This window comes from Rattus norvegicus, chromosome 10, assembly GCF_036323735.1.
Source record: "Rattus norvegicus strain BN/NHsdMcwi chromosome 10, GRCr8, whole genome shotgun sequence".
Taxonomy (NCBI): Eukaryota; Metazoa; Chordata; class Mammalia; order Rodentia; family Muridae; genus Rattus; species Rattus norvegicus.
In genome coordinates this window covers 61,296,456-61,540,248 of record NC_086028.1, presented here as the reverse complement: position 1 = coordinate 61,540,248, position 243,793 = coordinate 61,296,456, and the positions used below count along the sequence as shown (strand labels likewise).

The 243,793-nt window shown below is 46.6% G+C and overlaps 5 protein-coding genes and 4 long non-coding RNA genes across 14 annotated transcripts in view; 5 read left to right on the top strand and 4 right to left on the bottom strand.

Moving 5' to 3' along the window:
* Positions 1 to 724: 724 nt before the first annotated feature.
* Positions 725 to 3,215, bottom strand: LOC103693391 (uncharacterized). The gene is made up of 2 exons (XR_594815.4): positions 2,978 to 3,215; positions 725 to 1,595 (listed from the first exon to the last, which is right to left on the bottom strand). It is a non-coding gene; the product is annotated as an uncharacterized LOC103693391 (long non-coding RNA).
* Positions 3,216 to 3,336: 121 nt separating this feature from the next.
* Positions 3,337 to 122,173, top strand: Vps53 (VPS53 subunit of GARP complex). Of its 2 annotated transcripts, NM_001105813.1 has the most exons (22): positions 3,337 to 3,554; positions 8,489 to 8,569; positions 13,478 to 13,527; positions 15,947 to 16,013; positions 37,889 to 37,975; positions 39,795 to 39,910; positions 41,534 to 41,653; positions 53,845 to 53,923; positions 56,594 to 56,737; positions 57,189 to 57,331; positions 60,331 to 60,472; positions 71,534 to 71,635; positions 78,768 to 78,862; positions 86,030 to 86,272; positions 87,553 to 87,700; positions 92,587 to 92,669; positions 93,104 to 93,182; positions 101,443 to 101,591; positions 105,288 to 105,357; positions 119,570 to 119,707; positions 121,209 to 121,313; positions 121,828 to 122,173. In NM_001105813.1, the coding sequence occupies exons 1-22, from the start codon at positions 3,468 to 3,470 to the stop codon at positions 121,996 to 121,998; spliced, it is 2,499 nt and encodes an 832-aa protein (NP_001099283.1). In that variant the 5' UTR covers positions 3,337 to 3,467; the 3' UTR covers positions 121,999 to 122,173. The 2 variants fall into 2 exon arrangements, with proteins under 2 accessions (NP_001099283.1, XP_038941449.1); XM_039085521.2 differs by lacking the exons at positions 3,337 to 3,554; positions 8,489 to 8,569; positions 13,478 to 13,527; positions 15,947 to 16,013 and adding an exon at positions 33,141 to 37,063 and having other exon boundaries at positions 121,828 to 122,124.
* Positions 7,854 to 8,212, bottom strand: Rpl37l1 (ribosomal protein L37-like 1). Its single transcript, NM_031106.2, has one exon. It carries the CDS (start codon positions 8,183 to 8,185, stop codon positions 7,892 to 7,894), a length of 294 nt encoding a protein of 97 aa, NP_112368.1. The 5' UTR covers positions 8,186 to 8,212; the 3' UTR covers positions 7,854 to 7,891.
* A 936-nt stretch (positions 122,174 to 123,109) lies between the features above and the next one.
* LOC120095142 (uncharacterized) lies at positions 123,110 to 132,377 on the bottom strand. Its single transcript, XR_005490363.2, has 3 exons — positions 132,264 to 132,377; positions 126,358 to 126,495; positions 123,110 to 125,847 (listed from the first exon to the last, which is right to left on the bottom strand). It is a non-coding gene; the product is annotated as an uncharacterized LOC120095142 (long non-coding RNA).
* Positions 132,378 to 142,024: 9,647 nt separating this feature from the next.
* Rflnb (refilin B) lies at positions 142,025 to 148,302 on the top strand. The gene is made up of 3 exons (NM_001007611.1): positions 142,025 to 142,354; positions 144,644 to 144,753; positions 147,359 to 148,302. Exons 1-3 carry the CDS (start codon positions 142,145 to 142,147, stop codon positions 147,687 to 147,689), a joined length of 651 nt encoding a protein of 216 aa, NP_001007612.1. The 5' UTR covers positions 142,025 to 142,144; the 3' UTR covers positions 147,690 to 148,302.
* Positions 148,303 to 165,810: 17,508 nt separating this feature from the next.
* Liat1 (ligand of ATE1) lies at positions 165,811 to 169,551 on the bottom strand. Of its 2 annotated transcripts, none has more exons than XM_006246910.5 (2): positions 169,181 to 169,551; positions 165,811 to 166,375 (listed from the first exon to the last, which is right to left on the bottom strand). In XM_006246910.5, exons 1-2 carry the CDS (start codon positions 169,383 to 169,385, stop codon positions 165,897 to 165,899), a joined length of 684 nt encoding a protein of 227 aa, XP_006246972.1. In that variant the 5' UTR covers positions 169,386 to 169,551; the 3' UTR covers positions 165,811 to 165,896.
* Positions 169,378 to 172,568, top strand: LOC134480824 (uncharacterized). The gene is made up of 2 exons (XR_010055683.1): positions 169,378 to 169,549; positions 170,278 to 172,568. It is a non-coding gene; the product is annotated as an uncharacterized LOC134480824 (long non-coding RNA).
* Positions 172,569 to 192,430: 19,862 nt separating this feature from the next.
* Positions 192,431 to 207,497, top strand: LOC120095141 (uncharacterized). Its single transcript, XR_005490362.2, has 3 exons — positions 192,431 to 193,131; positions 202,731 to 203,276; positions 206,893 to 207,497. It is a non-coding gene; the product is annotated as an uncharacterized LOC120095141 (long non-coding RNA).
* A 1,160-nt stretch (positions 207,498 to 208,657) lies between these two features.
* The window catches only part of Rph3al (rabphilin 3A-like (without C2 domains)), a 143,304-nt gene continuing 108,168 nt past the window's right edge, over positions 208,658 to 243,793 (top strand). For 2 of the 4 annotated variants that reach the window (XM_039085148.2, XM_008767942.4), the window contains exon 1: positions 208,658 to 208,775. The gene's annotated coding sequence lies outside the window, so the exon portion shown is untranslated. Of the gene's footprint in view, positions 208,776 to 239,975; positions 240,186 to 243,793 lie in introns of those variants that run through there. The other 2 variants (XM_063268370.1, NM_133591.2) reach the window with 2 other exon arrangements.

Here is a 243,793-nt window from a genome sequence, read left to right as displayed (position 1 = left end):
ACCTCTACTCTTGACTTTCAAAACTCCATGTCCTAGCTGTGTCTTTTCTTCCTCATGTCTCTGCTCACATTGCTACTTTGGTTTGTCATGCCTTCTCTTCCAAATTGCTTCAGCTTAAAAAAATCATTTCCTTTGAGAAAGCTTCCCCAAAGGCATTCCACGCCCGCACTCTCTCAGTGTGCACTGTCCTTACCTGGCTTGGGACCTATCACAATCACATCTCTATTGTGTGACTACTATCTCCTTATGTGAAGCTAGCTTTGAGATGGCAGGCATATGATGTATCCAGCTCTTTGCTGAATCCAGCAGCCAGCATAGGTGCCTGTCATCAGGTGTTCAGTATATTAATTAAATGGGTGAATGAGCGACAGAAGCCATAGGATCTGGGCTGTTTTGTTTGTCTGAACCAGCTCTCCACTCCCTCGTCTGTTAAGTTGGGATAATGGTAATTACAAACTCCAGAACTACTTTGTGGATTAAGAGTCAAGGCTGTAGTATGCCTGGTATGTGCATGACATATAGTAAGCATTAGGAAACATCCGCTATTATGGCCATTAAAAGGAAACTCTCTGAGTATCTGAAACTCTTAGACATTGTCAGTAGGAATGTGAAAATAATACCCTCCTTATAATTGTAAACACAGACAGACCTTACCACTTAGCAGTCTTACTTCTAGGCATACACTTCAGCAAACAAAAAACTTACACAAAACTGTAGACAGGAATGTTTATAGCAGCTTTATTCACAACTTCTCAGAATTTAAAACAATGTTTCCAAATCACCTAAGTAGATAAACAAATCAAAGGAGCAAGAAACAAAACTGATGACACAAATAATAATGTGGATGGATCACAGATCCATTACGCTAAGTGAGAGAAGACAGAGTCGAAAGGTGACATGCTATAGGTCTCCATTCATGTAGAACTTATATGACATTCCGGAAAAGTCAGACCAGAGATTTCCAGACAATAGAGTGGGTGTGAAGAAAAGTAGGGGATGATGGAAATATCTCAATTGGACTGTGGTGTGCTGAGATGACAACATGCATTTAATAAAGCTCACAGCACTGGAAACTGAAAAGAGCTAATTTCATGGTATGCAAATTATATCTAATTTAAAAGAGAAAAATAAGACACTAGGTAAAACTGCATGTGTCTTTAGGAATGGTACATGCGCTTTCCTTCCCCTCTCTCTCTTCTCACTCTACCCCCCTTTCGTCTTTCTGTCTTATTTTTATTTTCTTAATTCTATGTGTATAGGTGTTTCGCCTGTATATAAATGTATACACCATGTGCATGCCTGATGTCCAAGGAAGCCATAAAAGGGTGCTGGATCCCTTGGAACTGGAGTTACAGACCGATGTAAGCTACCATGTGGGTGCTGGGAATTGAATCCAGGTCCTCTGGGAGAGCAGCCAGTGCTCTTAACCGCTAAGCCATCTCTCCATCCCCTTTATTTTTAAATTATGTATATGTGCATCATGTGCGTGGGTGTTCCTGGAGGCTGAGGGGATGTTGGACGCCGTGGAGCTGGAGTTCCATGGTTGCCGGCTGCTCAGTGAAAGTGCTGGTAACTAAACTTAGGTTCTGGATCCTCTGGAAGAGCAACAAGCAGTATTAATGGCTCAGTCATCTTGCCAGCCTTTGTTTTTGATTTTTTCTTTCTTTCTTTTTTTTTTTCCAGAGCTGGGGACCGAACCCAGGGCCTTGCGCTTGCTAGGCAAGCGCTCTACCACTGAGCTAAATCCCCAACCCTGTTTTTGATTTTTAAGAATCTCATTACATAGTCCAGCTGGCCTCAAACTCTCCACCTTTCTGCTTCAGTTCCCAGAGTCCTGGTATTTATAGGCATGTGCTACCACAGTCAGACGGCACCTATAGTTTCTGATAATAAAACTACCGTATGTTCATTATAGACATGTGGGAAAATAAAGAAAAAATATTTCCTTGTCATTTGCTTTTGGTTGAGAAAGTAAATTCCATATCCACCTACCCTCCATCTTCCAAGGGTTGGGATTAAATATAGACTTATACCATCACACCCAGCCAAATTTGCTCTCAAAAAATAAATATTCTGCTTTCTGAAATACACTGTGTATACATTCCCATGTTATTAAATAATTTTCAAAACAATGTTATGAGTCAATGTGTGTGTGTGTGTGTGTGTGTGTGTGTGAGTGTGTGTGCCGAATGTGTGGAGGTCAGAGGGCAACTTGTGGAAGTTAGGACTCTCTTTCCAACAAGTGGGTTCCAAGGATGAATTCAAGCATCAGGCTTTTCAAGCAAATGCTCTACTGGCTGAGCCATCTTGATGTCTCCTCTGCACTTCTGCAATTATATTTTTTAAGCAGTTTCTTTGGTTGCTAAAAATTATACTACTTACACATTTTTTTGGCAAACCAAAACAAAATTCCATTCCTAATACTGCAATTTTTTTTAATGAAAAGAGCAAATTATATTATTCCTGCAGAAATTTCGATAAAACTATATGTCAGAAAAAAAAAAAAAGTTCAGCAGGGCCAGATACTCCTTGGTCGAGGGTTTCACAATGTCAAACTGGTAAGGCAACCCTTCCCTTGGCTGCAATTCCCTCATTGTTCCAGTACCTGCTGGAAAAGCCGTTCCACAGGGCGATCTGGCTCCTCTTTTTGTGATGTAGGAGGCTAAACACCCTAACATTTCCTGTACTACCTGCCTAAGTTTGCATAATACTTCCATATTTAATGCTCACCCCATCTAACGTAGTGTACGCAGGGCAGATGGGAGTACTTTGTTCAAGGTCGTAAGGTTATCAAGGGTGTAAACAAGGATGTACAGCTTGGACGTCCAGTCTCAAAAATCAAACACTTTCCTGCGTTGAGTCATTTTCCCCCCTACTCCCCACCCTAGTGAGGAGGCTTCAGACAATTTTGCGCAGGGGATCCTTATCTAAGACACTCCCCCAAACTTCATATGCCCTTGGCAACACCGCCACTTACCAGCGAGTCATTTCACCCGCTATGGTAGGGGGTCACAGACTGTTCCAGACCAAGGGGATCCAGCGAGTGGGTTGTATGTTGGCTTCGTTGCCAGAGGGGCTTACTGCCCATCCATTGAGACACTGACGGGGCCAACCGCTCTCTGGGGCGCCCCCGCTCTCCAGCGACACTACGGCGCCGGTGGGAGACGCGCCCTGGGCGAGGTGGGGAGGGTTCCCAATCTTAAGAACCCGCCGCGTGCGGCCAGGGAACCTGTGGTTAAGGGTTATCTGGAGATTTTCCAGGGATTTGACTGCCATGGCTGAAGTCAGTCCTCCGCTATCCCAGAGTCCCCCGGTTCCCGGAAGTGCCCGACTCTCCGGAAGTGCCGGGCTAGACGAGCGAGTAGCGGCTTTCTCGAGCCCTGTACCTGGAGGATTGCAATTCTGGGGTCCTGGTGATAGACAGATCACGACAGGGTTGGAGAGGGCGTCGGGGGCTGAGCGGCGGGATGATGGAGGAGGAGGAACTGGAGTTTGTGGAGGAGCTGGAGGCTGTGCTGCAGCTCACGCCAGAGGTGCAACTAGCCATCGAGCAGGTGAGCGCTCCACCCCCTCAGGAGGGTGCTACGGTGGAATGGGCGGCTCTGGGCCGGGGTCGAATCCACCCTTCTAGGCTGGAAAGGTGGTGGCTCGAATTTAGAGCGGAAGTCTGGATGGTAGTGAAGGTGGGAATGGGTTTCTCAGCCCGGGGACAAAACACGTCTTCTCCAGGCTCTTTAGAGGTTGTCACGCCCTGCTAGGTTTGGGCCTAGATGTACTCTTTGACAGGATGAACCTAGGAGCCCTGTGACTGGAGAATTCGGATTATGGGAGATTTTTAAGACCTCATTCATTTTCTAGCTAGTACTGCTTCTCCCATTTCTCAGGTTAAGCTCTTGGAGTGCTTTGGAATTGGCAGCGGGATACTTTCATTGCGGAAACAAATGACCGAATAGGGGTGTGGGGAGGCATACTGGAAAATGGCTCTTGTGCTGGTGTATGGGTGTGTGTACTTGACACAAGCTGGAGTCATCTGGGAAGAGAAAGCTTCAGTCGAGAATTGCCTCCATCGGATTGGCTCACAGGCAAGTCTGTGGGGGCATTTTCTTGGTTGATGCTGTAGAATGGCCCAGCCTACTATGGGAGGTACCACCCCTGGGCAGCAGGTTCTGAGTTGTATAGAAAAGCAAGCTGAGCAAGCCATGGAAAGTAAGCCAGTAAGTAACATTCCTTGGTGGTTTCTGCTCTATTTCCTGTCCTGGTTTCACCTGATAATATACTGTAACCTGTAATCCAAAGAAATTATTTACTTCCCAAGTTTTTGGTCATGCTGTGTTATCACAGAAATGTAAAGCAAACTAAGACAGTTCTTTACCATAATTAAAAGGTTGAGGGCTAGTGAGATGGTCAGTGGGTAAAGGCACTGTGCCACCAAGGCTGCTGACCTGAGTCTCTTTCCCAAGACCCTCAAATAGAGGGAGAAAACTACTCTTGACCATAACACACACACACACACACACACACACACACACACACACATCTCCCTACCCCCTGGTCTACAAAGTGAGTTCCAGGATAGCAAGGGATACACAGAGAAACAAATAAAAAAGTATTAATGGTCCATATATGCTAATTATTATTATTTTTTTCTTTTTTTCGGAGCTGGGGACCGAACCCAGGGCCTTGCGCTTGCTAGGCAAGCGCTCTACCACTGAGCTAAATCCCCAACCCCGCTAATTATTATTAGTAGAATTAATATTTTACTTGGGCAATAGTCACTAAGTGAGGTACACTCTTCCTTTCCATTAGTATTGGAGGATTGAACTAGATCCTTGGCACATGAGGTAAGTAAGTGTCTTACCACTGAGCCATATCAATATCTCCTGATGTGCTTTTTCTTACAGTGTGAACCCATGTCAGTTCCCTTAAGGAAGATCTTTCTCCCTTTATCAAGAACAAAACCCTATGCAGAGGCCTACACAGTTACTTCTAGTATCATGACCATACATTTTAATATACTTGACAAGGGACTTTAGTCACCAAAACCTTCTTGTTGAGAAGAGAGGACTCTTAGGGATATTCTTCAGTGTCACCCAAATTGCAAAAATTCTCAACATTTTAAGATTTTTACTGTATTTATGTGTATATGACCTGTACATGTGTCTCCTTGAAATTCCTTAAACCACCCATGAAGTACAGTGTCTTAACATCTTTTGGTAAATCTAGAATTTTTCTGCTAACACTGAAGCCTGACATTCTCTCTATAGGTGTCACCGGATGAAGTAGCTTAAGTCAAGGGCTGTGTTGTGTGAAATCTGTTAATGCCTGGGATTAAACCCAGGAACAGGAAGAGAAGAATGAAGAAACTGGGAGCAGTTAGGAAGTGGATAGCCCATTTCCTCATACTGCTCACAATGACAGGCCCTGTTCCCAGCACTCCCTCTGCCAAGGGCTTTTAATTAATTCTGTAATCACACGTACGTGTGGTGTATTCTCACCATAGGTGTACAGCACAGAAGTGAAATGCTAAACTTTTCAAAGACATTACTAAGCTCCACCTCTCACTGGCTTTGCCTCCACTTGCCCTCTACATCACAGAAGCCATAACTCTTCTAATAACCATCTTTTCTAAGAAGTCATATTGGTTCGTTCATTTTTATTCTTAAAAAATTACTTATTTACAGTTTATGTGTATATATGTGTGAGCCTGAGTGAGTTTATGTGTACAATGTAAATTCAGGGGCCCTTCAAGGTTGGCAGATGCATTAGGTTCCCTGGAACTGGAGTTGGAGTCCATTGCAAGGAGCTACCATATGGGTTCTAGAAACTGAATCCAAGTCCTCTGCAAGAGCAGCCATTGCTCTTAACCCTGAGCCATCTCTCCAACTCCGGATTCTCTATATTTCACGGACTGTTTTGCTGAAGATTGCTTTACAGAGTTATTATCTGTCTTGAGCTAGTAAAGTTCAGAACCCAAGGGATCACTTTCTTTTCCTCTTTTGTTTTGTTTTATTATTTGTATCCCTGTGCACTGGTGTGCTTGTGGAGGTCAGAGGATAAATTGCAGAGTTAAGTCAATTCTCTTCTACAACATGTGGGACCTAGGGACTGAACTCAGGTCATCAAGCTTACAGAAAATTATTTTACCTGCTGAGTCTAATTTTGCTAGTCTCTGCACCTCGCTACCCTGTTTTGGAAGCAGGGTCTCATGTAGGCCTTGCCCTCACAATGTAGCTAAGATTGATCTTGAGTTCCTGATCCTCCACAATCACTCTGGTACACATGTGCACTCACACCACCTCCCCAGTGCTAGGATTATAGGCGGTTACCATCATGCTCCAGCCTTTTTTTTTTAAAGATTTATTCATTTATTATATATAAGTACACTGTAGCTGTCTTCAGATACATCTGAAGAAGGCATTGGATCTCTTTACAGATGGTTGTGAGCCACCATGTGGTTGCTGGGAATTGAACTCAGACCTCTGGAAGAACAGTCAGTGCTCTTAACCGCTGAGCCATCTCTCCAGCCCATGCTCCAGCCTTTTATAATCCACCCTATTAACACATTTTTCAAAATGTGACTTTTGTGGGGACTTAGTTATATTTCTCAAGATAGTTTTCTTTTGTTAACCTGAATGTCAGTTCTCCATTTTTTTTTTTTTTTTGGTTCTTTTTTTCGGAGCTGGGGACCGAACCCAGGGCCTTGCGCTTCCTAGGCAAGCGCTCTACCACTGAGCTAAATCCCCAACCCCAGTTCTCCATTTTTTAATACTATCTGAAGCATAAAGATTCCTTCAAGGCAAGCTGTAGCTGTAGCTTAAGGGTACAGGATTACCCAGTCATAGATGAGGCCTGGGGTTTGAGCACCACAGTGTACGCAGAGGTTATCAAGCTTTTTTCCTTTTTCACAGTGTTTGGATTGAACCTGGGGCCTCTGGGTAGACATCTCACCACTGACTTATTTCACCAGCCCAAAGAAGGGTAACAAAGCGTCATATAACTCAGGCTAGCCCCAGGTTTGCTATATTGGCAATGATGACCTTGAGTGCCTGATCCTCTTGCTTACACATAGTGCTGGACTGACAGGCTTTGGGACACCACATGTGACGACAGACAGACAGAAATAAGAAAGTAATGGATAGGTAAATGTTGCTTCAGTGTATGCGACTGCTGCTGTTCAGGCACCAGAGACAGCAATCTGTCATTGAGGCTTCTGAGTCCTCTTAGTAGGAGGTGCCCACACTGCAGTCTCCACTGTGCTGTGCTGTCAGTACTGCAGGTGCTGAGAGGTCAAGATTGACACTGGTAGGTGTTTCTGTATCCCATCCTAAAATCTTTAAATATACACGTTGTTTGTTTCTCCTGTCACAGTTTTGGATGTCTGAAATCCAGGCATTCAGGCTCACCCCTGTAATGCAAGTACTTGGGAGGCTGAGGCAGGAGGACTAGATTGAGGGCAGCCTGGGCTATATAATGAGTTAAAAGTAAGCCTGAACTACATAGTAAGATTATCTCTCCTAAATAAATAAATCAGAAAACAGTGTCTGCAGGTCCATATTCACCTGAAGACTCTCAGGTTGACTTTCTTCTTGCTTCGATGGCTGCCTGTACTGTTTAGTTTCCTTGGCTTGAAGATGTCATTCCCGTCCTACCTCTGTTTCCTTATGGCTTTACTCTCATGTCCTTGATTCCTGTATCCCAGCATCTAACTATTTTCTTGAGTATCCATTATATGTGAAGTATTATAAAATGAAAAAAGTTGGAATTTTTCTGTTTTTATTTGTTTTGTATTCAAGAGTCTACTGTCTAATACAAAAATTGAATTTCAAATCCATAGTTTTACAGTTTTTTTTTTTTGAAACCAGAACATTTATTTTATGACCGATTGAAATCCTCAAGATGAACTGGATGCTGCAACAGCTGCCCTCTTGGGTTTAGGTGTTGTTCCTTCACGGAATCCATGTCTGAATCTTCGGTAGACGATCTTTAGGTGCCTCATCCGACCAGTCCCGGTAGTGTTTCGCCTCTTAGCCTTGGCACTCCAGTTATACTTTCTCTTGCGCTTGGCAGGGTAGCCACATTTGCCACAGGTCGACTTCTGAAGGTGGTAGGCCTTGGAGCCACAGCGGCGGCACAGCGTGTGCGTCTTATTGCGACGCTTTCCAAAGGATGACGTTCCTTTCGTCATCTTGCTTCTACCGGCGAGGCCAAAGAGCAGTTTTACAGTTTTATTTCCTATTTTAAGTATCATTCTGTATGTGTACATGATGTGATATGTTGGTGCACATACCATAGCATGTATGTAGAAGTCAGAAGACATTTGTGAAGTTGCTCTGGGTATCCAACTGGGGTTGCTAGGCTTACATGACAAGATGACTGCCCGAGTCCTTCTAATTGGAACAACAACAACAACAACAAAAACTCAGACACACACACACACACCTGGTGTCTAGCATGATGTTTTAATCAAGAACCCCCTGTTTTTATGTAGGTATTCCCAAGCCAGGATCCTCTTGATCAAGCTGACTTCAATGCCGTTGAGTACATCAATACTCTGTTCCCAACAGAGCAAGTAAGTAAACAGCTTTAGGTTTCCTTCGTCCTGGTGGCTTCTGGCTTGGCCTGCATGTCGTGATTGGTGTGATACACAAATGACATTAAGTTCAAACCAAATTCTATTGTAACCGGCAGGACTAGTTAGTGAATTGAAGTAGCATGGAGTTCTTTGGCGAGCACATGATGAGAGATTGTACCTTTAGTTTGTGAGAGTCTCCCTAGTGCTCACAGAACTTTTCATTAGAAATTGTGGTTTCAGGGGTTGGGGATTTAGCTCAGTGGTAGAGCGCTTGCCTAGCAAGTGCAAGGCCCTGGGTTCAGTCCCCAGGTCCGAAAAAAAGAAAAAGAAAAAAAAAAAAAAGAAAGAAATTGTGGTTTCATAACATTGGAAGGAAAAGTGGGAGTGAGGTAGACAGGATAAACCCCAAGTTACAAAGAAGCTTTTAAAATGTAAAGTTGTAGGCAATTTGTTCTCTTGTCATGTGTTTTGATTTGCCTAGATGGGGTTTTCTTTCTTCCTTTTTTTAAAAAAATAATTTTGTATTTTTTAAAGATTTATTTATTATATATAAGTACGCTGTAGCTGTCTTCAGGCACACCAGAAGAGGGCATCAGATCTAATACAGATGGTTGTAAGCCACCATGTGGTTGCTGGGAATTGAACTCAGGACCTCTAGAAGAGCAAGTCAGTGCTCTCAACCACCAAGCCATCTCTCCAGCCACAAGGTTTTCTTTCATTAATCCAGAGTTAGAAGCCAGAAAATTGGGGGAAGGCCAGGTAGATATATTCTCCCCCACGTCTCCCCCACAGGGTCTAATAGAGCTCAGCATGGCTTCACTGTGTAGCCAACATGAGCCTCTTATCCCTGGCTCCTCAGTGCTGGGATGACAGGTGTATGTGTGCCACCATGCCTGACTTTGGGTTTTCACTTATTCACTAATGGAGTGTCAGCACAGTCCTGGGCACGGGAATGCACCCTTGCACTGAGATGCGTACGATCAGCAGAAGGGATGTTGTTGAATGTTATGAGGGAGATAGGGAAGGAAGAGTGCAGGAAAAAGACAAGAGGTTCCTTAGGAAAATCAAACTCCAGGAGTTTTCAAGTAGTTCACAAAGGCTCATTTATTTAGTCAGCCAGTCAAGCTCATGGTCATTCATGATGCATATAGTAAGTATTAGAGACTGTTTCCGAAACTAGAGAAATGGCCAACATAGCAGGTCAGCTCCTGGTGTCTGGGATGCAGGAGGAAGACCAGAACTAAGAAGTGCCCTGGGTGCCTGTTCTGCCGAATTTAGTAGAGCTGGGAGACAGAGGCTGATTCCAAGATGGAAGTCAGCCACTGGATGGTCTCTACCAACACAGAACTTACAGTCCACTTTGATAATTCAGCATAGATTGTCTTTGTCAGTAGTGATCATTGTATTGTACACAAGCCTTAACTCCTACCACAGCTACACTGTTAAGGTTTAGCATTGATCTGGTATTGATTGTACCAGGCATTCTAAACATTTGACAAGGATGGATTCTCCATGTGTTGTGGATCATGAGCAGAGTGACAAGTAGCCATGCTCAGCTGAAATGTGACAGGGGGTGACTGGACATGGTGAAAGCAAGCGTAAGAGTCCAGAGGCTCTGCTGAGGAAATGGCGTGGTAGGCGGCGGTAAGGATGTCAGACTTTGGTTGTAAGCCTGCTCCACTTGGTGGCTGTTGGCTCCTTTACTGGATGCTGCAAGGGGGAAGAAGAGCAGGTGTCAGTAGGAAGCAGGGTCAGTGGAGGGCATGAGCAGTGTAGGCCGGGTGTGGCTCACTCGCAGCCATCGAGTGGAAATCTGCAGGTGGATATTCAAGAGTGTGGGACCCTCCCATCACTGTTCACATCCTAACAAACCTACCTTCATACCGAACCTTACCAACAGCATCCCATCTTTTTCTGATTTTAACTTTAATAACAAAGTTGTCCTTTTTTGTTTAACAGTCTAATTTAAAAAAATCATTAATTTTAAAAATAAAATTTGAAAAATGCTACGTTGTGTGATTGTCTTTTTGGAAGATTTTTAAGTAGCGTAGCCTTCATTGCTCAACATTTCTGCAAGAGGGAGACTTGGCTTAGCTAGTGATAGAGATTTGGATGTGGGTGTTTTACTTTTCCTGTCTTATTATGGATGCTGGTTTGCTGGACATGGCGAGGCACAGCTTGAACCCCAGCACTTATGAGGCAGAAGCAAGGAGATCTCTGAGCTCAAGGCCAGCCTGTGTGTGTGTGTGTGTGTGTGTGTGTGTGTGTGAGAGAGAGAGAGAGAGAGAGAGAGAGAGAGAGAGAGAGAGAGATATTGAGGAGATTGAAATACAGAGTGAAACAGAAGGAGAGAGACAGGGAGAGATAGATAGGGAGACACAGAGAACACAAGAGAGGGGGAGAGCAAGAGGGAGAGGACAGACAATGACTATACACAGACTGGTAGAAGGGCCAGCAAGTAAAGGCACTTGCCTGAGGACCTATCTATGTTCAGTCCCAGGACTCACATAACAGAAGAGAACCCTCGCACAAGCTGACCTTTGACATTTGTGCTCAAGCTATGATACTTATATGCACATTCCTACGTGCACGCGCGCGCACGCACACACACACACACACACACACACACACACAATATCATTACTGTTGCTGTTTTAAGAGTAGGTTCCAGCAAAATCAGTAGGCCAGGAACTGTTATGCCCATTTTCCTTAGAAACTCAGGGAAGTTGAACAATTGCCCTCTAGCTAGTTGGCAGTGGCAGAGTGGACAAGTGTGTGGTCCTGGACAACTCACCGGCTGTTCCTACATGGCGGTGATTTGAATCACACACAGTCCAGTTATGAAAGGACTAACCTAACAGTAGGACTAAATTCACCCCACTTGAGTTGTATTTCCTCATTAAAATAGCTTCTTTTTTCTGAATTTTGCCTTCACTCAGAATTTCTGAAAATTCTGAGTAAACCTTGGCTTAGTGGAAGTCCTGTTGACAGGGTAATGTGACATCTCAGGTCTGTTCCTGGAAGGTTTCTGGCTTCCTCCTGTTAGCAGAGAGCCAGAAGCAATTTTTAATTTTTAAGCAAAGCTCCTCCTGAGAAAAAGTATCTGTTGGGGAAGAGGCAAGGGAAACTAGAAAATTACCATCCTTCCCTTCTTCCACCAGGGGGCACCATTTCACCATATTGTCTCTCCAGGTCTGTTTTCACTATTCCAAAGCGGTCAGTAGGGATGAGTTAAAATATAGGCAAATACTCGGAGGCAAAGAGAAGAAACGTTGAAATTAATCTTTTCTTAAAGTTAATAGTTTATATTTTCTAGATTCCAGCCATTGGCATATTACAGCTACACGACTGCTAATGTATATGCTCTTCTAGACATTTTCCTAACACCTCTGCATTCATAAAAGTAACTTTATAAAACTTTTATTCATAAAAGTAAGGTATTTTAGAGAGGTATATAATTTTAAGTTTGTTTGGTTTATTTGAGACAGGGTTTCTCATGCTGTCTCTGCTGTTCTGGAACTCACTCTGTGGACCAGGGCAGCCTTAAATTCAGATTCATCTGCCTCTCAGGTGCTAGAATTAAAGGTGCGTGCCATCACTGCCTGGCTTTTTTTTTTTTTCTTTTGAGTAATGGACTCACTAAGTAGACTGATATTCAAACTGGTGGTCATCTTGCCTCAGAGTGCCTGGTTACAGGTGTGTAACCTTATGTCTGACTTTAGCAGACAGATAACAAGTGAGCAGCCTGGCGAGCTTTTCCAGTGTCCTCAGAGAGCCTCTCTTGGCTGTCAGTCACTGCTCCTCAGAGCGCTGTTGCTCAGCTTCTAGATGAGAAGTGTTCCACCTGCCTTGGGATCGCATCAGTGGGTTGTGCAGTCCACAGCCTTGTTCCTGGCTCTCCTGGCCGTGCTGTGTAAGAATTAGACATTCTGGTTCGGCTGTATTCATTTATCCCATTTCTTCCTGTAGTTTGTTTTATGGTTTTGTCATTGTCATTTTTTTTGAGACAGGGTTTCACTTTGTGGTTCTGGCCAGTCTAGAACTCAAGAGACTCCCCTGGCTCCCTCCTGAGTGCTGGGAATAAAAGCGTGCACCACCACATCCAGCCCACAGCCTTACACGTGCTGCCTTAGCAAACTTTCCATAAAGGTCCAGACAATCTTCTAAGCTTTATAGGTCCTGTAGTGCCTGTCACAGCTTCTCAGCTCTGTCACTGTAGTACACAAGCAGCCATAGACATAAGGAAGTTGACTAATGGGGCTGTGTTCTAATAAAGCTTCAAAAGAGAGAAAAAAAAAGCTTCAAAAGAGAATGGATGTATTTGTCAGCTACTGCTTAGTTTTAAAAGGAATCGGGCTGAGAAGGTGGCTCAGCATGCACGACTGAGGGGGAAAAGTGTGAGGACTGAGTTTGGGTCCTGAGCACCCATGTAGATAACGGGCACGGTGACTTGCCTGTAATCTCAGCACTCAGAAGGTAGAGACAAGGGGTTCCAGAGTAAGCTGGCAGGGACGACTAGGTGAATCAGTGAGCCCTGCATATGAGAGACCCTGCCTCAGTACATAAGGTGGGGGGGAGTGAGGAAGACTCCTAATGTCACCCTCCAGCCTGTGCATCTGTGTGCTCAAAGAATAGGCACACATGCATGCACACACGTACATGCACATGTACACAAAACCAAAACATTTTAAAAAATAAGATGATTTTTTTTTTTTTTTGGTTCTTTTTTTCGGAGCTGGGGACCGAACCCAGGGCCTTGCAAGATGATTTTTAAAAGAATTAAATGTGGTGTCAAGATCAAACTTCTTGAGGTGTCATAAACAGCCCTTTAGTGCATTATTTCCCTGTGAAAGAGAATTCCAAAAGGAAAATTAACGGCCAGCCTTCTTTTTTTCTGTATTGTAGTCTCTGGCAAACATTGACGATGTTGTGAACAAGATTAGACTGAAAATAAGGTAAGTAATGCGGCGTGATTTTTAATGAAAGGCGTATTGTTAATCTAGTCATATCAATCACATTTTTTGAGGAAAGCACTGAAATCTCAAATTTAAAAATAATTCTTTTCTTGTGACTTTTCATGATGGCAAAGACTTTAATTCTTTGGCCAGTGCTTAACTGTCCATACAAAATGAAGGGAGGTGGAACAGACTGCTGAAAAGCAGTATCATTAGTCAGGCTGTGGTGGTGCACACCTTTAATCCCAGCACTCAGGAGTAGACACAAGGGGATCTCTGAGTTCGGGACCAGCCCGTTTTGTGTAGCCAGGGCTGTACAGTGAGACCCTGCCTTAAAACAAAACAAGACAAAACATCTTGAGGGTTGGGGATGTAACTTAGTAGAGTACTGACCCAGCATAATAGCATGAAGCCCCAGATTCAATCCTAGGCATGGCATAAACCCAGGTGTGGGTACAAACACAGTCTTAGCATGTGGGAGGGAGAGGCAGGAGAATCAGAAGTTTAAGGTCATCCTTGTCTACATGGTAAGCTTGAGACCTGCTTGATATATGAGACCTTATCAAAAAGAGAAAGAAAAAAGGAGGAGGAAGAAGTGAAGTTAACTTTCAAAAAAGCAATAACTTTTCCACAATTTTTAATGCTTTTATTCTTTAGTAGGTTTGCCTTTTTTGTTGTGCTAAGATCAGCTGTGGAGATGGGGTTATATCTTTTGGTCATCTGTAACTATAATATTGAATCTACAGGTTGACTTGGGAGTGGCCCAGAATACAATTCTGTGGTTAACCCAGAGCCCGACTGTCCATGTTGTCATCCTGCACAATGGCCTTCTTCTGCCTTATCCATGTCCACATTTATATATTTGATACCTAAGAGATACTAAAAAAAAAGGTCTTTTCATTATATAAGTAGCTTGAGCTCTACATTACTTCAAACAAATCTGGAGAGTTTGTGTGTACTTATTTGTTTCCTCTTAAAAATATTTATTTATTTATTTATTTAGAGATGGGGGTCTCTCTCTGTGTCTCTGTGTCTCTCTATCTCTCTGTCTCTGTCTCTGTCTCTGTCTCTGTCTCTCTCTCTCTCTCTCTCTCTCTCTCTCTGTAGCCTCTGGCTGTCCTGGAACTCACTATGTAAAATGTAGACCAGGCTGACTTCAAACTCAGAGCTCCACCTGCCTCTGCCTTCAAAGTGATGTATTTGAAGGTGTACATGTGTACCACCATATCTAGCCTGGTTTTATTTGATTTTTTTGATCAGAAAACATCTTTTTTTTTTTTTCTTTTTTCTTTTTTCTTTTTTTCGGAGCTGGGGACCGAACCCAGGGCCTTGCGCTTGCTAGGCAAGTGCTCTACCGCTGAGCTAAATCCCCAACCCCAAGAAAACATTTTAAAATTTGAAAATGTTCGAGTCTAGAAGATGAGTTGTTGCCCCATCTCCAATTTTCTTTAGATCTTCAGTAAAAGGCACTGCCCCATAAATGTATTGTCCCACTGGTGCCTTAGGAAGCACAAGGTGGAGCTAGAGAGGAGGCTTATTTATTAAGAGCATTGTTGCTCTTACACAAGAGGGCCTGGGCTTGGTTACCAGCTTCCACATGGTGGCTCCCAACCATCTCTAACTAGTTCTAGGGGATCTGACACTTTCTGACCTCTTCAGGAACTAGGCACACATGTGGTGCACATGCATCCATGCGGGCAAAATACTCATACACATAAAATAATAAAATAAGTAATTAAAAAAAAAGCCTCTTTGTTGTTTTACTCTTCAGCCACAGTGGCTCTAGAGGAGACCTCAGAGCTGCCAGAGTTTATATATAGAAAGTAGAAACATCCTGGTAACCCAGGGAGCCCTGTCAGCCAGGTATTTCCTGCATTCTTGCTACCATACCTTAAATAGATTCTTCAGGCGCAAAATGAAGCTGACTGATAGAAATTCCTCCAGCGGAGGCCCTGTGCAATGGCCCTTGCTGAATGGGCCAGGGAAAAGAGAGCCCGGAAAGCATAGACCTGCCTCTGACACCATCAGGGCACAAAGAGTAAGTTCTGATTTCACAAATCGTGCTGACTCCTTGACCCTTTCAATGTCACCAAAGTAGCGACATTGCAGTTACCAATTTGAATCTGTTAGCTTCTTTCTATAAAACATCTCTAATTTTTGTCATGGCTGTTTAGTCTGAAAACATTTGGTCTTATTGGTCCTTTCAGCCACTGCTGAATATTGGCTCTTGCCCCTTTTTAAACAGGATAATGCCTACGCCCGCAGTGACGGCAGCTTCTTGGCTTTGTGTTGCTGCTTGTACATTGTTAAGACAATGAAGTAAATAGGCACAGCCATGAAAGTTGGTGAGTGAATTGCTGATTTTCTACCCAGAATAGAGTTTACTTGAATGACTTCTATTTTACCTTTTTTTGGCCAGGAGACTGGATGATAATATCCGCACTGTCGTAAGAGGTCAGACAAATGTGGGACAGGATGGAAGGCAAGTAAGTGACATATCCCTCTATATTAATTACAGTCTCCTAATTTTATAAAGACCAAAAGAGCCAATTGACCTAAGTGTTGAGCAGTTTGTCTGTTCCTATAGTCTATAGTCTATAGTCCTATATTAGTCTGTTCCTATACAGCAGGAAGCATAAGTGACCTGCCCCACCTTGTCAGGGACTCTAGACCAGCCATGAGCTCTCCATGTCCTCCAGACCCGCATCACTCACGTATTGATGCACAGCTCACCCAGGGCCAGGCTGGATGAACTGAAGGGTCCTGGTATTCATCATCCCAGACATGTCTTATGTCCCATGCCAAACTCAAGTGTCTGCTTTGGTCTGAAGCTTGGTTGCTGCAGGAGACACTGATGTGAGGCAGTTGTGATTCCTCACCTGCCCTGTCAACAGGACTGGGTTTGTTCTGGTCTCCCAATCTCACTATGGAGGGCTATGGTGAGAGGATGAAGGGGAGAGAAGCCTGTAGAGAGGAGACCTCTTCTATGACTGAAGGGCAAATGTTATCTGTTAGTCAACCAGTTTGTTGTTTATTTGGATTCTGTTTGGAGATAGCTATGGTAACAGAGATGCTGAGTGTGCCTTTCCCTGTCTCCTCTCTGCAGTGTCTAGCCCTCCCTTCAGTTAGAAATCCTCGGATGGCCTCACTTCTCCGTTGTCCTGTTTGGCTTTTTGCAGTGCTGGGGACCAAACCCAGGGCCTTGTGCACACTAGACAAGCGCTCTACCAAGTGCTCAGAGGTTTGAGACAGTGTTAGCTGTGTAGCCGTCTTCCCACTTCAGCCTGCCAAACACTAGGATTATAGGTGCAACCCACTGTGGCCAGCTCTCTATAGCTTTGGTGTAGCTAGCTTCTGAACACACTCTCAGTGCTGCTTAGCTTTAGAGTGTAAAAAAGGGTCAATCCTAGGTAGAAATCTCCTCATCTGCAGTGTCCTGTTTCTGCTGCTAGTGGCTCAAAGATGTCTTGACTCATATGTTTTTCAGTTTTATATTTCCTGTTGTTGCTTTTTATTTATGTGTGGTTTTTTTGTATTCACCTTTATTTTACATGTAGGAGTGTCTTGCCTGGATGTATGTGTACCTGGTGCACATGTGGAGGTCAGAAGAGGGTGTCAGACCCCTTGGAATTGGAGTTACAGATGGTTGTGAGCTGCTGGGAACTGAGCTCCTAACCACTGAGCCATCTCTCCAGACCCCTTATTTGTTTTTTATCGTGTGTGTGTGTGTGTGTGTGTGTGTGTGTGTGTGTGTGTACTGGTGCATGTGATGGCCAGAAATCAAAGTCAGCTTTCTTTCTCAAGTTCTTCTATCCTGTATTTGTGACAGAATTTCGTACTGAACTTGAGCTCATCAATTTGACTAAATTAACAAGTAGTCCCCCAAGGAGTCTTCTGTTCCTGCCTCTCTCTTGCTGGGATGGCAGGCATACACTGCTGTATCTGGCTTTTTATGGGTGCTGGGATTGAACTCAGGTCTTCATGCTTGAAAACCAAGTATCTTACCTACTGGGCCATTGTCCAGAGCCATTTTTAGTTTCCTCCATCTCTACTTCCTACATTTTATGGCTTTCATTCTGTTCACTCTTTTTTTTTTTTTTTAAAAGATTTATTTTATTATATATAAGTACACTGTGGCTGTCTTCAGATACACCAGAAGAGGGCATCGGATTCCATTACAGATGGTTGTGAGCCACCATGTGGTTGCTGGGATTTGAACTCATGACCTCTGGAAGAGCAGTCGGGTGTTCTTAACCACTGAGCCATCTCTCCAGCCCCATTCTGTTCACTCTTAATATACCCCTTCTGTTGGTATCCATGGTATACAGCCTATCTCTGTCCTGTTTCTTTTTTTCTTTTATAAAAAAGTGATTTAATTATGTTCATTTCATATGCATTGGTGTTTTGCCTGCATGAATATCTGTGTGAGGGGGTTGGATCCCTTGAAACTGAAGTTGCAGACAGTTGTGAGCTGCTATGTGGTTGTTGGGAATTGAGCCCAGGTCCTCCGGAAGAGCAGCCAGTGCCCTTAGCTGTTGAGCCAAGCCCCTGACTTTTTTCTTATCACCAGTGTTTGTTGCTGTTAGCTCTCTAAAGGCGTCCTGTTTCCTCATCTCTCACAGTTTTACTACTTTGTTTTTGTCTACCAGGTCCCTTGTTAACAGGACCTTAGAGTAATAATGAGGAGGAAGGTCCCCTCAGTGTGCTGATTGACTTCCATTTCTTGTGTCATGCCGTCTGCCTCTTTAGAACACTCCTTCTGACACACTGAGTGAAGTCAAACACATTTTCTTCCTTGCTGCCTGGGGCTGCCTTCAGTGTTTCCAAAGTCTGTCTCTCCCTTTGTACCGGAGACTTTCTGCTCCACTACATGCCCTGTGCTTTCTGACCCATGCATGTCTTTGTACCTGTATTAACTATTTATCATTGCTGTGAAAGGACAGCCAACAAGAAGCAATTTAAGGGGGCAGGGGTTACTCTGGCTTACAGTTGGAGGGAGACATCTGTCATGACCAGGAAGGCATGAGCAGGAGCATTAGGCAGCTGCTCACACTGCATCCGTAGTCAGGAGGCAGGAGGAGGTGAATGCTGCTGTTAGTTCACAGTTTTAGTTAGGCTAGGAACACAACCCATGGAGTCTAGGGTGGGCCTTCCTGCTTTCTTAGCCCACTCTAGACAATCTTTCTCATGCTTGCCTCTTATCAGGCCAACAGTCATTCTCCTCTATTAAGGCCTGAATGGATTTGGTTGTTTTTTTTTCCTTCCTCCCTTTCTTCCAGTTTGTACACTTTAAAATGTACATTTAAAGGCCAACTCTAATACTGCTTCTAAAGAATGATGTTTTATTTTTCCCATCTGAATAACATCAAAGGAATCATAATTTCAGCCCAAGGAAACTTGACCTTTATCTAACTCTCCTCATCAACAGGGAGGAGACAGATGTGTGTCCTTCCTACTTGTCACTCCTCAGCCCTCTGCTGTGCCGGCCTTCTGAGTTCCTGCTCTCCCTTGGCTTACATATCTTCTTGGCTAGTTTGTAGGCTTCTTGAAGGCAAGAACTCTTTTATTATCTTTACATTTCAGTTCAAATAGTCCTACATGCAACTACACTGAATTTTTGGTGTGTCTTAGATTAACTTGGAGTGTCCTAAATGCTAGGCAAGTATGTGTAGCTCTATGGTTGAGCTGCATCTCCAGCCTGTGGTTCATGTGTGAATGGGCCCAGGCTGCTGCTGTTTGGAATAGCACTACTGTGTTTTGTGACTCGGCCTACATTTAGTATAGCTCGCCAGGAACCTTAAACTACTTAGGAGAGTCTCAGGTATGTGAAAGCCTAAGAAAGCGAAAAGAAGCTGATGATTCTTCAGGACTGTTTTTTGGGTCGTGCTGTGTCTGAATCCATCTTGGCCACTGCCTGTGGGTCATGCTAGAGCAGCATGGGGGAGTGAGCCCCAGAAGGGGTAGGCCTCAGGAGTGCCTCTCCCCACCTTCACATGGTTGCCAGCAGGGCAGCTCGCATTTCAGAGAACAAGACCATGTTTTCAAGAATGTTTAGATCACATTTCAGTCTGTGATGGAATTTTGTGTTCGTCTCCTTAGAATCCAGACAGAGAGGAAGCCCAGAAGAAATAATCGCTTTTCCTGTCATCCCTCCATCTGTCTCTCCCAGCAGATTGAAATGCAAGCTCAAGTGGAGACTTTGAGCAGAGCGTGCTTGGTTTTGTCCTTGTCAGCTCCTAGGGATAGAAGCGTGACTGGTGGGTGGCTTGCTGATGGGAGTCTCCAGCTGACTGGCACAGATGAGGGGAATTATGGATGTACCAAAATACTGGGTTTTATAGGTCAGGAGGTCCTGTGTTCCCCTCTTCCCTTAAGCACAAGCAGAATTTGCTTTCAGAACTTATCTTCTCAGTGGCTGAGAACACTCAGGACAGCAGCAGTGGGATCAAAAGGAGGGAGGTGCCCTGCCTAGACAGGATCTCCCAAGCCCACTAGAGCAGCTGTGCTTTTCAACCGTGAAAAGCAAGAGACTGGCCTTACTGCAGACCATGGAGTCTTATTTGAATTTGCTTGCTATTTTGTTGTTTTTGGTTTTTTGTTTTGTTTTTGAGACATGGTCTCATGAAATGCATTCCGGCCTTATGACCCTCCGACTTCCACCTCCTAAATGCTAGGATTATAGGTGCATCCTTCAGACCTGACTTTCATGATCTCTTGAAAGACATTTTTAGACATTTTTAAGATATTTACTATGGAGGGGGGTGGCATAATCATGCTCACCAGTGCATAGGCTGGGATCAGAGAACAAGTTGGCAGAGTCAGTTCTGTCTCCTTTTCTATGGTTCCAGCACGAAGCCTAGGCTCTCATGCTGCTCAGCTGTGTGTGTGTGTGTGTGTGTGTGTGTGTGTGTGTGTGTGTGTGTGTGTGTGTGTGTGTGTGCAGGAGATCAGTGTCTCTCCACCTCACTTTTTGAAGCAAGGTCTTTCACTGAACCTGAAGCTCACTGAGCCAGGCTGGCTAAACAGCAGTCCGTAGATGGCCGCTCTCCAGCACTGGGGTTATAGCTGCTGTACCCAGATTTTCTGGGTGCTAGAGATCAACTCAGACCCTCGTGCTCCTTCACTGAGCACTGTACCCTAACCCTGAGAAAAATTCTCAGTTACTGTTTGGAACTGAGCATGGTGGCCACGCCTTTAATCCCAGCACTCAGAGCACTCAGGAGGCAGAGGCAGGAGGATCTCTGTGAGTCCTAGGCCAGCTTGGTCTAAGATGGAGTTCTGGCCAGTCAGCTACATATTGAAACCTTGTCTTAAAGTTCTTTTTGTGGGATGGAGAGATGACTATGATTAGGAGTGCTTGTTGCTCTTTCAGAAGATCAGATGGTTCCTAGAACCCATGTTGGGCAGCTCACAGTCACCTCTAACTACAGTTATGGCAGATCTGATGCTTCTGGCCTTTGTGGACACCACACTCCTGAGTACAAACCCGCACCCAGACACATGCATACACATAAATATTTAAAAAAATATTTGGACAGTTTTTTAAATGGAAGATTCAATGAGGCTGTTTTTCAGTTTCTAGAATAGGAGCTGGTTGGTTAGCAATTAGCTAAATGAACATTTTGGAAAGCCTTTGGTTGTTGACTGCCTCTCATGAAGCATGAAGTGGTCTAGTCTGTGACTACAGTGCTCTTACCAAATTCCTGTGGCACCAAGTCTTCCCCATTTTCATCTGTTGAGGTCATCAGTCCACAACTTTAATTAAATGTTCACATGTTGAAAATGTGTGGATAGTGAGTCAGTTCAGCAAATACATGCTCTGATATGCTCTAAAATGTATACAGCTTTCCAAGAATTAAAACAGACAACTAGAAGGTAGCTAGAAAGAGGACTGTAAGAGCAGGTTAGTGGAAGGGGAAGCTGAGATTAAAGTTGCAAGAGGGTCCAAAGTATGACCAGTTCCCAGGGAGCTTGCCGAGAGTCACTGATGCAGGATTAACTTCCGACTTTGTCTCTTGTGTGCGGCTTGGCCACAGCATGGTTGCTTCTTTGAACAGAGGGTGGCTGAGGCTTAGGAAGGGAAGAGAATCATTACCACCCTCTCCAGCTCTCTGCTTACTGAAGCCCAGGTTTGGAAAAAGCTGTAGACAATTGTAGTGCGAGCTTCGATCCAATTAAAGTTACTTTATATGGCTTCTCTGACGGTTTATGATTCTGCAGAAACATACAAATGTATATGGTCACAACTGTACTGGTCACCAGGGTAGATTGCTCCAGTGTGTTCAGCTTTAGTTGTGAGAAACCTCTCTTAGACTAAACTGAGTAGGGAAAGAGACTTCACTGTAGTCCTCATCAATCTCAGTTCTGCCCGGTGGGCCACATACACCTAACCCTTTTCCCTCTGATAGTTTCTGCCATTTAGAATGGCTGTGGGGTTCCTTTTCTGACATAGCTATCCTGAATTTCCTTAATTCTCTGATGTTGTATCCAGAGCGTTTCCTATTCTGAATGGGATTTGTCAGCATTCCCCTTAATGTGAGGTCCTCAGAAGTAGACACTATATGAACGTGCAGGGGAATGCTTCAGCTCCTTGTTTGAGACTGGGGACTTGATGTGAGGATTCCTTATACCTTCAATCTAGGTCTGTCAACCTAGGGTCTGTCAGCACCCTGAAATTCACTAATTTTTATGTGGATAGACATATATATTCTAGAGGGAAGATGGTGAGTGTTTCTCTGGAGTCTGGGGAGTTTGCAGCTCTTCAGAAGTTAAGTGACACTGCTGAAGATTCTGCTCTCCTGCTCCCCAGGGTTCAGTGGGGCTCAGCAGCCATATCACTTTGTTGGCTTCCACACATTGCCAGTCCCCTGAAGCCCTCAGGTCACGAGTTGCAAGGATGGCCTTAGGTTGCCAAGTGTGTCATCCATGTCTGTCTCCTTGGGAAAGTAAATGAAGGAAGGGTCTTAAGAAGACAGTTGTGGCCCAGTTGTCTGAATGTAGACCTGGAGTTGCCAGATCTATCAGTTTTTCAAGAGAAGCCAGGAGTCTGGGTTTTTCTGTGTCTCTCCCAGCTCTATTAGTTGGCTTGGTGTTTTTCCTAAACACTGTAAAGGCCAAACAAAACATGTGTGGCCCAGCATTCTGCACCACTGCCCCAGGTCTTTTTCATATGAACCTCATTTAAACTCTCTCCTCTATTCGTGTGGTAGATTCTTTAAAATCTGCATCAGACTTTGTATGTCCTACCCTTGGTTGCATCTTGTGTTTTACTTGATTGTTTGAATCTATCCGATCTGTAATCTCAGTGACTTCACTGTCAAATCTGCCATGTGCCCTCTCTCTCCACTCAAGCTGTGGATGAGAAAGTGGAACAGGTTGACTTCAGAACCCTGTATGTTGCTATCTGTTCCCTTCCTCATCCTTACCTCAGTCTAAAGTGTCAGGCCCAGAAAACACAGGATTTTTACCTGTTCTTTGTTATCATCCAGGGTGGCGCTCTCTGTGTGTGTGTGTGTGTGTGTGTGTGTGTGTGTATACATGTGTGGGTTCTTGTGGAATTATAAGCAGTAGTGAGCTGCCTGACATGGGTGCAGGGAACCAAACTTATGTCCTCTGGAAGTCAGCAAGTGTTCTTGACTACTGACCCATCTCTGCAGCCCTTCCTCTTTTTTTTTTTTTTTTTTTTTTTGAGGCAATCTCTTATATAATGGACCAGGCCATGCTAGAACTCAATAGATAGGCCAGGCTGGTCTTGAAGTACTGATCCTCTTCTGCCTCTGAATGCTAGGATGACAGGTAAGGCAATACCTTGTCTGGCTCAAGGCCATGTTTCCTAATCATTATGTTTCTATTTTCTCTAGAAAAGGAGGTTAACACTAGTTAGTGGCTTCACTTGTAATAGGGACATCATGAAGATTTATGAACCAAATCAGGAAAGTGAGTTGCTTTCCAAGGAGAAAATAGCCATTACTTTCCATCATTAAAAATTAACACCTCATCTAATTCAAGCATTAGAACAGAAGTAATGTTTCCAAGACTGAGGTGGTCAGTGTCAGGATGACCACACGGTGCTGATCCTTAGTGTGTAGCAGAGTTTGCTCTCAGCAGTGAAATGTGTGCGTTCCACCTTCCTCATTCTTAGTGTATAGCATCCTCTCATCCTCTCATCCTTCCTTGGGAAAAATTAAGCCCATTGACTGATGAAATTAATTAGGAAATAAATGACAGTACTTTTAAAGAACACACACACACACACACACACACACACACACACACACACACACACACACACACACCAATTGCCAATGGGGCATGATAGTGCACATCTGCAATCTCAGCACTTGGGAGGCTGAGGCAAGAAGATCATGATTTTGAGGCCAGCCTGGGCTACATACTGAGGACCTGTTTGTAATAAATAAGTAAATACATAAATGAAAGAATGAACAAATAAATAACAACTGGTTCTGGATTTCTCCTTCTAAATGTACCACCTTAAAATGACTAAGCCTTTGAAGTATAGGCTATTTTCCCATTAGTGAGTAATTGATAACAGCTGGACATCCCTGCCTCAGCCCCTCCAGCAGCTGAATCTACAGGTGAAAACCACAGCACCTGCCCCACACGCCCTCCCTCACCTTCTGGGCTGTGTCTGCACATCTGTGTTTGTCTTTCTGTCTTGTTTCTCTTTTTTGTGTTGTACTTTTCAGAATGTTTTTAGGCTGAAATTGCTGTGGTCTGAGCATGTCCCAGGAATGCAGACAGCACTGATTCATGGAACAGCCTGGCTGACAGCCTTCCGTAAGAGTAGTGTCCCTCATATTGCTTGAGCCTGGCTCCAATTCCCTACCCAGGACTTCTTACATCTGGTGCAGAGGCTAAGGGTGGCTTGTCTTTATTAGACGAGTTGTATCCATATAAATGTTCTCCTTTGGTTGTTCCTAGAACACTTAACTGTGGCTAATGCAAGAGCTTTTGATTATTTAGCCCTGTATGTGACTGGGTTTAGTCTGACTACTAAAGCATGTGCTTTCATTGTACATGAGCCCTGATAGCACATTGCCTCCCATTTGGTGTTTTGAGACAAGATCTCCTTAAATAGCCCAGGCTGGCTTCAAGCTCAGGATATAGCCCAGGCTGGCCTTGGTCTCAGTCCCCCTGCCCATCCTCCCACATGCTGGGTTTACAGGTAAGGGCCACCAGACTTGGCCCACCATGGTAGCGCCTTTTCATTTTTTCTCATGAATGTATCTGCAGCCTCATTGGAGTGCTGCCATTTGTCCCGTAAACCCCTCATTTCCAGGCAGCCTGTGGGGGATCTAAATGGCTATTTTCTCTTTCCTCTGTGACTAAGAAAGGTTGAACGTTTTGTTTCAGTCCTCAGAGTTGCAGTCATCGGGCAGTGTTGCCTGTTGGTGTGGTGGCATGGTCAAGTTGAAAATGCTCGAGTTGAGCCTTGAATTTGAAATTCACCTCTGCTGTTATCTGTGTCTATAGGACATGGTACCTCTTCATGGTTCCTACTCCCTCTGCTGCTCCTTTATCTCTTTTTTTTTTTTTTTTTTTTTGGTTCTTTTTTTCGGAGCTGGGGACCGAACCCAGGGCCTTGCGCTTCCTAGGTAAGCGCTCTACCACTGAGCTAAATCCCCAGCCCCTATCTCTTTTAAGAGAGGTTTTTCTGTGTAGCCGTGGCTGTCCTGGAGCTTGCTCTATAGACTAGGCTGGCCTTGACTTAGAGATCTGCCTGCCTTACCTTCCTGGATGCTGGGATTAAAGGTGTCTGCCACCACACTTGGCCTTTGTCCCAGGTTCTCATCTGAGCCATGAAGACAATGCCTTCTTCAGGGTGGTGAGGATAAGAATGAATGTGTTTTTGACACCCTCGAACTGCTGGGCTCACTCAAGTTTAAGAAGGGGCTGTAATGTTGCAGGTGTGGCTGCTGCCGCTGACAGCCCTTGGAATACGTTAAGATTCTGTCTGTCCAGATGTCTATTGGGTTCCTGTGTCTTTCCGATCAGCTCTGTTCTTTCCATTCCTACTGTCTTGCTTTAAAGCCAATTCAGGTACCTGCTTGTCCTTTTAGAGCTCTGAGCCACACCCTCAGCCCACATTTCCTGCTTCATGAGCTCATTTTCATAAACGTTACTTATTCAAAATTCTTTGACTCTGGTGTCTACGTTTCTTTCTTCTGCTGTTATCTCAGTTTTCATTTTCTTTCCATGCTTAGAGTTGCCTTTCCTGTCTTGCCCCTACATTAAACTAGATTAGCCAGCATGGACTTTTCAAATGACTACTTCTCATTTCTACCTTTTCTTGTTTTCATTCATTACTTTTTACTCATGTGCTCATTGTGTGTAAAACTTCTTGGTTTTTTGTTGTTGTTGTTGTTTGTTTGTTTGTTTGTTTGTTTTGAGACAAGGTCTCTCTACACGGGTTAGCTGGCTGACTGTACTGGAACTTACTATGTAGACCAGGCTGGCCTCACACTCACAGAGATTTGTCTGCCTCTGCCTCCTCAGTACTGGGATTGAAAAACAGGTTGTGTGTGTCTGTGTGAGGGAGGGAAGGAAGGAAGGATAAATGGAGAGAGAGAATGAATGAGAATACGTACATATATGTATGAATGTGGTGTATACAACTGCATATGCGCCAGTGCATGCACCTTTGCCCCGCATATGGAGGCCAGAGGAAGCTGGCCAGTGTCCTTGTCACTCTCCACCTTACTTGAGACAAGGTCCCTTATTGAACCTGGAGCAAGGTTGCTTTCTGGCAAACCTAGTGATCCTCCCGTCCTGCCCCCACAGTGTGGGGTTACAGGTATGTGTGTGACCAGGCCTGGGTTTTTCATGGGGCTGGGATCTGAACTCAAGTCCTCCTGCTAGTTTGCTCTTACCCACTAAGCCATCTCTCTGTCACCTGAGAATAATAATCTTAGGGGGAAGGTTTTCTTTTCTGAATACCACATTGGCCACATCTTGAAAGTTTTCTAAAGTGGCTGCACTTGTGCTGACTCACAGATAAGGTTCTGGTTCTTAGAATATATGAATTTATGTGTCTATCCCATGTGTACAGGAGCCTGCGAAGGTCAGAAGAGGACACTGGATCCCCTAGAACAAGAGTTGTAGACACTGGGTGCTGAGAACCAAACCTGGGTCCTCTGCAGGAATTTTTGTTTTATAATTTCACCTGAGAACAGAGCTAAGTGTTAAGGAATACGTTTAATGATCCTCTTTAATTTCCTTTTTTCCTAAATTCGGTTAGTTAATATGGCATATAGAGGCAGGCTTGGTGGATGGTGGCACACGCCTATAATCCCAGCATTTGGGAGGTTAAAGAAGTAAAATCTTGAGTTCAAGGCCTCTGGGCGACAATGGCACAACCCTGTTGCAAAAATAAAACAGAGACCTAACTTTTGCTTCTTCATTCACATAACTATATTTAAAAACCATTTTGTATCCACTACGCGTGTCTGTGTATGTGGCATGTGTTTGTAAGTGTGGACTGTGCACCAGGGCATTCATATAGAAGTTGGAAGACAACTCTGTAGCATTTACTTTCTTTTTTTTTCTTTTTTTTCTTTTTTTTCAGAGCTGGGGACCGAACCCAGGGCCTTGCGCTTGCTAGGCAAGCGCTCTCCACTGAGCTAAATCCCCAACCCCTACTTTCTTTTTCCACCTTTACGTGGGTGTGGGAAACCCAACCTAGGTCATCAGACTTGTGTGCCAAGCACCTTTACCTTCTGAGCCTTGCCACCCCCTTCTCCTTCCATTTTAGACAGTTTTATTGAGATAGAATGCACAAACAATGTAATTATCTGTTTAAACTACCTTTTTATACTGTTCAGTAACTTTTGATATAGTAGACTGTTAATATTGAAAAATACATGGGATGTGTGTAACATAATGCACTGTGGTTTTGGTCATGGTCACAGTGCTGTGCAAGTGTCACTGCTGTCTGTATTTCACTCACCCCTAGCAGAAACTCTGTAATCATTAAGCAAGCGCTCCTCTAGCCTACAATAGTTTTTCTCTGTGGATTTTCCTTTTCTAGTATGCCATATAAGTGGAATCCAACAACATCTATCCTTCTGTTTCTGATATATTTTACTTATACCTGCCAGGTTCATCTATATTAATGCAGTGTACCACAACTTCATCTCCTTTATGGCTAAGTATCTTACGTGGACCCACCACATTTTGGTTTTCCTTCCATCTGCTTAGGTTCCTTCTTTTAGTTTATTTCAGTAAGTACTTGAGAGTAGAACTACTGGATAATTTATCTTAGTATTTATCTCTTTAGAGACATTTTCCATATTAGTGTTCAAAATGTTAGTGTTTTTCTTTTTTGGCTAAACACAGTGCATTAACATAAGTGTGCTTCCTCTTTAGCCTTCACGTACTACGTGAAGCCCTGTTTCAGATAAGCCATACATAGGCTTAAGCTTTGAATAACAGAGATGCCCTCCTCGGACAGCCAAAGTCACCCTGCATTTGTCTTTGGTTTAGTTAACAAGTCCAGCTATCAGGCTTCCCTTCCTGACTATAGAAACACAAGTCCCACATGTCTGCAGCATGGTTATTGAAAATAGCTGTAGAAAACCAGTACGCCAAGTGGGAGCAGGGAAGTCTCATTCTCCTTCGGAGCCGTGCCCAGCATAATGGTTGCCACCTCTCCATTCTGTGAAAAGCACTCAGTTAGAGCTGAAACTGGAGTCTGCGCCTGAAGAAGAGGGTGCCACTCTCCACCACGGTGGCCGTCACTCTTGCTAGCACCTGGAGACTTTGAAAGGAAAATCCCACTTTCAGATTAGGGCTTTGCCTTAGGAAAAAATGGCAATAATTCTGCCTACCGGCAGGTAGGGCTTTCCCAGTCTCAGGTCTTTGACACAAGAAGTCATTCAACTGTGTTAAAACAACGAGTGGGAATCTGAAACCCTGTCTTCACATGCAAATTTGTCCTCCATTTTGCTTCCCTCTCTTAGCTACAGAAATACAGTTTTTAGAGCAATACAGGCTCAGCTGTGTTTGTTCACCAGTGTTTTCTTTAATAATGAATTTTCAAGGGTCTATAATAAAGCTGTAAAATCTCCTTTGTTCTGACTTGGACTCCCTGATCTCTTCCAGGGGAGATTCAATTTTGTAAAACTGTAGACAATGCTTTTCTAGTTTGTTTTGGACTGGCATTTTGCAGTTGTCTTAAAGCTTTTAAATAAGAAACTTGTTAGCCTCTCAGTTGTATTGGATCACATGCCAGGATTCTAATTTCTTTTATATTTTCATTTATTTTTGAGGCAGAGTTTCATGTAGCCTAGGCTGTCCTCAAACTTTCTATGTAGCTGAGGATGACCTTTTTTTGGTTTTTTTTTTTTTTTTTTTTCGGAGCTGGGGACCGAACCCAGGGCCTTGTGCTTGCTAGGCAAGTGCTCTACCACTGAGCTAAATCCCAACCCTGCTGAGGATGACCTTGAATTCTTGATCCTCCTGCCAGGCGAGTCCAGCTGCTAGGTCAGGATTCTGATTTCTGTTTCCCTTTTGTTTGTGGACTCTGGAAAGACTCTGGGTTCCTTTTGGTATATGATTCTGATTCCTAGATAGTAAGTATTGGCCAGCATAGCTGAGTGCCTCTGGTTAGAGGGAGACATTTCTTCTATAAATTTGCCTACTAACAAGATTTGATGATCCCAATATTGGATTTGTTTGTTTGTTTTGTTTTGTTTTTTAATAAAGCAGGAGAAGAGAGTAAAGAAGGACAGGCGTCTCAGTGGGTAAGAGTACTTGCTCTGCAAGCGTGAGGACCTGAGTTCAAATCCCCAGCACTGATATGAAAAGCCCTGTGTGATCATGTGCACTTGTAGCCCTAGTGCTTGCTGTAGTGGGTAGAGGATGGCTGCAGCAGAAAGTAATAGAGAAGATGGCCCACTGTCCTCCTCTGATGTACACTCACATGTGCACATACCAAACACATACACTAACTACATGCAGTCACACACACCTAAATTAGTAAACGAATAAATACAAATAAAGCAGGAGACGAGGTAAATTGTTTCAACTCAGACCTAGTTACTGCCCTTTGTTTTCATGTCACACTCAAAACTTTTTAATATTAGTTATTATTATTATTGTATGTATACATGATCTGTGCATGAGTGCAGGTGTGTGGAAGTCAGGGGCAACTTTGAGGAGTCAGTTCTCTCTTTCCACCTTGTGTGTGAGTTCTTTGCTGAATATGTATATGCATCGTATTTGTGCCTGGTACCCTTGGATATCAGAAAAGGTTGTGGAATCCCTTGGAATTGGGGTTATGATGTCATGAGTGACCATGTGGTTGCTGGGAATGGAACATGAGTCCTCTGCGAGAACACCATGTACTCTCAACTGCTGAGCTATCTCTCTGGCTCCTCATGCTTTATGGTGATGAGTATTGTACACACTGCCTCAAACATGCCAGGGAAGTGCTTTAAGCTCTAGCCTGGTCCCCAATTGCCTTTTGAATTAATAACAAGTACTTACAAGCAGATCTGGGAGCCACTCTTTTCTTGCTATGGAGCCCAAGGAACTAACTGATGCACTTGGGCATCCCAACAGTAGCAGTGACTGACGGCTCTGCAGCACAGTGGAGACATGACTACAAGTGAAACCCAAGGATGCAAAGAGCCCTTGGTTCACATACACCCCACTGCGATACTAAAGTAACGGGGGTCACTGAGCTCCCAAAGCCAGTAGGTGAAGCAGGAAGAAGGCACACACAGACAAAGTCTCTCGGACATGGCAAATCCCTGGACAGGATGTCCAGATATAGGAAATTAAGATGACGTAAGGAACTTTTGACTTGGTGCTGGAAGTCTGGCTATTTGTGGGAAGCCATCCTTGGTTACACTTGAACAAGCTGTTCTCTCAGTGTGCCTGTTTCCTAAAATATTGAATTTCTGTACCTTTTATTCCGTAAAAGCAGCTGAGGTTTTTTTTTTTTTTTTTTTTTTTTTTCTTAAACATTCCTTTTCTTTTGCCATTTGGGTTGGCTGCTCTGAGTTCTCTCTCCCACAAGGCTGCACTTCCTTCCAGGGAAGCTTTGCAGAGTGCTCTGGCGTGCCTGTGGGTTCAAGGCTAGTGTGTTTTGAGCTATGAGCGATAGCTGATAGAAACAGAACTTGAAATGTAAATGTTTAGTCTTGTTGGGCACTGCTGAGTGTGCCCCACCTTGGCTTAGGATTTTCACTTCTGGCTCATGTCCCAAAAACAATAAAAAAAAAGCTCCTCAGTTCACATTTGTCAGTGGATATGGTTTGCAGAAATCGTAAATAAAAGTAACTTGTGTGGAGCAGAGCATTTTAGCAAATAAGGCGAGAATTGCTCCCTTTGCTCAGCACATTCTTTTGGTTCACAGACTTGGAAAGAACTGTATTATAAATAAAACCCCTTTGTACTCTGGATTTCTGAATGGACTACAGAGGAATCAGTGTGAACTCCAGTGATTCTTATCTCATGGGTGCCCATGTGGCCTGACCAATGCTGCTTGCCCAGTGTATTATGGTGTGCAGGGAAACACAATGTCATGGTCAGGGGGCAACAGGGAGATTTCTGTAGCCTCTGCAACTGTTGGACATCTTCCTGGAAAAGAAGCTGGATTACTATTGCTGAGGCTTCTTGGAGCACCTCTGCTCCAGCTGAGGATGCCTTGTTTCCATAGCAACACACCGAATGGTTGAATGGAGCAGGGTGGCCCACAGTTTCAGAAAGAACTTTCTATAAATAGAAGCTTGGATGTTTCTGTGATTAGTGGATGTCATTAGAGCCTCTGTTTAGAGCTCAGATGTATCTCTAGCCAGTTTCTGCTTTCCAGAAGGTTCTCTTACTAATGCTGTGGAATGATTCTTTTATTCAGACCTCCATGTATCATTCTTCTCTTTCAGTTATTTACATTTCTCTCTTTGTGAGTGAGTGAGTGTGTGTGTGTGTGTGTGTGTGTGTGTGTGTGTGTGTGCACGCGCGCGCGAGTATGCACATGTGGGTACATGTATGCATGTAAACTAGAGGTTGACATTGGATATCTTCCTCAGTTGCTCTTCACTTTTTAAAAACTTAGTTCGTGGAGATCAGAAGATAAGTTGTGAGAGTCAGCTCTCTCCTTCCACCTGGCAGGTTCTGGGAATCGACCTCAAGTTATCAAACTTGGCAGCAAGTGCTTTTACCTACTGAGCCATCTTGTTGTCTCCTGATTTATTTTTTGTGGCAGGGTCACTCATTAAACCTGGAGCTTAGAGTTAGCTAGACTGGCTAGCAAGCCCTGGAGGAGATCTCCTCTCTCCCCTTCTCCAGTGCTGGGATCTCATGTCTGCCGCAAGCCCTACACTCAGTTTTATATGTGGGTGCGGGATCCAACCCAGCTCCTCAGGTGAGAGCTGTGAACCCCATTTACATTACTTTTTTCCTCTTTCCTTTCCTTTCCTTTCCTTTCCTTTCTTTTCCTTTCCTTTCTTTCTTTCTTTCTTTCTTTTTTTTTTCAAGGCATATTTCTCTGTGTAGTCCCAGCTTTCCCGGAACTCCTCCAACCTCTGCCTCCTAAGTTCTGGAATAAAAAGTGTGCTTCCCCACCACCCAGATGCATATTTACATATCTTACAGGCTTCCCTTGAAGACTTTTAAAAGACTTGTCCCTTCACTAAGTTTTTTCTTTCAGATCTAGCACAGTCCATTTAGTAAATACACCTTTCTTATTTTCTTCCTTTTTTTTTAAAATCTTATTTATGGTAGGATGGTTTTCATTGTTTGTTTGTTTTGTTATTGTCTTTTGGCTTTTGGAGTAGGGTTTTGCTGCATAGCCCAGGCTAGAGTCAAGCTTGAATTCCTCCTACCCCAACCTTCCGGGTGCTGAGCTGTTACTATACCCAGCCAGGCACACAGTCTTTTTTAAAGATAAAAAATAGTTAACTTTTTTCTGAAGCAAGCTTGATGTCTGCATACTCGGAAGATGCTGTTCTCATTGTCCTTCCAGGATGCCAGTGGGTGCTAGACTTTACCACCCTGTTTGCAAAGCTCTCTCCATAACGATCGATTGAGACCTTCGCATTCCATCAGAACAGTCAGGGGGCAGTGTACTGGTTGCCATTTAGTGAGCCCGTTCTATGAGCATAGCACTCATACCTAGGCAGGACTACAGATTATGAAGATAAAAGTTCCAGTTTAAACTATCTTAAACAAACAAACAAACAAAACGTGGGGGAAGAATTGCTGGGAAGAATCTTGTGTAGCTTGCTGTGAAGGGAGTTGAACACTTTGCACAGGGAAAGTGTCTCCACAGGCCTTGTCAAACAGCCAAGGCTTAGACTGGAGTAGTGCCTGTGTGTCGGTCTCTGTGTTGGCTGTCTCTTCCGGGAGGCCAGCCTCCTTCCCTTGCTGGAGAACCTCACTGCTGTCTAGCTTAGCTTTACATCTTCCAGCTCTTTTTCCCAATTCCAGTTCTGGAAGAAACAGAATTGCATCATGGGACTGCTCATTTGATAGGGGGCTCTGGTAAGAATACCATGAAAGGGGACCTGCAGGGGTTGGAGTACATAGGCTTAAGAATTCCTAAGATTTCATCACCCAATCCCAGGATTCTTCCTTATAAAAGTCTTTGGAAAGGGGTGTGTTATCTCTGTTCTAGAAATCATGAAGCTGTTTCTCCTGGAGGTCAAGTGGCTTGACAGAGATCACATGGCTAATATCAAGCCTCCAACTCTAGCCTGTGGCTCCAGAGTGCTTGCTTTTATCCAATGCAGCACGTTTCTTTCCCATGCAATACAAAAGGGGACCATTATTTAGATGTCAAGGTAAAGTATTGATGATGGCAAAGTGGCAAGAACTCTGATTTTCTTTCCAGTAACCTTAAAGGTTACTACCTTAAGTTTGTTTTTTTTTTTTTAAAATAGCCTAAAGTCATATAAGATCTTTTAAAATGAACAACAACAATAAATGGTGGCAAGTGGGACTTCAGTTTCTGAAGACTGCCCGTGGGCTCACCAGAAAGCAGGGATATAATCCTCTGGTAAAGCTAACTGCCCCGTTAGAGCCACCTGAGAGTCACCTACGGGGCTGCTTAGTCAGCAGTATTGCTGTGGAAACCAGCCCTCCCTCTGCCTACACATGTGGCACATGACTGCTTTGTGGGAAAAGAAACAGGAAGGGAAGGAAGAAAGTAGAGGCATCAGTGCCAGGTCCCAGCTGCTTCTCTCCTGTGCCTGGTGTGACCTGGTGTGGCCGGGATTCTGCTCAGGGTGCCTAGGAGGCAGGACACTTGAAAGGTACACATAATGTGTGTGGTGCACAGAAGGATGAGGATGCTCTGATGGTTTGCTGAGTCTTAGAGGCAAGTTCAGTGGGTCACTTTGTCTCCAAGTACAGATGTTGAGTTCTCAGAGGGTCACACTGCTATCCAGTGACACCCCAGGTTCAGGCTACCACCACACAGCAGTGGTCCACTTATAAGCACCGGGCAGAGGAGAAACACAGGGTGGTGGAAAGCAGACACTTGGGGTGACTCATTCTGTTTTAATCTGGATCCAGGCTGAAATGGGCAAGTGCTGTATTTAAATAATATCCAGGGAGGGAACCAGAATCTCCCAGTGCATCTTCTGATTATTCATGTAGGATGTGTATGTTTGTGTTTTGTTTTTGTTTTTTTAAAGAAGAATCTTCTCCTGCCATAGGCCTCACACTTTTCCCAGATATGAACTGTTCTGTGCCACAGTTGACTATCGTAGGCCAGATAGCAAATACTAGGATGTGTGCATGTTGAGAAGTGACTTACTCTGTAGAGCGAATGCATCAGAGGAAACATTTTGACTCTGGGAAATGAACTACATTAAATTTTACCCATTTAAGTATACTATTATAACAAGAAAAAACTGAAAAAAATATCTGGCAGACCATTTATCTTTCTGGAAGTCTGTGAAATATAAGACGGCGTGAGTCGTGTTTTCTGGAGTTGGAAAGCAGTGTCCTCGTTGGAGGCAGTCTGCAGAGGATGCAGGACAGTAGCTCTTTCTTAGCCTTCTCTGAGCCTTGGCTCTTAGGATATAACCTGTCCTTTTGCATGTCACTATAGCATAACATGCCTTAAACATCACATACAAGCATGGTCGAGAAGGGAAGTCTTTTCTAATGGTCTGTTGCCTACAAGGCCTCTGTGGTCTTTTTGACATCATGACTCAAAAGCATGCAGAAGGCTCCAATGAGTTTAGAATTTACTCTCTGCTCTCCTGTGGCAGCACCATGGCATGAAACTCAGTGACCCCAGCAGATGCTACTGATCTAAAGGATAATTCTGCAGTTGACTTTCAACCACTGCTTATAGCTTGAGGTTGTGCTTGAAGTTGGGGCACTGGTGGAACACTAACCCTGATGCAGAATAGTTTTAGCACTGCCACTCAACACTGATATGTTTAATCATCTGATAAAGATTTATTCAGTATGTCTATGTTGAATAATATATCTGTGCTGTCTATATATAGCTTTGGCTAGATGCCCTTGGTAAAGGGCCATATAACTCATCAGCAGGCCCATGTTCTTTCTAATTTTATTTTATATATATGGGTATTTTGCCTATATGTATGTATGTGCACTGTGTGTACGGAGGCCAAAAGAGGGCATCTGACCATCTGGAACTGGAGTTGCAGTGAGTTGTGAGTTGCCCTGTTTGGGCTGGGAATTGAACCTGGGTCCTCTGCAGAGCATCCAGAGCTTAACTGCTGAGCTGTCTCTACAGATCTACCAGGGCCCCTTTTGAGAATGAGAGGGAGCTGTTCATCTTCATACTGAGACTGCATTGGGCTTCTGAGGCAGAGTTGTGGTTTAAGGCCAACCTCTACTGCATAATGAAACTATGTCTTAAGTTACTGGCTCAGTCAGTAGAGTGCTAGCCTGGCATCCAGGAGTAAAGTCCTGGGTTTGATCTCTAGAACATCTTAATACCACATACTAGTAATTATATGTCTGTAATCCTGGTACTAGAGGTAGGAGGAATAAGTGTTCAAGGTCCTCCTAGGCTACATAGTGCGTTCTAAGGAAGCCTGGGCTCTGAAATTGTACTTCAACAAAACAAAGCAATGCAAGCCGATCTAAAATAATAATAACAAGAATAACTTTATTATTGTTATGTTGCTGCAGTCAGCACATAGTGGGAGTGGGATTATCCTAGCTAATCTGGAACAGACAGTTGCCTTGTATATTCATGTCCTTCAGTGTGTACAACTCTTACACAGCTGGTTAAATCAAGAACTATAAAGACCCTGGATTCTAGTCTTAGCATTGAAAATGAAAAAAAATTGTGAAAAAAGATCGTTCTCTTCTACAGTTATCCCAGGATCACATAATCAGATCCCCCCTCCCAACTGTTTATAGCAGAGTGTGCCAGCATCTCTTACTTCAAGAATTCTGTTGTAGCAAAAAACTTAAAGAATAGTTTGCTGGAGTCCAACAAACTCTCCTCATCTCTCTCTTCCCTCCCTCCCTCCGTCCATCTTCCTTCCTTCCTTTCTTTCTTTCTTTCTTTCTTTCTTTCTTTCTTTCTTTCTTTCTTTCTTTCTTTCTTTCTTTCTTTCTTTCTAAAGGTCTCCCTAAGTAGCTCAGGCTGCTCTCCAACTCATAGTAATTCTCCTGCCTCAGACACCCTAGTGCTGAGATTATAGGTGTTAGCCACTATGTCTAGCAGCCAGCTTTTCCTATTAATAGCCAAACAGTAAGTTTGGTTATAACAGTTGGTATGGGCCATGTTATGTTATGGCCATCTCTTGCTGGCACTGTCGGATGAAGATGATCAAGGTAGGCTGTGTTCCCAAACCACATTTTTTTTATCTACACAAGACAAATCTGGGCCATCGTTTGCCAGACTAGCTTTGTGACACTGCTTCCCACCATGTCATCATGGTCTGCTGCCCTGCCCTTGTCTCCCTGTAGTCTGCTTTTGTCATAGTTTCTGGCATCTTCCCTATTGTCAGTGGCAGTGACACTCTCTCTTGATCAAGTATAAGGAGTGATTACTCTTCTTTACCTTGTTTGGTTTTGGTGACATACATAGTCATCCTTGGTTTTCTCTGCTGATGCTGGTTTCTCTCTTGAAATTTTGCCCTTTTTTTTTTAAAGATTTATTTATTTATTATATGTGAGTAGTACACTGTCTCTGTCTTCAGACACACCAGAAGATGGCATCGGATCCCATTACAGATGGTTGTGAGCCACCATGTGGTTGCTGGAATTTGAACTCAGGACCTCTGGAAGAGCAATCAGTGCTCTTAACCACTGAGCCATCTCTCCAGCCCTGCCCTTTTCTTCTAGACAGCTGCGTGTTGGAATACTTGGGGGCTTGGTTCTCTCTTCCCTTCCCTGCCTTTCCCTCTCCTTTCCTCCAAGGCACCTAATCAGAACATACTCGAGTGACTGAAAGAGTGACTGAGATTCTGACTGGTCTGACTGAGCAGCTGTGTTGCTGTGGGTTTTCACAAGCCACAAACTCCAGGAGCCCTCCATGTGTCAGCTGTGGTGCTCTTCCATCCCCCCATCACAGGTGATGTGGGGATTACAACAGTTTCAATGTGTCCTATCCACCTTTGTGGAGTTTAATTTCCTTGGAAACAGTTTACTCACTACTAGCTTCAAATGTATCCTTCTGACTTCATTTCATTGGTTTCTAAGTAGCACACCGTAAATGTGGAAGATTTGCCACAAACCACAGTCTTTTAGAGCCCTTATGTAGATGAAGAAACTGATACTCAGCAAGTATCCAGAGCTCACCTCATTTCTAACTTGGAGCCACCGCTGCCTTTATAGGTGTGACAGTTCATGTACACACCGAAAGACAGATGAGGATCCTGTTTCTTATCAGTGACATGTATAGTAATCACCAAAACAGAGAAAATGGTTTAGTTTAAATAAAAACATTATAGCAAGCAGGGTGGCATGTGCCTATAATCCCAGCACTGAGAAAAACAGAGGTAGACGGATTGCTGCAAATTTGAGGTCAGCCTGGTCTACAGAGAGCTCTAGGCCAGCCAAGGCTACACAATGAGAACCCAAGACTTAATCATGTTATGGTACAGATTACTAAGAGTCTTTAGACTTCTCTTGAGCCCATACATGAGGCTTTATCTCCTATTCTGGTTCAGTGAAACTGTAGGTGTAAGAACAGCATCTCGGGGTTGGGCATTTAGCTCAGTGGTAGAGCAAGCGCAAGGCCCTGGGTTCGGTCCTCAGTTCCAGGGGAGGGAGGATGGGGGGAAGAACAGCAACTCAAGAGAGTTCTGGTCAAAATTTTCAAGAGACTGAAACTAATTATAGTAACTAGTGCTCTCTTTCCTGGCTTCTTGGTTTTTAACTACTTCTTTTATTATAGGCACTTGAAGAAGCCCAGAAAGCCATTCAGCAACTCTTTGGCAAAATCAAGGATATTAAAGACAAAGCAGAAAAGTCAGAACAAATGGTGAGTTTAGGTTTCACCCAGTCACAGTAAATTACCAGGCTCTTCTTTCCCCAGCCTGCCAGTTGCAGTCATGTACCCCTGTGTGTGAGTGCACCCCGACTGCCTCAGAGGAGCTGCTAGACACCGTGACTCATTGGCCTTGCTGCCCTACATTTGCAGCCACTTTCAAATAGGAAACAATTTGTTTTTCTCAAAAATAGTTTCCTAGTCATTTTGGATGCCATTCTTCCAGCATGTCTGTAGCAGACGTTTCACAGTTAAGATATTTGAGTTTTAGTTTGGTACATAGAACACTTATGTTGGTCCCCACTCTGGGGTGGGGGTACCATGGCCAGAATGCATGCACACAGTCTTGTTTAGTTCCTACTCTGTAGGTGCTGTGCTCCCAACGGTACCCTGCAACCCGGAAGCCAACCGTCACCACAGCTGCTCCTCAGGCACCACCAGGCTGCATTGGGTTTCTGGGCTGAGATTCTAAGTCAGGAGATGCATCTCAATATGAAGGACAATATCTGCTTCTGAGCAGAGCACCTAAGGGTTTGCATTGTCTCAAGGAGTACAATATGTGCCATCAAACAGTATGACTCTAGTGGAGATGACATTTGCTGGAGTCTGTTGTACTTAATTTTGTTTGTTTTGAGTCTTAAGGTTTTACTCTGTATCCCTGACCTGGAGTGGTGTAAGTAAGGCTGGTCTTGAACTCACAGAGATCCACTTGCCTTGTAAATGCTCAGTGGTTGTACTCAGCTTTTACGCTCAGCAATAATGTTATGTTCTAAGCTGCTGTTCGAGACTGTGTTCCCTCTTCACAACCATCTGTAACTCTAGTTCCAGGGACTCTGATGTCCCCTTCTAGGCATACAGTGGTACACAGACATAAATTCAGGCAAAACATCCATACACACAGAACAAACAGATGGTTTGTTAAAGCCTCCTAGATGATAGCCAGGTGTGCTATGTGCATGTGACTCAGCACTGGGGAGGCTGTGCAGAGACGATTTTGTCGCAATAAAAAGAAACTGGGGAGATGACTCAACAGTAAGAGTACTTGCTGCTCTTGCAAGGGACCTAGTTTGGACAGCACTCACATTAGGCTGCTTACAACTCCACACCAGGGCATCCAGTGCCCTCTTCTGGCCTCTGGGCACTGGTATACAAACATACATACATACATACATACATACATACATACATACATACATACATACATATAAAATAATAAAAATGAATCTTATTTATTTATTTTTTCTTTTCCCTTTAAAGATAGAGTCTCTCACCAGGTGGTGGTGGTGCTTGCCTTTAATACCAGCACTTGGGGAGCAGAGGCAGGTAGAACTCTGTGAGTTTGAGGCCAGCCTGGTCTACAGAGCTAGTTCCAGGACAGCCAAGGCTACACACAGGGAAACTCTGTCTCAAAACAAACAGATAAGAAGAAGAACAACAACAAAAGATATGGTCTCTGCATAACACTGGCTAGTGAAACTCACTGTGGAAGACCAGGCTGGCCTTGAACTCCAGAGATCTTCCTTCATCTACCTCATGAATACTGGGATCAAAGGCATGAATGAACACACTCAGCCCAAGTATATATGTGTAAAGAGAGAAATAAGCAAACAAAACATGGAAGGGGCTAATTATTGTAAGTTATTTTTGTTTTGTATTGTGAGCGTCTTTTTATTTTTTCCTAGGGGCTAACCTGAGGTTGTTTTAAGTGATTTTTACCTCTGATTTTTTTTTTTTTTTTTTTTGTAGAGTGACTTGAAGGAGGGCTTAAAGCTTTCTCACCCTTCCCCTGTTTTCTCTTCTTTTCAATGTTTAGGTGAAAGAGATCACCCGAGATATTAAGCAGTTAGATCACGCCAAGCGCCACCTGACCACCTCGATCACAACACTGAACCACCTGCACATGCTGGCAGGCGGGGTGGACTCCTTGGAGTAAGCAGTGTGAACTCTCGCAATGGGCCCGTGGGAAATGCTCCACATGGGGACAGTGGCTTCAGAGTTAGTCACTTCCCAGTCAGGCCAGCCTCACCATCCTGCCCCACAAGTGGTTGGTCACTTTTGGTGTTCACAACTTAACAAAAGAGCTGGGGATGTGGTCCAGTGACAGGCAGAATGCCTGCGTGGCATGCCCAAAGCCCTGGCTTCCATCCCCAGAACTGCAGAAGACAGCAGACATCAGTCTTAGTAAAAAAATGATGGATAGGCGACCTGAGGAGGCCACAGGAAGCCCATGAGAATGACCCTGAGAAATGGGTCATCTCGTGTGGTAGATCTAGACCAGAAAGTCAAACAGAGTGACTCAGCCCCAGTCACTCCCTAGGGCCTCTGCCTTGGCAAGTATCCCTCCTTCTATTGGGCTGAGTTTCATTTCACTTCGGTGAAATGAAATGAGACCATTTCTAAACAAATCTTTGACATAGTTCAACCCACTGTTTTCTTAAACCCTTTCAAGGTTGTAGCTCTTTGTGTAGCACATTTAGAAACAGCATTAAAAGAAGTTCCTGGCCAATTACCACGAAGCAGTGTTTCAAATCCTCCTTCTCCAGTACCCCAGCTCCCTTCTGTGATGGATCTCAGGATGATCCCCCTGCCCTAGTCACAGTGGAATTTCACATGTGTACAGATCAGCCATCTTCACAGACATGCAGCTCTGGAAGGAATGAAGGATTCCCAGAGGTCGTATCATTCCTAGCTGCTGCTGGGCATACAATGGGTAGCAGAGGAGCCCTGGTCCATGGCAGGAGTGATCATCCAGGGCAGCCAGCCAATGGAACTGCAAGAACCATCTCCCTCCTTCCCACGAGGCACTTTGTACAGCAGGTCAAGATGGCAGTGGAGCACCGTGGCTTGAACTTGAGCCTTTCTTTGAAATGTCTCATAAGGGAATAACACGTTTAATGTGAAAGCCAACCCTCGTGAAAAATGTAGACCTAATAGTTACACTTCATTACCATGTATAACTTAATTTTATCAGCATTGTTTACTTAAGCTTCATTACCCTTAGGAGTAGGGCAAGTCGATATCTCAGATGCCATTGTTTATCACTGTCTTAAAACTACATGTTATAGTTAACTTGAAACCACAAGCAATCATCCTGTTCTGTACTCCAGAAAAGTGGTTTGGTTCTCCTGTGCACCACAATCCTCAGTGATATTTTACACAATGTTCCCTCAAATTCTACTCATGTAATGCCCAACCCAAACCCATAGTCTTCCCAGGGTTCCCTTCTGCCACCCACTGAGCATCTGGCACACACACACTCTTTTGTGCCCCATGGCACATTTTTTACACTATTATTTAGAGCATATTTTGCCCGCTTGCTATTAGTTAAATGTTTACTTGACCCTCCCATTACTGAATGGTTTCACCTTGAGTGTTGGAGCTAAGTTCTAATCCTTTTCCTTCCCCAGTACTCATACTAAACCAAGCTGTCGCAGGTCATCCCACACCTGTTATCTCGTGTCTTCAGTCACATCTGACTATCGTAGGTCGTCCCACATCTCTATCTTACATCTTCAGTGATTGGTTTCTACTTCTCAACTTCTGTTCTCGCAGAGCCATGACCAGACGCAGACAGTATGGAGAAGTTGCTAATCTCCTTCAGGGTGTAATGAATGTTCTGGAGCACTTTCACAAGTACATGGGAATCCCACAGATCCGACAGCTTTCTGAACGGTAAGATGTCCTCAAAGACGTTGGTCTTTCCATAAGGAAAGATGGTGCCGCATGCTTTCTCCAACCTTATTCTAGGAAGCAGCTTCAGATGCTGTGACCTCACCCTATGATGCCCTTTACCTGGTCTTTGCAGCCTACCCGAGTCACCTAGTACACTCATATGATCTCTGTGTGTGCACGACTCTCCATTGTCTACAGAACTTGTTGGTCTAAAATAATTATTTTGCTCATGAGACTTGGCCAGGCTTGGGTAATAATTTGTCTCTGCTCCAGACACCATCAGTTAAGACAGCTAAAGATGGGACCAGAGGAGCCATTGGCTACCGTGGTTGGTAAATGATGTTCACTGTCAGCTGAGAGCTCAGCTAGTATGGACTGAGATTCTTGTTGTCCTCATGGGTTTCTCAGGCTTTCTCATAGTAGGGCTGCTGAGCTCTAAGGATGAGTGCACCAAGAGAACTGAGCCTTTGAAGTCACATGGCCTCAAGAGGGGAAAAACCATGTCTTCCCCCTTTCCTCTGATGAATATCAATGGCACATTGGTGAGGCAGCATGTAGGGTAGATGGATGCTGTGGCAGCCATTAGACACACATGGTGTTGCCAGAACGCCAGATATCACAGGGAGGAGTTTCTCTTTGAAGTTCTTTCTTCCTACCACCCTTGAGGTTTCCCTAAAATTTCTTGAAGTAACTTTTTAAAAGATTTATGTATTTTATTTATATGAGTACACTGTAGCTGTCTTCAGACACACCAGAAGAGGGCATTGGATCCCATTATGGATGGTTGTGAGCCACCATGTGGTTGCTGGGAATTGAAATTGAACTCAGGACCTCTGGAAGAACAGTCAGTGCTCTTAACCGCTGAGCCATCTCTCTAGCCTCCACCCTTAAGTTTTGATTCTAGGTTCAGATCCAGTGAGAAGGTTCTTAGGAAGAAGAAGAGGATTCTGAAGAAGGGAGGGGACAGTGAATTCAGTGCCTTTTTGGCCTTTTCTACAACAGAAGGAAAATCTAAAAATCCTTAACCTTCCTCCAAACAAAGGTAGTGTGGCCCCCGGCTGTACTTTTCCATTCTGCCTTTTAGGAAGGCCTGCCTGCTATACATTTCTATTCTATGTTTTCTTTGTTTAGTTATACAAATAACATAAACACACAATTTCTTCTATTTAAAAAGTCTAAACTGGATGAGTTGCTTACATCTGGAGTCCCAGCGTTCAGGAGGTTGAGCTAGAGAACCACTTTGAGTTTGAGGCCAGCTGAGGATCTATTAATGAGATCTTCTTTCAAAATACTAACAAAGAAAAACAAAAAATAAATATACAGCTACATCTCATTCTCTTAGCTACATTTCAAATCCTACTGCACTTTGTGGAAGGAGTAACTGCTGTTAGCTTGTTCTCCCTCTAGATTGTCACCTCTGCACTTAGAGCGAGCTTATAGAACTGCCTCATTCTGTGTGTGGGCTGCCAGAGGCTAGCATGTCCCAGGCTAGTTTGCTGTCTTCACATCCCTGGAGCCCTATTCTGATTCCTAAGACACACCTCTTCTCACAACTCATTTACTTCCCAAAATGCTTTATAGATCCACAATACCATCTTGAAGTGCTTGAGCATGCATTCTTCCTCAACAAATTTGATATTGTTGATTTTAATTTTAGTCAGTCTGGTGGATAAAGCCTCTATCTGCTTCCTTTAATTTTAATTTGCTCAATAACTGATGGTTGACCATTTATATTTTCTCTGTGCAGTATTTTGTTGTTTGGTTGGTTGGTGGTTTGGTTTTGTTTTGAGACTTGGTCTCACTGTGCAGTCCTGGCTGCCTGGAACTTGCTCTGGAGACCAGGCTGGATTTGAACTCAGAGATCTGCCTGCCTCTGCTTCCTGAGTGCTGGGATTAAATGTGTGTGCCACCAGCCTGACTCAGATCTCTTAAGTTCCAATAAATTGCTTTCTTTTATTTCTTTCTTAGAGTGGTTTTTGGGATTTGTTTCCTTTGTTCTCTTGTTTTGGAACTCCTGAGTGTAGTAACCTGTAACCTGCTACCTCGTGTTCTGAGGCTGCTTTCTGCGTTGTGGGCTCCATCTTGTAGTTCTGCCCGGTTCTTCACTGGTGCCCATTCTGTGCTTTGGCCTCGATGTTAACATCTTTACTTAACCAGCAGGGTTTGTTGTTGTTGTTGTTGTTGTTTGGGTTTTTTTACTTATTTAGTTCATGTATATGAGTACACTGTCACTGTCTTCAGACACACCAGAAGAGGGCACCAGATCCCATTATAGGTGGCTGTGAGCCACCATGTGGGTGCTGGGAATTGAACTCAGGACCTCTGGAAGAGCAGTCAGTGCTCTTAACCACTGAGCCATCTCTCCAGCCCCTAAACAGCAGTTTTTAATTTCTAGAATATCTAGATGATTCTTTCCTCAGGGGCATAATATCCTCTGAAATCTCTCAGATTCAAAACTGTTAGTATCTATGAAGGTTCTGGGTTGCCCGTGTGATGTCTGTCCTATGGTGTAAGGGCTTCAGTTTGTTGACTCTTGGTAGTGGTGCTCTTCAGATGTTTGGTGAATCTCAGCTGAAGGTTCATATATTTTGGTGGGACTTTCAATTGTATCATTATTATTATTATCATTATCATCATTATTATTATTTTATGTTCTCTGTTATGTTCTATGTGTTTCTAATCAGAAATCACTACCATTTGCTATTGAGGAGAGGAGGGATGTTCTGCTTAAGGGTACCACATAGCTCTTCTAAGATTCCTGGGGCTAGACCTGCAGGAGCTGGCAGATGACTTGCCAGGGGCCTTGATCTTCTTAAATGTTGGTAACTCTCAGGCTACTGCTGAGGCTCACAGACTCCAGGCGCCAAGTCAAGGTAAGACTGAGCGTTCAGGGTAAGAATGCAACACAGCTTCTGGCATCCACATTACTGTAATTGAGCCAGACACATCTAGAAGTTCCCTTTAGAACACTGCCTGCTCCTGATAGCTACCATTTCCTGTCTTTCCTTATATTTTATCTAGCTTTTACATTATTTGTTCGTGTGTGTGTGTGTGTGTGTGTGTGTGTGTGTGTGTGTGTGTGTGTGTGTATGCTCCATGTATGTGTCTGATGCATGTGTGTGCACCGTGTGTGACCTGCATCTGCAGGTAAGCCCTGTGTGTGTCAAGTGCCTATGTTTGTCAGAAGTGAACTTTGAATCCAGTGAGAGGAGGTTGTGAGCCACCACGTGGGTTCTGGGAACTGAACCCATGTCTTCTGCAAGAGCGACAGTTGCTCTTAGCATGCAAGCGTCTCTCCAGCCTCCACGTCTTTCACTTGTGAGACGCACTCTTAGGCTGTGATTCTGTTCTTTAGTCTCATTCTACCAGGAAACATACAGACTGTCTAGTCTACCAGCTCCCCCTTTGCCTGGCCTTTGATTTTTATTTAAGTCTTTATAATTTCTAAGACTCTAAGGCAGGAAGGAGGTTTCTGTGTGTGCTAGGTGTACCGTCTTGCAATGGAGATGCTCAGGGACTGTAAGGAATGTCGGAATAGGCTTGGCAAAGTGCTAGGGAAATCGCCACCCTTCCTTCCCCTGGGCCTTCCTGACCCCTTTACACTGAGAGGTGGCTGGTTGCCATATCAGGCTGGGAATCTGGAACAGCCAAGAATGTCCATGAGCAGGACGTCATGAGCTTAGGAAAGAGGGACCCATGGGTGGAGGAAGCAGACCTGCTCTCAGTGGGTAGGGAGGAGCAGGAAAGTGGCACAAGCTGCCCTAGTCTTGGTGACTCAGTGATCTGCTATTGCCATTCTTTAGTCTTTCCTTCATCTGCCTAGCATTAATGTACTGTGTGCCTCCTGTATCCTGGGCTCTGTGAATGCTAAGCACATGCTCTTCCACTGAGCTGCAGCCTCAGCCCTACTAGACCTCCCCACCCCCAGTTTACTGATTCATAGTTTAATCTGTCAGTGTAGACCCACAGATAACTAGAGCAGCTGTATTTGACTTTAGTTCTTAAGAGTCTACACCTAAGAGAGATCATACCATATTTATCTTTCTGCGTCTGGCTTATTTACTCTAAGTCCTCTGAGTTCATCCATATTGTTTCAGATGTCAGCATCTTCCTTTTAAAAGCTGGATAAAATCCCACTGGATAAATGCACCATGATTCTTTAACCCATATCTGTCCATCAAAAGACAATGTTTGTTTCTGTATCTTGGCTGTTGTAAACTTACTTCTCTGAGCAGGACAGGGCAGTTATCTGTATAGAGTGTGGATATCATCTCCTTTGGGTATATACCCTGCGTAGATTCATTTTGGGGTTTTCGAGAACCTCCATATTATTTTCCATAATAGCTGTACCAGTCAACACCTCTGTCATGGTGTTCAACTGTCCTCATCTCCACACCTCACCAATGCTTACCTTTTTCTTAACTTTTGATATTAATCTTCTTGATGACCTGTTATCTCAGGTTTGGAAGCAGAGACAGGAGGATCAGGAATTCACTATGTGAGACTGTCTCAAAAAAAAAAAAAAGTGAAGTAATATCTCACTTAGGGTTGGTCTTTGTTTTTTGGTTTTTGTTGTTGTTGTTGTTGTTTGTTTGTTTTATTTTTTATTTCTTAATTAAAAATATTTTTTTAACATTCTAGTTGTTGCCTCCTCTCAGCCCCCCCCCCCGCCCCGCTCCACACACACACAGTTCTTCATCCCATTCCTCCTCTCCCTCGCCTCCAAGAGGGTACTTCCCCCACCTGACCAGCCTCCCCCATTTCCTAGGGCCTCGAGCCTCTCCAGGATTAAGTGCATCTCCCACTACGGTAGCCCAGATAGACCTCTGCTGCATAGTGCCAGGGCCTCGGACTAGCCCGTGTATGCTCCTGGTTGGTGGCTCAGTTGGAGTCTGGGAGCTCCCTGAGGTCTGGTTTAGATGAGACTGCTGGTCTTCCTATAGGGTAGGTCTCCCTTCAGCTACTTCAATCCTTCCTCTAATTCAACCAGAGGAGTCCCCAACTTCAGTCCAATGGTAGGATCTAAGTATCTGCTTCTATTTCAGCTGCTGGTAGGGCCTCTCTGAGGACATCTGTAAAGACACCATAGCATCAGTAATAGTGTCAGGACTTGGTGGACCCCACCATGAGATGGATCCCAAGTTGGGCTGCTTATTGGACCTCCTTTCCCTCTGTCTCTTCTCCATTTTGGTCCATGCAGTCCTTTTAGCCAGGGACAATTCTGGGTCAGGAATTTTGACTGTGGGTTAGTAACCCTGTCCCTTCACTTGATCCCTATCTATTGGAGGTGGTCTCTCTGAGTTTCCTCTCCCCAGTGTTGGGCATTTTGGCTAAGGTCACCCCCAGTGAGTCCTGAGAGTGTCTCACCTCCAGGGTTTCTGGCACTGTCTAGAGGGTCCCCCCACTTCCCACTCCCAGAGGCTGCTTATTTCCAGTCATTCTCTTGGCCCTCTGGGCTTCTCTCCTGTCCCCTCCCCACTTATCTGATCCTCTTCTCCTCTCCCATCCAAGTCCCTCTCTCTCTGCCTCCCATGATTATTTTCTTCCCCCTTCTAAGTGAAATTGAGGCATCTTCACTTGGGCCTTCCTGCTTGTTACACTTCTTACTGTCTGTCGGTTGTATCCTAGGTGTTCTGTACTTTTTGGTTAATATCCACTTATCAGTGAGTACATACCATGCATGTCCTTTTGGGTCTGAGTTACCTCACTCAGGACGATATTTTCTAGTTCCTTCCATTTGCCTGCAAAATTCATGATGTCCTCGTTCTTAATAGCTGAATAGTATTCTTTTGTGTAAATGAATCACATTTTCTGTATCCTTTCTTTGGTTGAGGACATCTGGGTTGTGTCCAGCTTCTGGCTATTACAAATAAGGATGCTGTGGACATGGTAGAGCACGTGTCCTTGTGGTATGGTGGGGCATCTTTTGGGTATATTCCCCAGTATGGTATAGCTGAGTCAGATTTGCTTTATTCTTATTTATCCATGTGTGTGTGCATGTATTTGTGGGTATGTGTTGGAGCCCTTGGAGCTGGAATTAGAGGTGTTTGACCCCTTGGCATGGGTGCAGGATCTGAACTTAGTCCTCACAACAGAGCAGCAAGTGCGCCTCCCCCTGAGGTCTCTGGTCAGCCCCTGCTGGTTTCTAAATTTCTATTTGGTTGGTTCTGGTTTTCTGAGACATTATCTCTCTAATGTCCTTGAACTTGCTCTGTGGACCAGGCAAGCCTCAAAGTTGCAGAAATCCACCTGCCTCTGCTTCCTGAGTACTGAGATTAAAGGTGTTTACTATCAAACCTGGCCTCCTTTTTGGGGTTTTGATTTGAGTTTATATCTCTGGAGATGAAGTAATATTGAACATTTTTTTTGAATACCCTGTTGATTTTATGTCTGCCTTGAAAAAAACACATATTTAGATCCTTTGCTTGGTTGTTTGAAATTATATTTATTTTATCGGGGGTGGGGGGTGTTTTTGTGTCATGTCATGCAAATGGAGCCTAGAGGACAACTTTAGGAGTCATTTCTCTCCTTCCATCCTGTGAGTTCCCAGAATCACACTCAGATCCTCAGGTTTGGTGGAAGGTGCCTTTTTCTCTAAGCATCTCCCTGGCCTCTTTGGCTCCTCCCTTTCTTTTTTAAAGACAGGGTCTCAGGTATCCCAAGATAGCCTCAAATGCTTCATGTAACTGAATATGATCTTGAATTTCTGACCCTCCAGCCTGCAGCTTCCGAGTGTTGGGATTACAAAAATGTGCTCCAACCTGGCTATGAACCCAGGAGTGACTAGATAGTCAGGCACTCTACCAACTTAATATTCCTCAGCCCCAGTTTTTGTTTTTACTTTGCCGTTCCAAGCTCTTTATATATTGTGGATACTAACCTTAATGAGTTATAAGGTTCTCAGTATTTCCTCCTGATTCACAGGCAGTCTTTTCATTCTGTGGGTTGTTCCCAGGCTTTCTTCAGTTTGAGATGATTCTATTGCTTTGGTTGGTTTATTTGTTTGTTTGCTTGTTGGTTTGTTTTTCCTTTCTTTTTTGTCTGTGTTCTTAGTGTGCTATTTGCTTTTTCAAAAAAAAAAAAAATTTCCCCTCAGCTGGAGAGTTGTTTCAGAGTTTAAGAGCAATTGTTGCTCTTGTTAGACTTCCCATCAGCCTCATGGCAACTCAGCCTCTGAGGGCTCAAGCATGCATGTGATGCACAGATATGCCTGAAAATGGAAAGAAAAAAAGAAACCCATACACACAATAATGAAGTAAGTAAATCCTTAATTTCTCAAAGGTGTAGTTTTTATAAATTTGAAGAAACTTTGTGAGCACTATTAGAGCAGCATTTTCTGAAAGCAGTGGTTCTCAACCTCCCTAAAGCTGCAACCCACAGTTCCCATCTGTGGGGACCCCAACCATAAAATTATTTTTGTTGCTACTTCATAACTGCAATTGTGCTACTGTTATTTATTTATTTTTTTTTTTTTTCCGGAGCTGGGGACCGAACCCAGGGCCTTGTGTTTGCTAGGCAAGCGCTCTACCACTGAGCTAAATCCCCAACCCTTGTGCTACTGTTATGAACCAAACTATAGCTATCTGATATGCAGGATATCTGACGTGCGGCCCCTGTGAAAATGTCATTTGACCTCCCCAAAGGGGTTGAGACCTGCAGGTTAAAACCACCTTCTTAGGCTCATACAAGAGGAAAACCCTATCTTCTATCATAGGTGTTAGCCGTGCGAACATTTGTAACTATTGGCTGGACTTCCTCTTAGTGTGCAGCTTGTGTTCGCTTAGTTTTGTCAGTGCAGCGTGTCCTAGTCCACAGCTGAGGGAATGCAGTGTGACAGCTGCTTGTTTGCTCAACTGCCATCGGTTTTCAAAGAGGTGCTAAAATTTTGAGCAAAGTCCAAACCTCCTATTTTTAGCATCATTTCTAGTGAATTGTCCTCCTTATGTTTATATAGTGATAGTAGAACCATCTGGAAATGATAGAAATAAATGTTTGTTCAGGAGGAGGGGAAAAGCCAAGTTACCCTGCGCATTGCTCCAGCCTTAGTACCTTGCTGCCTATAAATCGCACCAGTCATCCACAAGATTGTATTCTCAAGTCCTGGCCTGCACATTTGAAATATGAAGTTCATGGGCCTTGATTTGCTATTTCTTTCAACTACCCTTCTGGCAAATGCCTAAATATTTAATGTAGCATTGAAGGAAAGTTTTTTTTTTCTTTAATATCTTTACATTTCAAATCCTCCTGGCTTAAGCATATCCACGAGGGCAAATGCTTCTAGTCAGTCAGTATTTCCTGAGAAAAAGCAAGGGGTTCTTACATTTCTTTAAAAAACAAAGAAAAAAGCCTTGGAACCCTTAAATTGACCTCCCCCCTCCTCAGAGCTATGCCTAACCTCTTACACATGAGAAAGGCCTGGCAGGTTGGGAAGTCACATGGAGGAGTGGGAAAAAGAAAAAGCTGGATGATCTGACTACTTGACAAGTTCTGTCTGGGCCTCCTCAGATTAAGCTGTGAGGATGCATCTCTGATCTCAGAGCCTCCCACTGGGTCTCTCTCTGCAGCAGTCGAGGTTGAGGTTCTTTTTTTATTATTATTATTATTATGTATCAGTACACTGTCGATGTCTTCAGAGACACCAGAAGAAGGCATTGGATCCCGCTACAGATGGTTGTGAGCCACCATGTGGTTTCTGGGAATTGAACTCAGGACCTCTGGAAGAGCAGTCAGTGCTCTTAACCTCTGAGCCATCTCTCCAGCCCCTAGGTTGAGATTCTTGGTAGCACCTATTGTGTTATAGTATTTGACTAATCCATTCCATTCTGTAAAGGCATTGCATAGGAGGGCAGGTCACTGATTCCCGAACAGCAGAGAGCATTTTATTTGACTGTCACAGATATGTAAAAGTCTAGTTTTCCTGGTTTGCTGTACTTCTGCCATCACTCCTTATGACTGATATTAGACTTAGGAAAGGAACCAGAAGCTGCTCACTGATTTTCTTTTCTAGGCAACAGAATACTTCATTTCCTAGTAGTAACCAACTTCATGTAACTGTCACACAACAGGCTGTTATTTGAATGCCAGGAAGAACTTTTTTGTTTGTAGTTGGACAGGGTCTAGGATAGCCCTGACTAATCTAGAACTCACAGAGATCCACCTGCCTTTGCCTTCTAAGTACTGGGAATAGAGTTGGGCACGACCATTATCAGCTGCAGAATGTTCTCTATTGGGCATTGGGCTGATGATAAGCCTGCTAACTTAGTTCTAGGATCCTGTTCAGACAATAGATTATCGTGTTAGTTTCTGCTACTGTAATGAAATAACCAAGAAAACAACTTAAAAAGCAATTGTTGCTGGACTAGTGTTGCATGCCTCGAGTCTCAACACTCAGGACATAGAGGCAAGTAGAGCTCTGTGAGTTTGAGGCCAGCCTGAACTACAGATCGTGTTACAAACCAGCCAAAGCTACTTACTGAGACCCTGGTTTTGTTGTTGTTGTTTTGTTTTATTTTGTTTTTAAAGGGCTTACCTTGGTTGATAGGATCAGTCCACTGGCCATGTTGCTTCTGGGTAATATAGATAAGGCAGAGTATCATGTAGGGAGCACATCATGGAGTAGGGGACTCACCTTAGTAGACACAAGGCCAAGAAATAAAAAAAAATAAAAAGTAAGGATCTGAGGACAAAATACACTTTCTATGTAGGCCAGTAAGATAGCTCAGTGGGTCAACCACTGATCTCATGGTGGACAACCCCAGTTCAACCCTTGGGACCTGGATGCTAGAAGGAGAGAATCAGCTCCTACAAGTTACCCACCCCTTTCTTTTTCTTCTTCTAGGGCACTACCCATGCAGCCATGCCCCATGTCCTTGTTCCATCATTTCCCAGTAATCCAATCAAATTATGAATCTAATGACCAAACCTTCAACCCAGGAAACTTTTGGGGAATAGTTCATAAGAAGCTGTGACCACAATGGAAGGTGTGGCTCACATCTCACCCTTGAAGCCATCTGTCTTTGTCAGTAGTGTCTGCAGGGGACAGCTGCTCTTTCATCTCGGTCACGGGAGACACTTTAACACCATTGCTGCAAACAGTTCTAGGCAGAAGCTGATTCTTCTAGTCAGTATTAATTATGTATCCACTTGCCACCACTTGCAAAGGTGGGTGCTGTTGCCAGCTAGAACTGTCAGCTGGGTATTGTGAAATAACCAGGACTGGAAAGACACTGAAGTCTTCTAGCACAGGCCTCCATCTCTCTATCCTCACTTTCTTATTCCCTCCCTCCCTTTGAACATTAGTTAGAAATCATTACATGTGGGAGCCATGGTGCCAAGACCCATCAAGTACTGTGGCTGTCTTTCCAGCCACCGTGGTGTGAAAATCAGCAAGACCGTAGAGATTGGCAATTGTAGTAGACCAGGGTGGGGGTAGCAGAGGCAGAGCTGAGCCCAGTAGTCTTCTTGTTGAGGGGTTGGTAGCCCTGAACATCTGCCCATGCATTCCATTGGTTAGGGGTGGGCCTCACCCACAGGATTTATTCTGTGGCTCAGGAAAAAACTGGTATTGTCTTTGTGCTTCCAAGAAGAGGGTCAGAACAGAGAGGCAATAGCATCAGATCTTTGCCTTGTGACCCGGTCCCACAGCAGACAGCCTGCTGGCTCACTCTGAGAGGTCGAAAGATGCTCTGAGGGACAATTTTATGAAAGCACATTCTTTTCTCTCACATCAGACTTTATACTCAGGAGAAGTTTCCAGATGTCTCTGAGGCAACTCCAGGTGGGGGTGGGGTAGATTCCAGCACAGCCTTATCTTGAACACAAACTGAAAAGAATATAAACTCTTCTATAGGAATGGTTTGAACATTTGAAGATAGTGGAAAAACCCTGGAAAGTATTTGGAATCAGGCATGATTATAACTGTGCCACAGGAAGAAACTGAGTGTTCTGGGTCATGCCTATCCTCTCGTTAAAAATAAAATCTCAGCCCCTTGCCAGGTTCTCCTAAGTAGCCAAAGAAATTGTGGTTTTAAGTTCACTATTGCTAGAAACTTTGTAAATCAATCCAGAAGTTTCAGGGTGGAGTCCAAGAAAGGAGGCATGCTGTTTCATGGTACTTTTAGCAAAGCAAGTCTTTACCTCAGGCTCAGGGAAGTCCAAGAGCTGCCCAATAGCCTCGCTCTTTGGCTCTGTTGCTGGTAGGGATAAGCCAGGTATCACCAGCAGAGGCAACGGTCAGAGCCAAGGAGGACATGATCACAGCCCTTGCTGATGGGCACTTCCTGTTTCTTTCTAGCAGCTTCCCCTTCCTCTTTGTTCACACTGCATATTTCTTAAGCACCCATCAGTCCTGCAGATCCCATTAAGAACCAGCCTGGCCCGGCCCATCCCACCCTTCTACTTAGTTTTCCTTACAGTTCAGTTCTATTCTCTGGAAGTTAAATCTTCATCCAGTGCCTATTGCTTGTTTTGCCTGTCTTTTTTTGCTTTGTGAGACATGGTCTTCCTGTGCATCTCCTTCTGGCTTTGAACTTGTGATCCTCCTGCCTTTACTTTTTCAGTGCTGGGATTATGCCCTTCACTTTTAAAGAATGGTTCATTGATCATCTCGCTCTTTTTTTTTTCTTTTTCCTTAGATAATATTCTTTTTGTTGTTTTAAAATATTAGGTTTCTGAATTAAAATATCATCAAAAGCAACTGTACAACCACCCCGAAACAGTCTGAACCACTCTTCCCAGTATGCACCCCACAGACTAGGAAGCAGTTGTTCCGGTGATACAGCAGGTTTGTGTTTGACCAGGATGCTGTATATAACTACCCCCAATGAATTTCATACGAGTTCAACCTGTATACCTCTCAGGAGGTAAGAGTGACCAAGATCTGTGTCCTAACGGGCTGAGACTATAGCTCAGTGGCAGAGTACTTGCCTCCCATGCCCAAGGCATAGGTTCAATCCCTAGCGCATGCACACACACACACACACACACACACACACACACACACAAAGAGAAAGACATCCACCCTGAAATGCCTGTCATAACCCTTTCTATGTGACATCTCTTTCCTAGCTATATATACCTTTTCATTCCCAGGTAATCCCCTGCACAGTCCTAGAGACGTTCACAGTTCTGACCCTGTGGGTCCATGCACACTTGTATATGAGGATCATTAAATGTAGTCCTTTTTCCTGCAGGGTGAAGGCTGCACAGACAGAGCTAGGACAGCAAATCCTGGCTGATTTTGAAGAAGCATTTCCTTCACAGGGTACCAAGGTACTGCTTTGTATTTTGCCTCTGATGTTATCACTGTGTTTGCACTTCCTGCAGGGAATGTGTGTATGAGTGGTAACTCATGTTCTATCACTCCACAAGTGTTGGCTGGCAGAGGCCGAGTGTCTGCCGACTCAGATGAGCCTGTTTTAAGTGTCACAGTGCAGTGCTGATTGTTTGTCTGTGTCCTTCCAGCATCAGGAAGAGGACTCAGGCCAGGGATACTGGTTGGTAGATACTTACCTAAGTGTGCTTGAGGCCTGAGTTTGATCATTAGCCCCAAATAAGTTGGGTGTGCTGATTCATGTCTGTAACCCAAGCCCTATGAAGGTGGAGGCAAGAGAAAGAAGTTGGAATTCATCCTTTCCTACAGAGTGAGTGTGAGGTAACCTGGGCTACATGAGACTCTCTGGGAAAAACAAATGGCATTTGTTTGGTTTAAATTAATGTGTGTCAAGTCTTGTATTTTGTCTGCCCTATAAACTCACTTTCCCCCCCTCATAGCTGTGTTTAAAAAAAAAAAAAAAAACCAAGCAAGCAAACTTCAAACCCTAATGTTTTAGGATTGTTGCATAACACTGGCTTTGGTTTGGTGAAAGGACAACTGGGAGGCATGTCTGGGAGCTTATGTAACTCTCCTGACACAGTCCAGAGACTCACTTTTAATGATGGGAGTCCTCGTCCCTGGGATTTTCGAGCTCGCCGGTGGTGCTGCTGTCTCTGTTGTGCCTGCGAGGCCTACAGGCTTTCGTCTAGGAGCTGTTGGGTGCTTGTCTCACTCGGGCTCTCCTCTTGTCTCACTCGGGCTCCCCTCCCCTGGCTGCCATTGTGCTACTCTTAGCTCCATCCTTTACACTGCAGCAGATGTCATCTTAATGCTTTGCATGTGTCGGGAGGACGGGACCCGCAGAGGCTTGTTTTCTCTATTATTTGAGCTATTTCAAGAGAAAGCATTGCTGAAGGCAGAAGTGAAGCAGAGCACCCGGCCAGCAGCATTCCTCACCGGGCTCTGTGGGTGGAGATGGGGGTATACATCCACTTGGGAGCCAAGGAGCATTTCCTGAATCTGCGCTGTAATTCAATAACTGGAAATATCTTAATCGCTTTCCCTCTGTGTTTCATTTGAGGAAATAGGTGGGGATGGCAGCTCTGGCTTGGAGATTGCTTTCTATAGACCAGCTCCTCACCTTACTGCCTCTGTGCTTTGCAACTGACTGCCAGGAATCTGATGATTTGTAAAGCACTTTACTTGGAGAACCTCATCTCTCTAGTCACTCGATGCAACTCAGAAAAGGAAGAGACTGGAAAGCCATATTCCTGTTGACCCTATAGGAAATGGAGTTCTGAGAAACAGAAAAGGGTTGCCTGGCTAGTAGCTGCTTTTTCAAGTTAATGGCTAGTTGTGAACAGTTGTCTTCCTAGGCAACTGCCTTCCTATGTTCACTGCCCCATCCCATTGCATGACGCTTCAGAAGGATATGGGCGAAGGTTGTCTTTACTGTTTGCCAATCATCTAACTATGGCCCTTCTACCTTCACTCCCAGGTCCCAGTGGCATATGGTGTTAAAAGGGTTTAATGGCTTGATTCCCTTTCCTGGCTGTTTCTTAATAGGGAATATTGTTATGAGTTTTCTTTTTCCATTTTGAAAGGCTATTGATTTTTCTACAAGTCTTTGCAATACTAATCCTGTTTTGAAAAGTGGAACCAAAATTGTTTTTAAAGTATTGATTGATGGGTGTGCCTACCACCCCAGCACCCTGGAGCCTGAAGCAGAAGGATCATGAGTTAGCTTGGACTGCTGCTTTAGTTAGGGTTTTACTGCTGTGAACAGACACCATGACCAATGTAAGTCTTATAAAGGACGACAACATTTAATTGGGGCTGGCTTACAGGTTCAGAGGTTCAATCCATTATCATCAAGGCGGGAGCATGGCAGCATCCAGGCAGCCATGGTGCAGGAGGAGCTGAGTTCTACATCTTCACCTGAGGGAAGCCAGGAACAGAGTGTTCCGGTCATGGAGCCCTTGCCATAGACGTCACCTTTGGCTGGCTGTGCAATTGGCCGTCGGTGAAACAAATCTGGCAGTTTATAACCTGGTGTGGTTTTTAAAACCATCACCCTTTTTGTCACGAGTATACCTCTTTAAGACCAGGAATGGCAGCTAGGCATGGTAGGGCATGCCTGTGATCCCAGGACTTGGGAGGCTGAAGGAAGAGGAGCCTGAGTGTGAGGCCAGTCTGCGCTACATAGCAAGGTCTTGTCTCAAAGCAGGCAGGCAGGCAGGCCACAGCACAGGCGAACAATACAACAGGGTCCTAGAAAAGTTGGAAGCAGGAAGAAGTGGCACATGTGAGTGGTACTGCCTTTTGGACCCTTCAATAGAATCTGTTGTCATTCTGGCTTTTTAGGTCATCAGTTTTGATACTCAGAAAGTAAAATTTCTTGGGATCTTTTCTGGCTCTGTTTTTTGAATGCCTTGTAGGTTCACAGGTTAGCTTGATGTTCTTTTCTCAGGGAACAGGTAACTAAAATATCCGTTTCCTGAAACAAGACTGGGCGTCCAGGGAGCGAACTAATAACAGTGAGAGGCAAGTGAGAAGCAGCTGTCACCGCCAGGAGATGTGCAGGCATTTCTGCTGCCTGAACTGCTGTATGCTGTTTGTTTTACCAGAGGCCAGGAGGACCCAGCAATGTCCTGAGAGATGCGTGCCTGGTGGCTAATATTTTGGACCCCAGAATCAAACAAGAAATCATCAAAAAGTTTATTAAACAGCATCTATCAGAGTATCTAGTACTTTTTCAAGAAAATCAAGATGTAAGTATTGACTAGATAAGGTCAGATGAAACTATTTTGTTGGAAGAGAAACTAATGCTGCCTCCCTCTGAGCTATCCTTTACTAACAGTTAACTATTTGTTAACAACTGTCTGTTGTGCGCTGAACCACAAATCCCCAGACTGACTTTCCAGGTTAGTGGTTCTTCACCATTTTGAGTCACTGGCCGTTTGGAGAAATTAATGAAAGCCATAGCTCTTCTCCCCAGAAGAGTGTACCTGTGCACAACACTTTGCATACAGTTTTAGCCAATACATAGACCCTTGATGTCCAACTATGTCCCCAGGTGAGAACCCCCAGTTCAAGGAAATAATGTGGTGTAGACCCTTCCCAGTGGCAGAAATGGAGGCTGGCTATCCTCTCTTGTGTCCTGGCTTCTGCTTGCTATTACCACTTCTGAGTACTGAATGGTTTTGTTCCCTCCTTCCTGAGGTCGCCTGGCTGGACAAAATTGACAGACGTTATGCCTGGGTAAAACGCCAGCTTGTGGACTATGAAGAGAAGTATGGTCGGATGTTTCCTCGTGAGTGGTGCATGACAGAGAGAATCTCAGTAGAATTTTGCCATGTGACGAGGTAAGTTTCAGCTGTCCCCTGCTTCCAGACCTGGCTTCCGTGTGTTCTGCACATTGGACATCATTTCCATGTCTACCGAATGATTGGCACCGCCCTCACAACCACGGCCTCATCTTCTCTTCTTTGCTCCAGGACATCCCCATTGTCTAGACCTTGCCTCAAACAAGTTGCCTTACCACGTGACCTCACCAGTCACGTTTGTCTAGAGTGACTGACTGACCATGCCACATTTCCCTTGCTTCTGGATTGTGTACATCTGTGCAGAGGATGTCCTTCCATCATCATTTGACTTCTGACTTCTAGATGGATAGCTCCATGAGGACAGGGCAGTCTCTCTTTGAGGACTTGGCAGACACCAAGGAAAGAATTTGTTGGATGTATTTCCATAATACAGCGTTTCTACTCTGTAATTTCTTATGGTGGCATCTGAACATCCTAGGCATTTTAAAGACCTCCCTTTTATCCTCTCTGCTGTGTCTGTAAATATAGTTTAGGCCACAAAGTTCCTTATGGAAGAATTACCCCCCAGCAAAGTTAACTGAGGTATCTCCAGGACAGATACAGCCACAGTCACACTGTTTATATTTATCTGTAACTATACCACACACCTTGGTAAATGTTTTCCATTGCTGTTTGTTCCATTGTAACAGCATGTAATTATGCTTGTCTTTAGATTAACACAGGAGGGAAAGTACCTGCATCTAAAAAGGGCTCAGCTGCCTTAGGGTCATTTATGGTATTCTGTCTCTCTCCTGCCCCCTTCTGTGCCTCTCCCTTTCTTTCCCTCCCCCACTCACGATGCTGGGGATTGAACCCAGAGCCTTGAGCATGAGTTCTCTACCATTTTGGCTATACCCGATCCCAAATCTTCCTTAAAAACTGATAGAAAGTACCTTCAAACTATATACACTGTGAGACAAAATGTTTTTATGTATTATTGATTTTATTTTTTAAAAATGGACTTTTAATGCTTACATCAGTTTCAAATTCACATCATAATTAGGTGGTCATTATAGAGATTTCCCATGCACCCCTCACAACCACCTTATTACCAGCATGGCTCCACCTTCCTCCACTGGCATGCCTGTTGTCCTTGAACCTACCTTAACAGGCTCACCAAAATCCATGGTTTATGTTAGGGTTCACTTTTGGTGGTGTATTTTGCCGTCATACATATAGATCAGAGATACAATATTTTTTAAAAGATTTATTTGGACTGAAGAGATGGCTCAGAGGTTAAGAGCACTGACTGCTCTTCTGGAGGTCCTGAGTTCAATTCCCAGCAACCACATGGTGGCTCACAACCATCTGAAATGGGATCCGATGCCCTCTTCTGGTGTGTTTGAAAACAGCTACAGCATACCTGCATAAATAAAATAAAGCTTTAAAAAGATTTATCTATATGTATTTGTATGAATGTTTTGTCTGCATGTATGCCTGTGCTTCTCTGGGAGCCACACAGGCCAGAAGAGAGCATAGTGTTCCTTACAACTGGAGTTACTGATAGTTGTAGGTTGCCACATGGGTGCTGGGAGTTGAACCTCGGTCCTCTAAAAGAGCAGCCAATGCCCTTAACTGCTGGGCTATCTCTCCAGCCTATCATATAGATTTTAATAAATGGTCAAATCTTAAGAGTGACCTTCTTGAGAAATTGCTTACTAGTTTCTCTCAGCTTCAGTTGAGCACACTTGCCAAGGCAGGCCTGAGCAAAAAGAGGCCTGAGCTAGCTGGGAAGTTTACTAAAGACTGCAAGTCTTGCAGGCATTGCTGTTTGCTGTTGTCCCGGCTAAGGCAGTGCAGCTATTAAGCTTCCTTGTGGGACTTTGGTGAATATCCTGCGGTCACACTCAGGCTCAAGGTCTGGCTCTGTCGATTGTGTGGGAAGATGATGGCTTAGTGTTTACTCTGAACTCACCTGTCACTGTTACCACATAACCTGCATTCTGCAACAGAGCACCTAGGTATGATACACATAGGCAGAAGCAGCCAAGCATATAATATTGTCTTTCACTGAGTCTCTGATGGGCATTTCTAGGGTCTTTGATCTGTATTGAGTTCTTTAGAAGATGAAGAGCTTTGAAATTCAGTAATTCATGACTTGTGTAATTATATGAGATATATAGATTATATGGGAATAAGTTTCACCCTGTTATTAGCAAATGACTGAAAATTTGAAGTTACAGGCAAGGTATTATGCTGCATGCCTTTAACTCCAGCATTCGGGAATCTGAAGCAGGCAGTTCTCTGAGTTTGAGGCCTTGGTATAGGTCAAGTTCCAGGGCAGCCAGGGATATATACAGTAAAACCCTGTCTCAAAACAACAACAACAACCAAAAAAAAAAAAAAAAACCCACATAGAGATATAAATATAGTAATAACCATGTTATCAGATTAGCATCTCTATGAGTGGTGGAACAATTCATGAGTTTGAAAACAGCTTTTATTACAATATATTGTTATAGTTGTTTTGTTGTTTAAGTTACTGATGCTCTCTTACTGTGCCTAATTTATAAATCAAACCTCTCTGTAGATATATGTGTGGAGAAAGCATAGCATATATAGGGCTTGGTACTATGTTGGGTTCAAGTATCTGAGGAAAGTTCTTAGACTGTGGGAAGGAAGATGATTACATCTCTATTCCCTAGGCTTTAGACTGAATTGGTAATAGACCTCAGAGTTTGAATGATCCTATATGTTTTTCCTGAATGAATGTAAACTATTTCCTTTGACATATAGTTAATATTTAAATACATATATATTTATGTATATCCTTCATGTATTATGTTCCCCATGTGCATGCCTGTGCCTGTGGAAGCCAGAAGAAGCTCTCCTGGAACTGAGTTACAGATGGTTGTGAGCCACCGTATAGGTGCTGGCACCTGAACCAGGTCTTCTACAAGAACAGCAAATTCTTTTAACCATTGAGCCATCTCTCCAGCCCACTTTACGATATCATGAATGAAAGATGTTTAACAGCTGTCTTTTTCTTTACTTTGAAGGACAGAACTTTCCAAAATCATGCGAGCCAGAGCTAAGGAAATTGAGGTGAAGTTGCTTCTTTTTGCCATTCAGAGAACAACTAACTTTGAGGGGTTTCTCGCAAAACGCTTCTCCGGTTGCACCTTGACAGATGGAACCCTGGTAAGACCTTCCTGACGGAGCTGGGTCTGGATACCAGAGGCTGGGTGGCCAGACTTCCTTCACAGTTTCTCTGTCAAGCTATCTCATCCTTTGGCTCCTGGTCTCAGATGATCCTTCCCTCTCAGCGCCAGAGAAGCTAGGACCCTAGGCACCTTGCCACTGCATCCTGTTTACTTTTCTCTTTTGACAGGGAAAATGAGCCAAATTAGTGATTGCAGTACTCCTAACAAAACTTGATGTGGAGTCCGAACTGGACATTATTTGTTTGTTTGTTTGTTTGTTTTTAAATTTCTGCCTTATATTCCACACTGAGTTATATACAGTTACCTGCGCTCGGTTACTTTGAGTCATCCCTGTAGAAGCCCCCTGCTGTGTTCAATTGACTTCTAGGCCTCACAGAGATAATAGTAAAAACTGAATTGTGTCTACTCTGACAGAAGAGTAAAGATGGGGTTAGGACTGAAGCATGGCTCCCCATGCATCTCTCACCCCTGCAGTGCTCTCTAGCTCCCAGCTTTCCAGTTCTAAGGTCCTGCACTTGGGTAGGATCCTCCCCTCTCCCCCATAAGACCTACCTCAGTATAGGGGGCTGGTTGCTCAGCACTGGGCTGAATAGAGGTGGTGTGGTAAACAAGGACAGCAAAACCACTGAATGGTAAGTACTATTCTGTGGGTAGAAAAAAGTTACTGGGAGACAGACTTCAGGCTGTTTCTCCAGAGCAGAGAGCAGCAGCCTGGCTGGGAGCCTAGGCCTAGAGTTCTAGGCTTACAGGCAGATCCCTCTCTTTTGGGAGATTTTCCCCCGTGTCTTAGGTAGCACAGGGTTCCTGGACCAACCCTACCGGGAGGGGTCTACACCTGTTGCAATCAGGCCGGTTTATGGGTAGCAGGTGTCCTTTTACGTGTGCAGGGTGGCTGTTTATGGAGGTAGGAGGAAATTGCAGTTGTCCGATGAACAAGGTCACTGAGTCTTAGTGTTCCTAAGGAATGCTGGGGGCTAGGTCTCTGTCTCCTCGTGGCCATCTCCCTGGCTGAGCTCAGACAGCCACTGTGGGGTTTGGCAGATTGTACTGCCATCTTAGGTGCCCACTTGGTGATGTAAAAATGGCGGTTCTGTTTTAAAGCAGTGTCTCAAGTCCCTATCTGCTCAGACGCACTCATGATCTTACTAAGAGACAACTGGAATCACAAAATACAACCTCCACACTTAACATAAGAGACAGGCCTGTAATCCTAATACTTGGGAGACAGAGGCAAAGAGGATCAGAACTCAAGGTCATTCTCAACTACAAATTAAGTTTGAAACTACCATGGGCTACATGAGCTCTGACTTAGAAACCTAACAAAGAGACAGTAACACAAAAACTTCACAATAAATAAGTAAATAAGATATATAAACAGACCTCTGCATGCTTCTTTTTTTTTTTTCCTTTTTCTTTTTTTCGGAGCTGGGGACCGAACCCAGGGCCTTGCGCTTGCTAGGCAAGTGCTCTACCACTGAGCTAAATCCCCAGCCCACTAACTCATTTTTAAGATTGGTTTTATTTTAGTAATAGAGGAAAAAATAGGTCACAAATGGATGAAAGTATCCTTGTCCTATTTCTGTGATGAAACACCATGACCCAGGCAACTTTTAAAAGGAGAAGGAGCGGGTTCATTTTCATCCTAGCAGGGAAGCAGGGCAACTTGAAGGCGTGTGTCTTAATCAGGGTTTTATTGCTATGCTGAAGCATCATGACCAAAAGCAGGTCGTGGGAAAAGGGCTTATTTGGCTTATACTTCCACGTCACTGTCCATCATCGGAGGAAGTCAGGACAGGAACTCAAGCAGGGCTGGATCTGGAGGCAAGAACTAATGCAGAGGCCATGGAGGGGTGCTGTATACTAGATTGCTTCCCCAGGCTTGCTCAGCCTGCTTTCTCATAGAAACCAGGGCCACTGGCCCAGGGATGGCCCCACCCATCATGGGCTGGGCCCTCCCCCATTGATCACAAATTGAGAAAATGCCTTACAGCTGGGTCTCATGGAGGCATTTCTTCAACTGAGGCTCCTTTCTCTGTGATAACTCCAGCCTGTGTCAGGTTGTCACATAAAACCAGCCAGTACTGCATGGCAGCTAGAGTAGTGGCAGACAGCTCACATCTTGAAGCAGAAGCAGAGAGCAAACTGGGAATGGCACATGGCTCTTGAAGCCTCAAAGCCTGCTCTTGTTCCAGCAAGGCCACACCTCTAAAACCTACTCAAACAATGCTACCAACAGAGGAACAAGTATTCAAATGCCCAAGATTCTAGGGAACATCTCAATCAAACACCATTGTCCTTAAAGAAAATACAAGTCACAAAAGGGACTAGTTAGCAGAAAAACCACTGAAACAAGTATGTATGTCGGGGCTCACACTAGGACTAGCTCAGTGATAGAGGCTTGCCTTGCATATACAAGGCTCTCTCTAGGTTTTATCCCTAGTACTGCAAACAAATGAAAACAAAACAGAACACAAACACACACACACACACAAACACAGAGACACGGACATGACACTGAAGAACATTGTAATTTCTTTATGTACTTTTCTCAATTGTCCACTGTACTCCATGCACTTCTCCAAGTCAGTCAATGTCTAACAAAGTTCAGCCTCTTCCTCTGGATCACTGTCTGTCTCATTTATCAAGTCTCAGCAGCCAATCTGCATTGTAAGCCCTGATAGGGGATCCCATAGACAGTGAGGATTTTTTCTTCAATGTGAGTTTTAGAACACTACTAGACTGCCATGGCTCCCTCTAGCTTTGGTAGGCATCATTCGCACTGGTCCTGGTCCCTGTCATCACCTCACTCTGGACTAACAGGTCATCCATTTTGTTTGTGTTCTGTCATCCTTGATGGGAAGGACTCTGGTAAACCACACATCGCTCCTGACCATACTTGGAGTAGATGGCCCTAGGAAGAGAGGCCTCAGGTCCCAGACTAGCTACCAATCACCTAATCTGATGATCTGCTGTCCCCTGGTCCTTTGCTGCTTGGCTCCAGAGAAGACTTTCTGAAAATCCTTTTTTGAATACCATTTTGCTTTAGACTCTCAGAATAAACTACAAAATGGATCCAGGTGTAGCTTGATACTATTGAATACATGTTACATTTTATATAAAGCTAGTGGACTGGTTGGGAAGCAATCAGGGAGCAGGCAGTGAGTCAGCCAAACAGCCAAGCTGTCCAGAGACCCTGCTTTGCTGTTTGTTACTTATGGCATCACCAACACACACACACACATACACACACACACACACACACACACACACACACACACACACACACTGCCCCAAGCTTTCCTTTAAGCCGTTGGTGACTCTGAGGATAAAGGATGCATGACATACATTTTTAACTGGAAAGCTTTAAGGATGGTCTTGCTTTGTCTGCCTGTGCTAGCACTCCCAAGTTCTATCCCCACTCTGTCCTTCAGCTCTTCTTGTAGGAGTGAGCAGCCAGTGTGTTTGCCTCTTGCCTCAACTTCTGACCCTGCAGGAGGGATTTAAGGAAAGTCTAAGGCTCACATGCCTTGAAATTAAAAGCAGATGTCCGTATGGGACTTAACTGTACCCACATGCACGTTAGTGACTGGATGATTAGATTGAAGGTGAGCACATTTTCTCCGCCTGCTGCTGAAAGCAGAGTAGATTGGGGTTAACTGCTCTGAATTTGAAGCTTCTTTTTCTTTGTCTTTTTAAAAATAAGAATCCTCCTATATCCTGCTGCTAGGGTCTATTTCCTTTTGGCTAGTGCATAGGTTATCCTTCAAAACAGAATTGTCATTTAGTTTAGAGGTCATTTTAATGTAATGTATACTTTCCCAGCTTAAAAAAAATAACACTATAAAGATATAAAGTTGCAGAAGTGATTTTCTGTTTTGTCTTATTTTTGGTTTTGGATACAGGGTCCTACAGCCCAGGCGGGCCTAGAACTCGGGAGGCAGGCACCGCTACACCCATATTGTGCACAAGAGCATTTAGTTACAAAGCCTGCACAGAGATCCCACCTTCCTGGCAACTTAATGCCTGCCTTAGGGAGGCCATCAGGAGGGAAGGGGAGCTCAGGGTTTCCCAGGCGTCTATTGTAAGCGAGAAAGTAGCTTTGTTACACCCGAGCATCTCTCATCAGAGTTTGAAAATGTCTACAAATGGTTCCTTTTTAAGTTTTTTCCTGAAGTGTGTGTGTGTGTGTGCATGTACACATGCCTGGTGCCCATGATCAGAAGAAATTATCAGATTCCCCAGGAACTGGGTTAAGAATGACTGTGAAACACAAGTGTGTGCTGGAATCAAACCTTGGTTCTCCACAAGAACAGCAAGATCTCTTATCCATCGAGTCATCCACCTCACCTTCCTAACCTTCCCAACTCTGGGACCTTGAGTACAGTTCCTCATGTGGTAGAACTCCCAACCATAACATTGTTTTTGTTGCTACTTCATAACTGAAGTTTTGCTACTGTTATGAATAGTAATGTAGTTATCTGTGTTTTCTGATGGTGGTCTTAGGTGACTCCTGCTGCTCTAGCCCCTATAAATGATTCCTTGATGCTAAAGGAATGTACTCTAACATTTGATAGCATCTGTGATGGTTTAGATATGCTTGGCCCAGGGAGTTTGGCCTTGTTGGAGTAGGTGTGTGGCTTTAAGATCCTCATCCTAGCTGCCTGGAAGCCCATCTTCTCCTAGTGGCTTTCAGATCAAGATGTAGAACTCAGCTCTCCTTGCACCAGGTCTGCCTGGATGCTGCCATGCTCCCACCGTGATAATAGACTGAATCCCTGAACCTGTAAGCCAGCCCCAATTAAATGTTGTCCTCATAAGAGTTGCCTTGGCCATGGTGTCTGTTCACAGCAGTAAAACCCTAACTAAGACAGTTTCCTAAAGGATAATTAGGTTGTGCCTATTTCTAAAGAGAAGGTAATACTTAGTCAAGATATAAAATTTGGAAATGATAGGTATGAGTGAAGAAGCAGAAAAGAAGGGATCCATTTTCCCATCAGAATTGAGGACATTGGTTTCCTTTATATATTGTGTAACTGACTGCAGGTCATGTCTAAAGAAAGTGCAGTTTTAGCCATTTTGGAGATGATCATGGCCAATACCTAGGCTTTTCCAACTCTGCCTCAGACTTATCATACATTGGTTTCCCTTCTGTGCATATATAAAATCTTTTTCAAACTCGCTGTGTAGCAGGGGCTGACCTTGAACACTCTATCTTCCTGCCTCTGTCTTCCAAGTGCTGGGATTAATTACATATGTGCTACTTTACACCTGGCTGTTACCTACATATTAACTACATGTTAAACATTGATAGAGAACAAAATATTTTTAAAGTAAGTTCTTTTTCTCCTTAACTGGAGCTTTCTAGTCTGTTTTTGAGACTCCCTTATGAACATAAACACAGAATACACATTTTCTATTTTCTGTTCAGAAAACAAAATCCTTTATGTAGAAACATTTGTGAATAAGTGCTAGTCGAACAAGAAAATCCTCTTCAAGTGTGCTCTGTACAGAGGCTCAGAGAAAGAGAAGTTGGATCGGACAGATGCTTGTGGGTTAGTAGGGGAAAGAAACCCGTAAAGCCATACAATGTGAGATATGAGCGTGTGGCAGCAAGAGTGGGGAGGGTAGTAAACACCAGGTGTGCTCAGCCCCCACCCCACGCTCTTGATTGTCAGCTAATGCCGCAGGCTGCCTAGAAAAGTACAAGTCGGTGACGAGCTAGTGCAGTGTTTACAGAATGAGAAGTGCAGAGGGTACAGGGCTTTCATCTAGAACCAAAAGCTTTCTCCTTCAGGGAAAGGGGGGAAATGGCCTTAAATTTCAGCGTTCCTTCTTTGATAATGTAACATGTCCAGCCAGGGCCTCAAAGAGGACTTGTGTGTGCAGGCCCAGATGTGGAAACGCACCTGACTGCAGCCAGACTCTTCTCACAGTAAATGAGACAGCTTGGCTGGCCTATGTGTGGCCCCTTCTGTTTGGAAGGTGCCGGGAATCCCATGTGAGCCAATCAGTGAGAATTAAGTTGCTTTATGAAGAACTTTATCTTCCCGCTTGGACTTGAGATCCACTGTCGTCATGTCCAAAAGAACAGATTCTCTTAAAATTGGAAATCTCTTCCCTTCTTGGCAAATACTTCATTTCATCTAGCAGCACTCAGTTTATAGAATGTGTCATTCAAGTTATTAAAATCCAAATCCAAACTAGCAGTTCTCCCTGGTCTACAACAGCTGCGGAGGAGGAAGTGTGACCAGGAAAGGGTGCCACTGTCCCAGTGGTTGCTGCGGGCTAGACTTGCTTTCCCCATGCCACATTAATCTGAGCAGGGCAAGCCTCTGAACCATGGCTTGGGCTTAGTCCAAGAGCATTCTTCAGTGGGGTGCTGAGTGCACAGTAGTGGGGCTAGGAAAGGAGGAAGCATTTTGGTGTGATGTTCACACCTATAAACTGAGCGCCACTGCTTCTGTTTCCTAGAGAGATCCCAGAGAGATAAGTCAGCAGGACAGACTGTCTATGAGGTGCTGAAAAGAAATTGGTGCTGCTTTACTAAGTGCACACTTATGCACACCTGCAATTCCAGTACTAAGAAGGCAGAGGCAGAAAGGTGGCAAGTTCAAGGCTAACCTGACCCCCTACTTACACACTGTCTTGAAAGGAAGAGACAAAGTCTAAGGCCTTACTCAAGTCACCATCCCTAATAGTATTAGTGGAAGCCACTGCTCATAAAGGTTTCCTTGTGTGCCAGATTATGTGTCTGGCTGCTTGTTTTCCATTTGAGAACAGAGCTGAGGCTTGAGAAGCTAGGCAGATCTAGTAGTAGAGCCTGGACTTGAACCATATGTCATATCCAGAGCCACCCCCTCCCCCGCCACACACACACTATACAGGGTCTTCAAATAAGTGAGATCCCCGTCAGTCTCCCAGTAACTCCAGCCAAAGTGTGTGAGCCTCAGCCCTTTCTTTCCCTTCCCTTCCCTGGTCCCCTTCCCCCTCCCCTTCCCTTCCTCCCTCCCTCCCTTCCTCCCTTCCTCCCTCCCTTCTTCCCTCCCTTCCTTCTTCCCTCCCTCCCTCCAGAATCCATGCCTCCAGCTCAGTCCCATCCCCCTCAGTTCTCACCGCAGCACTACCGCAGCCCCATACCATCTCCTGTCCCTGCTGTAGTCTGTCCTCCCAAAAGCAGTGGAAGGATTTTATTTAAGTTTTTAAATATTAAATGTATCCATTCATCCACTTTGTGTATGTGTGTGCTTGCTTGCTTGCTGGCTTGCTGCACACATGTGGAGGTCAGGACAACTTGGAGGAATCAGTTCTCTCCTTCCCCTGTATGGATTCTGGGGATTAAACTTGGGTCGTTGGTGTTCATGGCAAGTGCCTTCACCTGTTGAGACATCTTACTGTTAGATATTTTTAGAAGTTATACTAGACAAAGAATTTATATTAGTCCTACATAGTTGAGCGGCTAAAGGAGACCACTTGAGTGCAGGAGTTCAAAGTTAGCCTGGGCAACTTTGTAAAAACTGGGACCCAGTTTTGTTTTATTTTTAAATTCAAATTAGTATCTGTTACTTGTAAAAGCCCTTCATGCCACTTTCTTGTGATAAGAGGAAAATCTTAACATGCCTACAAAAGGTACTAGACTGGGCCCTCTGCCTTGTACCTCACACCTCTGCCATCCTTCCTGCAGACTCCCCAAGACTGCTGCTGGTGGTGCCTTCCCCTTATCTACATTCCTTGCTCTTTCCTGCCCCAGCCAGCCAGGTCCTCAGCCCCTCTCACAGGGCCTCCCTTCTTAGTCTGTTCCTTTTGCATGGCCCACGCAGTGCAGGTGTCTGGACGGGGCAGACACATAACTAACATCCATTGCGTGGCCGATGAATGCTGCTGCCCAAGCCTAGAAAGCACTCACCCCACACTTCTCACCCGAGCGGCTCTCTGTTCTGTCTCCAAGGGCTCTGCCCTCTACCTTGCGTCTTCATAACAATTACTTTTTCTTCAGACATCTTACGATGCGTTTCTGTGGTTGATTAAAGCCTCAGTCTCAGCAGACTGAGGGCACAGCAGGTCTCTTACTCGATGCTTTCCTGGGTACCCAGTACATCCATTTGTGAGTGGATGAAGGAAGAAATGCAGGCCACACTTGGAATGTGCGTGCCCTAATAATGTGCTAGGGGTTTCTGGTCCATGATTCCCTCCATGACTTCATCAGTATGCAGATAGAAGAAAGGAACTCACTCACTGTGACTAGTAGTTCAGGGACCCTGCTTCACGACGCTCTGCATGCTCAATGCTGCCTTTCATGCTGTCTTTCCTTTTTCTTTCATCCTTTGACACTTTCCCTAGTGGGGCGTAGACTCTAGGAATACTCTCCGTCTGTCTCCTTGATTCTGGCTTTGTTTGTTTCTTCATTTATCCGATAAATAGCACATTGTGCTTTAAAAGTGAGGTTCAGCTATACAAAGGTCAAGCTGTTATTACCAACTTTAATGGACTTAGCAGTAGATAAAGAACATTTACTATGAAAGTTCAGGTCCTGTTTCTTTTATGGAAAGATTTAGAACATGGCTTTAATTTTAGCTAAGAGACCTGCTTTCCATATCCACAAGGCACAAGGAGATTTAGAGTCATAGCAGCTCTACTCAGGAATATGACCCCCAAACTTACAATTAAGTGAATTTAAGGCTCCTAACTAATTTAATTTTTCACGTGTTTTATGTGTTTAATTTTTCAATGCAGGTTCTCAGGTAGCCCAAGCTTGCCTTGAACTCACCATGTAGCTGTATCTAGGCAAGAACTCCACCACTGAGTATATCTCTAGCTAGGGAGCTGTGTTTTGTCTTGTCTTGTCTTGTCTTGTCTTGTCTTGTTGAAATGATGTTTTTTATTGCCTTGTCTGGTTTCAAACTCCTTGACTTAAGAGATCCTTCTACTTCACTTTTCAAAAAAAAAAGAAAACAAAAACAAAAAGCAAACAACAACAACAACAAAACAAAAAACTGGGACTTCAGGTACCCATCAGCATGCCTAGCCTAACTAATTTAATTGTTAAAGTTTAAGTCTGGTAAATTCTCATTTTCACTATTCCCTTCCCTTAAAATATGAGTATTCCCACCCACTCTTAAAATGTCTGCATTTGGGGTTGGGGATTTAGCTCAGCGGTAGAGCGCTTGCCTAGCGAGTGCAAGGCCCTGGGTTCGGTTCCCAGCTCCGAAAAAAAGAAAAGGAAAAAAAAAATGTCTGCATTGTTGTTTGCTTGCTTGTTTGTTGTTTTTAGACAGATTCTTCCTGAGTTGCCAGGCTGTCCTGGAGCTCACTGGATAGCACAGGCTGGATTCTGACTGGAACAAACCTACAGGCTAAGGACTGTGCTCTAGAGTGTTGTGATTATAGGCATGTGTCACATTCCTGGCCAAATACTAGCCTCTCTTAAAGAGACAATTAAAGCTTAAAAGCATAGGCTTCTAAAAAGTCTCTCTCTCTCTCTCTCTCTCTCTCTCTCTCTCTCCACACACACACACACACACACACACACACACACACACACACACACACACACATAAATGATTTACAGAGTTCAAGAAGGTAGCACGCAGAGGATGCAGATCTTAAATGTTTGCCTGATTCTTTGAATTGCACTGTTTCTTGCCAGTTTTCTGCAAAAGCCATTGTCTTAATAATGATTACCTTAAGCTGATACAGTCAGCACAAGGCTTTCTTTATATACAGAAGCCATTTTCTGAGTACAAAATAGCACCCAAGTGTTTTAGACAATAATTTAGTAGTTTAAATGTGTATAAACAGAATTGTCTTAAAGCTCATAGCAGATACCTTAGAGGGTTTTGGTTTCTGGGAGAGAAAAAGATGGAGAGAGGAGAGACATCCTGGGGTAAGGGACTGTAAGAACTGGCTATATGGGCTGGCCAATCAGAGTATGAACAGCCCACAAGGAACATGGCAAGTTATAACTCAGGGTTATTAATAGGGAGGTAAAAACTAATAGCTTAAAAGATAGATTCTCAGTTCTAGTGCTGACTTAAGTCTTATTATAAATATAAAAGGTGTATGCCTTATCTGGAAACTGAATGATTAAAGGCTGGGTAGAAACCCGTTTGAGATTAAGTATTAACTACAACAATTCACATTTGTAATACTTTTGGATGATACCCTGGCACTTGGCACCATTTACACTATTGTCCAAATGTGGCCTTCTCCTGGTTTTAGGAATCACATCAGTTTATATTACTGGTAGATGCTAAAATGTCACAAATACATTTGGAAACTCCCTTTCGACTTAGCCTCTTGTCTTCAGGATCCAGCCCTTGCCACATCACCTCACTCCAGCACCAGCCAGCCCTTTTATTTGTCATCAGGTTGTTGAGACTCCTGGTACTTAAACATAAAAGACGTTTCCAATTATTTTTGTGTTGCATGTGTGTGAATGTACATGTGTGTGAATGTGCATGTGTGTGAATGTGTAGGTGTGTGTGTACTTACATTTGGAGGCCAGGGAAGGATGTTGTATCTCTTTCTAAGCCTATTCCCTTGAGAAAGGGTCACTCACTGTTTCTCAGCTAGACTGGCCAGCAAGCTTCTGTGATCTACCAGTCTCTACCCTGTAACATAAAGGTTACAGGCTTTATATACACCTTTAAAGAATACACACGTGGCACAGACATGTAATCCACACCTGGCAGATGAGGACAGCTTCCCAGAAGAAGGAGCCTCTCAAACGAAGACTAGAGGATGAATGAGTTTTAGCCAGATTAGAATTGGAATAAGGGTACTGGGTCCATGTGGTGAGTTCTAAGATAGCCAGGGCTATGTACTATGTAGAGAGACCCTGCCTTTAAAAAATGAAAAAGAAAAAAGAAAAGAAAGAAAGAAAAGAAAAAGAAAAAGAAAAAAAGTAAAGAATCAGCGTGGGGTAGACAGCACAGGCTCTAAAAAGTGAAGGAGGAATGTGAAACCATGTGGGTGAGAATGAAAAAGTGAGTTGCCTGAAAGGCTCGTGCTCAGAAATAACACCTTTCACGTGTCTTAATAGAAAAAGCTGGAGTCCCCACCGCCATCTACCAATCCCTTCCTGGAAGATGAGACAGCAGCAGAGACGGAGGAGCTGGCTCTGGAGAAGGGAGAGTTAGAGCAAGTGAGTCCGCTCGTCTGCAGGTAACCAACTCGTGCTCTTTCCTGAGAGTGGGCTGCCTCACTTCATGTGTGGTCTGTGGCCGGGACCACACTCAGAGATCATGACAAGGTGGGTTTATAGAAGGCCTTGTGTGAGGACGCAGTCAGGTAACAAAGAGCAGTTTTCCGCCCTGATCAGAAGAGCCTCCACTCAGGGTGGAGCACCGCATGCTTGCCCAGGGCTGCCCAGTTAGAGCTCTGCCTTGTCCAGCATCTTCTGGGGATGTCAGCAGCTCCCTTCCTCTCATCCAGTGCTGTGATGATGCAAGATACTGTGAGGTTAGCCATGCCATCCGTGGGCTGGGAGAGCCCTCCACATGTAGCTAGCCAATTGGAAGCCACTGGGCAACCTTGGAAACATCACGGTGACAGCAGTGTCTTTGGAGTTCCTTTTTGGAGCACACCAGTACTTTTAATTTCCTTCAGCACTTTCTGTCCAGCTCAAAATTTCCTGTCCCTTCTTCCTGCAGAATGGTGTTTTTGTTTCATTGCTATTTTATGACAAGAGATGTTAGAGCAGTAAGTCAGCCGTTTCCTTTCTGGATTAAAGCGCCTTTTCTTTAATTCTCTACACTTGGCTGCTAGAGGGTTATTTGGTGGCATTGTTTCTCTCCAGACACCAGCCAAAGGGAGACGGTTGGGAGACCAGATTGAGGAAATACAGCCACACACTGTGCAGCTAGCTTTGCATTCCAAGTGGCAAGGTTGGGTGAATTCTGACAGGAGTCAGACAGGAGAATTCCTAGAAGCCATTAAACGTGTCTGTTCCATTGATTAAGTAATTGTAATAACATAGATACCTCCCATTTAAGGCACTTTATAATTTCAAAATCTTTACACGCTTTCTTTCACTGTCCCTCCCCCTGGTTTACAGGTGATGAAAGTACAGCTCAGAGAGGCTGACCAGCTTGCTCACACAGGGCAGGGTTTAGAAGTGGAGGGTGGGAATGGCAGCCAGGTCTAGCAGATGGAAACTTGAATTCCTTTCCTAGTTCCCCTCCCATATGCACACTTCATGTCTTATTAAAAAGTAAAGGCCATAGAAGTGAAGTTTATGAGCAAAAGTAAATGGGAAGAACTAAGGGCTGCTGTGAGTCTGTCCCAGAAAAGTGGGGCTAGCTGTAGCTGGTTTAAAGCTGTGGTATTATTAGGTAGCACAGACAAGGGGATATTGCTTCTGACCCCAGTGCTGTTCTCAGAGTGGGAGCAAGGACTCAGATTGGAGAGGGTTTTTTTTCCCCCCGATAAATTCCACTGGGCCACCTGCTTAGTAGAAACATGCCGTGTGCAGTCATGTCTTGTATGGGGCCTTCCTGCCTCTCCAGGATTATGAGCTGCCTTTGTCTTGATTAGTTAAAAACCATGCAGTTTGAGCACTCAGGTGCTCTGTGTTAGCTGGTTACCTCTGGTGTCATTACACTGAGTCAACAGAGTCCCTTCATTACCTTTGCACAGTTTTGCTGGATAAAACATGACTCTGGTTTTGTCTTGAAACATTTTTCTCTTCATGAAAACTTGATTGAAGTGACTATTGTAAGACCAAGACCTGCAGGCTCTAAGGACAGTGATCACTGATCCTGGACAAGCAGGCAGGAAAAGCAGGGTTCTGCAGTGATGAGAACTCGGGGCTTGTGTCTGCTGCTCACAGCTACTCACAGATACATTTTAGGCTCTCTCAGCCTCCATGCTGTCGGTATCGTGACCTTCCCTTCATGCTGTATTCTTAGATGGCCCTTGGGGAGTTGGGAGAGAAAGGGACCAAGGTCCCTGCTGCCAGAGCAGCTCCATTCTGAGTCACTTTGTGTGGGGACTTCCAGGCCAAGCTTGTTTTAAACCTAAAGTTTTACATGTGTTTTTTTTTTAAACTAATAAAAAAGTCCTGATCTAGATGATGTCCCCGTCATTCAAGGCTGTTCTTTATTAGTAGTAACACTCACACAGTGACTAATGCCCTTCATATGTTACTCACACCTCTGGCTTGCTAGATGGAGTCTCAGATCGCCTTCCCAGCAGCCAGTTGCCTTCTGGAGTTTTGTGCACCAGAAGAACAGGAGCTCTTGGGGTGCAGGGAATAGACTCCACAGCATAAGTAGGGAGCCAGCAGAAGTAGTGGGGAGCCCCTACCTGTTGTCTTAGGTTTCTTGAGCCGTCTCCTTGCCCGTAGGCAGTTTCCCTGCTACAGTTTGTGCCTAGTTGCTGAGAAAGGAGTGTGAACTTCATGAAAAGACCTTAGTGCTTAATTGCCAAGATAGCCCCAGTAATAAAAAACAAAACAAAACAAAAAAACTCAGCATTTGAAAAGGGACTGAGGGCACAGGAGGAGAGAGAAGAAATCAGGAATTTCTGGTTTCAAAATGTACCCTTCTGGTGATCCAAGCAGTTAGATTTAATCTGTTTACATTGGATAGTAATAAAAGGAAATGGGACCAGCTGCAGACCTCCTTACTGTGACAACAGTAACCTTTTATTATTCCATCAAACTCCGGGAGGAAATAGCTTAAACATCTGCAGTGTTTGGACAGAATTCACACACTCAGCAGTCCAGCCTGAGTGCTACTGCTAAATGACTTAGTGTATTCTTTAAGCTGAGGATCAGCTCTTTGGGGTGCAAAGGGAGACACCAGTGTGAGCTGAAATTCCAGCACCTCCTCACTAAGCATGGCGCATTCATAGAGCAGCTGTGGGCAGGGCAGCCCTGTGGAGAAGTAGAAAGAAGAGAAAGAAATCTGAGCAGTGCTTCTTGTTATCCCCATCATGCTTCAGCTCATAAAATTACAGCCACAGGAACTAGGTACTGTGGTGACAGGACTAATAACAGACAAGGCAGAGGTAGATCAGTCACCTAAGATGGACTTGCGACAACTGCCTGTCTGGTACTGCAGCTTCTGTATATTCTGTGGAGCTTCCCCATGCAAAGACCCATGAACATCAGTCCAGACGACTTTGTTAGAACATCATAAAGCCACTTTCTCACAGAACAGATCTGTATTTTATACTCACCAAAGAACCTTTAGACTTGTTAGACATGCTTTTAGAACCATATGTTTTGTACACAGTTAGGAAACTATAAGCAAAACCACAGATTAAGATATTCCTAAAATGTCTTCATATGCAAGATCCAGTCTTTGGAACCACTCGTTAATTAAACTATATTTTGCCAGGCAGAACAGCATAAACTTGTGCCCCTTCTTGGAAAGCTGAGGCAGGTAAAGGTGTTCATATACAAGCAAATTAAGCCCCACCACCAGGACCCATGTAAAGATGTGTTGTTGGAGATCATCTAGAGACGTCTTTATTAGCCAGCTGGTAACTACACTGGGCATTCAGGATCCCAATGTAGCCTAAGCCTTGCTCAGGGGGAGCTTTTAGGCAAACACACACACACACACACACACACACACACACACACACACACACACACACACACGCGCGCGCGCACACACCCTGGGTTGTCACACTTCAGCTAACAAGAGCAGTTAGCTAAAAGCAGAACTACAGAAGCCAAAAGCAAGGTGAATACAATTAATTAAGTTAAGTTAATACCTAACTGTGGACTTTGATGGAAAGGCCTTTGTTTTAGTTTTGGCAAATGTTGCCATCTTTGTGCTGAGTTTTACAGCCTGAGTGGTAATCTCTTCCACCGTAGAGTCAGTTGTGCTAAGGTCTGGGGGCCTGTTACATATGGAAGGAGAAAACTGACTGCACGATTGTCCTCGAACCTCCATACCCTTGGCATGGCATGTGCAGGCACACACACAATAAGAGCAAAACAAACAGAAGATGAATAGTGCAGATTATAGAAGTGTCCTAGTCAGTAAAGCGCTCACCTTTGTCAAGTGTGAGGCCCTGACTGGATCTCCAGAATCCATGTAAAGTGCTGGGTGTGATGGGAGGCACCCATGAAATAGACAGACGTCCTGGCATCCACTGGCCAGTGCGCCCAGCCTGCCTGGCATAGTTCCAGGCCAGAAGGTGCAAGGCACCCGAGAGTGACTCACAGCTGAGTCCCCTCCACACACGAACCTGTACCCCTAACACACAAGAAAAAAAAATAATACTAATTATGGCCAGACTAGCCATATTCCCCCAGTCTAAAGTCAGGTTATCTAGTTCTACAAAGACAGATTGAATCTCATTTTTATATTTATCTTCTATATTATTAACAAGCCACCTTATCCAGGAGAATCAAATGAAAAAACAGATAAGATAAGGTCTGGGGAGATAGCCTAGCAGCTAAAATTCTTGTGGTATCAACATAAAGACCTGAACTCAGATCTCCAGCACCCATATAAAAGTGATGTGGTGGTGCACATCTGTAATCTCAGCACTGGGGGAGCGTGGACAGGTGGATCCAGATCCTTGCTAGCCACCCAGTCTAGCTGCAGTGACAAACTGCTGCTGTGTGAGAGGTGGCTCACTCCGAGAGCGCGTGCGTGCATGCATGCATGCATGCATGCATGTATGCAAGAGAGAGAGAGAGAGAGAGAGAGAGAGAGAGAGAGAGAGAGAGAATGAATATCACCCCTCACAGCCTTCATTATGGGTCATCTATGTTAAGCTAGAAAAAATGGACCAGCTCCTGGCGCCTGTGCTCTGAGGTGAGCAACTATGGTCTGGGTCAAGCCCTGTGCTTTCTCAGAGACCCTCTCAAAGTCCTCTCAGGGCCCAGCATTGGTGGAAGTTTCCAGTTGGCAAAATCTGGTAGACACTTGTCCTAAAAGGACCAGAGTTTTGAGCAGGTATAATGGTATCCCTGATCTTTCAGTATTTAGGAGGTAGAAGCAGAAGGACTTCCTGGAATACAGAATGTGACTCTTTGTCTTAAAAAAGCAAAAACAGAACCAGTTTCTAAGAAATCTGGCCTAAAATTTAAAAACATGAAACTTATTGGAGGTAAGAGGAACAGAATTATAGGTTTATGTAAAGTTGACTCCCTCTCTCATCTCCCCCCTTTTCTGTAGCCTTGGCTAGCCTGGAACTTAAAAAGATTTTCTTGCATCTGCCTACCAAATACTGGGATTAAAGGCATGAGCCATCACACCCAGCAATATTTAATTTTAATTGAAAATTATTAGTTTTTAAATATTTGGGGTTTTGTTGGGTTTTTTCCAAGATAAGATCTCTCTATATATTCCTGGCTGTCTTGGAGCATCTTCTGGCTGTCTTGGAGCATCTTCTGTAGACCAGGCTGGCCTTGAATTCACAGAGATCCACATGGGAATTAAAGACATGAGCCATTAAGCCCAACTAAAAGATATTTTTAATCAATTAAAGTGATGTGTAAATAACCAGATGCTAAGAAAGTAGATTTCTGCCTGTTACTGGGTGGCAGCTTTTCCAGTTTTTCCAGTTATTTTTACCTTAAAAGTCTGTATTACATTTTGTTTATTTAGAGTGGAGGGAAGGGACCACATACCTTGATACATGTATGGAACTCAGAGGACAACTTGTGGGCATTGTTCTCTTCTTCCACCTTGTGGGTCCTGATATCCAATGTTGTAGTAAATGCTGAACGTGCTCACTGGCCCAGGGTCTCACCATATTGCCAGGGCTGTTCCCAAGCTGTGGGCTCAAGCTGTCTCCCTGCGTCTGTCTCCCTAGAGCTCCCACTGTGGGTCTGTGCCGCCACACCTAGCTTGTTTCCAGTGTGCATTAAGATAGAAGCAATTTAAGAAAGTAGATTTCTGGGGCTGGGGATTTAGCTCAGTGGTAGAGCGCTTACCTAGGAAGCGCAAGGCCCTGGGTTCGGTTCCCAGCTCCGAAAAAAAGAACCAAAAAAAAAAAAAAGAAAGTAGATTTCTATAAACTATTCTTACCAGTTAGTATCATCATACACATAATCACAGGTGAGAGGGGGAGGGTATACTTACAGCTTTGATGGCAGTGTTAGTTTACAGATGTGTTCTTATCTCTGAATTTTGTGTACATTATGCACGGGGGTTGGTATGGGGGGAAGAGAATGTGTTTGTTTGTTTACTATACCAGTGGAACAACATCTTTAGCCCTGTTTATTTTCAGACAGTATGATGCTATATAGCCCAGGCTGGCCTCAAACTCCAGCTCCTCCTGTTTTGCAGTACTGACGTAGCAGGAATACACCACTGTACTCAATTCAAGCTCTTATGCAGTAGTCATTCCCACTAAGCTGATTAATGGAGTGTTGTAGAGTGCTTACTAGTGTACTAGACCCTGGGTTTGGTTTCCAGAGCTACAAAGAGAAGGAGTTTGTAAGCAGCAGTTCTGTCAGCAAGTGTTACAGGCATGGCTTATATTCAATTTGAACACTCAGGATCTTTGGTTTAGAGGTTTTTTGCTGACAACAGTAGACAGGTTAACAGTTTTTCAAGGAGTAGAAAATAACAGAGATTCTTATTTTTAGATACTTGGAAAGGAATTAGGAAGAAAATAAAATTTTTAAATGGTTGCTGCCAAGTAACCTGTTTACTAGCAAATTTTAAGTATCATTGTGGGGCTGAGACAAGACAGTCTCCCCACCATGCTTTCTTAGACAGGAGACCTTCATGCTGAGGGACTATAAGTGGTGAAGCCAGAAAGTAGAGAATAAGGTGGCAACCCTCTGTTGGCCTCCCCCTCCTCTCTTCTAACATTACTTTTAATCAAAGTCTGAAGTCTGGGATCATTGCAGGAAGGAGCAAGTCTGCTGGTGTGCCTTTGGGATTGCTGGTGGGAGCTCAGCCTCATTTCCTGGGCTGTGAGGTAGCAGCAGTAAAACCCCATGAGGGAGTATTGTGACAGAAAGACAGAAGGTACCTTGTATCATGATCATAATAGCAGTAATAACACCAAAGTGTTAAGTCTAGCCCAGATTCAGACTTTTAAAGCATCCACTGATGATGAGCTTCCAAATCAAAGTTGCATATAATATCAGAGTAGCAGTAAATCTTCCAGCATACAAAGCAAGCCCAAACTACTGACAAGCTGGCAGTGGCTCACTGGATCTATAATTCTGGAGTAGTGCAGTATCCACTGGTTTAATCTGTGAGATAAGAACTTTGGTGTTTGCTTAAAATCTTTCAGAGGTTGCTCAAACATACAGTTCATATTTATTCATATTCTTTCTCCTCTTTTCCCAGCCAAAGAAGCCCAAAGCCCCAGATAATCCATTTCATGGCATTGTTTCCAAGTGTTTCGAGCCTCATCTCTACGTGTACATTGAGTCCCAGGACAAGTGAGTGACAAGCATTCTGCCTGTTCCTAGCCTCTGATCATATTGGTTGGTTCCTACACAAGGACAACCCCTCCCAGAGTCATTAAGGAAACCATTGTATCTTCTGTGTATAACCTTTTATCTTGCCTATAATTTGTCTCCTTGTTTGAGACAGGATATGTAGCTTTGGCTGACCTTAAATTCCTAGAGATCTGCCTGTCTCTGCCTCCAAGTGCTAAGACTGAAGGCTTATGCCACTGTACTGGCTTGTTTTCCTCATAAATCTACACTGCCCGAGTTGGCTGGATAAGGGTCTATGTGGATCAAACACCTCCCACTCCTACCTCCTACCCCTCTGTGGGCCCCAACCACATAACCCCCACAAGGCGTCAGGTACCCAGACACTGTAAGGAAACCCACTCGCTGGAGTACATACTTTCAGTTATAATTTGGCTTTTCACTGTGAAGTAGGTTTACTTTCATAAAAACTTAAAAATAGCACAAAGATCTTCCATTAGCTTTTCCCAGGCTATGAATATCTTCACGTAAGCATAACTATCAAAATCCAAAGTAAGATTGATCCTGTTTCTGGTACTAGGACCTCATAATCATGCACTTAACTGTGGGGTCTCTGTAGCCTCCTTTAATCCTAGCTCCATCCTCATTTTTTCTGTCTTTCTGACCTTGGCATTGTAAGAGGACTGACCAGATGTTTCAGATGCTTTGTGAAATGCCATCAGTTTCCAATTGCCTGATGATGTGCCTCTCCTACCCCTGCCCCTGGCAGATCCCCTCTGAATCAGTTTCTAATGTTGCCCAGACTGCTCTTGGCTCCTGGGATCAAGTGATCCTCCCTCCTCAGCTTTTTGAGTAGCTAGAACTATACACACAGCATCGATTCATGTATTGTCTTTCTTAAATCCCAGTTAGGAGCTGTCATAATAGCACACAGTATAGCCCGTCAGTTAGGGGGTGGAGCAGGACAGTTTCAAGTTTGGAGACAACCTGAGCTGCATGTGTGAGACCATGTCCCTAAACATCAAAATACAGGTTCTATACTTTTGGTAAGAAAACCGTAGAAGTACCTGGTTTTGGCTCTGTCTGCTAAGGTGAAGCTGGCCAGCCTTCTCCACTGTCAAGCTACAGGACTTTTTCCTTGTATTAAGTGTCTTGCAGGGAATGCTTTGAGATAGTGGGTAGGGGGTCATTTTTTCAGGCTTTGATGATTCTCGCCTGCAGCACTTTTCACTGCCTAATGCTGGCCGTCTGTCTCCATCCTTTGTTTTCCACTTTCTAGTCGGAATTCTACATAGGAAAGTTCTCTCTTCTTCCCCACTTGTATCAGTCAGGGACTTGGAGTCACCCATGCCGCATGCTCTTTCACAGACGCACAGGCTCCACACGCTCTCACAAACCAGGCCCCTCCACCCAGTTTCCTCACAGCCAGAAGTCGTCTAGGGTCTCCTTGATGGTGTAGGGTCCCTTACTGACAGGAGACTACTCACAAAGAAGGGTGGTCCCTTCTTACGCCCAGATCCTTATCCATGGCCAAGGTCACTATTGAAGTTATTGGACAGTGGAGTTTGGAAAAGTTGGGTTTCTGGAGCAGAGCAGGTTTTGAGGACACAGGCTGGCAGAGCAGATCAGACTTGATGCGGTGATGGTTATTAACCTTTGACAAGGCATAGATCCTTTCAAGACTCCTTGAGGTTTGGGCCTATAATCCCAGCTACTAGGAGAGTGGGAACTGGGGTGATTGCAAGTTCCAAGCCTACCTGGGCTACAGAGTGATATCGCATCCAGCCTGGGTAGCGTAGTGAGACCTTGCCTCAAAACTACAATGTAAAAAGAGGGTAGTGGATATAGCTCAGTAATGGAGCACTTGCCTAATATGTATAAGGTTTAATCCCCAGTATCACAAATAAGTAAAAAATAAACAGTAAACCATAGACCTCTAGCAAAAAAAATTAGCTATATACACAGAGTAACTTTGAGTATGGTTTCAGGGGACTTTAGGAAGCCACTTTTTTCCCTTTGGTCAGAGAACCATACAGCTGAGAAAGAGCTCAGATTAGACTGATGTGTGCAGACACTGCTCTCAAAGTTCCATTACTCAGACCTCTGCCAGGGAGGGCTCACCAGCATAGCAGACTGAGGAGGGGTCTACATGCCAGGAGGACCTGGATTCCAGTCAGCTCTGTACTCACTAGCCTGGGGCCTCCAGCATGCCACGTAACCTCTTCCAGGCTGTCTTGTCTCTCTGCAACAGGGTCATCAGCCCATCTCATAGGCTTTGCGATGAAAGTAATTCACCTCAACAAGTGGCTCCTTGGCCCACAGTGGATGGTGTGCAGGCAGGCAACCCCATCGGGGTTACAGACTTAATATGGAGCCAGGCGTGGGGTCTGTGCTCTCATCTCCAAGTTCTCTGTGCCCAGGGAACATTCTGGCAATACTGTCCCAACAGATAGCCACTAGCCAGAGAAGGCCCACTAGCCAGTATATAGGAAGGAGGCAAGCTTCTCCATCACATTGGCCTCTCCAGCCTTTCTTCCATACACACACACACCCATGTGTCACACATACATTGTTTCAGCTATTGGAATTCTCACATCTGAGATAAGACTGTGTATGTCCTAAAAGCAAGGACCTGGGGTTGGAAAGATGTATAGCTTAACATAAGACCAACTCCTGCTCTTGCAAAGGACCCAAGCGGCTCCAAGAACACTCATCAGATGCTCACAACCACTGGAACGCCAGCTCCAGGGGGTCTAATAGCTTCTGCTGGCCCCTGTGGGCACACGCACGCTCTCGCACACACACTCGCGCGCACACACACACTCTCATATACATAGCAGACCCACATGCATGCATAGAAATGAAAAATAGAGGTTAGGAATGTAGATCAGTGCGAGAGTGTTCACCTAGTGTCTGCAGGGCCCTGGATTTCATTCTCAGCACTGCTTCAAAAAAAACCAGACAAACAAAAACAAAACAAAAAAAACAGTGGGGCTGGAGAGAAGCTTCAGTGGGTAAGCACTGGCTACTCTTCCAGAGAGAACTAAAGTTGGGTTCCCAGCACCCACATTAGGCAGTTTACAGCAGCCCGGAACTACAGAGCCAGTCTACTTAACTATAATGAAATTTTCAAAATCACATTGATCCCTTATTACCAGTTAAACCAAGAGGTCATGTTGGATTTCACCAGTTGTGTTTAATTAATTCCTTAATTTATTTATTTTGAGACAAGATCTCATGTATAGGAGGCTGTCCTTGAACTTGCTGCATAGCTGAAGATGGCTTGAACTTTAAAAAGAAGTGTGTGAGTGTGTGTGTGTGTGTGTGTGTGTGTGTGTGTGTGTGTGTGTGTGTGTGTGTCTGTTCATGTGTATGGAGGCTAGAGATAGCCTTAAGTATTCAATTTATTTTATATTGGAATGAATTTATACCTTTAGAGAAGTTATCAAAACTAGCATGTTATGTATGTTTAGTGGGAGACACTTGTGATCCAGTGCTCAGTTGCTGAAATGGGAGAATCTTAAATTCCAGGCCAGCCTGGGCTACATAGCAAAGCCCTGTCTTGAAACCCAAACAACAGCTGGAAGTGAAAGTCAGTTCAGTACTCCTGCCAGTCTCCAGGCCTTGCTTGGCTCAGCCAGTTTTCCCACTATTCCCCTTTCTCTCTAGGACCGATCATTTTAGTGGTCAGGGTTCCCGTGAGGACCTGGAAGACCCTCGTGAGCTGGGTCTTCATCTTTTTTACACGCCCTATCATTTCCTAAACACTGCCCTTTCTTTCTGGCTCACAAAAGTGCACCAGACTTATCTCCTGCATCAGGTCCAGCCCTAGGGTCATGCTTGCTTCCAGGCTCCCCATTTCCTCTATGGGGAGTGACCACAGACACCGAGCTCCGGTGTGAGTGTGCTGAGTGCTGCTGGTGCCATTGCTCCTGGGCTGAGAAGCGGGTGCCCGCATGAGCATAGATGCATCCACACACAGGTTATCTTCATATCTACCTGCACCTTAAAGCCTGCAGGTTCATGTCAAGACCTCCATTCTAACCTAACATTACCAGAGTCCCCAAGCTGGTAACTGCCTTCTGGCTCTTAGCATCCTTGATATGTTTACTTGCTTCCCCCTTTTGTCCATATGTACCCCATCTCCCAGTCTCCTTCCAAGCCCGCTGCTCACCCCAGAGCAAGTCCACACCTCCAGCCCAAGAGAAGTGCAAAGGGTGCATGTTCGTGGGTGCAACTCTGAGCACACACATGCTGAATCCCTGTGGGGCTCTTGGGCCACCTCCTCCTAGTGCCACTGCTACCTTGCTTTCCAGTGTACTTATTATTTCTGAATGCTGACTTCAGATCCATCTGCACAGACCATGCTAAGCCCAGACTGCGGTGAGCTGATCGCTTCTCCTCCTTTGTTCATGGTCCCGGTAATACTCTTTACTACGCATTCATTTTTAACTTCATCAGCAGAACTAACAGTGTGTCATCTGAACCTGCAAATGCTTACACAGTTCTTGGGCACAAAGCTCAAGCTGCAGAGAAGAGAAGGAAACCACATGTCCACGAGGTTTCTCTCAGCTGGGGAGAGTCCGGAACAGCAGTGTGGCATGTATCTGCATAGTATGCGATGACAGTGCCAATGACTCTGTGACCTTGTGCAAAGGTTCTTCAAGTTTCCAACCTTCACCTTTAAAACAACAATAATAATGCCCTCTATTTAAAGCTCTTGGGAGGAATAAATGACATCATATTTATAACACATCTTATAAGCTAATGGAAGAAAAAGACCAAAAAAGAAAGAGGGTGTTGTGTGATATTAAAAATACGAGGAGCTGCAGAGATGGCTCAGCACAGACTGCTCCCAGAGAATCTGGGTTTAATATCCAGCACCCACATGGGGCCTCACAACAATCTTAACTCCAATCCCAGAGGATGCGCCTCCCTCTTCTGGCCTTCTTGGGTACTGCGTGCACATATTGCATAGGCAAATATGCAGGCAAACACTCATTCACATAACTAACATAAATAAAAGCTCAAAAAAGATAACAGTCTGTGCCATCTGTGGAGATGAGAGCGTCAACTGACTCCATTGAATTCTCTGCCTTACATTTCTCTTTTCCTCCTCTTCCTCTTCCTCTTCCTCATCCTCCTTCACTGTGCCAGCCCCCATCCCTTTTTACTTCTGCACCACTTTATTCCCACCCTTAGAATCAAAATGTGGAAGATGGCCATCTAAGCACACATTGGGTACTAACATGAAGGGTAGCCTGACACACCAGCCAGTGCAGTGGACTGAGGGAGCATGAATAAACACCCCACCCCAGGGGAGACCCCATAGTGTACACAGAGACATTCCCGTTGTAAATCAGCTGCCTCTATGGCAGATGCTAGCTGGAGTGCTGTCCCCAGTACTGTGCAATTACATCATAGGTCAGAGAATGGGCCCTGTTCATTCACATCAGCCACTGTGCACCAGGATAGGGAAAGCTTGACCTGTTACACAGTACAATAAGATGTTAATTCAAGTGCTAAAACCAGGTGCTGATACATACATGTCATTCCAGGAGTGAGGAAACTGAGGCAGAATAACCACAAGTTTCAGGCCCGTTCAGGCTACATAGTAAAACCCTACCTGGAAAAAAATTAGTAAGAGCCAGGTATATAGCACATACTATACTCCAGTACCCAGGAGGCTAATCCAAGAGGAGAGTCATAAGTTCAAAGCCAGCCTCAAAACAGATGAACAAACCAAAACCAAATCATGTGGCAGTGAGTGGCAGGTGATGGCAGTTCCAGCTGAGGAAGCAGGTGTTAGTTTGAGTTGTGCAATGACATCTGGGCCTAGAGAGCTACATGGAAGGTGCTTTGGCTAGGAAGTGACAGGTGAAGGCCCAGCAATGGGGTCACAGAGGTGACTGGCCTAGGTGCCTTCTGTGCAGAAGAGCTGTGAGGGTCTATGAGAAAGTCGGGCAAGAATGAAGAGTGGGGGTGGCGGCCGAGGCACTTGCAGAGGTCAACTAAAGGGGCCCCTCTCTCCACAGGCAGAGACCTAGCCTGGGTAAAGCAGCACATCTGGATGTCATAAACTGAGTAACAAAAGCACTGGAGTAAAATGTCAATTGTTTCCTAGTCCTGCTAGTCGATGCTGTGTGTGGTTCTTGCCTTTTTCTTCTTATTGTATAAATATATTTTTAAAACACAGCTGGATTCTTCTAGCCTTAGCCAGCAAACTAAAAAAAAATACCACATGTCAAGAGGGGCCTCCCATTGTCCACACAGCACAACTATGCAGATGACAGTAGTTGTAGCACTTTTAGATCCCAGTCCCTGATGACTCGGAGTGACTAAGGCAATCTGAGAGGTGTTTGGTTGGGAAAGTGGAAACAGAGCCCAGCCACCCTCCCCACCATGACCAGACAAACGACTTTCTCAACTACTTTTCCCCCAAGATTTTTTTTTATATATTTAATTCTGGAAGTTCTATGGAAAAACTATTCATCTTACAGAAAGAAGGCATTCTGTCTTTGAAGCCATCATCCTCTGACACATTTAGGTTCGTGATGTCTACATCTTTGCTACCATCAGACCCTTTCTGTAGGCTGATGAAAAGCATGAAGCTGGGCTGGTCCAGGCTATGGGTTTTGCACCCTGCTTGTCTTGGACAAGGCGCTTTTCTGTGCCTGGCTTTTGGAGAAGTGGCATAGTAAAGTAGGGACCTCCAAGGTTATTGCTAAGAGTTAGCATTCTGTGACGTGGTTATAAAGCACAGCAATGGCTCCTGAGCCATCATAGTGTTTAGGACTTTGGTTTGTGGAAAGGGGTTCTTGGCATTCCAGGGTACGTACTTATATGGCAGGTTCTCCAGTCAGTTCTGCTACCCAGTTTTATGACGGAGTTTTAGGAGTCAGTTTTCTCACCTTCTGGAGGAGCAGCAGTGCTCTGTCTCCCTCATTGGGGTCTGGGGCAGACGTAGCAATGAGATGCCTGGAACAAAGCAGTGTGCAAAGTCAGACTTCATTACTGTCATCTTTTTAAGCAGGGCGGTGAATGGAACATGAATAAAACCTGTAAGTTCGGGTTGCACTAGGAATGGGCACTTACGGGAACAACTGAAGTCCTTGCAGACAGTACTCCTGCCTGATCTCTCCAAGTGAAACAACATTTCTGCTCTTCCAGAAACCTCAGTGAGCTGATAGACCGGTTTGTGGCAGATTTCAAAGCCCAGGGCCCACCCAAGCCCAACACTGATGAAGGGGGTGCTGTACTCCCCAGCTGTGCTGACCTCTTTGTCTACTATAAGAAGTGCATGGTACAGTGCTCACAGCTCAGCACAGGCGAGCCCATGATTGCCCTGACCACCATCTTCCAGAAGTACCTCCGAGAATACGCCTGGAAAATCCTCTCTGGCAACCTGCCTAAGTAAGTCCTGTTCTCCTTACGAAGCAGGGAATTGAAGCTCCCGATATCCCTAAATATGGGAGTCTCAAAGGAAAGCCACTCTGGGGTTGTTTACTGAACTGCTAAGAATGTCGAAGAGGAAAACACTCCTCCTGGGCTCTCAAGGGCTTGGCCCGCTGCTGTCGTCTTCTTCTTTTTCTTTTTTTTTTTTTTTTTTCTTTTTTTTTTTTTTTTTGGAGCTGGGGACCGAACCCAGGACCTTGTGCTTCCTAGGCAAGTGCTCTACCACTGAGCTAAATCCCCAACCCTGCTGTCTTCTTAAATGACATTCCATAGCTGACCATGACTGGCAGCAGGCATGATCCCCCAGCCACCAGTGTAGGTCACAGTGTATCAGTAAGTTAGGCCTATTATGTGTATGTACACAGTACACATGGATTCAACATAGAAAAAAGTTACTCAGTAGCAGAGGCAATATGGCTGCAACCTATTCAGTCTGTTCATCCTTGAGCGCCCAATAGACAGGCTTTCCCTCCTCCTACTGTTTTCCATGGCTTCTAATGCTGTGAATACGGACTTAAGTTTAAGGATTGGGGCTGGGGAGAAAGCCGAGTGGGTAAAGTACCTCCTGCACAAGCATGAGGAGCTGAGTTCAGATCCCCTGCACCCACATCAAACACTGGGGCTCGGCCACAGTTGCCTGTAATCACAGCAGTAGGGGGTGGAGACAAGAAGACTCCAGGGCCTCAGTGGCAGCCAGTCAGACCAACTTTAGTAAGCTCCAGGCTTAGTGAGAGACCTTATCTCCAAAACAAGATAGAGAAAGATAGAGGAGAAAACCCACCGTCGACTCTGGTCTCTACTTGTGTGTTCGTGGACGCATATGTGCACTTTTGGACCATCTTACTCTATGTGTTCACGTATGAACTCCACATGTATGCACCTTAACTGTGAAGATGGTTGGAGAAGCAGCTTTTGTGCCACAGATGACCCCAAGTGGGGTCTGCACCTTGGGGAATCCCAGGCCAAGATGGCCAGATGGGCTCCTTGGTGAGAATGGGATCATCCCAGGTGAGGACTGCTCACTGGCTCTCTTGGCGTTGTCCCTTCCTGTTTCTGTGAGTGAGATGGTCTGAACAGATGACAGTCAAGGTAAGGTCAGGAGCAAAGGCACCCATTCATTGTGCTGATTTATTTGTGCCGTAGCCAGCCTTTCCTTCGCTTTCTTCTTTGTCAAAATATGCAGCTTCAGGAAGCAAGTTTGCAGCTGCAGCCTGACTAGTTCCTGCCCTTTTCTTCAGAACCAGCAGCAGCAGTGGGGGGCTGACCATCAGCAGCCTCCTCAAAGAGAAAGAGGGCTCAGAAGTGGCCAGATTCACTCTGGAGGAGCTGTGTCTCATCTGCAGCATCCTGAGCACAGCCGAGTACTGTCTGGCTACCACTCAGCAGGTGAGCACCCAGCTAAGCTTGCCGCCCTCCCAGAGCTCTCTCCCACAGCTGAACTGGGACCTATGAGCTCCACTAAGGTCTCCTGCCACCTTGGGCAAGCTGGTTGGCCTCTCAGGAGCAAACTCACCATAGAGTCAGAGACTGCCCAGGCAGCCATCTTACAGGAGAAATACAGCCAGCTTCCACACACGTGTAAGCTACCAAACAGGTATGACCTCTTAAAAGTAGGTCAGTAGCAGTGTCCTTCATGAGAAAAGCATCAGTAAACTGTCTTCTGAGTACCAGGCAGCCTTTCCTGACATTCTGTAGCATTCTCTGTCCATCACAACAAACAACCATTGTTTGGTACTGACTGTGAAGCAGAAAGGGTAAGGCCTCCGATGGAGCCAGTGGAAGGCGGCTCAACAACTAGCTTTGCAGAAGGGTGAGCCAGAGCAACTTGGACTCAGCCCTCCACAGGCTTATAAGCTCTTTTTCCCCATTGGCCTGAAATCCCCCTGAAGAAACCTGAGAGAATCCCATTCTTCCTGATGCGGATACTTATTTCCTAAGCATCTAAGAAATCAGCTGCAAGGGGCAGTTTAGACGTGACAGCTTGGCATTCCTATGTGCCAGGACTTGAACACAGGAAGTGTCCAGCAGCCTCCTTGAGGGTCAGCCAACTGGGCCCAGAGGCCAAGGCCAAGGCAGTAGCACACTCTGCTTGGGGGTATGGCCACATATACAGGGAATGACTCACAGACTACTTTGGTCTAGCAGCCAGAGACAGGCAGGCAGGTAGGTACACACACACACACACACACACACACACACACACACACACATATACATACACACACATATACACACACACACGTATACACATAACACACACATATACACATACCACACACACACATATACACATACCACACACACACACACACACATATATATACACACACACACACGTATACACATAACACACATATACACATACCACACACACACATATACACATACCACACACACACACACATATATATACACACACACACGTATACACATAACACACACACATATACACATAACACACACACATATACACATACCACACACACACACACACACACACACACACACACACACACAGCCTACTCCTAATACTACCATCCTCAAATAATCCCATTAGCAGCTTGGGTCGTTTTATAAACATAGTTTTGTATGAAGTTATCGTAGTTCACTTTTATATCCTTTTATTGTTGTGTTGGTGCCTTAGCATTCTCCTGTTACTAAAATATCTTATTATTATTACTACTGTTTATGGATTTATAGTATTTCCATTAGAGGATTAGTGGATATTTAATAATAGTGCTGGTAATTATTTATACTGCTTTAAAGTTTTGCTTCTACAAGTAATCTTACAAAAACATCTTTCTAAATATAGTATCTTAAAAGTTTTGTATTTCTAGAACAGATTCTTAGAAGCTTTAGATGTATTAGTAAGCCAGAGACCATTTTGATGACTTTAAAGCCATTTTTTTAATTTAATAAAAACATCTAAAATTATTAAAGTGAGTGCAGTCTGAGCCACCTATAAAATGTCTGAGCACCATGTTCCTTTAAAGAAACAGATTCCTGGAAATGACTGATTCCCGGCTGAGGGGTTGGGTGGCTAAGGATCAACACAGTTGGTCCAGCCCTGCCTCGCATGCATGAAGCCCTGGTTTTACCGCTAGCTTCATGTAATCTGGGTATGGTGATGCTCATCTGTACTGAAATCCCAGTCTTTGAGAGGGGAAAGAGGATACCCAGAAGTTCAGGGTCTCCTTCAGCTACGTAGAGAGCTTAAGGCCAGCCTGGACTAGAGACCTTGTCTCAAAACATAATGTGGGCTGGAGACATGCTCAGCAGTTAAGAGCACTGGTTGCTCTTCCAGAGGACCCAGGTTCAATTCTCAGCACCTACATAGCAACTTACAACTGTCTGTAACTCCATTTCTAAGGAATTGGTTGCCTTTTCTGGCCTACAAGCACCAGGCACTCTTGTAGTGCACAGATATACATGCAAGCAAAACAACATATCTATAAAATAATAAAATAGTTTTTAAAAAGTGAACTTTAAAAAGTATTCAATCCAAGACAAAGTCATCATAGACTCAGAAATTGTAGTGGATTGAATTGTACCCTCAAAACGAAGTCCTGCTCACCAGTATACATTGGAGTGTTTAGGAATTATGACTTTTTAGGCAAGAAAAAGAATTTTAAGATATATGTATATGTATACACACACACACACACACACACACACACACACACACACACAAACACTGTAGCTGACTTCAGACACACCAAAAGAGGGCATTGGATCCCATTACAGGTGGTTGTGAGCCACTACAATGTGGTTACTGGGACTTGAGCTCAGGACCTCAGGAAGAACAGTCAGTGCTCTTAACCACTGAGCCATCTCTCCAGCCTCTAGGCAAGAAAATTTTACAACGAATCCAAACTCCACTGAAAACTAAGGGTACAGGTTGGGTGACATATTTCTGATCTTCAGACTTACTGTAGGGCTGAGGGCATTCAGTGGTCGAGGACTCACCTAGCATGTGTCCTGCCCTGGCTTCAGACCACCACAAACCTCTCACAGAGCTGCAGTTAGGAAGACAGTGCTGCCATGCGCGTAGCGCCTCCTCCTTCCAAGCGGGACATCTACTAACACGTCCTCTGAACATTTATCTTTTTAAATTAAAATATTTCAGATTCTATGTGTTATTCTACAACAAAGTGGCCTTATTTTGTTTATACTTAGATGGTAGACATCTTCCTCCTTTCTCATTCTCTCTCCCTCTCCCCCAACTCCCTCCCTCTAAGACAAATCCTCCTTTTGGGGGTGGGGTGTGGAGACAGGGTTTCTCTGTATAGCAGAGCCATAGATGTCCTGGCTGTCTTGGACTTGCTTTGTAGATCAGGCTGGCCTCAAACTCTACCTCTGCCTCCCCAGTGCTGGTATTAAAAAGCTTGTGTACCATACCCAACTGACAGATTCTTGTTGGCCCAGGCTAGCATTAAGATTACAGCAGTTCTCCCTGACTCTGCTTCTAGAGTGCTGGGATTCCAGGCCAGCACTCCTGGCTATCTTGGATATCTTTTGATACCAGTACTACCTCGCTTTCTCAACCTGTTTTGAGTATCTCATTCATTCTGTCATCCCTTCAAGAGAGCTTTACTAGACACTTCCATGTGCTGCCTCTGCTAGGGCTATGCAGAGAGGACAGGCATCTTCCTGTCTGGAGACTTAGAGCAGATGGAGAACAAATAACGAGAAGCAGGCTAGGGTTTCCTGCCACTCTGTGGTAAGGGTGGGAGGAGAGGCCAATGCCAAGAGAGGAGTTGGGAGGGCTAAGAAGTGGGGGACTAGTCAGGAGGGGAGCAGAGACATCATAGAGGGAGGAAGTATGGACTGAGAAAATCCTGAGACAAAGACCTTGAAATTGTAAATGCCAGAGGCAAGGCAAAGATAGCAGTGGGGCCAGAGAGATAGACAAGAGCCATGCTGTGCTCAAAATTAGGATTTGTATTCACTAGAGTGACAGAGGCCCCTGGAGCATGTGACACGCGCCTGTGGCACACTGTCCCATCCCCCTCACAGGTGTCCAGGCTTCCCCTTCTGGGAAGAACTTTACAAATGCAGAGTCTGACTATTGAGTTCTCTAAACAGCCCCTCACCCCTTAGTAGTGGCAGAATTAAATCTGCCAAGAATCCTTGCATGGCTTCATGCATTCTTTATTTCATGAAATTACATTTCTAAATGTGAAATTGGCAGATTACATTTATAAGATGCCTTCTAAACATGTTACTCTTGTTTGCACACCTTTAAGGACATTTTGTTTTTAAGTTTTTAATAGGTATGTATGTGTGCCTATGTAATGTATGTGCACCTCACTTACGCAGTACCCGCAGAGTCCAAACGAAGGTGACAGATTCCCCTGGGACTGGAGTTACCATGGTGCTGAAATACCATGTAGGTGTTGCGAGCCATCTCTCCATCCCTCTAAGAGCACTTTAAATCTTCTTAGAGTGAGTGTGATTGACTTAATAAGAGTGCTAGATTTATCGGTCTCCAGGGCATTTTTAGGTGTGCACAGATCCTGATCATTGTACACCTCTCCATGGCTCTGGAGGACCTTACTGCTCCTGCCGTAAGCCCTGAGCTGACCAAGGTGAAGATGTATTTCTGATTCACCACTGAGACATCTGGCACTTTGGCACGGTGGTAACCACAGAAATACTGAGCAAATGTTTTGGCTGATTTTACTGTCACTTATATTATAAGTTCCCAGCACTGGTGGATGAGGCTATATTTCACGGGGTAAGCAGGGAGACCATGCGTGTTACTTTTCATAGATACAGCTTAAGGGAGAAGAGGTTATTGTAGTCCACCACTCTGGGAAAAGGCAGCAGTACTACTCCTGGCTGTGCAGGCATGAGCGGAGACTCCTCCTGGCTATTGGCCAGGAAGCAGGGCTCTCCTGTAACCTTCAAATGCTCTCACCAGCTTTTGACATCTAGTTTCTACCTCATAAAGACGCCACAGCCTTCAAAATAGCACCACTACTAGGGACCAAACAAAGCATGAGCCTGTAGAGGGCAAACCATGTGAGCTGTTGATGCGTAAGCCCAGAGTGGTACCAAAGGATCTGGGTTCTAGAAAGCTTATCTGACCCTGTCACTTACTTTCTTGGGTGGCTACTGCAGTCTTCATCTGTGAAGTCAGGGCAACCAGTCTTCCCTCTCATCCTGTAGGAATTAAACGTGTCCATGTGGTGTGTAGACTTGTCTGTGAGCCTCAGTAGTGTGGCACACCTCTGGGTAATCATTAAACACACTTCTGCTTTTTCTAACAGCTAGAAGAAAAACTCAAAGAAAAAGTTGATGTGAGTCTGACTGAGCGAATTAACCTCACAGGAGAAATGGACACATTCAGCACGTACGTACCTTCCAGGCACTTGCTGCAGGTCAGCCTTTCCTCTTCACAGGCACTGTGTGCTTTAGTCTCTACTAAGACAGTTCCCAGGGCATTCTCCACCCCCTTGCCCCTCTCCTCCTCCTCCTTTTCCTCCTCTTACTCCTCCTTTTTCTCCTTCTCCTTTTCCTTCTCTTTCTGACTTAAACAAAGGTCTAGGGTTAGTAGTTATGGGAGTAGACATACAAGTTCGGGCTCTTACTGGGTGAGACACACCCAGATAAAACAGGACACGAAGAGCCAGCTGCTCTTCCACTATTAGTGATTAAAACCTTTCATGAAGAAATGAAATTTTAAAATTTTGCACTCATTTCAAAACACCTGTGAGGGGTGGTTGTGGGGTATCTAGCATCCCATCACTTTTTGGAGCAATGACCACAGCAATTTCTTTTTTGCAGTGTCATCTCCAGCAGCATTCAGCTGTTGGTTCAAGATCTAGATGCAGCCTGTGACCCTGCCCTGATTGCCATGAGCAAGGTGAGGTTTTAGGAGCTGACCTCCTACCAGTGGTTGATGTGCTTTCTCACAGCCCTTCCTGTTACGTTCTGACCCTGCTAGGCTCACCTGGCACCTACGAAGGTTGCTGGTCCTTTTGTGGGCTTGGGGTGAGTCTGAAGGAGATGAGTTCTCGGGTCAGCATCTGGCTCCTGATGAAACCTGCAGTTTGGTGAACTCTGCAGCAATGACTCCAGACTCCCTGCCCGCTGAGAGGTTCCAGCTCTTCCTGAGCTTTGGTGTCAGTGCAAGGCACTTTGATGAGTCTGTGGACTCTGGTTTTCATGTACCCTTGGCCGTCAATGGCTCTTTTGACACTCACTGTATGCTGCTCTTCCCCAAACAATGTAAATTCCTGAGGAGTGTGGTGAGGCACACCTGTGATCTTAGGATTTAGAAGCTGATGCGTAAAGATTTCAAGTTCAAGGCCAGCCTGCACTACACAGGAAGGTCCTGTCTCAAAAAGGAACAAAAAGTATTTCTTAAGTGTCTAGACCATAGTGAAGACTTTATGTTTATTGATTAAGTAGAAAGTAGGCAATTCTTTGTTGACTTTTAAGCCCAACAACCATAGCTTGCAGCCAAATGTGGCCCATCACTTGTTCCTGTAAGTCTTAGTGGAACATGTTCATTCATTCAAGCACTATCTGTGGCTGTAGCTGTAGCTGTAGAAACTAGTGGTTTGTAGCAGAGACCTTATAGCCCACAAAGCAAAAACATCATCTAGTTGACCTGGTCCAGATAAAGCTTGCCAACACCTATCTAGTCATGGACTCTTGGAATACTCTTCCAGGTTTTGGAAGAATAACTTGTCTGAGGGAAACTAAGCAGAATTTATGACAGGGACGTGGGAGGAACTTTGACACAGATCAGACAGACCTAAGTTTTCTGGTTTTCCTTTTGAGAGCACTGCACAGATGACTAAACCCATGCAGACCCATCTCTCTCTGTGAAGTGCATCTGATTGTGGCCCCTCAGAGCTGTGCAAGTGGACAGCAATTTAGTGCCTAGTGATGCCAGTCAAGCACTCAGAAAACCCAGGTTGCCCCCTCTAGACACAAGAAACACCACGCCTCAGGAAGTAGACATTTGGTCTGAGTTTGGTTTTATAGTAGATTATAACTGTTTAACAAAAACAGGATTAAAACCAAAACTTTGGCTTTGGGGTTTAAGGAGTGAAGTAGGAAGTTGAGAAGCAGCTGCTGTTCTCAAGACCAATCCTGTGCCCAGTCAGGATCCCCAGCCACACACTGTAAGCAGGCAGTTTGAGGCTGGTCTGTGGAGTGGAGCGGAGCTGTGAGGATCTGTTTCCTCGGTTCTGCTCTATTCCCTCACTGCTGGCAAACCTTCTGTGCATCCCGAGTGTGATCCATTCCAGCTGCCGTCTCTGAGCTGCCCGCCACACTGCAGCCTGGAGTGCAGCTGCCAAAAGATTTTCACACTGGAAATCTGAAGGAAGAGTGGAATCTTTTTCTCTCTCTTTCTGTAAAATAACACGTGGAGTGGGTTTAACACTCCAGGTGTTGCTTATATGAACTGTCAGTTCATTAGGCAGACTTCCCTCCAGTTCCTCTTCCCCGCCAGCCATCTCTCCCCAGATGTACCCCAGCAAATATCAACCATACCCCCAGAGTCTTATGTTTATATCATGGGAAAACCATAGGTTTGGGAACATAGCAGTTGGAAGGCCATTCCTGTTTGTCTGAGTCTTCTGGAGCTCTAGCAAAATGAGATCCATGTGACTAAAGTAAACATGGCAGTGCTCACTGACTGACTCAGCGTGAGCCATGCATTCAGTTTCAGAGATTCTTCTAGGGTCTTTTCAGATCGTTGCAATGGTGATTACTTCTGTCTCTGATCCATCATTGTTTGCTGTTGGATAACTAGCCCATCTTGGACTCTGCCTAGCACAGTGCTGCGGGTTACAAGCCTGGAAAAGGCATAGGTGCTGTCCCCAGGTGCTTCATCTAGTAGGTGGAGGCAGGAGATGAGAGCAGAATGTGCAGGTTTGTGTGTGAGCGAGGGGAGACGGGCCATAGGAGAAAAGCAGAATCCAACTACAGTCAGCATTCAAGAAACCAGGGGCGGATAGGACATGGTCCAGTTCTCTTGAAGGAATTTGTGATGAGGAGGCTGTTCAAACAGGACTGCAGTGGAAGCTGCAGTTTTTAAAGTTAGTAAAGTCAGTTTGTCAAAACCGCCAATCTTGTTTACTGCCTTACGAAGTTAGAGTGCTCTGGACTCAGGCAAGGCTGTCTTCAGGTTCATCTGTGCTGGAAGAAAACTCAGAATAGCCAATAAATAGATGTATTTCATAAATAGTGAGAGTATGGGGAGCAGGCTTCCAGCAGAGCCCAGGGCTGGTTCTGAGGTGAGGGAAGGAGGCTCCTTGATAAGGCAGATGAAGCCCAGAGACTGGTCACATCATTGTCCTGGGAGGCCAAAGCTCTGGGATGTTCTCAGTTAGCATATAAGGCTGAATAACTAATAAGTTGCTGTCAATACCTTGGACCCCTTGTCTGTGTGGTTTGTACTGCTCCCGTGCAAACACCCTCGACCCCAGCTTGGAGCTGGTTCAACTTAACCAAGTATGCACTGCTTTCTGGTGGTGTCCAGCCCTGCCTCGCTCTGACCTTTCTAGTTAGAATGCTCCTTGAACTGCTGCTGTCTACCCAGAAAGCACAGCCTTTACAAGAGTGAGCTCCAATATCTCCCCTTTAAAAAGTTGAGCTGTAATCCCTGTCTTAGGGTTCCTATTGCTGTAATGGAGCACCATGACCAAAAGCAGCTTGGGGAAGAAAGGCTCACAGACCTTAGGTCTGACCCCATCACTGAGGGAGTCAGGGCAGGAACTTGGATGCAAGTTGGCAAGCTAACCAAAGCAAACCCCAGAGTACATGTCACCCTTAAAGTGTCTAAATTAAGACAATTTAGTAAATGTACAAGACCATAGGGCCACCAGCTGTCTCATCTTTATGACTCTAGAAGGAAGCCCCCACCTCTCAGCAGCTGTCCCAGCATGCTCTGTCCTTACAGCCATTAGGCTACTTTCTGTCTGTACAGATTACCTATCCTGCTGGACTTCTTAGGCTTTTACAGTATTTTCAGAGTTCACTCATGGTATGCCATGTGTCAGTACTGCACACTCCCGATTTTTCTGTGTTTTTGTGAGTTTTGTTTGGTTTTGTTTTCAGATAGGGTCTTACAGTGAAGTGCTGGCTGACCTGGAACTTACTATGTAAACCAGGCTGCTCTCTCTTTTTTTTTTTTTTTTTTTTTTTCCGGAGCTGGGGACTAAATCCAGGGCCTTGTGCTTGCTAGGCAAGCGCTCTACCACTGAGCTAAGTCCCCAACCCCCAGGCTGCTCTCAAACACACAAGAGATCCACCCGCCTCTGCCTCCCAAGTACTATGATTAAAGTTGTGTACTGCCACACCTGAACACATTCCATTTTTAAAACAATACTAGGGTTGAATCTAGGACCTTGCTGATACCAAGCATGTGCTGTACCATTAAAACTACCCATGCAGCCTCTAGTCCATTCCTTTAATGGCTGAGTGATACTCCATTGTTTCCAGCTGGTGGGGACAGTGCTGTGAACATCTGTGTGAGTGTATGTTCTCAGTTTTCTTCAGTGCACACTTAGGAGAGGAACTGCTGGATCTCATGGTAACTTCCGTGTGTATACAGTTCCAGGTGCTGTCTCGTAGTTTCCCATTATCTGCCATTTGACATTCCTCCCCAGCACAGTAGAAGCATCTAAACTTTCCACGTCAATACTTACTCTGCATGTATTAAAATTGTGACCATCCAAACAGGTATGAGGACGTGTCTCCTTGTGGCCTCACTGCTATTCTAAGCTAGACTAAGATAGAGCGTCAGTAGGCATCTCTTGACATGCTTGTTGGCAGTCTGCCTGTTCTCTTTAAAGAAATGTTGGCTGAACCCTTACCATTCTGGTGCTGTAAACCTGACTTTCTATTGTTGAGTTGTAAAAGGTCATCATGGTCTCTTCCTCCTTCTATTTGTGTGTGTGTGTGTGTGTGTGTGTGTGTGTGTGTGTGTGTGTGTGTGTGTTGCTTTTTAGACTGTCTTGCTATGTAGCTCAGGCTGGTCTCAATCTTTCTGTGCTCTGCCTCAGTCTCCCGAGGGATGAAAGTTCTTTTAGAGCCTATAGCAGCTGTGTTATGCTCGCTCCCATGCTGTGGATTGACTTTTCATTTCCTACACGACGTCTTCTTACATTGCAGAAGTCCAGCTGATCAGCTTTGTTCTTTCCTGTTCTCCTGGTGTCATAACCAGAATAGATTACCTAGTGATGAACTAACTCCTTGGTGTTTTTCAGAGATTTTTTTTTTATAGGTTCAGCTCTTACATGTAAGTCTTAAATCCACTTAGAGTTAATTTTGTTTATGGTGTGAGGTGAGGATTCACTGCATTTATCTGAGTGTAGATATCCAGCTTTCCCATCCCGAGTGCTAAAGGGCAGTTTTCCCTTATTGGATGGTCTTAATACTTTTGTCAAAATCAGAAGAGGGGCTAGAATGGTGGCCCAGCAGCTTAGCACTTACTAGTCTTACAGAGGACCTGGGTTCAGTTTCTAGCACCCTACTGGGGGTTCACAGCCTCCTGTAACTCTAGCTCCTGGACACCAGGCACACACACAGTACTCACACATACATACATGCAATCAACACACTCATACACATAAAGGAAGAACATCTTTTTTAAAAAGAGAAGAAAAGGGAAGAGAAAGACAGGGAGGGAGAGAAAAGACATGGGGTAGTGGGGGAGAAGAGAGGAGGAAGCAACTTAGCACAGATGCATAGGTTTTCTCAGACTCACCTAGGCTGTCCTTGGGCCAGTGCTGCTCCGTTTATGTTCTGAGCACACTGTAGCAATCTTTGCTGTCAGTTGCTGTAGGTCCTGTATCTTCCTTCTACCTCGACATTGCTTGAGTTATTCTGAGTCCCTTACCATGTCATCATTTCTTATCCTAGCCAGAGCCTTGTTTTTCTCCCTTAAGAGAGGGGTTCCATTCCCAACACAAAAAAGTAAAATCAGGGACTAGAGAGATAATGCAGTCAGCAACGTGACGGTCATGACCTCATCCCAAGCTCCTAAGTAACAAGCCAGGGGTCGTGGCACTGAGGGAGTAGAGGCAGGCAGATCCTTGGGACTTGAGAGACCCTGTCTCAAACAAAGTAGACTCTAGAAACAATACCCAGGGTTGACCTCTGGCCTCCACTCACACATTTACACACATGTGCACATGCATACACGCACACACACACACACACACACACACACACACACACACACACACACAGAGAGAGAGAGAGAGAGAGAGAGAGAGGTTTAAAGTCATGAGTGCTTGCTAGTGCTTCTTTCAGGTTGGCTGTACCTGGCAGAAACTTAAAGCAGGGGATCCTTTCACACATACAGTGCGTGTGAACAAGAACATAAAGCAACACAGCCGCAATCTGCCTTGCATCAGAGTTGCTTTATTCCCGGTGACAGCATGTCACACTTCCCTTGATGCCCACCTTCTGTGAATGAGGAGCTGTCATGTTTAGATAATTGTTTATAAACTGCGCTGAGATCATGAACTGTCCAGGGCTGCCAACATGGAAGGCACTAGTCATTTATTTCTTGATTGGCATGGGACATGAAGCTCTGCCCAGTTCCCTGGTTTTGCCCTTGCCCAGATCACCTTCTTCCAAACCTTGTTGCAGAGCTGGGGAGAGGAAGGTGAAGGTGGATCTAACACCTGTCAATTTGGCCTCAGCCTGTGAGTTCACTGGGAATCATTGTTTGGAAGGATCAGATCTTTAAAATGAGGAAGAAGAAATACTTCTCCAATAAGGTAACAGATAATGAGGAAAACATTACACATAGCCCGAGTGCTCATTGTACAGGAAGCTCTGTTGGAGCTTTAACTGTTTCTCCATTGTTTCTATTTTTGCCTTGTTATTTTTTTTTCTTTTACTGCCAAACAAGCCTGTACTTCCAGCTACTGGAGAGGCTGAGGTGGGAAAGAACTCTTAAGCTCAGAAGTCATGAGATCAGCCTGGACAACACAGTGTGGTTCTGTCCCAATAAATCAGTGAGCAGATCCATAAATATCTTTAAATAAATTTTTCAAATGAAATTGCTTCTATTTTTAGAGATTTTTTAAAAAAAATGTATGTATGTATGTATGTATGTATGTACATGTGTGCCATGGTACATGTGTGGAAGTCAGAGGACATCTTACGATATTCAGTTTTTTCTCTTCCCACCATGTGGGTCCCAGGTATCAGACTCAGGACAGCAGCGTTGGCAGCCTTTACTTGCTGAGACGTCTTACTGACCCAGAATCCCATTTCCTGTCTGGAGCCTGTGTTGGTTTACATGGGTTTTGTTTGTTTGTTTTAGTAGAGACAGAATGTTGTATATACGGTCCTGGCTGGCCTCAAGCTTACAAACCTCCTTCAGCCTACAAATGCTGGCGATCACAGGCATGCACCACCACACCCGTTTCAAAACCTGATTTGAGGCTTTTCATTCCTCTGTAAAATGAAAGGGGAGGGAGATGGGGTGTTGGGAGCTGGCTCAGAGATGAAGAGAACTGTTGCTCTTGCAGAGAGAGACCCAGAGAGGTGTTTTCTTGCCAGAGAGACATCAAGACCTTAGGGCTGCTGACTCCGATCTGAATGGAGCCTAAGGGTTGTTTGACTTAAGAGTTTAAACTGGCAACCTTGTTTGGTTTTGAAGTCTAGCTCAGCAGGGCTCCTCCAAGACAGGGTCAGGGGTGAACACCTGACAGGTGACACAAGCTGGGAACCACCAGCCCTCCTGTGTACCCACAAAAGACAGAGTCACTAACTATTACACTGTAAATTCTTCCTTCCTCCCAGGGCATTTCCTTGATTCTTCTATGGGTGTATACAAGTTTGAGCTCCATTTTGTTTGTTTTGGGGGTTTGGTTTTGTTTGAGACAGGGTTTTTCTATATTGCCCAAGTAGTTTCTAAAGAAACTAGCTGTATAGACCAGGCTGGTCTCCAATTCATAGAGTTCCCTGCTTCTGCCTCCCAAGTGCTAAGATTAAAGGTACGTCCGGACCACCACACTCAGCCTCATTTTTATTCTTAACCAGTCAGAGATCACATCGGCCCCATGAGAAAATACACAGTGTTACTTCTGTGGGTCTGGGGAGGTGTTATTTTGTAGCTAAGTGTAGTGGTTCATCCCTTTCATCCTAGCACTTAGGGGGCTGAAGCAGGAAAATTGTTATATGTTTAAGGCTAACCTGGGCTATATAGTAAGTTCCAAGCCAGCCTAGACTACAAAGCAAGATCCTGTCTCAAGTAACCAAAAATATGGGCTGGAGACATTGCTCAGCAGTTAGGAGCTACGACTGTGCTCTTCCAGAGGTCCTGAGTTCAATTCCAGCAACCACTGTGGCTTACAACCATCTGTAATGGGATCTGATGCCCTTTTGGTGTGTCGGAAGACAGCTACAGTGTACTCACATACATTAAATAAATATTTTTTTAAAAAGAAACCAATAAATAACAGTAATAAAATCCCAAACTTCTCCCAGTTTACTTGAAAAAGGGTCTATAAGTTAATTCTCTTCTAGCTTGTTCTGGGCTTCACCACATTTACTGCAGCCACTAAATCTCCCCAATCTCCCAAGCTGCCCAGCTGCCTGCAAGTCAACATCCCTCCCTCCTCTTCAGTCCTGACGCTGCTGTCCCTCTGTGGCAGTGATTCTCAGCCTTCCTAATGCTGTAACACCTTAATACAGTTCCTCATGCTGTGGGGACCCCCAACCATAACATTATTTTTGTTGCTACTTCAGAACTGTAATTGTCCGACTGGTTGGAATTATAATGTAAATATCTGATATACAGGATGTCTGACATGCGATCCCTATGAAAAGGGGTCTATGGGCCTAGACATTCTCACTCCTCTGCTTGGTGATGTGGTGAGCACCCTTTATACCCTTTGCTGAGGTGGGGAGGCTGCCTGAAGCATTAGTGGGAACAATGGAGAGGAGTGGGGCCTGCACTCCATGCCACTGGTGAGGTGGCTTGCTTATTTTTACTCAAAAGCAGCCTCTGTGTCAGACGATGCCAATCCCTGTGGCACCAAGTAGTGACCTAATTTCTATCCCCCAATTCCCCTTTCCTATTAACAGGTAATACTGTTCCCCTGCAGGGGCTCTCAAGCTTGGCTCTATCCTGTCTGTTTCAGATGCCGTGGCAGAACGTGGAGCATGTTGGTGACCAGAGCCCTTATGTCACCTCTGTTATTCTTCACATAAAGCAGAATGTCCCCATCATCCGTGACAACCTGGCTTCCACACGGAAATACTTCACACAGTTCTGCATTAAATTTGCAAAGTAAGTCTTGAGTTCTGTTTTCTTGATGCGCTTTCTGTTTCAATCTCCCGGGAGAACCAAGCAGCAGCACAGAGATGCCCATGTACCCATTTGTTCATGACCATTTCCCTCAGGAACCACACTGATGGAGTACAGACCTGTGGTTGACCCCAAGGTCACTCTCTAGGCCTATCTCTCTGAGTTGGGGAGATTATTAATGGTTCTGGTATCATACTCAATAAAGTTATTTTACTGCTCTACTTAGCCTCCCAGCAGGCTCACAAATCCAGGTGTCCCATCTTCTATTGGGGCTCATTCTGGGACCTCCAGGAAAACTAATATTCTTCTGTACCCCAAAGGGCTATAATGGTAAAAGCAAATGAACCACTTCAGGTCATGTGTGTGCTTATAGTAGTAGTCATCGGCCATGGCAGAGCTAACAGAAATGATTTGGGTATCCTGTTCTTCTGAATTTTGTCCTTGGAACCACTCCTTGCCCAGGCCTTTACTTTTCAGTAAGTTCATGTGTGCATTTTGTCTCTGACTGGATTATAAGCTTCTCAGGGTTGTACCTTTGAGCCTTTACTTCCTCCCCCTCCACCACAGGACTTGTTATAGTGGCCAGAAATCATCTACTTCTGAATATCTTATGTCCAGGGAAAATACTAGAAATTGGGACCAGGAACAAGCACTGAGTTGCCTGCCTTCCTGTCATGTCCTTGTGTGTGGCTATTTTGGCCTTGAATTTTAAAGCAAGGAAGCAGCTTGGTTCTTTGCCAGTCAGCATCTGGCTCCAGCACTGTTTCCCGAGAGGCCAGGCAGTGATGAGGGCCAGTGTCTCCTCTGACCAATCATCAGATGCACAGTTTGGCAAGTTGCTCCAGGAAGGTCGGTGCTGTCCAAGCTACCGTATTTGGATTGTTTTCGTCCAGGTCCCAACTGGTGACTCAGGATTCTGAGTTTCTCTTTTCTCCAGACCTCTCCTGGTTTGTAGTCAATTAGATTCTCCCCATCTGACATAAACAAACCCCCAAGGAACAACAATGACAGAGTAGCTGTAGAGTTAGCTTCAGTTTCAACCTCATCAGGAAGGCTTGGGCCGACTCCCCAGAGAGCATTTGTGTTTGCCTGTGCAGACGGACCAGGAGCTGACATTCCCTTCTCTCTCTGGTTGCTCATTAGTGTGTGCTAAAAGCATTGCCGATAAATCACATGTGACATTCCCTGTAACCACTGCTACAAGTGTCTCTGTAAAAATTTACTGTGACTCAAAATCTCCATTGTAGGCACCCAAGGGTCCGATTGAGCTAAGGCTAAAGTGAATAAGGAGTTCATTGCTCAGCCCATCCAAGTGTCAACTTCACATTCTCTCATCGCCTTTTAATTTTAGTGCTAAGCTCACTCTGAGCCATCTGGGAATAGGGTGCCCATCACCCACATCTGGAAAAGTTTTGCGCTTTAACTCTTGGTACCTTCATCTTTATAAAATCTCAGCCCAGAGCAGTAGCCACCACTTGCATCCTGGTGGCCCTTAGCAATGACACATCACTTTGCTGGGATTTCTTCTGCAAAGACATGTGTCTGGGTTTTCTCCATGTTTCCCAGCCTACCCACTATGGACTAGTCAGGGCAAGTTCAAGGGCCAGCCACAGCATACTCTAGTGTGAAGTAGCTTCCGTCACCAGCTATACAGGCACATGTGATGAGTCCCATTACTCATTTGGCTGAGGTTAAGCTCTAAGAGCCCCTTCCAGACAGCCTCCTGTTGACACCTCCTCTAGACAGGAAGCCCACACCTGGATCTGACCACTGGACTTCAGGTCCTTTTCCCACTGCCTCCTTTTCTGCTCCACAATCGCTGGTCCTTCTGTGGCTATATTGGCTCTAATAGCAGCCTTTCTTAATGACTTACCAAGGTCCCTCCTGCTTAAAACTAGTTTGGCTCATAAATGACTTCTCTCGCCCGCTAAGGTAGTATGCCTCTATGAAATTCTCCCGAAGTCTTTAACACTCGGTGATTACAGTGTGTAGGAAGAGATGTGGTGAGATTGAAAGGAAGGACACAGCATGGACTCAGCACGCAAGAGGGAGGAGACCGGTAGCAGCCAGCTGCTGTGGAACCCTGCCCCTTTTCATGCTTCCTCTGTGGGCCTGGGCCTGGGCACCCCCTGGTCAGCTCACTCTGGAGCTTGCTAGTAATGCACACGACTGTCTTCACAGCTTTCGAGCTACATCCCTACAACACAGACTTCCTGACTCAGGCCTTGAAGCTTTTTCAGAAACCTTTCCCAATTTGCTGGGTTTTCCCTCTCCATCATCCTAAACAGCATTGCCAGCCCACCTGATCTAGGCCATCCCTTAGTCCAGCCCACCTGATCTAGGCCATCCCTTAGTCCAGCCCACCTGATCTAGGCCATCCCTTAATCCAGCCCACCTGATCTAGGCTGTCCCTTTGTGCTCACCAGGTTTCTAGAAAATGATGTGATTGTTTTGTTTCTTGGTAAGAGAATTACTGTCTTAGCAGTTATTTCTTGGTTTTGCTTTAAGATACCCTAACTGCCCATGTAGTTCACTTGTACCACTATTATAGGGTATTTTCAGCTACTCAAATGGTACTCAAATGGATTTGGGTGGCATAGTGGATTTTTATTGCATTGTTTTTTTTTGTTGTTGTTTTGTTTTGTTTTGTTTTTCAAGACATCATTGTACTGTGTAGCTCTGGATGTCATAAAAATTATTATGTAGACCAGGCTGACCTTGAACTCACAAGAGATCAGCCTGTCTCTCCTGAGTGCTAGGATTAAAGGTGTGTGCCACCACACCTGGCACAAAATGGATTTTAAACTTTTCATAAAACCTCAAATCTAGAGGAAGTTAGGGCAGACTTGAGAGTGGGTGGTTTGGGCTGGAGCGATAGCTTAGTAGTTAAGAGCACTGGCTGTTCCTTCAGAGGTCCCCTGTTCAGTTCTCAGTACTTACATGGAGCAGCTCACAATAGCTGTAACTCCAACTCCAAGGGTTTCAGTGCTCCCTTCCAACCTCCATGGCACACGCACACATGGTTACATGCACACACAGACACACACACTAAAATAAAAATACATAATTGTTTTTAAGAGAGAATGTGATTGCTTTAGGGTTTCAGTGGTTTCATTAAGACCTAGTACAGTCTGCTATCTTTGAGATTGGCCACACCCTCGGAATGGTAGGAGAATGACAAGCATAGGTGAGTTATATAACTCAGTTATGTAGACTCAGTGTCCTAGCCAATATGTGAGCCTCTCATGCCAGCCTTGCCATGAGGTGCTTCCCTCCAGACTGGCACAGAGTAATTCCCTCTTGCAGGACCTAAACCAGTCAGCAGGGGAACAGGCTGAGGATCAATAGACTTGCACTCCACAGGACTGGAATGTGGCTCAGTGGTAGAGTACTTGTCTGGCATATGCCAGGACCTGGGTTCCATCCCCAGCACCACAAAAATAATTCACCCCTGTAGCCTAAGGTGGGATAAGCTTTCCTCAGAACATCAAGGCTATTCTTCCCTAAACAAAAACTGGAGCTAAAAGTAGAAGGAAAGAAAAGGCAGTGAATGGTGGTAGAAGGGACAGTAGTGTTCACCTTCTTTGTTTTCTCGTGAAAGGGAATAGAACCTTTAAAAGATTCTGCAGCTCTTTACTAGGAAGAGAATAAGCCTAACTTGTCACTTTTTATCCACAGTTCGTTCATTCCCAAATTCATCACCCACCTCTTCAAGTGTAAGCCGATCAGCATGGTGGGAGCAGAGCAGGTAAGGCAGCTTCGCCTTCAGCCCTTGTGGGAGATCCAACACACGTTCTCTAGAAGTCTGAGGAGACCAGACTGCTTTCCCTGCTGTAGGGAGCCATGGTCACCTGGCGGCTTCTTTTGCTTCTTTGTTTTGTCTTTTGAGATAGGTTCTCATGTTAAGGCCCAGATGGGTCTCAGACCAATTAGATAAGCACATCCTCATTAAGTGTACAGAAGGTACAAAACAAGGTTGGGGAAACTGTCTTAGGGGCATAGTAGTGAAGGCTTCAGGTTTCTGTACGGGATGCTGCTGCAGGGACAAGAGGCAGTGTTCTCAGTACAGCAGAGGCCCTGGGTGTGGCTGGGCAGAGCCCACATGAGAAATCAAGCAGGGAGAGCCTGGACTCACCTCCCCAGGAAGCTCCTTGACGGACTCCTTTCTCCCATCTAAACTCTATGCTGAAACTTGATGGCACACACCCATAATCCCAGCACAGAGGAGGCTAAGACAATTCGATTTTGAATTCAAGGCCAATGTACAATATATAGTGAGACCCTGTCTTAAAGAAACAAAAAGACTTTGTTAATGTTACCTGGACACTGATGAACTGAGGTCTGTACTACCACAAAGTCACTTGTGTTTGTCTCCCACCTGTTCACACTACCTGGAATTTGGGCACTTTGAGTGCAAGAAACACATTGAGTGATATTAAAAATAAAAACAGGGATTAAGGAGATTGCTCCATGATAAACACTGACCAAAAGCAACCTGAGGAAGAAATGGTTTATTTTCATACAGGTCACACAGTTCATCACCAAAGGGAGTTAAGATAGGAACTAAAAGAGTCCATGGAGGAAGCTGCTTACTGGCTTGCTCTCCATGGCTTGCTCCGTTTGATCCCTTTCCTACAGAACCCAGGACCACCAGGTTGGTCTGGGCCCTCTCACACCAATCATTAATCAAGAAAGTTCCGGACAGACATACCCATAGGCCAGACTGATGGAAGCAATCCCTCAGTTGATGTTCCCTCAACTCAAGTAACGCTAGTTTGTGACAAGTTGACAAAAACTAATTAATTAGTACACCATGCAAGGGTGTAGGTCTGAGTTTGATTCCTATACAAAGCACCCACATAAAAATTCAAGAATAAAGGACACTTCCTACTCTTGCAGAAAACCTGGATTCTGGTTCCAAAACTCACTCTGAGCAGTTCGCAACTCCTGTATCACCAGTTCTGGGGAATCCAATGCCCTCTTCTGTTCTTCATAGGCACTACACACATGCATGCAAATAGACAAACAGAACATACACATAAATAAAAGCAAGCTTAAATAACACACAAGTGGGGCTGGAGAGATGGCTCAGCGGTTAAGAGCCCCGACTGCTCTTCCAGAGGTCCTGAGTTCAATTCCCAGCAACCACATGATGGCTCATAACCATCTGTAAAGAGATCTGATGCCGGGGCTGGGGATTTAGCTCAGTGGTAGAGCGCTTACCTAGGAAGCGCAAGGCCCTGGGTTCGGTCCCCAGCTCCGAAAAAAAGAACCAAAAAAAAAAAAAAAAGAGATCCGATGCCCTCTTCTGGTGTGTCTGAAGACAGCTACAGTGTGCTTATATATAATAAATGAATAAATCTTTAAAACACACACACACACACACACACACACACACACACACACACAAGTGGTAGTGTGTACCAGCAAAGGGAGGCGGAAACAAGAAGATCCCTGGGGTTTGCTGGCTAGTCAGTCGGCTGAGTCAGCAGGACCTTATCCCAGGGAGACACACACACACACACACACACACACACACACACACACACACACACAAATGCAGGCACAAAAAATATTTATTACTCCAATCTCTGAAAATACCACTTAAAGTGTAAACCATTCACAGGCAAATCAAGAACAACTCATATTCAACTCTACCTGTGAACACCTAGGCTAATGTAAGAGGATTGTGTAATTCATTTCCATAGATCCTGCCCTGTACCAAACAAAGCAATGAGGTGTCTTGTCCTTGTGGCTCCTTGGCTGTGTTGACTTCCCCCACCCTAGGCCTCTTCCCTGGATCAGGAAGATTGCTGGTTAAGCATGTACTGGAGTCCCTTTGCAGTCACTCATGGAGTGTTTCAAAGGCAATAGCAGCATCTGTGAATAGAAGAGTCTCTTGAATCTAAGTGCAGTATGATTTTGTCCCCTCTGTTAGCAAGTGCAGGACACTGAGCACTCAGGCTCTGAGCTCTGTGATATGAGCAGAGGCTGGACCCTGAACCTTCAAATACTGCATCTGTTTGTGCATAGGTACTTTACAGGACCTCCATTTCCTGCTTCTGAAATAGGAGTGCTTGGTCCACCTCATGAAGTAGCTGTGAGGGTTAAACAAAACAGAGCTGTATATGGTGGAATATACCCATAATTCCAGCCCTTGGGGAAGCTGAGGTAGATAAGGGGGTTGTAAATTTGAGGTCAACCTATACAGCTAGATCTTATCTCAGAATAAAACAAAATAAAATTAGTAAAAATTAAAACCAGTACCCATAAGTAAGGCGCATTAAACACTAGCCCGGCTCACTGTAAACTTCCAAAGACCCGAACATGACCTTGTTTCTGTTTCATTGCTCTCTTGCCCTGATACCTATCCACATGCAGCCTGCACGAAGACTTCTAGTCAGAGCTTGCCCTCGGCTGTCTGCCTGACCAGCTCTAGCCCGAGTCAAAAATGTTGTCTTGGAAAACTCCCTGGGAGGTTGTACGACTCAGACACCAGCTGGGCTTGACTACAGCAGTTGGTGTTCTGAAATCCCGACCCTGGCATGTCCGGAGCACAATGCTCATTCTCTCCATCGGAAGTGGCAGAGCGATGCCCTCACACGCCAGCTCCAGTTTCATTAGTGAATGTCTACCAGGCACTCAGTCTGTTTGCCTCAGTACAGTGTGCCATCCGAGAGGCTATGGAGTGATTAAGATCTGTGTCTGGGAGCAGCCGTAGAGCTCTCAGTTACATTTCTGTCTACAGACTTGACCAACTCTCTGGAATCCAAAGCTGACTCATGGGAACAGTTCTGTGTTTTTGTAGCCTTGCTCAGGCCTCTTGAGACTGATGTAGTGTCTAACAGCCAAAGGAGTTTTGATGTTGTCACATAAGTCCTATATCATGACTGTTTTCCTCAAAATTGCTCCTTTATAAAACAGTGACAGCTGGAGGAAGGTTGGGGCTTACCTGCCACACCAGCACATCCAGGAAGCAGAAGCAGGAGTATTGTAAATTCAAGGCCAGTGTGGGCTGTGTAATATGACCCTGTCTCAAAAAACAGCACAGAACAGAATGTGAGCAGAATCAAATCAGACTCTGGGATGCAGTGTAAGGAGCAGGACGTTTGGCCAGTGTTCATGTCTGCTTTTAAATGTCAGTGAGAAGCCCGTCTTCTTGTTTCTCATACCCCATGCAAAGACAGTGAGTAAGTAGTGAGCGGTGGCTATCCACACACCCACCTGTAGAGGCTTTGAGGGGGAATCAAGGGCAGTGTGGCCTGTCAGTGGTTCCCATGTGTAGTTCAGGTTATCTGGGTAAGGTTAGCCTGGCACCTGAACTCTGAAATCCAAGCCATGATGTAGCTAAAGGTCTGTTCACTTAGGCAGTAGGGTCCAAGAATCAAGAAGTTAATAAAGGGTCTGTAGAGATAGCCCAGCAGGTAAGAGCAGTTCTCTCTCTCTCTCTCTCTCTCTCTCTCTCTCTCTCTCTCTCTCCTCTCTCTCTCTCTTTCTCTCTCTCTCTCTCTCTCACGCACACACACACACACACACACACACACACACACAAATAGTATAATAAAATCAATTCTTGTGGGTAGAAACACATTCAGACACACTGACTTGCATCATGACCCTGACCCTAGCTTTTTTTTTTTAAGTTTTATTTATTCATTTATTATATATAAGTACACTGTAGCTGTCTTCAGATACACCAGAAGAGGGCATCGAATCTCTTTACAGATGGTTGTGAGCCATCATGTGGTTGCTGGGAATTGAACTCAGGACCTCTGGAAGAGCAGTCAGGTGCTCTTAACCGTTGAGCCATCTCTCCAGCCCCTGACCCTAGCTTTAAATAAAGCTATAGAATTCAAAGCTACGGCTGTGCCTCTTCTTCCAAAAGGTGCTAGATGCTGAGTTGAGGTTAGGTTTGAATACAGACGTGAGAAACAAAAAGGAGCCCTTGTTGCTCCTTATTCTCTCCTTGATTAATACATACAGGAAGTTATTTATCTGCAGACCCCAGAGTCTGCAGGAGCAGTTACAAGGGCACATGGAATTGAACTGCTCCTGTGTTGTAATGCTCCTTGCTGGTTTGTGATTTCCAGAGGCCTTGTGGGATTTGCAGGGTCATTAATTAGTCTTACAACAGAGGTCATCTATGACTGAACACAACAGAAATAAAATCCATTTGCCTAAACTTACCCTAGAGAAAACAGCACAGTGTGGTGTTGGAAAAGTCCAGCCCTCGCTCTGCTGTTGATGGCCCCCTTGTTCCCACATTGCGCCTGTCTGCTCCATACTCACTGCCCTACTTCAATAAAAGCACTGAAGCAGGCACTTGCCAAAGGGCCTTCTAGACCTTCCACACTGCTCCAAAACCTCAGGTCTGTACAGTTACTCTTTCTTTCATGCGTTTTCTTTGTTTTGTTTTGGTTTTGATACAGTGCTCTACTATGTAACCCATAGTTACAAATAAATGCCTTCAAATAAACCCACAAACCTCCTGCCTGAACAACAGAAGGATAGGGATGTATCCCACCAAGCCCAGGTTACTTTGTGTTACCTTTATACAGCGTATCAAGGGGATGGGACTGTGGCTTCACGGTAAACTGCGTGCTTAGTGCAGTTATATAAGGTTCTGGGTTCAATTCTTAGCACCATAAGGATCAAGTATAGGGGCTAAGAATCTGTCATGATGATCACCTCCATCTGAACCCCTGCGCCCATCTAACCTCTGCTCCTACCATAGTCCTGCCTGTCTTTGAGTCTGGTGCTCTTCAGGTAAGTGCAAGGAGACAGCGTTTGTCTTCTGTGTCTGGCCCCTTTCACCTAGCCTAATGTCATCAGAAATTCCTTTCTCTTAAGGCTCAATAGTATCTCATTTTATGTATTAAAATATACTACATTTTATCATATTGGCTTTTAAACTCTTTTCTACTTCAAAACCATCTTTTAAAGCATTTTTGGGGTACAAGGGGTTGTTGTTGCTGTTGTTGTTGTTGTTGTTGTTGTTGTTGTTGTTGTTGTTGTTGTTGTTGTTGAGACAGGCTAGTAAGAGTAGTAGCCATGGCTGGCCTCAGACTCACAGAAATTCATCTGCTTATGCCTCTGCCTCCCAAGTGCTGAGATTAAAAGTGTGCACCATCATGCCTGACATTAAAGCCAATTTGAAAGTATAGACAATTACTGTTACCAAAAGTGAGGAAGTAGGAGGCTCATTCTCAGGCACATCTCTTCTGTGGAGCCTTTAGATAGCAGAGTTTCTTCAGTAAAAGGGAATGGGGCTGGAGAGGTAGCTCAGTGGTTACGAGCACTGTCTGCTCTTTCAGAGGACCCAGGTTTAGTTCCCAGAACCCACACTGCAGTTCACAACCATCTGTAACTCCAGATTCAGGGAATCAGACATCTCTTCTTAGCTCTGTGGGTTCTTGCGCTTACATGGTGCACATGTACACACATACACATAAAATAAATAGATATTTTTCCATAAAGAGGCTAGGCATGAGTTCCAGCACTAGAGAGACAGAGGCAGACAGATCTCTGTGAGTTCAAGGCTGGCCTGGACTGCATGATAAGTTCTGGGCCAGCCAGAGATACATAGTGAGACCTTGTAAAATAAATAAATAAGTAAGTAAGTAAGTAAATAAATAAATAAATAAATAAATGCCTTGTCCAAATAAACAAACAAAACAAAATGGTAGAATTTATTCATTTGATAGAAAAATTTAAGCTTTAACGTAGAAATAGGGTAATTGTTAATTGATAAAAGGTATTTTTAAAATGATAATTCATACACAGTAGCAAATTCTTAAAATTCTAGGTGTCTAGAGGTAGAGACAGGAGACTCAGAGTTCAAGATTGTCCTTGGCTAAGTAGTAAGTCTGAGGCCACCTGGGCATGTACGATGCTATCTCAAAAGTTTTTTGAAAGGTAAATGTTACATGTTATAAACATTTGTCAAAACTACATTAAGAATTATGTTAGGAATCTAGACAGTGGTGAAACATGCCTTTATACGCAGCATTTGAGAGGCAAAGGCAGGAGGACTTCCAAGTTAAAAATCAGCCTGGTCTGCAAAGGATGTTCTAGAGCAACCAGGACTACACAGAAAAACCCTGTCTCAAAAAAACCAAACTAAATGAATTAATAATAGTAATAATAATAATAATAATAAATTAAAGAAAAATCATTAACATGTTAATGCATACATGTTTCTAAGTGTTGTACATTTCAGGATATGGGCATTTTACCTCAGAAGGGAAAAGAAATGAGTGACCAGGATCCCTCAGAACCTACACTGCTGACAGCAGAATAGGCAAGCTTCGGCTGTGGGACGCCTTAAACAGTGCCCAGGACTCCTGCCCCCTAGAGGTCAAGTGTGATGGCCAGAAAGCAGAGAGGTGGAGTGCAGGCTGGGGTGGAGCAGGCAGTGAGGATGGCAGATGTTGAGGCTGCTGAGACTCAGTCCCAGGTGCTTAAGTTCTCATGGTGCCATAAGTCTACTAGCCACATATGTTTGAAATCCACCTCAAGGATAGGACTTAAAATAGTGTCCCACTCCCATGTATACCATTCGTGAACAAAGGAACATTTTATTTTGGAACTCGATAGAAAATTCCACATTTCCTGAAATTAAGCGAGTTTCCTTCCAGATCCCTCACCTCCCATTTGTAGTGCTGGGGATTGGACCCAGAGGCTCACATATGAGGCAGGTACTTTCTTCTGAGCTGCACCCCAGGCTCCTGCATCTGGGTTTCCAATTGGGGAGTCACATTCAGGAAGGTTGAGTGTCCTCTCTCTTCTCTTGTTCTCACGTGGGTGCTCCTGCCCACGGAGCTGGTGTTTGCCCTTCCGCACAGCAAGTCATCTTTCTGAAGAGTTGCTCTCCACTGCTATGCACTCATGTCTACCTCCTTGGCAAGCAAGCCCTGGCCTGCTGTCACTCAGTCACCAAGGCCCTCCCTTCATGCCATGCTCCCAACACTCGCTAAGAGGCAATCCCTACTACACCCCAGGGAGGGCTTACAGAGCAGAAGTGACAAGACTGAGCTGCACTGGCCCTGAGCCAATTAAGAGCAAAGACAACAGCAAAAGCCAGACACAGAAATCTCCCACCTCACAAATAAGGTGTCTGATATCACTGTTTCTATCCCTTATTGCCTGTGTACCCTAAAAACCCTAACAAGGACAGTAAAGGTTTAAAAAAAAACTACAACTCTAAAAAATATTTAAATGGCTCTCTCGTTAAGAATGCATACTGCTCTCATAGAGGACTAGAGTTCAATTCCCAGCACCCACATGGTAGCTCACACTCACCTGTAACTCCATATGCAGAGAATCTCATACCTTATGCCTCGTACTTTCCTCCAGAGACACCTGCACGTGTGCGCACACACAAACACACACACACACTCACATACACACACACACACACACACACACACACACAAATTAAAAATAAAATCTTGGTTAGGCATTCTGGTGCACACCTTTAATCCCAGCTCTCAGGAGGTAGAGGCAGGTGAATCCCTGTGAGTTTGAGGCTGGCCTGTGTTTATGTATTATGTTTACATTCTATGGTTTACATAGGAAGTTTCAGGAGAGCAAGACTACGTAGAGAAACCCTGTCTCAAAAAAGACAAAACTTGGGGGCTGGAGAGATGGCTCAGCGGTTAAGAGCACCCGACTGCTCTTCCAGAGGTCATGAGTTCAATTCCCAGCAACCACATGGTGGCTCACAACCATCTGTAAAGAGATCTGATGCCCTCTTCTGGTGTATCTGAAGACAGCTACAGTGTACTTATATATAATAAATAAATAAATCTTTAAAAAAAAAAAAAAAAAAAAAAAGACAAAACTTATATCAGTTTAGAAAGGCTGCTGAAACTGAAGTCCGCATTAGAAGTGTGTCCCCTGGGTCTGGCTTGGTGGCACAGCGTGTGAGCACTTGCCAGGCCCACAATTTAATCTCCAGCATGATCATTCCTAATAATAATACATTCCTGTCCTTAATCAACAGTCACGAACATTTTACTTTTTATTTTTCTTGTTTTATTTTATGTTTAGGTGGTTCACCTATATGTTTGAGTACCAAATACATGCCTGGTACCCACAGAGGCTAGAAAGGGATGTTGGATCCCCTAGAACTGGAGTCACAGGATTGTGAGCTACCCTGTAGGTGCTGGGAATTGAACCCAGGTCCTCTGCAAAGCTGACAGGGACTAACTGCTGAGTCATTTTGCTAGCCCTTGGAAGTGGAAAGTATAAACGAGACCATTTCTGTTTGAGTGTGGTGGCATGTACTTGTAATTCCAGCTAGTTGGGACACTCAGACAAGCCGGTCATAAAGTCAGTGACAGTCTGGGCAGCAGACCAGGAGCCCATCTCAAGGAAACAAAGCCTGTCTTCAGTAGCAACAGAAAGCATTGACAGCCTAGAAGCAAATTCTATCAAAAACCGTACAATCATTTGGAGAAGAAACTGCACAACACTAAGGGGCCATTTTAGTCAGGCCTGGTGACACTCAGAAGCTGAGGTGGGAAGGTGGAGAACTTGAAGCCAGCTTGGTTTTGCAGGGAGTTCTAATCAGCCTAGACTACAGGGTAAGACCTTGCCTCAATCAATGGGTGGGTATGTGTGGCAGGACTGCGGCAGTCCTCATGAAATTTTTCTATACTGGGTAATGATCTTTCCCAGGCAAAGGTGCTTGGCCAGTCTACAGGCCCTCAAGTCATCTCTGAGGTGTACACAAATTGGCTGTGGCCACCCTTGCCTTGCGCCTGTGCTGAAGCAAGTACACTGAGACCAGTTTTGAAGAATGAGACCGGCAGAGAGTGGTAATCAATGGGAGCTTTTATCTTCCCACAAGACCACTTCCCATCTCTCATGATCACATGCTTCATGCAATAGTGAGAGTGAGGTTCCCGTCTTTCTAGCTGCCTAGCAAGATGGGGTTTTCTTGTGACTGGCCAGGGGCAAGCATGTAATACCCCCTTAAGATATCGAATACACTAGAGAATTATGTCTGGCTCATTCAAATTCTTCCTCTCACTTAAGTCTATACAGTCATCTGTGCATACACCGTATCTCTGGGAAGTAGAAAGGTAGCGAGCATCTCCAGATGTCTGAAATAGATTTTTGTCCCAATAGGCTACAGATCTGATTTTGACAGACAAGGCTCTTATAATTTGTTACAAAGTTGAATCTTTGCCAGACCTCAAAAGACGCACTTAAAGAAAAAAGAAATAAAGAATATTTCTTGTTAACAATGTCTAGAAAATCAAAAGGGTAGTGACCAGTCAGTGAAATACGTACTGTGTTCCCACTCTGCATCTCTGCAAATTTCAAGTAGGTCGTTAGGGTTCTTGCTGAAGCCCCCAGTGAAGCCCCGGCCTTCCCTCACCACCCCCACACATGCCCAGAAGTGAGCACTATCCTGATTTAGGTCTCTAGGTTGCCATATGTGCTTGGGTGTTCCATATATGTGTATATCCCAAATGATACATGGGCTGTTTTGCTTATTTCTGAGCTTTATGTAAATTGTTCTGTGCGTATCATTTCCTCTCTTGCCTTTTCCCCTACTTAACACTTTTTGAGATTTATCTCTGTTGATCTATGTCATTTGTGTTCACTCATGTTAGCTTTGGTATCATTTCCCTTCGAATAAATATGCCACCGTTTGTTTACTCATCCTTGTTTTATGGACACTGAGCTGTTTCCAGTCCTTGCTCGTCTAAAGAGTGGGCCCTGGGAAGCATGTTTAGCATGAGCGTTAGGAGTTGAATACACCTTTGGCTTGTGTGTTAAATGCTTATTAGTTCCTGGCTGGTCACACTGTTTTGAAAACTTCTGGAAAGCTTAGGAGGTATAGGACAGTTAGAGGAAGTATGTTACTGGGGGCGTGTCATGAAGACTATGTCATGTCTTCTCTCTACTTCTCTGAAACTCCCCACCATACACTCCTGCCACCATTATGTTCTGATGAAACACGTGAGGCCGAGTAACCTTAGACTGAGTACTCTGAGACTGTGCATCAGGATGAATCCTCCATCCCTTAAGTTCAGGTACTCAGTCATAGCAACCAAAGAGTTAAGAATATGACAGCCAAGAATTTCTCCCCATGATGTAAGTAAAACATGTGCACCATAGTTGCATGCTTGTTTTGAAACAGTCTTTCTATGTAGCTTGGTGTATGCTAGAAGTTGTACATAGCCCAGCCTAGCCTCATACTTGTCATGGTCTGCCTGCCTCTGCCCACCAAAGGTTGAGCTGCAAACGCACAGTACCATGCCTGATATGCTATGTGGATGTGCAAGCAAGAAAATACTCCTGCGTTCCCCTCAAAGGACTCAAACTCATTCACTCTGCCCCCTTGAGTTTGGGCTTCAGTGCTGTATTCTCAGCCAGCACTTTCTGTGTGTGTGGTGCTGGTGTTGGAACTAGAACCATGTGCATGCTAAGCAAATACCCTGCACTACAGAACATCCTGCCCTGATCGCCCCAGTCTATACGAGCCCTGCACCTCCTTCCCTTGCCCATGCAGCACTGACCACGGCTGGTTCCATCTGGGTTTTACTGGGAGTCTCAGATAATTTAGAGTAGTGTAGCTTCCAGTCTTTCCCATATTTGACATTTTTTTCTAGCCACAGCAATAAAAAAAATCTCTGTTTTTTCTTCTAAAAGTTTGACTGTTTGGGGCTGTTGAGAGGTGGCTCTGTGATGCAGAGCACTTGACAGAGAGCTCAGTCTAGTTCCCAGCAGCCATGTCAGGCAGCTCATAACCACCTGTTATCCTCACTCCAGGTAACCTGATGTTCCCTAGCCTTTGTGGGCACACACACACACACACACACACACACACACACACACACACACACACACACACAAATAAGTAGTAAAGTTACTCTTTAGCCATGGTGGCAAACGCCTTTAATCCTACCACTTGGGAGGCAGTGTAAGGCAGATTTAAGTAACTTTGAAGCCAGCCGGGTCTTATAGCAAGTTCCAGGCCAGCCAGGGCTACAAAAAAAGATCCTGTTTCAAAAACAAAACAAAAAAAGCTTTGAAGTTTTCTTTTTCATATCCTAGATCTTAATCTATGTGAAATTACACAGAAATAGTCTTTTTCTTTGAAACAGGGTCTTGCTGTTTCACCCAGGGTAGTCTTGAACTCCTGGGGTCAAATGACCTTCCCACCTTAGCTTCCTGAGTCACTGGGATTGTAGGGTGCACACCAAGGGCCTTGGACCCACCACCTTGTTCTTCACAGGTGTGTGGGGAGCAGTGTAAATTCCAAGGGAATCTAAAGAGTATGCTAACCCTGGGCTCCTGCCGTGGGCCTTGGCATTCTGCGCCATTCTCTCATATGCTGAGCACACTCTCTGTGAACTCATGGCCTTTCCATAAAGCAGACACTATGGTGGTAAGAATTCATCTTAGAGCTAATAGGTTAACCTGAGTTGGAATCTCCAAAACCCACATAAAAAGCCAGCATGCCTGTGGGCTTAGTACTAGGGTTTGGAAACAGGACAGACAGATCCTGGAGGCCTCCTAGCCAGCCCAGCCAATCAGTGAGCTCCAGGATCAGTGAGATAGCCTGCAAGTGAGGTGGAAAACAATAGGAGGATATCTAAGATTGCCCTCTGGCTCTTCACATACACAGTGTGCACACAGAAACTTGTACACACCTGACTTCAAATGGCTTTCTAAAACAAAAGTAGTAAGATTACTTAGCGGCCTCAAAGTTGAATAACTTAGAAAGTTTGGGCTCTGGAGTCTGTGGAGATGGCTCGGAGGACAAAAGCACTTGCCACTCAAGCATAAAGAACCTGAGTTGAAACAAATGAAACCCACATAAGGCTTGGCCCAGTAGTGCACATCTCTAATCCCAGCACTCCTAAGGCAAGAGAAGAGCTCAGAAAAGCATAAACCCTGAAGTTGACAGGCAGCTAGCTTGACACAGGCTACACAGTGCAGTGGCAAAAAAAAAAAAAAAACAAAGAGACCCTGCTTCCAAACAAGGTGAAAGGTAAGCACCAGCACTCCAGACTGTCCTCTGACCTCCACACACGCATGGCATACACATGCCTGTGCACACCTTAGACACACAGAGAAAAAGCCTAGGCTTCTGACTACCCACATTCCTTCGTGAAATTACTGTCATTAGGGTAGCCTTCTTTGCCACTTTTGGAGAGTAATATTTCTTAGTTATCTAAACTAAGCATTAACATTCCCCAAGTCCTTGTAGCATTTTTAAAATTATAATCACTATAACCGTTAAGTTGATCGTATCTCTCACTAGCTATTTTGTCTTTAGTCAGTAATGCTCCTGTCCAGTACAGGGGAAAAGAAGGACACAGAGCATCAGAGGCCTTAAGGAATCCCCCTCCTTGCCACTAGCTATAATTCTGAAAGGCTGTCTGATGGGTCCTTGAGCTTGTCCTGAATGTCTTAGCTACCATCCGAGTTTAGTGGTAGCTGAGAGATCTGTCATCCTACTGCTGGCTCCATTTGAGCCCCATTGGGTTCATACTTGGGCCATGTGATTCTATTCTCTTAGACCATTTAAACAGACCAAGACATACCCTTCTGACTGTAGCCATTTCATTCTTAGTCTATTCATTCGTTAATTTTTGCAGTGATCAAACTCAGTCTCGTGCTGACTAATGCTCTTGCACTGAGCTGTGCCCACAAGCCCTGGCTTCAGCCATTTCTGTGCACCTTGTCATCAGTGCTTGGAAGCTTCTAACCAGGCCCTCCTGACTTATGCTGTGGTCATCCACAAGATGGATGCCCAGTGTGGACATGCTAGGTACTGAGTTATACATAGCAGATTATTAAACCTTTGAAGCACTGATGTGCTATCCTATACAATTGGGAACAGTGGACTCATAAAGGTGAACCCTCAGAGACAATGTGAAGAAACTCCTACCATTATTTCTTGCCATTGGTGGTCCATGAAGAAAGTTGATCTCCTTCCAGATCATTGGCATCCAGAAGACCAGAGCAAACAGAACGCATGGGTTGTTGCCAGGATGCGGTTAAATAGAGTTAAAATGTCATCCAGCATCTAGAGAAATCCTAAGTACAGCAATAGCAAGTTGCCGTTGTTGCCTAATGAAGGAATAAGGTTTCTGGGATGATTTTTTTCAGTGCTGATGAGGGTGCGGTCTTCAGTGTCTGTCATGCTGGTAGCTGTGTAAATGGGTGCATTCTATGTAGAAAGAGATTCAGACATGTCCTGGGAACTTTCAGAACACACTAAAGCTTTGTTTGGCCTGTCCCAGAGACCTCCCCTAAGGAGATGCCACTTATGAGACTAGAATCAGAGATGAGGCTATCTACCTCAGCTTCTGGGGGTTGGTTTGGTTGTTTTTGACTATTTTTCTTTCCATGTGTTTGAGTGTTTTGTCTGCATGTATGCACGTCTGCTATTGCCTTCCGAGGTCAGAAGAGGGCATAGGATCCCCTGGGACTGGGGTTACAGATGGCTCTGACTTACCTTGTGGATACTGGGAACCAAACTTATTAACCACTGAGCTGTTTCTCCAGACTCCCTACTGTTACTCCAGACTCCCATCTGTTACTAATGACAAAAACCTAGGGAGTGAATTAAGTAGGAGCATGCTATTGAATCTTAAACTTATATAGCCTGTATTCCATTTAAGTCTGTCACAGTGGGAAATAATGTGTCTTCTAGAAAGGGCGAGTGTGAAGCCATACGTACACTCAGCGTGATTTGAACTTGGTTGTTACTTATACACACTGGCTAGCAGGAACTATACCCACATTTCACTGTGATTTCTTGAGGTAGCTTTTCCTGGATAGGGGAATTTTTTTTTCCTTTTAAGGTCCATTTCCCAAGTTTTCTGAAATGGGAAAGGATCGTGTGTATGGTGTAGAACCTACCTGCTCAGTGTGGACATGCTAGGTGCTGGGGTCCGGGGGGCGCCTGTAACACTCTGCTTTGTCTGCAGCTTCTGCTGGACACCCACTCCCTGAAGATGGTCCTGCTCGATCTCCCGTCCATTGGCTCACAGGTGGTGAGGAAGGCCCCTGCCAGTTACACTAAGATTGTCGTGAAAGGCATGACCCGGGCTGAAATGATCCTCAAGGTGTGTCTTCTCTGGGCACTCTGTTCAGTGAAGCTGGTCCCATCTTAAATCCCTTGTTCTAGGGAGTCTGGTTTTACAAACAGTCTTCCGGGGTTGGGGATTTAGCTCAGCGGTAGAGCACTTGCCTAGCAAGCGCAAGGCCCTGGGTTCGGTCCCCAGCTCCGAAAAAAAGAAAAAAAAAAAAAAAAGATTGTACAAACAGTCTTCCCTGTCCACTGGCCCCCAAGAGTTGTCCACAGTACTGTTGACAATCAGTACAGTTACTTGGGAGTCAGAAATTCTTATTAGGCAGGTGAATTCTGTCTAATCTCCGTCTTCATTTGGTTCTGGAACGTGCTTTTTCTTCCCCTAGTGGGCTGATTTTGTTTTGAATCAGCCAGGCCAGGCTACTGCGGCCTTCCCCTCCTGCCTGCCACCATTAGAACCACTCTGGAAACCACTGCTCTACCAGTGCACAAAGTACAATCTCTGCTAAAGGAGGCTTTAAAAAGCCCATTTGTCTTTGGGGTTTTTTTTTTTTTTTTTTTTTTTTTTTCCCGGAGCTGGGGACCGAACCCAGGGCCTTGCGTTTGCTAGGCAAGCGCTCTACCACTGAGCTAAATCCCCAACCCAAAAAGCCCATTTGTCAATTACACTTAGTCACTACAACATCTGTCCAGAGCTCACTTAAAGGTGCAAAACATGGGAAACCAAAGAGCTTCTGGGTAAGGGAGTGCGTGACAGCTGGGCCTACAACTCATGCTAAGAGGCAAAGGGACTCTGGGCTTCTCTCCTGTTTTGCTGTCTGACTCTCAGCTGCAGACCTCAGGGCCTGGGGAACCCAGAGCACATGTCTGAGCAATCTACATAGCCTCACAGTCCCCCGCAAGTAGCTTGCTCAAGGGAAGAGAGGTGCATTTTGAGACATCTGTAAAGGACCAGTGAAGAAACTGCTCCTCCCACTCTTCTGGTACATTCTCAGGGATTCAAAACAAAATCAGCCCACTAGGGGAAGAAAAAGCACGTTCCAGAACCAAATGAAGACGGAGATGCTATCTGTCTGTATACTAATTGGTAGTTAAGTTACTGTGTAGAGACGAAGTTCCAGGTTTCAGGTCTCCAAAAGAGTCAGGCCAGTTTGGATTTTTGTTTCTGAGCACATCTATGAGCATCTTTTCCTTCTGCCTCTGCCTCCCTCAGTAACAGACAGGAGTTAATCCCCCACCCATCAAATCCCCCAGCAGAAGACACTAGGTTTCCCAGATGGTTCCTTCCTGGTGTTCGGGGGACCAGGAATCCATATGTTAAAAAGCAGTCTGGGTGATTCAGCCACTCATGGGAATTTTGCTCTAATGAACAAGTTGCAATGAGCCATCAGAGCATTTCTGAACTGGGCTTGCTGCCTTGTGAGGCAGCTTACAATAGACCTCCCTCTGTCATCAGCTGGCAAGTAAGGACAGCTGACCCCGCCCTCCAGCCTGAGGACTCCAAGGACCTACTTATTCTTGTCCTCCTTTGGTAGGTGGTGATGGCCCCTCATGAACCATTGGTAGTATTTGTTGACAACTACATCAAACTCCTTACAGACTGCAACACAGAAACCTTCCAGAAAATACTGGATATGAAGGTAAGTAAGCTCTCTTGTTATATACATCCCACTTACCCTAAGGAATAGAGTGTGGGTAGAGCACCTGGGGGGGAGGGGGGAGGAGCACCTCAAAATGTAGGTTTCTGGCTTCACCCTTCCTCCCTAATGGCAGAGAGCCTTGCCTGGAGGCTGATGTGCCATACAGAGTGCAGCAACCTGAAGACCACCCTGCCCAAGAGAGGGGCACTGTCTAGCTAAAGATGGGGTGTGGTGCAAGGAAGAACAGGGGCTTGTTCTTCCCTCTGCTTTTGTTTCTCCTCTTCCCAACCCTGGTCTGCTCTTTCCAGATTACCTGTTTCTCCTTGCTCAGTTTTATCTTCCAGGCTGCTGCCCAGGACCAGAATTCCCCTAAGAAAGCAAGGTCTTTGGGTTCTAGTCATCATGCATTAGCCCAGCATAGCTCAGGCTGGCAAACGGCAAGACCAAGGTGTGCCTCCTACCCCTGCCATTGTGGGACCACCGCCTGAACACCCTTCTCTCCCTTTCCTCTCAGGGGCTGAAGAGGAGTGAGCAGAGCAGCATGCTGGAACTTTTGCGGCAGAGGCTCCCTGCCCCACCCTCAGGGACAGAAAGTTCTAGCACACTGTCCCTGATGGCCCCAACACCAGAGCAGGAATCATCACGCATCCGAAAACTTGAAAAACTGATTAAAAAGAGACTGTAAGGAACATGCCGACATTGCCAGGGTCCCTGAGCAACTGATTTCTGGAAACCCTCGCCCTTATGACTCCAGGTCCTAAGTCCTGAAGGCTCTGAGGACATTACGGTTATTAAAGTATCTCTCCCAGAACATGTCTTACTTTCTATCTCAGTCAGGGACGTTCAGTGAAGTCTGGCTTATCTCCATCCCTGAGGTTGGGGCAGCATGGGTGAAAGTGAAAGGTCCCTGTGTTCACATGCTGTCTCCAGGCTTCCTGTGATTGTTGAGTTGTCACTGACCCATGTCATCTCCCCACACAGCCCTTACCACTAGCCAGTACCTGCAGCTTGGCTGAGGAAGCCTGAATCTCACACCTTCTTCCTTCTGTGTTTGAGGTTCTTTTCCCTTCCTGTCTCTGGAATTGGCTTGGGGGCCTGAATGATCCAAGTGGCCAATGGCAGAGTGGGATATGGGCATCTTTACCAATTCCCTGCCAGTATCAGCACTTTCCCACGTAAATAGCTGTTTTCTGGGGCTTGATCTGCTGTCTTCCATGACGACCAAGGTGTCCCCATTTTCTCCCGTGTCTGTGCTCTCCAGAAGAGAGATGCCCACTGCTTCTCTTGCTCATGGAGGAGACAGAGTGGATGCTGTGTGCCAACCTGGACAGCGGGGACCTTGTGAGGGCTCCCGAGCTGGTGTGGAGGCAGACCTAGACCTGACTTAGGGGCAGGGTCTGCGTGGCACTCTCCCTGTTCACATGAACACATTGTCTAGCCCTCTTCACTTTGCCCCTGGATCCTAGGAAGGAGACTGTCTGCTGAGAGAGACACCAGGAAGTCCCCTTGGAAGGGCTCTCTGGGCAGAAGCTGTGAGAAGGAAAGCACAGTAAGTCTGAGCATCTAACTTCCACTCGCTCATATGTTTCAAGTCCAAAGTCCCTGAAACGTGATGGCCGCATGTAGTACCACAGTGGCACATCCTTACTACTCCTGAGAAAAACCACCTAGGAGCACTATACCGACCTCACACACCAGGCTCAGAACCGGAAACAGCCCAGAGCACAGCCCAGCACTGTTCCGTCCATGCTGCCCATTGCCGGCTCTCGAAGTCAAGCTCTGCAGTGGGGAGTCACCCACTGCATTCCAGGGAATGGGCACCTTACCAGTGTGGACGGCACCCTGCTCTCTTGGCTCTCTTGAAACCAAGGCTTTGTCACGTGACCACAACCTCAGCATGACCACCTTTACTGACAGCTTTTATTCTGGTACTAAATTTGTTAGCTGTTAGAACATTAACATCTGGGCCCTTGACTTGATCCCAGATCCCAGACCCACTTCTTGAGCACTGTTGCCACAGCAAGGAGGCTTGTCCGGTCATTTCTGGCTATCAGGTTGCTCAGCTCTGACCCTGAGCCTCTTCTCTTTTCTCTTTTCTTCTTTCTTCTTTTGGCTACACACCAGCCCTAGAGCCTCATTTCTTCATCAGCATCTAGCCTATCCTTGCTAGAAGGAATAACTCTCATGTATTGAGCATTTTTAAATTCTAAACGGAAAGAAAACAAGTGGCAAGGAAAAGATGTGTAGCCTGTGGTCAAGATGCATCAAAACCTAGACAAGTGCAAAAGCCCACTGGACCTGAGCTGGGGGCTCCTGTGCTGTCCTATGGACCTGCCCTATTGAAAAGAAGGCATGCAGCTATCCCCAGACAGCACAGCCAAGTCAGCCACCGCCACCCACCCAGGGCAGCTGAGGAAGCCCGTGGACTCCTCCCACACCTGGCTATTGTCACCATATTCACACAGCTTACTACATTTGTGGTTTTTGCTCATTCACAAGAAGCTGGTTTTCTGGCCATCTCTGTGGTGGCAATGAGAGATCAAGCCACTGTTTCTCCCAGTCAGTGGTCACAGCATAGAAGTGACTTCCTTGATGTATTACACTGTCAGAAACCACCTAGGAGCCAGCTGATAGGTGTCAGTAGGAGTTATGTTAAATGTCTTCTTGATGAGGATCGAATACAGCATGTTCTGTACAGACAGCCTCTTCCTCACCTGGGGAATGCATTAGACTCCCTTGGGGCCCTTTGAAAAATGCAGATGTCTAGAGACTTAACTGGGAGTCTGCAGAGAATCCTGCTGTGTATATGTTTAGAAGCTGCACAGGTGATTACAGCTGTCTGTCAGTATCCACGGGAGACCGCTTCTAGGACCACACACACTCCATGCAGACACTCTCGTCTCCTATAAAATGGCACAGTGCATGTAAATAGTCTGAGCACATCCTTTAGTTGACTCTGAATACCTCCGGACTCTGTATAGGGCCTCATATAATGTAAACACAAGATAAATAGTTGGGTGGTTTTGGGTAGATTTGTTGTTTATACCTTTTGAAACAGGTTTTGTTTTAAGACAGTCTAACTATGTGGCCCAGGCTGACCTTGAACTCATAACCCAAGCTGGATTTGCTATTACTGACATTACAGGTGTGCACTTCCATACCTCGAAATAATAGTTTTTACACTGGGCTGCTTAGGGACTAATCACAGTTGAGAAACTAGTCTTATGTGTTCAGACAGGACTGGCCCTCCCCCACCTCCCAAACATCGTTACTGCCTTTGGTTGAAACCACACTTGTGTGACCCACAGACAGAGAAGGCTAGCTGTTGAGTGCTGTCACTCCTTGCATTGAAAAGAGAAAGGACTTCCATTTTTATGAATGTGTGCTTCTCTGACTGTCTAGCCAAGGCTGCAGCTGTACCATTGAGCCTATACCAGCAAGGCCTTTCTAGTGGCTAGCAGCTTTCATTGGAAGCTTGTATAGATGATTCAGACTGTACCTAGAGCTGGACTCTTCCCATAGTGCTCAGGGTTCTTGTTGGATAGCCATGGTTCAGCCAGAAGCTTCATTTATTATCGTTACTTCCAGACAATATGCAATAGCTAGGCATATGGCACATACATTTAATTTCAACACTAGGGAGGCAGTGGAAGGTGGGCCTCAGAGTTAGAGGCCACTCTATATAGCAGGTTCCAGACCAGCCAGGGCTACATAGCAAGACCCTGCAGCAGAAAAGCAAAATGAACAATAGCAACAAAACTTAAAAGAGTTCTCTGCGTGTCTTCTGTTAGGACAGATAGAGATGGCTTGGAGGGACCAGGCAAGAGGAAGTTTCATTTAGGCCATACCTACAAAACAGGAGCACTGGCCTCTTGTAGAGCTTCGTAGGTTCAAGGCCTTGGGTGCACGTGAGCCCTGTCACTGAAACAAAACAAAATTCCTCTGGCAGAACAAAGAGTCAGCACCCACCACTCTACCCAGCACCCAGAAAGGTGCTCATTTGCATATATCCCAAGTAGCTCTTAGGTGCAGAGCAGAGAGCACAGGGCCTGGCGCTGCATGGTGCAGGGTGTCACTCGGCCCCTCCTGAGTTGCTGTTGAAGAGGAAGCCTGGCTCCCTGTTTACAGAAGGCTCAAGGAAGTGCCAGGAGCACACAGCTGGAAATCCCATTCCTCTCCCTAGGAAGAGAGGTCTCAAAATAACCAGTTTGCCTGAGGGGGAAGGCAAGTTCCACACTTCTTGTCTTCTCCAAGTTGGCTTCCCAAAAATAAAATTGTTAGGGCTGACTGCATCGGGCCATTTAAGCATTAGCCTTGGAAACAGGCTCGTGAAAAGCCAGCAAACGTGAAGAGAACCATTACGTTTTACATATGAAATAAAAATTTCCAGTCCCATCCTAACTGTCCATCAAAAAAAACATGTTGGACTCACAGAATTCTGCACCTTTGGGAGATGTAAATTTCTTTCAAATAAAAGGATCATTCTTTTGTCTGTCTCTCCTTTTGCCCATCTGGAATTAATTTCTTGCTGCATCTTGAAATACAAAAATACTTCAGTTAATTAAAGCATTACTGACTGTCATTTGCTAGAATGTCTTCCCTGCTGCTGACAGAAAACAGAAGGGACCCTAGGAAAGAGCCTTGGGCTTCCCTCCCGGCAGTGAGGCAGGTGGAGGGACACACTCCCCTTTCCTAACAGTCTGAAGAGAACGTGGCAGTCCCGGACGGTCACTGGCTGTCCAACTGCAGTGGCACCCTCCGTCTGAATGTGTGTCAAGTGTTCTGCTTCTGGTTTGGATTCCACTTTGCACCGAGTTTCCATCCCTTGGCTTTTCCTCCCCTCCCCGTCCCAGTCTCAGCCAGTCTCAGCCCAGTTTCCCATGTGGCTGCCCAGAGATCCCTTGCCTGTGCACAGCAAGTTATTCCTGCTTCCTTCACATCTGGGTGGGCATTCTGCAATGAGATCTTTTAGGGAATTCTGATGTTTCTTTCAACAGTGGAAAATCTGCTGCAGCACTTCCATTAGTCTGGCCTGAGATCTTACCCTACTTTCCATCGTCACCAGCTCCTGCTTCTTCAGCCCAGCCAGGGATGACTCTCATGAGGAAAGAAGCACTTCCGGTTACCCACCCTCGAGGGCTGCGTGCAAGATGATTTTCCTACCAGCTCTCCATCTTCTCACCTACATAGCCAGGCAAAGGAAGCCTTGGTGAGCAGTGGCCTATGAAGAATGTGTCCACTGGAAACAAAAGCAGACCGGGATGGAAACTTCCACAGAAGCCCCGCTCTGCAGGTCTGGTCCTAGCACTCTGACATTGGGCCAGACATTGATCCTCTGAGCCTTAGCTTGCAATATCTGTGAAAAAGGATTATAAATCTTTTTGGTAATCTTTGGAAGTTTTTTTGTTTTGTTTTGTTTTTTTAATGAGACAGATCCAGGCTGGCTTTAATTCTATCAGTTAGCAAGGCTGGCCTTAAGGTCTTGTTCTTCCTGCTTCTGCCCTCCCGAGTGCTGAGATTGAAGATATGTGTGCCACTAACCCCAACTCTTCTCAGTGACCTGAGGCAGAAAGATCTCTGTGACTTTGAAGCTGGCCTGAGCTACATAGTTCTAGACCAACTGGGTTGCAGGGTCTGTGCCTCTAAGACACAAAGAGTCAACGGGGCTGTGCAGGTCACACTGGACCAGGTGTGGGTCTGCCTCCCTGGGCCAAGGGCTGTGGGGAATGTGAAGGTTCATTATCATTCGCCTTGGCTGAGTCTGTCCGTGGGGGCATAGCCTCAGGTGGCCAGTCTGACCTCCATCAGACAGCCAAGTGGAGATGTATCCTGCTTCTCTGTCCCAGCTGCACTCACAGCCAACAGCACCATGTCAGCCCTTACCTTTTTAGCTCATGATGGTGATAGCCACCTGTCTCAAGAGGTCTTGAAACCTCCCATCCTGTACTCCTCTCGCCCTGGCAGCAACTACTTCCCCTAGCCATTAGGAATAAACCTACAGACGTGGAAGAGAGCTTCCTCTCCTGGCAGTATTGGCCAGGATGCCCACTTCGGAAAGTGGGACACGTTTCCTTTGAATGCACTGCCAAAGGCCATCTTCCAAAACAGTGCTTTGTGCACAGTGTCTAGTCTGCGGCTCCTCTTGCCAGTTATTCCTGCCTGAAAGCCTGCTGTTGTCTCCTGGGGTTTTGTGAGGTTTGGTTTTTGACCTATAGTAACCCCCAAATTATGGAGAGACAGGCAGTCCTAATTGGAAAAGCTGTGGTTGGCTCACAGAACGAATCCATTAAATGCTTGACAAAGAATCTTAGATTTTTTTTTCCCCAAGGCTGCTTAATTACCTGCGTTCAGGGGCAAAGTTCCTACCTAGCCTTGTAGGACAGTGACTCAGAGAATGTGGAGTGAAAAGAGTGATTATAAATTAAAATTTGTGTGGGTGGGACTTGGTGATAGACTTCTATAATCCTGGCTCTGTGGAGGCTGAGGCAGGATGGTCAGGAGAGGGAAGCCGCTCTGTAGGGTTGGGGATATAGCTCCAGGAGAGTGCTTGCTGGGCACCTGCAGTGTCTGTCTGTGCAGCTCAACAACCATCTTGCAGCACTAGCAAACAGGAAGCATGCCAAAGGCTCTTAACCAAAACAAACAAACTGGGACAAAACCTAGTGTGAAATGCTCAGTCAGCTAAGACAGTTTCCCACTTAATCTGAGACCTCTTTCAACTTCTGCTTCATAATCAAATGGAATTTGCACAATTTCCACGCCTCCTTCTGTTTGGGATAATTTTTCAACAAGTCAGAAATTAAGACCAGCTTCTCAACAAACTCCCCCACCATTTCCAAGGCCAAGGAAAGTCTTTGCAAAGGCGCTACAGCTTTCCGGAGGGAAGTAGTGGCGAGCAACTAGCTGCTTCTGCCTGCTTGGTTTGTGACTGGCCATCAGAGGCAGCCACTGAGGAACAAATAGGAGTATAGCTCATGCAAAGGGAAACTACCACTCACTGACACATCTCTCAGCACAGACCCAGGCCCAGGGGAGTCCTGGGGAGTCCTGACACCATGTTTAATTTATAAGATTTGTTCTTTGGTGTGTGTGTGTCTGTGTGTGTGTGTCTGTGTGTGTGTGTGTCTGTGTGTGTGTGTGTGTGTCTGTGTGTGTGTGTCTGTGTGTGTGTGTGTCTGTATCTGTGCGTGTGTGTGTGTGTGTCTCTGTGTGTGTGTGTGTCTCTGTGTGTGTGTGTCTCTGTGTGTGTGTGTGTGTGTGTCTGTGTGTCTGTGTGTCTGTGTCTTCTATCCAGAGAGGTCAGAAGAAGACACTGGATCCGAGGGAACTAGAGTTACTACTGATGGTTGTAAGCCACAGTGTGGATGCTGGAAATCTAACACCAGTTCTCTGGGAGAACAGCCAATGCTTGTAACAGCTGAGCCATCTCTCTAGCCTTCTCTCCTCTTTTTGAAGTGAGTTTTTTACTCTACAGTCCAAGGGGATCTCAAACTTGTGTCACTCCTCCTGCCTCGGCCTCCCAAGTGCTAGAATTGCAAACATTAGTCATACCAATCTTGCACTCTTTTAACTTTGAATTATATATTTTTCAAATGTATTTTAACATACACACACCACACACACAGGAAGGCAGTAGAGCATGTGTGGAGGTCAAAGGACAACTTTCAGGAGTTAATTTACTTCTAGTTCTTGGGCCCTACTGATTAACTCGGGTCATCAGGCTTGGCAGTAAGCACCAACTCTGAGTCATCTTGCCAGCCCTTGTCCCAGGTGCTGTCAAAGAGGAATGTAAGGAGTTGGCTTGGTCGTGCACCCTCGCCATAAGGACCGTCTGTGTCTTCCACTGTGAGAGAGGGAAGATGGCAAGGTCCGGACCACACAGACCACATAACAAGACCTTCTCTTAAAACTATTAAGTAGGATTGGATCCATTTCGTGTGTGGGACCAGGAAGCCCAGAGAGAGTGTGATGTGTTCAGGAAGGGGTGAAGCCAGGACCTTCTATCTTTCTAGAGTCCATGTACTTCTCCATAGTTTTAAATTTTATAAGCTATGAGGTCCTTGCTGTACAAAATAGGTGTGAAAATTCTATCATGTACATATTTGAGTTTAAATCTTTTCAAAGGAAATCAGAGATGTTGAAACTCATATTTCAGGGCATGATGGTGTATGTACATACCTGAGGCAGAAGCTGAAGGGGTGCCCTCCACTGCCTAGAAAGATGGACAGCTCAGTGGTCCAGAGCACTTGTTGCTCTTACAGAGGATAACCTGGGTTTGTCCCAACACCCACTAATTCTAGTTCCAGAGGATCCGATGCCTTCTCTGGCCTCCTTGGGCACCAGGCCTGTGAGGCCAGCCTGGTCTACAGAGTGGGTTACTGACACTGTTACTGTTCTTTACAAAGGCCAGATGTGGTGGCACACACCTTTAACCAGCACTTGGGAGACAAAGACAAGCAGATTTTGTAAATTCAAGGCCAGCCTGGTCTATAGAGAGAAAGTTCAGGACAACCAGAGCTACATAATGAGTCTCAAAAAAGAAAAAAGAAAGGGGGTCTTGAGGTCTTGAGTGACAGCAACAATCTATGTTTCAACCCCAGCATCTACTTTATTGCTGCTTGCTTTGGCTTCACAGAATTGAGACATCATGATTTGAAAATTGTAAACAAGCCAAGTGTGTGACACACACTTTTTAACCAGCACTTGAGAAGCAGAGGCAGGCAGATCTTGGAATTTGAGGCCAGCCTGGGCTACAGAGTTCCAGGACAGTCAGAACTACATAGAGAAAAGAAAAGAAAAGAAAAGAAATATTGGAAAACAGTATCCTTCTTCCAACCACAGATATCCCCTCAATGTATTTGTAAGTGTGTGTGTGAAGTGTGTGTGTGTGTGTGTGTGTGTGTGTGTGTGTGTGTGCAGGCATGTATGCACCACAGTGTGCATGTCAAGGTAGTACAAACAACTTGGGTGTTGGTGTCACTTCCCACCTTTGTGATAGGGTCTCACTGCTGCCTGCACCAGGCCAGCTTGCTCCCCAACCTTCCTGTGAGATCCTGTCTCTGCCTCCGGTCCCCTGATGGGACATTGGGCCAGGAATGTGGTAGGGGAGGGGATTTACAGATGTACTCTATTGTGCTGGATTTTTATGTGGATCTAAACTCTGGTTGTCAGGCTGGTCCTACAAGCATTTTCCCCACTAAGCCATCTTTATCCCAAATATATTTTGGTGTGTGCGCGTGTGCACGTGCGCGCACATACACACACACACACACACACACACACACACACACACACACACACACACACACACACACTGACTGTTTGGTCTTTTATTTTTTAGCTCAGATTCACTTCAAACTCTCACTCTTCCTGCCTCACAGCTTCCTGCCCGGCCTGAGTTCCGGGGTTACAGCATGTGCCCTGTGCACAGCTGCAAGCACAGTTACTCTAATTAAACAGAGGTGCCAGGGGTTGGAGAGATGGCCTCTCAGTTAAGACTACTCTGCTCTTTCAGAAGTTCTGAGTTCAATTCCCAGCAAACACATGACAGCTCATAATCCAATGCCCTCTTCTGGTCTGCAAGAGTAGATGCAGACAAGCCATCTGCATATATAAAAAGTAAATCTTAGGGGTTGGGGATTTAGCTCAGTGGTAGAGTGCTTGCCTAGCAAGCGCAAGGCCCTGGGTTCGGTCCCCAGCTCCGAAAAAAAGAAAAAAAAAAAAAGTAAATCTTGAAAAACAACAAAACAAAACAAAAAAACAGCAAAAACTCTCTCCTAACCTGCCCTAGCAACAAAACAGACTCATCAGCCTTCCCGTGACACCTTTGAGATATACACTGTGTTTGTATAGTTTTTTTTTAATTTATTTATTTATTATATGTAAGTACACTGTAGCTGTCTTCAGACACACCAGAAGGGGGCATCAGATCTCATTACAGATGGTTGTGAGCCACCATGTGGTTGCTGGGATTTGAACTCAGGACCTCCGGAAGAACAGTCAGTGCTCTTAACCACTGAGCCATCTCTCCAGCCCGTTTGTATAGTTTTAATGTTTAGTTTTTTAGGAATTAAAAAAAAAATCCAATTTTAAAGAAAAGTTCAGGGATGGGAAGATAACTTGATTGGAAGAATGCTGGCCTAGCATACATAAAGCCCCAAGTTTGATCCCCATTACTACCTAAACCGGGTAAGGCAGCACACAGGTTTTTGGGGGGTGGGAGTGGGTTGGTTTTATGTGTATTCATATAAGTCTGTGTGGATAGTATAGTGCAGGTGGCCACAGAAGGCAGACGAGGGCACCAGATCCCCTGGAGCTGGAGTTACAGGCAGCTATGAGCCACCCAGTGTGGATGGTAGGAACTGAACTCTGGTTCTCTGCAAGAGCAGCATATGCTCTTAACCACTGAGCTGTCTGTCTCTTGGGGCCCTGATGGCATACATTGTAATCCCAGCACTTGGGAAGTAGGGAAAAAGTATCAGAAGTTCACAGTCAACGGTCAGCTACAAAGTTAGTTCAAGCAAGGTAGAATGAGATATATAAGATTCTGAGTGTTGTGGGGAAAAGACAGAGAGAGAAAGAAGAAAAAATAGAATCAGAGCCTTGTGAGGGTTCCCTCATGCCATCTCCATGGGAATCTGGGAGCTCCTGACCCTTGTTTCTTTGACCTTGGCAGGTAGCAGATTTGGCAATTGCCTTGCAGGAAGTAGTTCCATTCATTAAAAGTACCCCACCCATTCAACAAAAGCACCTGAACTATTGCCCAGTTTCTATTCAGATAACCTTGGAGGCCACCTCCCCCACTAAAGAAAGATACTCAGGAAAGCTCTGTGCACCCACTCTGCACAGCAGTCAGTTCCAAGAACAACGGTCAGTGTTCCATTGCTGTGAAGAGACACCAGGACCATGGCAACCCTTACAAAGGAAAGCATTTAACTGGGGCTGGCTCACAGTTTCAGGTTCAGTCCATCATCATCACAGCAGAAAGCATGGTGGAACACAGGCAGACACAGTGCTGGAGAAGGAGCTGAGAGCTTTGTGTCTGGATGCAAAGGCAGCAGGAAGTCACTGGGCCTGGCTTGAGCATTTGAAATCCCAAAGCCCACACCCATTGAGGAACTTCCTCCTACAAGGCCACGCCCATTCCAACATGGCCACGCCTCCTAATCCCTGTCAAGTAGTGCCACTCTCAAATGACCAAGCATCAAATATATGATCTTTTTTTTTTTAAAAGATTTATTTATTATATATAAGTACACTGTAGCTGTCTTCAGATACACCAGAAGAGGGCATCAGATCTCTTTACAGATGGTTGTGAGCCACCATGTGGTTGCTGGGAATTGAACTCAGGACCTCTGGAAGAGCAGTTGGGTGCTCTTAACCGCTGAGCCATCTCTCCAGCCCCAAATATATGATCTTATGGAAGCCATTCCCATTCAAACACAGTCATGTAAGGGGAATGCAGCAGGTAAGGAGCTGAAAGAAAGCAAATCCCTAAAGCTCTGGAACTTTTATATCCAAGGTCTTAAGTGTACAACATTTTCCAGCTTTTGGGGGGAACTTGAAGCATAGGCATGAATATGTACCCTGTAACCCTGGGAAATCAGTGGGTGAAGATGGGGGCTACTGCCTCAAGACAGCCCTTCCCTCCCCCTACAGCCTAGGCTTGAGGGGATCAGTAGCTGGGCACTTGCTACCCCACAGCAGTAAGTCCCCCCTTCCCTCCATCCAGGGGGGGAGTTCTGAACTGGAGCATCAGAGTTCAGTACTTTAGTACTTCGGGGATTTTGGTCAAAGTCCCTCATTTTGCAGAAAGGTTACTAGCTGAGACCCAGGTCAGATCAGGCTGTCCCTGCTCTAAGCTACCTCCATATTGTGTAAAACTGGTTTTTCAGCCTGTGCCTTGCCTGGAGTGACTCCATTTTGAAGGTCGAAGATGACTCTGCACCTAGACTTGTGAACAGCAGCAAGTATTTGGTACCATCCACCCGCACAGACTGATAAGTGACTTCTTCCCAGTAGGATGAAGGGCACCACTCTATACATGTATCGGGGTAAGTTGAGACTGTGGGATCATATGCATATAAGGTCATTAGCAGAGCCATGCCCTGAGGAGTCATGGGAAAAAAGCCAATTCCTCTTCTGGGCCACATCAAGAGGAAGATGCCTGACACTTTGACGGTGAGCTCTCCCCCCACGTCATGTGATCACCTAATGTGTGAACCAAGTAAGGGATAGGCAGAGAACCCCTGGCTCTCCCAGGGCTTCAGCACTTCTGAGACCTCAGCTACTCAACTTGCTATCTTTCCACTCATCTGTCTGGACCTGCCATCTGTTTGTGCTCTCAATCTGGTCCTACTCTTTCACCTCCACAGCCATACTTGATTCTGCAGCTCCACTCAGACCTGCGAGTAGAACCTGCCCACAGCAACAGCTCCCATGCCTCCTCTCACCTGCTGCTGTTTTATCCAGACTGAGGCCTTAGGCTGCCAGAGCTTCATTTTTATTCATTTCTAAATTTATGTAAGGGATATTTTGTTATACTTCATTCATTCACCTTTGTTGTGAGTGTGTGGGTGTGAGTGTGAGTGTGGGGCTGTGAGTGTGTGGTGTGAGTGTGGGGGTGTGAGTATGTGGGTGTGAGTGTGTGAGTGTGGGGTATGAGTGTGTGAGTGTGGGGTGTGAGTGTGTGAGTGTGAGTGTGGGGTGTGAGTATGTGGGTGTGAGTGAGCGTGGGGGTGTGAGTGTGTGAGTGTGTGTGGGTGTGAGTGTGTGGGTGTGAGTGTGGGGTATGAGGGTGTGAGTGTGGGGTGTGAGTGTGTGAGTGTGAGTGTGGGGTGTGAGTGTGTGGGTGTGAGTGTGGGGTGTGAGTGTGGGGGTGTGTGTAGGTGTGAGTGTGTGAGTGTGAGTGTGGGGTGTGAGTGTGGGATATGAGGGTGTGAGTGTGGGGTTTGAGTGTGGGGGTGTGAGTGTGTGAGTGTGGGGTGTGAGTGTGGGGTGTGAGTGTGTGAGTGTGGGGTGTGAGTGTGGGGGTGTGGGGGTGTGAGTATGAGTGTGGGGTGTGAGTGTGGGGGTGTGAGTGTGGGGGTGTGAGTGTGTGTGAGTGTGGGGTGTGAGTGTGGGGTGTGAGTGTGTGAGTGTGAGTGTGGGGTGTGAGTGTGTGGGTGTGAGTGTGAGTGTGTGAGTGTGGGGTGTGAGTGTGTGAGTGTGGGGTGTGAGTGTGTGGGTGTGAGTGTGTGGGTGTGAGTGTGGGTGTGAGTGTGTGAGTGTGGGGTATGAGTGTGGGTGTGAGTGTGGGGGTGTGTTCCTGCCATAATACATGTGTGAAGGTGAGAGCACAATTTTCAGGAATCAGCTCTCTGCCCACCTTGTGGGACCTGTGGATCACCCTGTGGATCACACTCTAGTTACCAGGTTTAACATCGGGCTTCTCTCTGGCTCCTGTTTTGATTTTGAGGTTTATCCAGATAATCTTGATCTTTCTTTCTTTCTTTCTTTCTTTCTTTCTTTCTTTCTTTCTTTCTTTCTTTTTTTTTTTTTTTTTTTTTTTTCGGAGCTGGGTACCGAACCCAGGGCCTTGCGCTTGCTAGGCAAGTGCTCTACCACTGAGCTAAATCCCCAACCCCAACCTTAATCTTTCTATATCACCCAGGCAGGCTTCAAGTTCCCAATCCTCCTGTCTCAGCCTATCATGTAGCTGGAATTCAGAGGCAGGCAGATCTGTGGAGGTTAGAAGCTAGCCTGGTCTACATAGTGAGTTCCAGGCCAGCCAGGGCTACATAGTGAGACCCTGTCTCAAAATTTAAAAAAAATGGGGGCGGGGAATGGGGGAAGCTTCAGCTGGTAAAATGCTTTTCTCCCAACATGAGAAATGGAATTAGGATCCCCAAGCACTTATACAAAAGGCCAGGGCGATAGAGGCTCGCCTGTAACCCTACCTCTCAGGAGGCAGAAAAGAGAATCCTGAGAGTAAGGTAACCCTGCTTCAGGAAATACGGAGAAATCCAGGGACACATCTGACCTCCACACACATGCAGAAAGTAAAATAAAATAAAAATTTAAAAAAGGCATTGGGGGCTGGAGATTTAGCTCAGTGGTAGAGCGCTTACCTAGGAAGCACAAGGCCCTGGGTTCGGTCCCCAGCTCCGAAAAAAAGAACCAAACAAACAAAAAAAAAAAAAAAAAAATGCATTGCCTGACTGTCTCTTGCTTCTGCAAGGTGGTTTTGCTGAGCGCTCCCTTTGACAGTGTGTGGGTACCTACGTCTCCACATCCTCCCTCCGCATGGCCACGATGTTTTTTCCGGCATCGTGGGCTGGAGGATGTAATTGCAGCTGTAGCTGTAGAAAGCCAGGAGCCAGAAGTTCCCCCTTTCATCTCAATTGCACAAGACCAAGTGTGACCCAACCTAGGCCGCATCTCGCAAGATGCATATCTCTGTTGCATAAAAGACCCAGGCCCTTCTGCTTGGGGCTTCTTTGGTTCAGCCATGAAATCAAGGGCCATGCTTTCTTTTTCTCTCCCCCGAGAAAGGGTCACATGCAGCCCCTCTGGCCACAGACTTGAGATGCAGCCAGGGTGACCTTAAAATCTAATCCTCCTGCTTCCACCTTCCCAGTGTGGGGGTACACACTTCCATGCCCAGATTCACACAGTGCTGGGGATCAAATCCAGGGCTTCATTCTTGCTAAACAAACAAAACTACCCACTGAGCTACATGCCCAGCCCAGTGCTCTTCCTTTCCACATATCGTGTGGTGAGGTGGTAAATAAGAAAGTGAAGTTGTTCTTTTTCCTCTTTCTGGTCACCTCTCCTCATCTCCACAGCATCGTAGGTCCAAATGATAAGAGCTGAGCACTTAGACTCTCGAAATTCTGTAGCAGTGATGAAGGTCTTGAAAGCCTGGCTCTGGGCTGGAGAGATGACTCAGGGGTTAAGAGCACTGACTGCTCTTCCAGAGGTCCTGAGTTCAATTCCCAGCAACCACGTGGTGGCTCACAACCATCTGTAATGGGATCTGATGCCCTCTTCTGGTGTGTCTGAAGACAGCTGCAGTGTACTCATATACATAAAAATAAATAAATAATATTAAAAAGAAAGAAAGAAAGCCTGACTCTCTGTGCAACAGGGCTAGAGTGCTGTTTTGATTGATCTTGTTTTGCTTCTGACTCCAAAGTGCTTTTCAGTTTTAAATACCACAGTCCTGGAGGACTTTAAACTCCAGTTCCAAGGGAGCTGACACCCTCTTCTGTTCCCCCAGGATACCAGGCAAGTATGTAGTGTATATACATACAAGAAAAATGCATAAAATACATCTTAAAAATGTTAAATTAATCAATAAATGTAGGCATGGTGGAACACACCTAAAATCCTGGTGCTTGGCAGCTGGAGACAGGAGAATCAGGAGTTCAGTTTAAGGTCATCCTCAGCTATGTGAAAATAAACAGAAAGTTTATAATAAAGAAAAGCATACTCAGCGAGGGCTACTGGGTTGGAGGTGCCAGGCCAGAAGACGGTGTCTGATTGCGTAGGACTGGATCACAGACAGTTGTGAGCCGCTATGTGGGTGCTGGGAATGGAACCCAGGACCTCTGGAAGAGCAGCCAATGATTTAAACCCCTGAGCCATCTCTCTGCCCCAAGCAACCGTCATAAGAAGAGCAGCTGGCTGTCCCTAAAGGCTCCCATTCTCTATTCTGTCTCAGGCAGCCATGCAGTGCTGGTTCCTCTGTGGTCCCGAAGCACCTTGGAGACCTTTGAAGCTGCCTTTACTGTCTGGCCCCACAGACCAGCTGTTTGTCCTCAGGGACAGTGAAGCATGTCCTTCTATCATGCCTGCCAGCCAAGGCACCAAGAGTCTGATCATCCGCCGCTTAATCATGGCTGTCTTCCCAGCTTGCAAGCCCTTGTGCAGTCTGAATATGCCAGATACAGTCAGAAGTACAAACACACTGAGGTAGGCTCAGGGAGCCCACATGCCCCAGCCCTTTGCAAAATCCCACCTGTGTCTTTTGCAGAGACCAGGAATAGACCTTTCCAACTGGACTCGGGAAAGTCAGCTCTGAGCTTACTGGTGGCCAGAATTCACCTAGCTTGTTGCGGGGTGGAGTGCGGGGGGTGGGGCTACACAGGGAACATTCAAGGACTTACACACCAGCCACACTTGGTCTCTAGGCTAATGTTGCCTGGGTAGCTCCCAGTTGAGAGGTTGGAAAAGGGGCCCACTCGTCCTTCAAACTTGCTTAGCTCTGACATTGTCAGACAAGCACTGTGTATTCCTCTGGCTCTGTGCTACCCTGTGAATCCCATTGGCTCATGGTTATTAGCCCATCCCCAGCCTCAGCAGCAGAGCCCTCACTCTTGTGAGTTGGGTTGGGGTTCTAACCATTACAGCATGCTTTTTTTTTTTTTTTTTTTGGAGACAGGATCTCACTCAATATCCTAAGCCAAGCCTCAGGTCTCCTGTGTGCTAGGATTATAGGTGTGCACCACAGCACCTGGTTCCTGGCTAAAGCACGGCTTTTCTTTTTCATTTGGCCCTGTTCCTTGAAAACAAAATTTAAAAACAAAACAACAACAAAATCCAACAAGGTCTCATGTAGCTCAGGCTGGCCTCAAGCTCTCTAGGTAGTTAAGGATGTCCTTCAATTATATATATATATATATATGTGTGTGTGTGTGTGTGTATGTATATGTATATACACACATATTATATGTGTATATGTATATATACATATATACACATATATAATATATACATATATATATACATATATATTCATGTGCATTTGTGTTTGCCTGCATGATGTATATCTGTGTGAGGCTGTTGGATCCTCTGGAACTGGAGATACAGAAAGTTGTGAACTGCCCTGTGTTTACTGGGAATTGAACCCTGTCCTTGGGAAGAGCAGCCAGTGTCCTTAACTACTGAGTCATCTCTCCAGCCAGACCTTCAGACCTTCAGTTCTTGAATTTGAGATCTCTGTCTCCATCTCCTAGGTGCTGGCCTGCACCACCTACCCCTCCTTTCTTTGATAAATATAGTGGATCTCTTTCAACAGCCTTTAAAAATAAGGACTTTAATCTTCGGATACATAGAGGACAAAAGTGAGTTCTATTTTTTAAGGCATTTGGTTGGCATGAATACAAATGAAGGAAAGAAGAGATCAGATTGGAGAGTGAGGTGAATCCCCTCCATTACTGAGCAGAGAATAACTCTGAATCCTGGAGGCTGGAGACCCTAAGGTGCCACCAACATAGAAACAGGCCAGCAGACAGCCAAGAGTGTTTTAGTCCATTGGCTGGCTTTGCTGAAGACAAGCCAGTTCACAGACATAAGCAGCGGCCATGAGGGATCCTGCTTTGCCCTTGTCTGACTTTATTCCCATCTGAGCATCAGTTTACTAAGTGCAAAAAGAAAAAAGAGAAAACAAACCCTACAAAAAATGCAGGGTTGGCACCCATTGTCGGGCAGCCTTTGTTCCTGAGGGATGCTGGGAGAGGCCACAGGCTGGAAGCCAAGTTCTGTGAGGACACGGTGTCTCTGTGATCTAGGCCCCTAGGGGTGATGACCCTTTTCTGAAAGGACAGCATTTAGATGAGGCCAATCTCTATATAGACCCCATGGTCTCTCTGGATCTTGCTTGTTTTGTCTAACTTATCTCCTGGTTCTAGAGCTAGCCCAGCTGTTCCTCAAACGAAAGCTCTCCAAAACTGGGCCAGGATAGGTTAGGGGAGAATCAGGTACCTCTTTCCTTCCCCTGCTGGCTTTAGTTTTTCTTTATTTTAAAACAAGGTCTTGGTATGTAGCTCTGACTGGACTGGAATTCCCCTCAAGTTTTTTTTTTTAATTTTTTTTATTTATTTATTATCTATAAGTACACTGTAACTGTCTTCAGACACTAGAAGAGGGCATCAGATTTCATTACAGATGGTTGTGAGCCACCATGTGGTTGCTGGGATTTGAACTCAGGACCTCTGGAAGAGCAGTCAGTGCCCTTAACCACTGAGCCATCTCTCCAGCCCTCAAGTTTTAATTAGGATATTCTGAGCAACATCCTGGGGGAAACATCTGGAATCCGATATAAAATGATAAAGAGTTTGTGGAGCAAGGCTCTCCGAAAGTCTAGGATGTGCACTGTTTGAAGCTTGGTGTGGTGACTCACACCATCGTCCTAGTACTTGGGATTGGTGGGCTGAAGCAGGAGAACTGTCTAGAATTTCAGGCCAGAAACTTTGTTGTTGTTGTTTTTGAGACAGGCTTCTCTGTGTAGTCATGACTGTCCTGGAACTAGCTCTGTACACCAGGCTAGCCTTGAACTCATAGAGATCTGCCTGCCTCTGCCTCCCAGGCATTGGGATTAAAGGTGTGTGCCAACAGATCACTTTAGGTCTAAGCTCACTGCTCAAGGCTGCAAGGATAAAGCCCATCTCTAGGATCTGAGCTGCAAAGTCCACACACACAGTCACATAGGAAATCCCCTTCCAGGGACTCCCAAGTCAGTTGGTTTGGTTCTTTTTCATCCCAAGAGCACTTCTGTTTCCCAACTAGGAATGCCAGGGTCCCAGACAAGGTCTGGCCAGATACTATTATTGGCAGGAGATTTATGGATGATTCTGGGGGTTCTACATTGGACAGAGGGTCACCACCTTGACCTCTGCATCATGAACAGGTCCTGTGCTTGAGTCTCCTTCAAGCCCTTCTGACTTCTGCAGACATCAGTGTTAAACAGATAAGGAAGGAAGGAGGGAGGTTGGGAGGGAGGGAAGGAAGGAAGGACTGGTTGGTTGCTCAACTTATGCTTTGAGAGTTGCTTGGAAGGTCTCCAGAGACAGGAGGATGCCCTGTTTGGTCTGTGATGAAAAGAGTTGGGAGAAGTTGTTCTTGGTGGTCAGGTCGAACTCAAATAGGTTGTTAATCAGCTACTCCTTGTGTCCAGTTTGATGACTGCTACTCCTGGATTTCAGAAGCTTCTCTGGTATCCTGGGCCAGCTGCTTACTGATCACCGGTGACAGTGAGGAAGTGTGCCCAAAACGTGTCCTCTTGGATTCTCTCCAACTCTCTAAGGCTTGCAGCCTCATACTCTCTTGCTTATGCTGGCCACTTTGATGTCTCCATGGGTCTTCTGCCAGGATGCAGATCAGTATTCAGAATAGTGTTCAGAGGGTGGCTTCTCAGGCTCTGGAGTCAGCAAGTCCCAAAGTAGGTACCTCCCAAACTGCCCCCCACTACAATCTGCACTGAGGTGGGGTGTGGTTGTCCTGGCCTAGCATCTCAGCTTTCTTTGTCTCAGCCTCCAGCTCTTCTGGCCCCGTGAAGCAGGAAGCTCCTTGGAGCAACTGCTGCCTTCCAGTCTGACCAGCCCACCTTTCACACCCTCAGAAAGCACAGAGGTTTCTCCTCTGCTGTGAGGGGTCCAGTTCTGCTAAGGTGTGCAGATGTTGGGATCATGTGACACCACAGAATGTCCTTGCATTAGAAACTTGTCCGGTACCATACACTGTGGACTTTGTAGCCTATTCCCACTGGCCCTGAATGAATGAACAACCTCCCAGTACAGCCTCCTACAGAATGTATCGTCTGTAGAAGGGATGATCCTGGCTTTCTGTTCCTAGCAACGTCCTTCTACCCATCATGTGATTAAAGGCAAGTCCTTCTCTCTCTATATTCGAAAGGGATAGGTAGAGAGAAAGGAGGACTGAATTTTGCTTGGGGCAGATCTAGTCACTTCGAATTTTTATTTTTAACAAATCTGCCCCAAGCAGGACAATGTTGTCTTTGCAAAGCTATGGACTGGACTGCGAAGGTGAGAGGAGAAGTCTTCTGGTGAGGCACATGGCACTTGGTGTTGACCCTTGGACATCTCCATTAGAAAAAACAAAAACAAAAACATTGAATTTGGGCACACCTCCAACCCAACTAGTTCCCACGGAAGACGGAAGGTCCACAGTCTGTCTGTTGTTGGGTTTGGGTTTTGTTTTGTTTTTGGAAGGGATCCCCTCTGATGGAACAGAGGGACAGTTCCTGTGAGTGAATAAACTGTGGCCTCCATAAGAGGAATCTTGACCCCTAAGAGAGCTGCTATGCTTGCTGGTCTCTCTCAGAGATCTAAACCTGTGACACCCTCAGAACTTCCCTGCCTGGCCTGGCCACAGCATGTTCAGCTGAGCCCAGGGCCAGGGAGTGATAGACGCCCCCGGGAGTCCGGAGGAGTAGGCCCTCTCTCCTCCGGGGCAGACGTGAGAGCCAGAGCAGGCCCTGCTGAGCCAACAGGCGGCTGGAGCCATACGAAGCGCATTAAGTATTAATAATTTCCAGTTGTTTGCTCGTCCTCTCTCCCCCCCCCCCCACCCCTCCCTGCCGGCCTCTGCAGACTGAGACTTGGTTTTAGCTCTGGGCTGCCAGATCTAGAGATATTAGCACCTCCCGGGGGCCGGGGGACAGTGCAAGGGGCAAGGATCGCCGGGGACCACAGGGACAGAGTGCGGGGCCCGACGAAGCCTCGCAGCCTTGCCAGTGGGAGACTCGGCCTGCGGGGGGCGGGGGGGCGTCGCGGGAAGATCGGCGCCCGGACGAGCTGGGCGGCGCGCGGCGGGAGCGCAGCGGCCCCTGGCGCTTGGCCTCTCCGCGGTCACCGTGGCTGGGCCAGCCCCCGAGGCGGGGCGGAGGGCGGGACCTCGAGCGAGCGCGGCCGCCGGCGACACCCGGACAACGCGCCGGCGGTGGGGCAAGGAGGGCAGCCCGGAGGGCAGCGGCCCCGGCCCGCGTGTGCGGCCCTCTTTTGCACGCCAACACCGCGCGGGCTGTGCCGGGCCCCGCCACACGTGCAGCTATGGTGGGCCGACTGAGCCTGCAGGATGTCCCCGAGCTCGTGGACACGAAGAAAAAAGGAGACGGCGTCCTGGACAGCCCGGACTCGGGGCTGCCCCCAAGCCCTAGCCCCAGCCACTGGGGGCTCGCAGCGGCGACGGGCGGCGGTGGGGAGCGCGCTCCGGTCGCAGGGACGCTGGAGCCCGATGCGACGGTCACCTCCGTAGTCCCGGTGAGTTGCCTCGTGCGCGGACTTCTCCCTGCCCCGGCCCTCCCGCAGCCCTCCCCGAGGACTCCCCAGCTCTCGCTGTCGGTGCGGCCACCCGCCCGTCGAGACGGCGTGGCCATCGCCGGGAGCCGGGGCGGGAGCGTAGCGAGAGAGCCTGGCCAGCTGGAGCCAGTGGCTGGAAAATTGTCATCGCCTGGGAGGCGCGGGAGCCCCGGGAGAGGCGAGCCGCGGTCTCCTCCCTTCGAGGTGGCGGCCCCCGAGGCTGCCAGGCTGCGGCTCGACCACATTCCTGCTGGGGCGGGCTGGGTGGGGCTCCCGGGACACGGACAGGGATCCCGGCCCTCCCCACCGGGGGCCCACACCCGGAGGCTTTGCTCCCAAAGCGGCCTCCCTTTGCCCGGACCTGGGAGAGGGGTGTGCTCTGGGTTCCTGGCGCAAGGCGGACCAGCCTTTGGGGGAACCTTCTGAGTAGTCACACACGAGCCTTCAGGGTCTGGTAGGTCCCTTTCCCAGCCAGTGTTCCGCACTTAATGAGATCAGCGATCTCCAGGTGGCCAGGGCTTTGAAAGTATTAATCCTTTTCCTTCTTTTACTCTAAACTCTTTGCAAGAAAAATTCCCAAGTCTGTTTTGCCTTGGGATTTATTCAGGTGGTGGTGTTCAGAACAGACATAGAGAGAGGCCACATCCTGCCTACAGTAGAAGCTCAACGTAGGACTGAGGGATGGCTGTGGCTGTGCCCTCAGCCACAGTGGGGCCATCAGCCGCAGTGTTATGTTTAAGGTGCACGGTGCACGGTGGAGCTTTGCTAGTGTGGGGCCTTCTTGACCCACTGACCCTGTCCCAGCAAAGCATCTCTTACTTCCACTCCAAAATGAAGCTTGCTTCAGCTTGGCTTTAGTCTCTCTCATCTTTCCTGCTCTGACCCCAGATCAGACGCTCACTAGTGCTTCTGACCTGCATTCCTCCACCTGACACGAACCTTGACCCTCATCTTTCCCATCCAAGTCCTGGTGCCTCCTCCACGCTGCACTATGCAGCCTCCTGTGGGAGCTTTCTCAGTCTTGGTCCAGAGCCTGTGACTTGGTGTCCAGCCTCAGTGTCCCCTGTGCATCTAGCTTCACACTGCTGCTGGCCCAGTAGCACCGACTCCCTCCTACACCTGGATGCCCAGGGAATGTCTGTCAGGGGAGGAGGGATGGAGGCACAAAGGAGGCAGGACAGGGGAAAGCAGGGTGGAGACCTGGCAGGAAGCTGTCTTGGGACTGTGGGAGAACTCTATGGCCACACCTCATGCACTCCCTCTGTCTACTGACTTTAGCTTGAACTGTATCCCCTCCCCCAACGGGGTCTCCCTAAACTCCATCCTACCCCTGGAACGGCACCCCAGCTCCCCATTGTGCTTTTGGCTTTTGCATCTTCTGGTAACACAGTAAAGATCTCAGAGCCACCCTCCTAGAAACATTTGCCTCCTCTGTCCTGGGGGCGGGACTGCCACTTCCACACCCCGGCACAAATGCAGTTCCTGCTCTTAAATTAAGCAAAGAAAATGACAGCTCTCAGAGAACCCGAGAGCACAAAGGACTGCAAGGTCCCTCCACACTGTGTTTATCTCTGCCCTGGAGCACAGGCGGGGACCAGAGAGGGTCACCTGAGTTTGCCAGATGAGTCGAGGCTGCACTCCACACACTGAGCTTTCTGACTAGTGGAAGCCCTCAAGGAGCGAAGGCGTCCCTGGGCTCCACTGTTAACAGTTGTGGGGGACCTCTGTCATGGATGGCTGCCACTCTGTCGACTCCAGAGGCAAAGGAGGTTGGGAAGCGGGGTGTGGGTCTTTTCATCTAACTATTGCTGGGACAATTACACGGGACAAAACTGAGGGTTCTGAAGAGTTGAGTTGTGGGGCTTTCTCGCCACAGATGTGGACATGATCGGTCAGCTTCCTCTTCTGCCTTTCACAAACCTTCAGTGATGGGAAGGGGGGCACCCCTTCCTCACCATGCAGATAAGGTCATGTGACACAACTCTACCGAGCACAGAGCACATTTAGGATGGATGGTGCCTACTGTGCACATGAATGCACAGTGCCTACTGTGCACATGAGTGCAATGTCCGTCACTGAGAAGTAGGGAGGGGTACAGGGCTGATCTGGGATTTGAACCCTGACCTTCGGGTCCCCTGTCTAATGCTCTTTCCATGCCATGGTCCAGCCCTATCCTTTGTAGGGCCCGACTGTGGTCACCACGAGGCAGGTCATTCATAGCTCTATCCCTTCTCTTCTCTCTCTTGGAAGAACCCAGCATCTCTGAGCCACTCACTGGCTGGCATCTGCTCACCACGACTCTGTCCCCTGTCCTTCGGCGAAGGAGTCGAGTTTGACCCCTTACCACCAAAGGAAATAAAGTGAGTACACTGACCTGTTACTATTTCTTAAAATGTTTAAAAAAAAAAATCCAAGTATAGCTGCTCGTTGGTTTTAAAAGGCTAATTATGAAAATGCACTGAAGACTATTAATAGTTTGACTTATTTTCTTATACTCTAACTAGTTAAATATATAGGAACTCCATGTATTTGCATAGCCAGTTAAAGTTTGGGATGGGATCTTGCAGTGTCTGGTTAGTTGGCCTAGCATTCACTATATACCTCAGGCCGACTTCGAGCTTAGGATGCTATTTCTTTCTCGGCCTCCTGAGTGTTGGGATTACAGGTGTACAGCACTACACCCGGTGTAGACTCTTTTTAAGTGAGATCTTGTGATTAAAGCTCTGCTGTGTGCTTTGCGCATTTCATATCCCATGCCACGAGGAGCTAAAGGTTCTGTGGAATATTAATTCTTCTTTCTAGAAGCCACGCATCCCTCTATCCCACCCCACCCCATCAAGGTGCTATGATCCTGTCTCTTGTGGTGACACTGGGCAAGTCCTCTGGGAATGATCTCACCCAGGATTATCAGGAGCAGAGAGTCATGGAGACATTCCAGCAAAGAGCTGTCTTTTTAGGGAAAGGAATTTTACTTTTGGTGAGTGGGGATTTTGTAGCTGCAGTTTCAGTTACGTGAACACAAAGGGGCCTTTGATAAGGAACAGAGGGAGGTTCAGCCATTTAGAGGTGAGCAGGTTAGGCTTTTATTCCCCTGGAGCTTGTATTTCTGACAAAACTGGGACATGACTTTGTGACATTCGCTCCCATCAGTCTTGTGACTCCGGGGAGAAGAGAAACAAAGCTGGTTCATACACACGTGATGCTTGTAGAGATGCTGATACCTGTGAAGCTGTAATATCAATGTGTCCAAGTCATCACTGCGATGCTTTCGGAACACATTAACCCCCTCAGTCGTGAACGGTGTGTATACCTGCAGTCCCAGCCAGCACTCGGGAGGCTCAGGCAGGAGCACGAGGACCTCTAGGTTAGGCTGGCCTACTTTGCAAGACCTTGTTCTAAAATAATAAAATGTTGATGATGAAAAAGACAACCACAACAACGACGGTGATGATGATGACAATGACAACAATGACGATGACGACACAACTGTGGGATGCAAATGGCATTAGGGTTGGGGTTGTAGTTGGTTTTCAGTGACAGGTCTCTGGGTCTCCCAGAGTTGGGAGCTTCCCGAACCATAGTTGAGATAGGCCAAGCACTGAGATCATGGTTATAGCCAAACGTCTAGAAGCAGTACTTAGCAGGTCTGGAATTCTTTCTCCTCTCATTCAAGAGCTGGCTGGTCATGGAGCGGATGGAGAAGCTCCTTAGCCCCACACAGCAGCCGACTCCACCTCGTTCCGTGATCGATACAGCTCTGCTTAGAATAGATCTATTCAGAGAACAGTGATGTCACCACATGGTGTCTCAGCTCGGTTTCTGTTGCTGTGTGTGCACCACGACCAAAAGCAATTTGTGGCAAGAGGGTTTATTCCAGCTCACATCGTGAAGTCAAGGCAGGAAAGGAACCTAGAGGCAGGGACCATGAAGGACCGCTGCACTGCTCACGGACTTGCCCCTCCATGCTTGCTCAATTTGCTTTCTATACATCCTGGGACCAATCAGGGATGGCACCGCCCACAGTGGGTTGCACCCTTTCACATCAATCATCGAATCAAGACAATGCTCCGCACAATTGCCTATGAACTAAACTGATGGGGCCATTTTCTCAGTTGAAGTTCCTGCTTCTCAGATGACTCTAGCTTGTATCAAGTCATCAAAAACAAAACATGTAACCAATGCACTTGAACATGTTGACATGCAATTGCGCATATTAAGAAGCTGCTAAGTCACTGGATGATGTCATCTTATGGGACCACTGTCATATATGTAGCCAGTCATTGACCAAAATGTCTTTGTGCTGCGTGTGATTTAATTACCCCAACAGCACCAGCTGCGAGTAGGCATTTCGCCCTCTGTTGCCAGGCACCTTTTACAGAGGCATAGGCAAGTTAGGTCGGGATTCAGTTGCTATGGAACTGGTGAGCTCATGGTAAACTTTGGAAGCCTGTGTGCTGCTTTTAGGACCCAGCTAAGGCCTAGGGAGGTAGTTCGGGGTTAGAGTTCCTGCTTAGCACTCAAACCCATGGGCTCTATCAAATCTGTCTGTCACTCCATCCATCCATCCATCCATCCATCCATCCATCCATCCATCCATCCATCCATCACTCAGGGATGCTATGACCCTCTTCTCTGCATCTTGCTTTCTTCTTCCAGGGTCTTTGGGAAGATCCAGTTAGGTCCTGTGACAAAAGTGATTGGAGTATATACCTCTCAAAACAGACTCCCATAGGGGATGGGGATTTGGCTCAGCGGTAGAGCGCTTGCCTAGCAACCGCAAGGCCCTGGGTTTGGTCCCCAGCTCCGAAAAAAAGAAAAAAAAAACAGACTCCCGTAGACTCTGCTGCTTCTCCCCGATGCAGCCAAGGTCAATGTTTGCACCCCAGGAGAGATGAGAGGTCACACTTGGGACCTCAAGCTCTTAACTCCGAGGATGGCATCATGCTGGCTTGTGTCTCCCCACAGGTATACCTCCTCAGTCAAGTACGACTCTGAGCGGCATTTCATCGATGATGTGCAGATGCCCCTGGGCCTGGTGGTGGCTTCCTGCAGCCAGACAGTCACCTGTATCCCCAATTGCACTTGGCGAAACTATAAGGCTGAAGTGCGCTTCGAGCCTCGCCACAAGCCTGCGCGCTTCCTCAGCACCACCATCATCTACCCCAAGTACCCGAAGACCGTCTACACCACCACTCTGGATTACAACTGCCACAAGAAACTGAGGAGGTTTCTATCCAGTGTGGAGCTGGAGGCCACGGAGTTCCTAGGTAGCGATGGGCTGTTGGATGAATGCTGACTCAGCTAGCTTGAGGTTGGACCGGCTGTTCATACACTGCCCTGGTCCCCAGACCACCCTGGACAAGCTGGGTAGCATTGCTGTTGCACATTGCCCCCAGCCCCAGAGGAGTCTAACCTGGAGATACCTCTAAGCCTAGCCAGGGGAAGATGTATAAAAAAAAAAAATCACTCCATCTTATAATAATAGAGAAATTCAGCTTTGTTTGAACTTTTTTCCAGATAGTTTTTAAAAAAGAAGTGTGTGTGTGCGTGTGTGTGCACGCGCGTGTGCATGCGTGTTCTGGTTAGTTGATGCAGTTTCCCCAAAGTCTCAAGTTGATGAGAAAATAGAAAGAGAAGCAGAACAAATGGACAGTGGTATCGGGCAGGCTGAGGTGAGCGCGTCCTCCATTTTCTGATGAACAAAGTGGGAAAATCTCTGGGATGGAGAGGGTGAGCTCAGAAAGTTCAGCCGTGCCTATGTTAATCGCTAGGGGGGTGGGGAGCGCATTAACCTGCGATGCCCACATGGGCTCAGTCTGATCTGGGCCACTTTTTGTTTCTGCTTCTGTTTGTTTTTCCTGATAACCCAAACTCTTAGATTTATCAAAAAAAAAAAAAAAAAAAAAAAACCTTTTTCATAATATTAGGGGAGAGAAACAACAACAACAACAACAAAACCACAAAAGGAGATGCCTTTAAAACATAAACTCTCTGCCCATTCCGCTTTTGTTGGTCAGGTAATCAGCTGGTTGGTTTCAGGGCTAGGCTCTGGTGCAGCCCGAGCCTGCTTGGCATCTGGTTAACGTCTCCCCGGGCTTGTGTAACTCTGCTCATAGGTATTTGGGGGTTTTGAAATACTTTCCCTTTTTTTTTTTTTTTTTCTTGAGGCAAAATGCAGCAGAGGGCTCTTTTTTAAGAAGAACGGCATTCTGAAAGAATGCTTTGGAAAAACATGCTTTGGGGGCTGAATGGAAAGGGTTTCCACTGTGGGCCACTGTGCCTGAGCCTGGCTGCCGAGAGAAGGAAGCAGATTTGAATGTGACTCAGATCATCATGATTAAATGATGGACTTATTCTTCGGACTCTGATAGTGTCGAAACTGGGAGGAACGGGGTTTAACCCAAAGAAGCAAGGACTGTGGCTTACTACCCAGGTGAAGAAGCTCAGATGGATTCGCGAGTAGAGAATGACAAGGAGACTCCACAACCTTGCCACCGTGGTGATGGGAGACATTTCTCTTGTACCACTTTATACACAGAAGAGACTTGTGGAGTCAGGTATGAATCAAAGGTGTTTCCCAGCCACCTTCCAGAGTCCAGCTGAGCCAGCTACAGCAGCAGGGGCGGCGCTGGGCAAGAAGGCGCCGTGCACCAACCTGTCCCCCGCCCCCCTGCCCCTACCCGGGGCCAAGCCCTTGCTTCTTAGAATCCCCTCCCAGGCCCCACAGTGCTGGAGTAAAGAAAGTGGCAAACGGAGTTTTCTTCCAGCATTGGAAAGAACAAGTCGTGCATATTTCCTTTGAATATTCCAAATCATGGCGGGTTGGTTTCAAAGGCTCTGCTGTCTCTTGTATCTCGGCGTCTCTGTGGATAGCTTCCATCTGTCCAAAGAGCAGAGTTGAGAGCGCGCTGGCTCCCCTGGAGCCACAGTAAAGACTTGTTATCATGCAAAGCAGGTGCAGCAAAGCCATTTAAAGACTGTGGCGCTGTCTAGAGCCACATTACCTACTAGTCCGTGTCGTGTCCCGTGTCCGGTCCCCCCCCCCCCCCCCCCCCCCGCAGACCACAAAGTCTGTTGTACCTTTCAACTCATCCCTCTGGGCACAGAGGTTGCTGGCGTCATGGTCCACAGTGGGTACAGGGGACCCACTGGGATCCTACAAGCTCCTCGGTAAAACTCAGAGCAACCAATGCTACCCGGCTTTAGAAAAGCATTTGTTGGCAAAATGGATTTTCTATCTGACTTCATAATGTCACGGAAGCGGCAAATATAATTCCCCCCCCCATTTTTTTTTTTTGCAAATACAATTTCTAAATTAGGAAAGTCGCTATGGCTTTGCTCTGCCCCTTTGGAGACACTTGCTTGAGCTCAGAATGATGCCATGGCCAGCGTGCCAGGAGAAAATGCTGTCTCCATTGTCTCCAAATGCAGCAGGGTTGTAAAGGTGTCCTTAAGAAAAAATTCTTTCCTTGTTTTAGTCTTAGAGGGATCATGCGTGTTAAGTTCAAGCAGAACATTCTAGATAGGGATGGAGGCAGAACCGTATCAGTAAGTAGAAGCAAGCGACCGTGGATGTCTGGTTTGGATGGAGAGGCAGGATTTTATGCCGTTAGGTTATGAGCTAGGAGCCAGCTCAGCGTAGCTGTTTTGGATCTTTGATCTCCAAACGTGCCTCAAAAGCTGGGCCTGGAAGCTGGGCGCTGGCATCCCGGAGCACCCTGGTGGTGGTCACCAGCCCAGAGTAGATTCCTGATGGTTGGCCAAGTGCAAAGGGAGGTTTGTGAAACCCACTCACCTGACATTCCTGAGTGTGCAGGTGAGAGACTGGCTGTGTGTTCACCGGGAAGCTTTCACCGCCATCTCTTAAGTAAGGGCTGTGGGTCATGATCTAGGTTTCTAAAGACCAGTGGTTTTCCTTTCCAATGAGACTTCATTTGAACAAAGTATCTTTCGTTTGTCACTTTTCCTCCTTTTTAAACTTAGAAAAATATTTGACACACACCAAAAGAAATGTTTTAAAATCATCTTGGATTTGTGTCCCATTTCACTTTTGCTTTGTGACTTCTCCGTTTAACAATAAATGATCTAAAACATAAAGCCCGGGAGTGCATTTCTTTCTTTGTTTGTTGTTTCATAAGCAGGGTCTCACTATGCAGCCCTGGCTGGGCTGGAACTTACTCTGTAGACTGGGCTGGCCTCAGACTCAAAAGGATGGGAAAATGAGGAAAACAAAAAACAAAAACAAAAAACAAAAAACAAAAAACGGCAGCTCATGGAGACACCCCTACTCCCCAGGAGCCCTGTCATTGTGATCCCCCCAGGACCCCTGTCATTGTGACACCCCTACTCCCCAGGAGCCCTGTCATTGTGATCCCCCCAGGACCCCTGTCATTGTGACACCCCTATTCCCCAGGAGCCCTGTTTATTGCTAGGCCAGCAGCCTCTGTTTGCCTCTTGAAAAAAAGTAATAAATTGACACATTTTTACTTGTTTGAGACTGGCTACAGCCCAGGCTAGCTTCAAACTTGCAGCCAAGGATGGCCTTGAATTCCTTGGGATTGCAGGCATGCACCAGCACTCCCCAGTGTATGTGCTTTTATTTGACTGTTAATATGAAAATGAGAAGGCAGTCTCTGGGGTCACCAGGCGCACTTCATAAAGGAATCTGATTCCAGAGTGGATGTGTACTCTTTTCTAATATTGATCCTCCTGGAAAGGTGACGGTGACCTCGGGTGTCAGGCTACCTCTCTCCACATCACCTTTCGAACTGCCTCCTTACTGGAGAAGTGAATGCCTTGCTCAGATCCATCCGGCTTTCCTTGAGGTCCATGGCTCAAGGGCTGGGAATTCCTGCAGGCCCTGGACAACAAACAAGAAAGTAAAACCTACCATGGAGCCTGGAGGCTCCAACCATAGGACAACATCTGATGGAGTGTCAGGGACAGGACTAGGACAAGGCTGTCTTGAATTGACACGTCCCCCTACTTGCCAACATCTCAAAATGAGGTTGTGGAGACAGAGACACCATTGACTCTTTAAAGATTCACATAATCCGATGAAGGAAAGTTCTACAAAGAAATAAAAGTGGCAACTTCCTCTCACCTGTCCCAGGGTCATGGCTGAGCCCCGGAGTCAAAGATGATAGATTAACAAGAGGAAAACACATAGATTGGTGTAGTGCACACTTTCTGGGATATGGAGGCTGGCAGGGAAAAACCTGAAGAGTGGCTGCCCCTTTTGGCCTGCATCTGAATGGTGGGAGTAGGAAGACGCCAACTTTAAGGCTAGCAGACTTACATAATGAAAACCCTGTCTCAGTGCCCTCTAAATGTACCAGGGGGCGGGGAGGTGCTTGGCCTCCTATGTGGCATTCCTTCCTAGGAGTTTAGGGAAGGATGCTTGTCTCAAGAAGGGCTTAAAGGGAGAGAGGTCAGAGAGGGACTTTCTAGGGTTTCGTCAGTTTGGTTTTCTAAGACAGGGTTTTCAGATGTGGCCCAGGCTAGCATTGAACTTACAGGGATACTTCTAACTCTGCCTCCCAAGTGCTGGGATTCCAGGTTCTGCCTTGGTTTTATGGTTTTCCTCGGGCCAGAGGTGAAGGGAAAGAGTCCAGAGTTTCATAACCTGTTTCAGGGGAGGGGCAGGATGGTCAGGAAGGTCATTCTGCTTGGCTTCTCCATCTCCTACAGCCACACTTTAGTGTGCCAAAGTACCAGATTTGGGGGTGGCATTTTCTGTGATAGGAAAGATTGAAATGAAGGAAGGCCCTTTAAGCCTATAATTCCATCTCTTGTGAGGTTGAGGCAGGAGGCTCTTGAGTTCAGGCTTGGCCTGGACTAGACAGCCAGCTCCAGGCTCTGCCACAAAAAAACGGCACAGGTTAGGGAGGTGGGTTGGTAAATTGTTTGCTGTACACATGTGAGGAGCTCCCCAGCACCATGTGAAAAGTTAGGTGCAGTGGTGCCCACATCAATAATCCTCCCTCCAGGTGTCAAGCAGGACACCTAGAGCTTGGCCAGGGAATTGGTGAGCTCGGGGAGAGACCCTGCCTCAAAAAACAAGATGGAGAACTGACTGAGAAAGACACCCAATGTCAACCTCTGGCCTCTACACACGCGCACACACGCACACACGCACACACGCACGCACAGACACACAGAGAGACAAATACAGGCACACACGTAAACATGTATGTACACATGTATATACATACACGCATATATACATACACACATGCACACACAGACACAATAGACACACATAGATACACATAGATACAGACACACATACAGACATACAAACAGGCACATACTCACACATACATACATACACACACATGTACAAACACAGATATATACATATATACATACACACATGCACACACAGATACATACAGATATACATACATGCACATGCTCACACATACATACATACACACACATGCACACACACACACACACACACACACACAAATAAGTACATAATAAAGGGCATAGAGCATGGAGGCCTCTGGCCACATCCCTGCCCTGATAAAAAGAAAGGCCGTGCGCCCTGCTTATCTATTTGCCTTTGGGGACGACTCAGAAACAAATGCTCAGGAATGCAAAGTATCCTTCCTATGGTTTTTTTTTTCTGGTCTCTCCTATTTTAAGTGCAGGGGATTGAACTCAGGGCCTCACACGTGCTAAGCTATTAAAATTTTTCCTCAGACTGTGCTTCTAGAAATAAATCTTAAAATTGGAAGTAAAGCAATGATGACATTTGCTTCATTGTCTAAAGGTCTTCGCCAATGAGATAAGAAAATTAAAATAGCTTGGTATGATGTTCTCAGCACTTCCAAGGCAGAGGCAGGCTGGTCTCTGTGAGTTGCAGGCATGTGTTATCCCGCATTGGGGAGGCAGAGGCAGGCAGATCTAGTTTGAGGTCAGCCTGGTCTACAGACAGTCAGGCCTACACAGAGAAACCCTGTCTAAAAAACCAAACCAAACAAAGAGAGAGAGAGAGAGAGAGAGAGAGAGAGAGAGAGAGAGAGAGAAGAAAATGAAGAAAATGAAGAAAAAGAAAAGATTGGCATGGGGCTGGAGAGATGGCTCAGTGGTTAAGAGCACTGACTGCTCTTCCAGAGGTCCTGAGTTCAAATCCCAGCAACCGCATGGTGGCTCACAACCATCCATAATGGGATCTGATGCCCTCTTCTGGTGTGTCTGAAGACAGCAACAGTGTACTTACATACATGGAATAAATAAAATAAATCTTAAAAACAAAATTTTTTTTAAAATTTAAAAAATTAAAAAAAAAGAAAAGATTGGCATAAAAAAGAGTAAAACTGCCCTTATTGATGTGACCTCTGCATAGAAAACCTTGGAATACCTTTAAGACTTTACTAGCACAGGTCGTTGAATGAGGATTAAATAGATCAAGATCTCAGAATGGCGATAAGTAAGAATCAGTTGTGAACCAGGCATGGCGGCCCACATCTTTAGAAACAGCACTTGGGAGGCAGAGCTCTATGAGTTCTAGGATAGCCTGGTCTACATAGCAAGTTTCAGGCCAGCCAGAGCTGTTTAGTGAGAAGAACCAGTTGTGACCAGGCATAGTGTGCACACCTAAGGGCGGCCTGGGCTTCACAGTGAAGCCTTCACAACAAATGGTCTTAACTGTGCTAGAATTCCCGATGCTCAGCTGGTGAGAGGCCTCAGACTCGGGGCACGAAGACCCCACTTCTTCTCCGTGTTCACATAATTATCCTTGTCTTTCTGTACTGCTTGAAGTATTAGTAAAATTAGAAACTCACCAGGGATAAACCGCCACAGTACAACTGTACTTTTGATGGAGAGCTTGATTATTGAATATAGGAATAAGAATGACAGGGGCCCGGGAGATGGCTGAGTGCTCAAAAGAGCTTGCTGCTCTGAGGACCAGATTTGGATCCCAGTACCCAAGCTTAAATGGACACACACACACACACACACACACACACACACACACACACCCCACAAATCTTTTAAATTTTTTTTAGATTTATTCATTTTATTTTACATAGTATTTTGCCAGCATGTATGTATGTTGTGTTCATGCTGGTGTCCTTGGTGGTCAGAAGAGACCATCGTAGCCCCCAGAACTGAATCTGTGGAAAGTTGTGACTCACCATGTGGGTGCTAGGAATCGATTCCAGGTCCTCTGCAAGAGCAGCAAGTGCTCTTAACTGCTGAGCCCTCTCTCCAGTCTGTAAAGATTTGTGTTTTAGAGGCTGGAGAGATGGCTCAGCAGTTAAGAGCACTTACAATGCTTGCAGAGGACCTGAATTTGGTTCCCAATTCTCATATCAGATGGTAACACCTGCATGTGACTCTAGTTCCAGTGATGCCAACAGGCTCTAGCCATCATGGGTGCCTGCACACACATGGTGGCCTGCACAAACTCATGTAGATATACACATACATATTAATAAAAGAACCTTTTTTGTTTTGTTTTCTGGGGACATGTTTCTCTGTATACCTTAGCTATTCTCAAACTTGCTCTGTAGACCAGGCTGGCCTCTAAATCACAGAGATCCACCTGCTTCTACCTCCGGAGTGCCGGAATTAGAGGTGTGTGCCAGCATGCCCAGTTTTAAACTTCTTCTTCTTCTTCTTCTTCTTCTTCTTTTTTTTTTTTTTTTTGTTCTTTTTTTCGGAGCTGGGGACTGAACCCAGGGCCTTGCGCTTCCTAGGTAAGCGCTCTACCACTGAGCTAAATCCCCAGCCCCCAGCATGCCCAGTTTTAATAAAAGAATCTTTTTTAGAAGGTTCGTGGGACAGAGGACGGTAGCACAGCAATGGGGAGGAGGAGAATCACACACAGGAGTTCCAGACTGGCTTGCAACATGAGTCTCATTTATACTAACTGTTTGAATGAGAGTGCCCCCTATAGGCTCATATGCTTCAATGCTTGGTCCCCAGCAGGTGGAACTCTTTGATAAGGATTAGTGGGTGTGGCCTAGTTGGAGGAAGTGTGTCATCGGAGGTGGGCTTCATGATTTTAAAAGTCCAAAAGAGCCCCAGTTAGCTTACCAACTTGCTGATAAGATGTAAGCTCTCAGCTACTGCTCCAGCACCATGCTTGCCTGCCTGCCACCACCCTCCCTGCCAAGACCGCCAAAACTGTAAGCAAGCCCCCAGGTAAAGGTTTTCTTTTATAAGTTGCCTTGGACATGGTGTCTCTTCACAACAATAGAACAATAGACATATGTGTTTTGTGGCTCTGTTTTCTCTTTTGCAGTGTTGAGAATTGAACTCAAGGCCTAATGCCTGCTTAGGCAAGGGAACACATTGCTTCTAAATGGTGGTAAGCCCTCCAGGACATGGGTTAACATGGAGTGTGAGTGAAAAGTTTCTATTCCCTTTTGCAAGCTGCTTGCTCGGAATGAGTTTGGGGGCTGGTGGGGGTCTTGGCTATGTCATGCCAATGGCCGCCAATGACAAATGACTCTCCTCCTATGTTGGAAAAGTGCTTTGTTTAGACAATTAAGCCAGGCAAAGGAAATTAATAGGACATTCCCAGTACCACCCGCTCCCTTCCCAAATAGTTCTCTAAGAGCAAACACAGTCCTGAAAAGTTAACTTCATAAACTTGCTTGCTCCAATTTAGTATTAATTTGGATCCAGTTGCTTTGAAAAAAAAAAAAGGGTAGGCATAACTACATTAATTTTTTTTTCCTTTTTTTTCGGAGCTGGGGACCGAACCCAGGGCCTTGCGCTCGCTAGGCAAGCGCTCTACCGCTGAGCTTAATCCCCAACCTCGCATAACTACATTAAAAGACACCAGGGTGAAGGGGTTAAGGTAGCTAGGGTAGGGATGTGTATGAGTGAGGATATCATCAAGAGCCACATGAAGATGAGCTGATTTGAGAGCGAGACTCCCCACTGAGCTTCACCACAAGCGAGCCAGAGCGGTAGCAACCTGTGCGACAGTGTTTAGTTAAAAAGAGACACTGGTCAGCAAGGACTTGGTTTCTAGCTGATGCTAAACTCTACTAGCACCTGCAAGTGTAGCGGGATCAGAAATCAAAGGAGGACAAATTCTTGCGGACTACTTCCGGTTTGGCTCCCAGGAAAGCAGGAAGCCATTAGAGGGGCAGGTAAGTCCAAACAAGCAGACGCTGAGCGGTGAAGTTCTGAGTTCAAATCCCAGCTTTGCCACCTGTCAGCTATGTCACCTTGTGTCCCCTCAAACTATAAAATGGAGGGAACAAGAGGTCTCTTCCCTCAGAGATGACGCTAGGATTCTAGGAATGATCTGTGGAAAGTGGCTCGAACAGTCCCGGAATGAGTTAAAAGCTGTGTAAAGTGTTTGCTTTAATTATCTTCTGGCTTGTAATTTTACTCCCAAGAATGTATCCAAAGCACTGGAAATTTTCAGTAAAATGTGCATATAAGGATATTCACTGCAGACTTGTTTAGAATAGCCAGAAAAACAGGAAACCAATGAAACGTTCAGAAACGAGGGGGATGGAGGAGTCCATGCGATGAAATGCAAGCACCTTCAAGTGTGGCGTGAGTTTGGTGGTTTGGGGATAGGATCGTGTCGTGTGTTTTTGTTGTTGTTGTCACCTGGTTATTCATTATTTGGTTAGTTGAGGCAAGGTATCCAGTAGTCCAGGCTGGCCTTGAACTTACTTACTATGTAGCTGAGGATGATCCCTGGCTGTCTGAAATTCCCTATGTAGACCAGGCTGGCCATTCAACTCAGACATCCACTGCCTCCTGAGTGCTGGGATCACAGATGTGTGCCACTCAGTCAGCTTTACCACATGTTACAGACTTAGCCATCTCCCCAGCCCCTGTGTTTTACATTATATTTTTTAAATGCATTTATCCGTATGTGTATAAGACTCTGTGTGTACATACAGAGATTCCAGAAGAAGGCATTGGGTCCCCAGGAGCAGTTGTGAGCTGCCCAACATAGGCGCTGGGAACAGAACTTTAGGCCTCTGGAAAAGCAGCAAGTGAGCCATCTCTCCAGCCCCACCCCCTGTGTTTTTAACAGAACCATTTAAACATAATATATGCACATCAACCATTAACTTTATTAATAGAAAAAAATAGAAGGAAGGATGGACAATAGGTGTAGTTAATTCCCTCAAATTAATTAGAGTTTTACAAACTCATAATCCTCTTGCCTTGGTCTGCTGAATGCTGGGATTATAGATGTGTACCACAGCAAAACAAGCAACAAGAAAGCTATATTTTCTTTTTCTTTTTTCTTCCTCCTCTTCTCCTCTTCCTCCTCATCTTCCTCCTCCTCCTTTTTTTTTTTTTTTGGGGGGTTCTTTTTTTCGGAGCTGGGGACCAAACCCAGGGCCTTGCGCTTCCTAGGTAAGCGCTCTACCATTGAGCTAAATCCCCAGCCCCTTTTTCCTTCTTTTCTAGACAGGGTTTCTCTGTGTAGTCCTGACTGTCCTGGAACTCACGATGTAGACTAGGCTAGAGGCCTTAAACTCTGAGGCTGCCTCTGCCTTCTGTGTGCTGAATTAAAACTCATGTGCCACCACAAGACACCTGGCTTTGTTTTGGTTTTTTGAAAACAAGATCTCCCTATGTAGCTCTGTATGTCCTGGAACTCACAATGTAGATCAAGCTGGCCTTGAACCTACAGAGATCTGCCTGCCCCTGCCTCCTGAGTGCTGGGATCAAAGGCATGTGCCAGCATTCCAGGCCAATAGCTTCATTTTTCTACTTAGCATGTGAAGCTTGTGAAGATATTTCTTTTTTTTTTTTTTTTTTTTTTTTTTGGTTCTTTTTTTCGGAGCTGGGGACCGAACCCAGGGCCTTGCGCTTCCTAGGTAAGCGCTCTACCACTGAGCTAAATCCCCAGCCCCGTGAAGATATTTCTTGAGAAGAGCCTTATTTTTATTCCTTTTTCAAGCTGAGAGCTTGTGGTACTTAATTTTGTCAGGTTGATTAGATTAAGAAACACCCAGGGCGGGCTGGAGATATGGCTTGGTTGATAAAGTGCTTGCCTAAATGTGTGAACCTCTTGGGTGTGATCCCTGTTACCTTGTAAAATGGGCATGGTAGGGTGGCTGTAATCCCAGCTCATGAGGCCAACCTGGGCTCAGGAGACCATGTCTAGAAACAAACAAACAAACAACAAACAAAAGAAGCACCCAGGGACTGATGGGGCACATCTTTGGGTGTATATGTGAGGGCATGTCAAGAAAGGATTAACTGAGTGGACAAGATGTGCCCTCAATTTCTATCCCATGGGCTGGAGTTCCAGTGAGAGTGAGAGAGAGTGAGAGAGAGAGAGAGAGAGAGAGAGAGAGAGAGAGAGAGAGCGCATTCATCTCTCCCCACTATCGGCAGATCGGCAGATCGGCAGGTATTTGGCCCACTCCTGAGAACAGTAGCTAGCACAGTGTGCTGTCATTTCAGAATGCCAGCCAGAGACTCCAAACGTTTGATTGGACACCAAGCACAACCATGGCAGTTGCTGGAGTCTGTGTCTGCAGGTTCCCCTATGGTAGGAGATAGTAAGAACTTCCATGTAGCCCTGGACCATGAGAGGCTGTCAGGGAAAGGACACTCTGACCTGAGCAGCAGGAATATTTTAGAACAGGTCACAGGCAAATCCGCCCTTCACTCTGGGCAAATGCTATGAAATGCTATCTCCATCTTCTGAGGCTGGGTGTCCCATGCACATCCCTCAGCAGATACTTTGGGACAAAGGTAGCCCATGACTCTCCTCACAAGACCTTCAGAAGCATGAGATTTCCCTGAGGGGACCCAACAGTCACCAACCAAGCACTGTTAATTAATTGTGCATACAAGTCAGCTAGGGATCTTTAAGGTACAAATCCTGACTCAGCTGCTTTGGCGCCTGCTTATAAGAGCTGGGAATAGGGGTTGGGAAGGTGGCTCAGGTGGTTAAGAGAACTCACTGGCTGCCCTTCCAAAGGATCAGGGTTCTATTCCCAGCATCCATGTGACAGCCTAAACCATCTATAATTCCAGTTCTAGGGGATCGGATGGCCTATTCTGACCTCCTCAAGCCCCAGGAAGACGTGTGGTATACAGACACGCATGCATTCAGAGCACTGGTTTGTGTTGCTGTGACTAGGTGGGGTTGGTCGAATGAGGTAGGATTCATTTTTGGTGGCAATCTGAGGGGAACACGGCAGGCGATGTATTGGAAGGCTGAATGTGCCTGTAGGTAAGTGCACAGTGTGACCAAGAGACACCTGAGGAGATTTTTGTCCTAGGGGCCCTTTGTTGCCGATTAATGGAGATTCCCACCTTCCCCAAGTCCCCACTCCACTCCTAGGTATCTACAACTCCAGGAGAGACCCCTTTCCTCCAATATCTTTAGTTCCCAGGGACTAGGCTGAGAAGTACTAGTGAGCGCCAGGCCGCTTTGGTCTCTCTCCCGTTGTACCCCAGAAGTATGTGCACACAGGCACCAGTATCTCTGGGACCAGCCACACCTGGGTTTGACATTCCAGCACCTTCTCTTCCACCCTAGGTAAGCCTCATTCCCCGTCTGTGCCAGCTTCCTTATGTATGGAAAGAAATCACAACACCCTCCTACCTCAGAGATAGCTAGCTATACGGAGGAAAGGAGATGGTGTTTGCTGAATGACTAACGCTGCACTGAGTCGTGGAGGTGCTTGACACACTTCATGGTTAACATCAGTTGTCTGGAACAACCTGCAGCAAGCCGCATCTGTAACAGTTGTTTGAGTAATGGCCCCTCAAACTCAGAGTCCTTTTTATCAAATCTTGTAGGAGCAGCGTGGGGTGGGCAGGTCGCCTCTTGTCTCCAAACCGCAGTTGTAAAATGGAGATAATATCCATTGCTCAAGGAACGAACCGTGAAAGAATTTATAAACAATAAAATTGCTATAAAGTGTCGCAATTATAGCTAAGGTGGGACCCAGAAGGAATACACACACCCAGGAAGCGTAATCCAGGCAGCTCTGGAATGCACATAGCAAGTGAAAATATTCAGCCTTTTTCCTCCTCCCAAGTTTTATTGCTATGTAATTAACAAAAAATAAGGAAGTTGGAGAGGCCCCCTCAGTCTTATCTAGTTTTCAACCCACCGGGCAGCCATCACCACTTTGTTGCACACAGCACCAATATGGATTTGTAAAAACCTGCTCAGGGCACGGCATAACAGGTAAAGGCCTTACTGGCAAACCCTGAAGTCTCGAGTTCGATTCCCTCCACTCCCCATGGTGAAGAGAGCCCATTCCTACAAGATGTCCTCTCTACAAGTTGGCCTCTTCTGACATCCATAAGAATTCAGGAGAAATCATGTGCATCCCACACATAAGTAAATATTAAAAAATACAATGAACTGAAAATTTTCTGAGCTTGGACAGTGCGTCTGTGATGCCTGGATTAAATATCAACTTTTTTTTTTTTAAAAAGGATATTTTTCTTTTGTTGTGTGATAGGGTCTCTCTGTATTGGAAGACTGGAATGAAAAGATCGCTTGAGTCCAAGAGTCTGAGGCAACATACCAAGGTCTTATCTCAAGCACAACTGAGGCGGGACTGGAGATGACTCAGTGGCTAAATACTTGCTCTGCAAGCATGAAGACCAGAGCTCACATCACCAGCACCCACATAAAAGCCAGCAGGAGTGATTGGGCTCAGTGAGAGTCCTGACTCAGGAGATGAAGCGGAAAGCTGATTGACGATGTGAAGTCAACCTCTGGCCTACGCAAGCACACACACTTTCATACATGTATGCCTGCAAATATGCAAACACATATACACGCATAGCATACAAACAAGCAGATGCAATACAAATAAAACAAAACGATCATAAGCAGGAGAAATCACCACCTTCGCTGTGATGTAATCTCTGTGGGCTGGGAGCGGGTACAGCCAGATGGCTGCCTGTGGCTCGGCTTCTGGCCCTGACTCTGCTTCTGATCTCTAGGCTGTAACCAAGATACCAGCCACAGTTACAGGCTTCTCAAGGCTTGGTTCTGGCGACCTGTTTCCAGGCTCACCTTGGGCTCTCCTTGCTGTTAGTGGAGACATCAACTCCTTTCCATAGGGCCCCCGGTGCCACAGCCTACATCTATCTGACAGTCATCAGCAGACTTTGTTTTTAAACTGTTGTAAGTACATTCATTTATTTATATGTGTGTGTGCACACACAGGGTAGGGGGACCGAGAGTGACTTGTGAGATTTGGTTCTCTCCTACTGGGCCCCGGGAATCGAACTCAGGGCTCATGTTTGCCAGCAGGTGCCTTTACTCACGGAGCTAAACTGACCACCCCGTTTTCTATTCTTTAGACAGAGCCAAAAGGTTTAGTCTGTGTTGAAGCATATGCTAGAAGGAGACAGAGGGCACTAGGGGACAGCTAATACACAAGGCTGAAAATCAACATCACCTTTAAGATGTGCAAGGGGTTCATAGTACTACATTCCCAGCCTTGACCCTAATGCTGGTGTGTGGGTTAAGGGCCAGTCTTCTGAGCTGTGAGTCAGGGTGAGCTGGTCACATTGTGGCTGTGACTTGCCTTAAAGGTTGGGACACTCCCTCCAACTATCAGGGAGTCACTGATGGGCCCAGGCAGCAGAACATGGTTACTCTTAGGGAAATAGACTCCTGGCCAAGGGTCAGTCACTCTGGAGTTAAGCATGCTATGCAAACCTTTCCCACAACCTTTGTTTAGGCCTTCAGAAAACAAAGCCTACACTGTGATCCCAGTCCTTGGGAAGCAGAGGCAGAAGGATTTTGAGTTCGAGGACAGGTTGTACTGCATAAGGAAACGCAAACTAATACTCTCCGTCTAAATAGAAGGAGGCCTGTCATTGGAGGAGAAGGAAGGATGGGCGGGAGAGAAGTTTGAAGGAAGAGGAGGAGACTAAAACAGAAAGGAAGAGACAGGAGGGAGAGAGAAGTGGGGAAGCTATGGCAGGACAATGGAGGCTCATGTAAAGATTCTGCTCTGTGTATTTACAGGTCGTTATCAATGTTCCTAAGGGATAGATGGTACCGGACTTTGTATGTTTAAGTGGGCAATTATATCTTATCAATTAGATTAAAAAAAAAATCTCAAACTAAAAAGCTCAAACTAATAAAACAAAACAACACAATCATTTGTCACTGGGAGGGCAGCAGATGAAGAATGTATTTGGCATGTCTCTAGGGCACCGCTTTCTCCAGATGTTCTAGCCATCTGTCTGATCACACAGTGGGGCCTCCCCTCCTCTGCCCCCCGACAACGCCCCCCCATACACACTCAGTGAATAGACCCAGTGCTCCATTCCATGGACTGATAGGGGTCTTCTGGTGATGGACATGTGACCCTTGCAAGGCTGGAGAGCTTTGGGGATGACATGATAGTGGGTGGGGACCGGAAAGTCAGGCTTTTTTTTTTTTCACCAAACTATAAAGATATCAGAGGTCTATAAAGATATAAAGATCAGAGAACTATAAAGATATCAGCCTTTGCTGCCCCGTGACAGCCCACCTAAACTTGAAGCAAATACAGAGGCCGTAGAGGGGTGGTATGGATCGAGAGACGTGACCTGCTGGATCCAACCGTACCTGAAGCCACATCAACCCTAGACTGCTGATGGCTCCCTAAACTAGTCGCGCTCTCCGTCTCAGCTAGCTCTCAGCCTGTTTTTCTGTTTGCTGCCACTGGAGGAGTCCTCACCAATGCAGCCTAGGTGGTTTGAGCTGGAGACACTTCTGTCTGCTGCATTAATCCTTACCCACTTCCTCTATACCTTACAGACTTCTAAAAGGCACCAGAACACATCCCATCTGGAAAGACAAAAACAAAAACAATAAAACAAAAACCTCCCCGAAGCAGAACATCACTGAGGGAAGACAGGAACTGAAGCAGAAGTCATGGAGGAGTACTGCTTATATCAATTGCCAATCAAGAAAATGCCCCCAACCCACCCCCCAGAAGACGTGCCTATAGACCAGTCCTATGGAAGAAGATTCCTTCTTCCCAGATGACCCTACCTCTGTCAAGTTGATATAACTAGCCAACACAGTGGCTCACACCTGCTGTCCCAATGTTCGAGAGGTAGAGGCAGGAGGATGTGAGTTCAAGGCAAGCCTGGACTGCATAATAGAAAACTGTTTCCAAAAAACAAAACAAAACAAACAAACAAGAAGTAATGCCAGGGCACAATGCATTAAAACAAACTACAAATAAGACTCATAGAACCTGTAACTGGTTTCTCTGGGGAGGGTGATAAGGGTCCTTTATCAGCCTGGGCCTGGCAGGCACAGAGACAGGCATATTCTGTCATGTTCAGTCTTGTCTACTCAAAGCCATTTTAATGTCTGAGAAGTAAGTAAAAGCATCTTCTAAGACTGTGTCTTGCAGGTGACCAATGCTTACCGAGACACAGCTCTTACTCAGCCAAAAGGCTGTATCTTTGTGCTCCTGGGTAATTTCCCTCAGAACTAAACTAGGTTTCCAGGTCCAGGTGGTGTGGCAGGCTAGAAACTTGACACCTCTCAGGGGAGATTAACTGGGCCTGTCAGGGCCCTGGGGAGCATGAAGATTCAGCTCCCTCACCTTCGAGGGCCACTGATGGATAGCAAGATCTGGGTCAGTCAGGAATGTTTTCCCAGGGCTTAGGGGAGAGCAAGTGCCAGCTGCCCATCCTGACAGGCTAGTCAATCTTACAGGATTGGCGCTCTCTCTCTCTCTCTCTCTCTCTCTCTCTCTCTCTCTCTCTCTCTCTCTCTCTCTCTCTCTTGCCCTGTTCCTCCCTTTGCCTCCTGACTAACCTCCTGTGTTTGAATCCTTGCTTCAGGGTAAGCTTCTGGGGAATGCCAAGACAAGGCACAGCCCTTACTCAGTAAATATCTGGAGAGAATGTGTGCTTAAGCAATAGAACAAAAAAGTTTTGACATCTCTCTATCTATCTCTGTATATATGGAGAGAGAGAGAGGGGATAGATAGATAGATAGATAGATAGATAGATAGATAGATAGATAGATAGATAGAGATTTGGGATGCTCTCATGTAGCGCAGGCTGGACTCAGATTCATTATATATCTGAAAATGACCTGAATTCCTGACCCTCCTACTGCCACTACACAAGGGCTGGAATTCCCACCAGCAAGGCACATTTTGGAATGTTCCAGAATTCTCCTTAAAGTTAGGCCTGGTGACACAGACCTATAATCTCAGCTACTAGGGAGGCTGAAGCAGGAAAAACTGAAAAGTCTGAAGCCTGCTTGGGCTACCAAGTGAGTTCAAGGTTAGTCTGGGTACCTCAAAATAAAAATGTAAAAACAGGCTGGAGAGGTGGCTTAGTGGATGAAAGTGCACTGTTCTTGCAGAAACCTGAGTCCCACCCATCACTCACATCAGGTGACTCACAGACACCCTCAACTCCAGCTCCAGGGGATCTGATGTCCTCCACAGCCTCAGTAGGCAGCCGTATTCACATGCACATATCCATACCTACACTCAGAGACACCCATATACACATAATTAAAATAAATCTTTTTAAAAGTATAGAGATGGGACTGGAGAGGTGGCTCAGTGGTTAGGAGCACCAGCTGTTCTTCCAGAGGACCTGAGTTCCCAGCACGTACATGTGGCTCACAGCTATTTGATAAACCTGGAAGAGTATTTAACACCCTCTTCTGGACTCTGCGGGAACCAGGCACACACAGAGAACATAGAATATAGGTGAAACACCCATACACATAAAATAAATTTTAAAATATTTTAAATAAAGATTAAAAGAGGGCTGGGGCAGAGCTTAGTTTCAATCCCAGTGCTGAAAAAAAAATCTTTATAAAATTAAAAAAAATTGAAACAGCATCTGTCTATATTGTCCTGACTGCCTGGAGCTTGTGATATGGAGAGAGAGAGAGAGAGAGAGAGAGAGAGAGAGAGAGAGAGAGAGAGAGAGAGAAGTCTTTGTGCCTCTACCTCCCAAGTGCAGGGATTAAAGGTGTGCACCACTGGGCCAAAACATTTTTTTGAAATGTAGCCCATAAAATTTAACTTGGCCATTAGCTCTGTGACAGAATGTTTTCACGCACCAGGCCTAAGTTCAATGCACACACACACACACACACACACACACACACACACACACACACCTAAAAAAGAAGCAACATTCCCATAATTACTTCCATGTATAAAGTTTTAAAACCCAGATTTTGTTGTTAACTTAAAAGACTATTTCTCAGTGATGGTGGCACACACCTTTGATCCTAGCACTCGGAGGCAGAGGCAGGTGGATATCTGAGTTTGAGGCTAGACTGTCCTCTGCCTTCCAAGTGCTGGGATTAAGGGCGTGCACCACCACCCAGCCACATCCTCGTGACCACTGAACCACCTATCCAGTCCCAGGGGTACCTTTCTCAATAAGGAGGTACCTGGGTGCCAACCCCCACACCACAAGTGTCGACTTCCTTCAGGTTCAGGTCTGATTTCTTTTTATTATGATTCTTTTTAAACATATAAACGTGTGGCAAGGAGGTACTCAGCAGCAGGGAGGACAGATGTCACTCGACCGCAGTGGTGGCTAATTCTGGGTGCGGGAGCTTCGAGGCCTCAAAGTAGCTGTGTGCATGGTCGCCCTTAGAGCTGGGCTGCTTGCTGCTGGGGCTGCATTCTTTGTCTGAGAGGTAGGGCAGGTTCTCCACGCTCTCCTCCACACAGGGATCCGAATGGAAGCCCTTGAGAGCCACGAGGCGGTACCGCTTCCTTCGGTTGAGCTTGTAGATGCGAATCCTTTCCTTTTCTGCCTCAGGGTCGGCGAGAATCCCATCCCAACGCAGACTCTCGTTGATCTGGCTGGAAAGGCTGTCTTCTATTCCAGCAAAGCAGGGGTGGTTCATGCTGTACGAATAGGGAAGGGTTTGCCTGGTTTCCTCTTTGTCTCTGGGCTCCGCTCTCGAGCCATGGTCTCTGTGGGGATTTAAGATGTCGTGGAAAGATGAAGAAAGCGGCTGATTCTTCCGACCTCGACTGTGATGTTTATCTGCTGAGGAGAGGAGGAGACAAGTGTTTGTGCCTGTTGCAGGGCCCAAATAAATCACCAGCCATGTAAGAGACTGGGGCTGCCTTTACCCAGGGTTCAGAAAGCAGGACCCTGGGACATCACCACTGCTGGGATGCTCTGGTCAAGGTATTTTGGGGTGAGATGCCTTTTTCTTTCTGTGGTGCTGTGGACTGAACAGGCCTTGTACATGCTAAACACAAGCTCCGCCACTAATTTACACCCCCGTCCAGGAACCAAGAGGCCCTTGATGCTTCAGTATCCATCAGTGTCAACCAACTAATCTAGGCGTCAGATCTGAAGGGCAGCCTGACCCCTGGTGTCCCGTGCTTTCTACTCTATCTGCTGTCCCTTGACTTAACCTCACTACATGCTCACCAAATACTCCCCAGGTCTGCGACTCTATACCCATCTAGACTCTATGGCGAAAGAGACAAGGGCGGAGCATCCTACATCAAATAATGTAATCTGAAGCATACTGAACCAGGAAATACTCTTTTTTTTTAAATTTAACTATTTTATAAACCAGGAAATACTTTTTTCATTAAAAAATTATTTTAAAGAGAGAGAGAGAGAGAGTTGCTTGAACATATTCCTGGTACCCAAGAAGGTCTGAAGAGGGCATCTGATCTATCTCCTGGTACTGCAGTTACAGGCAGTTGTGAACTACCATGTGGGTGCTGGGAATTGAACCTGGGTCCTACATAAAAACAAGCATTCTTAATAATGGAGCCATCACTCCAACTCCTCATTTTTTCTTTTCTCTCTCCTTGTTTTTTTTTTTTGTTGTTGTTGTTTGTTTTTTGTTTTTGTTTGTTTTTTAAAGATGAATCTTACATAGCCCCAAGTAGCTTCAAACTCCCTATACAGCCTAGGATGACTTTGAACTTCTGATCCTCCTGCCTCCGCACCTCCTCCTGACAGAAGTGCAAGCATGTGCCACCATCTCTGGCTTCTGCTTTGTGAGTGCTATGCAAGCACGGGCTGCAGACCCAGTCCAGGAACACTTCTGTGCGGCTTTGTGGCGTCCTTCCCTTCCCCTCCCCCTCCCTTTCCTTTTTTCTTTCTTCACACTAATAGCACTGCAGAATTGCTTGTCAAACGCTGTAAGTGGTGATTCTTTACCAGTTCCTATTTGAGGTTTATTTTCTTTTATTTTAGAAATATCTCAAGAAAGGCAAGTGGAGGGAGGATAAGGGCAAAAGTAAAAGTTCAGTCTTGACATTTTCTTACCTTCCTATTCTCTGAAAACTAACCGGTGTCCCCTGCTGACAGTCTGTGGTACACAACACTGTAATTCCCACAGTCAAAAGTGGCGCCAAAAAGACAAAACAAGCCTCCGTGTTTTGCTAACGCACACGGGGTCTCTTGCTGCCTTATGCTCCACCTCAAGAAGTAATTACAAGGCTCCATTGCTCCCTTCCCCAAACCACAGGGCTGTGGGAAGACTGCTGCTCCTCCCACTGCCTGCTCTGCACACAGAGCCGACGCCCCACATCTAAGCACAGGACTAGCCATCTCAGCAGCCAGAGGTCAGAGGTCAGGCCCACTTTCCTGATGGCCAAAGCCACACAGGTTACACTGAGTTACATCACTCACAAGCAGGGTCATTCTGTCCTAACAGCTGCTCTCTTCCTCAGAGTGGGCTCAGTGTCTTTGCTGGGACATCTGGAGGTTCTATGACTGAACTTTGGGAGAATCAGGGACTCTGGGTTGCAAGTGAAGGTGTTGGTGAGCGAGCCTGGAGTATGTGTTGTGGGTGTGATGCTTGTGGACATCTATGAATGCCTAGGTTACCTGTGTGGGTATAGTGTTTGGGGTGTATCTATGCATAAAAGTATCTAGCAGATCTGTGTGTGTATGATGTGAGGGTGTAGCTATGCATGTGAATTTCTAGGATAGCTGTATGGGTATGATATTCTCGGGTATCCATGCATTCTAGCACCTAGTATCTGTGTAGGTATGCAATTTGTGTTGGCATGTATGCATGTTAAGTGTCTAACAGAATCCACACATGTGTAGACTTGCATGTGTATGCATGATGGAGCAGACCGTACTTCAGGTTTGTCAGATAGTGTCATATTGCTAGGAGAAGGCAGTATAAAGAGTGTTGGTGTTGACAGGAGGATGAGGTGAGGACTGGTGTGAGTTTATATCGTACACGGCTATCTCTTGGCAGAGTCCATGCAGGGAAGATTCTGAATACATTTACCTGGAGTTAGTTCCTACACAGAATCCCAAAGGATGTGCCCTTTAAAGGGTAAAGGAGTAGGAGGGCACCGGTGGGGGAGCCTGAAGTCTGTCCCTGTGTGGGAGTGAATATCGGCTAGTATCTGTCCATCTGGGCTAGTCTCTTTGTGACTCCAAACCTTGAAATGTCTTTGAGTAAGGGTTCTGTTTTGGCTGAGCGACTAGGAAGTTGAGTGGAGATAGGCAGAAGAAGGTCACTCTCTGAGGGGCTGGAGGCTCTTGGGGTGGGTATCTGTATGGTCTCTGTGTGGGTCACCCCACACACCTACACAGAGATATTAGATGTTGAGGGTTCTTAGGGGAGGGTGTGGTCTCTTTGGGTATACTGGGAAACTAAAGTTGATAGACTAACGTGGTAATTAAGGGGTCTCTGTGCTGGTGAGCGCATGGTCTGTATGGGTAGATCTGGGCATCTCTGGACTTCTCTAAAATGTCCTGTCAGGTTTCTGGCCTGAGGTGGCCTCCAGGTAGAGGGGCATCTATGGAAGGAATCACAGGTCCAAGAGCCGAAGCAGCCTCCCTAGCTGCTCCTCTTACCGTCTCCCTTGCCCGATCCTTTAGTCTTTTTCTTCTTCTTTTTCTTCTTCACCTTCCGTTTGGCCAGGTCAGAGGTGGTACCCACGATGGGGGGCAGCTTGGACCCCGGGGAGCCCTCAGCGCCGCCTTCCCGCACCTCCTCCTCCTCCTCCTCCTCGCCCTCCTCGCCATACTCCACCACCCCGGTCCCACTACGGCTGGCCATCCGCCCGCGGGACCGCGACCTGCGTGCCCAGAACAGCAGAGGACCCGCGCCCGGCGGGCTCCAGGCGCTCACTGCTCGCTCAGACCACGCGTCTCCATGGCGACCGATCCACGCCACGCGCACTACCAAGAAGTGGCCGCCAGGGGCACCCTAAGGCTCTAGATGTACGTATGCGTGTTTTGTTCTATTTGAGACCTGGTGAGTCAAAGTGCACAGTCAGGGCAAGGCAGGATAAAGATTGTTAATGCTTGGGCTGACAATAACATATCTCATCTACTAACGCGTGCTCTAAAATATTTATCGTTTTTATTTTTAAAAATAATATTTATATCTAAATAATATTTACTATTATAATATTTATTTACTATAATATAAGTACACTGTAGGTGTCTTCAGACACATCAAAAGAGGGCATCAGCTCCCATTACAGATGGTTGTGAGCGACCATGTGGTGGCTGGGATTTGAACTCAGGATCTCTGGAAGAGCAGTCAGTGCTCTTAACCGCTGAGCCATCCCTCCAGCCCAATCGTTTTTATTTTTTGAGACAGGGTCTCGTGTTGTTCGAATTGGCTGATCTTAAATTCCTCATCCATTTGTACCCTCTCCCAAGGGCTGAGATGTCTGGTTCCTCTCTTCGCCCCACGCTCCATTCCCCCACTCACTACTTTATTAAGTTGCCCAGAATGGTCTGGAACTCACTGGAACCCAGGCAGACCTTGAACTCACGATTTTCCTGCTTCAGCCTCCCCAGAAACTAAGATTGTAGGTATGATCCACCAAGCCTGGCTCCTCATGAAATTTATTTTCTTTAAATTTTTTTTTAAGATTTATTCATTTTTATCTTGGGTGTGTTTCTCTGATTGTATGTATGTGCACCTCTTGTTGATCTAGCTGTATGCCTGTATGTTATCATCTACTTGAGCTCTGATGTGACTAAGTAGACGCTGTGGGTCCCTGGACGGACACGGACATGGCTCCTCCACACCTGTGCGGGCTCCGGAGCGAGAAGAGCACACCAGATCCTTTGGAACGTGAGTTACCGATGACTGTGAGCTGAGGTGCATGGAACCCAAGAACAGCAAGAACGGCAAGTGCTGTGAACTGCGAGGGCACCTCTGAGCGCCCCGCCTCTACCCCCATCCCAGCTCTTATCAAGACCGGACTCATGGGCTGAGGGTACAGCTCAGTGGCAGGGCACTTACACAGCACGTAGGAGACTGAAGTGTCTCGCCCAGCCACACCGCAGTTAAAAGGACCAAACCTGGTATGAGCCATTGCTTGCTTTTTTTTTTTTCCTTCAGGTTTATCCACCGAAGGTCCTATTTTCCAAATGTGGCTTGCAAGAGACAGAGGTTCTTGCCTAACATATATCGAGCACTGGGTTTGATCCCCAGCACCCGGGAAACTTGGCATGGTGGCACACACCTGTAATCCCAGAACCTGGGAGGTGAAGACAGAGGGATCAGGAGTTCAAGATCATCCTTGGCTACAAATTGACTTTGAGAGCAGCCAAGTTATAGGAGACACTGTGACAAGCTACCATGGCAACCAAAACCTAGAATGCCTACTGTAGTATTTCTTATCCTATAATCCCTTCAGGAATGTCACCCTTCCCACAGAAAGGGACAGTCAATTCTATATTCCCTGCAGTCTGGGTAGATTTGTTGACTTCCATGAAATGAATAGTATGTGTCATGTCCGGGATGTAACTCATGTGTTAGAATGCTTGCCTTACATGCAAAACCCTAGGCTTCCTATCCTCAGTTTCCTTCCTGACCATATGCCTATCTCTCTTGGTTGCTTGCTTTATTTAAAGCTAAATTTAAATTTTAAAATTTATTTTATGTTTACATATGTGTTCACACAGGTGCCACTGCATGTATGGAGGAGTCAGAGGGACAATCCAAGGGAGTCTCCTTCCACCACGTAGGTCCTGGGGATAGACCTCAGGTCTTCCTGTTTAATTCTAGGAGACTTTACCCAGTGACCCATCTTTTCCCACTGATTTGCTTGATTTTATTTGTTTGTTTGTTTGTTTGTTTGTTTTGTACTAGAGGGTGGACCCAGGGCCTCAGAAATGCTAACACTGGCCAGACAACTCAGAAATGCTAACACTGGCCAGACAACTCAGAAATGCTAACACTGGCCAGACGTTCTACCACTGAGCTACACCCTCAGCTCTATGATTTTCACTGTTGATCTGTAAGAGTTTTGTGGGGGTTTTGTGTGTGTGTGTGTGTGTGTGTGTGTGTGTGTGTGTGTGTGTGTGTGTTTGGAGACAGGAGTCCATGTAGCCCACACTAGCCTCAAACTCTATGTAGCCAAGGGTGATCCTAAACTTCTGATTCTTCTGCTGTTTTAGTTGGTTTTATTGCTGTGAAGAGATACCATGACCACAGCAACTCTTATAAAGGAAAGCATTTAACTGGGACTTGTAATTGTTTTGGCTTTTCTAGGTCTGCCTGTGTTCCAAAATAATGACAGAGGCTTACTTTTATTGGCAGTGCCTATGGCCTTAAGCAAAGTTTGCTCTCCAACTAGCTTGTTATAACCCATTTATACTATAATTATAATATTATAATATTAACCCATTTATACTATTCCATGTCTGCCACGTGACTGGTTACCTCTCCTCAGTTTCAGTCTGGGTGGTGAACCTTCCTGAACCTGACTCTTTCAGAGTCAGACATGGAATAGTATAAATGGGCTAATACTATAACAAGAAGCAAGGTGACCCACAGGCAGACTTGGTGCTGGAGAAGGAGTCAAGAGTTCTATATCCTAGTTAGCAGGCTGCAGGAGGTGAGAGACACACTGAGCCTGGCTTTAGCTTCTGAAACCTCTGAAGCCCACTTCCAGTGACATGCTTCCTCCAACAAGGCCACGCCCCCTAAAGTTGTCACTCCCTATGAGCCTTTGGGGACCATTTTTATTCAAACTACCACACCTGCCTTCACCTCCCTTATGCTAGGATTATAGTCATGTGTACAGTTTATGTGGTGCTGGGGACTGAAACCAGGACCTTGGGCAGGCTATACCACATTCTACAGACTGAGCTATTACTACACCCTCAGACCTATAAAGGCTCGTCAGAGTTTAGGACCAATTCCTCTGTGGCTGTAAAGAATCCAGATCTGTAGCTTATGTGCTTATTGCCTTAAAAATCATTTTAAAGATCTACTTATCTCGTGTGTCTGAGTGTTTTTTTTCCCCAAATGTATGTATGGTTATCATGTGCATGCCCAGTGCCTGCAAAGTCCAGAAGACTGTGTCAGCTGTCTGGGAGTCGGACATCTTTGTGAGCTGCCACTCGAATGCTGGGAATCAAACCCAGGTCCTCTGCAAGAGCAGCTGGTGCTCTTAACCACTGAGCCACCTCTCTGGGCCATTCTTACTTTCCCAAGAGTGTCTTTTGATAGAAACTGAAAACTTTACTGAAGCTATTTTACCCAATATCTTCTTTTTGTAACCAGTCCAAGGGACCTTTGCTAACATACACTATGAAGAACGGGTACTATGTTTCTGTTTTAGAATCTCTATGGTCTCAAGTCTTAAGGTTAGGTTCATAATCCATCTCAAATTAATTTGTAAACAAAGTTAGATAAAGATCAAATGGATTTCCCTAAACTTCCATCAAAAAGACATTCTTTTTCTTCACTGACTGACTTAAAAACTTTTTTCTTTCTTCTTTTCTTTCTTACTTTTCTTTCTTTCTTTTCCTTTTTTTTTTTTTTTTTTTGAGACAAGGTAGCCCAGGCTGGCCTCCAACTTACAACCCTCCTTCCCATGTGCTAGGATTACAGGCACCATGCCCAGCTTGACTCAATCAAGTGTGTGTGTGTGTGTGTGTGTGTGTGTGTGTGTGTGTGTGTGCACTATTCCTAGACCCTCTGTTATATTGCTTGTTGTTCCTTTGCCTGTATTTGTATCAATATCATGCAGTCTGTGTAATGTAGCTTGTAATTAAGTATTTTTTATTTTGTGTTTATGTGTATGGGTATCTTACTTTCATATCTTTCCGTGCATGCCTGGTGCCCATGGAGGCCAGAAAACAGTGTCAGGCCCCCTGGAACCAGAGTTACAGAAGGTTGCAAATCACCATGTTGGTGCTGGGAATTGAACTCCCATCCTCTGGAAGAAGAGCAGCCAATGTTCTTAGATACTGAGCCATCTCTCCAGCACCTATAATTAAGTCTTAATCTCACATAGTCCAAAGATTTCAACTGGATTCTGCCTGCCTCTGCCTCCTCAGTGCCAGGATTTTTAGGCGTCACCTCCATGCTCAGCCCATTCTTCTTCCTCTTCTTCTTCTTTTTTTTTTTTTTTTTGGTTCTTTTTTTCGGAGCTGGGGACCGAACCCAGGGCCTTGCGCTTCCTAGGTAAGCGCTCTACCACTGAGCTAAATCCCCAGCCCCTCTTCTTCCTCTTCTTCCTCTTCTTCCTCTTCTTCCTCTTCCTCTTTTTCTTCTTCTTCTTCTTCTTCTTCTTCTTCTTCTTCTTCTTCTTCTTCTTCTTCTTCTTCTTCTTCTTCTTCTTCCTCCTCCTCCTCCTCCTCCTCCTCCTCCTCCTCCCCTCCCTCCTCCTCTCCCTCTTCCTCCTCTTCCTCCTCCTCCTCCTCCTCCTCCTCCTCCTCCTCCTCCTCCTCCTCCTTCTTCTTCTCCACTGAATGCAATTTGCACTGCCCCATACACTCATGGGTCTGGGGTCATCCATGGGAACATAGCTGACCTACTAGGGGTGCTACCCTAAAGTAAATTGAGTTTCCCTCTCCCAGAAACCATCAACTGTCAACAGCTCTTCAGGAAGGGGTGTGAGCTTGTGTGCCACCCTCACCATGCTGGATTATTGAGTGAATTCGTCTTGTGCAGCTCCTGGGCAGATGACCACCGCTATTGTGAGTTCAGGAGTGCTGCAGTGCTGTCACTGTGAGAGAATTTCCAGATGTTTTAATTGTTCTTTCACCTGATCTCGGGGTTCAGTCCCTGACTCCTTTTTCAGTCTGGATCTTGGGATTCCTAAGCCATCTCTGTACCAAAACAGCTTCATAAGGTCTGCAGTGCCCGTTGGGTTTTGTTTTGTCAACTTGACATAAGCTAGAGTCATCTGGGGAAAGGGACTCTCAGACTGACCTGGAGGCACCCTGCGGAGTATTTTCTTGATTAGTGATTGAGATGGGAGAGCCCAGCTCACGTGGGTAGCACCACCCCTGGGCAGGTGGTTCCGGCTAATGCAGGAAAGTAGGTTGAGAAAGCTGTGAGGAGAGCCAGTGAGCATGCGTGGCCTCTGCATCAGCTCCTGCCTCAGGTTTCTGCCTTCATGAGTCTCTGCCTTGGCTTCTCTTGATGATGGACTGTCTGTCACCTGGAAGTCAAATGAACCCTTTCCTCCCCAAGCTGTTTTTAGTCACCGTGTTTTATCACAATCAAAGAGCACAAGCTAAGACTGTCATCAGTACTTACTGTTTGTTTTGTTTTGTTTTGTTTGAGACAGAATCTCACCGTGTAACTCTGGCTGGCCTGGAACTCATTTAGTAGATTAGGGCAGCCTCAAACCCAGAGAGATCCACCTGTTTTTTGCTTCCTAAATGCTGGGATTAAAGGCATGTACTACTAACCCAGGACTTCTTTCTTCTAAGAAAAAAAAAGGTTTTATTTTTTCTATATCTATAGATATTTACTATATATTATAGTATATAATTTATATCTATATACTTCAGAATGCAGGTCCCCACGAACCTGGAGCTAGAGTCACAGGTATTTGGGAGCTGATGTGCATGCCGGGAACTGAACTGCTCTAGAAGAGCAGTGTGTGTCCCTAACCCTTGAGTCATCTGTAGCCAGCCCTCCCTGTGGTGTTATTCTGGGTCTCTCTCCTGTCAGTCTTCCTCTGTCCTTGGCATGCTTGACTACACAGAAGCCCCTGCTTCCTTTTAATTTGTCTTTTTAAAGATTTATTTATTTTATGTATATGAATACACTGTAGCTGTCTTCAGACACAGAAGAGGGCATCAGATCCCTTTACAGATGGTTGTGAGCCACCATGTGGTTGCTGGAAATTGAACTCAGAACCTCTGGAAAAGCAGTCAGTGTTCTTAACCACTGAGCCATCTCTCCAGCCCCTTATTTTAACTTTTTTTTTCTTTTCTTTTTTTTTTTTTTCCGGAGCTGGGGACGGAACCCAGGGCCTTGCGCTTGCTAGGCAAGCACTCTACCACTGAGTCAAATCCCCAACCCCTTATTTTAACTTTTAAACATTTGTTTTGAATCAGTCTTGCCAGAAAGCCTGGCTGGCCATGAATGTGCAATCCTCCTGTCTCAACCCCAAAGATGCCGGGGTTACATGCACGGGCCACCATATCTAGCTTCTCTCTCCTGAAATATTACATTTGTTTGGCTTTTTTGACATCTTGTGGTTTAGTCAGCTTTCCTCCACTATAGACAGCTGACCTAAGCCACCCTACAAAGGAGTAGCTCACACCTGCAGTCCCAGTACTTGGGAAGCTGAAGTGGGAGGATTTCCACAAGTTTGAGGCCAGCCTGGGCTACATAGTAAGTTCCAGACTAACCCGGACTGCAGACTAACACCCCGTCTCTAAAAAGCAAAATGAGTTTTAGAGGTTTGGCCCATAATCTATCGGTATATTGTTCTGGGACTGTGGCAGACCAAGGTGGAGAAAAATGGTTCCCCTTTTGGCTAGGAAGTGAAGGAGAAAAGGGAAGAAGCTGGGGTCCCACAAGCCCCTTAGGGAAGCCGCCAACTGGGTCCCACCTCAGAGTTTCGGGTATCTCTGATTAGTGCCACTCTAGAGATCGAACCTTTACCGCATGGAAGACTGAATGGCCGCACTGTATGCTGGTTCTTGGGCCACTCACTCTGGACGTTAGCCCTTCCTTCCCAGTTACCAAACACTGGGCTTCCTCAGTTCTTGAGACTCGCCCTGTATATCCCCCTCCCCCCCTTTTTTTAAAAGGCAAGATCTCCTTATTACCACATATGAAATTATCTATGTAACCCAGGAAGACCTCAAACTCTCAGAAATTCTCCCACACCAGCCTCCCGACAGCTGGGATTACAGGTGTGGACCGCCATGCGGAGCACAGTTTTCCGAAGGCATCCCCACCCACACTTGCAAGCTTACACCGTTCCCTCTGTGCTGTTGACTCCCAATGTTCTGTCTTTAGCCTAGAGCTCACATATCCACATCCAGCATCCAGCTTAACCGCCCACTGCACAGATTCACCAGGGCATACAGCATGAGTTACTGCGTTAATCACTGTGTTGGTTTGAGTTCCCCCCAAAGCAAACTTTTAGGCAAAAAATCGAGTTCAGAGAGTTGACTTGGGAGGGAATCCCAGGAAATATTCGTAGAATGGGAATAAGTAAGGCCAGAGATGAGAGAGATCACAAAATGCCTCTGTCCCGCCAAGCACTTCTGGATAGCCAGAGTGCAATCCTCCAAGAGAGCTCTGGGTGGCGCTGTAAAACACGCCCACAGCGATCCCAGTTGAGACACCAAGACGCAGCTGTGAATTATCCACCAGTTCCAGGAAAAAAAATTTTTTTTTTTTGTTCTTTTTTTCGGAGCTGGGGACCGAACCCAGGGCCTTGCGCTTCCTAGGCAAGCGCTCTACCGCTGAGCTAAATCCCCAGCCCCCCAGGAAAATGTTTAATGAATCTGCCTTACTCTGGCAGGTCCAGCATGCCCTCTGCAAGATGAGGTTGAGGGGCTGGAGAGATATGTGGGCCTCCCTGCTCCTGTGGATCCTCAGCTAATTCGCTCTACAGGGGCAAAGGGAGCAGAGACCGGGAGGTGGGTATTGGAAGCCCTGTGAGAGAGTATGGTGAATGACCACATTGGACCGCTTGTCGGTGGGCAATCATCCTCACTTAGGGTGATTGAAGGCTTATAAAGGTTTGGGGACTGAGGGCAGGGACTTCCAGGATGGGCCAAGGTCATTGGCTAGGGGATTAGGGTACCTGGAATACCTCCTTAGCATGAAGAAGCACTTCAGGAATCTCAGGCTGAACAGGTTTTGTCAGGGGAAGAGAAATTGATCCTGTAAACTAATTGAGACTACATGACATTCCTCAGGGTAGAGGTGACTGTGAGGCCTTAGAATTCCCCAGACAAGGTCAGTGAAGGAGAAAACCCGCTTACAAGGGAGTCTCCCATATTTCCCCGAGCCTAGAAGCTATTTGGTCATAGTGGACTTCGACCTTAATTAGCACACACCTTAATGTCCCAGAGACGTCTTGGCAGTCAGGAAGACTGACTGCTCTTACAGAGGACCCAGCTTTGCTTCTCAGCACACACATGACCGTTCACAACCATCTGTTAATTGTGTATGTGGTGCACTGACATAAATGTAGGCTAAATACACTTATGCAAAAAATAAACAAAGATTTTTATTTTTATTTTAAAGAGTCGAAGTAAAAGGCCTTTGACACAAGGAAGTGAGCACCAGAGGTGAGGGTGGAGTAGACAATCTTCCGTGGTGGCTGGCAGCTCCCCCTCTCTGCCTGCAGGGTGAACTGATGTGGTTTGGGTACCAGCTGCAGGTAGGTTTTTCTGATCTCAGGGTAGATTGTCAGGGCCACTATGACAATCCTCACAGAAGGAATTTGGGACCCACTGCAGCCCAGTGAGTCTTGAAGGACTTCTACTGGAGGCTTCTGGGAGGTGCTCCTCTCCTGCAGAGTGTGTGTGTGTGTGTGTGTGTGTGTGTGTGTGTGTGTGTGTGTGTGAGTGAGTGCGCGCGCGCGCGTGTGGTGCCAGGTGCCAGGTGTCAGGGGCAGTATCTTGCCACAGTGACGAGCATTAATCTGAGGACAAAGTTGATGCTCCAAACTGGAAAGATTCTTTGGAAATGCAATCTTTGAGATACATCCAAGAAAACCTTTTTAATTTTAGAATTAATTTTTAATTGTGTGTGTGCAGGCATCCTCAGAGGCCAATGTGTCAGATCCTCTCTGAGCTGAAATTACAGGCAGTTGTGAGCTATAAAACATGGGTGCTAGGAACCAAATTCAGCTCTTCTGCCAGAGCAGAGTGTGCTTTTAACTGCTGAGCCATCTCTCCAGTCTCTCAAAATAAACAAATCTTTACACGTATAACCTTAGCACTTGGGGGGGTGGAAGCAGGAAGAATAGGTTAGTCTCAATTACATCTGGAGATCAAGGCTAGCCTGGGCTACATGTGAGCCTGTCTCCAGAACCAAAAAGCAAAATAAAAGCAAGCTATTGAAAGATGGATCTAGCTTTTGTCCCTCTAGCCTGTTCCCCGAATCATTTCTTCCCCCTGGCCTCCTGACAGCAATCAGGTGCTAGAGCAGAGACACCTCTCCCTCAGCAGCAGGAGGATGGCACCAAGAGCTCTGTAGGGTCCTCACAACAGACCCATGACTACAGCCCAGCCAGAGTTGGAGCTCCTGAGCAGGTTTCTGGGATCCAGGCTTTCGTTCTCGTTGTACAGTCCTAGAGCTGATGTCAGGATGTGGGTAAGTCCTCTTCCTGGCAATCTTCCCTGGCTGGCTAACAGAAATAAAACTGTCCTCGCTCCACTGCCAACTCTCTTCAGTAACCGGACTCAGAAGACTGCAAGTGGACGGGCCTGGTCTGGTCCCTCAGCACAGGGTGGATCTTGGAGCTATAATGTTAAGAGGGGAAGATGGGGAACCGAGCAGGGGGCTGGAGAGATGGCTTACAGGGGAGTGCTGCTCTTCCAGGGGACTTGAGTTCAGTTCCCAGCACCCAAGTCAGGTTGTCACAACTGCCTGTAGGTCCAGCCCAGGGAGATCTGATGCCTTGGGCCTATGGGCACCTACACTTATGTGCAGAAACATGATGAAGAAAAAATAAATCTTAGAGATAAATATGAGGAGTTTGTGCCTGCATCCTCAGCACTAGGAAGCCAGTCAGGAAGGCAGAACACGCAGTGTCCTATTGTGTAAGAAAGGTGACACCAGCCAGGGATGGTGGTACACCCTCGGGAGAGTTCAAGGTCCCCATTTACACTGCAAGTCTCAGGCTAACTTGGGGCTAGTTCCTCTATGTGAAGAAACAGAAACTAACTACAGACATTATTATTGGTTTGCAGGAGAATAAGACCATTAACCAGTTTACACATGTATATATACATGTACATGTCTCCACATACATACATATAAATGTAAGTGTAGACTTTATATAACATCCGAAAATCGATAGGGCAGATGTGATACTTTATTTCTTTTAAACACTTAAACACTTAAGTCTGTGGCGTGTGTGTGTGTGTGTGTGTGTGTGTGTGTAAGTCTACACGCATATGCACACCTGAGCGTGTACAGACCTGAATCTGGTCTGTAGTCCATGCTTGCCTTGGACTCACAGAGATCTGCCTGCCTCTGCTTCCCAGGTTCTGAGGTCACACCTGCATGATTTGACTTTTCGACCCCTATCATGAATTACATTTTAGTTTACTCAGTTCAATTTTGTTTTGTATCTAAGAATGAACTCTTAGAATGTCCTCCTGCCTCTCTCTACCTCCCAAGTGCCTGGATTATACGCACGCATCATCATACTTGATTTATCCGGCCCTGATTGAACCCAGGACCCCTACATACTAAGCAAGAACGCTACCCACTGAGGTATGTCGCCTGCCTTGAGTTTTATTTTTCTGAGTCAAGGTCTTGCTGGGGCCTGGACAGGGGCCAGGCTAGCCTGGAACTGTGGCTCAGCAGGTCCTGCCACCAAGCCTTACTGTCTGAGTTCAGTCCTTGGAACTCACATGATAATAGGAGAACTGACTCCTGAAAATTGTCTTCTGAGTCCCCATGATATTAATTTAAAAATGGAGAGGGCTTAGCCAAGGTTGTTGGCACATACTTAGTCTCTACTCCTCAGAAGGCTGAGGCAAGAGGACCAGTTGAGACTGTGAACACAACGTGATAAGGCTCCCACTCAAACCATCGTAACTTAGCGTCCATTTACTCCTCCCATAAATACTTCCCACTGTAAAGAAGTGCACTGAGTGAGGGGCAGCTCTCAGAGAACCTTGCTTGTGTGGCTCCTCTGACTGGTCCTTGAGGTCAGAGCTCGGGCTGTGTTTAGCTGATATGCTATAAGTAAGTGAGTGAATGAATGAATGAATGAATGAATGAGTGAGTGAGTGGTGTAGGATAACGGGACTCCCTGTCATATCTCTGTGAGGGACTGAACCAGTATACCTGGGTCTGAAAGGCAGAGAAACCAGAACAAATTCAAAGTGGCTTGCTCGAACTTTTAATGTTAATTAGCTATCAAGTGCTCCTAGAACCCACTGTCCTGGTGGGTTTATCTGTCTGTCTGTGTGCAGTGGGGGCTGGGGAGGGGATGGGGACCTCACATGTGTTCAGCATACTCCCTGCCACCGAGCCCCTGACCTGCTCTATGGCATCTTTGAGAACACAGTAGGCTTCACAAGATGGATGGTGTTTTTCATGCTGGCTTCCTTGCTCACACTTTCTCCCTGTGGTCTCAGTAACTGAGAGTGAGTGAGGTCGGAGTGTGTCTTCCTCTGTGAGGATCAGGTTTCCCTTCTTTGTTTGGGTCACCTTGAATAGGATTTGTGGCTTTGTGGCTCCCTGCTGCCTGCACAGCCTGGGTTTCCCAGAAGGCTGCTGTTCTGGATGTCTCCCTAGGTACTGTCCAGGCCAGCTGTCTGTGCTTCCCTGAGGCAGGCAGGCTGGGCCCCTGCTTCATCAACACCAGCCTTAGATTTGGGCCAAAGGAGTTCCTGGCGTGCGTCTTGTGTTTCAGAGGATCTGGCTCAGCTCCTGCTGCAGTGCCCTTTGTTAAGGGACAGAGATGCTGTAGTCAAGGCTCTTGTCCACCAGAGGCTGTCCTCCTTTTTTTTCTAGCCACAGACTTAGAACCTGGAATTTTTCATTTCTTATACAAACCGTGCTGGCCCTGCTTGGAGAAACCATGTGGGCCTCCTCCCTTGGTCCACCTCCCTGGGCACCTCCAGGCCAAGGTCAACATGGGTAGAACCTGGAAAAGCAGCTCAAAGTTCCCAAACCTGTGGCTTCAAGGGACCGTTTCAGAGTAAGTTGGGAACAGGAAGAGGAGGGGGCAGGCTGTGGGATGGCACAGAACCCTCACAGCTTTGGATTTTGAAGCTGAAATCTGGCCTGCCAGATTGGAGGGAAGGTACATTTGTCAAGGTAGGCGACTGGTATGTATTTTACTTAACACTCTGTCAATTTAATTTCTAACATTTAATATTTGTACATATGGTGCGTGGTCCCTATGTCTGTTCTTGCCCTGGGCTTTGCAACTGTTAAAGGCAGGCCTGGGGCTAAGAATGTAGCTCAGCGGTAGTACGTTTGCACAGCACACAGAGTACCCTAAGCACAACCCCTAGTGCAGAAGAGGGAAGAGAAGAGGCCATGCTAGTATCCATTCTGGAGGCTAGGCTGTGGCTCAGTTGGTAGAGTGCTTGCCTACCTGGTGCGTGAAGCCCAATGCCCCTATGCTCTGAAGACTCAGACAATCCCCAGCACCGTATAAACTGACTGTGGTGGTGCACACCTGTAATTCTTGCACTTGGGAGATAGAGGCAGGAGTTCAAAGTCACCCTTGGCCAGCCTGAGCTATAAAAAGCCCTTTCTGAAAAATATAATAAGGGGGTGGGGACAGACTGGAGAGATGGGTCCGAGGTTAAGGGTGCTAGTTCAGTTCTCAGCGCTACATTCGATGGCCCCCAGCAGCCTACAACTCTAGCTCCTGGGAATGCAGCGCCCTCTTCTGGCCTGAGAAGGCACCTGAGTTGTCACCACACACACACACACACACACACACACACACACACACACACATGCACAGAGAGAGAGAGAGAGATATACACAGAGAGAGAGTGAGAAAGAGAGAGAGAGAGAATGAATCTTTAAGAGAAACAAGTAAAAATAAATAACAAAAGTGCCCCCTCCTGTTGAAATAGAAAGAAAGCCTGCTTCCTCTCATTTGTCCTTCTTCAGGGATACTAGCCTCTTCCGGGACATCCTCTCCTATGTCGAATACCTTTAGAAAGGGGAAAGATAAAGCCACACCCTGTGGCCAGGTCCGTAAGTTACAAGTCCAGATGGTAGCGACTGCCTAGTAACTTCTTTTCCTTCCTCCTCTTCCCATCCTCCTTGTCTCCTTCTTGAGATAGGGTCTCGCTCTGTAGACCAGGCTGGCCTCTAACTCATAGAGATCTGCTTGCCTCAGCCTGATGGGCCCTGGGGTTAAAAGTATGCACCACTTCACCTGGTTTGTAACTTCTCAAAAAAAAAAAAAAAAAAAGCCATCTGCCCAATTTAAGCTGTCAGACAGCTTAAAAGGCAACAGAGTAAATTGAAGAAAGGAAGGAAGGGTGGGGCAGCATCAGGCTCACCGATGCCTGATACCTCCTTTATACCCTTCCTACATCCCTACTGTTCCTCCAAGTCCTCATGAATGCCAGTCAAGCACTCTGCTGATCAGCTGCGTCCTGAGCCCTGCGGACGAGCTAGCCTGAGCAAAGCATCCCGCTGCAGCTTTTCTCCCTCATCCTTCTTTTTTTTTTTTTTTTTTTTTTTATTCTTTTTTTCGGAGCTGGGGACCGAACCCAGGGCCTTGCGCTTCCTAGGCAAGTGCTCTACCACTGAGCTAAATCCCCAACCCACTCCCTCATCCTTCTTACCATCCAGGCATTCCTTAACTGCATCCGCCTATGCCCTTTGCTGCCTGTATTTTCTCCATAGTCCTGTTTGCCATTTAACATATAGATCCGGTTGTTTTCCTCAGCTGTCTGGCTGTCTTTGCTGGAACACATACTGCAAACTTTAGTTCTAACCACTGCTGCCTACCCTCAGAGCTGTGCCCAACGTACAACAGGTTTGCAACAAAGGGTCTGGTGGATCGCATTTGTGATCCTAGTATTTGGGAGTTGAGGCAGGAAGATTGCTAACAATTTGAGACTGCTTGAATTTCACCTCGATTTTTAAAAAAGGTATCATATGCAAAGGCTTAGAGCTTGTAGAATCACATCCGGTTTGACTGAGACAATGACCTTGCTCTGTAGCCTAGGCTGACCCTAAGCTTTTCCTTTAAGATTTATTTATTTATTGTATGTATATGACTGCTCTGTGTGCATGCACTCCTGCAGATGAGAAGAGAGCATCAGAACTCATTCTAGATGGTTGAAACCAACCATGTGGTCGCTGGGACTCGGGGCCTCTGGAAGAACAGCAGGTGCTCCAGCCGCAACCGTGAACTTTTGATCTTTCCGTGTTATATACTTCTGAGGGCTTGTGCCATTAGGCCCAGCGAAACCCTCAATTCTTGCTTTTGTTGTTGTTTTTGTTTTGTCATTCAGGCTGACCTCAAACTTGCTTCATAGCTGAGAATGACCATGAACTTTTTTTAAATTATTTTATTGGGGCTAGAGAGATGGCTCAGCAGTTAAGATCACTGACTGCTCTTTCTGAGGTCCTGAGTTCAATTCCCAGCAACCACATGGTGGCTCACAACCATCTGTAATGGGAACTGATGCCCTCTTCTGGTGTGTGTGAAGACAGCTACAGTGTACTCGTGTTGTAGAAAAAAATATATAAAATTTTAAAAAAGTATGGCATCTTTTACCTCGCTAGGTCCGTCACCGCGGTGCCCCAAGATATCTCCTGGATATCTTGCCAGAAGCACACATTCCAATTCCATGGCAGCCCAGACTAGCTGCCCCACACTCCATTACACTTAAATCTACCCATGAAAGAACACATAACACAATAATCTTTGACCCAATTAGTAAGATATAATTGCCCACCTAAACATACAGAGCCCAGTACCATCCATCCTTTAAGAACATTAATAACAACCTGTAAATACACAGAGCAGAATCTTAACGTCACCTGCCAAGGCTTCTCGCCCTCTCCCTCCAGTCTCTTCTCCTTTTTTCCTTTTCAGTCTCCTCCTCTTCCTTCAAACTCTTCTCCTGCCCATCCTTCCTTCTCATCCAATGACAGGCCTCCTTCTATCCTGTTCCTGCCCTTACATGTATTTTACAATTTAAATGGGGAGAAGGTTCTGGTGAAGTCACCTGAGTCATGAGTGTGTGACGAGGCAGCTGTCCTTGGGGCAGTGGAATTAGCATCAAAATACAGATAACCCCAGGGCAACCCACAACATACTCACACATATAAAATAAATCTTTTTTAAAAAATCATTTTATCGTTGTATGTGTATAGGTATTCTGCCTGCATGCATGTCTGTGTATCACATGCATGCTCAGTGATAGTGGGGTGCCAGGAGAGGGTGTCGGATCCCCTAGAACTGGAGTTACGGACCATTGTGAGATGCTTTGTGGGTTCTGGGAGTTGAACCTGGGTCCTCTGGAAGTATAATCCATGCTCACCTGCTGGGCATCACTCCAGCCTGGCCATGAACTGTTGATTCTCCTTCCTTTATCTCCCTGATGCTGGAGTCACACATATGTAGCACCATACCTGACCCAAACCACCAATTCTTTTTTCAAAAGTTACATTTTTATTGATTTATGGTGTATGAGGGGGTAGGTGTGTGGACATGTATGACGTCAGAGGACAACTGGTGGGAGCTGGTTCTCTTCTTCCACCACATGTGTCTTGGGGCGCTGATGTCAGGCTGTCAGTTTTGGCAGCTTGCGCTCTTACCTGCCGAGGTCTCTCAACGGTCCCCTGACATGCTCAGTCCTCAGGGAGGCTTTCTCTAGGGTTTGGGAAGGAATCAAGAATGGGAAAATTGGGGCTGGGGATTTAGCTCAGTGGTAGAGCGCTTACCTAGGAAGCGCAAGGCCCTGGGTTCGGTCCCCAGCTCCGGAAAAAAAAGAACCAAAAAAAAAAAAAAAAAAAAAAAAAGAATGGGAAAATTATGCAGGGAACTTTCACCAGATTGGAAGTCTTTGTTTCTGAAGCAGGACAGTGGGTACACTCTTGAGGTCTACAATGTTCTTTAGACCTTTGATTGGTCTAAACTTCACTGTCTTCAGCAGCAATGTGCAATTCTAAAAACAAACTGAGTCCTTGGGAGCCCAGAGCTGGAACCTTTATTTTATTTTATTTTATTTTATTTTATTTTATTGTATCTTGGGTTATAACAGAATCCTGCTATTTAGGTCAGGCTGGCTCAAACTCATTTTGTAGCCAAGCTACATTTGAACTCATGACGTTCCTCTTGCCTCGGCTTCTAGTGCTGGGATTAGATTACCCATGTATACCACCATGCCTGGATTTAAAATATCTCTATTTATTTATTCATTCATTCATTCATTCATTCATTCATTCATTCATTCATTCTTCTCTGGTAGTAGTGTTTTGCCTGCATGTATGCCTGCACCACATGTATACCTGGTATTCGCAGTGAACAGAAGAGGATGTCAGATCCCCTGGAACTGGAGTTGCATGCAGTTGTGAGACAGCCATATGGGTGTTAGGAATCAAACCCAGGTCCTCTGGAAGAGCAGTCGGTGCTCTTAACAGCTGAGTTATCAGCTGGAGAGATGGCTCAGTGGTTAAGAGCACTGACTGTTCTTCCTGAGGTCCTGAGTTTAATTCCCAGAAACCACATGGTGGCTCACAACCATCTGTCATGGGATCTGATGCCCTCTTCTGGTGTGTCTGAAGATTACAGTGTACTCACATACATAAAATAAATCTTAAAAAACAACAACGGGGTTGGGGATTTAGCTCAGTGGTAGAGCACTTGCCTAGCAAACGCAAGGCCCTGGGTTCGGTCCCCAGCTCCGAAAAAAAGAAAAAAGAAAAAAAAGTTATTATAAAAACAACAACAACAACAACAACAGCTGAGTTATCTCTCTAACCCCTGGATTTTTACTTTTTCCAACCTACATTTCTTGTTGGAGTTCTTTTTTTTTTTTTTTTTTTTTTTTTTTGGTTCTTTTTTTCGGAGCTGGGGACCGAACCCAGGGCCTTGTGCTTCCTAGGCAAGCGCTCTACCACTGAGCTAAATCCCCAACCCCTTGTTGGAGTTCTTATGAGCCAGATTCTTCCTCCTGCTCTAATTTGTATGGTCTAGCCCCCAGCACTTTGCTAAGTAGAAGCTGCATGGTGTACTAGGAATTCCAGCTACTTGGAAGGTTGAGGCCAGAGGAACGCCAGAGCCCAGGAGTTTGAGTCCAGTCTCAGCAATAAAGGAAGACCCTGCTTCAGGGTGAATGGGGGGCTGATGGTACGGTTGCTAAACACAGTCACACACAGGAGAGATAAAAGGGTAGACAGCATCAACAAGTGAAGGCAAGACCTCGGAAGCAGCGGGCGTGTGGTCCCTCCCTCTCAGGTGTCCTGACTGGAGAGCTGAAGTCAACATAAATCTTGTTTAGTGAGTGCTGGTCGCCCTTGTCTGTACCCTGTCTGTGAGGCTTCCCGGTGGCAGCCCCAGTACGCAATGCAGCTCCTTTTGTCCCCCTCCTCACCTCCCCCTGGGGACTACAGCTTGACTGCGGTTTCCTGTTCTACACCTGAGAGCTGGCTCACCCTGTGACTTCCTGGTGTGTTAGTCACCAGAGCAGAGAAACTCAGCTTAGTGAATGGTAGGTATGGAAGGACTCACTGTCACCTTTGCCCATCTCCAGACTTTGACATTTTCAAACCCTATCTTTGAGGGTTTGGGGCCTTGGCTAAGCAGGAGCTGGGACTCCAGAAATCGATGTGGACCAGAAAATTTGGCAAAACCAAGCAAGGTCTGTTGAGAAGGGGTGAATGTAGATATGGAGAGGTGGCACAGCTCACAAGGGAAGTCACCCAGATACCCATCGTTCCATCTTGAGTCTGTGCCCTGGTCCAGCTATGTGCAACTCCCTAGGAATAAGCCTAGTTTTGCTTATTTGCTGTGCTGTTATGAGTTTAAGAGTGCTGGGAATTTTTACCCAACTCAAGATTCCAACAATGTAATTTAAACCACCCATCACGATAATCACAATATGCCAATTAAAGGGATAACTAGTTGGGGCTGAGATCGCTCAGTAAAGTGCCTGCCAGCCAAGCTTGAGGGTGGTTGATAAAAGCCTGGCTTGGAGTGGGTCTGTAACCCAGGGCTATGGGTGAGAGACAGGCAATTTCTTGGAGTTCACTGACGAGCAAACCCAGCGAATTGGTGAGTTCTAGGTGGAGCATGATCAAGGAAGACTGTGCTTATCCATCAGCCCTAATGTCCCTGATATTCCTTAAATATCAGGTGACTGCAGGCTTAGGGCAGTGACTGAATGCCAGACCTTTACCTTTAGCAAAAGTAATTTTTCTTTTTCTTTTCTTTTCTTTTCTTTTTTTCTTCTCTTCTCTTCTCTTCTCTCTCTTTCTTTTTGGAAACAAGGTTCTTCTGTGTAGTCCCCTAGCTGTCCTGGAACTGTTTTGTTTTTTTTTTTTCTTTTTTCTTTTTTTCGGAGCTGGGGACCGAACCCAGGGCCTTGCGCTTCCTAGGCAAGCGCTCTACCACTGAGCTAAATCCCCAACCCCCTAGAACTGGTTTTGTAGACCAGAAACTCACAGAGCTCCTCCGGCCTCTGCCTTCCAAGTGCTGGGATTAAAGGTGTAAGCCAGCACCGCCCGGGAGCAAAAGCAATTTCTAAGTGTCTGTTCTAAGTGAACTTGGCCTCTTCTGTAGCAGTGTTCTCCCCTCTCAACTTGGACCACAGGAGACACTGTCTAAAATGAAACAAAACAAACAAAAAACAAAATAATTTACAACAAAGTACCATCATGATAGAGAATTCTCAATAAGGATCTCTGTCTCTCTTTCCTCTCTGTGTCTCTGAGTCTCTGTCTGTCTGTCTGTCTCTCTCTCTGTGCGTGTGTGTGTGTGTGTGTGTGTGTGTGTGTGTGTGTGTGTGGTGGTGGTGGTGGTAGAGAATACATGTTGGGGAAGAGGTCACTGACTATGTGACTAGAAGGAAGCCATCATCCATGCTTGGTCTATAAGTATACACGAGAAACTCCTTGGTTGCTACGGTTCAACTGTCCTTTAATTTGTCTCTAGGCGGTGGAGGTGGGTACTACTTACAGCTCCCCCACTGAAATAATTTTGGCCATAACTCTACCCTCTGAGCCACCTCCCCAGGCCTGGTATTTTTGATTTGTATTCTTTCATTTTATCCCTCTTTCTTTTAACTTTTTAAAATTGTTGCTGTTGTTGTCGTTTGTGAGACAAGGTCTCACCAGGTAGCCTTGGCTTGCCTCGAACTGTGGAGACCAGAATAGCTTCCAATTCTCAAAGACCTGCCTGCTTCTGCCTCCTGAGTGCTGGGATTAAGGGTTTACTCCACTAACCTTGGCAAAACCAATATATTTTTTTTTAAAAGCAAACATTTTGTGCCATTTGTCAAAGCTGATGACACTGATACTGGTGTCCCGCCCGGGCCCCAAGTCCCAGCTCCGTGGTGTGTTTGTGGGGACTTTGCCTCACACATGCAATGACCTAGTGACTATTTCAGTAGGGCCCAGAGGTGGCTGATTCTCTTTGTGTAACTGTGGACAATCTAATATGATCCTGCCACTCTGAGTGACTGAGACGAGCCCTCATCCCAGTCTGTTCTTCCCGGGGAGGTGGGTGCTGGGAAGGGCTAGATGAGGGAGCCTTCCCCAGCCTAGATCAGCAGAGGAGACAAGGTTTCCTTGGCACTGATTGGACAGTTGTTAGAGAGCCAGCCTTGGAGACTTCACACTTGGAACCCAGGCATTTATCAGCTCTGTGACCTTGGGGAAGTAACCTCAGAAGGCCACAGCCTTACTTGCTTTACCTGTAAAATGGGGGAATACTAACTCACAAGGTAACCTCAGGAGGTCGAGGTGAGATCAGAGTGTGACAGACACAGGTTCTGTGAGTAGGGTGTTCTTGAACATCATTGGCTGTTTCTCCAATTTCCCTCTGAACTCTTTCCGGAAGCCTTTTCACACTGCAAGTCCCAGGAGGCTGGGACTTTCACCTGCAGCTCTGCAGCTCTTTTCAGCATGACCTGCCTCCCCATGTGTGGTTAAGAGAAAGCTGGGGCCTCTTTGAACCACAGCTTCCTTCAGTGCATCGATTGTTGTGCCCATGCCATCACCACCACCCAAGGCTGCTTCCGGAACAGTAAGCTCTAACAGACTTATCTGAAATAGTTGTTATTGATTTATGCTCCTGTTCCCACCGGAGGCCTCCAAAGGAGGAAATAGAATCAGCCTTTACCGGTGAAAGCTGTCACGTGACTGAGTCCTGCAGGTTGTTAGTTCCCAGTCAGAGAGGGAGCCCCAAGACTCCAGCTTCTCAGGAAAGATTCCTGGAAAGTGTTAAGAGAAACAAAGCTGAAGGCTGGAGGCTCTGGGGTACATGCCCTTCATTATCTCAGCTCCCAGAGGGACAAGCAGGAGGAGTGGGGGGTTCAGGTCATCCTTGGCTACCTATAGAGAGTTGAATGTCAACCCCAAGATATAAGAGATCCTGTTTGATAAATTACACACACACACACACCCCGGGGGGGGGGCAGGCCTGTAATTTCATCCACTTTAAATGCTGAGGTAGGAGGATTATAAGTTTAAGGCGGGGCTGGAGAGATGGCTCAGCAGTTAAGAGCACTGACTGCTCCTCCAGAGGTCCTGAGTTCAATTCCCAGCAACCACATGGTGGCTCACAACCATCTGTAAAGAGATCCAATGCCCTCTTCTGGTATGTCTGAAGACAGCTACAGTGTACTTATATATAATAAATGAATAAATCTTTAAAAAAAATAAGTTTAAGGAGCCTGCTTGGGTACTGAATAAGAGGCTGCCTGGAAGGATGGCTCAGTGGTTAGGAGCACCAACTGCTCTATTCTTCTAGAGCAGCCCAATTCCCAGCACCCACAGAGCACCTCACAAGCATTTATGAGGGGATCAGTTTCCCTCTTCTGGTTTGCAGGCATATGATGAAGCATTCATATACAGAAAATGTATAAATAAACCTTGGGAGGCAGAGGCAAGTGGATCTCTGCCAGTTTGAGGCCAGCCTGGTCTACTTGGAGAGTTCTAGGACAGTTAGAGCTACATAGAGAGGCCCTGTCTCGAAAGAAAGAAAGAAAACAAAAAGCAAAATGACCTTGTCTTTAATTTTTAAAAAGTTAAAAGAAATAATAGTAGTAAATAAGGTGGGATTCGGGCTGAGGTTATAGCTCAGTGGTAGAGTACTTGTCTAGTATACACAAGGCTGTGGGTTCAATTTCCATCCCTGAAAAAAAGAAAAGAAAAGGAAGGAAGGAAGGGAAGAAGGGAGGAGGAGGAAAGGTTTAAAGTGTTTCAAGTGTAAGCAGTTTCTCAAATAGATACATGAATATTCAATAGCCATCAATGGCCACTCCAGCCACACACCTTGGTCATGGTGTCACACCCTATGCCCTTGGGCCCTGCTATTTTTCCTCCTGGGATCACTTACCTTCAGGCTGTCCTCTTTTGCCTTTTCTGACTGGACCATTGCTTGGTCATCTCTGAAGCACTCAAACTTTGACCTTGGCCTGAAGATCACTCTGAAGCTTCCTCAGTATTGCGGGAGACCAAGTCCAACTTCCTGTTCCCTAGCTCCCTTCTACAGCTTGGAGTCCATGGCTCTTTGGACCCTGATTCCAAGCACTGATCCCCAAGAGACAAGATCATGTACTGAGCAGGTTAAATCTTGCCTTGGTCTGCTATACCTAGTGATGGAGAGGAGACAGGACTCAGGGTGTAGCTCACCAGTAAAGGGCGTGCTAAGTGTGCACGAGGCCCGAGGCCCGGGGTTTGGTTCCTGCCCCAAGAGTAAAAGTAAGTCGGCCAGCAAAGAGGACACCTACACTAGTGCAGTTCTCCAATAAAGGAGACCCAGCTCCTTGAAAACATGACACATTCTAGAATCAGGCAAAGAAAACACACAAAACCAGTCTCAAGCATTTTCTAGGGCCAGAAAGTAACAATGTTTCCAAGATCTCCCCTCTAAATCCCAAACCCCCACTTGGATAAATATGTGTCAAAGGCCGGTGGGAACCAGTTACCAGGCTGCCCAAGAATCAAAGCTGGGAGAATAGAAGCAAAAACCAAAATGGAATTGGAGTATAACCCAAACTACAAAGTAAATGTCCATTTATTTTGAGTAACAAGCCGGGAGCAGACAAAGCTGTCAACAGTCTACTTGGATCCTCACCTCAAGAAAAAGAACACCAGGCCGGGCAGTACTCACCTCTAATTCCAGGGCTCAGGAGTCAGAAGCAGGTGGGTCTCTGAGTTTGAGGCCAGATTAGTCTAAAGATTGAGTCCCGGGAAAGCCAAAAGTACATAAGGAAACCAGGTTTTTAAAAAGGAAAATAAATAGACAAACAAACAAAAGACAGAAACACCTCTGCACTCTTAGTGTAGACTAGATAGGGCTGACCTCCACAGTGTGGAAAGGGTACCAGAGTGATGTAGTGGACAAGCCTGACAGACAACCCCTCAGCCAGCTGATCAAGGTCATCTACAGTAAAAAAAAAAAAAAAAAAAGGCATGTCCACAATATGCACTCTTTAAAAAAAAGGTTATAAAGATTTTTTAAATATTTTTTAAATTTTTTATTTATCTAATGTATATTACAGATGGTTGTGAGCCACCATGTGGTTGCTGGGATTTGAACTCAGAACCTCTGGAAGAGCAATCAGTGCTCTTAACCACTGAGCCATCTCTCCAGCCCAAAGATTTTTTTAAATGTTAAGAAATTATTTGTGGGGGCTGGGGATTTAGCTCAGTGGTAGAGCACTTACCTAGGAAGCGCAAGGCCCTGGGTTCGGTCCCCAGCTCCGAAAAAAAGAACCAAAAAAAAAAAGAAAAGAAAAGAAAAAAGAAATTATTTGTGCATGTTTGTGTGGATGTGGATTTATGCATGTGAGTGCACTTCCCACAGACACCAGAAGAGGGCGTCAGACCTCCTGGAATTACGGGTGTTTATGGGCTACCCGATGTAGAGCCAAATTCAGGTCTGCTGTTTAATCAGTGAGCTATTTCTCCAGCCAGATAATGTGCATTTCTATGATGATAAAAAAGAAAGGCTCTTCTAAATCTTTAGGTCCAGTCTTAATAATGAGAAAACTTATCAGACAGATTCTAATAGACACAGCCTCGGATACATCTCAACTGGTGAAGGTCTTCAAAGACAAAGAGTTTGAGAGACTGTTATAGCCAGAACACTAAGGAGATGTGATGACCAAATTAACTGATGTCTCAGAAGAGGTCCTGGGGCACAAAATGGACATTAGGCTCCATCAAAGGAAATCTGAGCGAACTAGTTAGTAAGCACGCATCAGTATTGAATCATTTGTGATCACAAATGTGAACTGTGGCTCAAGCCTGCAAAGTCAGTGCTCAGGATGGGGAGGAAGGAAGATCAGGAGCTCAAAGTCAACCTGGACCATAGGATTCACTGTCTAAACCAAACCAAACCAAACCAAACCAAACCAGACCAAACCAAACCAGACCAAACCAAACCAAAAAACAGTTATAACAAAATACCATGATAGGGGAATTCTCAATAAGGATCTCCCTCTTTCCTCCCTCCCTCCCCTGCCACCGTGTGTGTGCGTGTGTGTGTGTGTGTGTGTGTGTGTGTGTGTGTGTGTGTGTGTGTGTAGGCAGTAGATGCAGAAATCCTATGCTGTCTGCTCCCTCCCACCCTATATCTAAAGCAGTTCTAAAAATAAAAGCAGGCTGGGAAGAAAAGCCTGGGACTCCGGCTGCACCAGGATTCTTGGGCTCTCAAGGAACGCAGGTGAGGGGCACTTGCTCTCCTGCTCACACCTGCTCCACAGGGAGCTGGGTTATTTGCCCTGAACCCTGAGCTGCCTGCATCTCTGCTGCTCCAAGTCAGCCTGTGGGGTTTCAGAGGCTGGTGATGTGGCTGGGGGTGCAAGGCAGTGCAGCTCTGCGTCATTGGAGATTCCTGTACTCTCGAGGTATCCTGTGCATTTCTGCCAGTTCTTCTGCTCTGACTGCTCCCACTTTTAGCCTTCTGGAGAGGGAATCTGAGCCCATTCCATTAGGGGATTAAAGGACTTGTCCTCTGCTGCCACTCCTTCAATCTGGCTTGCTTCCATGGAGTAGAAGCTGAAGTTCTTACTGTAGAAAGATTCCAGGGCAGGTGATCCCTGTGCCCCCAGCATCATGGTACTGTGTGAATGTGTGTCAGCCCTCAGCATCGCGGTACTGTGTGAATGTGTGTCTGCCCCCAGCATCGCGGTACTGTGTGAATGTGTGTCCTTCCGCAGCATCATGGTACTGTGTGAATGTGTGTCCACCCCCAGCATCATGGTACTGTGTGAATGTGTGTCCACCCCCAGCATCACGGTACTGTGTGAATGTGTGTCCTCCCGCAGCATCATGGTACTGTGTGAATGTGTGTCTGCCCCCAGCATCACGGTACTGTGTGAATGTGTGTCAGCCCCCAGCATCACGGTACTGTGTGAATGTGTGTCTGCCCTCAGCATCATGGTACTGTGTGAATGTGTGTCAGCCCCCAGCATCACGGTACTGTGTGAATGTGTGTCTGCCCTCAGCATCATGGTACTGTGTGAATGTGTGTCCTCCCCCAGCATCATGGTACTGTGTGAATGTGTGTCAGCCCTCAGCATCACGGTACTGTGTGAATGTGTGTCCTCCCGCAGCATCACGGTACTGTGTGAATGTGTGTCCACCCCCAGCATCATGGTACTGTGTGAATGTGTGTCCACCCCCAGCATCACGGTACTGTGTGAATGTGTGTCCACCCCCAGCATCATGGTACTGTGTGAATGTGTGTCCACCCCCAGCATCACGGTACTGTGTGAATGTGTGTCAGCCCTCAGCATCATGGTACTGTGTGAATGTGTGTCCTCCCAGAGCATCATGGTACTGTGTGAATGTGTGTCCACCCCCAGCATCACGGTACTGTGTGAATGTGTGTCCTCCCCCAGCATCATGGTACTGTGTGAATGTGTGTCTGCCCCCAGCATCGCGGTACTGTGTGAATGTGTGTCAGCCCTCAGCATCATGGTACTGTGTGAATGTGTGTCTGCCCCCAGCATCGCGGTACTGTGTGAATGTGTGTCAGCCCCCAGCATCATGGTACTGTGTGAATGTGTGTCCTCCCCCAGCATCATGGTACTGTGTGAATGTGTGTCAGCCCTCAGCATCACGGTACTGTGTGAATGTGTGTCAGCCCCCAGCATCACGGTACTGTGTGAATGTGTGTTCTCCCACAGCATCACGGTACTGTGTGAATGTGTGTCCTCCCGCAGCATCATGTACTGTGTGAATGTGTGTCAGCCCTCAGCATCACGGTACTGTGTGAATGTGTGTCCTCCCCCAGCATCATGGTACTGTGTGAATGTGTGTCCTCCCCCAGCATCACGGTACTGTGTGAATGTGTGTCCTCCCCCAGCATCACGGTACTGTGTGAATGTGTGTCAGCCCTCAGCATCATGGTACTGTGTGAATGTGTGTCAGCCCTCAGCATCACGGTACTGTGTGAATGTGTGTCCGCCCCCAGCATCACGGTACTGTGTGAATGTGTGTCCTCCCCCAGCATCATGGTACTGTGTGAATGTGTGTCAGCCCTCAGCATCATGGTACTGTGTGAATGTGTGTTCTCCCACAGCATTACGGTACTGTGTGAATGTGTGTCCTCCCGCAGCATCATGTACTGTGTGAATGTGTGTCAGCCCTCAGCATCACGGTACTGTGTGAATGTGTGTCAGCCCCCAGCATCATGGTAATGTGTGAATGTGTGTTCTCCCACAGCATTACGGTACTGTGTGAATGTGTGTCCTCCCGCAGCATCATGTACTGTGTGAATGTGTTTCAGCCCTCAGCATCACGGTACTGTGTGAATGTGTGTCAGCCCCCAGCATCATGGTACTGTGTGAATGTGTGTCCTCCCGCAGCATCATGTACTGTGTGAATGTGTGTCAGCCCTCAGCATCACGGTACTGTGTGAATGTGTGTCCTCCCCCAGCATCATGGTACTGTGTGAATGTGTGTCCACCCCCAGCATCACGGTACTGTGTGAATGTGTGTCCTCCCCCAGCATCATGGTACTGTGTGAATGTGTGTCAGCCCCCAGCATCATGGTACTGTGTGAATGTGTGTCCTCCCGCAGCATCATGTACTGTGTGAATGTGTGTCAGCCCTCAGCATCACGGTACTGTGTGAATGTGTGTCAGCCCCCAGCATCATGGTACTGTGTGAATGTGTGTCCTCCCGCAGCATCATGGTACTGTGTGAATGTGTGTCCTCCCCCAGCATCATGGTACTGTGTGAATGTGTGTCCTCCCCCAGCATCATGGTACTGTGTGAATGTGTGTCCACCCCCAGCATCATGGTACTGTGTGAATGTGTGTCCTCCCCCAGCATCATGGTACTGTGTGAATGTGTGTCAGCCCTCAGCATCATGGTACTGTGTGAATGTGTGTCTGCCCCCAGCATCACGGTACTGTGTGAATGTGTGTCCTCCCCCAGCATCATGGTACTGTGTGAATGTGTGTCCACCCCCAGCATCACGGTACTGTGTGAATGTGTGTCCTCCCCCAGCATCATGGTACTGTGTGAATGTGTGTCAGCCCCCAGCATCATGGTACTGTGTGAATGTGTGTCCTCCCGCAGCATCATGTACTGTGTGAATGTGTGTCAGCCCTCAGCATCACGGTACTGTGTGAATGTGTGTCAGCCCCCAGCATCATGGTACTGTGTGAATGTGTGTCCTCCCGCAGCATCATGGTACTGTGTGAATGTGTGTCCTCCCCCAGCATCATGGTACTGTGTGAATGTGTGTCCTCCCCCAGCATCATGGTACTGTGTGAATGTGTGTCCACCCCCAGCATCATGGTACTGTGTGAATGTGTGTCCTCCCCCAGCATCATGGTACTGTGTGAATGTGTGTCAGCCCTCAGCATCATGGTACTGTGTGAATGTGTGTCTGCCCCCAGCATCACGGTACTGTGTGAATGTGTGTTCTCCCACAGCATCACGGTACTGTGTGAATGTGTGTCCTCCCGCAGCATCATGTACTGTGTGAATGTGTGTCAGCCCTCAGCATCATGGTACTGTGTGAATGTGTGTCCTCCCCCAGCATCATGGTACTGTGTGAATGTGTGTCCTCCACCAGCATCACGGTACTGTGTGAATGTGTGTCCTCCCCCAGCATCACGGTACTGTGTGAATGTGTGTCAGCCCTCAGCATCATGGTACTGTGTGAATGTGTGTTCTCCCACAGCATCACGGTACTGTGTGAATGTGTGTCCGCCCCCAGCATCATGTACTGTGTGAATGTGTGTCCTCCCCCAGCATCACGGTACTGTGTGAATGTGTGTCCTCCCCCAGCATCATGGTACTGTGTGAATGTGTGTCAGCCCTCAGCATCATGGTACTGTGTGAATGTGTGTTCTCCCACAGCATCACGGTACTGTGTGAATGTGTGTCCTCCCGCAGCATCATGTACTGTGTGAATGTGTGTCAGCCCTCAGCATCACGGTACTGTGTGAATGTGTGTCAGCCCCCAGCATCACGGTACTGTGTGAATGTGTGTCCTCCCGCAGCATCATGTACTGTGTGAATGTGTGTCAGCCCTCAGCATCACGGTACTGTGTGAATGTGTGTCCTCCCCCAGCATCATGGTACTGTGTGAATGTGTGTCCACCCCCAGCATCACGGTACTGTGTGAATGTGTGTCCTCCCCCAGCATCATGGTACTGTGTGAATGTGTGTCAGCCCCCAGCATCATGGTACTGTGTGAATGTGTGTCCTCCCGCAGCATCATGTACTGTGTGAATGTGTGTCAGCCCTCAGCATCACGGTACTGTGTGAATGTGTGTCAGCCCCCAGCATCATGGTACTGTGTGAATGTGTGTCCACCCCCAGCATCACGGTACTGTGTGAATGTGTGTCCTCCCCTAGCATCATGGTACTGTGTGAATGTGTGTCCTCCCGCAGCATCATGGTACTGTGTGAATGTGTGTCAGCCCCCAGCATCATGGTACTGTGTGAATGTGTGTCAGCCCCCAGCATCACGGTACTGTGTGAATGTGTGTCCTCCCGCAGCATCACTGTACTGTGTGAATGTGTGTCCTCCCCCAGCATCACGGTACTGTGTGAATGTGTGTCTGCCCCCAGCATCATGGTACTGTGTGAATGTGTGTCTGCCCCCAGCATCGCGGTACTGTGTGAATGTGTGTCCTCCCGCAGCATCACGGTACTGTGTGAATGTGTGTCCGCCCCCAGCATCACGGTACTGTGTGAATGTGTGTCCTCCCGCAGCATCACGGTACTGTGTGAATGTGTGTCCTCCACCAGCATCACGGTACTGTGTGAATGTGTGTCCTCCCGCAGCATCACGGTACTGTGTGAATGTGTGTCCGCCCCCAGCATCACTGTACTGTGTGAATGTGTGTCCGCCCCCAGCATCACGGTACTGTGTGAATGTGTGTCCTCCCGCAGCATCACGGTACTGTGTGAATGTGTGTCCGCCCCCAGCATCACGGTACTGTGTGAATGTGTGTCCTCCCGCAGCATCACGGTACTGTGTGAATGTGTGTCCGCCCCCAGCATCATGGTACTGTGTGAATGTGTGTCCTCCCGCAGCATCATGGTACTGTGTGAATGTGTGTCCGCCCCCAGCATCATGGTACTGTGTGAATGTGTGTCCTCCCGCAGCATCACGGTACTGTGTGAATGTGTGTCCGCCCCCAGCATCATGGTACTGTGTGAATGTGTGTCAGCCCCCAGCATCATGGTACTGTGTGAATGTGTGTCCTCCCGCAGCATCATGGTACTGTGTGAATGTGTGTCCACCCCCAGCATCATGGTACTGTGTGAATGTGTGTCAGCCCCCAGCATCATGGTACTGTGTGAATGTGTGTCAGCCCTCAGCATCATGGTACTGTGTGAATGTGTGTCAGCCCTCAGCATCATGGTACTGTGTGAATGTGTGTCCTCCCACAGCATCATGGTACTGTGTGAATGTGTGTCCTCCCACAGCATCACGGTACTGTGTGAATGTGTGTCAGCCCCCAGCATCATGGTACTGTGTGAATGTGTGTCCTCCACCAGCATCACGGTACTGTGTGAATGTGTGTCCTCCCCCAGCATCACGGTACTGTGTGAATGTGTGTCAGCCCTCAGCATCATGGTACTGTGTGAATGTGTGTTCTCCCACAGCATCACGGTACTGTGTGAATGTGTGTCCGCCCCCAGCATCATGTACTGTGTGAATGTGTGTCCTCCCCCAGCATCACGGTACTGTGTGAATGTGTGTCCTCCCCCAGCATCATGGTACTGTGTGAATGTGTGTCAGCCCTCAGCATCATGGTACTGTGTGAATGTGTGTTCTCCCACAGCATCACGGTACTGTGTGAATGTGTGTCCTCCCGCAGCATCATGTACTGTGTGAATGTGTGTCAGCCCTCAGCATCACGGTACTGTGTGAATGTGTGTCAGCCCCCAGCATCACGGTACTGTGTGAATGTGTGTCCTCCCGCAGCATCATGTACTGTGTGAATGTGTGTCAGCCCTCAGCATCACGGTACTGTGTGAATGTGTGTCCTCCCCCAGCATCATGGTACTGTGTGAATGTGTGTCCACCCCCAGCATCACGGTACTGTGTGAATGTGTGTCCTCCCCCAGCATCATGGTACTGTGTGAATGTGTGTCAGCCCCCAGCATCATGGTACTGTGTGAATGTGTGTCCTCCCGCAGCATCATGTACTGTGTGAATGTGTGTCAGCCCTCAGCATCACGGTACTGTGTGAATGTGTGTCAGCCCCCAGCATCATGGTACTGTGTGAATGTGTGTCCACCCCCAGCATCACGGTACTGTGTGAATGTGTGTCCTCCCCTAGCATCATGGTACTGTGTGAATGTGTGTCCTCCCGCAGCATCATGGTACTGTGTGAATGTGTGTCAGCCCCCAGCATCATGGTACTGTGTGAATGTGTGTCAGCCCCCAGCATCACGGTACTGTGTGAATGTGTGTCCTCCCGCAGCATCACTGTACTGTGTGAATGTGTGTCCTCCCCCAGCATCACGGTACTGTGTGAATGTGTGTCTGCCCCCAGCATCATGGTACTGTGTGAATGTGTGTCTGCCCCCAGCATCGCGGTACTGTGTGAATGTGTGTCCTCCCGCAGCATCACGGTACTGTGTGAATGTGTGTCCGCCCCCAGCATCACGGTACTGTGTGAATGTGTGTCCTCCCGCAGCATCACGGTACTGTGTGAATGTGTGTCCGCCCCCAGCATCACGGTACTGTGTGAATGTGTGTCCTCCCGCAGCATCACGGTACTGTGTGAATGTGTGTCCGCCCCCAGCATCACTGTACTGTGTGAATGTGTGTCCGCCCCCAGCATCACGGTACTGTGTGAATGTGTGTCCTCCCGCAGCATCACGGTACTGTGTGAATGTGTGTCCGCCCCCAGCATCACGGTACTGTGTGAATGTGTGTCCTCCCGCAGCATCACGGTACTGTGTGAATGTGTGTCCGCCCCCAGCATCATGGTACTGTGTGAATGTGTGTCCTCCCGCAGCATCATGGTACTGTGTGAATGTGTGTCCGCCCCCAGCATCATGGTACTGTGTGAATGTGTGTCCTCCCGCAGCATCACGGTACTGTGTGAATGTGTGTCCGCCCCCAGCATCATGGTACTGTGTGAATGTGTGTCAGCCCCCAGCATCATGGTACTGTGTGAATGTGTGTCCTCCCGCAGCATCATGGTACTGTGTGAATGTGTGTCCACCCCCAGCATCATGGTACTGTGTGAATGTGTGTCAGCCCCCAGCATCATGGTACTGTGTGAATGTGTGTCAGCCCTCAGCATCATGGTACTGTGTGAATGTGTGTCAGCCCTCAGCATCATGGTACTGTGTGAATGTGTGTCCTCCCACAGCATCATGGTACTGTGTGAATGTGTGTCCTCCCACAGCATCACGGTACTGTGTGAATGTGTGTCAGCCCCCAGCATCATGGTACTGTGTGAATGTGTGTCCTCCACCAGCATCACGGTACTGTGTGAATGTGTGTCCTCCCCCAGCATCACGGTACTGTGTGAATGTGTGTCAGCCCTCAGCATCATGGTACTGTGTGAATGTGTGTTCTCCCACAGCATCACGGTACTGTGTGAATGTGTGTCCGCCCCCAGCATCATGTACTTTGTGAATGTGTGTCCTCCCCCAGCATCACGGTACTGTGTGAATGTGTGTCCTCCCCCAGCATCATGGTACTGTGTGAATGTGTGTCAGCCCTCAGCATCATGGTACTGTGTGAATGTGTGTTCTCCCACAGCATCACGGTACTGTGTGAATGTGTGTCCTCCCGCAGCATCATGTACTGTGTGAATGTGTGTCAGCCCTCAGCATCACGGTACTGTGTGAATGTGTGTCAGCCCCCAGCATCACGGTACTGTGTGAATGTGTGTCCTCCCGCAGCATCATGTACTGTGTGAATGTGTGTCAGCCCTCAGCATCACGGTACTGTGTGAATGTGTGTCCTCCCCCAGCATCATGGTACTGTGTGAATGTGTGTCCACCCCCAGCATCACGGTACTGTGTGAATGTGTGTCCTCCCCCAGCATCATGGTACTGTGTGAATGTGTGTCAGCCCCCAGCATCATGGTACTGTGTGAATGTGTGTCCTCCCGCAGCATCATGTACTGTGTGAATGTGTGTCAGCCCTCAGCATCACGGTACTGTGTGAATGTGTGTCAGCCCCCAGCATCATGGTACTGTGTGAATGTGTGTCCACCCCCAGCATCACGGTACTGTGTGAATGTGTGTCCTCCCCTAGCATCATGGTACTGTGTGAATGTGTGTCCTCCCGCAGCATCATGGTACTGTGTGAATGTGTGTCAGCCCCCAGCATCATGGTACTGTGTGAATGTGTGTCAGCCCCCAGCATCACGGTACTGTGTGAATGTGTGTCCTCCCGCAGCATCACTGTACTGTGTGAATGTGTGTCCTCCCCCAGCATCACGGTACTGTGTGAATGTGTGTCTGCCCCCAGCATCATGGTACTGTGTGAATGTGTGTCTGCCCCCAGCATCGCGGTACTGTGTGAATGTGTGTCCTCCCGCAGCATCACGGTACTGTGTGAATGTGTGTCCGCCCCCAGCATCACGGTACTGTGTGAATGTGTGTCCTCCCGCAGCATCACGGTACTGTGTGAATGTGTGTCCGCCCCCAGCATCACGGTACTGTGTGAATGTGTGTCCTCCCGCAGCATCACGGTACTGTGTGAATGTGTGTCCGCCCCCAGCATCACTGTACTGTGTGAATGTGTGTCCGCCCCCAGCATCACGGTACTGTGTGAATGTGTGTCCTCCCGCAGCATCACGGTACTGTGTGAATGTGTGTCCGCCCCCAGCATCACGGTACTGTGTGAATGTGTGTCCTCCCGCAGCATCACGGTACTGTGTGAATGTGTGTCCGCCCCCAGCATCATGGTACTGTGTGAATGTGTGTCCTCCCGCAGCATCATGGTACTGTGTGAATGTGTGTCCGCCCCCAGCATCATGGTACTGTGTGAATGTGTGTCCTCCCGCAGCATCACGGTACTGTGTGAATGTGTGTCCGCCCCCAGCATCATGGTACTGTGTGAATGTGTGTCAGCCCCCAGCATCATGGTACTGTGTGAATGTGTGTCCTCCCGCAGCATCATGGTACTGTGTGAATGTGTGTCCACCCCCAGCATCATGGTACTGTGTGAATGTGTGTCAGCCCCCAGCATCATGGTACTGTGTGAATGTGTGTCAGCCCTCAGCATCATGGTACTGTGTGAATGTGTGTCAGCCCTCAGCATCATGGTACTGTGTGAATGTGTGTCCTCCCACAGCATCATGGTACTGTGTGAATGTGTGTCCTCCCACAGCATCACGGTACTGTGTGAATGTGTGTCAGCCCCCAGCATCATGGTACTGTGTGAATGTGTGTCCTCCCGCAGCATCATGTACTGTGTGAATGTGTGTCAGCCCCCAGCATCATGGTACTGTGTGAATGAGAGTTGCAGAGCTGTGGTGGGAATACAAATTCTTCTATGACTATTTTTAAAGATTGACCTTTTAATGCTATGTGTATGTGTGAGTGCCTACATGTGTATAATTATATCATGTGTATGCTAGGTGCCTGCAGAGGGCAGAAGAGGGTTTCTGATCCCCTGGACTGGAGTTCCCAGAGCTTGAGAGTCTCCTTGTGGGTGCTGGGAACTAAACTCGGGTTAAGCAAGTGCTTGTAACTGCTGGGCCATCTCTCCAGTTCCTCGGTAACAACTTTTATGGGTTTTTTTTTTTTCTAAAGATTTGTTTTCCTTGTGACTTTTCTCCCCCCTCCACCTCTCTCTCTCCTTACCAACAGGGCCTCATTTAGCTCAAGCAGAATCTGCTTACCTGAGGGTGGCCTTGAACTGCTGATCATTGTGCTGGGACTCCAGATGTGCACCTCCATGCCCGGCTCTGGCTCTTTCTCCTCTTCTCATCTAGCGGCTAAGCCAGAGTCCTTGGCAACTATGGAGGAAGGAGGCCCCCTGAGCCTCAGACCAACTACTCCCTGGGCAATGTCCCAGGAATGTTGCAGAAGAAGAAATCAGCAGTCACAGGCAGCACTGTCAGCCCCAAACACTTACAGCCAGTGGGACTAAACACATGCAAGTGGGTGGTTTCACCTGACGTGTGTGTATGTGTGCGCGTGTGTGTGAGTGTGTGAGTGTGTGTGTGTGTGTGTGAGAGAGAGAGAGAGAGAGAGAGAGAGAGAGAAAGAGAGAGAGAGAGAGAGAGAGAGAGAGGGTCAGCATATAGAAATAAAATAAAAATAAAATAAAATAAAAATAAAATAAAAGCAGGCTGGGAAGAAAAGCCTGGGACTCCGGCTGCACCAGGATTCTTGGGCTCTCAAGGAACACAGGTGAGGGGCGCTTGCTCTCCTGCTCACACCTGCTCCACAGGGAGCTGGGTCTTATTGTTTATGGGTCAAAGGGGTACCAGTGCCTCAAGGCAAGGAGAAGAGAATTGAGACACAATCGCTAAGTTCTACCGGTGTGTCTCTACTCATAGGAGCATGCCTGTAATGTAACATCTGGGTATCTGTGCACAGACTCCGTATTATGTAAATCAAGGGCACTTTCGAGTACACGAAGCTCTATAATGAGAATGTGTTACACATTCATATTCATAGTCTTCATTTAACAAGAGATCCTACCTGTGGGATGTGATTTGTATTTATCTATGTAATCAGAAATGTATTTGTTTATCCTTGCCTTGTGGACTCAATAGGAAAGAGCCCCCCTCCACACACACACACACACACACCACACACACACACACACACACACACATACACACACACTGGTTCTCTACTTGAGACAAGATTTCAAGTGGCCCAGGCTGGCCTCCAACTCTCTGTGTAGCTGAGGATGACCACGGACTCCTGACCCTCCCTTATCTCTTTCCTAGTGCTAAGATTTCAGGCGTGTTACCGCCGTGCCTGGTTTTATTCCACTCTTGGAATGAACTAGGATCTTGTGCACTACAGGCAAAAATTCTACCAACTGAGTTCCGTCCTCAGCCTGATATTTCTTGTAAGTGTCTAGCCTAGTGGCCATTGATTACCAGGCCCCTCCCACATTAATCTTTGCTAGCTTTGTTCTCTGCTCTGTCTGCTCACTTCTACCTTATCCCAACCTTCTCCTGCTCACTTCCTCTGGGTTATTCCTTCTCGCTCATGAGTCCTTCTCAACATGGCCCATCTGCAGACTCCCCCTCCTCCTCCATGTCTCTGCCCCAGTGTTTCCAAAGAGAAGCTTTCCATGTCCTGTCACACTGATGCTAATACTTGTGTCTGTTCCCCCAACACTGGGATTACAGGCCAGGCCCTGCCTCTCCCAGCTTCTATGTGGGTGCTGGGACTGAACCCCAGTTCTCATGATTATGTGGCAAACACTCCTTCACTACCACCCCTCCTGGGGAAAAATCAAATTGTGTGTGTGTGTGTGTGTGTGTGTGTGTGCACACTTATATGCAAGTGAGCACTGATGCTTTCAGGAGCCAGAAGCATGAGGGCCACTGGGAGCAGGCAGGACGAGAGGTGATAAGCTACCTGATATGAGCATTGGAAACCAAACTTGGTTCCTCTGTAAGAACAGAATGTGCTCTCGGTCACTGAGACATCTCTCCAATCCCCACTACCTCTTATTTTTTTGAGAAGGGTTTTAACTCTGTACCTGAGTGACCTTGAACTCCCCGGCAGCCCTCCTCCATGCTGAGGTTACAGGCATGAGTCACTATCTTGGTCCCTCCCAGATCTTGGTGGCATCAGGTAGTCCTCTTGTGTGTCTTCGTCCCTTGAATGTCTGTCTGCACCTTCACATGCATGGCCCTCACATGTGGCCTTCTTGTGGGGTTTAGGGCCTATTAGACATTGTGGATATCTCACTGTGAAATACTTAAGGTCTGCTAGGACTTTTTTTAAAAATTTATTTACCTTTCTTTTATGTGCATTGGTATCTTGCCTGCATGTATGTCTACGTGGGACTGTCAGATCTTGGAGTTCCAGACAGTTGTGAGTTGCCATGCGGGTGCTGGGATTTGAACCTGGGTCTATCTGGAAGATACAGTCAGGGCCCTTAACTACTGAACCATCTTTCCAGTGCCAACTTTTTTTTTATTTTTTTTAAAGACAGGGTTTCTCGGGGGTTGGAGAGATGGCTCAGAGGTTAAAAGTTCTGGCTGCCCTTTAGAGGTCCTGTGTTCAATTCCCAGCAACCACATGGTAGCTCATAACCATCCAATGTGAGATCTGGTGCCCTCTTCTGGCCTTCAGGCATACATGCAGGCAGAATGCTATATAAATAAATAAATAAATAAATAAATAAATAAATAAGTCTTTAAACAGAGAGAGACAGGGTTTTTCTGTGTAGCTTTGGCTGTCCTCAAACTCAGAGATCAGCTTGCTAAACCCACTCTGGCTCTGGGTTTAACATGGACATTACCCCCCAGGTCATAATTTAATCCATCAGATCTGTAAATCTAAGTCCCACTGTCTTTTCCTCAGTAAAGAGGAAGGGGCTTTATCTTCCTTCATAGGTGTCCTCCAGGTTTAAGATTGTGGGGCCTTTCCAGGAGCCCCTGTGTTATGATTTAAGGCAACTGATTGATTTCTCCTGAGCACTTGCCTAGAGAGGTCACCCTTCAGCCTCTATAGCCTGAGGGTCCCCAGGCCCCAGGCACCTTCTCCACCTGGGATCCTTCTTGATTGCTGAACCTCAGCTGTGGTCTGCAGATCACTCTTGGCCTTTGGGGATGTCTGGTGGAGATAGGCTTGCCTTCTCCTGCCCTGCTCTACCCTGCTATTGCAAGCTGGCCAGCTCCTCGCCTTCCCTTCCGTAATTGGTCAGCCTGGAAAGCGGCCCTGGGAACTTGGTTCTCACTGAGGAAGGGTGTTGGTGTGGGAGGAAGGTGACTCCCAGAGGACATTTAACAATGTTTGGAGGCACTTTTTATTGTCATAACCCGAGTGGCAGAAGTGGGTCTGTATGGCTGCTTAGTACATAAAGACTAGGGATGCTGCTAAAAGCTTGCAATGAACAGGATGACCTTATGATAAAGGGGTCCCTTGCTGAAAACGACAACAGTGTGGTGGCCCAGTGGCCCTGCTCTACCTCCGTGCCTATCCTAAGCTTCATGATAGAGGCCCAATTCTCAAAAACATTGCCTCCCCACAGACTCTACTTCTACAGGGGTAGCAGTTCCGATGACATTCTGCCAAGAAGCTGCCCTTGCAGGCATCCTGGATGCCCTGGAAGAGTTTTCCGGTGATGTGAGGGTGAAGGGGGATGCACAGAGGACCTTAAAGACGAGGCTGCTTGCTCATAACTTCCTCCCAGCGAACTCAGTCAGCAGCTCTCAGCGGCAGCAGGGGTGGGGTAGGGGTTGGGGAGTTAAGGTCCAAGGACCAGCTTGGTCTCTCAGGGAGTCTTAGCAAAGGTCCTTATCATCTATCCATCTTACTGGGAGCTTGGAATTGGAAGGCGGAGGGAATGTCCTAGCTAGCCAGACACCTGTGTTCCCTTACTTGTCTGAGGCCATGCTCGTCTCTGCTGGGAAAGCTCTTGGGGAGCGGAAGCCGTCCCAGTTTGTTCACCTGTGTCCCTGGTACCTCAACATAATTACTCTGTTGCAAAACAGTGGCATTGTTGACAGTGAGTGAGGAGTCTGCCTTCTTTAGAGAACAGGTGGGTTTGCAGCTGGTGAGGGGAAGGGCTGGGGATGGGACTCAGTCCATAAGGTGCTTGCTTAGCACATAGACTCTGCCTTTGAGTCCAAGCACCACACAAACCCTTGGTGGCGCAGGCCTGAAATCTCAGTGCTAAGAAGGTGGAAGCGAGAGGTCTGAGGTTCAAGAGGACCCTCTGCTACACACAGAGCTCGAGGCCAGCCAGGGATACGGGGTCTCAACAATGGACCCGTGGTCTTCTTTTGCTTTGTTTTGACAAGATCTTTGCTTTACTGCTCATTTTGTCCAGGATGACATCGATGGCCTTGAACTTGTGATCCTCCTGCCTTGATCTGGGACTTCAACTAGACCCTACGCTCTGGTTTTTGTTTCTTCTCTCGCTAAAGATAAAAGGCACTCTGCCCACCGAGCTACACCCCGACCCCATCTGTACTCCATTCTAAGAAAGAAAACTTTGCTTGGATCAAAGAGCAAAAAGGATGAGGCCATTGTGAGTTTCGCCAAGTGGATGTGGAGAGCTCCTCTACAACATGGAAGGAAGAGTTGGATAAAAGGACTTGGAGCAAGAACCCTGCAGCTGGTGATAGGCCTAAGATGGCGCATATATTCACATCTGTGGGCCCTTTTACACACACACACACACACACACACACACACACACACACACACACACACAAGTATGTCCCCCTTCCCACTCAGTGGGCATGTGGGAGCCACCAGTGAGGATGGGGCCATTTCACACAGGAGCAGGACAGGAGGCCTTGGCTGTGTCTCCTTTCATATACAAGATGCCCCAGGAAACAGCCAAACAAGGACAGTTGGTTGTATAAGGACGGTTGTGTTGCTGCTGGGGGGTCCTGTGTGAGATACTTAGGAAGTAAAGCTTTAAGGAAACTGGCAAGAGTCCTCATTCTGACCCGAGTACACAGCTGAAGTACCAGGAGGACCTGCTAGAAGCCTTGTCTGTTGGAGGAGGAAACCCTTTGCATGCTAAAGCACTAGCTAAAGCGAGGTACCCCCCCCAAGGCAATCGGGGTATCAACCAATTTCTCACGGTCCGCTTTCCTAAGAGAGGCTGGGTCACCTCAGAAACCCAGTACGCTGTAACAGGTTATGCATGCTGTACTGTGAGTGAATCCTAGAAGGGAGCTTGTGGGTGGACAGCTAGCCCTGCATCCTTGAGATGAGGAGTAGGGAAATGACCGGCGTGGAGCCGATGACATCACCAAGATGTCTCACTATTTAACTTTTACAAGAGCCAGCCTTGGGTTAGGGGCTTTCCCTGCATTCAGTACTCACTCTCCTCTCCCTCCTGCACAGAAAGACTGAAGCTCAGACTTCACTGCCTGATACACAGTGATGCATATTAAGTCAAATTAAAAGAAGTTACACATTCAGTCCCTTGTTCCTAACGGCTAGGGCAGCTATACAACATCTCTACTACAGGACGTTTCCTGGCAGGTCGCACAGATTCACACAAGATCACATTTCCCACAGGGAAGATCAGAATCCAGACGAAAGTCGATGCAACCCAGGGACTAATGGGGACTGCTGAGTTAATACGGCAACCAGGAGGGCTCTTCACCTGGCTACTGATGTCCAAGGCCATCTCAGGAATTTAGTTTTTCTTAAACGTTTAGTCTAAGGGGCTGGAGAGATGTCTCCACTCCACTTGGATGCAGATGCACCATTCAGGCTTACAGTGGCTAGAAATGAATACAGTTTGATTCATTTTGAACTTGCAGAATCAAGACAAAGCAGACAAGAGCTTAGGCTCTGGGTGGCTGCTTCCTTTGCAGATTGTAGCATCCATTCGTGCCTCCTCCAATCATTCATTCCACATACACACATTGAGCACCAACTAGTGTTAGGTTTCCAAAAACCCTATCTTTTGCCTCCTGGGGTTGCTAGAAGAGGCTTGAAGCTCCTTAACGAAAAGACGGAGCTGTTCGTTATCTGTAACTAAAAGGAGCCCTCGTGATCCACTCTGTGCCAAGAAGAGCCATCTAAAGGGGATGGTGCTTATCAGATGGCCTCAGGCCAGGGCTCTTCAGCTGGCAGGAACAGGTCCCAGGTCAGAGAGGGGCGGACCGGGGCGGGGCGCGCGATGGGTACCTGAGGTGGCCGCCAGAGGGCAGCCAGGGAGCGCGCCCGACCGGGGCGAAGCCCCAGGTAAGTGTAGCTAAAGTGGGGCCACCCCCCTTTCCGGGGGCCCAGTTTCTCGGGGGCCACGGTGTGTGTGTTTGGCTCCAAGATGGGGGCCAGAGCGCGTGCACGCGATGGCCCTGGAGCTATAGCTCAGATCCTGGAGATGTTGGAACCTGGGGTGGGGACCGTTCCTGAGCACCGTTGGGGCGCGGGCAGGGCCTGGCGCCCAGCTGCCCTCCTGGGTTTGCCCGCCCTCTCTCTCCGTTGCCTAAGACTCCGGGCAACACGGGAGCTGTCCCGGGACAGCGCTGCGGTCCGCTCCGCCGGCGCGCTCTCGCTCGTGGGGTTTAGCCCACAGCCCGGAGCGGACGGTGTACCTTGCTTGGCCCCGGGTGTGTCCCCGGCGCGGAGCCGCGCTGGGCGCGGGCCGCCGGTGGGGGAGGGGCGCGGGAGGTGCGGACAGCAGGCGGCGCTGGGGCGAGCGCGCCCGCGAGTCAGTCAACAAGTGCGGAGTCCAGCAAGCGCGCGCGGGCGGAAGGAGGGGCCTGCAGGTGGTGCCCCGCGTCGCGGTACCTCAGTGCCCAGCCCGGGTGGGGCGGGCGGGATCCAATGTTTTCGGTGATTGGCGTTTGTGTGGGGTGTCCTTGACCCTGGACGCTCGGTTCAAACGGGCTGGCCGAGGTTCAGGAGTTGGAATCCGAAGGCACGTGGATCCCTTGGGTGTGCAAGTGCAGGGTGGAGGGTATCCTCCGTGCGAACTGGTTCTGCTCCTGGAAGCCCTCTCCCCGCGGTCAGACAGGTTTGGGGGAGTGTTTCAATCCATGTAGGGCGCCGCAGCTCAGGATGGCTACCCTCCCTGCCCTCTCCCAGGAGTCTCAGGCCGTCTGCGAACTCCGAGGTGGAGCAGGGCAGAGCGATTCGATTTTCCACCCGTGTGTCTGATACACCTTAGCGGTCCCCCTGGGGAAAGTTGGGATGCTGAAAGTTGAAACCCGATCTCAATGAGATTTGAGCCAATGGGATCCAGGTGAAAAGTCGCTGTCGTTTGGTTTGTGCAGCAGGGAAGCTTTGAGGCAAGCTCGCAGAAGCAGAGGAGAGGGCAGGGGAGGAGAGGGACGTCCCTGAGGCCTCAGAGCCAGGCGAAAGCCTCTTGGAAAAGCCAGCCCCTATGTAGTTCAGGCTCAGTCTCGCCCCCACCCGGAGAGATTGAGCCTTCCATCGCTGCCTCTGACAGCCACTTGGCTCCCAACTGACAAAAAACAGAACGGTGAGGTGAGCTGTAAGCAGTACTCTCACCTTCACATTTTCCACAAGTGCTCTGCACCTGCTGCTATCCTCCTCCCTAACCTTGCAACCCAGACTGCTGTCCTGCCTCTTAGCTGAAGTTGCTAACTGGCTTTCCTGCGAGCCTCCCTCCCTCAGGTCCCAAACTCTTACCCATCGCGGGGGTGGGGGTGGGTAGGTGTCTATTTTGCAGCCTTCCCTACTGGTGATCTTTATTTCTGGGCAGGTCTCCCTCCCTTTTGTTCTTCCCTAGATGTTCCTTTCTCAGAGATGTCCTCTTTTCTTGCTTCTGTCTGCCAGGCCCAGTTCATGGCTTCTCACGCTGTGGTCTTGGGGAGGCTCCCTGGTCACACTACCACGTGTCTAGTTCTGTCCAGGCTTTCTTTGGGGTGCCCCACAGTCACTCAGAGATAGTCCGAGTCTGGACGGGTGTCTCAGACAGGAGTCCTCATTCTATCAGACTACATTTGCCTCTGAGGGGTCCTGCTTTTCCCTCTGGGACTGGCTGGCCCTGACCTGGTACGGTGTAGGCTATAATACAGACTTCCGCTGCCAGCCGCAATCGAGGCAAACAATCTGACATGTCACCTCTAGAAGGAGCAGCTCTTGACCCAGTCATTGACCCCTAAGAAATCCTCAGTCTCCAGTTTTCCTCAGGCCTTTCAGGGCCAGCTCCTTTGCTGGGTTCTCGGCCTTTCAGTCCTTGTGCTTTGTTTACATTGGTTTCCAATCCTGAACCTTCTCTCTTCCCCCTCACAGTCAGTCGCCCTTGTCCCTCCCTGTACTTCTTGGCTCAGGTGCTGCTGCCTAAAAAAGCTTGATCCTCCTGTCTGGAATCCTACTGATCCAGGATCCTCTTCCTAACTCTGCATCCTTATCCACAGCCGTCGTGCCATTTCCTGACGGCAGCCTCTCTGTTTTTGTTTTGTTTTGTTTTTTTTCTTCTGGATCCTGTAGGTGTTCAGTGAACTGGGTTTCCAAGAACTTTCCATCCCAGGCCTGGAGCCCTGCTCAAACTAAATCCCTCAGAGAACTGCTGATTCTTCCAGCTTCTTGACTTTCTGCTCCTCTCGGCTCATGAATAGCTTGGTCACATTGTGTTCTATGCCGTTTAAATTCTGAGCATTCTGTGCTGTTGGCTTCTTAAGCAAGAGTGGGCATTCTGTATCCTGAGTTGGGCACTTTACCAAGGGGTCTAGGCTTTCACTGTTTTTTAGTTCCTAAAGCACTCAGAGAGGTAGATATCAAGATTATTGTCTCCATTCCGCCTATCAGGAAGCAAGCAAGCTCAGAGAGGGCCAGGGACCAGTCTGATTCGCACAGCTCGTGTGTGGGTGGGCAGAGCTGAGGTGGAATTCAGTCCCTCGGGCTCCAAGCTGTCTTTAGATACAAGGATTTGTTGTTTGCCCTGAAGGTGTGTGTGTCCCACATCCCTCAGCCTCTGGCCCTGGTGTGCAGGTGTGGTATACTGGTATACTTGGGACTCTTCTGGACTCTAGGAAAGGACTTGATAACAGACCAACAGGTCATGGGATCCTTGGCTCCAGAGGCTGTAACATCAGTCAGAGAGGCCTTGGCAATATGCTGTTTCTGATCATCTTTAGAGTTCTGGAATAGAGAGCTCTGTTGGGGGTGGAGTGGGAGTCCTCAGGTCTGCCCTTCCAGAGGTCCCTGAGTGCCCATCCCCTAAGGACAATTTCAGTCGCCATTTTGAACCTTCAACTAAGTTTCTTTAGGAGGCCCCCTTTCCCTTCCCTTGCAGGCCACTGTCATAGGAAAATGAGCTCCTGCTGTGAAATCCTGTTACCATAGCAACCAGTAGTGTGAGGCCCAAGTCTCCTGCTCCTAGGTCTCTGCACTATGTGCTTGGAGGGGCTTTTTCTGTGTTTGCTGCCTGAAGTAATTAAATATTCTGCTCCGCTTTCCTTTTGCGTAGATATTAAATTCTTTTGTTTCTTCAAGCCAGTGACTTCTGGGTACTGTTTGTGTCCCAGCAGGTTGTGGCCAGGCAGCTGGCACACCATTAGTAATGACCGCAGGGTGATGACCCCGGCTTAGGTCACATTTATGAGCGATACCCAGCACTCCATGGGTAAAAGCTATGCTGTCTTGGATGCTTGTCAGGAAAGAGGTACAGCAAAGGCTCCAGGGGAGGGCAAGCCAGTTTTCTTCAGCTGCTGTCTACAGGCCTTGTCCACAGACATCATCAAGAACAGGGCGCCTCGGAGGTATGAGGGAGACAAGGATACTTTGGGCAGTGATGACAAGCTATTAATATTGGCCAAATGTGGGGCTGGAGAGATGGCTCAGCAGTTAAGAACACTGGATGCTCTTCCAGAGGACCTGGTTCAATTTCCAGCACCCACATAGGAGCTCACAACTGTAAATCCAGTTCCACTGTGTGGTATCCTCTCACACACATACACATATATACATACATACATACATACAGGCAAAACATCAATGCATATAAAAATAAATAAGTTGTAAAAAAAACCCTTTAAACAAAAAATAAAGAAGGGAAAGAAAGAAATATGATCCAAGTGCTCCCGGATGCAGTTTCCTTATTCAGTTCTCTGCCGAGGGAATATTAACAACATCCCCATCTTGTAGGTAAGAAACTGATGCCCCAGAGAAGTGAAGCATTGGTCAGATAACACACAGCAAGTACGAGATGGAGGTGTTCAGTCCTGGAGTGTCTGCCCTTGTGGCTAAGGCTCTGTGTGCTGCTGTGTGGCCAATGGAAGGGCTATGCTTTAAGACTGAAAGGGTGGACAGGGAGGCGGAACAGAATAGCTTCTCTAAGATTCAAGGTGTAGAGCAGTCGTTTTCAACACTGTATTAATGCCTCGTTGTGGGCAAGAAGCTTAAGTGGAAAGGCATGTTCAGAGAGGGTTCAGATGAGCACTGGTAAATAACCAATTAAACTAGAAAGGACTCGGAGTCCTTAGACACCAGGGCAAATGTAGACACTAGAACACCACTGCAGTGAGAACGAGCAGCTAACAGCCACATGAGTCACACAAGCAGAAATTAGAGAGAGCTATAAGCTAATATAGTGCTACCCCAGAGGTGGGAGGATAGCTGCAGAGCCTGCTTCGTAGCCCAGGTTGGCCCTGAACTCTGGTTCAAGCAATCCTCTTGCCTTGGTCTCACCAAATTTCTTTTCTTTTAATTTGATTGGTCAAGTGTTGTGTTTATACCATCAGAATTTATCAATCCCAAACCCCCTTGCTGAGGACAGAACTCAGGGTCTTGTGCATGGAAACAAAGACTCAACAACTGAGCTATGCCCTAAACCCAGAATCCACTTGTGTGTCCTTTCGTGTATACAGTATACTTCAATACAATATACTCAAACAGAGGGCTGGAGAGATGTCTCAGTGCTTAAGAGCACTGACTGCTCTTCCAGAGGTCCTGAGTTCAATTCCCAACAACCACATGGTGGCTCACACCCATCTGTAATTGGATCCGATGCCCTCTTCTGGTGTGTCTGAAGATAGCAACAGTGTACCCACATATATAAAATAGATAAGTCACACACACACACACACACACACACACACACACACACACATATTAGAACAGAAAAAGGACTGCAGTGTGCATAACCCTAGGGTGTGAACATAACTCTTACAGAAGGGCCATGCCTTTCACCTCACCGACTTTACCTACAACCTTGGCTTTTGGTGACACATGGGAGGTGACATGAGAATGGATATCCATGTCCTAGAAGGAGTTGACTTGGGGATAGGTGTGCTGGGAGAGCCAGAGTTAGCTCTGCTTGTGCTGTTTGCACAGCACTGGCTCTGTCTATAGGGGAGCTGACTTAACTAGCAAGCGGCTACTTGTCATGGACACTGCCCCATCTTGCTCCCATGATGGGCCAGGGGTGAACGGGTGAGGGTACATATGTCCACACCGGCTAGTTGCCATGGGTTGGGTCTTCCTGGAGGAAGTAAGTACAGGATCTGTGTCTAGATGTTCTAAGAGCCCCAGGCCCAGACCTCAGACCTCAGACTTCGGTCCTCAGAGCGAGCTGCCAGCAAAAGAGCATTGCAAGGCCCGAGGCAGACTGCAGAGCCCCAGCTGTGCTTCAAGAGCGCCCCTCTGTTCACACTGCATTTCCATGCTGCTAAAAATACCCGAGTGCCTTATGTAAGACTGCAGGTACTGTGTGGACACCTTACGTAAAGCACTCCCCTGACCCTGGACCGTCAGTCGCATGTCCCCATGACCATTGTGGCACAGTTATGAAGCTGCTGGTGTTTGCCATTCGAGGAAGAGAGCTGCAATTGGTGTCAGTAGTGGTTTTGCCTATTCACCAGTTGGTGTGGTTTTGTCTTTGGGTGTGGCCCATCTGAGCGGTTGACTTGGTGCTAGGCTTTGTGAGATTTGCTCTTCTGAGGGTCCTAAGTCACTGGCAATGGATCCTCTGCTTCACCAAGATGCAGCATCTCAGAGTTAAAGATCTCCATCATGACAAGGTGACCATTCGATTTGACTTGCGTGCTCACTGTGATGGGGACAGCCCCTCTCATTGATGGGCTGTGATTTAATGGGAGAGATAAACAATGAAAACTTAAGCATACAATGCAGGCTGAAACCAAGGAGAAATGTCACAGGGGCCTGGGCGGTGCATTCATGGGTTCCAAGGTTTGGAAAGGAGGAGCACTGTGGATGCAGTGTGTGTGTGCACATGTGTGCATGTGTGCATGTGTGTGGGCACTCGTATGTGTGTGTCTGTGTGTGTGTATGCATGTGCACACTCGTGTGTGTGTGCGTGTGTGTGTGTGTCTGTCTGTCTGTCTGTTTGTCTGTCTGTCTGTGTGTCCAGCACACCTTGGGCATGCAGTCAAGTACTCTATTATTGTCAGTCTCTGAGGAATATGTATTACGAAGTTCGTCCATTTTCTTTTAAGTTCGTCCATTTTTTTTTTTTTTTTTTTTTTTTTGGAGCTGGGGACCGAACCCAGGGCCTTGTGCCTGCTAGGCAAGCGCTCTACCACTGAGCTAAATTCCCAACCCCAAGTTCATCCATTTTAAGAGCATGTCTTAGTCAGGGTTTCTAGTGCTGTGTAGAGACGCCATGACCACGGCATCTCTTCTGAAGAAAAACATTTAATTTGGGCTGTCTTACCATTCAGAGGTTCAGTCCATTGTTGACACGGCAGGGATCATGGCAGCATGTAAGCAGACATGGTGCTGGAGAGACAGCTGAGAGTTCTACATTCAGATCTGCGGGCAGTAGGAAGAGTAAGCCTGTGGGCCTGCTTGAGTTTCTGAAACCTCGAAGCCCACCCCTAGTGACGAACTTCCTCCAACAAAGCCATTCGGATTCCAACAAAGGCAGTGTCTCCCAACAGTGCCACTCCCTGTGACCCTATAGGGGCCATTTTCATTCAAGCCGCAACAGATCATAATCCATTTTAATTTTTTCTCTTTTTGTAGTGCTAGGGATGACATGTGGGCTTCACGCGCTAGGCAAGGGCTATACCACAGAGCTGTAACCCAGCCCTGTGTTTTGTGTCGTTGCTTTTGTTTTTGAGACAGAATCTTACTAGGTATCCCCAGGTGGCCCAGGACTGTATAGACTCTAGCACAAGCCTTGCCTATCCCACACAGCAAGATCTCACTGGTTCAGGACCCTTTCTGGAATTCAGCCTTCCCATTCTGTTTCAAGTTCCTCTCCAGTCTTATCTGAATTTATTTAGGATGGGAGGTAAGATACTTCCTTGATTTTATAAACAGGGCCTCCGCTGTCCATTTTCTTCTATATTCTTGTCTTCCAAATTCCCAGAGATTGGCCCATTAATTTCTTGACAGTGTTTGAGGGTTTTTATAGTCCTAAATTTCAAATTCTCATCCCTCCTTACAAGCCAGTTCCAAAGGCTTAAGAACCACAGACTTACCACAGCAGCGGCCTGGGTGGCCTAACTTCTGGTACTGCTTTTCTGTACCGATTACTTTTCTGGTTGCTTCAACAAAATACCTACAAGGAAACTTAAGGAAGGAAGGACTCAATTGTCCCACAGTTTGACAGGGACAAACTTAATGGTCCTCATGGGCAGGGAGGGAGTGGCTGAAGGAGCAGAAAGCAGCTGTCATGTGACACCTGCAAGCAAGAAACAGGAAATGACCGCTGGCACTTAGCTAGTTTTCTCTTCTGCAACTCAGGACCGGAGCCTAGGGAATGGTACTGCTCATATTTAAGAAGGATCTTTTTGCCTCAGTTATCACAATCAAGGTAATCTTTCACAGATGTGCCCAGAGGCTTGTCTCCATTGTGATTCTAGAACCTGTCAAGTAACCTGTATAGCCATACAGTTAAAGATTCAAGTATCGGGCTGGAGGGATGGTCCAGTGGTTAAGAGCACTGACTGCTCTTCCAGAGGTCCTGAGTTCAATTCCCAGTGGCCACATGGTGGCTCACAACCATCTGTAATGGGATCTGATGCCCTCTTCTGGTGTGTCTGAAGAGAGTGACAGTGTACTCACATGATACATTTTTTAAAAAATCAATTATAAAAAGCAGATGTTGAGAGCTTCCTTCCTCCCACATCCCTCAATCCCCGGGTACAGTAACCAGAGTTAACAGATTTGATGGGTCCTTTTCTCCTCCTTCTGACTGATGTGGAATGTCAGCTTTGCTATATAGTATGCAAACATGCAAATTTCCAGGCTTTCTGTTTTTTGTTTTGTTGTTTTTCCTGAATCTGTTGTTTTTCCTCTTCTGTCACTTTATCTTTTGTTGTTTTTGTTTTGAGACTGGGCCTGACTGTGTCGCCCCAATGGCCTAGAATTCACTCTGTAGCAGAGGATGGCTCTCAGCTCTGTCCTCCTGTGTCCCTACCTCCTGTGCTTGGATCACAGACATGCACTGCCACACCTTGCTTTGCCCTCACATTTTCACTGTGACTTTAGGTTAGTGTCTGGACATGCAAACCCTCGTTCCTGATCCCCTTGGTTATGCTTGCCTATGTATTTGTTATTCTATATGAAATCTACAATAATTTCATTGCCGTTTCTACACATATCATTAACCTTCCATTTGGGATTGCATTTATAAAATAATAAATAGATGGGGTTTCCCAACCCAGGGATATGGTCTTCAGTCGTCTCCTGTCAGAGCGCCCAGCTAAGCTTCACGGTTGCTTTTTAAAAGGGGGTGGTGCACATTGCTTCTTAGACGTTCTGTGCTTTGAAGACAATTTTAAAATTACGTATTTATTTAGTGCGTGAACGTGGAATTGGTTCCCTCCTTCTGTCCTGTGAGTCTCAGGGACCCAACTCAGGCTGGGTGGCTTACTGAGCCATCCTGCCAGCCTCGAGATGTTAGGTTTGTTGCTCTTAGGAATACAGTGCATATAATGAACAGTTCGAACAGACTGGTAAGGCAGACATGTATATTCCTGACTTTGCACACTGCTTTTTTTCCTTTTCTTTTTTTTTTTTTTTCGGAGCTGGGGACCGAGCCCAGGGCCTTGTTCTTGTTAGGCAAGTGCTCTACCACTGAGCTAAATCCCCAACCCCTGCTTTTCTTCATTAATTGTTTATTTATTCACTTTATTTCCCAATATCAGCCCTCTTTTGTCCCAGTCACCCCCCCAACACACACACACACAGCTTCTCCCCTTCCCCTTCTTATCTGAGAGAGGGGGGATCTCCCTTGGGTATCCCCCCACCCTGGTACATCAAGTCACTGCAGACTAGGGTCATCCTTTTCCACAGAGGCAAGCAAGGTAGCCCAGTTAGAGGAATAAGATCCACAGTTAGGCAACAAATTCAGTCACAGCCCCCACTCCAGTTGTCAGGGGACTTGCATGAAAACCAAGCTGCACATCTGCTACGTGTGTGTGTGTGTGTGTGTGTGTGTGCGCGCGCGCGCGCGTGCATGTGTGTGTATGTGTGCATGTGCGTGTTTGCATGTGTGTGTATGTGTGTGCTGTGTGTGCATGTGCGTGTTCATGTGTGTGTGTATGTGTGTGCATGTGCGTGTTCGTGTGTGTGTGTGTCTGTCTGTGTCTGTGTCTGTGTCTGTGTAGGTGCTAGGTCCAAGCCACACTCCCTCTTTGGTTGGTGGTTTAGTTTCTGGGAGCCCCCAAGGGTCCAGGTTACTGGACTCTGTTGGTCTTCCTGTGGGATTCCTATAATCTCTGGGTCCCTCAATCCTTCCACCAGCTCTTTCACAAGACTCCCCAAGCTCCCTCTACTGTTTGGCTTGGGTCTCTGCATCTGTTTCAGTCAGCTGCTGGGTGGAGCCTCTCAGCGGACAGTTATGCTAGGATCCTATCTGCAAGTATAACAGAGTATCATTAGCAGTGTCTGGGATTGGCTCTTGTCCATGGGATGGGTCTCAATTTGGTTTCATGAGTGGGTTTGCTGTTCTTATCCCTCTACTGGGCGTCCTGTCTGACTACAGGATTTGGTGCCACTTGAGGGTCCACATCCCCCACTGCCAGGAGTCTCAGCTAGAGTCACCCCTCCATAGGCTCCCTGGCCCCCTATCCCAGGTCTCTGGCATATCCTAGAGATGCCTCCTCCTACCACCTTGCCCACCACTGATTTTTGTTCTCTCTCCTCTGCTCTCCCTACACCTGATCTCCTTCCCCTCTCCCACTCAGTTCTCTCCTCCATCCACCTTCGATAGCTATCTTATTTCCCCTTCTGTGTGAGATTCAAGCATCCTCCCTTGGGCCTTCCTTGTTATTTAGATTCTCTGAGTCTGAGGACTGTAGCATGGGTATCCTGTACTTTATGGCTAATGTCCACTTAGGAGTACATACCATGCATGCATGTCTTTTGGGGTCGAGGTTACCTCACATAGGATGATATTTTCTAGTTCCATCCATTTACCTGCAAAAGTCATGATGCCCTTGTTTTCAATAGCTGAGTAGTCTTCCACTTACACACGATTTTATATCTCTCCTTAAACAATATATCCACCCTGTCCCCAGGGGACATGCTGACCGGAATGCTATATATAATCGTTAACTGCTCTTTACAGCTTAACTACATCGGTTTATAGCTTTGATGTGGTTTGGTTTTTGCATGCATTTGAGTACTTGTGAGTAGAGTCGGATGTATTCCACTTAACAGCCTCGTTGGTGTGTGCTTGCGTGGGCGTGTGCATGCATGTGCATGTGTGAGTGCGTGTGCGTGTGCGTGTATGTGTGTGTGTTCTGAGGCTTATTCTATCCTTGCCCATTGCTGTAGCTTCCTTTTTATGACTGTAAGTAAAATGCTCACCTTGTCCGTCCCTTCCGTTTGCAGATGGACACTGGGCTATTTGCATCTTCCTAGGCTGGGGCCAGCATCCTTTCCAGGTGCAAGCTTCTCTGGGCTGTTGTCCCCAAGAGTGGAAGAACAGGGATCACAGTCACATACCATTGTTCCTGGAAGTCTGAAGCTCTGTGTTCCTTCCAGGGTACCTGCTCCCCCTCTCACATCATCCACACTTTGAGTTTGTGCCACCGGACCCAAGTGCATGGATCTCTCCTTGTAGTTTATACGGTAGTGCGTTGGTTTTCGTAGGGGTGCGGTGCTTATGGGGGGCTGTTTGTTTCCTCACTTACCCTCCTGTGTTTTCCTTTACCCCCCTTTACCCGTTAGATTCTCACTGATTCTCAGCAGATCCTCTCGCATTCCCGTGGTGGCGACGATCTAACACCTACTTCTGCGTTGTGAATTCTTCTCTGACTTTTCACTATCTTAATAGCATCTTTTGAAGAATAAAATGTTGGATTCTTCAGAGAGCCCACACCAGCTAAAACCCAGTGTTTGTTTCTGGTCCTGTTCTCCTGAGGGTTGAGGCCCAGGCCGCTTCATTTATACAACAACGCACATACGATAACTAGAACCAAAGGCAGTGGCGTGAGCCTCTCACATTGCTAAGCGCTGACTGTAAATCAGTTGACAAATGCTTAATACCAAACCCAAGGTTTTTATATGATCCGTTTTTAGTATCTGTGTGGCTTTTGTTTGTTTGTTTTGTGTTTTGATGCTAGGGAGTGAACCTAGGGCCTTCTACGTCCTAGGTGACTGCTCTACTCTCTGGAGCGGTATCCAGAGGCCTGTGACAACTCTATTTAGACAGTTGTATTCTTGGGCTGATTAGCTAAACTCTCAAGGAGGCAATCACTTATTGGTTAACAGGAAGGACTAGAGAGATTGTTCTGTGCTTAGGGCACATGCTACTGTTGTAAAGGACCTGGGTTCAATTCCTGGCACATGGTGACTTGCAACTATTTGTAGCTCCAGTTCCAGGCCATCTGACACCCTTTTCTGACCTTTACCAATATTATATACACGTGCGGTGCATACACATGCACAGAGGAAAAACACTGATATACATAAAATAAAATAAAAAATTAAAGGAGAAAAGGGTTAACTGGCAGCTGGCTTTCAATTGTGGTACACACTTTTAATCCAGAACTAGAGAGGCGGAGGCAGGTGGATTTCTGTGAGACAAAGGACAGCCTGGCCCACACACTGATTTTTTTTAGCCAGTCAGGGCTACATCAAGAGACCCTGTCCCAGCTCCAATTCCACAGATCTGACACCTTCTTCTTTCCTCTGTGGCCACCTGCACACACAAACACATGACAGATGCTCACAGGCACTCAAATAAAATGAAATCTTTAAAAAAATAAAATTAACTGGAAAAGTTCACAACCAGCTAGGAACAAATTGGTGGATATGCTTGTGTAGTGTGTACAAGCCCTGGGTTTGATCCTAGTCTTCCTCCAGAGTTTCCGAAAGTTAGTGGCAAACTGCTTTAAACATCTGGTCTTGGTGGGGGTTTTGTTATTGTTGGTTTTTTCCTTACTTAGTTTAAATTCAGTTCCGAGTTTTAAAACAATTTTCTCTCAGTCCCCTGTGGCAAGCTAATGAAGAACACTGGCTTAACTTAGAAGGAGGACTGTAGGAGTTAATGTTATTTTCCACAGTTCATTTTTGGAGTCTAGGTTCACCCTGTCTCTCCTTAATGGACAGCACATCAGATGAGGCAGTGTTGGGGGTCAGGGGTCAGAGCCAGGGTTCCAACAAAAGTCGTTCTGCCCCCACCATCCCAGGGACTGCGTGCTCTAGAAGGTTCCTGTCTAAATGCTGTGCTCTGAGCAGTGTCTTCTAAAAGTAAAAAAGGAAATGAATTCTTCTGCTTTCTTCCTTCCTCTTCTTTTTAATGTCATTAAATCACACAGGTTGGTGACAGGGAACGACCCAATTTCAGCTGGCTTCTGACTTGTCACAGTGCTTGTCCTGGTTAATGTCAAGGTCTGGGAGAGTATTTGATCAAGGGCAAGGGACCGTGGGAGAGGCTGGCCAAGGAAAGGTCAGAGATGAATATGAAATTATCCCGAGCCCCTGTGGTAAGCTGCCCCAGTTGTCTCGTGGCTCACACAGCTGGCCGTGCTGCTCCACGGTCCATTCCCCAGATCTTCTGTCTGCTCTTCCAGAGTGTTCCCTGAGCCTTAGGTGGGGGAGCGTTGTAGCTGTACCCACGGGGACCGGTAGATCCGCAACTCTGCATTTTGATTGGTTGTGGTTTTCTCCATCCGTTACGGGAAGAAGTTTCCTTGATGAGGAGTGAAGACTACACTTAGCTGTGGACATAAGGACCAATGTTTGGACTGCACTCAGGCTTAGTAAAGTAGTGCTCGTAGGTTCCTCTCCAAGATCTATGACGTTGAGCTAGGTTTCCAGTACTTGGCACGATTGAGCCTGTGGTTAAGCAGGTCTTTCTTTTCTTTTCTTTCTTTTTTTTTTTTTTTAAGATTGATTTATTTTATATATCTGGGTACACTGTAGCTGTCTTCAGACACACCAGAAGAGGGCATCAGATCCCATTACAGATGGTTGTGAGCCACCATGTGGTTGCTGGGAATTGATCTCAGGACCTCTGGAAGAGCAGTCAGTGCTCTTAACCACTGAGCCATCTCTCCAGCCTGTTGAGCAGGTCTTAAGTCCAATTATAGAGTTGTTGGTTACCCCCAAGCTATGTGTGCCACTACTGCACCCTTGGGGTTATTTACCATGGGTTGTCATTCGTATGAGTCACAGCTGGGTAGGACTGTTAGTTGCATCCTCCCTTGGAAGCTTTCACAGCACCTACTTGTACCATGAAGCTAGTTTTTAGGTCAGTTCCAGCTTGGGAACTTCGGAAGCTCTGTATGTGAAATTGTATCTTTAGCAGTAGAGACTTAGCTTCCGCTTCCGAGTGACTACCAGGGGCAACAGCAATAGGGGATATAAGGAATCATACTACCAACTACCTATCTTTAAAAAAAAACACTATAATAATCTAATTCTATGTATAAATATACATATATAATTTAAGTGAAATTTTCTCATCTGGGCTGACAATGTTCCTCCCAGGAGCCAAAGACCACCTAACAAAATCCCCAGTAGCAGCATAAGAGGCTGCCTTTTGAATTGCTGGTTAGGTTGTCCAAGAGGCTCCCTAAACATCTTATTTTTGAAAAGGGATCCTTCGCTGAACCCAGAGCTTGCTGATTTTGCAAGACTTGTTGGCCAACCCCCCCCCCCCGACCCCAGATATCCTCCTGCCTGCCTCTGTGTTCGCCAGCAGTGGGATTACAGTTGGACCCCACAACTCTCTGCTTTTCTTTCATGGGTGCTCGGGGTCCAAAATCAGATTATCACACTGGCATGGCAAGCGCTTTACCAGCTGAGTGTCTCCCTATCCCCTGGGGCGTCTTTTATGGGATCATTAATCTCATGGCCTAATCACTCCCCAAAGACCCACATTGCCTTAGGGGTTCAGATTTCAATGTTACACGATCCTAGCTTTCTCTTAGGTACTACTGAATAGGTCTGTGCTGTGAGCATCTTGCTTGGCTAAAGTTGTCGCTGGTTGTGGACATGGTGCCTTCTGTAGGTTGGGTGCCATATGGGGACCCCATGTGGGAGACAGCTTTGAACTGAGTGGTTGGTTTATGGTGGCAGTTTACTAAAGAAGGTTGAAACTTATCTTATTTTAGTTCCAGGGTTCTATGAGGATTGCTTGTTTCCCCTTTGTTTGAGGCAGAATCTGTGAGGCAGGCTGGCCTGAAATTTACTCTTGCCCAACCCCCCTGGTGCTGGGGTTATAGGGATCTGCCACCATGCCTGGCTATTACTATGGTTTCTAAGTGTCTGACATGGAGATGTCCCCATAGAAACATTGTTTATGATTGTGTGCAGAAGTGCCCTGTAGTCTAGGCTGGCCTTAGACTTCCCTGACTTCATTCTCAGGTTCTGGTGTCAAGGGGAAGTGAGTCACCCTTGGTAGAATGATCTGGAAATACTAATAACTTAGCAGATTGGAATACTTGGGAATTCAGAGCCTCCATAGGAAATCGTGATCGCAATTGTGGACTTGAAAGTCCTTATCCAGCTCACACCAAGGGGTCAGGGTGGAAAGAAAAGGCCAGGAGCAGCAAGGATGCAACTGTGTGCTGACCCTGCACGTTGCCGATCTGATGTCCAGAGCCTAAGCACAGGGCATAGTCAGAGGCTTGCACTTTGGCGTCCATGACCTTTAAGAAGGATCACTGTGTGATATTCTCAGATGTGAGCTCTACTAACAGATGCGGAACAGGGGACCCTTGGGGTGCTGGCTTTGGTCTGGGGACAGACAGCACATGGAAATAAGTCAGAAGAGTGTGTACACCAGGAGAAGGCTCAGCTGGAAATGGAACCTGCTTGGGGTGTACAAGTCAAGAAGAGACTTGTAAGTTGCAACTAGTTGCAGGTGGAGTTGCAAAACCTGTCAGGTGGGAATCCCGGCAGGCGGTTTGCAGGGAGCCACCAGATGTTACAGGATCCTGACCTGTAGGCAAGGCCAGTAGTGGCCATCTCCAGACAGATCTCTAGGAGTGAAGAGAATTAAGTCTCTGTCTGGGGAGGGCTGGACCAGAGTGGTCTAGTCCTCTGGTCTGAGGATGTTGGCCAGTGGGAATGTAGCTAAGCGGCTCATGGGAAGAGGGCTCTGACTGGAGATTTCAACCTGATTCTATTGCTTCCATTCTCAGGGGCTCTCTGCGAGGGTTTCCTCTAATTTCTTCATCTGTAAACTGGTTATCTACAGTAGTGGCATAGCCATAATGAGAAGCCATGTGTTACACAGTCAGAAGAGCTCTCTGCCCATGGGGATGGCAGAGTTAGTATTAGGATGTTCCCACTCTGCCCTGGGGGTGTCCTTTTGCACCTGGAATCACTGTGAATGGGGTTCATGCTCAGAACCACCCTTGTCTGATTGTAAGTGACATTGCATGGCCTTAGTGCTCACCCCATTTCTGGGGCAGCTGAGTGCTCTGAGTCAGACTTGATGTACGGCCTCACTGTGGCGTTTCTGGAGACATCGCTTTGGCTTCCTCCCCACTCACTTTGGCCCTTGTTTATTTTTTATAGCATTTAGCCCCTGAATTGCTTCCAGTCCTCCTTGAAATAGGCAGTTGTACATTTGCACCACATAAATACATGCACCGCCACATACTGACTCAATATACATGAGTGTGTCTGGATCCTGTTACTCTGAGGTATAAGCAGAGGCAGCAAAAGGTCTGTTTTAAACGGGTGAGAATGCAGAACATTCTGTAGCCACACAGCAGATGAATTGCAGATAGTGTGTGGTGTGTGTGTGTGTGTGTGTGTGTGTGAGAGAGAGAGAGAGAGAGAGAGAGAGAGAGAGAGAGAGAGAGAGAGAGAGTGTTCTGAGTATCAAATCTTTGGCCTTGTGCATTCTGTGCAAACATTCTGCCACTGAGCCCTGTCCCCAGCCTCAGTCCAGTAATGCCCCTGTTGTTTGCCTGGCACCATGCTAGGTCTTTAGTAGCTACACTACAGCTTCTAGGGATGTAGCAGAATCAAAGAATTCTGGGAAGCTGATCCTGTGAGTTCTGCTAAATGTGTGGGAACGCAGACCCTAGGCTGTTGGTTTGGGCTTCTGGGATGGCCCTGGGGGCAGTCAGCAAGAGAAGGAGCTGGAAACTCTGGTAGCAGGGGGTGTAGGACTACCTGGACAATCTGCCACCCTACGGGGCCCCATGAGGGACACACCAAAGAGGTGTCCCTAGGAGATCTTCCGGTCTGCAGGTTCTGCAGGCTCTCCCCTTCATCTCGTGCCACAGCACTTAGCATAATCACTCCAACCTGCTGACTTCCGCAACAAGTGTTTATTTCTCGGTCTGTGAGTCAAAAGAGGTCTCACTAGGCTGTTTACAGTGAACTGTGGTTGGTTTCCCACAGAGAGTAGTTTCAAAGTCCAACCTATGTGTCTCTCAACCCACCTGGACCAGTGACCACGCAAGGCTTGTTTGACTTGGGGTGATGCGGACAGGAATGCAAGGAGCTAGCTCAGTCATAAAGTATGTCAGGCCACCCTCCCCCGCCCCCACCCCCATCGTAGTCACAAGCATCCCATTGGCCAAAACAAGTCACGTGATCAGACCCGAATTCTGTCGGGCAGGGAAGTACATTTCCCAGAAGACCACATCCGGAAACGGCTGTTTAGTGTTGTTTCAGTCATTCGTTGCTCAGCATTTATTGGACGTCTCCAGTGTGCCCGGTTCTGTTCGTCCTCTGGAGCTTAGATTCGAATGATGGAAATAATGGAGAACCCAGCAAAGGCTACACCGACCACTCGTTACCCAGCTACATTCGTGATAATCACTACGAACGAGAATTACAGAGCTCAAGACTGCAGGTGTCAATGAGCCCAACCTTGTCCAGGGAGGAAGAGATGGCTGAGGGCTCAATTGATGCATTAAAGTTCCTTAATAAGGGGGCTGGAGAGATGGCTCAGCGGTTAAGAGCACTGACTGCTCCTCCAGAGGTCCTGAGTTCAATTCCCAGCAACCACATGGTGACTCACAACCATCTGTAATGGGATCTGATGCCCTCTTCTGGTGTGTGTGAAGATAGCAACAGTGTACTCATATAAATATGAGTGGGGTTTTTTAAGTTCCTTAATAATTAGGCAGGAAAGGTGGAGCTGGGGTTTATAGGTGCAAGGTTAGCCTGTACTACATAGTGAGACCCTGTGATATAATAATAATCAAAAAAAGAAATGAGGCAAGTAACCCTCATTAGGAAGTTACTGCTGGGTTAGCAACACAGCTCAGAGGGTAAAGTCATTTGCCACCAAGACAGATAGCTTGAGTTCAACTCCCAGAATGCACACAGGGAAGGAAAGAACCAATTTTCATAAGTTATCTTGTGAGCTCCAGTTGTGAGTACCATGGTGCTCATGTGTGCATGCACACATGTAAATAAACAAATGCTTTAAAAACACAGGAGCGGCTTAAAATGTTTAGTGCTAGGCAGAGTGAGAAAGCAGTGGCAACCTTGCTGATGGAGAGACTGTCCATCGGAAGTCTTAAAGTCCCCCCCCCCCCCGGGAGCTGGGGACCGGAGCTAGGGACCGGAGCTGGGGACCGGAGCTGGGGACCGGAGCTGGGGACCGGAGCTGGGGACCAAACCCAGTGCCTTGCGCTTCCTAGGCAAGCGCTCTACCACTGAGCCAAATCCCCAACTCTCTATCGGAAGTCTTTAATTCTAAAAGGCTGACCTTCAGTAGGGCTTGGAGAAGTGGCTCAGTGGTTAGGGGACCAACTGATCTTCCAGAGAACCCTGGTTCTAGTCCCAGACCCACATGGTGACTCACAACTATAAGTAACTCTGAGTCCAGTGGATCTGACGCCTTCTTCTGGCCTCTGCTGGCACCATGCATGGGGCACAGACATGTGTGGAGGCAAAACATCCATACACATAAAATACAAAATACAAATAAAGAAATAAAATGAAGGAGAAACAAAACATGTCAGATAAGTTATTTAAAAAAAAAAAAAAACAGAGTTGGCAGCGTGGTGGCGGTGCACGGCTTTAACCCCAGTACTCGGGAGACTGAAGCAGGCAGATCTCTGTGAGTTCGAAGGTCAGCCTGGTCTACAGAGCGAGTCCCAGGATAGTCAAGGCTACACAGAGATACCGTGTCTTTAAAAAACAAAAACAAAAAATGGGAAAAGCTGTCATTAGCAGATATTCTAAGAAATTCTAAGATGCATTCTAGGGCTGTACTGTAAAGGATGCTACAGAGTGACTCAAATCCGAGTGAGAAAAGAAAGACCACCTGGCAAGGCATAAGTACGTCTTGTTTATAGTTCTTCCATACTAAGACTACTGTATAAAGAAGTAATAAAACTGCTAATAGGCTTATGCCATACAAGATACTTTGTATGACAATAATGGCCCAGGAGAGAGGAGGGAAGGGAGTTGAGTCACGTTTCACTTAGCACGCACAGGCTCCGGGAGGCTAATCACTGTGTGGACAGCATAGAGTGTGCACGAACTGAGATGGTTACCCTCTTACGAGGGGATGCAGTTGTAAGGGACCGCTGCCGTGCGTGGTCCTTGTCAACTGAAGCAACATTGTGCCTACTGTGTAGTAGAGAAAAGCTTTTGTATTTTACTGCAACTAAGTCAGTGTTCATCTAAGCTGCCTGGTTTTAAATTAAAATACTAACTGAAAGGAGTGGTGATGTGGCTCGGTGAGAGAGAATTTGCCTAGCACAAGCACAGCCCTGGGTTTGATCCCTAACAACACGCGTGCACACAGACACACAGACACACACACAGACACACACACACACACACACACACACACACACTATAATTAAAATTATAATCTGTAATTGTAATCTCTGAAGTGACCGGTTAGGAACTAGCTTAAAATGTAATAAAAGATTAATGATTAATGAAAAGTTATATTAAAAATATTAACATAAGGGGCCCAGCTAGATGGCCATTGATAAAAGCACTTGCCTCAAAGCCTGACCACTTCAGTTCAGCCTCCACTGGTGGAAGGAGAGGAACAATTCCTGGAAGATGTCCTCTGCCCAACCTCCACATGCATGCCATGGGATGCACGCATCCCCGTGAATACACGTCTGTGCATATGCACACATACAGGAAATGTAAAAGAGGGTGGAAGTTTTTATAAGGTATCAGATAGAACAGACTTTAAGACAAAAACCATGCCTGGGAATGAAGTTCAGTGGTGGGGTGCTTGCCTGGTCTGTGCACCACCAGCACTGTGGTGGGTGGGCGAGGGACAAGGCTGGTTACTAGAAGGAAGATGTCTTAGGAGGTGGGAGTGCTTGCGGTGCAAAGATGGGGGCTTGAGTTCACTCCCCAGAACCCATGTAAAGGTTGGGCATGGCCACGCATGCCTATAACCCCAGTGCCGGGTGTCAGAGAAAAGGGGATTTTGGGAGTTTACTCTCCTTACATTCTCGCCCAAATGGAGCTTCAGGCTCAGTGAGAGACCTTCAGCCTCAAGGGGACAAAGTGGAGAACAGAAGAGGCCGGTACCTGAGGTCCTGTTCTTGGACTCCCCATGTGTGCACAGTGACGTTTGCACACACACTTTACACACACATTGTTACTGAAGTGAATGAGGACATTCAAGATGCTAAAAAGCCAGTCCATCAGGAAATGCTAATACGTATAAATATACATTTACCCAGTAACAGACCCCGAAACTACAGAGAGCAAATGTAACAGTAATGGTGGGAGAGAATGGGATTCAACGATAGTTGCAGGCTGACTTCGGGTCTTTCACTTTATTTATTTCTAATTATTTATCACATTGTAATTTTGAGACAGGGTTTCACTGGGTAGCCTCCACTGGCCTGGAACTCCCTATGTAGATCTGATTGGACTCAAACTCACAGAGATTCACGTGCTTCTGGCTTCAGAGAGCTTGTTGTATGGCACAGGGTGGCCTTGGGGTTGCACTCCATGCCACCATTCCTGGATTCAAGGTCTCACTTGCAATGATAGATGCACAAGTAGGCAGAGGCTCAATAAGGAAATAAGAGACTTGACTCTATAAACCAATGAGGCTTAACAGACATCTAGAAAGTACTCCACCGAGTGGCCCCGCCCTTTCTCACCTCAGGCTGGTGGTGAGGGGAGAAAGGAGTCAGGCAGAGAGCAACAGAATGCTCTGGAGCTGGCTGCATGTGGGCTACTTTATTGTTTTAGGGATAGGGTATCTGAAGGCTTTTTTAGGGTTATGGGTAGAAAGGGCTAATTGGTCATGGCATCAAGTGAGGAGGAAGGGCAGATTGGTTATAGTACAGCACCTAATTATCATGGGGACAGAAGCCATAGTGGGGCGTGTGTGCCCAGTTATGCAGTCTTGCAGAGAGCTCTGTACAAGGTCATTTTTCAGACAAAGCCAGCCACCTGTGTTCAGGGACACTCTCCAGACAAAGGCAGGCAGAGACAGGGAAGCCCTGCTGAGAGAGGGAGTCCCCCATTTTGCACCAAGCCCAGAAAGCCATCCTGTCAAAGGGGACTGCTACCTTAATTGTAAGGTTCCTCAATACCACCTGACAGCAGTTGGTTCTTTGTAAGTCTACATGAAGCACTGTCCCAAGAGCAACTGCACGTGAGGCTGGGAAACACATCTCAATACATTAAAAGAGGTTGAAGTCATAAAAGTACATTCTGTCACTATACTAAAATGTAAGTTAGAACTTCGGAGCTACAGGAAATTGGGGGAATTCACAAATATGTGGAAAATAATTTCTTCTAAATACTAAAGGAAGAACTCCCAAGTGAAACTAGAAAGTGCTTTAGGACAACAAAGAATGGGTAACATTTTAAAGCTTATGAAAAACTGGAGAGATGGCTCAACAGTTAAGAACACCGACTGCTCTTCCACAGGACAGGGGTTCCATTAGCAGCACCCATGTCAGGAAGCTCACAACTGCTTGTAACTCCAGCTCCAGGGCATCAGATGCCTCTGGCCACACACACACACACACACACACACACACACACACACACACACACTAAGATAATTGAAGTTTAAGGAATCTTTAAGGCTTACAGAATAAATAGTTGTGGACATCTATATTAAAAAAGAGGAAAGGCCTCAGGTCAATAATCTTCTGCTGTAAGAAACCAGGAAAGGAACAGAAATCTAAACCCAAAGCAAGCAAAGGAGAAAAGTCATAAAGATTAGGACTGGGGGGAAAAAAAAGAAATAAGAATAAAAAGGTCATGTATTGTATGACTCCATTTATATGCAGCACCCAGAATATGCAAATCCACAAGACAGACAGAAAGTAGATCAGTCTTTTCCAGGGGCTGAGAAGGGAGACCGGAGTGACTGCTAATGCTTTCTTTCTGGGGCACTGAAAATGTCCTGAAACCCAACCCTGGAGACATCAGTCCCACAGCTCTGTGACTATGCAGAAACCCACTGGGCTATCTGAAAACTTTAAAGGGGTGAGCTTCACGACTTGTGAACTGTATCTCCATAAGGGTGCTAAAAAAAAAGACAACAAAAAATTTTAACACAGATAATTAGGTGAACAAGATTGTATGGGGGGGGGGGGTTGGGGATTTAGCTCAGTGGTACAGCGCTTGCCTAGGAAGCGCAAGGCCCTGGGTTCGGTCCCCAGCTCCGAAAAAAAGAACCAAAAAAAAAAAAAAAAAAAAAAAAAAGATTGTATCAGGGTCCCTGAGGGCCCAAGGGAGGAATGTGACATTAAAGGACACTCGGAGGCCTCAGGTGTGTGGGAAACGTTTGGTTTTATACAAACAGCAATAGGAAGCCATCCGGGTGATTTCAAGCCCATGGCTGCATGCTAGGACCGGCCTTTTGGGAAGCTCACTGTGACAGTAGCTAGGATGACTGACTGCAGGGGTGCAGAGGAAGATCTAGGGGGCTGGGGTGGGGTGGGGAGCTGCAGCCCAAACACAAAGAACGGCATTTCAGAAGGTTTGGTGTTCAAGGTCACCTTGCTGGTGGAGACAGACCTGGCAGCCAGCCTGGTGCACAAATCCTCTGCTCCCCCTAGTGCTGGTCTGAACACCCCCAGGTCATCTTCACTCTGGGTTGCAGGGGTAGCAGGGGAACAGCGTGTCACGTGAGGCAGGCTGCTGGGTACCTGGCTGGCCTGGGCTGGTTACGAATGTGGTGACAATTGAACAAAAAGAAGGATCCCAGGCTCTGGGGCAGCTCACAAAGCTGAGGTAGCTCCGCCCACCCAGACCCTGGAGGACTGAAAGGGGCCTGTGTGCTAGAGGGAAGCCAGGTGTCTGCTTCCTGTCTGCTTGCCTCTGCCCTGGCTCCCTTCTCTCTTAACCCTGCAGACCCTGTTTCTCAGGGCTGAGCATATGGCTCAGTGTCAACCCGTCCCCACCAACCCCACTCTTTGGCTGCAGGAGATCTACCCAGGGCTTCATGCTCACTGCGCTGTAGCCTAGCCCCCACTGCCACACCCACGATTTCCCAGGTTATTAAGGGAAGGACTTGGATATGCTAACTTGGCCTGGGTATGGCCTGAGGGGGCTGGTTGGTCACAGTCTAAAGTCAGAGCTTCTGAGGCCATGCCTGGTGGTGGCTACGCCATCAGACAGGATGCCAGGTTACCTTATTGTAAAAGGTTCCCCCTTACCCCTACTTGGTAAACAAAGCATAGTCTCGCTCTGAGGAACTAACTACACAAGGTTCTGTCACTTGAATCCATTCGCAGACACAACCTTCCCTCTTCCCTTCTCTGCTTTTTTAGCCCTTTACTGGGCTGGTAAGATTCTAGAATGTCGAAACTCAGACTGACTACCTTTGCAAATTGTTAGTTACCCCAGAAAAGAAAGGCCTGGCCTGTGTCCTCCTGAAAATTTTATTGAAAAGGAACGCAGTCAAACCATTGTCTCCTTTTTGCCTGCTGTTTGAAATGCAGAGCCCTGGTGATCTTGGAATAAATAGGTTTATAACTGGGGACTGAAGAGGATGGGGACTGGCTGTGAAGTCTGTGGGAGGCTGTGTGAGGGGCAGCTGCCCACACTGCCCCGCTGCTTCTGGCCCTGGCTCATCTTTCTCTTTCAGCTGGTCCACAGAGGCCACACGCTGTGGCACCTTTTCTATGGGTACACCGGGGTCAGGGGGCTGCCAGGACCTGGCCCTTCATGCTGGGGGCCAAGTCTCTGGTCCTGAGCAGTGTGATTGATCTTAGCTGGGGTTTCCTCTCTTGCTGGGAGAAGCAAAGCTTAGGAGTTCTCCAGTCCTCGGCTGCTCTCAGACATCAGAGCGGGACAGAGGCAGTCTGAATGCAGACGCAGGTTGGGGGCTCTTTTCGCTTAGAATTCCTGCAGCATTTATAAGGAGACCGCATAGTTTACTGTCTCATTATTCATGGCTCGATGCTGTTGTCTTTCTAGAATGTTGCCTCCAATACTAATTGTCAGCCCTGTGCACGGAGCTGGTGCGGACTCACAGCCACCAACCTCTGCATTTAATTTGCTACCGCTGAGTGGAAGGGGTGGGGGCAGGCTGTGCTGGAGGGTTGATAAAACCTCAGAGTGGCTGGGCGGGGAGGGGTGGCTATGTGGGTTTCCCCGCTCCCAGCAGAGTAGCTGACAAGCTCTTCATGGATAGCCTGGTGTCTGATTGCTGGTGCCCTGTTCTTTCCTGGGTCCAACTGTACTCTGACATTTTCAGGCAAAGACTGTGTGCCTTCTGTTTTGCTGTTTTTTTTTCCAGTTTTCCATCTATATACTTATCTATCCACTCAATATTCCATCATGTTGCATGGAAAAAGTGAGAATGCCCAGAGAATATATGCTTCTCCACGTGTCATCTATAAGAAGGGTACAAATATGTATTTATTAAGAAGATAAAGTTGGTGCTATGTACCAGACCTGTGTAGAGATAATAGTATGTGAATAGACACATTAATATTATCTGTTTCTGTGAGCATATGTAGTTAAATAGAAGCTCATAAAAATAAGATCAGAAAAAATAGAGATTAACCAAAATGACGTCAAACACAAACACACACACACACACACACACACACACACACACACACACACATATGCCATAGAGTTCAATACATTTTACTATGAGTCAGACTTTTAACTCTGATGGGTAACCAAGGCAGGAAGAAAATATCAGTGGTTTGTGAGATCTATAAGCATAGAGACACCAGACCACATTAGATCTGAAGGAAATCTCTCACTTGGCCCCTCAGTGAGGAGTAAAATGTATGACCGAAAACATGGAAAGCATGTGGTGTGCAGGTACCACCGCTCTCCTCCTGCGCCCACCGTAGACAGCACTGACCATTTCCACTCTGAAACAAGGGTCGCTCCACTTTCCTAAGCATAACACTCCGGGCAGACATTAGCACTCATCTAGAATGTGCATGCTATGTGAAACCCTGTAGCTGTTCTTCAGCTGTTTTGTGGGTTCTTCTTTCTTCTACCCCTCTCCACCCCTTTTCTTCTATCCTTTCAACCGCCTAACACTATATAAGAGAGAAAGAAGGATAGAGGGGAAAGGAAAGAGATCCCCGAATAAAGCCGGGTTGGGAAAAGGGTGCGATGTTATCCTTAGACTATAACCGGCTGAGTAGGGACATCGAATTCCCTGGGACAAGTTTGATCGTTGCCGTAGGGATATCTAGTTTCTTCTTCTTGCTTCTGCACAATTACTTAAACTGTGGCCAAGAGCTGTTAACCCACCTATTGGAGCCCTAGCATTTACACACCCTCTGAAAAGTCCCCAGAATTCCAAAGTCAATCGCAGAAACTATCTGCAGCTGGCAACACCATGCCCCTAGCCAGAGCGTGAGGCAAATCATAGTCATCTGCTGTGGACAATCTGAGGCCAGTCCATATCCTATACCTGGGATTAAAATGAAACCATATAATATTTCTGTGTTTTTAAGAAGAACCCAAAATTCCAAAATTGTCACTACAGAGCCTACTTGCTCTCTAGTGTGAGCAAAGGTGGCAGATCAGAGACTGATGGAGCATTCGAGTAGACAGCCACCTGAGACTGGAGTGGGGGCTCTTTAGAATATCGTGGGAAAAATCTGGAAAATAGGGCCTAGGATTAAAGGGGCCTTACCCCAGCAGAATGCACAGCATCTTGACTCCCCTGCACCCACTGACCTGAGGAGCAACCCCATCTACAGCAGCTTTAGTTCTGTCGTGCCAACCACTGCCCCACTGCCCCAGACTACCCCTCAGAAGGACATTTTACAGTTAATCCACAGAATAACACTGCATGTGTAACACAAACGTGTGTTTGTAACATGCCTTCACCAAGTTTCCTCTAATGCTTTTATTTTGCAGACTGTTCTCCTCACTTCTCCCCTTGGATCTTTTGTTTTCCTTTTATCCTCTCTCTCTCTCTCTCTCTCTCTCTCTCTCTCTCACACACACACACACACACACACACACACACACACATATCCTCCCTCTCTCCTTTCCTTTCTTTCTTCACAATAGGTTCTCATGTAGCCCAGGCTAGCTTTGAACTCACCCTGTAACAAAGAGTGACCTTTGAACTCATGACCCTCATGCTTCTACCTCCCTAATGCTGGGACACAGGCATGGGTCACCACACTCGGTTCTCTTGAGCTTCCGTGTGTGTGCACACGCTCCTTCGTAAGCATGAATGTGGGTGCAGGCATGCCATGGTATGCATGTGGAGCTCTGAGGGACAGCCTTGGGTATCAGACCTCACCTTCCACCTTGTTAGAAACAGAGTCTCTCTTATATTTCCACGTCTACCCAGGCTAGAGTACTTTAGTGCACCAGGTTAGAGGACCTTGAGCTTCCTGGGTTTGATGTTGAGTCCTGATTGTCAACATGGCAGGATTTGGAGTCACTGAGGGGACATATCTTTAGGCTCACCCGGGAGGAATTATTTAGATTTAGTCTCTGACCATGCTTATGAAATTAGTTCATATAAACTTACATAGATTATTCGTCTATATAAATTTATATAGATTAGTTTAATTGAGGTGGGAAGAACCATCTAGAGAGTGTATAACACTATTCCGTGGGCTTGGGTCTTGAATCACATAAGGAGAGCAAAGCTAACAGGGCATTAGCCCTCATCTTTCTCCACTTCCTGACAGTGGATGCACTGTGACCAGCCACCTCAAGCCCTTGCCATTACGACTCCACCACGATGGACTTTATCCTTCGACTGTGAGCCAAAAGAAACCCTTCCTTTTGTAAGTTGCATTTTGTCAGAATTTTAGTGTCCTGCTTTTCTATTGTGATAAGACAGCATGGCCAAGGCAACTTATAGAAGAGTTTATTGCATTTCAGAGGTCTGTGACCATCATGGCTGTGAGTAGGACAATAGCCAAGCAGGCATGGCCCTGACACACTAGCTGAGAGATTAAATCCTTAACTGCGGGTAGGAGGCAGATAGAAAGAGCTAATTTGGAGCATCTTGGGTTTTTGAAACCTGATCCATGCTCCCTCCACTCCATCCCTCCATGACACACCTCGTCCAGTAAGGCCACACCTCCTAATCCTTCCCAAACAGTTCCACCAAACCAGAACCAAGCACCATCAAGCTCACATCATATATGAGCCTTTGAGGGCTGTTCTCATCCAAAGCATCATTTACTGTAGCATTGGGATAAGTAACTAAGATGTGGGGGTTTTCCTGTCTCCACCTCCCATTTCTCCTTAGGAGCTCTGAAATCACAGATGATTGCACAGCTGCATCTGGCCTTTACATGGGTTCTGGGGATTCTGACTCAGGTCATCATGCTGGCATAGTAAGTGATTTGTACTTACTGAGCCATCTTTCCAGCCTTCGCTTGAGCTTTTTAAAGTGTCAGAGCAAGTTATCAACTTCATTCCCTATGAGTATTAATTATCAAATTACTTACGTTTCCTATATAAATTGCCATTTATCATCTTTGCCTCTTTCTTGCAAACTTTGCGTGTTCGTGGATTAAGCAATTTAGCGTTTGCTTTTCTGTTTAGAGAGTGAGCAAGCAGTGATGGCGGAGCCCCGTGCTGGTGCCTGCAGTGTGGGCTGGGAGGAGAAGGCTAACTTTAGCAAAGCGAAGGTCAGGGCCTCTGCTGTCAGTATGTGATGGACAGCCATTCTACCTGTCCAGCTTCCTTCTTCAGGTATAAGTAATCACGTCATCCTCCTGGAGAAGATAACTGGCCCCTGCCCCTTCGTCCTTAGGAAAGGACTGACTGGTGCTTAAGCCAGTGTGTTAAGCCAGGGGCACTCAGGGTCCTGTCAGCAAGGCTGTTTCTTTGCAGTGATCATTCTGGGTGCAGTCTCTGGAAGACAAGGGGTGGTCAGAAGTGGATGGCACAGTCTCAGTGTACAACCTGGGAGATGGGCCGAGGTCTGGGATCTCTCTTGGGGATCATTGGAGACATAGGTGTGATTTGAAGAGACAGGTCAGACCATCCCGGGACCACAGAGAAAGCACATGGAGCTGGATCTCTCTTTGGGCCCCATGGCTACAGCAGAAGAGCAAAGAATGAACACTGGAGATTGGAGGGATCTCTGCCATGGTGTCTCTCAGCCAGACCTCAGAGGAGAGTTAGCTGCAGGAACAGACAGCTCCCCACCAGAGCTGAAGCAATTTAGCATGTGTATGAGTTCTGCTGCCTTCTCCATTCTGCCTAGGTGATTTTCTCAGAGTTCGTGATCAATCACAAATAAGAGTCCAGCTCAAAAGCAGAAATGGGACTCTGTGAGTCTGGCAACCTGGGAACTGTAAAAGTGGGTCAGGCTTGGCTGCACCCAGTGACTGACAATATCTTCAGGCATATTTGTCTTCTTCTGTTGGCTTCCCTAAGCATCATTTCCAGACTGGCTGCTTCTGAGAGGGGGCAAGATGGCCACAGGATTTCCCATGCCAGCACCACCAGCACTGTTTGCTCCCCACGACAACACTGTTACCACAGCTCACCGTCATGAAAGGTATACTTCTCAGTAACCCAGAGAAGACAAACCCTGGCCTAGGTCACCTGCAGCCTTGGGCCAGCCACTCTCCAGGAAGTGGAAGAGGGTGATGGATATCTTAATAGGTTCTCCAGTCATGTCCAACCCTAAGGAGGAAGAAGCCAGGAGGACAACCTGGTTACTTAATCCTGAAGAAGGAAGCTGGGCAGGCAAGATGGTTGTCCTTCACCTAGAGCTAGCAGAAGCCCCTGGCCTTTGCTTTGCTAAAGGTAGAATTGTCTTCCCAGCCCAAGATGCACAGCTGTCTGGACCTTGGTGCTGCAGGGTTGAATTAAGGCTATGATCTGCTTAGCATTGCCACAGTTCTGGGGTACACAGTGTGAACGCTAGTAATCTTCATGCTTTTGCGTAAAGGGCATCTTAGGCCTTCTCATGGAGGCTTCCTGTGTGGGAAATCCCTCACACGGCACCTTCACATGTGATAAGCTGCTATGCTTGGGGAAAATAGCTTTTCCCTAACATGCTTGTGTCCCAGGATGCTGGTCCTAGCACCCCTTGGCCTCTGCTACCTCTCCTTGCCAGGGTCACAGTCTCTTTGGGATGCTACTCTCAGCTCAGATTTCAACCGGATGTTGGGGGTCACCTCTAGTTTGTGAACAAGTCTATTTTGTGGGTGGACATGCAGGGACGGGACAGAGCTGCCAGGCTGAGCCCTGACAAAGGAGGCACCCGGTATGGCTTCGGAGCTCTCTGCACGCGCACAGCAACTTCCTAGTCTTGCTGCTCTGTGGCAGCTGCACCCCACAAGCCCTGGGAGCTTCTCTCACCTTCCCCCTTAAGGGGCTTCACTGGGTTTTTGCTTTTCTCTTTTCATCTTCGTATGAGTTGCTTTTCTCTTGCTGCTGTAACAGATACCCCAGAAAGACAACTTTAAAGAGGGGGACAGTCTGTTTGCGCTCAGGGTTTCAGAGAGTTTGATGCACCATTTGGCTCCATGGATGGAGCATCATGGCAGGGGAAGCACGTGGCAAGAGCTTTCTTTATTTCTTAGGGGTACCGAGGGGAAGGTAATAAGGGTTCAGGACAAGATATAGCCCCCGGGATATACCCTCTGTGACCTGCTTCCTCTAGTAAGGCCCCTCCCCACTTTGCTACCTTGCTATAATGCCATTGTATTTTGAATCTATGGAGGGACTAATCCATCAGTAAATCAGAACCCTCCTGAGCTAAGCTCTCTGGAAAAGCCATCACAAATGCACCAGAGGAGGGAGGTGTGCCTTCCTAATCCTGCTTCTTAATCCACCGCTTGAAACTGAGACTGCCACAGTGTTTTCTAATTTTCTGTGTGGAAATGGAACTTGGGGTCTCTGTGTACTAGGGTGAGGTTCTGCCAGGAGCTACATTCCACCCCACTGAGATGCAATTTAAACTCTGGACCCTCTTCTCCAGATAAGTGGAGTCTTCTCTGGAAGCCTGAACTGGCTGGGTTGTTTCTTTGGTTTTTACTTTGTTTTATTTATTTATTTATTTTTTTGGTTCTTTTTTTCGGAGCTGGGGACCGAACCCAGGGCCTTGCGCTTCCTAGGCAAGCGCTCTACCACTGAGCTAAATCCCCAACCCCTTTGTTTTATTTTTAAGACAAGGTCTTACTATGCAGCCTGAAAACTCAGGGTGTATACCAGGATAGCTTCAAACTCATAGAAATCCATCTACTTCTGTCTCTCAAGTGCTGGGATTGGGCACGCACCATCATACATCGCCCTGTGGTTGGGTTGGGAAGCTGCCCACTCCCTTCCCATCTTCCACAGTGTCCTCGGATCATATCAGTGTCCTTGGATTCTCTCTTAGTTAGGGTTTCAATTGTGATGAAGCACCGTGACCCAAAAGCAGGTTGAGGAGGAAAGTGTGTATTCAGCTTACACTTCCATATTGTGCTTCATCACCAAAAGAAGTCAGGACAGGAACTCACAGAGGCCAGGACCTGGAGACAGGAGCAGAGGCCATGGAGAGGTGCTGATCACTGGCTTGGCCATCATGGCTTGCTGAGTCGGCTTTCTTATAGAACCCAGGACCACCAGCCCAGGGATGGCACCACCCATCATGAGTTAGGCCCTCTCACATTGATCACCAATTGAGAAAATATCTTACAGCTGGATCTCATGGAGGCATTTCCTCAACCAAGGTTCCTGATGACTCTAGCTTGTGTCGAGTTGACACAAAAACCTGCCAGGACAAGTTCCTTGGAACCCCATTTGAGAAGCTCTGGGTGATTGTGTCCATTGGTCTCTCGTCTTAGAACTTTTTTTTTTTTAAGGTTTATTTATTTATTATATATAACTACACTGTAGCTGTCTTCAGACACACCAGAAGAGGGCATCAGATCTCATTACAGATGGTTGTGAACCACCATGTGGTTGCTGGGATTTGAACTCAGGACCTCTGGAAGAGCAGTCAGTGCTCTTAACCACTGAGCCATCTCTCCAGCCCGTCTTAGAACTTTTTAAAAATCTCCATGGGGATAAGATTGCTAGAAAACATTTTCTTCCTTTACTAGATTGTCTGTTATGAAAAGGTCAGTAGTGAGCCCCTTGTCATCTTCCAGACTCAAACGTAGACATAACGGCTGGACCACGCTCCGGCTTGCATCGGGCTGCCTCACTAACCCTGTACTGGGCCAGCTGCTTTTGAGTGTCTGTTCTTCTACCGCCCTGGTCAAACGATCTGGGTTAGATTTACCTTCTTCTTAAGAAGCCACAGCGAGAGGCTCTACCGCTGGCCCTGGACGCTCTGGGAAGCTCTGTGATGCTCATGGCTTGGGTCCCACCAGGACTGATAATAACTCTTGAGAAATGTCTAGAATCTAAGCCCTTTCTAACAACAGCACACACATAAACCCTTGGGTGCTGTCAGGTCACATGTGTTTATAATTCCAATCACTTTGAAGGCTGAAGCAATAGGATCCTGGGTTCCAGCCTGGGCTATTCAGCAAGATCCTGTCTCAAGAAATGACAACATCTTGCAGTTTGTATGTGTCCGGACTGAAAACACATCCCCCAGGGGATGGAGGCCGTCCCTGAAGGCCCTGCCTTGGGTGGGAAACACCCTACAATTGTCTGTCAGCTGCTGCCGCTGTGGGACTTGGTCTCCAGTACAATAGTGGTGGGGTGGTTTGGCCCAGCTTCCCTGCCCTAGGCAGAGAGAATCCAGGCCTGGGTTTGGCTCCAGCTGGGCCTTGAAGAGCTGTTACTTATTGAGTTAAGTCAGAGTGGCTCAACTGTTGACGAGCAGCACCTGGGTCACCCTTGGCAACCACCACACAAGAGAGGCCCTCCTTTTGCTGGGGCTCCCTGTAACCCTCGCTCGACTGGGCCCATTGCTTCCTGGTAGGTGCTTCTGGTTCTCCTGGTACTAAGGACCCATGAAGCTATCTTTGTGTGTCATGCCTGTCTAGTGCCTGCAGGGGCTTTTCCAGATTCTGCTGTAGGGAAGGGGTGTGCCAGGCTGGGAAAGTGTGTGGTAAATGGTTCACAGAGACGTGCCTGGCAGTAGAAAGGCAGTGGGCTGGAGGAGAGCCAGGAGCCTCCGCCTCAGACGCTGCATTCTGTCTGTACCATCCTTTGTACTCCAGTGGACAGGACGGATGTGAGGTCCTGGGTGGATGGCTTCTGAGTTTTGGTGGAAAGTTGAACAGCAGGTGGAGAAGGGGCCTATGTAGGTAGCAGTCCAGACTCCTTCACTGGATGCATGCTCGTGACAAGCTGAGCTCTGTGTAGGAGTGAGAGATGGGTTAGGGTATATATGTCTGGTGTTCACCTTTGAGGTCAGCTATCATAAAACTGAAAAAAAAAAAATCCCCAGATAACCACGAGACAGGGCCAAACGCCAAGGGTCCCAGAGACAAAGATAAATATTCAAGGAAAAACCATGTTTATTAGAATACAGCTAAGTTTGAAGTACCAGGGAAATGGGCTGGTTTTGTTTGTTTTCGAGACAGGGTTTCTCTGCGTAGCCCTGACTGTCCTAGAACTCACTATATAGATCACGCTGGCCTCAATCTCAGATATCCACCTGCCTCTGCCCAGCTGAGAGATGGGCTTTTAAGGCATTTTACCAATCATTTGCCAACATGGGCATTTTGTTTGACCATGCTGAGATTCGAACCCAGGAAGGACCTTGTATTTCAATGTAATTAGAACCTCCTGATAGTCTTCTCTTTACACACATGATGTGGTTTTCTACTTAGGGTGGAGAAGAAGTTTCCTTTGAAAACAGACTTGAGAATGAATTGATTTAAAGGAAAATATGAGATGAATAATAGTATTGGACCCACCGAGGCTTGGCGGCAACCTTCCAGAAAGAAGCGGAAAAGCAAAGGGGGAGGGGCAGGACCAATGAGGTGGAGCTAGGAGGGGGAGAAAGACTGGGTTTCTAGGTCTAGGGAGGTGGCCACAGATCTTGGTGTGGTCCGTTTGAATTGTAATGGATAAGACCATGGAGGGCTGGAGGGCAAATTGACCTGTATTATAAGGAGCCGCCAGTCTCTGGGTGTAGACTCTCCAGGAAGCATCAGGAGCCACAGAAGGAGTTTAAAGAGAAGACTGGCTCATGATTATCCTTGAAGAGTCTCGTTGTGATGGATACCAGGACTTGGAGTCAGGATGACCACACTGGGGCTTAAGTAAAAGTGCTATTATGAGGCCAAGCTAGGGCCATATCCCTTCAGTTCATCTCCTGCTGACTCTGGCCGCCTGCAGCTGGAAGAGTCAGGTCTGAGGCAGATGAGACCAGCCTTGATCTGTGGGTTACAAACTGTGTGGAGCTTGGTTGCAGACCAGAAGCCTGGAGCTGGGGGCTGTCTGGGATGGCCTGTTCTGCATGTCCTGGGAAAAGGACAGGGAAGGAGGGGCCCGGTGACAGCCCCTGGTGCCTCCAGGCCTAGCACAGAATGTTCTGGAATGCTGTGAGGGAAGTGGGTGGGGTGAGCTGAAGGAAGCTTTTCTGTGGCTAGACCAGGAAGTGTGCAGTTTCCTGCCCAGGTTTGGTTCGGACAGCCCTGCCTGGCTGAGAGCCCAGGGTCAGGATTTCATTCATCAGCAGGGCCTGTGTGCTCCCTCCCGGGTCACCTTTTATTTGTTTGTTTATTACTGTCCCATTTCTTCCTTCCCGTGTGAAGAGTCACTCAGTTCAGGCACCAGCTTTGCTTAAAAAACAAAAAACAAAAAAAAAACCCAGGCATTCACCCTTTCCCCTAGAGGGCCTTCTCTGTGCCAGGCAGCAGGGGAGGCCTACCTAGTCCAGGTGATACAGTGGGTGGGCCATACGGATCCATTCCAAACTGTGTGCCTGCGTTGTCCCTAGTAACCAGACCATGGGCAAATCTTCTACCTGGGAACATAAATCATTCTGTTCCTCTGTGAATGTGGGGGCCGCTGCCACTGCAGGGTGCAGGGCTGTGAAATGCAGGTGTCTGTTCCAGGCAGCAACATTTTGGAGTGCTGATTCGACTGGTGCTGTAGGTAAAACGTAAGGGTGGTGTCAGTTTAAGCTTGGGCTCTGCTCTGGCCTGGCTGGAAGATATTCCTTAGGGTGGGAAAACTGTCATCATTATTTTGGTGGGATAGGGTTTCATTGTGTAGCCCTGGCTGTCCAAGAATTCACTCTGTAGACCAGACTCAGAGATCCACCTGCCTCTGCCACTGGAGTGCTGGGATTAAAGGCGTGTGCCCCCTCCATTTGGCTGGAAAAGCATTATTTTAATTTTTAAAAATAATTCCAGGCACCTAAAGGATTGATGTGGATATTTGCCTTTTGGGATGCTTGTGGTGGAGCCGGTCACTTGGCTGTCCTCCTTGACCCGGATGTTGAGTAAAGAAAGCACAGCAGGCCATGCCATCCTCTTTATGTGCAGCCTTACTTCTGGGGAAGCTTGAGAATAGGGGTAGCCTTGCTGTTTTCATGGCTCTCTGGAGTCCCTGCTCTGCCCAGAGTTGGTGCCAAGAGCCTGGTGAACTCAGGCTGGTACAGTCACTGCCCTGCCAACAGGTTTCCTTCATGCCCACCAATCTAGTTCTCTGTGTCCCTTTCTGGCTCTCCAACAGGCTCCCTTTCCACCCCCCCACACCCCAGCCGCTGGGAGGCTGGCTATCCCTGGAAAGCCAGCCCACTTGCCAGATGCCAAGCAGGCTCCTCCACTTCAAGGAAGCCTTCCTTCCTTCCTCCTCCTACCCTGTAGGTCCTCGGCCTGTGGCAGGGTGGGGGTCTTCTGTCACTGTGCCTTCTCTGTGCCCTAGGCCACATAGTCAAAGCATTCACTATTGTTGTCTGGTTCATTCCAGATTCATCCCATGCTCCCTGCCACACATACTAGTGTTCAGAGCAGACACAGTAGAGGCGACCCTTCTCCAGGGACCTTGTGGAAATTAGCAAGTAAGCAAAAGAAATACATTTCTGTGTCCCCAGAGAGGGCATGGTGGGTACTGTGGGATGGGGGGACATTAGAGAAAGACACAAAACACTCTAGAGTGATGAGGGTCCCTTGCCCATCAACATAAAAGCTCTCAGAATGGGGTGACAGTGTAGAGATGTGTTGACAGCAGTCAAGACACTTCCCATTGGGGAAGAGTTTTGGTTTTGTTTTTGTTTTCTGCAGTGGGTTTGTTGTTGTTATTTTTGTTTTGTTTTTTGTTTTTTTTTTTTACCTGTGGAGCAGAAAAAGCATGTTTTTGATCAGAGCAGTTTAAAGTTTTTTTTTTAAGACAAGATTTCCTGTAGTCCAAGCCAGCCCTGAATTTTTGATCTTCCTGTCTCTGCCTCATGGCTGCATGACTGTTGGGATTACAGTCATATGCCACCATGCCTGACTGAATGATACAGTAGGATCCATAAATGACACCTGCTATATTGTTAAAAGTGGATTCTTAAAAAAAAAATACTTCGGGGTTGGGGATTTAGCTCAGTGGTAGAGTACTTGCCTAGCAAGCGCAAGACCCTG

Bases quoted from the DNA above. Each gene is read 5' to 3' on its own strand.
- Vps53 (NM_001105813.1), top strand. From the start codon at position 3,468: ATGATGGAGGAGGAGGAACTGGAGTTTGTGGAGGAGCTGGAGGCTGTG. The intron at 3,555-8,488 runs GTGAGCGCTCCA...GTTTTTATGTAG, and splicing joins TGCAACTAGCCATCGAGCAG to GTATTCCCAAGCCAGGATCC. The intron at 16,014-37,888 runs GTAAGTGACATA...CTTTTATTATAG, and splicing joins TGGGACAGGATGGAAGGCAA to GCACTTGAAGAAGCCCAGAA.
- Rpl37l1 (NM_031106.2), bottom strand. From the start codon at position 8,185: ATGACGAAAGGAACGTCATCCTTTGGAAAGCGTCGCAATAAGACGCAC.
- Rflnb (NM_001007611.1), top strand. From the start codon at position 142,145: ATGGTGGGCCGACTGAGCCTGCAGGATGTCCCCGAGCTCGTGGACACG. The intron at 142,355-144,643 runs GTGAGTTGCCTC...CTCTCTTGGAAG, and splicing joins CGGTCACCTCCGTAGTCCCG to AACCCAGCATCTCTGAGCCA. The intron at 144,754-147,358 runs GTGAGTACACTG...GTCTCCCCACAG, and splicing joins TTACCACCAAAGGAAATAAA to GTATACCTCCTCAGTCAAGT.
- Liat1 (XM_006246910.5), bottom strand. From the start codon at position 169,385: ATGGCCAGCCGTAGTGGGACCGGGGTGGTGGAGTATGGCGAGGAGGGC. The intron at 166,376-169,180 runs GTAAGAGGAGCA...TCTCCTCAGCAG, and splicing joins AGGATCGGGCAAGGGAGACG to ATAAACATCACAGTCGAGGT.